This window comes from Schistocerca cancellata, chromosome 5 (assembly GCF_023864275.1).
Source record: "Schistocerca cancellata isolate TAMUIC-IGC-003103 chromosome 5, iqSchCanc2.1, whole genome shotgun sequence".
In the NCBI taxonomy this organism is placed as follows: Eukaryota; Metazoa; Arthropoda; class Insecta; order Orthoptera; family Acrididae; genus Schistocerca; species Schistocerca cancellata.
The window spans coordinates 48,741,567-49,029,924 of record NC_064630.1 but is presented as its reverse complement, the minus strand read 5'-3'; the positions used below and the strand labels follow the sequence as shown (position 1 = coordinate 49,029,924).

The 288,358-nt window shown below is 40.3% G+C and overlaps 1 protein-coding gene across 1 annotated transcript; it reads left to right on the top strand.

Annotated features, from left to right (window-relative positions):
- Positions 1-122,212: 122,212 nt before the first annotated feature.
- On the top strand, positions 122,213-284,824 carry LOC126188360 (nitric oxide synthase, salivary gland-like). The gene is made up of 25 exons (XM_049929959.1): positions 122,213-122,308; positions 135,494-135,666; positions 143,003-143,165; positions 143,731-143,822; positions 144,784-144,925; positions 146,269-146,408; positions 147,481-147,655; positions 148,292-148,393; positions 149,110-149,304; positions 155,301-155,395; positions 160,561-160,705; positions 171,859-171,963; positions 172,356-172,450; positions 191,659-191,823; positions 194,111-194,285; positions 194,426-194,555; positions 194,667-194,745; positions 208,877-209,058; positions 221,667-221,836; positions 227,693-227,903; positions 249,239-249,326; positions 251,036-251,163; positions 268,036-268,184; positions 276,608-276,799; positions 284,717-284,824. The coding sequence occupies exons 1-25, from the start codon at positions 122,213-122,215 to the stop codon at positions 284,822-284,824; spliced, it is 3,495 nt and encodes a 1,164-aa protein (XP_049785916.1).
- Positions 284,825-288,358: the final 3,534 nt, after the last annotated feature.

Genomic DNA, 288,358 nt, shown 5'->3' with positions numbered 1-288,358 from the left:
CACCCGTGAGAGAGAGATTAGTGAGGATGAGTATATTAGCCGGCCGGGGTGGCCGAGAGGTTCTAGGCGCTACAGTCTGGAACTGCGTGACCGCTACGGTCGCAAGTTCGAATCCTGCCTCGGGCATGGATGTGTGTGATGTCCTTAGGTTAGTTAGGTTTAAGTAGTTCTAAGTTCTAGGGGATTGATGACCTTAGAAGTTGTCCCACAGTGCTCAGAGCCATTTGAACCATGAGTATATTACAGGACCAACGATCACCACAGACAAAAAAATAATCAAGAAAGGTAGGAGAGTATTCGTGTTTCATTTAACTACTAGAGAGTAGCTGTCAACACATTTAAAGAACGAAATGAGAGTATTTAGTTCAGATGTGACAAACTCAGCACAATGTGATGTTATGAATGCAAGAAAGACGTATGTTTCCATATGTAACGGATTAGATCGGGATCTGTGCAGAGAAGGCATACAAAGTCAGAAAAGCACAATGTTGGTTTTATTATTAACCTCCACTGGAACAGTTTGTTCAATATGGGCACTGCAGGCGTCGACTAGATGGTGTAGAGCGCCAGATTTGCACCTGATGGTCAAAATTGAGACTTTTTTTAAGTGTAGATCAACTCTGCATTAACGCATTAGCATATTTACCACGTTTCGCTGCCATAAAATGGTTCAAATGGCTCTGAGCACTATGGGACTCAACATCTTAGGTCATAAGTCCCCTAGAACTTAGAACTACTTAAACCTAACTAACCCAAGGACATCACACACACCCATGCCCGAGGCAGGATTCGAACCTGCGACCGTAGCAGTCCCGCGGTTCCGGACTGCAGCGCCTAGAACCGCTAGACCACCGCGGCCGGCTCGCTGCCATACGATGATTACGACCAATAATGGAATTCCGCGAGCAGCTGCACTTTAATTACAACCAGTGGTGGCTCTTCGTTATACATTCTGGGTGGTCACTAGTTTTTAGACTCATCTGCTGTATAACAGTTACACTTTTGAACAAATTTATACAACTACAGCTACTCCCAATTATAATAATAATAGTGATATGCATTACTTGCCTAACAAACGAAAGAAATGTTTTTGTGTCATTTTATTGTTTTGTACGGAATTAAGTACAGTTTAAGGCAAGAACGAAATAATATGTAACCTTTCGCTACCCTCCGATTCGTTCTGCATTTTTGTGTAAGTGAAAGTTTTCGTGCTTTTTTTATTTTTTCGGAGAAATGTACAGGATCTCTAGTACATGTAGAACCACAAGAGCCTAAAGCAAACCGTCATCAATCCCACATTTAACTGAATATCAGAAAAACTAAGGCAGCTTTTCGTTAATGTTCATACGCATCTATACAACGAGGGCCTACAGAGCAGATAAATATGACTCACCATAAGATGAACAGATGTCCGAAGCATTAATAAGTGCTACAGTCTCATAATCGACGATGATGTGCTTTAGGCCTGTATGTTTCTCAGCGCCTTAAATCGGTCACTATGTGATAAAATCCAAAACTTGAGATACTATAACTCATTCACAAATCCAAAAAAATGGGTTTTTTTCTATCAGCATAACATGTACTGCCATCCATTCTAATTTTACTATATAGTGGGTGAATTTGCATGTCTGAGGACTGTGCAATCGCCTACCAGGGTTTGTGTCAAGTGCACGAGGATGAAAGTGTGCTGCAGTGTGCTACTGTCTGGTGGCAATGACGTAAACTTGTAGTTGAGTAGTAAGGACTAGCTGTGCACACAGTGAACAGTACACGTTGTTCATCAAATCCGTATGTATTTGATCCGTAGGGCAATTACGTCACGCCAGTTGCGCATGCGCGACAGCTCCTAAAAACATGCACAACTGAGTATGTGCTCGCGGCCATGATGCCTATCACGTTTACCCACTCAATTGCGACCATTAGGCCACGGCCATCTGCGGTTATCTAAACAACACTGAGATTATCGCACAGCAAGAGCGTTAGCGTAAGCCCACTTACTATTACAGTGGTGAGCAATGACACAGTGGAGTAGTGTAACCTTTGTTCACCATTATTTTCTCCACTAAATATAAAACAACTGTCCACCGTTCATTCAACGTCAGTTTCTTCTGATTTTACGTATTTCACTCGACAACATCAGTTAAACTACTGATCAGCTTACAGCGTCACCGAGGTTCGACCTCCACTGGCGACATAATCTGCACTTGGCCAACCTTCGTCACCATCCCGCAAACAATGACAGCTATCCCGGTTAGTAGACTCTTCGTCGTCGGTGGGAGCAGATACATCAGTTTTCTTAGGTAACACTTATTCTCACGTAGATCAGCTGACACGGGAATTTTACTAAGTTTATCATCCAAACAGTACCTTTACTGGCAAACTATTTTGCATCTCTCCCACTTCAGAGACATGGACGAGTACACCACTCTGGACCTAAGGTGTATCCATTCTCTCAAACTGCGTCTTACTTTTCTTTTTGCTGGCCGGTATACACACACCAACCTTTCAGATACATGACACTTCTTCCGCCCACGCCAGCATCCCCATTGCCTGCACGGCCACTTCTCCTGTCGTCTTTCGGAATAACAGCGAACCTGGCTGCCTCGTACGTTCATGAATTATGTTGCTCCGATATCCTTGAAACTGCATATTTTTAATCCTAGTAGACAATAATTTATTCTTTACATTAACTTATTACGTAATGTTACAGACAGCAGGGAGCATTGGCATGGAAATGAAAAATCGCTGCCATGTCTCAAGCCTTCTTACAATTAGTGCATATGTCGACACGAGGTGCTGCCGCTATTGGTTTGCCATGGAGAATGTGATTTTGTAATGTATGAATTCAAAATATTATACTTCTAAAAATGAAACTGAGCGGTACAGGATAGAAATTGTAGAGATTACGTCTACGCTTTTTTTCTCACGCCCTTTTACAATCCTTCTGAACAATATTTTTCTCAGTAAGTGGCTGTAAACTGTGGGTAACAGTGATGCTATTTCATTTGTAAAAACTGTATAATACTTAGCAGGAACCTTGTTGAATGCCACAAAACTCACTTGCTGCGCAAAAAGCTACTCGGCTGTTAGCTTCACCATGAAAGTAAGAACTGTTCTGCTGATCAACATCTATAGGAATGCGTCGAAAGAACTATATTATTTTGGGTTCTATAACTTATTTGGTTTTGCGATTGTTAATTAGTATGTACGTTCAATTCTTATCAGCGGGGAAAGGCCAGTGCATAAGGTGTTCGCCCGATATGACTATAGATATTGCTGTCTGGGATGTGGGATCAGCATCAACAGCGACCGGCTTTAGCTCTGTTATGACTATAGCCCCATCTGACAATTTGTTGTTGTATCCCTCCTGACGATTCCGCTGGTAACGGAAACGTTCTGATTTGGTTTCAGTTGTACCCACCGAAGGAAAGAGTACACACAAGTCACGGTACAAGACCCACCGATGATTTATGTTGCTAGACAAAACATACGTATTTTAGTGCATCTGAATTCGACCACAGGTTTTGCGAATTTTATTAGCAAGTGGACAAACAATTTGTTACCCCGCCCGGACATCATATTTCGAGACGCATGCCTTCCATACCCGCATTGTTTCGCTATAATTAGCTACAGTACTGGCAGTAGTCGAAACGAATCGTGAAACATATACACAGTGTCCTGTCGTGCGTTGCCGTTTAAACTTCGTAACCTGGTCATGTAGCGACCTTAGGCATCGCGATGCTATTACGATGTCTCAGTAACATTTCTTGCTGACTGTCAACATTAAAAAATATTCTACTCTCGTATAAGATAACGTTTGATAATTGTCAATTTCTTCGAGCGTAAGAAACTGAGGGTGTGAATGGCATCGCTTAACGCTCTGCCATCACAGAGGTCGTCAGAGATGGGCGCTACCTCCGACGGGAAGGAACAGGTGGTCAGCTACTTGAAAAAGCAGTTATGGCAGTCAACTGAAATGATTTAGCGAAGCGGGGGAAAGCTTAAATATTACACACGTGAAATAAGTAGCCTGTTGTCGGAGGGGGATATGATCCCTTTTTCTCTCGAGTGCAAGACAACTGTCTTACGCAACAGGAAATCTCGCTCATTAGGTACACAAACACAAAAGACAGCCTGATAACGTTTCAGCTATTTTGAAATATGGTAAGGTTAAGCCCTAATTTGAAGACAAATGTTATCTCCAAGAAGTTCCAGGAAACTGTTAGTTCGACCGTCGAAGCGGCGAGAAGACGTCATGCACAGAATGGGGTTGGAAAGCAGGCGCAGATGCCACTATCACTCCTTTAATCGGGCATTTTACTCGGCTGGTGTAACCAGTGCATATGTTACAGCATATAAGAAAAATACTCAAGACACTTTATTAATAAACCGAAACATATTAATAGTTAATAAGTGTTTGAAGAAACAGCTTTGTTTTCCAAACGTGAATACAGCGTGATGCAAGATGCCGGTATTGGGAGACCATACAGGTAGACCATATGGGTCATTTATCACGTTTGACTTCGAGTACAACCTTAAAGAGGGGCTCCGTATGTCTGGTCTCACGAGATAATGAAAAATCGTTTTGCTGCAAACCGGAAAATTCCACTAACGAGCAATGACGATACTAACTCGATGGTACTACTTGAAGTTTCATATGTGTGATAAACTTACGTTATTTAAATGGAATACACTGGAAACATCCCCATTGAAAGAAAAAGCACAGTATCATTTTAAGTACTTCCCCGTACTCTCGTCTTCCTTTTTCTAAAATTTAATAGATAACACATCTAATGTACAAGGTAAACGTTTCGCGCGTTACACTGCTGGCTTTCCTTTGTGTTAATACGAAATGCCTTTTAGTGCGTATTTATATTTTATACTGTCCTGTGAATTATCTATACAGAAATTATGATTATATGCGGAAGCTACAGTTTTGCTCGTATTTTCTAAACAATTATATTTTGGCGCCTGCCATGTGAGTAAATATATTCTTTCGTTTCATAGAAGGAACTCGCCTGCGGCCCCGACTGTATATCATTCGCTCTTTGGAGTTATTACTGAAAGCTTTGTATTATTATCACTATACAGCGTCTACAAACGTTTATCTTTACAAACGAAATGGTTCAAATGGCTCTGAGCACTATGGGACTTAAGGTCATCAGTCCCTTAGAACGTAGAAGTACTTAAACCTAACTAACCTAAGAACATCACACACATCCATGCCCGAGGCAGGATTCGAACCTGCGACCGTAGCGGTCGAGCGGTTCCAGACTGTAGCACCTAGAACGCTCGGCCATTTACAAACGACAAGATATTTCAGAAGTATAACGGAAAATCTATAGTCTTTGCAAAACTTGAAAATAATGAATATGAAGTTCCACTCTGATAAGAAGTACTGACTGATCAATGGTATCCGAAGTCTACAAGTAGCTGGACATAGCGTGCAAAGAACAATAACAGCGTCGACGCACAACGTTCATTGCGCTGCCCAGAGAAAATAGCACAGGCATCACTGACTGTCGGCCCTCCAGAAGGGCTGTTGTAGATGAACCGGAGTTTAGTTTTGGAGCTGTGTTTTTACTCAATTGCCAATAATCAGAGAGAAAAACATTACTTAACTCGTTGTTCCACCGCCGATGATGTCCCACAAACCAAAGTCTGTGAGCACCATTTTCTCACGCTCTTAAGGGGCCTTAGTGTAGACACCACATTCACAAAGACGATTAAGGCTAGCTTCTGCTGCTACAGTAGGGCCCTGATGCTGTCTGCATATCCCACTACAGATGATATGCATTTAGAAGCTTATTCCGACGGTTCGTAAACAAATTATTACGCCCGAACTTGTTGAAAAACACCATTTGTTTCAAAGCCAACTCATAACTTTATATTTACCGTCGTTATTAATTTGCATGGTATGTTCACTTCTTGCCAACAGCCAGTGGTATATTACGTCTTTCTGATCACATAGTAACGCAGCTGGAATGTTATATTATCAATTATGTTCCTTATCGAGATACAAAATACACTGGAAACCGTCTGAATTTCAGCACTCTTTTAAAAAAGGCCTAAATTGGCACCAGACTCTTAAGAGGTATAGAAAATGAGATAGCAAGAAGCGATTAAGACAGCCGAGAGATGACTATACGTATTGCACGCGCAAACAAAGTTGACACTTGGCGCGGTGTGTGAAGGGTGCGACTGCATATGGGAAATGCCTTGACGGTCGCTCCCAGGTGCCATCGCAGCGAGTGACAACTTTGCGGATACAACGTTCTCGTGTGTGTCCGGAAAGGTCTGTATTACGCTAAGTTCCCCCGACTATAAACGGTGCATTATAAGTGAGCCAGTTTTTCAGACTGTGAAATTTCTGCTCTTGTGGAACAGATTGCTTTATTGGCTCGTATAATGTGACGTGCAGCGCGCTAGCTTGCGAAACATGGCGGTGGGTCAGATACGGCGCGCCGAATTGACTGTACGTTGGTACACCTGCCAGGCTCACTGTGTTTTAGGCGGTTTTCCACGCTTATTTAGACTATTTCTGAGCTAGTCCCCAACTGCCACTTCAAAGTATATGATACGCGATCAGTAAAATGCGATGGCTCACAGAACGAATTCACACGATTCACAGACAGGTGGCGCATACCATTTCGCTCCCTTAGGTTACCTTGACGACCGCGGCGTCAGGAAAGGCATCCGGCCACATCGTTAAATGAAATAACAAAGGTTGCCAAATTCTAAAACAGGAGACCCCATACTAGATGAGATAAACGGCAAGGAAAAGGAAGAAGACAGTAAAGTACACTGATATGACAAAAATACGTGTTCGATGTCAGTGGTAGGGTTCTATAGTATCGCGTTTCATTATGTAGAAACAACTAACGTTTCAGGATGAAGCTTTCTCGGGGCAGTGGCGTGTGTGCTGATTTGAAACTTCTTGGCAAATTAAAACTGTCAGCCGTTATAGGACTTCAGCCCAAAACCCATCCCTTTCAAAGGCAACGTCGCACCGAATGAACTATCCAGATACGACCCACGACCTAGTCCAACTGGTATCCTTCTCACGCTTTCCTAATGATTTCTGCAAATACTTCTGTACGCAGGTAGGTAGGGTTATAACCTCCACAGGAAGGAGGGCCAATGTGGGGGGAGGGCTAATAGCTATTAGTAGTCGACGAAGGAAAGTCCGAGGACGTACAGTATGGATCTGTCTACGTCCGTGTCATGAGGGTCCGACCCTTTCCCCTCAAGGCCAAGAGCAAGGTCACCCACTCCTCAGGACAATGGTAAAGTGGATGGGTGCCAGGTGTATTGCACGTGGCTACCTAATAATTCGACTGGTGCCACCCTGATGTGTCCGAGTCATGCTGTTGCGACACAAATCAGTCAGCTGTCCCACACCAGGGTGTAGCTGTTCAGCCTCCTTTCACCACCACCCACTGCGCCGCCACTGCTGTCGACGCCTGTTGACGGAATCAGGCTTCCAGCTCCGGAAGAGGCTCAGTGCTTCGTTTCTGGTGCTCTGTACTCCACTGCTACCTCAGTTGCTCCCTATCTCCGCACAGCAGTAAATACATAAGCGCATTCAGTCCCTTCCAAGTGGATATTAAATCTGCAAGACACACTGCTATTAACACATCATACCAGCTGAATGGTGTTGACAAGAAAATATGTTCTCAACAGCATGTCTTCGGGGTATCAGCTTAAGCCTGCTATAATAACTGAGAATCACAAATATAACAAGGAAGTGATCTTACCAGTTTGTAACTGCCATCAACTATGTAGCAATTCGTTACGTACTGCACCAATGTTCCAGTACGGAAGACGATTTCCAGACATTAAAATGAACAAACACAGAGTTAAATTTTCACAGCGCAAATATCTAGCAATTTGGACTTAATGCATTGCAACTATTTCCAAGAAGAGACACTTTGAAGTCTTATGTTTACCTGTGATGTGATTCAAAATGTGCTAGAGGAACAAAACGCGTGGAAGATGTATGCCAATAGGTAATAGAAATATCTTGTTCGTAATCTTGTTGAGAAATTTCGACAGACAGGTAGTTCACCATGTGTCTTGCTGCAAGGTGAAAACTTTAACTGAAATGTATTCCTTTTCTACATAACAAAAAATTGTAAAACTGGTCATGATATAGTATTATCTTATAAAAACAAATGCTGTTGTATGATTACATTTAGTTTCTATCAGTGTGAAATGGACTAAGGATAGTCACTGTGAACTCATTGTGATGGATTGGTCATGTGCTGAAGAAGCTGTGAATTAGAAACGTAGCGAAGACTTACTCCCTGACTCGGAAGTGGAGATCCATATCGACTAACCTACTATATTTATTAAAAAAAATCCTATGTAAATAAAGCAAAGCTACATCCATATCTGTTATTAATTAGTCAGTAAAACTTTTATTTTTCACATAAAAGATTAAAAAGAACCCTTCCTGAATTTGATCCTTACGTCTCCAATGATCTCATTTCACAGACTGATAATAAACTGGCTCTCTTTTCCTTGCTGTTCGTTGTTATTATGATGCGCTGAAATGAAGTAACCCTCCACGCATATTTCGAAGAAGTTATAGTGAAAAATGTCGCTGACCAGTTCACGCTTGGTGAATTTTAGGTCATACATTTCTCCTTACGAAATATAGCCAACATATAGAAATTACTTTTAAAGCTACAAGGAGAGCCGTGTCTCTTCCCAGTCTGAAGCAAATCGGTGGATGTGACGTGTCGTCGTCCTTTGCAGTCAATCACAAATATAGACTACGACACGCTATGACAACAAACTATGCGACGACATTATCAGTAGTGATACATCTTTCAGTCAGTTTAATTCCGTGTTTCATGACTGTTATCGAGAAACAAATACAATTTTATTGTCATTGATAGACCAAGAGCTGTTTGCAGTGGATGATGTGATGAGGGTTTCATGAATATCTTACTGCATCTATAAAATGTAGCATCTATACAATAATGGTTTAGGAGAGAAATATTTTTGATTTATGTGTTTGCCATCTCGACAGGATCAGTTACATGAAGACCGCGGCTGTAAACAAGAGTAAGATACAAATTGGTTGTTTTGAGAAATTGCACAGTTAAGTTTCAATAAAGTACCATATGTAAGATATTTCAAGTACATCCCCTGTGATTTTATTATTTAGATAAGTCGTTGTCTTAAAATAGCAGAGTAATGATATATTCTTAAATCATTAAAATCTATCCAAAATTTTATTCTTTGTAAATGGCTACTAAACATTGTTTACTTGCAAACTAAGTTCAGTTAACATGAGTTAGCATTGACTTATCACTGCTTACTAACTGGACGATTTCACGAAAAATGAGTGGAAACCTCTCAGTAAAACAAATTTAAAAGGTGCGATCTCCTCAGTTTATGATACTAACAATTGCATTGTCACGACATGAAATACTAAAGTTAATAACTTCAAACAGTAAACTATGATATTAAGGATGTCTCTTAACATTTCTACCATCCAACTTCCACGTAAATAATGGCAAGAGGCACGACTTAACACTGTGTACTTGCTTAAAGAGTTATTCACACTACCCTGACTAGCAACAACTTCCGAAGCACATTTGTATTCAGTAACATGTTCACGATGTTTATCTGAGTCGTAGTTATCCTTATGATCCTCGTATTTGTCCAAATCGTCTACATCTACATCTACATCTACATCCATACTCCGCAAGCCACCTGACGGTGTGTGGCGGAGGGTACCTTCAGTACCTCTATCGGTTCTCCCTTCTATTCCAGTCTCGTATTGTTCGTGGAAAGAAGGATTGTCGGTATGCCTCTGTGTGGGCTCTAATCTCTCTGATTTTATCCTCATGGTCTCTTCGCGAGATATACGTAGGAGGGAGCAATATACTGCTTGACTCTTCGGTGAAGGTATGTTCTCGAAACTTTGACAAAAGCCCGTACCGAGCTACTGATCGTCTCTCCTGCAGAGTCTTCCACTGGAGTTTATCTATCATCTCCGTAACGCTTTCGCGATTACTGAATGATCCTGTAACGAAGCGCGCTGCTCTCCGTTGGATCTTCTCTATCTCTTCTATCAACCCTATCTGGTACGGATCCCACACTGCTGAGCAGTATTCAAGCAGTGGGCGAACAAGCGTACTGTAACCTACTTCCTTTGTTTTCGGATTGCATTTCCTTAGGATTCTTCCAATGAATCTCAGTCTGGCATCTGCTTTACCGACAATCAACATTATATGATCATTCCATTTTAAATCACTCCTAATGCGTACTCCCAGATAATTTATGGTATTAACTGCTTCCAGTTGCTGACCTGCTATTTTGTAGCTAAATGATAAAGGATCTATCTTTCTGTGTATTCGCAGCACATTACACTTGTCTACATTGAGATTCAGTTGCCATTCCCTGCACCATGCGTCAATTCGCTGCAGATCGTCCTGCATTTCAGTACAATTTTCCATTGTTACAACCTCTCGATACACCACAGCATCATCTGCAAAAAGCCTCAGTGAACCTCCGATGTCATCCACCAGGTCATTTATGTATATTGCGAACAGCAACGGTCCTATGACACTCCCCTGCGGCACACCTGAAATTACTCTTACTTCGGAAGACTTCTCTCCATTGAGAATAACATGCTGCGTCCTGTTATCTAGGAACTCCTCAATCCAATCACACAATTGGTCTGATAGTCCATATGCTCTTACTTTGTTCAATAAACGACTGTGGGGAACTGTATCGAACGCCTTGCGGAAGTCAAGAAACACGGCATCTACCTGTGAACCCGTGTCTATGGCCCTCTGAGTCTCGTGGACGAATAGCGCGAGCTGGGTTTCACATGACCGTCTTTTTCGAAACCCATGCTGATTCCTACAGAGTAGATTTCTAGTCTCCAGAAAAGTCATTATACTCGAACACAATACGTGTTCCAAAATTCTACAACTGATCGACGTTAGAGATATAGGTCTATAGTTCTGCACATCTGTTCGACGTCCCTTCTTGAAAACGGGGATGACCTGTGCCCTTTTCCAATCCTTTGGAACGCTACGCTCTTCTAGAGACCTACGGTACACCGCTGCAAGAAGGGGGGCAAGTTCCTTCGCGTACTCTGTGTAAAATTGAACTGGTATCCCATCAGGTCCAGAGGCCTTTCCTCTTTTGAGCGATTTTAATTGTTTCTCTATCCCTCTGTCGTCTATTTCGACATCTACCATTTTGTCATCTGTGCGACAATCTAGAGAAGGAACTACAGTGCAATCTTCCTCTGTGAAACAACTTTGGAAAAAGACATTTAGTATCTCGGCCTTTAGTCTGTCATCCTCTGTTTCAGTACCATTTTGGTCACAGAGTGTCTGGACATTTTGTTTTGATCCACCTACCGCTTTGACATAAGACCAAAATTTCTTAGGATTTTCTGCCAAGTCAGTACATAGAATTTTACTTTCGAATTCATTGAACGCCTCTCGCATAGCTCTCTTCACGCTACATTTCGCTTCGCGTAATTTTTGTTTGTCTGCAAGGCTTTGGCTATGTTTATGTTTGCTGTGAAGTTCCCTTTGCTTCCGCAGCAGTTTTCTAACTCGGTTGTTGAACCACGGTGGCTCTTTTCCATCTCTTACGATCTTGCTTGGCACATACTCATCTAACGCATATTGTACGATGGTTTTGAACTTTGTCCACTGATCCTCAACACTATCAGTACTTGAGACAAAACTTTTGTGTTGAGCCAACAGGTACTCTGAAATCTGCTTTTTGTCACTTTTTCTAAACAGAAAAATCTTCCTACCCTTTTTAATATTCCTATTTACGGCTGAAATCATCGATGCCGTAACAGCTTTATGATCACTGATTTCCTGTTCTGCGTTAACTTTTTCAAATAGTTCGGGTCTGTTTGTCACCAGAAGGTCTAATATGTTATCGCCACGAGTCGGTTCTCTGTTTAACTGCTCAAGGTAGTTTTCAGATAAAGCACTTAAAAAAATTTCACTGGATTCTTTGTCCCTGCCACCCGTTATGAACGTCTGAGTCTCCCAGTCTATATCCGGCAAATTAAAATCTCCACCCAGAACTATAACATGGTGGGGAAATCTACTCGAAATATTTTCCAAATTATCCTTCAGGTGCTCAGCCACAACAGCTGCTGAGCCAGGGGGCCTATAGAGACATCCAATTACCATGTCTGAGCCTGCTTTAACCGCGACCTTCACCCAAATCATTTCACATTTCGGATCTCCGTCAATTTCCTTCGATACTATTGCACTTCTTACCGCTATAAACACGCCTCCCCCTTCACTGTTCAGCCTGTCTCTGCGGTATACATTCCAATCTGAGTTTAGGATTTCGTTACTGTTTACGTCTGGTTTCAGCCAACTTTCTGTCCCTAGTACTATATGGGCGTTGTGATCGTTTATTAATGAGAGCAGTTCTGGGACCTTTCTATAGACGCTCCTGCAGTTTACTATTAGCACATTAATATTGTTATTCCCTGTTGCATTTTGCCTACTCCTATCTTGCCGCGTCTCAGGAGGCGTCTTGTCGGGCCTAGGGAGGGGATTCTCTAACCTAAAAAACCCCCATGTGCACTCCACACGTACTCCGCTACCCTTGTAGCCGCTTCCGGCGTGTAGTGCACGCCTGACCTATTCAGGGGGACCCTACATTTCTCCACCCGATAGCGGAGGTCGAGAAATTTGCACCCCAGATCTCCGCAGAATCGTCTGAGCCTCTGGTTTAAGCCTTCCACTCGGCTCCAAACCAGAGGACCGCGATCGGTTCTGGGAACGATACTACAAATAGTTAGCTCTGATTCCACCCCACGAGCGAGGCTTTCCGCCTTCACCAATTCCGCCAACCGCCTGTACGAACTGAGGATGACCTCTGAACCCAGACGGCAGGAGTCATTGGTGCCGACATGAGCAACAATTTGCAGTCGGGTGCACCCAGTGCTTTCTATCGCCGCCGGTAGGGCCTCCTCCACATCTCGGATGAGACCCCCGGCAAGCAGACAGAGTGAACACTGGCCTTCTTCCCCGACCTTCTCGCTATTTCCCTAAGGGGCTCCATCACCCGCCTAACGTTGGAGCTCCCAATAACTAATAAACCCCTCCCCCCGTGTGCCTGCTCGGACCTTGCTGAAGGAGCAGCCACATGTCCCCTCACAGGCAGAGCGGGCGATGCCACACGGCCAGCCTCCACATTGACCTTCCGCCTCGTGCGCCGCGAACGCCGCTGAACCCGCCACTCCCCTTGGGGAGAGGGTGGCCCAACCGCGCCCGGTACCCGCGAAGATGTCTCGACAGCAGGGACAGTGGGTGAAGCATGTAACACCTGGGGTGTACCTTGCGACGCACCAGACTCCCCACTGCCGCTACACTCCGAGGCAGCAGCCTGAAGACGGCTGACCGCGGCCATCAACACGCTCAGCTGTTCGCGAACAGTGGCCAGCTCCTCCTGCGTCCGTACACAGCAGTCACACATCCTATCCATCCTAAGGAAACAATTTACTGAAGGGAGTTAATGAACCTTTAACTAGACTGCTAATTCACTAAAGGCGACTGCTTATTCACTAAACTGTGGTTGCTAGCCACTTCTTGTAGAAAACAATGAAAATAGCACTACCTGTCTCTGGACTGTATTGAAAACAAACTCTAGCACTACTGGCACTATGGTTGACTACAGGGACTCTCTCTTACTGTATTCAAAACAAACACGAAATCTATGGAACACTATTAAGAGCACTCGAAAATTAAAGCTTCCTAAAAGCAAATACACACGGAAGAAGAAGTGACAAGTAAGAAAATACAGTTAATACTTAAATTAAGGTAGCTCGCTGCACAGCAGACGTGAAGCAGACAGCAGTTACGACGACGCTGACACTACTGGCACTATGGCTGACTAAAGGGACTCTCTCTGACTGTATTCAAAACAAACACGAAATCTATGGAACACTATTAAGAGCACTCGAAAATTAAAGCTTCCTAAAAGCAAATACACACGGAAGAAGAAGTGACAAGTAAGAAAATACAGTTAATACTTAAATTAAGGTAGCTCGCTGCACAGCAGACGTGAAGCAGGAAAGCATTTTCTGCCATGAAAATTGCACTTGTTACTATTACTAGCAGCCTTGTTTTTGGTACATAACCACTGTTTGCACATATCACACATCCTGACAAAGTTTCCATTAGCGGTAAACTGAAATTAGAGATGGCACTGCCATTTCTCGGTTTATCGCGGAACTACACGTACAATGTTATGGATGTAATAACTCTGTTTCTTATCGAAATTCCCTTACCACTGTTAATAACCCAGGTCTTCATATCAAGAAATATAATTGTTCTATAATTTTCAAACCGAGCAATTTAAGAAAGTCTGAGGCACTGAACCATGCACGAAATGAGTTTGATCATCGTGACGTTTTGTAGCAGAATAGTAGAACGAAATAATCTGCCTGTGATCCGCAGACATCTCAGATACTTTGCTGAAAAATTAATAGTTTTTCTGTAACTCAAAGAGGAACAGGGGTACAAGTTTTCCTGAACTCCTTCATGGAAACATTGTTTCTAAGCTTTCAAAGTTCACCTAACAATATTTTGCAACTGTTGAAAGAACGAGACTATGATAGTTTATCAGTAGAGCACACCAAAGGAAATGGGACGATTTATTCACCATAAAGTGAATCATGTTCCACTTGCTGCGTGGTATTTAATAGTAAAACACACACTACTACATAGTTCCATAACATCGGTAAAAAAGTAGTTTGTGACGTGAGAGAACAGTTCTTCACTCGGTATGGCTATGTTATATCACATAGTAAATTTTGATAAAATCATCAATCATCGTAATCAGCATGAAAGCTGATGAATTGCTTCACAGACTATAACCGATTAGTTATCACGAAAACCTTCATTAGTCGAAAGATTGCAAATACGAATAGCTTACCACTCGCGGATACTGAGTTATCAGGTGCACCTATAAAGGACGTATATGGAGCAAGCAACAGGATTTCCCAGGAATTTTACAACAGAATCATTGGAACTTTTCAGTAGAACTCTTAAAGGTATTGCTTTACGACTCGAGGGATTGACGTGATACAGTCACAACACTGAATAGGAGTTCTGCCTGCAGGATCATCAACAAAGAGCAGGGAATTTGTGCAACAGAAGACGATTTTCATCCCACAGTGCATTAAGAAAATGCAGACTTCGTAGGCTTGGTCATTAAGGAAAGAATTATATCAATTAATTAGGTAAATAATATCCACAGTCTCTGGAGGACTATAAAGCCTATTAGATGAGCGCTCTGACTGACAACAGTCTCTCACGTCGTAATGATGTAAAATTTCACATGTGGGTGTGAAAGTCTATTTTCATGGGAGACACCTCTCAACACTACACTCTATGTAAACATACAGTGGACGTGGAATGTGCAGTGGATAAGTACGATTTTAACGGGGTGGACACAGGTTTACGACTCCTTTTAAATGTATTCGAGCAACGTACAGCCCGGATTCTGCGTTGGCGTGGGGCACAATATTCAAAAGCACACTGAGCTTTTAACCGATGCCAAAATGTTACTGTTCTTTGTGCGTGGGATTTTGTCAGATACGCCGAGGCAAATAACTGACGGCTGAATGAATCGTTGCACGACAGCTACATTCTGTTGCGAATTCATACAGCAAGATTTCTGTCTACTGGATTCTAATTCAATTATTCAGATTTTAATGCATGATTCTGATGTATGTCTTGGCTTGTGCTAATACTTCGCCGCTGCCAAGTTCTGTGGGTTGCCGGTTTGTAATGTTACTCTCTCTTGCACAATATCTACAGAATATGAAGGAAATTTAGCGTCGTTTATTGTTAAAGTAAAGATGATCATGTATATGTGGCGTCATTTCGACATCACTCACGCTTTGAACTTACCCTCTTACGACGGTATCCTATATGACAGCTAGTGTTTACACCATTCATTCGATCCATGCACTTCTTAGTTTGGTGCATAACTTTATTTGAACAGAAAGTTTCATCTTTCCTCTGTTGTAAGGATTTCAACGTCGGCGCCACCACAAGGTTGGACGAAACTGATTGTGTACGACACACTTCGGTAGAGTGTCATGCATTTGTCCAAGTGTATCAGTCGGCTTTATACTTTGCAGTCCACACTGACTTTCTGAGTGAGGTAACCACCGCCTATTAAACACTGTACTCCGCCACATATGGTAGGATGTTCGCACAGTTGCTATGTTAGTCTTCCAGTGGCAGTGAATTACCTTACGAGAGTTAGTGACCACCTTCCGTTGTTTCATTCTTCAACTAATGTTACTAATAATTTCATCTACGTGATGTGGCATGTGGCATCTAAGGTGTCATAATTATGTACCTAATGAATTCATGTAACTCCTTCCTTAATGACCAAAGACTGTGAGGTCTGAACTTTGTTTATCCACTTTGGGATGAAAATTGTTTTGTGTCTGTAAAAATCTCCAGCTGTTCCTGGATAGTGTTATTATAGACAGAACTGATATTCAGTGTTGTGAGCGTTCCACATGCATGTGCAGTACGGCAAAGCGATACCTTTAAGAGTTGTACTGAAATACTCCAGAGCTTCTGTTTACTGTCACATACCATGTGGCAAGTGGAAAGCTATTCACTTCATGGTGAGGTAACCTGTCCCGATTGATTAGTTGTGTTCTGCTTGTGAATCGTCACTGTCTTGCATTTCAAGAGTTGTCAGTGTTGTTAAGGCGAGCTTTGAATGTTTAGGAACAGTGCAGAGTTATGTATCCACGAATATCTCCAGCATTAAGCGGGTATGATATGGTGAATAGCTCTATGTCTTTTATATTGAATATACTGTCTGAACGACCTGAACGTGCTTACTTTTATACTGCTGCATAGAGATAGGGTGTAATTAAGGTAGTGGGAGGTATACAGCACTAACCATGAAGCACTGAGCTTCATTTGGGACTGTAGATACCACTTACTTCAGTCGGCTGGTAAAGTCAGCACAGCACTAGCAGGTCTGTGAATGTGGGGCAGGGAGGCCGGCCACCCGTATATTAGGTGTGGGACATCGCATTATTGTGTATCCCAACAACATCACCCAGATACCTCAGGGTCACATCTGACTCATTATTAAAGGGGCACCTGCAACCCACCTGGTCACCCATCCACTGGGCCGTTCTTCTGAGAAGACGGAAAGAGATGACCTTGCTTGCTCCTGTCCTTGACAGAGAGGCGACAGGCCCTCATGACACCGACTCCTGTTCTTGTGTTCGCCTTCAACCACTACCGCTATTCGTCAACGACAAATGACATTTTCCGTGGAAAAAGGTGATGATGGATATCATATCGATATTGTTCCAGATCACATCCTGAAAAAAAAGAAACAAAAAAACAGTCACAAACACACAGTAAGCATTCTGAAACAAGTAATGTGAGAACGGAAAATTTGGAAAATTCGAGAAGATTAACTGCTATGGCCAATTCTTTCACAATGAATTACAGTAGTCCGGCATGTATGTATCTCGCATCATTAAAAACAAATTTTTATAAAATACAGATACAACTGGAGTACTAAATGGTTCCCGTTTCTTACCAGTCATAAAACACGTACAACTATATTTACAGAAATACTTTTCAGATCACTGTGAAATACGTGATAGACGTTACTTTTCATGTATCAGTTACCAGAGCTTATTGCCGTTCCATTCAGGGACCTACCTTGAGAAGAATGACAGCTTAAACGCGTCTGAACTTGCTTTAATGAGCCTGAGCTTGTCTTAACGATCGCCATGGGAGCAAATATTAGGGACTGTAGTAATTCCTAAATTCCTCAAATAAAGCTCGTTTTGAAACTTCTTCCAGTACACTTTCTACCTTCAAGCGTCTGCCAGTTCAGTTTTTTCAGTATCTCCGTAACGCTCTCCATGCATCAAACAACCCTGTGAGCATTCGTACTGCCCTTATTCTTATACATTCAGTATCCTCTGTTAATCCTATTTGATAAGAGTCCCACACACTTGGGCAATATTCTAGAATGGGTCACACGAGAGTTTTGTAAGCAATGCCTTTGGAGAAAAATTACATTTTCGCAGTAATCTACCAATGAACCGCAGTCTGACATCTGCTTTAACCACGACTGTGACTATGTGATCATTCCATTTCATATCCCTACAAAGTGTTACACCCAGCTATGTGTGTGTGTGTGTGTGTGTGTGTGTGTGTGTGTGTGTGTGTGTGTTTTCCGATTCCAATTGTGACTCATTGATATTATAGTCATAGGATACTACGTTTTTTCGTTTTGTGAAGCGCAGATATGTAAATTTCTGGATATTGAAATAAGTTGCCAATTTTTGTGTCACTTTTAAATCTTATCAAGATCTGACTGAATATTTGTGCAACTTTTTCAGAGAGTATTTCATTATAATAACTGTACCATCTGCGTAAAGTGGAGGTTACTATTCATATTTTCTGCCAGGTGATTAAAGTTAACATGAAGAAGAATGGTCTCAACGAACTTTCATGGCCAACATCTGAAATTACTTCTTCATCTCTCGATAACTCTCCGTCTAAGATAATTTTCTGCGTCTTCCCTACAAAGAAACCCTTGGTCCATTCACAAATTTCGTTTGATACTCCATCGATAATAAGTGTACATGTGGTTCTGAGCCAAATGTCCTTCGGTGTAAATGGACCAGTTTAGGGACTACTGCAGATGGATGACGATGGAGTTAGGGCGAGACAACGAGAGTATGAAACAATAAAAGAGACAAACATTCTTTGACTTCTGCAGTGACTTTTCCGGGGGCAAATGTCAGCCTTATCGCTCCTATTGTTACGCATCTCAACGCCACCATTCCTGTTTTCCTCATAAAGGCGTGAAACCAACATCCAATAAGAACATTTTTCTCAGATTAATTCTCAGAATCAAATCAAACTGCTACTTCATTGATGCCGCTATTGTTTTGTTCTGATACGCGCCTTGGGGCTTTGTGTCAACATTTACTTGGCCTCGAGATACACTTGAAAGAAATGAGCCATAGCATCACGAGACGTCTGGTTTCGAACAATGAGCTTGTGACATTAAAATACATTTCTCAGTGTCGCAAATTACAGGTGATGCCCTTTCACTAACATCTATAAATAAACGCAATTTAATACGATATTGTTCAGAGAACTACTATATATACCCTCAGTTAATGAAGACTGATTATATCTTACAGATTTATCTAATTTCGATGTCAACAATAGCGGCCAAGCTTTATCTGATCACACGTGAAGACATCTTCAGGTAAATGAAACTTAACTCAATATCAATTTCTTCGTCCTGTAATTGAAGTGGGTGCAATTTTAGTATGATCAAGAACGTACCAGTTTGTACACTTACTCTCACTTTCAATGCCACAGACTTACCAATATCTGAAAACATTACTCAAACAAAAGAAACATGAGATACGAATAGTTTCGAACAAGAAAATCGTGATGGATAAAAGGATGCAGAAAAAATCCTTAAGTACAGATTACTACTCGTATAAATACATACACATACACTGACGAGGCAAACAAATTGGTACACCTGCCTAATATCACGTAGGGCCCCTACGAGCACGCAGAAGTGCCGCAACACGGCTGGCATGGACTCGACTAATGTCTGAAGTAGTGCTGGAGGGAACTGACACCATGAATCCTGCAGGGATGTCCATAAATCCGTAAGAGTACGAGGGGTGGAGATCTCTTCTGAACAGAAAGTTGCAAGGCATCCAAGATATGCTCAATAATCATCATGTCAGAGGAGGCTGATGGCCAGCAGAAGTGTTTGAACTGAAATAAGTGTTCCTGGAGCCGCTCTGTAGCAATTCCGGACGTTTGGGGTGTCGCATTGTCGTGCTGGAATTGCCCAAGTCCGTCGGAATGCACAATGGACATGAATGGATGCAGTGGATCAGATAGGATGCTTACGTACGTGACACTTGTCAGAGTCGTACATAGACGTATAAGGGGTCCCATATCACTTCAACTGCATACGCCCCACACCATTGCAGAGCCTCCACCAGCTTGAACAGTTCCCTGCTGACATGCAGGGTCCATGGATTCATGAGGCTGTCTCCGTACCCGTTCACGTGCATCCGCTCGATACAATTTGAAACGCGACTCGTCAGACCAGGCAACATGTTTCCAGTCATCAGCAGTCCAATGTCGGTGTTGACGGGCCAAGGCGAGGCGTAAAGCTTTGTGTCGTGCAGTCATCAAGGGTACACGAGTGGGCCTTCGGCTCCGCAAGCCCATGTCGATGATGTTTCGTTGAATGGTTCGCACGCTGACATTTGTTGATGGCCTAGCACTGAAATCGGCAGCAATTTGCGGAATGGTGGCACTTGTGTCACGTTGAACGACTCTCTTCAGTCGTCGTTGGTCCCGTCCTTACAGCTTCTTATTCCGGCCGCAGCGACGTTGGAGATTTGATTTTTTACCGGTTCCTGATATTCGCGGTACTCTCATGAAATGGTCGTATGGGAAAATCCCCACTTTGTCGCTACCTCGACGATGCTGTGTCCCATCGCTCGTGCGCCGACTATAACACCATCTTCAAACTCACTTAAATCTTGATAAACTGCCAATGTAGCACCAGTAACGGATCTAACAACTGCGCCACACATTTGTTGTGTTATATAGGCATTGCCGACACAGCGCCGTATTTTGATTGTTTACATATGTCTGTACTTGAATACGCATACCTAAACGAGTTTCTTTCGCGCTTCAGTGTAACTGAAGATGAAACATATCTTACACAGGGAGAAAACAAGAAAAAGTCAGCTGGTTGGCACTGGAAGTTGCAAAGACGAATACAAATACTCATGCAGACTTATATATGGCGGCGTCAAATGTACCGCATCTAAATTACTATATCTTTAATGTACTTACAACACGACAGTTCGATGTATGCTGTTCCCTTCGGAATACGCCTCGATGAAAAGAACGTACGTACTGGAATGGACGATGGGACGAGATGGAATGTAGATACATGCCGGCTTTTCATCCAGGAGAACTACCCTCCACAGATAAATATATCTGTAACTTAGCGCCGGCCGGTGTGGACGAGCGGTTCTAGGCGCTTCAGTCTGGAACCGCGCGACCGCTACGGTCGCAGGTTCGAATCCTGCCTCGGGCATGGATGTGTGTGATGTCCTTAGGTTAGTTAGGTTTAAGTAGTTCTAAGTTCTACGGGACTGATGACCTCAGATGTTAAGTCCCGTAGTGCTCAGAGCCATTTGAACCATTTTTTTTTTTTGTAACTTAGCACGTACTGCCAGAGAACTTACCAAACACATTCGGGTGCTTTGAAACTGAAGAAGATACCTATTCCCAGTAGGACAGTTTTCTGAATCGCACGGCATAAACTATCCGAAAGTACCCGCTGCTTTAAAAGCATCTTTACAGTCTGTAAAAGACTATTCTTGAATGAAATTACGCGAATGCTATAATCACACAGTTCGACGGAGTGCTAAAACAAGGGCAGTAGCTATATGAGATCGCGTGTTCCGCAACTCACTCAGTCGAAAGTAAACCGCTTATATCACAGTTCGTGTTACACACACACACACACACACACACACACACACACACACACACACACACTCACATACATACACTCACAAAAAAGAAGAAAGAAAGAACGACGCACCACGAACATGTAGAGACAAACAAGTGATTACAAGTGCCGCAAAATTGAATGATTTATTCAAGAGAAAGAGCTTCACAAATGGAGCACGTCAATAACACATTGATCCACCACTGGCCCTTAAGCGAGCAGTTATTCGGTTTGGCATTGACTGAAGAAGTTGTTGCATGTCCTCTTAATGGAAATCATGCTATATTCTGTCCAATGGGTGCGTTAGAACGCCCAATAGCGAGCCGGTTGGAGGACCCTGCCCGCAGTACTCCAAAATTTCTCAGTTGTGGAGAGAGCCAGCAACCTGGCTGGCCAAAGCAGGATTTGGAAAGCACGCAGATAAGCAGTAGAGACTCTCGTCTTGTGTGGGCCGACATTATCTTGCAGAAATGTAAGCCCGTGTTGGCTTACCATAGAGGACGAAGAAACGGGGTGTAGAATATCTTTGACATACCGCTGCGCTGTAAGGGTGACGTGAATGACAACCAAAGAGATCCTAATATGAAAAGAAATGGCACTCCAAACTATCAGTCCTGGTTGTCGGGCCATATGGCGGGAGACAAGTCAGGTTGGTGGTCCACCACCGCCTGGGACGTCTCCAGACGCGTCTCGGACCTGGAATCTCATTGACTGGAGCAGAACTGTCTTTAGTGATGAGACCCGCTTCCAACTGAGCTCCAATGACAAGCGAAGACGTGTCTGGAGGCGTCTGGGACAGCAGTGGGGTACCAACTTATCACCTGCCATGCGGTCCGACAACCAGGAGTGATGGTCTGGAGGTGCCATCTCTTCTCATAGCACGACGTGTTTGGTTGTCATCCGCGGCACCCTTACATCACAGCGGTATGTCGACGATATTCTACGCTCCGTTTTTTTACCCTTCATGGCAAGCCTTCCTCGGCTTACATTTCAGCACCATAATGGCCGCCCATACACGGCGAAAGTTTCTAGTGTTTTTCTTGCCAAGCCCTACCTTGGCTAGCGAGGTCGCCAGATCTGTCTCCAGCTGAGAATGTTTTGAGCATTATGGCCAGGGCCCTCCAACCAGCTTGTGATTTTGACGATCTAACACGCCAGTTGGACATAATTTGACACGGTATCCCTCTGACGGACATCTAACAACTCTATCAATCAATGCCAAGCCGCATAACTGGTCGCATGTGGGCCAGAAGTGGACTACTGAGTTATTGACTTGCTCACTATGCGAAGCTCTTTCTCTCGAATAAATTATTCAGTTTTTCAGAAATTGTAACCACTTTTTCAACTTCAACTTTTGTAGTCCTGTCTTCCTCAGTTGCGTGTAATATTACGGTATACTGATAATTTTTACTTATGGACCGTCTGTAACAACTGAATAAAACACAATTTTAGTGCCATACGTGTTTCGCCTTTATTTTCTGCAAGGCATCATCAGTGGCCTGGAATATGTACATATGTTAGCTATTTAATTTACATTTTTGTCACAGTGCCTATAGGTTATAAACAGTTCTGTTGGCTGGTATTTCCTGTTAAGTAGTAATGTTTTGAACTGTACTTGCATGTTTCGTGGACAATTTCTTACATATTACGCTCCTGTTGCATTTTTGGTGTTGTTCTTCTTCTTAGGAATGCCAATTTGCGGTTTTTTCCCCGCATTCCACTGCATTATGAACTGAACGCTTGTTTCAATGCAATGTTTTGGTTTCTGTTGCCGACTATCAAATGTTTTTTCCAAAGATCGAATGTTATTGCCAAACTTTCGCGTGTAATTATTGAAGTATCTGTGATCTGTTCGTGTATGAATTTGTGTGTGTGTGTGTGTGTGTGTGTCCGTCCAGATGGTGTGGGGAAGAGTTTTTCTGTTTTATGTTATCATTTCCTTTATTAAGTGTAGTAGGGAGCCTGTGCTGATGTGTGTTTGTTCATTTATCACATGTTTGTTTTCTGCTATGGCTTTCTGGATGTGGAAGTTTTCTTGCGTTTGTATAAGATGTTTGTCATGGTTGCTTATTCTCATTATTTTCATTTCTTGTTCCATGTTTGTAGGATGATGGTTATGGTGTTTTAAATGCTCTGCAAATGTGGAATGGTTTGTTTCATACTTCCAACATCTGATATGTTCTTTGTATCGTGTTTCAAAATTCCTTGCAGAAAATAAAGGTGAAACGCGTACGGCACTAAAATTGTGTTTTATTCAGTTGCTGTCAGACGGTCCATAAGTAAAAATTATCAATATACCGTAATTTGTTAAACTGTACACATACGTCACATCTATTGATCTGCGTCCCATTCGGATAATTCCTTCGCGGCGCGCCTCTCTCTCTCTCTCTCTCTCTCTCTCTCTCTCTCTCTCTGTCTCTCTCCCCCACACACATACGGGTACACACACTCTCTCTCTTATCTTTAAACTAGCAGGACGTATGATTAAGTTTAGGTGAAAATGTATAAGCCAAGTATTATTGCTTAATGCATCAAACAAATTCGATACTACACTGAAAATCTTGGGGAGTGGCGGGGGCGGGGGGGGGGGAGGGGGTCAGCGGGAGGGCGGTGGGGGTGAAGAACATGAACAAACTTTAAAACAGCCCACTCACCGTCACATCAGAACTTTCACTCTGTATTCTCACTTGGCAGGATAAGAGGACATTACAACAAAACATCAGTTACCACCATGTCACTGATTGCGCGGCCCCTCCCGCCGGAGGTTCGAGTCCTCCCTCAGGCAAGTGTGTGTGTGTGTGTGTGTGTGTGTGTGTGTGTGTGTCTGTCTGTTGTTCTAGTATAAGTTAGTTTAAGTAGTGTCTAAATCTAGGGACCGATGGCCTCAGCAGTTAGGTCCCTTAGGCATTCACACACATTTCCACATCAGTTACCAGTCGTCAGGAAACGAGCTGTTATTTCTACTGCACTAGAATTGAACTGCCGAGTTTAAAAAAAACAATCGCGTTATTTCTGTACAGTACGGCAGATGATCTCTAGAAAAGGATTATAATGGGCGACTATAAGAGTATAAGAAACCATAACCGAAAGACCAGAACTGCAGTTGTAATCGTAATCGTGTGTACAAACAATAGGAGCATTGGGTAAAAATAGTTCTAATCCAACGCGGAGATGAAAGTTATGAGTCCATTATTATGTTCGGAAAAAGGGATGAAGATAAGTTTCAAAAATGTGATCAGAAGGAAAGTAAGAGAGCGAGAGACAAATGCTGGGAATTGGAAGCAGAAAGCATTGTAAGACGTTACCGCTATGACGGTAATGAGATAAACAATGTTGCGTATTGCAGAGCGAACCGAGGAAATAACGTCCACAACTTCAGGAATAATATACGTGTCTGACTGATTTCAAATAGGCTGAAAGAAGTGTAGGTATTTACAGTTCTAACAGAAGTATGCCAAAGTGTTACTGTTTTATTTCCGTCGCTATTTGTCGTCGCAGCTCGGTCCTTACTTTATGTAGGACGATTACGACAACCTGTGGTTCTCTCATAGTCCGGACATATTAGAGTAACGGCACTGCTCTTAGTTGATACATGGAAGCAGGTGCAGAACCCATTACCACAGCTTCTAGTAATATGCATCGGTGGAAAACGACATATTTGTAATGATTCTGTACACTTATCTCTTAGCACAAACACTTCGCGGCTGTTTTACATTAAGAATGCTGTCACAGGTAATCAAATAATACTGTATCCCTGGCCGGATTTCTTTTTAGCATGTATTACAGATAATTTCGTTAGGGAAAATATTGTTTCAAAACAACAGTAATATGAGTATGTGTATTCATAATGCAAAGAAATACGAAGTCGATAGTTTTAATTCCTTACGTCTCAGTAGCTTTACACCTTTACTTTGGTTCACAGTAGATAACAGGATGTATTGTACAGTGCATGATCACCATATTGTGCCAAAGCTTGTTACTAGCCCTTCACCTACGTGAAGCACAGATCTAAAATGGTTATATAACGCTTCCGATACGGCATTTTAATAACACCTCGTAGACCCCCAATGATGGAATGAAGTATACAAGCTCAAAGGAAGCACAACAGTCCATGCAGGGGCCAAGAGTAGAGAGTACTTCTTTAAGTATGGAGACTCGTAGTAACGTCGACGATAAAATTCAGATCTCCTTATCTTTCGAATGCTTCCAAAATATAGTTGGTAGCAAATGTGTTGGTTAGCAATAACAGTAAGTATGGCTTATGTCTGCGAATGTTTCATTGGTGATAGTACGAATACGTGAAAAGAATAAAGTAACACAAATCGTCGTAGTACCTTGTTTCGCCCGCCACACACAAGCTGCCGGAAACAAAACTGTTGATTTAGGTATAGTCGTATCTGGTGATAGCAAACTCAAGTTGTCGTTGACACTAACATGTTTTGAGATCACTGCAGTATTTGGACTGCCGAAGTTAACCTTTACTCCTGATAGCATCCAGCAGCGAGGGAGCAACGTGGCTACGTACCAGAGCTTATTTGTGTAGTGACTTATGACCCTTAATCACACTTCGATGACATAACACTACGAATATCGCTGGCATTGTTACAATAAATCTTCGGTACGCTTAATCGTAATGGCGCTTTTTTATAACGTCCTGCTGAGTTTCTAGGACTGTCAGAATGCAAGCAGTTCATGTGAGAGCTTGCCAGGTTATTACATAAGGGAAACAGCCAGACGGATAAAATATAGAAAAAAAATACAATACGGCATTTTAGACATTTTGATTAAAGAAAGTTGTTGTTGTTGTGGTCCTCAGTCCTGAGACTGGTTTGATGCAGCTCTCCATGCTACTCTATCCTGTGCAAGCTTCTTCGTCTCCCAGTACCTACTGCAACCTACATCCTTCTGAATCTGCTTAGTGTATTCATCTCTTGGTCTCCTCCTATGATTTTTACCCTCCACGCTGCCCTCCAATACTAGATTGGTGATCCCTTGATGCCTCAGAACGTGTCCTACCAACCGATCCCTTCTTCTTGTCAAGTTGTGCCACAAACTTCTCTTCTCCCCAATCCTATTCAATACTTCCTCATTAGTTATGTGATCTACCCATCTGATCTTCAGCATTCTTCTGTAGCACCACATTTCAAAAGCTTCTATTCTCTTCTTGTCCAAACTATTTACCGTCCATGTTTCACTTCGATACATGGCTACACTCCATACAAATACTTTCAGAAATGACTTCCTGACACTTAAATCTATACTCGATGTTAACAAATTTCTCTTCTTCAGAAACGCTTTCCATGCCATTGCCAGTCTACATTTTATATCCTCTCTACTTCGACCATCATCAGTTATTTTGCTCCCCAAATAGCAAAACTCCTTTACTACATTAAGTGTCTCATTTCCTAATCTAATACCCTCCGCATCACCCGACTTAATTCGACTACATTCCATTATCCTCGTTTTGCTTTTGTTGATGTTCATCTTATATCCTCCCTTCAAGACACCATCCATTCCGTTCAACTGCTCTTCCAAGTCCTTTGCTGTCTGTGACAGAATTACAATGTCATCGGCGAACCTCAAAGTTTTTATTTCTTCTCCATGGATTTTAATACCTACTCCAAATTTTTCTTTTGTTTCCTTTAGTGCTTGCTCAATATACAGATTGAATAACATCGGGGAGAGGCTACAACCCTGTCTCACTCCCTTCCCAACCACTGCTTCCCTTTCATGCCCCTCGACTCTTATAACTGCCATCTGGTTTCTGTACAAATTGTAAATAGCCTTTCGCTCCCTGTATTTTACCCCTGCCACCTTTAGAATTTGAAAGAGAGTATTCCAGTCAACATTGTCAAAAGCTTTCTCTAAGTTTACAAATGCTAGAAACGTAGGTTTGCCTTTCCTTAATCTTTCTTCTAAGATAAGTCGTAAGGTCAGTATTGCCTCACGTGTTCCAGTATTTCTACGGAATCCAAACTGATCTTCCGCGAGCTCGGCTTCTACAAGTAAGTAAGGGTAGTAAAATAATAATTATATCTGATGTAGAGTGCAATAGAATTTAAACTGCCTTTTCTTCTAGTTAATGGTTCGCAGCTCGTGGTCTAGTGGCTAGCATTGCTGCCTGGATCACGGGGTCACGGGTTCTATTCCCTGCCAGGTTGGAATTTTATCTGCCCAGGGACTTGGTTTTTGTGTTGTCCTCATCATTCCATCATCATCATAATCATCATCATCATCATTCGTGACAGTGGCTAGATTGGACTGTGTAAAAATTGGGACTTTGTACGGGCACGGATGACCGCGGAGTTGAGCGACCTCACAAACCAAACATCATCGTCATCATTCTAGTTAAGGTAGAAGAGTGGAGACGACGATGTGGAAAATCATGTCAGCAAGCCCCGGCTTTTCTCAAGGGCGTTCTTGACTTACATTCGAGGTAATGAGAACTCAGCCGAAACTGTTTAGTATTCGACAGCGGAATCACAGACCAGCTGCTTGAAACGCGACCGTTCCTAATGAAGAGTAGAAAGCACAGTGTTAATTTCGGAAATGAGATAATTAACTAATAGATAAGTTAGATTCCTTTGCCTAACACTTTACGCTGACATTTGCGTGGTTACCCATAAAAATACGATAGGTCATCTGGAAAATCAGAATGATGAACCTGACAAGCCACAGCGCAACTAGCATCCACACACCCCAAACTAAGGTTGTTTGCATGCCTACGAACTTAAGCTATTTGCACTTAGTTATTAGTTTCGCGCACAGAATGTTAAACTGTGTACTACTTTTGCACAGTGGTTCCATTGGTGAAAGTGGGCATGAGCTCAGTAGAAATTTTCCCAAGAGGGGGCAAAATGCAAAGTTTCCAGTTTTGATACAACCGATTTGGCGAGTTTGAAAAGAATTAAATTTGACAAGAAGTACACAAAACTTATTGCATCTCAAAATATTATCTTCTTAATATTTGTAAGACAGATGATTCTGGTACGGAATGGTGAGTACCCGTCAGTAGCATGTGCAAAGTACTTTTATGTTACTAATCTGAATATGGACGCCACCTTTTTGATTCTACGATCTGAAATTAAACTCTCCTGTAAAAAAAATCCGTAGCCGAGGTCGCCAACACACGCTACTGCTGTAGTGCTCGACTCGGAGGTAAGCGGGTCGAGTCCTCGTGCTGGATGAAATTTTCGCTGCTAGTATTTGGCCGGAAAGGGGAGGAGAGCTGGTGGCGTAATGTTCCTGACGACTAGTCCTTGTGCCAATGTCCTGGACTCAGTTCCAAATCACTCTGTGGTGTCTCATGAACTGACGACATGTGGCACTGCTGGTGATGCGTCCATACTGTGTCGCATTCTATCATCGGCACACGCTCCCATCAAACAGCCATCAGACCCTACGCCCAACCGCCGCAGAGCACACAGTGTCCTGCTACAGAAAGGTTGCTTTTACTTGCAAGCCTGGAGCGGTTAGTGGCATGTTGTTAAAATAGGAATGTGGTCATTTGTTGGTCACCTGTTGAACACCACAGTAAGTGTGATCCCCACTACAGACAGTACGACAATCCAGTAACACTGCAGGCATTTGACTGTTGAACACTGTCGTTATTTATCTGGAATTCTAACATAATTGATACCATTCACAATCTGCAAGCACTAACTGGCTCTGAGCATCTGAGCACTATGGGACTTAACATCTTAGGTCATCAGTCCCCTAGAACTTAGAACTACTTAAACCTAACTAACCTAAGCACATCACACACATCCATGCCCGAGGCAGGTTTCGAACCTGCGACCGTAGCAGTCCCGCGGTTCCGGACTGCAGCACCTAGAACCGCACGGCCACCGCGGCCGGCGCAAGCACTAACTCTTGGATGTTCAGAAATTACCATTACACTAAACTCATGATGTGAGGACAACCCTGTCACGATCATTTACCTTCGCTCGCATTCAGCCTGTGCACTGCAGATAATAACACTTGTTTCAAAGCTGTACTATACCATGGTTGTGGCTCACCGACTGGTGTAGACATTGGCGGGTAGCTGAAACTCAAAGTCTGGAAACAAGCTACATGCAGATTTGATTACTGCTCTAATGTATGAGATGCACCATGAAAGCTAGTGGCGTGAGGATCAGTGCGTATCTCGGATATATTGGTAACTCAAAGTCTGGAATCAATTACATGTCCTGCTCTGACGTGTCTGGCACTGAATCAAGGAGTCTGTCAACATGTTGACTTGATTTCTGATGTTTCTCAGCGATGTCAGGCATTGCATCAGCTTTGTCAAGGAACTGTTGCACTGAGAAGCAAAAACGTTGAGAGAGAAGCACTGTTTAATACGTACAATCGACTGTACAAGTTAGTTTCTTCTGCCTTGAGGTTGCAGATCTCAGATGATGTATCATGGTGATCAGTTTTTCACTACGATGTACTGAACACGTCTGTCGAGTTCACTTGACAAATGGACACTGAGGATGGGTGGTTGGGGTAGATGACTGCAGTGGCACAGAAACTGGAAAAACTATTTAGGACCGGCAGCCTGCAGACTGTGGCCCCAGGGAGACGCGATATTCACCTAAGTGACACTTCTCCGTGACGTCACTGTGATGTTACGAGCCCAGTTTAGACTGTCAGGAACATCCACTGACTTTCGTGGACGTATCAAGTTCTAGGAGTTGGGAGAAGCCATATTTGATAGTCTTTGAAACACAACGTATGTTCTGTCAATACATGCCACAACAAATATTGAAGATTTCTCGAAAACGCACAGTTTTTGGAATGACGTATTGTAATCAAATACAAGAAAAACACATAATGGCAGTTGAGGTCTTCAGGATCTCTAAATATGAAACCGTGCCCCAAGTTGCAAGTGTCCACAGTGGTGTAATGGGTAGAATGTCGGTTTATCAAGAAGAGACTAGCTGGCGCGCTGGTTTGTGTCTGCTAGTTCTAATACTTTTTTCCTTCACTTTTCTAAAGGATTCTGGAACCTTATTAATATAAGTGGCGTATGTTATCTAACATTCAACTTCATATACATATAAGAGCGCTATCTCCCAGGAATGAGTTGTCATTGCCAATAAATTACAAATTAAGCTTGAAACAAGCAAATGCCAGTGAATGTTCGAAATACGTCGATCATCTGGTAAAACAAAGTATCACTCAAAATAAAAAGCACAGGAAAGACTGACACATTTGAAAAATAATTAAATGGTAACTTAGCCCCAGCCATCTATAAAGTATAAAAGAAATTACAACCTAATTATTTTAGGGGCTTCTTTTCCAAACAAGAACAATTTATACACGTAGAGAAGAAATGTATTCTGGTTCTCCTACAGGATTGTACCGGCTCCGATTTTTTCTCATTGTTTCAGTTACTTTCAAGTAAAAAGGAAAAAGTTCATTTTTCTCGCAGTGAATTGTAATTTTCTGCGTAAATTAGTACTTCACACATCCAGCACACTTTTACTTACTGTTAAGTACTTTTCATAATACATAATTAGGCATCCACAGCCACAATGATACTGCACATTTACAATTTTTCCGCAGTTTCGAAAGATTATTATGATAATACTACATTTATTATTCTGATTTGCAGAGAATATATATTTTTGTATATGTGCTAGACAAAATTATGTTACGCATGTGGTCCTAAAATATATAAATAAATCAATTAAAATGATGTCAACAAACAGGCCAGACTAAGTAAGGTGAGGGGATCTGTGACCTACCCATTGGTGCACAATCAATAAATCCATTTCAATTGTTTAACACTAGGTATTTCCAGACCATTTCTAAAAAGAATATAATCTTTTATCCACGCCCTACATTCATGCTTGGAAATAGTTTGGTATTGAAAACAGCAACCAATCACATTATTTCAGATAGGTAAACTGCTGTATAGGAATGTTCTGTAGGTGGTGGCATGTATGAACATGATGATGATGCCAACTGCCAGGTGAAATCCTGAGACTGTAGGCTCACCGCAGTGATACCTCTCTATAAACACAAGAAGGATGACTGTTCCAGTGGAGGCTCAACGCGCTGAGACTCGATATGATCACGAAAGTCTATAGCCGTCCCGGACATTCGAAACTGGGCATGGCACATCATAGTGACGTCATGAAGAAGTGATACCGAGATGAATCTAGGGTCTCTCATGCCCATTTCCCCAGGTCCACAATCCTGGATCACCATCTTGGATTCTTATGGCATCGATGGCGTCATGGATCGCCATATTGATTTGTCAACTTAGAACCAAGTAGACTGTACCCGTATCCTCAAGTTAGCCATCTTGGATTGTTCACAGTGCAGACTGTGCTAAGATCAGTCATCCTGTTTACAGTTTTGGGGCAAGTTCTTACAGTTTTAGAGTGATTTGTGATAGTGTGGGGTAATTTTGTTACAGTTTTGGGCTAATTTGTTACAGTTCTGGGGCATTTTATTAGAATTTTTGTCGTAACGTGAGTTAATTTGTTACAGTTTGGGGAAACTTTGTTACAGATGTGGGGGCAGTTTGTTATAATTTTGCTGTAACATGTAGATGTATGGTGTGTGCACCAATTGTTCAGTTTTCCCACCATATTCTCACCTCACATAAAATACTCATAATTTTGTTACAGCTTTGGGGTAATTTATTGCAGTTCTGGGGCATTTTATTAGAATTTTTGTTGTAACGTGAGTTAATCCGTTACAGTTTGAGGGAAACTTTAATACAGTTGTGCGGGCAGTTTGTTATAATTTTGCTGTTACATGCGGACGTATGGCGTGAAGTGTTATGTAGTCTCACCTATGACGTGCACCAATTGTTCAGTTTTCCCACCATATTCCCACCTCACATAAAATACTCAGTAGTCCGATCATTGTCTGAAATATTTCAGAGTAGCCGTCATCAAATCTAACTCCCCCACGACGTTGAATAAAACTAAGTTCGATGATTGTCAGGAATATTTCACTATTGCTGAACATCTCAGTGTCCTACAACCTAGCAGGTAACGTAGATTGAACATATGTGCAGTATTTTTCATAATTTTTTTCTTACTTTGTGAGAAAAATTTCCGATATCAACAACACATTTATATCGGAGGAAGCCATGATAGCTAGAAAGCGACATCATGCAACATAATGAAATGCACGTACACAGTGAAATAGTTGTTAATAGTTTTAAGTTGATTTTGAATTGTCATTTTGCAAAAGAAGCTGACGGTTCTATCTAAGGTTTAACCAGTTTCAATCAACAGAATAAATTAAATGCAGTTAGGAAGGGGATCCGCCTTGTACGGTTGAGCTGTGTCAAAAGCAAGGCAAAAGACCGTCTCTGACTGACGGCCTGAAGTTGTGGACGCAAGTCATGTTTCGTATTTCCAGTGATGTTGAGGATGGCGATTTAGTGTGACCAGTGCTAATATTTGGTAGCGGTAGCATTGAATAATATGGTAAAATCGTCTCTACCTTTTACGTTGACGAATGAAGGAGTCTTCGAACCAATATTGATGGCAATTTTGGGTGCGGCTACCCAGGGCATAATTGTGGTCACATGCACATTGGCGTATTTCAATTATGTGCACCCGTATTGAGACATGAAGACATCGTTCATCTGCCACACCATCTCGACAGCAGCAATTCAGTCTACATGATCAAGACAAGGAATCTCTTACGTTTAAATTACATCCCCAAAAATGTTAGAGAGCTGTCATTTTAAGTAATGAATAGTTGAAGAATATAAAAGGTTCGAATTACAACTTTAAAATTTTATTTACCTCAACAAGTTCTTGTTTCTATAATTACAGTGAATTCACACATTCATTTTAGTATATATAAGTGATTTTTCAAAGTTTACAATTACGACACATATCTTATGAATAAGACACTGAACGCTTCCTCAGATCTAAAGAACAATGAATGGATTCAGTGGTTACTTTTCAAATTTAAATTTGCTATAAGTACATTTCAATTAAGGTAATTTACATAACAGATTAATATTAAAATGATCAGCAAGATAACAACTTTACTGGTCACATTACACAGCAGGATTTCGTGTTAGTAGCGTGTATACTACACGTAACATAAATTTAGCTGATTCATCTTGTGTTCGAGTTTGCAGAAAGTTAGCGTAAAATTACATAAACATTTCAGTAAAAGTATATTTATTTTCTTTAAAGCAAAGAACTCAAATAAATAAAAACCCAAAATTTAATTATGTTCGTGTTTCCTTCAGAAATGAATTACGCCCATGTTTTCGTCAGAAATGTTCAATAACACTTGCTCCTACAGAACTGGATTGGAGCCACACCGCAACATAATGAAGTAGCGTGTAACGTAGGCAACGACTTATTTTGTGTAATGATTAAAGCATTGTTCTGGTATGAATAACTCTGCTTTTTGGTAATGAAGTTCGACAGTATAAACTGCCTTATACAAATTAGGAAAAAGTCTTAGGAACATTGGTCAAATACTCGATAAATATTTTGTAGCTGAAAAGGCCGGGAAAGATATCGTTTTGCTAAGTGATGAAATGCGCATGGGCTCAACCAGACGACTAACGGAAGAAGGTACAAGGCAGTGAAATACATGAAGCTGCGCTGGAAGCCTAAGCTTTTGTGGCAGTCGCGCAGTCCGAAAGAAGACGCCCGCACTGACTGAAGAGGCAGCGGTGTTCGTAAAACTATCTCCAAGAATAAAATTCTTTATGTGACGCAATCGGAGTAATGTATGTGACAAAAAGCGCACAGGTGCATAAGCTAACGTCTTTTTGTAGTTAAAATTGACATACATTACTACGAAAACGATACAGTGGGTCGCTCTTACGTGAACTTAAAGTTCTAATCTTGCAGATACGAGTTCACGTAGGGAATTAATAGGCACAGTTAGGTCTAAAGAAACGAGGAACGGTTCGGTCACATAGTCTTGCAGAATTTCTCCAAGTCTGTGTGTGTAGCCTTGTCACTTCACATCTCCTGACAACCACTATTATTACCAGCAAAAGATGTGCTTCACACGTGTCCTTTCTGAAAGAATCATTCAAGTACTCATCGTAAAATGATATTGAAATTCTATGGAAGCTTTTATGCTCATGAAGTCCCACTGCTCCACCAATCGATTACTAACATGAGAACCGTTCACATGTCGGTCCCTTTCACATGTCGATCACACCTTTAGATTTCTCAACTGTTAGCATTCAGAAATTCGCAGGGAAAATTAGATGCCTTACACAGAACGTAAAACGCTAACAATTTTTGTGAGGAATCGCTCAAAAATCACTTAAAAATGCCATGCTTGCCTGGAACCTGGATCACTCTCTGTTTCATAGGCAGGATGGTTGGAGTTTAATATTTCATCTACATTGATATCAAATTTTCATCACACCAAAAATCTATGTTAGTTAAAGAGTAATACTGTCATCCAATAAAAGGGTCTGGTTGTTGTGGTACACCTAGTTGAGAATGTATGCATAAATCTACAACTACTATAGCTAGTTGGAAACCTATTTGAATCTGTAATATAAATCTACTGCTACTACCTTACCGAATTCACCAAAGGGCGTACTATTTGAATCTATAGAATAAATGTACTGCTACAACAAACAATAGTATTTTACCAACTGCATCACATTGACCAAACGTCTTTAACAAATAGTATATTTTCCTGCACAACACCATTATAGTTGACTGTGGTATAAGACTCATTTGTGCTACTACGTTTCGAGGATCACTCATGTTGAGGTCTTGGCCATTAAATTCCTCTGATCTAAAAGCATCGTAAAGGTGATTGAACATCATCTCTATTATTGGGCATCAACACTGCATACACAATCTACAGAGTTGCGTGTAAACATACGATGCCAGATAACTTCGGAAGAAATTGCCGTACTCATATGTCTGAATGCTTGATCAGCCCACAATCATGTCTTCATATGGAGTGCAGTCTAAGTTGTAAAACCAAACCTTCCTATCATGACGATCCGCAGCTTTTGCCAGCGGAAGACTTCCCATGCAAATGACTTGGGGAAGGAAGCATTCATCAATAATGATTCAGAAATCTTGTGGAGATATGCGATGTCTATACTACCATTACAGATATATATCCAGCAGACCAAAGTAACTAGCACTAGTGTGCGTTAGAGATATTTGTGAAAATTTCGATTTCCTATTTGTGGTCCTCTCTCGTATCTGATACACTTGCAATCGTCTTGGATATAAACTGAATCGATCAGTTGAGTAGCTGTAACAATGAAACACTGACATGAACAGGTGAGATTCTGTCAGCATTATGCACACGTTTCTCTTACCACTTACTTGACACTTATTGTGAAAGAAGGTGATTTGATTGAGGTGATCTGGTGCTCTGTTCTGTTCTTGTTCGTGATGTCAGTACAATATCAGCAGCATACTGTTATGTTTGGATTTATAAATGCTGATGTTTTGCATTTGTCTATTTCCGTCAAGAAGTTCGCTTTCATCTCACTCATGAGTGAGATGCGTATTGATAATAGTCGGTTTTCTGTAAGTATAACCGAGCTGGTATCTTACCGTAGGCACGGATTAAAGTCAAAAGCAGGTTTGAAATGCATGAAGACTGTGTACAGTATACTTCTCGGATGCAGTCCTTGTGGGTGCAAAACTTCCACACTTTCTGTTAAGTTACAAAGTGTGAAGCCTGAATATCGAATGATCTAAGTCACGTACATATCTCCATCTCAGTGATTTCGCTGTTCCAAGCATGACAATACCACAGACCTACTTTCGCGAGGTCAGTCCATAAAGTACCTAGGTTCATCTTCTTTACAGTGCACTGAGCACCATGGCTCACAGACCCAACTGATGGGGAGATGGTGGATGTTCTATGTACAACGTAAAATTCTTATAATTTATGTGAGGGATCACTTAAAATTGTGATGCTAGCCTGAATACTAGATAGATCTCTGTTGATAGGAGAGATGACTGGAGTGTAATGTACTGCTAAACATATGAAATTATCGTATTCTTCAAACTATTCCCATAAGTATTTAATTCTTCCGCATATGAAGTTTCACAACCATTTCTTCTATTTCGTTTGTGTGTTCACGATGATGACGCGATTTCTAACGTTTGTCTCAGCGTGGTTCATTGACTGCAATCTTTCAGGTTCCTGTGGAAACGGTTTCGTTTTGCTCCCAATATTTCGACATCTGATTTAGCTGTCTTCTTGAAATACTCTGACCTGCTCTCTCGCAAATGGGGCGATGGGAGGATGATTATATGCTTTCATGCATAGAATATTTTCTGTCATGTAGTTTTGCCCTCTGGTGTGAGGAAAACGTCTGGTGCATCTACAGTGCTTTTAAGTGCACTTCCAATGGATTAGTATGGTACTGCTATGTCCATTTATACTTTAAAATATGGAACTAAAAACATTGGATGATATTAAATTATCATTTCATGCGCGTTATGAGTTTTGCATTCGACTCTTATGTGCATACATCGGATTCAGCAGGAAGAGTGTTCATCTGAACATATTTCGCTGAAACCAGTCTACTTGTTTAAAAATCAAACATAACACTCTACTTCAAATTGTCAAAAGCTTGACCAGTCCATGTAACAAAGAACTGAGGCTGTGTTGTGTGCAAAAGAGAGGTCCACATGTTATTAAACTGTCTCATTTTCATGTTATTGAGCTACATAAATGAAACAGTTACTACATCAGTCACTTGTTTATCTTTCGACTATGAATTTCCGATGGTTCACACCATCATCTTTAGCTGAACAATTGTGTAGATTCATTGTTAATGTCAGTGAAGAACACAGACGCAATTTCGAATAGCAGCAGACCAAGTGCAATTGCATCTTTTGCTGGTGATAAAATTGGTTTTTCACAGAAGGAACTTTTAAAGGTTAAAATCATTAATTCGTAACAGTAGCGTGTACCTAAAAGGAAAGCAAATTCTGAATAATGCTACCTCTTGCTACTTGTTGTGTGTTCTTTTCTCTGTACATTAGTTTACACTCTCACTTCAAAGATGTCATGAAATGAGACATGATTACAAAGACACATAAGATGCAATTGCCAGAGCGTGGCTATTCGTTTACTATACACCACAATTTAATAATTATATTTTATTACATGGTTTTATATGTACAAATACGTTTATCTTTCATTTAAAAAATATAGCTAGGCTAAACAAAATGTGGACACGTGCCTAAGCATGAGAGAAAGTCATCAATGCTAACAGGAAAACTGATTTAATTAAATAATTTTTTTTCATAATCTGGGGCCACAGTCATAATATATTTCCTTAAAGTCAGTACCGCCATTAGACTGTTTGCCATCTTAGGCGCTGTATAACATTAAAACACTTGATAATGGCATTTTAAGCCGAAATCATGATCATGTAAATGTAACACTGCAAATAAGAACAGTCTAGTGGCGGTACTAACTTTAAAGTAACTTAATTTAGTGCATTGTTGCTGAACATAACATCTTGCTAATTGAAAATATGTTGTGTATTTAAAGAATGAAAAACCAAACCACTAGCAGTATAATGTTGCAAGTCACAGATTTTGTTCACATTGGTGTACCAACAAAATTTTCTTATAAACATATCTCATAAGTTCTTTCTTATGTTACTTAGATGGATTCAAACAGATCATATGTATCTACTTCATGTGGATTAAAACAGATTAAAATAGATCATACATACATACTGTGGGCAGAACTTACTGAGATCTTAATGGAATATGTTAAATTAAATACTGTGCTTTGAAATTGATTGAGAATTCTGAAAATGCTTTAAGTACTCTGTCAAAGCATTTGGAGGAGTCGTTTAATCTTGCTTCATTACCTTCGTTGAGTAGCTTTTACTCAAGTTTCTGTCTGTGGATATAGGTTTACAGTTCTTCATACAGAGGCTTCTCATGTCCTTTGTCCATCGTGGGTAGAATCTTAAAACTGCCTTGTACACTGTCAAATTGGTGTCCTGTATCTTTTATAAGAGAAACTACTACACATTTGTGTAGTGTGTCGTATCAGAAGGTGTTGTGTTCTTTGAATTGGGTTTGGAAATAAACTTTTTGACCTTTATCCAGAGAGGGGCATTCACTACACATAATTTTATATGTCTTAAAGGATGAAAATATATCTTCGCAGTTTTTTAGGTTGTAAGGTAGTTTGTGACAAATGTTGTAATTTCTCTGGAACGCAATTCTTATTTATTGGCCTTTTGTTTAGGAGATATTACTGAGGAGGTGATCATATGTAATTAGTGCCTATTCCTGGTTCTTGGTGATTACTTTGTTCATTTTCTTTTTTACTTTTTTAGTTAAGTTGTATATTAGAGTGGATTTATACCCATTTATTGCAACAACGTTTTTATTATTCTCATTACTTTCTGGAGGTTCTCCTCACTGAGTGGGATCTTTAGAGCTCTGTGAATTACTGAGCAGTATGCAGCTAGTTTGCACTTGTTGGGGTGACAGGAAGAAGCATGTATGTTTACATCAGTGGTGGTTGGTTTCATTTACATTTGGAAGACATATTTGTCATCTTGCTTGCAGATGATTAGATCAAGGAAATTAATAGTATTATTCATTTCCCCCTCACAGCTGAATTTAATGTTCCTGTGGATTTTGTTGAAGATTTGGTGGATGTCTTGGACATCATCCTTGTTTCACTTTTCAGTGGTGGGAAATGTATCATCTAGATATCTTCTGTAGAACCTAAATAGCAGATGAGATAGCTTTCGTCCTCTGGCACTTATAATATCACATCTCGGTACAAAGATCAAACAAGCTGTAACTCCTGCACTACATTCAAAGAACTCATCATAGTTTTCCAATACAAGGCACTACACAAACCTGCAACAGCCTCTCATATAAAAGACATAGAAATCCATTTGACAGCATAAAAAGCAGTCTTAAGATTCTACACACAGTTAACAAAATATGCAAGTTGCCACTGTATGAACAACTGTAAATCTATATCCAAAGACAGAAACCTGAGCAAAATCTGATTAACAAAAATAATGAAACAGGCTTAACCAAGTCTTCCAACTGCTTTGACAGTGTAATTAAAACAATTTCGTAATTCACAATAAATTTCAGCACACAGCAGTTAATCTAACATTATTACCACTTGCTGTGTATATGTACGAGGTGTGACAATAAAGTAATGAGACTGATTTTCTTTGCAAGATGTGGCAGCCCTGTAGGCTTATGTAGCTGCTTCTAGTCCAAGCAGCACATTAATGCAACTGCTCAGTCGTGAGTTGTGCTGTATTAAGTTAACACTTGTTTGTGTCTCTCGTCACGGAAATGGAACTGCATAATATTGCGCAATGGTATACCATTTCTTTTTGCATTAAAGTGGGTGAAAACGCGACGACAACTTACAGTAAGCTTCAGAAGGCTTTTGGAGAGGAGGTTATGTTAAGAGCTCAAGTTTTTTGTTGGCATAAAATGTTTAGTGAAGGCAGAACGAATGTTGAAGATGAAGACCGCAGTGGACGACCATAAACCTCACAGACGGATGTCAACTTGGCCAGGGTGCATGAACACGTACGATCTGATCGAAGATTATCCGTGAAAATGATTGCAGAAGAACTGCACATCAATCGAGAAACGGTTTGTCTAATAATAACCGAAGATCTTGGTATGAGTAAGATTTGTGCAGAAATGGTCCCCAAAAATCTCACCCCACAACAGCGAGGAACACGGAAAAATGTGGCAAGCGATCTGTTAGAGCAAACGGAAATCAATACAGAATTGTTGAGCCGCGTTAGCACTGGTGATGAAGGTTGGTTTTTTCAGTACAATCCTGAGACAAAACGCCAAAGTTCGAAATGGTGCTCAAAGGGATTACCCAGAACAAAAAAAAAAAAAAAAAAAAAAAAAAAAAACCCCTCGCATGTCAAAGTCAAAAGTGAAATGCATTCTGGGTGCTTCTTTGATTGCAAGGGTATGGTTCATAAAGAGTGGGTGCCTCCTGGACAAACAGTTAACCAATATTACTACAAAGAAATTTTAGAAAGACTTCGTAAAAGAGTTCTTCGTGTCTGTACCAACACTGATGATAATTGAATACTGCATCACGATAATGCGCCATGCCATACTGCTCTGTAAGTACAGCAATTTTTAACCTCAAAACAAAAATTTCATTACTACCTTAGCACCTTATTCACCAGATATCGCTGCATGTGACTTTTTCTATTTCGAAGAGTCAAAACGGTGGTCAAGGGACACCATTTTCAAACAACACAAGATGTCCAGAGAGCTGTGACGAGAGCCTTGGAGCATATTACAGAAGATAAGTTCCAGAAATGTTACCATCAATGGCAGAAGCGCTGGAAAAAGTGTGTGCAATCATAAGGGAACTACTATGAAGGAAATAACACTAAACTTGACTAAAACAGCAACCAACATTTTTTTTCACATCAGTGTCATTACTTTATTGTCGCACCTCATATATGAGTATTCGAATCTTTTCTACTCCACCTACAGTAGATACATATGATCTCTTTAAATTCATCTTTGTAACACAAGAGAGAACTTAAGGAATATAAACATGTAATACAATTACAAGAAAATTTTGTTAGCTCAACAATGTAAACAAAATCTGACACCTGCAACATTATACTGTTGTTTAGATTTTTTTTCTTTAAATACACAGTATATTTCACTGATGAATTTTATTTGGTTCCATTTGTTTATGTTATGTACAGTGTTTTCACATGCAATATAGAACAGGGCAAGTTAATCTAATATCTTACAATGTTTAAATTACTTTTACAAGATAAAACAACATACTATAAGGTATTTATGTACAATATACTACAATATTTTCACTGATTACAACCCATATATACAAGTACAAAGAAGGTTGAAATTAACGGTAGAGATAGTCTGCAAAAATCAGCAGAGTCCTCTAACTGGGGAGGTATTAAGAATGGTGTGTCACAGGGTTCAGTCTTGGGCCCCTTATTATTCTTAACATTCTTGCCCTTCTATATTCATGAAGATATAAAGCTAGTTCTTTTTTCTTACGATACAAGTACAGTAATCACACCCACTTAACAAGAATTAACTTACGAAATTGATAATAATGTCTTTCAGAAAATTATTAAGAGGTTTCCTACAAATGAACTTACACTAAATTTTGAGATACAAAGTTTATACAGTCCTGTATAGTAAATGGCAAACACCATTGATAAATATAGACTCTGAATGGAAGTCTGTTGCTAAGGCAGAATATTCAAAATTTCTTGGTGTGTGCACTGAAGAGAAATTGAATTGGAAGAAACATGTTGATGATCTGCTGGGTTACGTTCAGCTACATATGCTATTAGGGTTGTTGCAAATTTTGGTGACAAATATATCAGTAAATTAGCCTAATATGCCCATTTTCATTAACGTCTTTCATATGGCATCATATTCTGGGGCAATTCATCATTAAGAGAAAAGTATTCATTGCATGAAGAAGTGGAATTAGAGTAATGGCTGGAGCCAACCCAAGATCACCTTGCACACATTTATTTAAGGAACTCAGGATATTCGCAGTACCATTGCAATACACACATTCACTTATGAAATTTGTTATTAATAATCCATATTATTAATGAATAACAGCAAAGTGCATGGCTACAACACTAGAAGAAAGGGTGATCTTCATTATTGTGGGTTAAATCTGACTTTGGCACAGAAAGGAGTGAATTATGCTCCCACAAAACTCTTTGGTCATTTGCCAAATAGAATAAAAAGTGTGACAGATAGCCAACCAGCATTCAAAAACAAATAAAAATCGTTTCTGAATCTGAATAACAGCTCCTTCTCCTCAAGAGATGAATTTTTATATATGAACTAGTAACTGTAAAAAAAAAGGTATATCATGTAAAGAACACTTATGTTAAACTGACACATTCCATATCATTATGAAATGTCGTATTTGTGATCTATGGGATAGGTATTAATGTAATTTACTGTAATAATAATATTCCTCAATCTTTACATATATGCTCTAATGTGCAATACTGTACTATAAAGTTCTTTTTCTATCATGTAATCCATTAGAAATTTCTTGAATTTTCTTTCACTCATACAGTTCTGTAGACCCTTGGGAAGCTGCTTTATCAGTTGTACTCCTCAGGATTGAGGACCTATTTTGGCAACTCAGTCTGTGAGAAATACTTCACAGGTGGCCTTCATTTCTTGTGTCATATGAAAGAACATACAGTTATTGCCCCTGATTAATGAAATTATTGCTTTGTACACATAAATGGATGGAAAAGTCATTATGTTTAGATTACAGATGACAGTTCTCCACAAGTGCGTCTGTTTTCTGTTCAAGATAATTCTAATGGCCTTTTTGCAGTACAAAAATTTGTTTTGTGTTGTTGATGTTGGAATTTCCCAAAATAGTACATATTTTAAATATTGTTCAAATAGAGTACGATACATTGCACATAGGAATTTTTAGTTAGTATTTCATGCAAGGTGTTTTATAATAAATACCACAGTGCTTAATTTGCAGCAGACATTGTATGTGATCTTCACTGGAGCTTACTGCCAACTGTAATTCCAAAAACGTTTATAGTTGTAACTTCTTTTAATCTTGTTTCATCTCTGAATACTCTATTTGAACTTCCTTTTATCTATTCATGAACGCCATAAATATTATCTTTTTAGATATATAATTAAATCAATCTGTATGAGCCACTGGGCCATGTTATTTGTTGACATAAACGCACTTTTCACCAGTGTTTCCAAATTTTCTTCTACATTCACTGTCATGTCATCCATACACAGTATTTCTTGACCCTTCTCACTGACTTCAGCAGTATTTACTAATAGGTTGAACAAAAGCGAACCAAATACAGGCCTTTTGAGGTACACTATAATGAGTATCCATGATTTCAGATCTTCATATAGAGTCTGTTGTCACATACTGCTTTCTGTTACTGAAAAATGATTTTATCCATTGTAATGCACGTCTGTGTATGCCATAACGTTCAAGTTTTCAATTATTGCTGTGTGAGTGAACATGTTAAAAGCTATAGACAAATCCAGAAGCATGGCAAATACAAAATTCCTTTGTCTAATGCTTTTTTTCAGTTAGCAAGAAGCTAAGTTCAGTAACAACTCACTAAATTGAATTACAATTACTCTAAGCATTTATGATTTCCTCTCATGTTTAAGAACATGTTTGTATTCTGTTCAGCCTATTCCTATATTGTTTTGAATAAAAGAAGAGAATATATATAAACATTTCATAAAATAGAATTATTGAATTGTTAGGTACAGCAAACAAATAGCCAAGCGCTAGCAATTGCACATTACATATCTTTGTATTCAAAGTAAGTAAGTTGATCTTTGAAGCATCAATGTAAACAAATGTCCAATGAAAGAGCACATGCAACAAGTAGCAGGGTGAAGCATTTTTCCACATTTACTTGCCTTGTAAGTACGCTTTACTCTTACAAACTCTTGTTTTTTATCTTTAATGATACCTTTTCTGAAAAATCAATTTTACCACCAGCAAAAGATGTAAAATAACCTGCTTTGTACTTGGTCTACTGTTGTGAAAAAGCATCTGTGCTCTTCACTAACACCAGCAAAGTAGCAACACAACTGTTCTTTTGAAGATAATGGTATGAACCATCGAAATGCATAGTGCAAAATAAATAAGTGACTGACACAGTACACTGTTTTATTCTTGTTACCAACAGTTCTAGCCCTTGTGATGCCGCCCTTTATGGACAGAATATTCAGTTGTCATTGAGCTGATAAACACAATCAAAGGACTATATCGTTAACATTTGTTGGCTGTGGAATTTTTGAATACATCTTATGAGCTTTCTGGGGGGTAGAATATCACGAAACGTTCCATAAACAATGATCACGTGAAAGTCAGCTCGCTCTGTTCATATACAATGCCCAGAAGGCACTAGATACCAAGTTCTCTGACCTCTGGTCAATGTTCAGTACTGCTCTGCAACATCCTCAAATAAGCAAACTACAGAATATCATGCCAGGTTTATGATTGTATGGAAGAGTTCCTATCAAGCCACCGTCCAGTTCTAAAATTGAGATGTGATTAGTGCTTTAGGAATGCGCTTGTGTTAAGTGCCTGCTAGTTAGGCATTATGTTTTGTACATCATACATGCCCCAACATGTCCATGATAGGAACTGCTATGGTGATGTACTGGGTGAACAGACCAAGGAGCAGTGGCAGATACAAAAAACCTCAAGGAGGGGGCACTAAAGATATCTTTAGCAAACTTTACTTTTACCATAATAAAGAATAATCAAGTCACATGCAAAGTTTAAGAAAGTTTTATTTGAACTGATTATACACATATACAAGACAACGCCATCTTATGATATAAAAAAGTTGCAATTGTGATTCTCTTCCTTAAATGATGAAATCTATGCCCCTATTCTTCCTGGCAAACTGGTTAATTACATCGTCAATAGGACAATTAATGTCAGGGTGAGTGTTCAACAGAGTTAATCCATTAAGTCGATCCTCCTCCATTGCTGACCTCAGCCATGTCTTTGTACGCTGCAATGTTGAAAAACTTCTGTCTACTGTTGCAATAGATGCAGGTAGACAAGCAAATATTTTGTACAGCGTGTGCAAAGTAGGATAGCCAGATCTAGGACAAACAGACAACGCTTGCATAACAGAATCACAATCATTAAGGGCGTTTATACTCGTTTGCTTGTACTGAAGGCTTTCTTTTCAATCACAAAGAGTGGTTCTCTTCAGAGAATAGTAGTTCTGTTAAGCACTGATTCAATTTATGTGCCAGATCATTCCCATCTTGTTTCAGTAGTTGTGAGGGCAAAAGTACGTTTAATTTTAAATGATAAATACACACATAAAAATGTCTTGCATCACCCCAGTTCCCAGAACTCCTAAAGATAGACATTGACTGCGGATATTGTAGCACAGACATAGACCCTTTGACTGTTCAGAGTCTGCAGCTCGTTGTCTCGCGGTCACGTTCTCGCTTCCCGAGACCGGGTTCCCGGGTTCGAGTCCCGGCGGGGTCAGGGGTTTTCTCTGCCTCGTATGACTGGGTGTTGTGTGATGTCCTTAGGTTAGTTAGGTTTAAGTAGTTCTAAGTTATAGGGGACTGATGACCATAGATGTTGAGTCCCTTAGTGCTCAGAGCCATTTGAACCATTTGACTGTTCAGAGATGTCACTAAACCCGCCCAAAGATGTGAACAATCATGTAAGAGCACTGCCTATTAGCCGGAGGGCGTCCGACAGGCGATCAGCTCCAGTCATTCCACCAGGAAGGAGGTACACAGCTCGTGTTGTCCGTAGTTCAACCATGCCTAGACGCTCAATACCACGGTTCGATCGCGCCCGCGTTGTTACTTTCTGCCAGGAAGGGCACTCAAAAAGGGACATGTTCAGGCATCTCGAAGTGAACCAAAGTGATGTTGTTCGGTGGAGATACAGACAGACAGGAACTGTCGATCACATGCCTCGCTCAGGCGGCCCAAGGGCTACCTCTGCAGCTATCTATGGATTATTGCTCGAAGGAACCCTGACAGCAACGTCACCATGTTGAATGATGTTTTACGGGCAGCCACAGGACGTCGTGTTATGACTCTAACTGTTTGCAGTAGGCTGTATGAAGCGCAACTTCACTCCCGACGTCCATGGCGAGGTCCTTCTTTGCATTCACGACACCATGCAGCCTGGTACAGATGGGCCCAACTACATGATGCATGGACTGCTTAGGATTGGCATTACAGTCTCTTCACCGATGAGTGTCGCATATGCCTTCAACCACACAACCGTCGGAGACGTGGCAACCTGGTCAGGCTGAACGCCTTAGACAAATTGTCCAGCTAGTGCAGCAAGGTGGAAGTTCTCTGATGTTTTGGGGTGGCGTTATGTGGGGCCGACGTACGCCGGTGGTGGTCATGCAAGGCACCGTAACGGCTGTACGATACGTGAATGCTATCCTCCGACCGACAGTGCAACCATATCGCAGCTATTGGCGAGGCATTCGTCTTCATGGACGATAGTTTGCTCCCGTGAGGAGTGGGACAACCTGGACCAACAGTGCCTTGATGAACTTGTGGATAGTATGCCACGACGAATACAGGCATGCACCAGTGCAATAGGACGTGCTACTGGGTATTAGGGGTGTGTACAGCAATCTGGACCACCACCTCTGAAGGTCTTGCTGTATGGTGGTACAACATGCAAAGTGTGGTTTTAATGAGCAATAAAAGGGCGGAAATGTTGTATATGTTGATCTCTGTTCCAGTTTTCCGTACAGGTTCCGGATCTCTCGGAACCGAGGCGATGCAAAATCATTTTTGATGTGTGTATTTTCTTCAGCAAAACGTCCTCTCATGTCAGTCGTAACATGGTTCAGTGTTTGAATAAAAACAGTTCTTTTCGAATATGTCATAGCATCAGCATTACAATCGCAGTTTTCCCTGTGTCTTTGTCTGCCTGTTAGACGAGGAACACTCATCTTCACGTCTAACTCTTTCATAACTGCCTTCATCTCTTCAGCAATACAAGTAAAGTGGCAGCTCTCATGTCGTCGTACATCTTGAGCGTCGGATTTAATTTAGCTTTTGCCATCGCAACGACCAAGCTAGGGTCTTGTAAGATTTTGCTGATTGGATACGTTATGCTCATAATGTCACCCAGTGCAAGCAAAGTAATAATAAACTTGCAATTAGAGAGAGCTCGAAGGAGAATATTGGTTTGGCAGCCGTTGCTCTATCCCTCCAACACCATATTTCTTTAAGAACTTTGCAAATTGTCCCGAGATCAGATGCGAATTAAATAACAGCATCATGTCGCTCAACCTATCTCGCTTGACAATGTGACTGCAGCGAGTGTTTTAGGTGACTTAAGTGTTACGAACCGCTTGCTAGACGCTGTACAGAACGATACTATTCTTCAATAGTACCCAGTGAGTTTTTCACCCTTGTAACTTAGGAGCTACGAGAGACAGCGAGGTTGAGCTGATGACTTCGACAAGGTGCCACTTAAGCGTTGATAGATTTCTTTTTTATTGTAGCCACAGCCCCTTTCAATTCTGACATTAACCGAGCAACCATCACAGCCTACACCCACACAGTTCTCCAGTGACGGAGAAAGGTTTTCCATTCTCCTTAGAATCGTAGTATCTAATACTTCACCAGTAACGCTACGCTATTCATCTTGACTCTCTTGAGGTTCATCGTCAATGTTTCCACTACAGTCATCGTCTTTATGGGTGTCAACAAACCCAAAAACCTTTCGTGTAATTTGCCGTCACCACCAACATATCTTGCAGCTAAACTCTGTTGGGTAATGTGCGCTATGTCTGTAGCCTCGTCGAAGATTATGCTGTAATAACGAGAATCTCTGATTTCCTCCAGTACTTTCCATAACATCACTGTTTCGCATGAAAGAAATTCGTTACACGTTGTTTTACTTATGTGGGTGGCGTTCGCTTTGGTGGCCTGAAGGTGATGCTTTAGTTGCAAGTCTCCAGCGTCAATTCTAAATCTTAGAAGATATCTAAAGTTTCCCTCCTTACTATAATACCGTTTTCCAATAGACTCCCATCATCTCTATGCCCCCGTAGAGGAAAATTTTGCTTCCCATGAAATATGTTTTTATTATAGATACAAGATGGTCTCTGTTTTCCCTACTGCTTTCCATTCTCTGTCTTGAGAATTGATTTATGACCTCAAGTTCGCGGTTGTCTCGTGTCACCAAACGTGGTAGTTGAGCTGAAAGTGGCTATTAAGGTCACCATCTTTACAAGTAAGTTTGGCAAACTTTCCAGAATGAGATTTTCACTCTGCAGCGGAGTGTGCGCTGATATGAAACTTCCTGGCAGATTAAAACTGTGTGCCCGACCGAGACTCGAACTCGGGACCTTTGCCTTTCGCGGGCAAGTGCTCTACCAACTGAGCTACCGAAGCACGACTCACGCCCGGTACTCACAGCCTTACTTCTGCCAGTACCTCGTCTCCTACCTTCCAAACTTTACAGAAGCTCTCCTGCGAACCATGCAGAACTAGCACTCCTGAAAGAAAGGATACTGCGGAGACATGGCTTAGCCACAGCCTAGGGGATGTTTCCAGAATGAGATTTTCACTCTGCAGCGGAGTGTGCGCTGATATGAAACTTCCTGGCAGATTAAAACTTGCCCGCGAAAGGCAAAGGTCCCGAGTTCGAGTCTCGGTCGGGCACACAGTTTTAATCTGCCAGGAAGTTTCATTGGCAAACTTTGTTAATGGTTCAGTAACAAGTTTCTTGGCGATTATGCATTTCTTTCCTCCAACCATTTTATTACTCACAAAAATTGGACGGTTAATGCGGACAAGTCCCTTTTTAACTTGCAGGAACCCCAGTCATGGATACTGTACAAAGTGATTATCGAGCACTTGTCTGCGTTCAACCCGTCACCTCCTTTTGTGCTCGGAAGTAGGAAAGATATAACTTGTTTCCGGTTTCCTTGGAGCTGTGAGAAGCTTGTGTTTTATATCATTACTAATATATCCTGACGCTAATATACCCAAATAATTGACAATATCCGTGGGATTAAAGGAATCAGTCGATGAACTTTGTTATGGAAGTTTAGACGAAGTGCTGGGATCTGCCTATACATGTGGTGGTGTTTCTGCAGTTGAATGGTGACAAGAATCTTCAGAGGTTTCCTACTTTGCTTTCTCTTAATACATAACGATCCATTTTATTATACTGTTACGATGTAGGTAATTAAATGCCAATTATTCTCCAATAAACACTTTATTCGCACTGAAAAATGCAACACTAGTACACTTAGCACTAAAACACACACGGTCACACTCCGCGTATTTCTAATATCACTAAGCACAACACTGACTAAAGTCCGTGGTAACAGCCAATAATCGCAGTTGTTCACTTTTTATCAGTTCCAAGTTATCGCGACGATTGTAGTTTTCAAACTGACTACCTGGAAGCGACTCTGTTTCCCTTATATACGTGGCTCGGTTGTTTCGAGAACATCCAATGCCAGAATGTTTGCTTCCAGACTTTTATGGAGTGTGAACAAATACCTACAGTGAAAGCGACAAGCCAATACGTACATTACGACGTATAATATAAGGGCGAATTTTCAATGATGACGTAATCCAGCAGTTTATGTGTGTGGAACTTTTATTGTCGATTAAGTTCCTTTCTAGTGCATTCGATAGAGGGCCTATACAGTAACAATGCGTTTTTAGGGATCTTCTAGAAAGTCACTATTACCGGAGATATACCCATCAATACTTTCCCATATCTAAGTCGTATTACGAGTTAGCTATGGGAAACTATTCTTACATCATTTGTAAAAATATTGTTACGAGTCTCGTAATAATACTTTTACTGAGAAATTACTATTATTAATACTTCACAGACAACTGATCAGTCTCACTCTTGACTAATCTTCACACTTGCACTTGCTACAACTAGGACATTTTACTTATTCATTCTACTGTCTTAAGATTTCTGCTTCTGAATGAAAACTAGCTACCTATTCGGCGAATATTCCGTATTTATAACGCTACGTATCGAAGGTTTTCTGTACAAGAAAACAGTAGAATATTCGCGACTTTTCTCGAACAAATGCCAGACAGAATAATGTATCGAGATCACTAGAATGGCCGCGACTTTTCTGGTAGGTATGTGTCAGCTACCTAAGTGCCAGACAGAAACGTATAAAATACGATGACGCGGATGCGCGTGGTACACAGGAAAGTATAACTACTCGATTCGGTCGAGTCGACGAAAGAAACGAACGGATAGCGCGGGCGGCGCGGGTGGCAACGCGGGCGCGCCCCCGCAAGTGGAGTGTGGACAGAGTCGGGACAGCTGAGGAGGGCCAGCTGTAGCACAATAGAATGGTGAGCAGTGGTCAGCGCATCTGGATAGTAAGCAGGAGACTCATATTCAAAAACCGCTACGGTCGCAGTTTCGAATCCTGCCTCGTGTATGCATGTGTGTGATGCCCTTAGGTTAGTCAGGTTTAACTAGTTCTATGTCTAGGGGACTGATGACCTCAGAAGTTAAGTCTCATAGTGCTCAGAGCCAGTTTTTGAAACTACATTCAAATCCTGGTCCGGCACAAAGTTTCAACTTTGTCCTTTGACTTAATCAATGCCCACTTGCAGCCAGTATCTGTAATCTTTTGTCTCTTACACTGAAGTGCCGAAGAAACGTATAGGCATGCGTATTCAAATACAGAGATATGTAAACAGGTAGAATATGGCGCTACGGTCGGCAACGCATATATAAGACAAGTGACTGGTGCAGTTGTTAGATCGGTTACTGCTGCTACAATGACAGGTTATCAAGATTTAAGTGAGCTTCAACATGGTTTTAAAGTCGGCGCACGAGCGGTGGGACACAGCATCTCCGTGGTAGTGACGAAGCGGCGATTTTCCCGTAGACCATTTACGAGTGTACCGTGAATATCAGGAACCCGTATAACGTCAAATCCCCGTCATCGCTGCGGCCGGAAAAAGATCCTGCAAGAACGGGACCAACGATGACTGAAAAGAATCGTTCAGAGTGACAAAATTACATCTTTTACGCAAGCTGCTGTAGATTTCAATGCTGGGCCATCAACAAGTGTCAGCGTGCGAACAATTCCAAAAAACATCATCTATATGGGCTTTCGGAGCCGAAGACCCAATCGTGTACCCATGATGACTGCACGACACAAAGCTTTACGCCTCGCCTGGGCCCGTCAACACCGACATTGGACTGTTGATGACCGGAAACATGTTGCCTGGCCGGACAAGTCGCGTTTAAAATTGTATCGAGCGGATGCTCATGAATCCATGCATCCTGCATGTCAGCAGGGGACTGTTCAAGCTGGTGGAGGCTCTGTTGGGCGTGTGTAGTTGGAGTGATATAGGATGGATCCCTCATACGTTTGAATACGACTCTGACAGGTGTCACGTACGTAAGCATCCTGTCTGACCACCTGCATCCATTCATGTCCATAGCGCATTCCGATGGACTTGAGCAATTCCAGCAGGACAATGCGACAACCCACACCTCCAGAATTGCTACAGAGTGGCTCCAGGAACATTCTTACGAGTTGAAACACTTCCGCTGGCTACCGAATTCCCCAGATATGAACATTATTGAACATATTTGGGATGCCTTGCAACGTGCTGTTCAGAAGACATCGCCATCCCTCGTAGTCTTACTGATTTATGGACGGCTCTGCAGGATTCATGGTTTCAGTTCCCTCTAGCACTACTTCAGCCATTAGTCGAGTCCATGCCAAGTCATGTTGCGGCACTTCTGCTTGTTCGCTGGGGCCCTACACGATATTAGGCAGGTGTACAAATTTCTTTGGCTCTTCAGTGTATTTCATAAAGGCTCCTGGATCAAAATGGTGTCTCTTCTTTTGGACGTATTCGAAAGGAAGAAATGACACCACCTACATATGATTAAGACGAGGCCCAGGACGCCCTTCAACATCAAAAACGGATGAAATATCTAAAATGTTGGCAATCCGATTCGTTCTGACTTTCGGTTGAGTATTCGATCGATTGCTGAAACTGTAGGAATTCACAAACAATGCGTAAGGCAAATTTTACATAATCAGTTTACAATGAGAAAAGTGTGCGTGAAACTGGTGCCGAAAATTGTCGCGCTCGAACAAAATGAAGCTGGTAAAAACGTTTATACTATACTGACCCTTTGAATAACATTGAAAAGATCCTAATTTCTTGAACACAGTGATAATATGTGATGAATATTGGCTTTTCGCTTATGCCCCAGAAACTAAGCGCCAATCCATGCACTGTAAGGATCCAACGTCATCGAAAGCATAAAAGCTAAATGAGCTAATAAGGATTCAAATCGATTATGATTCATGGAATTGTGTAGCTTCACAGGGTTCCTGAAGGTCAAACCATTAATCAATTTCACTACATTGACGTTCTTACTTAACTCCGTGAGAAAATAAGAACAAAACAACCCGAATTGTGGAGGAACGAGTCAAGGGTTCTGTATCAAGACAACGCACCGGCTCAAACTACATTGTCTAGCAAGAGGTTTCTAGCGAAATACAACATCCCAGTGTTAGACCATTCGCCTTATTCTCCCGACCTAACGCTACTTGACTTTTATCTATTCTCCAATGTCAAATCTGCATTAAAAGGCATTAGATTTCAGTCTGTTGAAGCAGCGAAAAGAAAAGCGGCGTGCGTCATCAGCGAGCTCTCAGAGGGATACTTCCAGCATTGTTTCCATAAACGGAAAATTCGCACGCAGAAACCACAACTATTAAACTAAATGACAATTTTGTGACTGATAATTGATAAGTTGCAAGTATTTTCAACAACCACTTTCTACACGTAGCAAGAAAAATAGGATTATATGGTTCAGATGAAGAAGCAATAGAGTGTATTAAATATGTCATTCGAAAAATTTTAAGCAACTGAAAGTACCACCAACATCCTTTATCGAAATTAATGGAACGATAAAACTTCGAAACCTCTTATGGTGTTGGTGACATTTCAAACTCAATTCTGGAAGCTTTTATGATTTAAATAATTTTCTTAGTGATATTGTAATACATCACTGACAAAACGAATTTTTCTAACAAGATTGAAATATGCAGCTGTTAAACCTGTTTATAAGAAAGGTGACAGGAAAGACTTTCATAGTCATCATCCAATTTCCTTACCGACGTCTTCTTCCAAATTTTTCGAAAAAGTAATGTTTTGAAGAGTAGTCTCTAATTTAAGTAAAAACAATTTACTAGGCACATCACAAATTGCATTCCAGAAAGGTTGCTCGATTGAAAATGCTATTTATACATTCACTCACCAAATATTACAAGCTTCAAATAACACTATTCAGTATTTTTGTGAACGTTCCAAGACGTTTGATTTCTCTTCGAAAAACTCAAGTTTTATGGATTGATGGCTTCACATTCAACTTGTTGGAATTATACTAAAGAAACAGAATGCATAATGCTGTGCTGATTAATTAAGACAATGTTTAAAAGTAAGGAAATGTTAGTGGGTGGGGAGACATCACGAAGAGAGTCCCACAAGGTTCAATTTTTCGTTCCACTCCTGTTCCATACCTTCCGCTTAACATTCATCGAGCTGAATTAGTTCTTTTTGAAGACGATACTGGTGTTATAATAAATCCGTTTGTTTCCAATACTAGCAGCTATACGAAGAGAAAAGTTAACTGGAGTTAACTGTTTGAGCAACTCAGAAATATGCTTCTTCCAGTTTAAGTTTTCATCAATACATACACCAAATATTTGAAGCATTCAACCCATTTACTTACTCTTGTTCATGTGCTAGATAAATTGCCTGTATAACTCTATATGTCGTACATAACTGAATACACTGCGTTTCCTCAAAATTAAGGGAGAGTCCGTTTTCAAAGAACCACCTAATAATTCTTTGAAAATTTCTGAGAGATACCCAAAATGAACAATTAAATAGTTCTTTATTTGACTATTTGTTAACTTCACTCCATTGCCAAACGAATTAAAATTTTAATATAATGTATTGCCTCTTCGTTAACAAAACAGTTCAGACATATAACATAAGGCTTACTATTGCAGAGAAGAAGAATATCAACATTAAGCTGAATGATATATAACGTTAAATGAGTTCATATCTCTTTTGACAATAGCTATCTTTCTCCTATTACAGTCTGGTATTTAAACTGATGACTTATACGAAAATAACACAGACTTTCAGCACGTCAGTGCATCTCAATTCCTTAGGACACCGTGATTATTTACTGACATAGCTGAAATAAACAGATCTGATATTGCTCTATTCGACAGAGAAGCTAGAATAATTTTTGGTAGTAAAAAACCAAAGGATCTGGAATTATTCAGCCCTACACTTTCCCAAATTTCCTCATTTAAGTGTGCATCTGCCACTTCTTGCAATGTACAAGGATCATTTTCTGGATTAAAGAATATCTCGACAGATAAATGCATGAGCCTGAACGAGGAGAATTCGGATTATTATTTATTTATTGTATGACTTTTAGCGTTGGGAGGTTTGGAAGACGTGTTCGACTCGCCTTCCATGCAGCTCTCCATATTTAATCAGGGAGATTGCATCTTTAAACGAAATGGAAGCTGTCAGGAATGAGAGGAATTGGTTGTGACCTATAGTAAGCGACCAGTACCAGCATTTGCTTAAACTGAGAATGGGAAACCACAGAAAACAATTTCCAGGGTTGCCAGCAGGTGGATTCGAACCACCTCACCTGCCGAATCCACCTGTAGCTATCTCGGCGCCTAACATGCAGAGCTACTTCGACACATGGAAAATTTGGGAAACTGGTTGTTGTACATGGTATTAAAACAAAATCAAATGCATCACAACAAATGATGGAATTCAATATTGCATCTTTTTCCTTCAATTGTGCATGTTTGGCCGTTTGATATATACGAATGGATGCATATTTTAAGATTTAATTTTGTGTGGAATTCCTGGCTTCATTTTGGGCGAAGAGGGACCGGGGGGGGTTTCAAGGCGGTGTCGGCTCGAAAAAATTCAAACAGCCTGTTGCAAAAATCTTTTAGAAACGAACGAATTACAGAATGTTCAGTCTCCACATGCCCTTTCCGCTTTCCACAAGCCCCTCCTCATCCTTCCGTATTGGAACTGGTTTTAATAACTGAGTACCGGATGGGCGACCAGATTGGGCCATATTTTCTCATTTAGGCTAATTATTATTGCATTTTGAGCACTTAGTTCACGACATATAATCATCGCCATTTCGGTAATGTTTTTGTTGACTAACTTGATTTTTCATCGACACACGCAAATCCAAATATATATTTTTGCACTGATTTTAATTGAATGTCATTTGTAATGATACTTATTGCTCCATTGCAATGTGAAGTACTGAAACATTGAAACCCAAATTTCTACTAGTCTCCAAATAACGACTCCATTGCTAATATTATACTGCCATAGAGAAATGTTAGGCTACTATAGCAGTGTGTACATATTTTTGCCTTTCCATAATGAAAATAATCCTTTCTAATAGGTTTACACCCTATGTGGAAAATGCTGTTGATGACTTTCAATGTGAGTTTCATCAGGGAAGATCTGCTGTTGATCAGATCTTCACAATACGGTAAACAATAGAAAAATGCAAAGAATTTGGGTTGGTACACATCACCTCTTTATAGACTTTGGATCAGCTTACAACGTTATTGACAGAAGGGAGTTGTATACAGAAACAAAAGAGTTAGACATTCTTAATAAACTGATTGCCTTAGTGAAAGCTACTATGGAAACCATTCTGAATCAAATTAAAATACAGAATATATTATTAAGTGATGTGATCACAAAAAGTGAAGTAAGATGGGGAAACATAGTATCATGCCTTTTGTATAACTTAGTCTTGGAAAATGTTATAAGAGATGCAGGCATCAGTACAAGAGGATCTATCCTGTCATAATTCAGTTCAGGTGGTGGCAAATGCAGATGATATTGACATAATTACAAAAAGCAATCAAATAAGCCTTTACAAGTCTTGAAAGAGCTGCTAGAAAGATGACCCTATTGATAAATGAAGGGGAAGCTAAGTACATGCCTATAACTAAGAAAGATTATCCAAATGAGCCCCTAACCATAGAAATTGGTTTATATTAAGTTTGGTGTCTTGCATAGTTTCACCTATCTTGGGTCAGAAGTAAACTGTCAGAACAATATCAGCTCTGATACCCAAAAGCGAATATTGTCCGCCAACAAGTGCTCCCATGGCCTCCAAAAACATCTGAAATATAAGTTGTTGTTCAGGAAGACATAAGTTATGACTTCTAAAGATTTGGTAAGGTCGGTGCTAACATACAGTGCTGGAACATGGATATTACCCAAATTTGATGAAAGGTAGCTTGGCACATTTGAAATAAAGATCTTGAGAGAAGTATTCGGGCCAGTGGAAGAAAATGGTGTCTGGAAGAGGAGGTTCAACTATGAATTACGTAAAAATTAGATTAGATTAGTACTTGTTCCATAGATCATGAATATGACACTTCGTAATGATGTGGAACGTGTCAGGTTAATAAAAGGTGTCTATACAAGATATTATATTACACAACATATTACATGACACTTAATATTTCTAATTTTTTTGTGGGGGTTTGAGGAAATTACCCACTTACTATATCCAAAAATTCGTCTAATGAGTAGAAGGAGTTGCTATTAAGAAATTCTTTTAATTTCCTTTTAAATGCTATATGGTTATCTGTCAGATTTTTGATGGTATTAGGTAAGTGACCAAAGACTTTGTGGCAGCATAATTTACCTCCTCCTGAGCCAAAGTTAGATTTAACCTTGAGTAGTGAAGATCATCCTTTCTCCTAGTGTTGTAGCCATGTACACTGCTATTACTTTCGAATTCGTTCAGATTGTGAATAACAAATTTCATAAGTGAATAGATATATTGTGAGGCTACAGTGAAGATCCCTAGCTCTTTAAATAAGTGTCTGCAGGATGATCTTGGATGAGTTCCAACAATTATTCTGATTACAAGCTTTTGTGCAATGAACACTCTTTTGCTTAATGATGAGTTACCCCAGAATATGATGCCATACGAAAGCAGAGAATGAAAATAGATGTGGCAAGCTAATTTATTGAGATGTATCTTGCCCAAAATTAGCAATGATCCTAATAGCATAAATAGCTGAACTCAAGCGTTTCAGCAGATCTGTGTTTTTACCAGTTCAACCCCTCATCAATGCATACACCTATAAATTTTGAATATTCTACCTTAGCTACCGATTTATGGTCGAAGTCTATATTTATTAATCCGTTTACTGTGTGGAACAGTATATAATGTGTTTTGTCAAAGTTTAATGAGAGCCCATTTGAAGAGAACCACTTAATGATTTTCTGAAAAACATCGTTTTAAATTTCATCACTTAATTCTTGTCTGTTGGGTGTGATAGCTATACTTGTATCATCATCAAAAAGTACCAGCTTTGCATCTTCGTGAATATAGAATGGCAAGTCATTAATATACATTAAGAACAGCAGTGGACCCAAGACCGAACCTTGTGGCACCCCATTCTTGATTTTCCCTAATCTGAGAAATTACCAGTTTTTTGCATATTATGTGAACTGCTTATTTCAACTTTCTGCACTCTTCCAGTGAGGTATGATTTAAACCATTTGAGCGTTGTCCCATTCATACCACAGTACTTGAGCTTATCTAGAAGTATTCCATGATTTACACAATCAAAAGTCTTTGAGAGATCACAAAAAATCCCAATGGGTGACTTCAGGTTGCTCAGAGTATTTTAATATTTCATTAGTGAAAGTATATATAGCATTTTCCGTTGGAAAACCTTTCTGGAACCAAACTGACGTTTTGTTAAAATTTTATTTTAACAAAGGTGTTAAGCTACTCTACAATACATTACTTTTTCAAGCATTTTGGATAAGGCAGTCAGAAGAGAGATTGGGCAGCAGTTGTTGACATCAGACGTATCCTCTTTTTTATGCAGTGATTTAACAATGGTATACTTCAGTCTATCTGGGAAAATACCCTGCTTCACAGAGCTATTACATATGTGGCTAAAAATCCCACTTACCTCTTGGGAACAAGGTTTTATTATCCTACTGGAAGTGCCATCAATTCCATGTGAGGTTTTATTCTTGAGACAGTTTATTATCTTCCTAATTTCAGAAGGAGATGTAGCTGGAATTTCAATTGCATCAAATTGTGTGGGGAATGCCTCATCCATTAACTGCCTTGCTTCTTCTAATGAACATTTAGACCCTATTTTCTCTACAACACTTAAAAAATATTTATTCAAAATGTTTTCGACTTCCGGCTTGTTTGTCAAGTTTCCATTCACTTTGATAGTAATGCCATCATCCTGTACTCTTCATTGCCCTGTCTCTCTTGTAATAATATTCCAAATTGTTTCGATTTTGTTATCAGAGGTATTAATCTCAGACATGACGCACATGCTTCTGGACTTTTTAATAACCTTTCTTAATGTAGCACAGTAGTTTTTATAATATTTGGCTGTTTCTGGGTCATTTTACATTCTTGTTGTTAGATACAATTCCCTTTTGTGGTTACAAGATATTTTTATTCCTTTAGTAAGCCGAGGTTTTTTGCATGGTTTCTTATAATTAGATTTAACTACATTCTTGGGGAAACAGTTTTCAAATTCTCTTACAAGTGTATCATGAAATAATTTATTACCATCGGGTTCCTTGTACACTTCATCCCAGTCTAACTGCTAAGATTTTCCCTGAAATTTCTAATTGTTGAGTCATTAATTGAACTCACAACTTTGGAGGGTAGTTTTGAATTACTGAATGGAGCTATGTCATATACTGTAACTAGCTGAGCACCATGATCAGAAAGGCCATTCTCAACAGGACAAGAATTTATGTTTTTAATCTTATCTTGGCCTATAAAAGTGTTATCTATCAATGTGCTGCTGTCCTTTACTACCCGAGTACGGAAAGTTAATGATAGATGTCAAATTGAAAGAACCGAGCAAGACTTCCAGGTCATTCTTCCTATTACACTCTTTCGTGAATCAACACTGAAGTCCCCACAAATGAGAATTTGCTTTCCCCTATCTGACAGATAGCACAAGGCATCCAAGTTTTCCAGGAATAAATGAAAGTTTCCTGAAGGGGACCTTTATACTGTTTCAATTATAAAAGAGCCCTCCTTCAGTTTAAGTTGACAGGCACATGCTTCTATATGTTCCTCTACACAAAACTTTTTGTATCTAAGCTTTTTACACAGTGATAACTTTTGACATATATGGCAACTCCTCCTCTCACCTTATTCTCTCTATTCATACGTGCAGCTAGTTTATAATCACTGATATTTACCTTTTCCATATCAGACACAATGTGATGCTCAGACAGGCATAGTATATCTATTACATTATCAGATTCAATGTCATCTAAACAAACCAGGAGCTCATCTACTTTATTCTTCAAACCCAGAATATTTTGGTGAAAAATGGTAACATTATTTTTTACTTTACTTTTGTGAGAATCTACTTTTTTCCTTAATCCACCAATATTTTGATTAAATATGGTAACATTATTATTTACTTTACTGTTGTGAGAATCTTGTGAGTTTTGGACCTCTTTAGCACCTGCCTGCCCCAACTTCTCATCGGACACTGACATTATTCTACGGATTTCGCTAACAACCCTGCCAGTTTTCCCTTCCCTTTCCTGTTCAGGTGTAGACCATGCCTTGTGAAATCCCCCCTATCAATAGCCTCGACAGGAACCAATCCGATGTCTGACAGAGTGGCCGCCCTACGCAACTGATCCAACTCCATATTTACCCTTCTGACAGAGCTCTGTCTCCATACGTGTGGCCTTGTGCAGGGCTACCAATGATAATCTGTTACCGAATCAGGCATTGTCAACTACATTAAGATTAAAAGACTGCAATTGGCAGGACATGTACCGAGCAAACTGCACAATTATTAAGAACATATTCAATGCAGTGCCTGAAGGAATCACGAGAGCAGGAAGATCAAAGTTAAGGTGGGAGGACGGTGTCGGAAATGACATAAGGAAAATTGGAATTCTAAATTGGAGGAGTTCGGCAATAAACAGGGAGGAACGGAATAATCATCTACAGAAGACCAAGGTTCACGGAGGGCTGTTGCCGCCAGAGATGATGATGATAATGGTAATGGACGAATCAAAATCAGTTTTCTTATTCTTTCTTGCTACGAATTTATCCAAAATTAGAAACTATCACATCAGCACACAGAGCAAAAAATAAACAGCTGCACTTACATTAAATTCAACAGCATGGAAGAGCTGAACTAACAAAACAACTGAGCTCAAGTAAGGCCAACAATGTACAGCAGTTGGCCTTGGCTACAGTGGGAATGACGATAGCAGATAGTGCTATAGATCTACCAATAGTTGAAATTTATCTGTTCCCTTGTTGACAATCGATAGTGCGTATCACTTGTCTGTCATATAATTGATAATTAAAGTATCTTCCAAATTCACTAAAGGGCAATCAGTCCGCGTGCAATTTCATTTAGGTGACAGGGGGGATCCAAACCTATCGGACCCCTTTCCCCTGTGGCTAGGTCCTTAGTTCAATAATGTCACAACTAACCGTATATAATTATCCTTTAAACTGACTTTTTCCATATCATTTCAACAAAAGAATCGTTCAAATGATCTATGGTACGTGTAACTAACTAGTAGGATTCAACTTGATAAAACCCATGTCCCGGCATTCACAAGCTGATACTGTGATAGGTGCTGCAGGCAGACAAAAGCCATTGCAAAACACGACAGTGGATTTTAATAAGAAAGAGGAAGGCATTAAGGTCAATGGTACCTGGCTTCCGGTACTGAACGGGACACGCACCAATCTCCGACCGTGGGACGGTAGCGATGGTGCATAACTACGATTGACTTCTGTCAACTGCGCTCAGGAGTTTTCCTGTAGGTGACGATAGTATTTTCTGCCCAGTTGAGGTCCTCATCCTCTTCGCCGTTTTCTCATATGGAAAAAAAACCAGAAATGATCAGACGGCATTAATAGCCGGGAGACCCCCTGTCTGGGATACTCGTAGTTCGGTCGCCTGGTGGACGCGTTTCTATCTGACGTCGCTTCGGCGACTTGTGCGTCGATGAAGATACGATGAAATGATGAGAACACAAACACTCAAGTCTCCGAGCGAACAAAACATCCGACCGGTCGACCAACTGAACCCGGGACGCCGGGATCTACATGCACCAACGCTAACTCCCTTTTTATTTTCATATTTCTTTCGAAACTAGACTACCTATTCGTTTGGGATACCGTTGACAACAACAGGGAACAAATGTCGCGGAGTTCAGGGCTAATTAATTTGCAGTGAAAGGTTACAAGTTTGTCATGTAAAATACGTCTTTCCCTTTGACTTACAAGCGCGTAGCTCAGTGTTTAAAAGTCGCGGCAACGTTGAGATCATTAAGAACGTATAAGAAACTCTCATCGTTCAATGACGGGAAGGAAATAAACCATGTCGTTTTTAAAAGAATCATCGTGGTATTAAGCTTAATCGATTTATGGAGACGACCATACAATCAATGTAATTGGCTCGATTGCGTTTTGAACCCCGCTGCTGCCAAACGCGAATATACTGTCTCAACTATAGCTACAATTCGCTCCCAGTACAAGCACTGAACGTGTGTGTGGGACACAATTTCATTTATGTACCTGATTACACTTTACTGTTTTTGAAATGCAACAGATCTCCCGCCGTATGGTAACATGAGATCAACTATGTACAAAATATATTATCTGTAAACTGTCTTCTTCCTTGCTTACGATCCAAACACTTTGCGGCAGTTTCCATTGCTTTCACGATAACTTAATCTTAGGAAGGTATTTGCTTCATCTGTATACATACGCAACGTGATGTCTTCTTGTTTATATCAAAGAAACTAACGGATAATCCTGTTTATTTGGGAACACTTCGAAAAGTTATAGTAACGTTACACAAGACAAGATTTTTCAGTCATTCCGTGGACTTTATTTCGAATGACCCGTATTAATACAGCGCAGGGATGCAGTTTAAGTTTAGTGACATACCCTCTCAAGACTGAAATGTAAGAGCCGTAATACAAAATGACTAAGCATTTAACGTTCAGTGTAACTGCGACCTTTAATTAAATAATGTAATACACTTTTACTACAAATATGGAATATCAGGGTCAGGGAGATAGATGAAGAATTAATAATAAACACGTTTTTTGTAAAATTTAGGATTAAAATTACAGTTTAGCGGTCAGGATTGAAAGGTCCTGTTGCTTTGGCAGATTGCCCTCAAATTCCAGGACAGTTCTTTTAAAAAAGGCCACGGTATGAATCAGAACAACTCTTTCGAGAGCATGAAGATATGGTTATTAACGCATAAGTATTGTACTGTTTTTTCTGTAGAACATCTTCTCGTTACACACCAGTACAGGTAATTTAGTGCCTCCTCTGCTAATGATAAGTCACAAAGTAGGCTTCTTGTATGTGCCATCAATATCCAAGTATTTTGAGCTATTTCTCCTATAATATCGGTAAGTCGCTCTTCCATTGTTGCCTGGAAGTCTTCTTCGCTGGATCTGGATCACAATAACTAAGTCATTTGACAGATACTTGTTTACGAGACAGCTAACACAGCAACAACCAATCAGAGGATGTGCTTAGTCGCATGTTTTATTCTGTTCATCGTTGTCATATCTTCCTCAGGTGCCAGTTGCTGCAGTCAGTTGCATACGACACTTGGCGGTCGGTAACGTAACTGTTGTGATTTGTTTACATTGTTTCTCTTTGCAGTGTGTTTTTTCGCCACAGAATGTTCTGAACTAGTTATGAAATTGCGCATAAAAGTGATAAGAATATTATAAACCAGCTAAGCAAATCCAACACTAAACGTGCGTGAAATGCACAGCTGTTGCTGCCGCAGTCATACATACTGCATGCGCAGATAAACGTGAACCAGAAACATGGCCCTTTTCCACGATCGACTGTCAATCACTCTGTTACTCTGATCGAGATATAAGCCCTATACGGAATGCATTTTTCACTGTGAAGCGGCGTGAAGGCTTTAATGGAACTAGCTAGTAGAAACGTACTGGTAGATGGAAGCTACAACCGAAGTGTGAAGTATGCTTGCAAATCTAAGTAGGCGTGAGCCGTTGTCCACAAAGACAAATGCTCTGCTTTGGATCCCAGTCAGGCACAAAGTTATTATTTCTTATCAGGAAAATTTCAGTGTTGACGGTTTCTTACCTAAAGTTTCATGTGTTTTATTTCCTAGTCATATGCCTGAACGCTGGGCAAGTTTTGGCACCTATCCCGTGCTAAACGGCGTCCAACAGGTGCGGATCGTCCTTAACAAACACATCCCTTCTTATTTCTATATTGGAGGATGTCGAGTTATTGTGATTTACGATGGCCAGCCCGCACATGTTCTGGCTGTGGTGGAGAAGGACATATCCGCTCGGAGTGCATACAAAGCCGCATTAGGCAACTGCCATATGGAGAAGCGTCACAGTTAGATGTTCCCACGCAACTGCCGATGGTGTGCGTTCATTCGGAGCGTACAAGGACGTGTTGATGCAAGAGCATACCAAGTTAGGGCATGGAGGTGACACGGAGAATGCCCTTAGACCCACGTCACGTCAGAGGAGGGAGGAACCTTCCGTACCCTCAGATGTAGCACGCGTCATGGAACTGGAGGTCGAGACAGTGGCGGCAGCAACTTACAGACGAACGCTCGACGAACACAGTGAGGCGTCGCCTACGGCAGCAGAGAGCAGCGAGCGCAAACAACGATCGCAGAAGCGTCCCAAAAAGCGTCGTCATAGTTCGGGTGACACGTCCTCCCCTAGCCTAGGGGACACGGTAGTTATTGTAGCCGAAGAACTGTCAGACAGGGAACACGTGGCTTTAGAGGACGCTGACAGGATTCCTTCAGATGGTGACTGGAAGTCCTGCCTTTCAGACGTTCCCTCTCATTGACACCGACTAACGCTTTACTGCCTATGGAGGATTCAGGGACAATGTCCCAGCAGCCACATCGAAATGCATCAGAGGACGTTTCTGGGATTGACGACCACTGCGACTGGGCGGAACCAGTCGAAGAGATACAGGAATTGGCACCCCCAATTGATGACGACTCACTTACAGGACGCTCACCACGAAATCAAAACAACCGAGGGCAGCCCGTTGGCGGGCTCCCCTCTGAGCACGAATGGTGGACTTAAGCCCTTGGAGTTCACAATGACATGACACGAGCATGACAACGACAATGAACATTAACACCGCACATTCGATTAACAAGATACAACTTTTCTGGGACATGATTTACGCCACAGACGTGGATATTCTGCTGGTGCAGGAAACCTGCAATGCTGCCTTTCCTGACGTGCATCGTTACAACACCTACCTAGCGCCGACTCCAGACGGAGGACGTGGCACGGAGATATTACTCCGGGAAGGGATTCCTATGTGTGACCTCGATTACCTCCCTTCGGCTCGTGGTTTGGCTATGACCATGAACGGCATTCGTATTATTAACATCTAGGCACACTCCGGATCTGACAATCGACGGACGCGAGCACGATTCTACTCGGAGGAGATTCCCCCCCCCCCCCCTCCATTCCATGGGAGATATGACCCCATCTTGGTGGGAAGGTATTTTAACTGTGTTCTCACACCGAAGGATCAAACCCCAAATTTCAGCTCCTGCTAAGCATTGCACACGATCTGCCGGGACATGGCACTAATGGAAACATGGGAAAAGATCCATGGGCAGCGAGGGGGCTACACGTTTTTTACTACCCACTCGGCGAGTAGGCTGGATCGGATTTATGTTTCTGACGGATTAAGAGATCACGTGTTGGCTGCTGAACGTTGGCCCACAGCTTTTACGTATCACCTTGCATATTTATGCACATTAACCCACGGCAGCGGGTCTTGCGGAGCTGTAGTGCATGGAAGCTTAATTCATGCTTATTGGTGGATCTCGAATGTCGCCAGCGGATCGAAGAAACATGGCGAAAATGCAATTGCCCTCTACCGATGCACCGTACGACTGTTTCATGGTGGCTGCAATGTGCAAAACCGAAGATACGAACAGCTCTCATAACGTATGGCAAGGAAAAAGCGAAATGGCTCCAAGATACACTTGATCATTACTATATGGTGCTCCGTGACCTGTCCTCCAGGGCCCAATAGCCCGAGTGCCAATCGGCATGGAGTGTCAGCGCCCATCAATTTCGACCGCTCACAATGCTCAATACTACCCATACGATCTTTGCACAGATGTTGGCGGCAAGGCTCAAGACTGTAATATCCAAGACATTAACACCAGACCATGCTTGTCTAGGGGTTCGGAGCAACATCCATTCAATCCTAGGCGAATACCGTGACATAATTTCCCTGACGAAGGCTTGTCGCATGAGAGCGGAGTTCCTATCAATGGATTTTGATCGTGCCTTTGACAGGATCAACCAGGATTTCCTTGACTCGACCATGCGACGTATGGCGATACCTCAGTATTTTATTACCGTCCTCATGCGCCTCCTTCGCGGCGCTCCTTCGACGGTGAGAGTCAATGGCAGGGAGGTAGGAACGATTCCTGTTTGCAGCTCAGTTAGGCAAGGATGTTCCTTGTCGGTGATGCTGTTTGCAATAGCGCTCGAACCACTGATGCAGACTATTAGACGGACTATTACAGCCATTCGACTCTGTGCGAGTTCCTTCACGTGTAGTGCATATGCATGATACTCGTCCGGTCGGAGAACGAAGTATGTATGGTGGTTGCCCTTCTTTCTACGTACGGAGTAGCGGTGGGTAGCAGGGTCAACATGGATAAAACCAAGATGACGCACATCGGACGAGGGCTGGACGCTCTGCACAGTCAGTTTACGACGGTGGACATCTTGCGATGCTTAGGAGTATTGTTCACCCGATCGCTACGGCAATCAGCGGCGGCGAGCTACCGACGTCTGCTCCAGCACGTCCGACTGCACATACGCAACAATTCACTCCGAACCCACGAATTGCTCCAATGGGTAGAATAAACTTATGTTCATCTGGCCTCGAGACTGCCGCAGCTGGTACAGGTACTGCCAATGCAACATGGTATTGCTGACCGGTTAATGGCGGCCTTCGGATACTATGTCAGGCAAAGGATGTTGTTTAAGGTCAAATATGAGGCTTTAACTGTTCCACGCCATTCTGGAGGACTTAATATCACGAATGTGTGGAACAAGGCTGTAGCTCTATATCTGCGAGTGACGCTACGGACATGGAACCAACGGCAACACGCCATTTTGTCGGCGATCCTGGACGTGCTTCTTCCCCCGTCCTTTGAACCGCCGGTGGCGGCAGGCACAATATCGCTTTCTTTCTCTCACATCATGCGATTCTTTGTTGATTTTAGTGATGTTCAGTTACAGATACCTTCTACAAGGATCCCCACTACCCGTGTGATATACTTGAGGTGTCATCATGGCAGCAATGTTGTCGAACTTAAATACCCAACGAGGGATTGTCGAGACATTTGGCGAGCTGTCCATACGTCTCCTCTCACCATGGCAGCGAGATCGTCTTGGTATACATTAATCAACAGCAAGTCAGTCAACCGCCAACGATTGTACGACATTCATATGGTAGATTTCCCGCTCTGCTTTGTACGTGGCATGCAGGACACAGACGAACATTCTCTGCAGTGCGGTGAGTCAAAGGATGTTTGGCGGCTGACGCAACGCATCATGGTACTCCTCCAACGCAACGACGAATCCACGATCACGACGGACGCTTTATTTTTCCCAAACGCTGTCTTTTTCCCCTCACAGAAAACGTTGGCAATCCGTTGGATTGGAGAACACGCATCGCACTACGTGGTCTCGCGGACCGTGATATCGGGCAGGGACTATTGGCATTATGTACTAGAACAACACGAAATCATCCGACGTCACTCTACATACAAAACGCACTTTGAGAAATTTCTAGGCAGCATGTTTCATGACCCATCGAAGCGGTGAGGAGTCCCAGGTTTACGTAGTTTCGCGGTATAGGATATTACTTCCAGTGAAGTGACGAGGATGTCACTTCGGCCCTATATATCTTTCCTTTCTTTTTCATATGTGATTTTTTTCTGGGACATTAAAATTAAATAAATAAAAAATAATAAAAAAGAGTTACACACATGTACAAAGTTTCCTTTCCGCTGCCTCTCCCTTATCCTGTCAGGAGACAGGGACTCCGCGGCCAGGCCTCCAAGCATGACCCCTGCCCACTCTGCCCCTTGATCTACTATACCTTAATTTTAAAAAAAAAAAGTGGTCAGCGCGACGGAATGCCATGCTAAGCGGTTCGGGTTCGATTCTCGGCTGGGTCGGAGAGTTTCTCCGCTCAGGGACCATCATCTCATCGACACGCAACCCGCCGAAGTAAGGTCAACTGAAAAGACTTGCACCTGGCGACCGGTCTACCCGACGGGAGGCCCTAGCCACACGGAATTTCATTTTTTTATGATGCTGTTTTAAAGCCTCAAGTCTACTTGTTTACCATCTGAGTCACAGCAGCATTATCAATATACTGTACAGGAAAGCTTTTGCAATCCACTGAGAGGTGTGTACTCCGTGGCTAGGTCTGAAAGACGTATTGGCTTTTTCGACGTGAAACAGAAAAAGTAGACAGTATAGTGCAAACTATATCGTGCATGTTGCATTGGGTCTCGTTTTCTGTTTCCTTTTCTGAAAATTTTTAATAAATTTTAATAAACTTGCGAGAGAACACCAGAGTCAAAGCTAAATGTGAATAATGTGTTGAAGTTAATGCAATAAATCTCTGAGTTTTACAGTGTAAACCGAACGAGTCTCTCGCCTAATGCTCAAAGATATATTCGTGCCAAAGCAAATAAAAAGAGTGATCATAGGGAGAGAATATGTGTAGTGCTTACCATTTTCACTGAAGACTACTTTGAAAATGGAGTCTTAAATAAGAAATTTCTGTCGATGGCCTTATGCCTCCGTATCCTTCCATTACAGCTAGGGATAGGCTCCCCGAAGACCATGGACACAAGTACCAACAGAGAAGAGCCATTTATTTTTAACAGCACTCAGTGACGCCGTCGGGATTGTCGAGAAGAATTAGACCATTATAACGCCGCCTACAGCTTAAGATTATTCATTTTACTCTTTATTTGGAAAGTTAGTTACCTTGTCTCTATCTTTAATTGTGGCACTACATGGAATGTCTCATGAGCTCCAGAGCAATGTGGGAGAGTAATTTTTCAGCCTGTTCAAGATAATTTGTTTGTGAATATGAGTACAAACTGTCCATTTGCAACCGAGTAAATACGGTAGATTTGAGTGACAAATAGGTTAGTTTCAAAAAGCAGTAAAAATATCATTATGATATGCTGTAAATTTATAAATAAGAAAATTCTATATAAGAGTGGTTGTTATGGTGAAACGTAAATAGTTCATATGTTTTTGAGTGGAAATCAGTTTAAATGAGGAGTAATGAAAACTGTTTTTTATTACAGACCTGCAATTGTTAACGTTGTTATCACTCTCGAAATATTGAAGTAACTGTCATTAGAGATTACGATGTACATGTTGTCTTCAGTGAAGCTGCCTTCTGTAGTGAACTAATCCGCTGCCACTGCACTGACTGATTTTGGTGAATACTGTCGCAGCGAAAGAACATAGTTCAAGGTCACACGCTGTATCACTACAACAAGTAGTTCATTGATCTCGTTTTTTTTTGTTTTTTTTTTTGTGACAAGCTAGTACTCTATTAAGATTGTGGTTCTCAGCTCAAAGTATGCCCTGTGATAGAAATATTTAGGATTCAGAAGATAGTTCGTACATGTGCTTGCCATCTACAGGCATTTCATCGATAAGAGGTCTTCTGTTCTGAAACGGCATGAGCTAACGCCAGGACATCCTGGAGTCCTGGAGCGCCTTCAAGAGGTAGAGTCATCAGGCCTCATATTGTTCATTAGACAACAAACAAACGAATCGAGAATGCAATACCTAATAAACCAAGAAATTCCTAGCAGATTTTGAAAAGACATACAATGAGAATTGCATGAAACCGGTTGGATGCACCATGCAAATTATCGGGAACGTTGAACATATGAGTATCACAATACCGAGTCTTGGGTTCAAGAGACGCTAATAATATCCACAAAGCCACAATTGACTATTGTACTGCACACCACAGAAATGAAATCTCGCGTGATTCTCATACTGATAGCAATATTGGGGTCCGCAGCTCGTGGTCTAGTAGCTAGTGTTGCTGCCTCTGGATCACGGGGTCCCGGATTCGATTCCCGGACGGGTTGAGAATTTTCTCTGCCCGAGGACTGGGTGTTTGTGTTGTACTGGTTCAAATGGCTCTAAGCACTATGGGACTTAACATGTGAGGTCATCAGTCCCATAGACTTAGAACTACTTAAACCTAACTAACCTAAGGACATCACACACATCCATGCCCGAGGCAGGATTCGAACCTGCGACCATAGCAGCACGCGGTTCCGGACTGAAGCGCCTAGAACCACTCGGTCACAGCGGCCGGCTAGTGTTGTACACATCACTTCATCGTCATCGTCATTCGTAACAGTGGCTAGGTTGGATTGCGTAAAAATTGGACAGTGTAAAACTTTGGACTTCGTATGAGCGCTGATGACCGACAAGTTGAGCTCCTCACAAACCAAACATCATCATGATCATCAGCAATATTGGGCACTCTGATATAGACTCCACGTCATCGTGCAACAATGACGGACAAGTGGCGGCAACCCATGGCGATTCCAGCGCATTTTTCAGACGTATAATCGCTGACACAAATCGCGAGAGCCCTCGCCTTTTCGTTAAGCTGAAATGCAAAGCCTTACTGTCGGTTATATTGTTAACATGTAAAGAGAGACATAGCTAGTAACATATTGGCGAGTCATATGTCTCTCTAGTGCACTACATAGGAAACAAAAAAATAAGATGCCAACCGGACCCACGTTAGCAATTAACAAAAAGCAAAATTTAAAAAAAATTCACAGTAAAGTTTTTTTCCAAGCATAAAACGTGAGGGGAAAATAGTCATTTACGAATATCACACGCAGTAATATCGACGTCTTTCGTAATAGGCACGTTTTTGTATGACGTGATGTGGAGTCACAAACAGATTTACTAACTGATCTGCAATTTCATATTTTCCATAGCGTTTTGACCTCTTTCCGAATGACACACACTCTTCTACAGTTCTGTCATCATAATGCCAGTGAATGAAGATAACAATAGGACTTGAAATAGTGCCGTTCAGATGAACTACCTGAGATTTCCCACACACTGGATTAAAACGACGAATGCACAACATCTAATTCTGTGAATTAGACGACGAGCAGTGAACTGTGAACGATTGTTGGTACTTCATGTTTCTGTCACCTTGATAACAGCAAAATGAGGTGAGGAACGTTCAGTGGATGCTTAAGCTCCCGATAATGAGAATGTCAGAGACGGAAGAGCCAAAAACCGTAAGCATATTTCTTTATCGGTATTAACATTACAAGCGAATCAGGTTATATACAAAGGTAGTCCTCATAGTTCTACTAAGTTCGGGGAATTTTTTTGCTATTGTTCTTGATTGTGGCACGTGTAACTAGAACGGAAGCCTCTAACCAGTAGGACCAGTACTAATAGCTCTTATTCGATGGTGCAGCAGACAAGAGTGTCAGTGTTTTACAACTTTTGTTACAATTTAGTAGTGGCCACAGACTACAACAATTTTTTAATACTTACGGTAGAAGCAGCAAATAAAGTGATAATTTAAATGTAATGGAAATGTAAGCTAACTGTGATACGACTGATGAGCATTTCCTTTACAGATACATTATTAAAACAATATACTACCGGGCGCCGTGGGTCGATATGGAAACAATATTGCTAACGGAACCCAACGAAAAATAAACCTATGAGTCGTAAGTTACAGTGGTTATTAGTTTCATTATCTGCACTTCTACGGAGCACAGATAACTGAGAAAGGAATCTTCTAATTTCTGAAATGATAATGGCAAACTACAGTCATTGCTTGTTTTTAATTTCCATACATTAATATCCACGACTAAATATGTCGATAATCGATTTGAACCTTTAAAGAAGCTCACAACTGATACATAAACAGCACTTTATTAATATAATTTATGATAATCACAATAGCATACTGGTACCTAATACTAACACATGCAAGTACTTGAAATGACAACTTACAGAATCGACTTTTGCTACATACATAAACATACTTCTTAACTTTGACCAGCTGATATAACATTTGGCAATAAACAAAAACTTTGATGATTCGTAACCTGCCCTTGTTACGTTTTTATACCATTTCTATACGCTGTTCACTACTTTTGCATTCACAAAGAAAAGTGTACATATAATTTTAATAATATTGAATGATCACCGACTATCATGAAATTACTGTGGTCATTCACGATATTGTTCTATAACCTTAAAAGACTCTGGATACTAAGAAAAGAAACACAGAGCTGTGTAGGACGAAACGACGTTCGCGAGGCCCTCTGTTTGCAAACGGATAATCAATTTTTTAAATGTGAAATGTTTTAATGATGTCAAAAAAACTAAATTTCGTTTTAAGAAGTTCTCTTTTACTGTGTCATCCGCCTTTTTAATGATCTAATCTAAACCGAATTCTCCCCATTTAACAACGGGAGACATCATGTTTAAATAGGGTTCTGAAAAACGGTGGAAGCTAGCGTTCTTCACTTGGTTTTGCCAGTGGTAAAGGACGTCTTACGGTGCGTGTTGAAATTTGTGGCTCAGGTGAGAATCGATCACAAGACACTCAGATAGAACCAGCCCAACACACCATCCGAATTCACAAAAATGTTCACAGAACAATAAAGCTTAGCTTAGTGCTGAATACATTAGATTCCTTGAAATTCTGAATGTGGCAGGGAAAGATTACTTATAACGTACAGAAAACCGGGCTTCAGTAATAAAAGTGAAAGGAAATGAAAGGGAGACCGTAAATTAAACAGTGGTGGGAGAGAGTTGTAACCAAATCGTAATTCAAAGTGCTTTCACTTTGAAACTGACGATTCAGAAGCGTGTTCAAGATTCCAGTTCTTAAGATACGCTCTTGAACACTAGCACAATACCTGATGAGAAGGTAATTGTTGGCAATCCTTGTTGTGCTGTGATCTTCAGTCCTGAGACTGGTTTGATGCAGCTCACCATCCTACTCTATCCTGTGCAAGCTTCTTCATCTCCCAGTACTTACTGCAGACTACATCCTTCTGAATCTGCTTATTGCATTCATCTCTTGGACTCCCTCTACGATTTTTACCCTCCACGCTGCCATCCAATACTAAATTGGTGATCCCTCGATGTCTCAGAACATGTCCTACCAACCGATCCCTTCTTCTAGTCAAGTTGTGCCACAAGCTCCTCTTCTCCCCAATTCTATTCAATACCTCCTCATTAGTTATGTAATCTACCCATCTAATCTTAAGCATTCTTCTGTAGCACCACATTTCGAAAGCTTCTATTCTCTTCTTGTCTAAACTATTTATCGTCCACGTTTCACTTCCATACATGGCTACACTCCATACAAATACTTTCAGAAACGACTTCCTGACATTTAAATCTATACTCGAAGTTAACAAATATTTCTTCTTCAGAAACGCTTTCCTTGCCATTGCCAGTCTCCATTTTATATCCTCTCTACTTCGACCATCATCAGTTATTTTGCTCCCCAAATAGCAAAACTCCTTTACTACTTTAAGTGTCTCATTTCCTAATCTAATTCCCTCAGCGTCACCCGACTTAATTCGACCACATTCCATTATCCTCGTTTTGCTTTTGTTGATGTTCATCTTATATCCTCCTTTCAAAACACTATCCATTCCGTACAACTGCTCTTCAAAGTCCTTTGCTGTCTCCGACAGAATTACAATGTCATCGGCGAACCTCAAAGTTTTTATTTCTTCTCCATGGATTTTAATACCTACTCCGAACTTTTCTTTTGTTTCCATTATTGCTTGCTCAATTTACAGATTGAATAACATGGGGGATAGGCTACAACCCTGTCTCACTCCCTTCCCAACCACTGCTTCCCTTTCATACCCCTCGACTCTGCCATCTGGTTTCTGTACAAATTGTAAATAGCCTTTCTCTCCCTGTATTTTACCCCTGCCACAGTCAGAATTTGAAAGTGAGTATTCCAATCAACATTGTCAAAAGCTTTCTCTAAGTCTACAAATGCTAGAAACGTAGGTTTGCCTTTCATAAATCTTTCTTCTAAGATAAGTCGTAGGGTCAATATTGCCTCATGTGTTCCAACATTTCTACGGAATCCAAACTGATCTTCCCCGAGGTCGGCTTCTATCAGTTTTTCCATTCGTCTGTAAAGAATTCGAGTTAGTAGTTTGCAACTGTGACTTATTAAACTGATAGTTCGGTAATTTTCACATCAGTCAACACCTGCTTTCTTTCGAACTGGAATTATTACATTCTTCTCGACGTCTGAGGGTATTTCGCCTGTCTCATACATCTTGCTCACCAGATGGTAGAGTTTTGTCAGGTCTGGCTCTCCCAAGACCGTAAGTAGTTGTAATGGAATGTTGTCTACTCCGGGGGCCTTGTTTCGACTCACGTCTTTCAGTGCTCTGTCAAACTCTTCACGCAGTATCGTATCTCCCATTTCATCTTCATCTACATCCTCTTCCATTTCCATAATATTGTCCTCAAGTACATTGCCCTTGTATAGACCCACTATATACTCCTTCCACCTTTCTGCTTTCCCTTCTTTGCTTAGAACTAGGTTTCCATCAAAGCTCTTGATATTCATACAAGTGAATCTCCTTCCTCCAAAGGTCTCTTTAATTTTCCTGTAGGCACTATCTATCTTACCCCTAGTGAGATAAGCCTCTACATCCTTACATTTGTCCTCTAGCCATCGCTGCTTAGCCATTTTGCACTTCCTGTCGATATCATTTTTGAGACGTTTTAATTCCTTTTTGCCTGCTTCATTTACTGCATTTTTATATTTTCTCCTTTCATCAATTAAATTCAATATTTCTTCTGTAACCCAGGGGTTTCTACTAGCCCTCGTCTTCTTACCTATTTGATTCTCTGCTGCCTTCAGTGCTTCATCCCTCAAAGCTACCCATTCTTCTTCTACTGTATTTCTTTCCCCCATTCCTGTCAATTGTTCCCTTATGCTCTCCCTGAAACTCTGTACAACCTCTGATTCTTTCAGTTTATCCAGGTCCCATATCCTTAAATTCCCACCTTTTTGCAGTTTCTTCAGTTTTAATCTACAGTTCATAACTAATAGATTGTGGTCAGAGTCCACATCTGCTCCTGGAAATGTCTTACAATTTAAAACCTGGTTCCTAAATCTCTGTCTTACCATTATATAATCTATCTGATACCTTTTAGTATCTCCAGGGTTCATCCATGTATACAACCTTCTTTCATGATTCTTGAACCAAGTGTTAGCTATGATTAAGTTATGATCTGCGCAAAATTCTACCAGGCGGCTTCCTCCTTCATTTCTTAGCCCCAATCCATATTCACCTACTATGTTTCCTTCTCTCCCTTTTCCTACTCTTGAATTCCAGTCACCCGTGACTATTAAATTTTTGTCTGCCTTCACTACCTGAATAATTTCTTTTATCTCATCATACATTTCAACAATTTCTCGTCATCTGCAGAGCTAGTTGGCATATAAACTTGTACTACTGTAGTAGGCGTGGGCTTCGTATCTATCTTGGCCAGAATAATGCGTTCACTATGCTGTTTGTAGTAGCTTACCCGCACTCCTATTTTTTTATTCATTATTAAACCTACTCCTGCATTAACCCTATTGGATTTTTTATTTATAACTCTGTATTCACCTGACCAAAAGTCTTGTTCCTCCTGCCACCGAACTTCACTAATTCCCACTATATCTAACTTTAACCTATCCAGTTCCCTTTTTAAATTTTCTAACCTACCTGCCCGATTAAGGGATCTGACATTCCACGCTCCGATCCGTAGAACGCCAGTTTCCTTTCTCCTTATAACGACGTCCTCTTGAGCAGTCCCCGCCCGGAGATCCGAATGGGGGACTATTTTACCTCCGGAATATTTTACCCAAGAGGACGCCATCATCATTTATTCATACAGTAAAGCTGCATGCCCACAGGAAAAATTACGGCTGTAGTTTCCCCTTGCTTTCAGCCGTTCGCAGTACCAGAACAGCAAGGCCATTTTGGTTAATGTTAAAAGGCCAGATCAGTCAATCATCCAGACTGTTGCCCCTGCAACTACTGAAAAGGCTGCTGCCCCTCTTCAGGAACCACACGTTTGTCTGGCCTCTCAACAGATACCCCTACGTTGTGGTTGTACCTACGGTACGGCTATCTGTATCGCTGAGGCACTCAAGCCTCCCCACCAACGGCAACGTCCATGGTTCATGGGGGGAGGTGGCAATCCTTATAAACGATGAATTTTAAGCAAAATATTAAATTCATCGTGGCAATCCTTATAAATGATGAATTTAATATTTTGCTTCTCGTCCCATATTACCAACTACAAGCAGCCACAGCTTTTATGTAGATTATGATAGCATGCAATGTCACATTCACATGCCACGAACTGAAGCTCTTGACAAGGAAGCTGAGGAATATTTGTAAGTAGGCTGTTTATGTTTTCTTTCTATGTAAGTAGGCTGTTTATGTTTTCTTTATGTAAGTTTGCTGTTTATGTTTTTTATTGGCAACGTTACATAGCACTCTGTATGAAAATCACTGGCTGTGCTGTGTGCAGTATGTGGCTAGTTTGCATTGTTGTCTGCCATTGTTGTCATGAACTGCTATAGCTGGATGCGAACAGCGCGTAGCGCTGGGCAGTTGGAGGTGAGCCGCCAGCAGTGGTGGATGTGGGGAGAGAGATGGCGGAGTTTTGAAAAATGTCATGAACTGCTGTATATATTATGAATCTTGAGGTAAATACATTGTTTGTTCTCTATTAGAATCTTTCATTTGCTAAGACTATCAGTAGTTAGTGCCTTCCGTAGTTTGTATCTTTTATTTAGCTGGCAGTAGTGGCGCTCGCCGTATTGCAGTAGTTCGAGCAACGAAGATTTTTGTGAGGTAAGTGATTTGTGAAAGGTATAGTTTAATGTTTGTCAGGGCCATTCTTTTGCAGGGATTTTTGATAGTCAGATTGCGTTGCGCTAAAAACATTGTGTGTCAGGTTAAGCACAGTCTTGTACAATTGTTCTAAGTGGACATTTCATATGTACAATTATTCAAAGGGGACGTTTCATTTTTTCAAATCTGTATTGGCCAGTGCCCAACACCATTTGTAAAATTTTTTGTGGGGAGCATGGGGGCTATGTAAGTAGGCTGTTTATGTTTTCTTTCTATGTAAGTAGGCTGTTTATGTTTTCTTTATGTAAGTTTGCTGTTTATGTTTTTTATTGGCAACGTTACATAGCACTCTGTATGAAAATCACTGGCTGTGCTGTGTGCAGTATGTGGCTAGTTTGCATTGTTGTCTGCCATTGTTGTCATGAACTGCTATAGCTGGATGCGAACAGCGCGTAGCGCTGGGCAGTTGGAGGTGAGCCGCCAGCAGTGGTGGATGTGGGGAGAGAGATGGCGGAGTTTTGAAAAATGTCATGAACTGCTGTATATATTATGAATCTTGAGGTAAATACATTGTTTGTTCTCTATTAGAATCTTTCATTTGCTAAGACTATCAGTAGTTAGTGCCTTCCGTAGTTTGTATCTTTTATTTAGCTGGCAGTAGTGGCGCTCGCCGTATTGCAGTAGTTCGAGCAACGAAGATTTTTGTGAGGTAAGTGATTTGTGAAAGGTATAGTTTAATGTTTGTCAGGGCCATTCTTTTGCAGGGATTTTTGATAGTCAGATTGCGTTGCGCTAAAAACATTGTGTGTCAGGTTAAGCACAGTCTTGTACAATTGTTCTAAGTGGACATTTCATATGTACAATTATTCAAAGGGGACGTTTCATATTGTCACATAAGCCCATTCCCCATGTTATTCAATTTGTATGTACGAGAGTTTGCTGAAAAGTAATGCTTCCGAATTTTTTATGTGAAGATTCTTAAGACTTTTTAAATAAAACAGACTTTCACTAAAGTCGACATATTCGTATCGTGAGATTCAACAACTGTATTGATATTTAAGATAATTCTCATTTATTGTTCAGTCTCAGTTGCACATTTTTAAATTAGATTATGACGGTTGCCCAGAAAGTAATGCACCACTTTTTTTTTCTCCACCGAAAACAATGCTATGAATGCAAAACGTTACGTATGTATTATGTAAAGTCCCCTGAGTGATTGCGCCAAGTTTCCGTCACTTCTGACAGATAGCGCAGCTGCAGGACAGTTTCAAAACGGCGTCTGTAGGTGATGTGAGTTACAAGCAACGTGCCATATTGAATTTCTCACTGCAGAGAAAGGAACTGTGGGGAATATTCCCAAACGCTTGTGCAAAGTCTATGGAGCATCTATTGCAAACAGAAGTACAATTATAGTGGGCGGCACAAAAGTAGAGTCCTCAAGGTTACGGCCGCTGGATGCTGCCAGCAGGGTCTGCGGGCTGTGATTCGCCCACCTCTCGGCTTTGTTGCCATGTAGGTACCGTTAGCGGTGCGATAGGTCAGAGCAGGTAAAAACTCAGTGCTCCCGTGCTGTATCGAGTCTTCACGTCTGATCTCAGTGTCTTTCTATCTTTAGAAATGTGCTTTGACGTTTGTTCGGTGGTGAACAACAATGCAGGAGCAATGGCCTATTTGTAGTACTCTTACGGTCGGTGTGCGTAGAGGGCGGAAATACATTCGTAAACAATCGAAAATTATCATATCGAATGTACTCAAGTTTTTTACTGATCTGGCTGACAGTGAAGAAGCGAGGAATACCAAGCCTGTGGTGTCTCCAAGTCAAATGTAGGCCGTATTAGCAAAGCTGTGTCATTGTCGGAATCTCCAGACATGAATGAGTGTTTCACTTCTCCAAGAAAGGGATACGGACGTGAACGGAAATCAATCGACTTTGACGGTTTTAACAAAGAGGTCGTGTGTAGCACTGTACTTGGATATTATGACAGAGGAGAGTATCCAACAGATAAAAAAGTACAGGCTGACCTCCGTGAAACAATTAATTATTCGGGCTCAGGGACCTCCATTCTTCATCTTCTTCGCTCTCTTAGTTTCCAATTCAAGAAGTGTAATGACTGACGGAAATTGTTAATGGAACGCAGAGACATTGCAGCAGCGAGAGCGAAGTTTTTGCGTACAATGCACCTCTTGTGTGCTGAAGACACCAGGCCTGTAGTGTACTTGGATGAAACATGGGTTTCACAGAACCACACCAGTAAGTATATATATCACGACTCCAAAGGAAACAGCGATTTGAAAGTGCCCGCTGGTAGAGGTGGCTGATTAATTATCGCCCACGCTGCTTCATTAACCACAGGCTTCATACCAGAGGCCAAATTTGTTTTTCGTGGTGGGAAAAGTTCTTGTCAATCCGATTACCATTCAGAAATGAATGGATAAGTTTTCAAGAATTGGTTTATTCGACTGTTGTTTGCACTGGAAGAAGGGTGAATTTTCGTGATGGATAACGCCAGCTACCACTCCATTGAGACAGAAAAGCTGCCACATTCAAATTGGTGCAAGGTAGATATTATGGAGTGGTTAAAGAGAAAAAAATGTTTCATTTTCAGTCGATGAAACGAAGGTTGAACTCCTGTCTAAGGAAGAAATCATAGGTGCCAAGAAGACTTACAAATCAGATCAAATGGCAAACGAAATGGGACTTTAAGTGGTACGTCTACCACTGCATCACTGCCATTATAATCCCATTGAATTAATATAGGCCCAAGTAAAGCGAGAAGTGGCGAAAAGAAATACTTGTTTCAAACTTGCTGATGTCGAGAAGCTAACACACGAAGTACTTGACAATGTTACCCAGCAGGACTGGGAGAGGTGCGTAAAACACACAGAAGCATTGATAAAAACTGATTTTTTGAACCAGGCTTTAAGAGACACCATAGTGGAATCTGTGATCACCTGGCTGAAACAAGCGACAGTGAATCTGACGACACGGAGCCAGAAGATGCTTCAGTTTAGGTAAGTGCCGTCTATGTAAAAAAGCTGACTTGATTTAAATGTTTGTCTTTTCATTTCATTTATAGAAGACATACTGCGAATGTTTTTCCCTTACTGTAGACGTCTGATAAATTTATCACAAGTGGTGCCGATTAGTTTACTCAACAGTAACTGTCAATTAAAATAAGATTGTCAATTCTGCATTAATTAACAACAGTTTTTCCTAAACACGCGTACCCAATATCTTTACATTCAGATATAATCTTATTGCATTCAGTTTACTTGTACATTCGAAACTTAACTCCTTTTTTTCATAGAAGGATTTACTGGCTGTTTCTTAGAAAGGGTAATGCAGTGCAGTAACATCAGAACAGTCCCAACACCTATTCTGATTCTCCAGGAAGAGCGTAGAAATCTATGATATTTGACGACTTTTACGAGAACCTAGAACGTAGAATTGTATTACTTTGTCAGAGGATAGTATCTTATGGCTAGAGAAATACAGGGTAATGTCCATGATAAAATTGATTATTCTGGTCAGTCACTTCAACGCACTGTCTTCTCCACCCACTTGGTTTATGAGGGACAATATTTGTAACACAAGACAGGGACATTGCAGTAGTAAGAACGAGGTTTTTGTGTACCAAGCACATACTGCGTGTTGCGAATAACAGGCGTACAGCAAATTTAGATAAAACTTGGATTTCACAAAACCTTTTGAACAAATATTTTGCTCGACTTCAGTGAAAATATTGGCTTCAAAATAACTACAATTCCTTTTGCTTAGTGTATATTGGCGTTTTCAGTCATGGATGTAATGATGAAGGATATGTATTAGCAGCCAGTAAAATATTTTCAGGAAGTCAGCCATCCAAACAAAACTCTTGGCGACGGCCTACGACGACTTGAGCGCTGCTGTGCACTGAATATTGCAGAAGTAATTTGCCTCTGTAAGTGATATGATACGATAATGATGTCTGAAATTTTACCAAAAATAATTTTGTAGTTTTCTTAACAACTTTCTCATGGGTAGTTTCTTTGCAGTCCTACAGAACAAAAGTTCATCAGTGACCACATTTTTCGCTATGCAGTCGGCACAGTTGCACACCTCTTATAATATTTTATTTTTTGTCTAAGAATACTTTTATCTTTCCGAGATAAAAGATGCAGCATATGCATCTGTAAACTTTGAAGATGTTCATATATTTCTTTTCTTGTATTAGTGATTCTGTTACTACCACAGGTTGAAGTAAATTTTTATTTTCCTCCAAAATTTCTGGTAACGTTACTTTTCATTTTTTTTCCCCTTGCAGCTACAGAGAATTTTCTTTTGGAAAGTACTCCATCATATTCTAGACTAAAAATAGAGATGCCCAATATTTTTTAAAATTTTTACTAACATTTGAAATTATCACTAGAAAAAAACTGACAATGCTGTAAGACGCCGAGATGACCATGAAGCCCTATTTTCGCGCTGGCCACTATAGTCCCTGGGCACATAGGGTGAAGTCATTAAACGGCATTTCGGGGGAGCTCCACGATTTGCAGCGGTCAGGGAGACAGTCCACGGCTGTCACACTTGACATATTACAGTGAGCTGATGCTGTCATTCGCGAGGATAGACGCACTATGACTCGGCAGTTGGTGCTGCATATGTCAATCAGTGAAGTAAGTTCCTGCAGTTGAAGCACTGGCTCCGCCACCAGGACAAGGATTGGTACCGACAGGAATGCCAGGATGGAGATTACGTGGAAAAATAGGATGTGCAGATAGTTCACCATTCTTTTGTGTATGTAATTCTCATCATGTTCAACAAAGAATTGTTGAAGAAAAAAATGTGGTTCATTATTTTCTGAGCAACCCTCATATACGTTTCAATCATTCAGGAGCAACTGAGACTGGACACTAAATGAGAATTATCTTAAGAACAAACTCTATTAACATTCTACATGTTTATTCTTCATGTCTACATATTTGCAGCCCCTTGTCATTAGAGGGCTCCGAATTGTATCATCTATCATGGGAGAGTGTAACGTAACTCCCTGCCGCCGTTGGATAAGCAGCTGCAGCAGCAAGTCGTATACTCCTAGCTCACTCATTTGTTACATAGTTTAATTCTTAATTTCTTTGCGTGTTTTTGGTACTTGCATTGTTTAATTCATAAATTTCGGGCGTATTATAGTATTTGAGAGTTGTAGCATCGCGTTTTAGTACCTGAATAGTGTAAAATCGCGTAGTCTCCTTCCGCCGCCGAGCAGTGTGTCAGCAGTGCGCAAGTAGCAGCATTACTGCATTTACTAGGCAATCTTGTATTTTAGTAACCGTTTAAATTTTGTGTCGATTTGTTTGCGCTCTCTGTAGATTAGTCCAGACGTTCTTTGCACAACAGTTTTTAGCATGGATAGGGACTGCAACTGCTGTGTTCGGATGCAGGCTGAGTTGGCATCCCTTCGCTCCCAGCTTCAGGCAGTGTTGGTTTCGGTCACACAGCTTGAGGCTGTTGCCAATGGGCATCACTGTGGGGGTCCGGATGGGGGTTTGTCGGGGACTGCCAGCTCGTCCCACGCATCCCCCGATCGGACTACGACTGTGGTTGCCCGGGATACTGCCCGCATTGAGGCTGATCCCTCACCTGTGGTAGAGTGGGAGGTCGTCTCAAGGTGTGGCAGGGGGCGAAAGACATTCCGGAGGGCTGAACAGAAGGCCTCTCCAGTTTGTATGACGAACCAGTTTCAGGCTCTGTCTCAGGCTGATACTGATCTTCGGCCTGACATGGGTACTTGTCCTGTTCCAGAGTTTGCCCATCAGTCTGCAAGATCCAGGCGGTCGCAGAGGGTGGGCTTACTGGTAGTTGGGAGCTCCAACGTCAGGCGCGTAATGGGGCCCCTTAGGTATATTGCAGCAAGAGAGGGGAAGAAAACCAATGTGCACTCCGTGTGCATACCGGGGGGAGTCATTCCAGATGTGGAAAGGGTCCTTCCGGATGCCATGAAGGGTTCAGGGTGCACCCATCTGCAGGTGGTCGCTCATGTCGGCACCAATGATGTGTGTCGCTATGGATCGGAGGAAATCCTCTCTGGCTTCCGGCGGCTATCTGATTTGGTGAAGACTGCCAGTCTCGCTAGCGGGATGAAAGCAGAGCTCACCATCTGCAGCATCGTCGACAGGACTGACTGCGGACCTTTGGTACAGAGCCGAGTGGAGGGTCTGAATCAGAGGCTGAGACGGTTCTGCGACCGTGTGGGCTGCAGATTCCTCGACTTGCGCCATAGGGTGGTGAGGTTTCGGGTTCCGCTGGATAGGTCAGGAGTCCACTACACGCAACAAGCGGCTACACGGGTAGCAGGGGTTGTGTGGCGTGGGCTGGGCGGTTTTTTTAGGTTAGATGGCCTTGGGCAAGTACAGAAAGGGCAACAGCCTCAACGGGTGCGGGGCAAAGTCAGGACATGCGGGGACCAAGCAGCAATCGGTATTGTAATCGTAAACTGTCGAAGCTGCGTTGGTAAAGAACCGGAACTTCAAGCGCTGATAGAAAGCACCGAAGCTGAAATCGTTATAGGTACAGACAGAAAGCTGGCTGAAGACAGAGATAAATTCTGCCGAAATTTTTACAAAGGTACAGACGGTGTTTAGAAAGGATGGATTGCATGCAATCGGTGGTGGAGTGTTCGTCGCTGTTAGAAGTAGTTTATCCTGTAGTGAAGTAGAAGTGGGTAGTTCCTGTGAATTATTATGGGTGGAGGTTACACTCAACAACCGAGCTAGGTTAATAATTGGCTCCTTTTACCGACCTCCCGACTCAGCAGCATTAGTGGCAGAACAACTGAGAGAAAATTTGGAATACATTTCACATAAATTTTCTCAGCATGTTATAGTCTTAGGTGGAGATTTCAATTTACCAGATATAGACTGGGACACTCAGATGTTTAGGACGGGTGGTAGGGACAGAGCATCGAGTGACATTATACTGAGTGCACTATCCGAAAATTACCTCGAGCAATTAAACAGAGAACCGACTCGTGGAGATAACATCTTGGACCTACTGATAACAAACAGACCCGAACTTTTCGACTCTGTATGTGCAGAACAGGGAATATGGAAGTTAATAGGAATATAAAAAAAGGGAGAAAGGTTTATCTGTTTAGCAAGAGTAATAGAATGCAGATTTCAGACTACCTAACAGATCAAAACGAAAATTTCTGTTCCGACACTGACAATGTTGAGTGTTTATGGAAAAAGTTCAAGGCAATCGTAAAATGCGTTTTAGACAGGTACGTGCCGAGTAAAACTGTGAGGGACGGGAAAAACCCACCGTGGTACAACAACAAAGTTGGGAAACTACTGCGAAAGCAAAGAGAGCTTCACTCCAAGTTTAAACGCAGCCAAAACCTCTCAGACAAACAGAAGCTAAACGATGTCAAAGTTAGCGTAAGGAGGGCTATGCGTGAAGCGTTCAGTGAATTCGAAAGTAAAATTCTATGTACCGACTTGACAGAAAATCCTAGGAAGTTCTGGTCTTACGTTAAATCAGTAAGTGGGTCGAAACAGCATGTCCAGATACTCCGGGATGGTGAAGGGATTGAATCAGAGGATGACACGCGTAAAGCTGAAATACTAAACAACTTTTTCCAAAGCTGTTTCACAGAGGAAGACCGCACTGCAGTTCCTTCTCTAAATCCTCGTACAAACGAAAAAATGGGTGACATCGAAATAATAAGGAATAGAAAAGCAACTGGAATCACTCAACAGAGGAAAGTCCACTGGACCTGACGGGATACCAATTCGATTCTACACAGAGTACGCGAAAGAACTTGCCCCCCTTCTAACAGCCGTGTACCGCAAGTCTCTAGAGGAACGGAAGGTTCCAAATCATTGGAAAAGAGCACAGGTAGTCCCAGTCTTCAAGAAGGGTCGTCGAGCAGATGCGCAAAACTATAGACCTATATCTCTAACGTCGATCTGTTGTAGAATTTTAGAACATGTTTTTTGCTCGAATATCATGTCGTTTTTGGAACCCCGAATCTACAATGTAGGAGTCAACATGGATTCCGGAAACAGCGATCGTGTGAGACCCAACTCGCTTTATTTGTTCATGAGACCCAGAAAATATTAGATACAGGCACACAGGTAGATGCTATTTTTCTTGACTTCCGGAAGGCGTTCGATACAGTTACGCACTGTCGCCTGATAAACAAAGTAAGAGCCTACGGAATATCAGACCAGCTGTGTGGCTGGATTGAAGAGTTTTTAGCAAACAGAACACAGCATGTTGTTATCAATGGATAGACGTCTACAGACGTTAAAGTAACCTCTGGCGTGCAACAGGGGAGTGTTATGGGACCATTGCTTTTCACAATATATATAAATGACCTAGTAGATAGTGTCGGAAGTTCCATGCGGCTTTTCGCGGATGATGCTGTAGTATACAGAGAAGTTGCAGCATTAGAAATTTGTAGCGAAATGCAGGAAGATCTGCAGCGGATAGGCACTTGGTGCAGGGAGTGGCTACTGACCCTTAACATAGACAAATGTAATGTATTGCGAATACATAGAAAGAAGGATCCTTTATTGTATGATTATATGATAGCGGAACAAACACTGGTAGCAGTTACTTCTGTAAAATATCTGGGAGTATGCGCGCGGAACGATTTGAAGTGGAATGATCATATAAAACTAATTGTTGGTAAGGCGGGTACCAGGTTGTGATTCATTGGGAGAGTCCTTAGAAAATGTAGTCCATCAACAAAGGAGGTGGCTTACAAAACACTCGTTCGACCTATACTTGAGTATTGCTCATCAGTGTGGGATCCGTACCAGATCGGGTTGACGGAGGAGATAGAGAAGATCCAAAGAAGAGCGGCGCGTTTCGTCACAGGGTTATTTGGTAACCGTGATTGCGTTACGGAGATGTTTAACAAACTCAAGTGGCAGACTATGCAAGAGAGGCGCTCTGCATCGCGGTGTAGCTTGCTCGCCAGGTTTCGTGAGGGTGCGTTTCTGGATGAGGTCTCGAATATATTGCTTCCCCCTACTTATACCTCTCGAGGAGATCACGAATGTATAATTAGAGAGACTAGAGCGCGCACGGAGGCTTTCAGGCAGTCGTTCTTCCCGCGAACCATACGCAACTGGAACAGGAAAGGGAGGTAATGACAGTGGCACGTAAAGTGCCCTCCGCCACATACCGTTGGGTGGCTTGCGGAGTATAAATGTAGATGTAGATGTAGAACTATGTCAATGCATGAGAAGCAGTGTCATGTAACAGAGTTTTGAATTCGAACAGTTCGTCCACACATGGAGCACCTTCTCCTGCAGCATGACAATGCCAGAACACACACGAGCACTGTGACATCTGCAAAAGTCTGATGCCTTGGGGTCACTGTCGTTGATCATCCTCCATGCAGTCCCGACTTGACCCCATCCTAGGTTCATCCGTTTCCAAAACGTAGAGAACACATTCGAGGACTTCACTTTGATAGTGATGAAGCAGTGAAAACAAAGGTGACGCTGTGGTTCTGTCAACAAAGTCAATCAAACGGTCTACAGTAACGGTATCAAAAAATTGGTTTCTCATTGGTAGAAATGTGTTCGTTGCCAGGGCGACTATGTGAAGAAATAAATATGTAGATATGAAGAATAAAGATGTAGAATGTAACATATTTGTGTTACTAAAAAAAGTTTTCAGAGTTTTTATATAAAAAATTCGATGATATTACTCTTCAGCAGATCCTCGTAGAACAAGTAGTATACGAAACTAAAGATAAATTTAGAAAATGTATTAAAGTAGTAGCAGAAGACTTAAAAATTTCAGTTTGTGGATGACATTCTGATACAGTTGGTGACGACAAAGGACTTGGGTTATTAAATGTATCGAATAGATTGTGTCTTCAAAAGCGGTTGCAAGATTAATACTTACAGCAGTACAACATTAATAATGGAGCGTAGTTGAATGAAGTCAGACGGAACTAGGGGAATTACGTTGGGAAATAAGGCATTAAAAATAGAAGACAGTAATAGAAATGATGGAAGAAGTAAGGAGGGTATAAAATGTAGACTCTGAATTGCAAGGAAAACTTTTCGAAAAAGAGAAATATTTTACGTAACATTGAATATAAGTCTAAGCATTAGCAAGTCTGCTTCTAAAGTACTCTGGTGAGCTAAACTTAAAAAAGAAAGTAACTGTTGCATGATGTGTCTGTCATTCCTAAGTAACATAGCTCGATGAAACTTGGACTATACATAGAAAGAACGGCAACAATATAGTAACCCGCTATAACTGAAAGAAATACAAAAGGAGACGAGCTGAAATGCCCGGTTTATTCTAAGACAATAACTACACTAAAGTCGCCGTGGTTCATCATGGTCCCTTGAACATTACAAGGGGTGGGACATAGTTCTTGTAGGATGTGTGGCCTCCACAGATGGCATTACACACTGTGCAATGGCTCCCCAAGCTGGCCACAAGATTGGTAAGGAGCTCCTGTGGTTGTGGTAGATCGCGCATTCCTCCACCAGTGCAGCTGACAACTGCTGGATGGCTATTAATGCATGCAGACGTGCTGCAATATATATCCCCAATGCATCCCACACATTGTCAATGAGATTTAAATACGGGGAACGGGAACGCCAGTCCATTTGACAAATATCCTCTCGTTCCAAGAACTCCTTCACGTGTGCTTTCCAATGCTGCCGTATATTGTCATCTATAAAAATTAAGTCAGCAACGAGTGCGATCCTGAATAGACACTCATGGAGAGTCTATTAAGATATAACAACTTGTCCCACATCGTGTGCATAGCAACATATGAGGCAGTTTGTTACAGTTTCGTTGGGGGTAGTTGTTATGACGTTTACAACCTGCCCCAAGCAGCCAAATGTGTATTTAATTCAGAGCTTAAAACTACAGTTCATTATGAAGTTTCATCGAGGTGTAATGTAGACCCCACTGTGTGATAGCACAAGTTAGTATTGTCAGCAGAAGATGAGAAGAGTTTTATACCGCAAGATAAGGTGTTTACTATGTTGTGGAGACGCTTTAATATTTGCCTGACTTTGAAACGCAGTTAAAAGTGGATAGTTGAAGACATAGCCACCATACAGAATCATAGGGTCTCTATAAATGTTACAGTGACTTTGAAAAGTATTTGATAGTGGATAGCTGAAAGCACAGCAACCCTCATTTCTTACCTATACAAATGTGTATTAAATTAAGATATTACACTCAATGTTCGGTATGCTATTTCATCAAAGTATCACGTACTTTAAACTGTGTGACTGCGTAAATCAGTCCTCGCCAAATATGTCTTAACCCGTAAGTTCGATCAGCAGCGTCAGTAGGCGATCCATACGTGTTTGTACTGTTACAGAACAAATCTTTGCGTATTTTGATATATAATAAAGACAATTTTTGGTTTATATTAAGTGTGGTACAACGATCGAACTATTTTCATTGGCAAGTGCGCTTTAACCTGTAAGTAATGTCAATAGTGCCACATGTCTTTTTTACTGTTTTAGAAGAAATTTGTACGTATTTTGATAAATAATAAAGGCAGTTTTAAATGTTTTATTTTGATGCAAAGAACGATTTTTCGTTTGCGATCTGAGGTCTTTGTGGAGCTTTGTCCATCACTGTCTTTGACATATGCAAACCGAGCGGTGTTTACTAAGTTAACATATCGTGTTTAATGTATTTCAAAGTTATAGTTGCGTATTACGAAAACATGAACCTTACGTGATACAACACACTTGAGATCTTACTAAACACAACAGCTGTAGTCGGAAAATGCGACGTCGATGTGCTTGCTCTAGGTATTGGTATTATTTAGTAGTTGATTATGGAGGAACAGTTTGCAAACTTTTTTTGAGAACCTTAGCACCAAAATTCTGAGCAATAAATGTCGAAGCCTTCCTCTAAAGTTCGTTTTGTACACCAGTGGAACATAACCACAAAGAGGTCGAAGATCAAAAATAATAAAAAAGTACTTTACTAACAAGTCAATAATATGAGATAGGCTATTCAAGTATATAAGATAATACATTATTTTCTTTTCCCGCTAAGAAAGTACTTTGCCAGATGATGTAAGCTCGATTTTGTACCACCAGTAATAGCCTCATTAATCGTAAGAGGAACTTCAACTATTACTCCCTTTTCTGCTTAGCATGTTGTTTTAATGATATGTGTTTTTCAGTGTAATAGGACAAAATACAAACGATTCTGACGTGTAAGTAGCACTGTGGCACTTAATTTCAGAGTTCACACAGTTCTGTTTTATGTGCCAAGTGTATCTTAACTGTAGGTAAGACAATAATTGCACGCTTCCAAAGCCTACATAATACTGACAAGTAATACAGATATTTGAGGCATTTTAATACTCTGCGTTACAACAGTATTTACAACATACTTATATATTTTTGATGAATAGTACTGACATTTAAGACGAGGAAATGACATTGCGACGCATTACAGACATGCTGTGTGTGTTGGTGTGTTACTGAAGGAGCTTAGATATTCCTTGTAAAAATACAGACTTTTAGACGTGGAAATGCGGTGGTATGTTACGACAGCATTGCCAATATATTTATGTATTTTTATAAATAATTCAAGAAATTCAGATAATTTTAAACATGGCGCAAATTTACGAAATTCGGGTCGTTCAGATATTTTTGACCATGACACTGGACAACATACTGATACGGTGTTTCATTTTAATGAATGGTAAAATATTCGACTGTGATCGGGAGATCCAATTTTGTGTGTGTTTTGACGTAAGAAACTCTTTGAATGGTGTATTTAAAAGGAAGTTTTTATACATATATATATTGTGTGTGTGTACGTACACATTTATAATAAAAAATGTGTGCCTAAGAAGAGATGTTGGGCGTGTTGACGTCATGCGGTTGCCCCTAATAATGCCTGTAGCCAACCGAAGAATTTGACGTCAGAGGTATGGTACTAACAAAGGAACCACCCCGTCGCATCCCCCTCTGATTTAATGATAAAAGGGCCCAGAGGCACTCGCAAACAGATCACGTCTTCCGCTCTATCCTCAGTGTTTCAGCTGCCGCCCCACCTTCGCAAAATATACCAGAGAGCGGCAAGAAAATCGGTACGCTGCAACTTTTAACTCCCATCCACATCCAGCGCCCCACGTGAATACGTTTCAGTCCCTACAACTTTTCGAAGTTCTGCCAAGAGTCTTTCTTCAACTCGGACAGGAATATAAGTTAGGAACAACGGTGGGCATTCAACATTTTTTGTTTCTTTTTATCTGTACACTTGCAGTTCTGTCTTTCTGCCCTGTGTTATATTTCCCAAAGGGAAATTTCACCATTTCTTTTAGTTTGTGGAATAATGTTTCCACTCTAACAATTCCTTAGACAGCTCGCCTACCTATTTCACACATTTCGCGATCAGCTATGCCTCCGAAGTTATTACACTTCCGGGTAACTCATAGTGACGTCCATCGCTGTCGATCGAAATATCAGGCCGCTTAATGTTTGTCTTCCTAAGGGCAAAAACTAAAAAACATGTCTATTTGAAAATATTAGTGTTGAACGACAAGTGTCGGTGAGATGTTTCCATTGAACTTCACACATTCATTATACACCAGACTTTGACTTTACCGTTTAATCATCTACTTTTGTTACATGAATTCCGTTCTTCACATATGTCATGCTGCTAGAGAACATCTCAATCTCATTTTTGATCCAGATGTATTCTCCCGTTTCCTACATTTTTACATGTCTAGAGATCACCAATCAGAAAATCTTTGGCAGAAACTACAAGAGATTATTTGTAAAGCCGTCGAGCGCCCGTTTATCAAGACGTTGTCAAGATGTTATGAATGACTGAGACTGAATCCGACTAGGCACAAATAAAAAAAAAAAAAAAGAAACCGTGGATCATTCAGTGAAATTTCAGAATACTAGTCAATTAATCAGTAGCAAAGACTTTGGCGACTGAAGGAGACTTCGGAAAGTTGCTGTGGTTCAAAAATGGCTCTGAGCACTATGGGAATTAACATCTCAGGTCATCAGTCCCCTAGAACTTAGAACTACTTAAACCTAACTAACCTAAGGACATCAAACACATCGATGCCCGAGGCAGGATTCGAACCTGCGACCGTAGCAGTCCCGCGGTTCCGGACTGCAGCGCCTAGAACCGCACGGCCACAACGGCCGGCAAAGTTGCTGTGGGTGTCTACTTTGACATGAGAATAACAAAGATGTGTCGCTTTACTGACGAACGTCTGAGAGGATGCGGTGGAGCACTGTTATCCGGTGTATGGATGATGGGTCACATGTGCGACTGCAGTATGAATGCCTATAGCAACAGCACGTTAAGTACAGTGTCGGAGTGTCAAGGATGGTTGGCAACGCGTAAAAAGGGACACAATAAGAAGCTCGTCGCCTGACATCCGTCAGCTCTTTAAGAGCATCGACGCGCTCGAACAAACGAAACGTTCCCATGGGTTGAAAGGTTAATTATCCAACTCATTCGTCAGGACAATGACTAATGTCTAGGAATATTTTTTGTTGTGACAGCCCACAATATTTGGTACAAGAGGTTTCGATCACAGAGCGGAGACATATCTTCGTTTCGGATGCCGGTCACGAACGTTTCTCAGCCTGGTGGCTTTTATTATACTTTGTACCTGGTCTGTATATTTCTCATTCTGTAACCCTATTTTTATGTTTCCAATAAGAAGTTGTTATGATAAAACCATGGAGTCAATGCAGAGAGAACTGAAGTTCTAATCACGTCACAGATTCGTTTTTCCTGTTAGTTTCGTACATTATTCAAGTGATAGTGAGCTGGTGTTTGAAGAAGGGCCGTGTTCCACTGTTCTCATGATCGTTAGACGTTCTCAGTTACTTCTGCATCTTCAACGACGTCCTTCCCCAATTGAAGCTAAACCAAAAGTAAGATGTTACAGTATTTGAAATAGTGTAAACTTGACATCGCATCCCCAAAAATCTCAGCGCCAGCATCAGTCACTCACAATTAAATCTGAAGGTATCTTCCATGCAAAGAATGTACGTAAATTTTGAAAAAAAAGATAACTTTGAATAGTACTGACGGAATGAAGTACACAAATGATTTTGTAATACCTTTGCGATACACGGTTATCGAAATTTAATGTGATAACAGGAGACTGAATCCTGTCTTTATGGAAAAAAACTGCCTCAGATTAATGAAAAACAAGCATAGACAGTTAGTGTGGTTGCTACATCATGTCGATTACGTTCTGGCAGATGCTCTCTGAAAGTGATATCTGCAGATACAATCACAGTCTGAACGTACATCAAGTTGTACAACCTCCGTCAACAAAAACAGACTGTAAGTGCATGTACTGAAGGCATTCGTTTGCCGGAATAAAGGTATTATGACACCCAAAAACGTAGATGTAGAAGCAGAAATACCGTCTATTGTTACCAAACCCCAACAGTTTCCTATCGTTAATAAAGCCTCTCCCACACAAAAAGAAGTAAAGCAATAATGTGGATTAAAATTTACATTTTGTCTACAACACCTTACGGGCTTTCAACAAACTAAATGATGTGATGGTGGCGTGGCCCTCACCTACGCACCCTCTGACTCAGAGTTGAAATATTGAAAGTTTTGGCTGGTTTCGTTGTTTAGGAGCTGGGATACGCATTTGCCGCATCACAGGCAACTGCGAATGTAACGCAGAAATTTATAAATGAAAGACTGCAATTAAATAAAATCTGCAGGTACTATCTTAACGACTTTAAATGATGAGTACAATTGTAGAAGTACTTTTGAGTATGCAGTATATTCCTGCAAAAACATTTACTGGTGTTGATGGTCCAGCAATTAAATAAAATATAAGTTGGATAACAGGGAAACAGTAGATTTCTGCTTCACGGAATTAGTTATGAAAGACAACATAGCTCGTGAGATATTCACTTCTAAACGCATACTACGACTTCACTGTAGAAACCACAGAAATCTCACACGTTCAAAAGTCGGCACTACGAATTATTTCTATCTCCCGCGACCACGCGCAAACCGGTCCACACTCTCCAAGTCTTTCCTGCGAATGTGCGTCCGTCGCGCCGTCGCGTCCAGCACCTCTCATGTCCTGTGCCGTATTCCTCCCCCACTTCCATCGAGTCTCCCCATTCACGAGCACTGTGATTGGATAGAGCGCTCCCGCCATGTCTTCAAGCCAATGCACGCTCACAAACATAAAACACTTTCGAAATACTGGATTTACATTTAAATAAATTGAAATTAAATAAATATTCCTACAGCTGGACCATAAACATGCTCTGACATAAATTATTAAATACATAGATAAATTAAATAGACATATATCAAAGGAATAGCAAGCAAAAGTAGGCCAGTAGCCTAATGTCTCTGTGCTTTCTAAAAGACAATAAATAATTGACCAATTTCTTCATGAATAGCATATGTCGGATATAAACAAAGACATAGATGAATAAATATATTTATAAGCATGCTGCTACCGTTTTTTAGTGTACCTGTGGAGTACTTACGGCCTGACGCGATTAATAGTAATCGGCTACTTTGACCTCCAACAACTAATGCACTATTCAAGTTATATGCCTGTAATTCATACCATTTTAGGTTTACACTAATAGCTTTCTAAAGACACGTTGATCGACGAAATCGGATGAACTGTTAGATTTTGGAAATTCGTTGCTGGGTGTTACTTGTATAATTTATAGTCAGATACTAAACTTTAAACTAATAAAGATATTGAAAATCTGATTACACCATCAGAATCAGGAGGCAGAATAGTGCTGTCAGTGGTGTTTACCCTTCGCTGTTTGTTTGTGATACGAAGGATGTTCACAGGTCCAATCACTGTTTGGACAAAAAAACACAATCTAGCGATCTATCGTCACAACCCTTTGAAAATGAATGGTAACGGCAGAAGAGGGATGACAATCGTCAATATCTATTACGCAGTCACATAATCGTTGGATATTGCAGATTTGCTATGAAACGACTTTACAACACCACGCAGAAAAAAAATTAAAGATTTAATTATTAGTGATAGAGCAAAAAATTAAAATAACTGCCACGTGGAATTCATTGTTAAGTTCATCAAGGAGTACTTTGTGCTAAATTTGCAAGCGTGAAGCACGTGAAGTAATTGTTGATACGAATAGTACAATTTCTGAATTCGCACGCATTACTCCACTGTCAGCTGCGACAGGATTCGGTGGAACTGAACGAAGAGTACATGCAAAACAAGTTGGTTAAGTCAAAGGACATGCCTGGAACGATATTTCGATTTAAAACCCGCTATTGTTGAATTTATGAAAGAAAAAGGAGTGCAGGAACGAAAATTAAAACATCCTGAATGGACTGCAGACCTCTCACTTCAAGTGGACTTGACTGCACACTGCCGACTGTAAGACACTGCAAGGTGAGAATCAAATTACTTCTGATTTGAAGGCGATCCATTTCAAAAGAAAATTGTACTGTACAAGGGGTACAGTTCTCATCCCTAAGCTCATTGGCATTAAAAAATGCGAAGTTTGAAGAATTCATCGCGGCCTTAAAATAATTACAAGGATAGTTTTCTAAACGTTTTGAAGACACTGTCAATTTATACCTGTTTCCGAGACGTTTGCTCTTTCAGTTGAAAGTGAACTTGTGCATCTGCAGATGAAACTGATTGATCTGTAATGTAATTACCGTTTTAAAGACAAATCCTTTTATATTAAATTGTTTTCCTGAGGTAGAGTTTCCATACCTCAATAATGGTGTTGCAAAAGAGCTAGAATATACCAACCAACACGTGTGTGTGTGAAAGTCCTTTTTTCGATTATCCAACTAAGGAAGTCTTCGCTGCTGTCCTTATGCCGAGAGTATGTACCAGATAAAGATTTGTATTATGTCCTTTGCGCACCAAATATAATAACGAAAATTTGTTTCGCATGTGATCTATGTTGTTGAGAAATATGAAACCATGTCATATGCAGTGCAGTGCAAATGCGGGACTTTCGTAGTTTCCCCTCCTCAAGCTCTCACAGTGTGGCGTGGTAGTAGGGGAAGCGTGCATCCCAGGTGAGAGCTATGGCATGCAAGTCGGGTCATGGTTCTTGAGTCAAATTCTTGGCCACACCAGATCAACTGCGCTCTAAAATGACCACTTCGCTTTTTTAAGGGGGTGATTCATATTTTGTCCGGTAAGTTTATGATTTTCTGTTAAAAATTAATATATGGTGAGCACTGCAAGTTACATAATATTACAATAAAGAAATTTCGCCATGTCTCTTTATTTCCTCACCACAACAGGAACATAATTGTAAACCGGCCTTGCCATCTGGGGTGGTGACTTCCTATAAATTAAATGCACTATTGTTCAATAAGGAGTTTCCACAAAGCCGCAAGATATGGCACCAAATGCGTTGGGTTAGCACAATGGGACTGCATGAAATATCGTTTAGGTAGCGTTCGACTTAGCAGCTTTCACAATGTCAACTCTGTTAAATTACATATTGGCACTAAGCATTACATATTATGTGGAGATACGCTTTAGTTAATTTTTGTATTATAATGGAGAATATTGCTTCAGGTATCACACCTTCCTAAAGAAGACGCATCATGATCCTTTCCTGTAATATTCTGGGTATTATAACTCACTTTCTTAAGTTAGTAGAATAACTTGAAGACAGGTGAAGTAATCAAAATTAATGTTACTAAACATAGTGGAAATCAGCTTTGCTTCACTCTTGTGTGACCACATACTTGTCGTCTTGAAGATATAGCTCTTGAGGAAGTGATCTCAGGTTGGCCCCCACCTGCTCCTATCTTGCGCTCCAATCGGAGTTCGATAAGGAAGTAGTACAGCCTAGCTTTTGGAATATTTAAGGCTTTGATGAGAGAAAAGTCATTTGTTTAACAAACTAGTTATGAACACTATATCCTTTAGAACAACATAAACCGTTCTGAACCATGACGTTACATCGTTAATGGCCGCTATTAAACGATGACCCAGCAACTATGAAGATAATGTCTGCTTCCCACTACGGTAGCTGTGTCGCAATGAACTGCCGACAGTTTTGCCGATGGGACTCTTCACTATACAGCGTAGACGTCACGAGCCGACTTCTCTCAAGTTTCTCGCCGGAGTCTCCTAATCCGGCAGCTGAAGTAACGCCTATGATGGCAGCTGGAGGCGGTGCGCTGGACCATGTTCTCGGATACCGAGGTGAGCTGTAGCAGCTCGCTGTAGTCTCCACTGCCGCAGTCACAGTCAACCTTTCAGCTGCATCTCGCCCGCCTTTCTCTATTATTAGGGACGACTGTAGTGTCGCTTCCTCCACGCCTTCCCCGCAACAGTGGATTATCTTATTGGCCAGATTTACTTTAATACTTTCAACCTTAACCTGGTTCAAAAAATTACATACATTTAGTATTTACAATCTTTGTCTAACAGTTACCATTCCCCTCTTGTTCAGCCTTGAATTTAATTATAAGTACTACTCATTTACTACAAAAACATGCTCGTTGAATTCAACTCTCCACAAACGAAAGGCTTATTTGTTGGCAGGGATACAGGCCCCTCCTCTGCCTTGGTTCATAATGAAAAAGCTACTAAGCCGTCCACTTCGGCCTCTTGATGCCTTATTGCAAAACTTTCCTAAATTCTACGACAAATTTCTTTTAGCCATATATCATAACCATTCATCCTACAACACAATAGGGTGAAATTATTCCGTCCCCATAACTACAGATTCCACCTTCAGTGAAACGATCGTGAAAAGTTTGTACTTAATAACTACGTCTCGTTGCAGTTTGAGAGATTCACTGAAGACATGTTGCGAACTGTGACTTTTTCAGACGGGCTATAGATAAAAAGATACTAGCTGTACAACTGATGCGCGATCTCCCCTCGGTTTTGGTTGAATACTTGTTTAGTGTTTTAAACCTGGCCACAGTCGCAAAATAATACTTCAATGGAACTTAATAACTACGGCTGAGAGTGAATGACCTATCGTAGCAATGGCTCGACATATCACGAATTTCAGTAAATGACAATCCTGATGCACTCTCAAAGTGAACATAAGAACCGACCACCAGTGACTTTGAGGCTTCAATAGTTCTACAACGCATCACTCAATAAACGCTTATCTAGTTGACTTGTGTAGGAGAGTGGATAGCCTTTTTCCTCTTCCTGAATAAATAATGGGCTATTGAATTCGAAAGACATGTGATGGAAATGCAGTTTACATTGCGTCCAGCACTCGAAGTTTTGCAAATAACCCTGATTACATGATCTTTAGAAACTTACGCTGCCAAAACACTCCTGAACACCGTTCCTCTAGTGATTGATTTTAGATCACATGAATGAATGTGAACTAGCCATAAGCACATTCCGACATTCTCTACCCTTTTTGATGCTGTGAGACATGAGATTGCGTTTTGTGCAGCGTTTGTATTACGAGTTCTACACATTTAGGTGCTGCATAATATATTAAAGCTATTTTTGAGGATATTGTTTGTATTTCAGTTACAAGGTTTTATGGTGAGTAAAAGTTTGTATGGTTTTAAAACTACTATAAATATTGTAGGTGGTCTTGCATGGTTTAACCGTCCAAACGTTATGCAACTAGTCTTGAACCGTGCTTCGTCAGTCGTGCACCATCTGATACCTTGTAACACACGTTCCCTTTACTATGAACACGTGATATTCGCAAATGAGCTGAACATATTTCATGCCTCAGCAATTTTCCGCCTCGAAATTGAAAATTTGCGGTAGCTGCTAATAGCTCCTACATCAAAATGTTTTTAACATTAACTGGTTTTCAATTACTGTTTTTATTGACTTCAACTATTGGTTCAAAATGGTTCAAATGGCTCTGAGCACTATGGGATTTAACTTCTGAGGTCATCAGTCCCATAGAACTTAGAACTACTTAAACCTAACTAACCTAAGGACATCACACACATCCATGCCCGAGGCAGGATTCGAACCTGCGACCGTAGCGGTCACGCGGTTCCAAACTGAAGCGCTTAGAACCGCACGGCCACACCGGCCGGCTCAACTATTGGTTATTGGTATGCAGTAAAGTACTAATGTAACACATAGATCATTAAATACCGTACTGACACCAATTTATCGACTGGAAGACTCTTAAATTTGAATAAAATATTGGTTTCTAGTTACATGACAACGTTGTACGTTGGAACAGTTTGTCACATTAGATAACATCTTACTTTTCAGATTCTTTCTTACAATTTCGAAATTTAAGAATATATATTATTCTCCTGTTATGGGTGAACTTCTGGAAAGTGTTTCAAGGTACTACTTTGTAAACTGTTCGAAAAAACGGACTAATAACTCGAGGACGATGAGATCTACTTTTCATCTAAAGGAGTGCATTAAATAAATCTTAAACGACACCTCAGACTACGTAATTGCTAGTAATGCCATCCCATTCTTGTACTATAATTTATCATGTTATGTTCATCTGTATTTGCTTCAATTGTTCAGCTTCTCAACACTTACTTATATTACTTCATAACAGACGAGTATTTGCTTCAATTATTCAGCTTCTCAACACTTACATATATTACTTCATTTCAGACGAGTGTGTAATTTCTAATAACTACATCCAACTCTTGTTCCATAATTTCAGTTTTTCAGTTTCTTCACATTTCAATATGTTACTTTAGTTCGGATTCTCAATACTTAAATACATATTGCTTAAGTTATTACGATAGTATGGATCTTTAACACTCAGACACATTTCGATCATTTAGTAATATTTCTTTGTTAATGGGAGTTAGAACAAAAACATTTTTTTTTTACATTTTCGAATTTTTATCTCATTATAAAATTTGCAATTTTCCGAATAAAATGATATATATATCACTTATAAACTTACATGGGAAGTATTTTATTTTATTTTATTAAATATAATCCACACTGGTTGCAAACATTAAATTTTTACGTGCATTACTTCAAGATCTAATAAAATCGATAATTTTTTTCGTAGAAGGCTGTGGATTGCTGTGTTACATAGGTTAAATCACGTGTTTGTAAGGGTAGCGCTGTTAAAAACAGTATCGTATCGTTTTGTAGTATAAACACGCGTTGTATGTCAAAGTACTAACGTTAGTCCGATAAAAAGTGGCGAATAGATTGGTAAATCTCTAAAAAACTAAAGTATGACGCCAAAACGAAGTGTTTTTAAGAGACGTGGGTTTCGTGGTAATAGATTTTCGAATAAAGGGAAACATTGTGTTCAACATGTGGCATGTGAAGTTACAGACAATCAAATACAGGCAAACTCATCAGTATCTAGAGAAACACCCATTAGTGCTTCGAAGATTAAAATCAAACGTTGTGATACACAGTTTTCTCAAAACGAAAGTGATGTAAATGGTAGGTTAGGTTATATTCTGATAGATTTACACATCCTAACAAGGGTGTTACGTGAATGCGTGTGTTGTAAAATATGTGGAGGGCCAGTTAGTTTACATGAAGAGAGTGAGGTATCAAATGGACCATTAATTGTGCCAGTTGTAAGCATACACATTCATTTTGGATTTCTGATACGTGTAAGGATAATTATTTTGAAGTAAATGTTAGATGGTTTTATGGATCGAGAGCTAATGGCAAACGACACACTGCTGCAGAAACAATGTGTGCCATGATGAACAAGCCACACCCGGCTTATAAAACCCACAAGTATGCAGGATTCATTGGAACTGCTGTGGAATCTGTTGCATGTGAGTCAATGAAGGGTGCTGCAAAGGAAGCTGTTGAAATAAATGACGGTATGACTGCCATACAGTAGCTTTTTATGGCACTTGGCAGAAGCACAACTACAGTTCTAACAATGTTGTTGCTACGGTGGCCAGTATGGATACTGGAAAGATTTTAACCAAACATTGTTATAAGTGTAAATCAGGGAATGAAAAAGGGCTTATCTGTGACAGAAATTATGAAGGAACAAGTGGTGATACGGAGGTCTCTGCAGCTACTGAAATTTTTAATCGATCTGTGAACGAAAGGGGAGTGTGTTACACTAAGTTCTTAGTTGATGGAGACTCAAAAGCATATAACAGTGTAGTAGCCGCTCAGCCTTATGGTGAGAAGATTACCACAAAACTGGAATGTGTTGATAACGTCCAGAATAGGATGAGCACCAGGCTGAGAAAGTTGAAACGTAGTTTGAGAGACAAGAAACTTTCTGACGGTAAAAGCATAAGAGGCAGGCTGCCAGACAAAATGACTGATGAATTACAGCTGTATTATGGGATGGCCATTAGAAATGATACTGAGGATTTGTTGAAAATGAAGCAGGCAGTATGGGCTACCTTGTTCCACAGACTGTCACCTGATGAAAAACCAGTACATCACCTTTGCCTTCCTGGACCTGATTAATGGTGCAATTACCACAATGTCCAGCCATAAACATTCCATCCCAGAAGCAGTCATGGATATCATAAAACATATTTACAGAGACCTGGCAAATCCTGAATTACTGAAGAAGTGTTTGCAGGTCAGGCTCAAAATCCCAATGAGTCGTTCAGTAATCTTATATGGACTCGCTTACCAAAAAATGTTTTTCTTGGAAAGAAGACAGTAAAGTGGGGGGTCCGTGATGCTGTTATTGCTTTTAATGATGGCAACACTGGTAGGGTAAAAGTGCTACAGCTTATGGGAATTACTCCTGGAGCAAAAAGCATCACAGAACTTGAACACATGGACGGGGTTCGCATTGATAAAGCAGAATATGCAGCAAAGTTGGCCACTAAGGAGTCCAGAAAGAAGAAAAGAAGAAAAAACTAGGAAAAAGATGAGAAGATGATACACAGTATGGTGCAGGGTGCTTCTGAGTGACTAAAAATAAAAAAAATAAGCATATATTGAGTTACAGTCTTTTGAAACTTTAGAAGCCGTTCCTGAAAATTGACATTTCCCTAAATCTCAGAAACCACTTCGAGTAGAGTATTCAAATTTTCAGGGGGTAATAATATACATACCCTGAGTCTACTGGACTAAAACATGAACATAATGTTATGTATAATTAAAATTATTTAGCATAACGTACAAAAAGTACACAACATTTTAACCGTGTAATTAAAATACTGTATTTCCGAAAGCAGTGGCTGAAATGCAATTATGGAGTTCAGTAGACTCAGAACATACAGTTTAATGTCCTGTAAAAGTTTCATGTCAATGGCTACAGTGGTTCCTGAAATACAGGGAAGCCAAGTCACTAAATTTAACATTGTCGGGATAGGGCGTTCCAACTCCCCTTTAATCTGAAATGAAGAAACAGACTCCAAGCTGTCTCTACTAAGAACTGCTGCACGGAAGGTGGCGTGACGCGATGTTGGGGCGGGAGAGGGAGAAGGAAGAAGGAGAGGGAGGGGAGGCAGAGAGAGAGAGAGAGAGAGAGAGAGAGAGAGAGAGACCTTAATTCCCTAATTAAATATTACGAAGGAGGAAGGGAACCAAGAGGGTGGATACAAATGTCCGATCCAGACGCAGATGTCCAGTACAGCAGTTGTTAGGACCCATGAGGTAACAACGTTGATGGTTCGCACTGTGTGGTACAGGTGTGGGTGGACTGCTTACCTACCTGCAATGCAGACAGCGTGGTGAGACAATGAGTGCCACCACCTATACTAGACTTTAGTGTATTAGGAGACATCCAAGGACTGAATGGCAGATAAATGACAATACTGACTTGAGAGCTCGACTTAGATCTGAGCACAACAACGAATTGGTGATGTCGTTCGCAACTCTGAGATTCAGAATCACTAAAATCGGGGCCGAAAGTAACGTGCGTTTCGTAGCACATATCCCTGTCTTTAATTTTTACGAACTTTAAAAAAAAATTATTTAGCATATTTGACGCTGATTCTTGTTTCTATCTTAGTTTTCAAAATAGTATAACGTTTACTTCTAAAACAGTCATAATAAGGTAAACAGCAATGACACGTCTAGAACCACATAACGAAGTTAAGTGTAATATTAAATAATATTGGCTAAGAAACGATAGCCACTTCACTCACTTTCGATGATGATAATACATTCGGCACACGTTGAGTTACTTATTTTCCGCTTCTGAAGCAAAGTCGCACAGTATGGAAAGACTCTTGACGATAATGTAAAACCTTTTTTGAAGTGCTTGGGTAATAAAGGTTCTTTACTAATGTTACTACATTTTGCATTCGACATGGCTTTAATGCTTACTCAGATACATCATCGAATACTTTATTTTCTTTTTTCGTTTTACGAAAGTGTAATAATAATACATCTCGTGAGCAATTGTATTACAAACGATAGCGTGTTGTAGAGACAGCGTTCCAGCCGCCTTGTGAATAGTACAGTTGGTACTGTCACGAGTCTAGGATAGTTAACGAATACACAAAAATGTCTTGCACTAACCCTCGACCGGCATCTAATGTGGAAACGTCACCTACTAACCATCCAACAGAAAACACACAACTGACTAAAACTACCAACAGGCTGAACTTGGGGACTATACCATCCACTATTCTCCACACCTACAAAAACCTCGTCCAACCCATTCTGTGCTATTCAAATGCTGCATTGATCTCTGCTCCACAGCCTCAAACGCCATGCATTCCGCAACCGTTTACCTTTCTCCACATGGATCCTCTACTATCTCATCAAATTCGCTTTTCTCCTTACACACATCCAACACCTCCGCACCCACAAACTACATCCTAACAACCCCATCGTCTGCCCCTGATCACCAACCATAATATGCTACCGAGCTTTCACAAACACATCCTTTCACAAACACATCCCTCCGTCCCTACACCTACGCACACTCCATATCTTTTCCTAACGCAACTTCGACCAACTCGTTCTCCCACACAATTAGATCTGCCCTGATATTTATCCCTCCTACCAACATTAACTTTCCCCCACCTATTCCACTCCATATCAGGGCTCTTCGATCCTTTTCCTCTCCGCCCATCCCTTTTCTCTCGTTACCACTACCCTGCCTACATAACAAACTCCTCCTCATTTTCTGTTTATCTCACCCTCTTTCATCCTACCATCTACCCCAACACCTACTTTCCTCACCAGAGTGTTTTATAGGAGCGCGGGTAAGCTACTACGAACAGCATAGTGAACGCATTATTGTGGCCATGATAGACACGAAGCCCACGCCTCCACAGCAGTATAAACTTATATGCAAACTACTTATGCAGATGACGAAGAGATTGGAGAAATGTATGATGAGGTAAAAGAAATTATTCAGATAGTGAATGGAGACAAAAATTTAATAGTCATAGGGGACTGGAATTCGATAGTAGGAAACGGAAGAGAAGCAAACGTAGTAGATGAATATGGAATGGGGGTAAGGAATGAAAGAGGAAGCCACCTGGTAGAATTTTGCACAGAGCATAACTTAATCATAGCTAACACTGGGTTTAACAATCATGGAAGAAGGTTGTATACGTGGAAGGAGCCTGGAGACACTGGAAAGTTTCAGATAGGTTATATAATGGTAAGAAAGAGATTTAGCAACCAGATTTAAATTGTGAGACATTTCCAGGGGCAGATGTGGACTCTGATCACAATCTGTTGGTTATAAACTGTAGATGAAAACTGAAGTAACTGCAAAAAGGTGGGAATTTAAGGGGATGGGATCTGGATAAACTGAAAAAACCAGAGGTTGTAGAGAGTTTCAGAGAGAGCATTAGGGAACGGTTGACAAGAACAGGGGCCAGAAATACGAGTACAGTAGAAGACCAATGGGTAGCTTTGAAAATGAAATAATGAAGGCAGCAGGGAATCATGTAGGTAAAAAGACGTGGGCTAGCAGAAATCCTTGGGTAACAGAAGAGATATTTAATTTAATTGATGAAAGGAGAAAATGTAAAATGCAGTAAATGAAGCAGGTGAAAAGGAATACGAATGTCTCAGAAATGACATCGACAGGAAGAGCAAAATGGCTAAGCAGGGATGGCTAGAGGACAAATGTAAGGATGTAGAAGCATATATCACTAGGGGTAAGATAGATACTGCCTACAGGTAAATGAAAGAGACTTTAAGAGAGAAGAGAACCACTTGCATGAATATCAAGAGCTCAGACGGAGAATCAGTTCTAAGCAAAGAAGGGAAGCAGAAAGGTGGAAGGAGTATATAGAGGGTCTGTACAAGGTCAATGTACTCGAGGGCAATATTATGGAAATGGAAGAGGACGCAGGTGAAGATAAAATGGGAGATATGATACTGCGTGAAGCATTTGACAGAACACTGAAAGACCTAAGCCGAAACAAGGCCCCAGGAGTATGTGACAACATTCCGTTAGAACTACTGATAGCTTTGGGAGAGCCAGCCCTGACAAAACTCTACAAAGATGTATGAGACAGGCGAAATAACCTCAGACTTCAAGAAGAGTATAATAATTCCAGTCCCAAAGAAAGTAGGTGTTGATATGTCTGAAAATTACCGAACTATCAGTGTAATAAGTCAACGCTGCAAAATACTGACTCGAATTCTTTACAGACGAATGGAAATAGTGGTAGAAGCCGCCTCTGGGGAAGATCAGTTTGGATTCTGTAGAAATGCTGGAACACGTGAGGCAATACTGACCCTACGACGTATCTTAGAAGAGACGTTAACGAAAGGCCAACCTACGTTTATAGCATTTGTAGACTTAGAGAAAGCTTTTGACAGTGTTTGGTGGAATAGTCTTTCAAATTCTGAAAGTGGCAGGGGTAAAATACAGGGAGCGAAAGTTTATTTGCAATTTGTACTGAAACCATATGGCAGTTACAAGAGTCGAAGGGCTTGAAAGGCAAGCCCTGGTTGGGAACGGGGGAGACAGGGTTATAGCCAACCCCCGATGTACAAAAATGGTTCAAATGGCTCTGAGCACTATGGGACTTAACATCTGAGGTCATCAGTCCCCTAGAACTTAGAACTACTTAAACCATACTAACCTAAGGACATCACACACATCCATGCCCTAGGCAGGATTCGAACCTGCGACCGTGGCGGTCGCGCGGTTCCAGACTGAAGCGCCTAGAAGCGCTCGGCCACACCGGCCGGCAATCCCCGATGTTATTCAATCTATATACCGAGCAAGCAGTAAAGGGGACAAAAGAAAAATTTGAGTTAGGACTTAAAATTCATGGAGAAGAAATAAAAACTTTGAGGTTTGCCGATGACATTGTAATTCTCTGGAACAGCAAAGGACCTGGAAGAACAGTTGAACGGAATGAACATTATCTTGAAAGGAGGCTATAAGACGAACATAAACAAAAGCAAAACGAGGATAATGAAATGTAGTCGAATTAAATCAGGTGATGCTGAGGGAACTAGATTAGGATATGAGACACTTAAAGTAGTTGATGAGTTTTGCTATTTGGGGAGCAAAATAACTGATGATGGTCGAAGTAGAGCGGATATAAAATGTAGACTGGCAATGGCAAGGAAATGGTTTCTGAGGAAGAAAAAAAGGTTAATATCGAGTATAGATTTAAGTGTCAGGAAAACTGTTCAAAAAATATTTGTGTAGAGTGTAGCCATGTATGGATGTGAAACATGGACGATAAATAGTTTACACAAGAAGAGAATAGAAGCTTTCGAAACGTGGTGCTACAGAAGAATATTGAAGATTACATGGGTAGATCACGTCACTAATGAGGAGGTACTGAATAGAATTGGGGAGAAGAGGAATTTGTGGCACAACTTGACTAGAAGAAGGGATCGGTTGGTAGGACATGTTCTGAGGCATCAAGGTATCACCAAGTTAGTATTGGAGGGCAGCGTGGAGGGTAAAAATCGTAGAGGGAGACCAAGAGATGAATACACTAAGCAGATTCAGAAGGATGTAGGGTGTAGCAGTTATTTGGGGATGAAGAAGCTTGCACAGGATAGAATAGCATGGAGAGCTGCATCAAACCAGTCTCTGGACTGAAGACCGCAACAACGACAACAGCAACAACAGTTTCTTATCTAACAGAACTTTGTAATTTCTGCCCACACCCCTCAGCCATATGGAACAAACCCTTTCTCTCCAAAATACTTTATTTCCCAGTACTGGTCCTTCAGATTATAAGTGAAAGTGCAGTGGTTCAAATGGCTCTGAGCACTATGGGACTTAACATCTGTGGTCATCAGGCCCCTAGAACTTAGAACTACTTAAACCTAACTAACCTAAGGACATCACACACATCCATGCCCGAGGCAGGATTCGAACCTGCGACCGTAGCAGTCGCGCGGTTCCGGACTGCGCGCCTAGAACCGCAAGACCACCGCGGCCGGCGAAAGTGCAGTGCTTCTTCAGTGCTTTGTCTAAGACGAATTTCACTATTCTGCGATGTGTTTTTAGAATTATATATTTTAGGTTTTTAGGTGTCCGTCGTTTGATTTTTAATTTAAAAAAGGAAAACATTCCCAATGTTTTTCTCATCTTCGTTGCAATTCAAAAACGCTCTTGACTGAAGAGCGGAATATTGTACCGTTGACAGCCCACCCCCTCGCCCACATGAGTAGAGGGGGATAAAATAACAACGAAGAAAAGAAAAACATGTTGCGATGTAATTACTTCCAGTTCTAGCCGTGGACAAGTCAATCCAGTGCAGGATAGACAAGACGCTTGACTTTAGTGTATTTCGTAGAGTCTTCCCAAACAATGCAATATAGCGTCACGAGGGCCGTGTAAACACTGAGCTTTTCACTTGTTGCCAAATAAAGGGTGTACATACCGTGGAGTGTAACATTGGGTAGGCTGGCTACACAGCAGCAAATCAGTCTCTAATTCAATGCTGGACAGAAACAACAGACGAGCAGTGGTACTGATGTGCCGTCCTCTGGTGGTGTGTGTGTGTGGGCCATCCATTTGGGATAGCGAACGATGAAATAACGAGATCGCCTGGCAGCACGCTGGCGGAAGATATAGGGTAGTTTCACACTTGGCCGGCTGCTGTGTAAACAGCGACAGTATATGGCTGTTGTAGACATTTTACGTCTGCCAGCATAAATAACTAATAAACTAAAGTATCTTGGTCTACCCTTCTCTCCACAAATCAGCACCGATTTAAAAATCATCGATCGTGTGAAATTCAGCTTATCCTTTTCTTACAAGACATCATGGATGAAGGGCAATAGGCGGATTCCATTTTCCTACGTTTCCGGAAAGCGTTTGACACTGGCCCTACTGCAGACTGTTGACGAAGGTCTAAGCAAATGGAATAGGTTCCCAGATATGTGAGTGAGTGGCTCGAAGATTTCGTAAGTATTAACACTCAGTACATTGTCCTCTATGCCGAGTGTTCATTCCGGACAAGGGTGTCGTCAGGAGTGCTTCAGGAAAACATGACAGGACCATTATCACTCTCTAAGTGCATAAATGATCTGATGGAAAGTATGAGAAGCACTCTGTTGCTGTTAGCCGATGATGTTGTAGTGTACACTAATGTGTCGTTGTTGAGTGACTGTATGTGGTTTCAAGATAACTTAGACAAAATTTCTAGTTGGTGTGATGAAAGGCAGCTTACACTAAATGTAGAAAAATGTAAAAAAACAATACCATAATATTCGAATACATCGTTAGTGGAGCAACGCTTGACACAGTCACATTGATTAAAAATGGAGGCGTAACGTTGCAAAGTGATACGAAATGGAACGAGCCGTAAGAATGGTAGTAGCGGAAGCGAATGGTCGACTTCGGTTGACTGCGATAATTTTAAGAAAGTGTGGCTCATCTGTGAAAGAGATTGCCTATAGATCACTAACAGGAGCCATTCTTGAGTGCTGCTCGAGCGTTTGGGATCCCCACCAGGGGCCCTAGTCTGTACCGTTCATAACAATCGGTGTAGTAGGTCAGCCGTCGATACTGACGTTATTTTCGGTGCGTTAGCCGAAGTTGCTATTCTGTACGCTTTTGAGACCTTTAACGATCGGTTTGCCCAACGATTTTGCGACAACTATACCGACAGGTGGTTATTTTTTGGATTTAGTGATTATGTTTTACTGAAAAATCACCAGGACGCATCTGAGTGAAAAGTGTCTTCATAACGGACTGTTTACCTTTGTTAGAAATATGGTTTTGTATTGTTGTTACTGTGAATGATTATAACATCAAAGACATTTTCGGTCAATTTTCTCACACCAAATATGTAATTTTTATGTACTGATGACTTGAAAAAACATTAAATTTCAAGACGTGGGCTCTGCCAATATCTATTACATAAGAGTTAGCTGCAATTATTAGTGACTTTCCGCACATTGCCCCGCAAATGGTTTAGTTACTAACTATAGAAACACGTTTTCAACCTTAAAGTAACAATGGAAAGGAACTTTGTGAATTCTGATAGTGGAAACATTCCAAAATCTCATGCATTTACGACGCCCGTATCGTTCGGCAACGAATTCAGCCTGCGTCCCTCTCCATCAAAATCACAGGAAGAGAGCTCGGTGCGTATTAGCTGTCATTGTCAAATGGTTAAGGTAACAGACAGCTGTGCGAAATGTCGAGGGTTTGTATTTTGCTGGGTATAAAAAAAAATTCTCCTTGTGTTCGTAACACACTGTGAGACTTTGTAATACATGAAATTTAAGTATTTTTCTGCAACATTTGTTGTTATTTACATGTAAGAGCGCGCTTTCTCAGTAATGAGTATCTTCGACTTCGTGACTTCGGTTTGTTTAAGAAATGAAAGATGATATTGCTGTGTGTGAAACAAACGACAGTCACACTTATATTTTTTTCTTCTAGCCACAAATAACTCATTCTTTTTCCGAATACGTAGCGATTTCCTAGTGTGAAGTTAGCCAGGTATCTAAGAGCGCAGCTTAGATTACTGCGAATGGAACTAGCAGCAATCATCTTTATACTTTTACATGTCACAAGTATCTATCTGCGATCGAATTTTTAACAACAGTAGACAGAGATGAAAAATCCCCACCATAATACATTTAGACTATACCACCATATGTGAGATATTTTGATTCGTCAAATGCATATTATAAACTTCGACGACTTTCTATAGCTGCACTCGCCACACGTAGTAGAAAAGGCGTTTTTAAAATTTGTTTTTACGATCCAAATCGTTCATATTTGATATAGGGAAGTAGGTTACTTCATCATTTGGGTCTCTAGAAGCGATTTACAACCACACTCTATGCATCTTCACATTCTTTGACACTCTCTTAAACAATTTTTCGGGTGGTTCTAAAGATGTATTTGTACAATGTGGTATTACACACCATTCCTAACTCACATTCCGAAACGTAAAATCCAAAACAAGATGTCAATGTGAATGAGACTAAAATGACATAACGTGGCATTTATGACAATTTCCAGCGCACAGTCAAATATCCTATCGTTATTATGCGTGTACGGAAACACGAGGTCACCGAAACTGAAGCAGTACTACATACTCTAAATACACTTTTCGGTACTGCGAAGAAGAGCAAGCCTGTGTTGGCTGCTAGCCGCTTTGGGTTTTGGTGTTGTGCGCACTGCAGTGCGTATGCACGGATCTATTGCTGCTTTCTTTTGATTCTGGAGATATAATATATGCATTTTGTGCCATTTAAGGGAATGGGATAGATAACAGAAATATTTAGGTATAACATTATAATGTAAAAAGAAACTTGTTTCCTGTGCACATTTCTTGTGCATTTGACACGTTCCACATCATAACGGTTTTTCCGTGCTATTGATCAATGGAACACGTAACTAACTATATAGCTAACTAACTAAATAATTCGTTGGCGAGAGAACTGACGACAGCTCCTCGGTTAGCTAGAACCGTGCGGCATCGCTTCCGAAATGCTTACAGAATAACGTAGGGGCTCTTCTTTGAAAACAAGACTGCTCGGTGCGCTCGCCTGCTGCACCGATCGGCAGAGTGCCGAAAGATACAGAATAGGGCCCCAGGTCAAAATAAAGCTAGATATCGAAGCAATTCAGAGGAACACTGCCAGATTTGTTACCGATAGATTCGATCAACACGCGAGTATTACGGATATGCTTTGTGAACAAAAGGGGAATTCGCTGGTGGGAAGGTTAGGATCTTTTCGTGAGACACTACTCAGAAAATTTAGAGACCTGGCACTTGAGGCTGACTGTAGAATGATTCTACTCTAGCCAAGTAAGAATATAATAGAAATTAGGGCTCTAACATAGGCATGAAGACACTCATTCTTCCCTCGTCCTATTTGCTAGTGGAATGGGAAAGGAAATTATTAGTGTTGGTACAAGGTATCCTCCATCATATACCAGACGGTGACTTGCTGAGTATGTATGTCGTTGTATGTAGATAAAGTTATATAACATCATGAAAAATTTGTTGGAAGACAACCACGTAAAAAAAAGAAAAAACATTGTATCTGCAGTGGGTATAATATTTTGCAGATCTGGCTAAACTCCATAGACAAAAATTTAAGGCTGGTCAAAGTCGCTTGCTGGGTTTTTAGATATAGGAAAGGTCAGTCTCTACTGATTCTTTTCAGAGTATTTCCTTCTGCCTGTGATCCATTGAAAATGCATGTAATATGAAATACATGTTCCATTTGCAAGAACGCTACAATTTGTGCCTGGCATCTGCTTTTGACAACACACCTCTAACCCTTTCCTCATCAGACCAGAAATCTGCCAACGGTAGGACACAATCACTGGATCAGGTAATAACACTTCTGAGCAGAGAATAATTCATACCTCTGTTCCGTGCAGTACACAGAAGAGCAGAAATATTTCCTTACAGAAGCCTTTCAGTATGTCTATGACCGCGGGACAGGACAATGGCACACCATAGTTTTTCACGCATAAGAATCCAAACAGATTTGTGTACAACTAAAGCAGCTGCGGCAATCTTAACAACCCGGCCTATCCGAGTAGCGTAAATTAATGTCTTCAGAGGATTCTAGAAGAGGCAGAAGTTCTTTGGTGTCTTCTGTGGTGACGTAGTAGATCTTGGAACATGACCACTATCATTAGTCCATGGTTCCCCAAATTACATCAATGTTGCTGCTATAATCGATTCAAAGTGTTTCGGCGGCATATCATTTTAAACAACATAAGCCGACAAATTCTTAGTCACTACTTCTACCCACCTTGGACCGAGTTTCCAACAATCAGTTTGCAGATGACTCATTTAAAGTCTATCTGGAAGGCATGTAAAATACCACCGCAAAATCATTGACAGTACACGCGAATTGGTATCGGTAGGGTCGACAGCCAGTACTTCTCTCTTCTCATCATTCCGTGTATGACTATTCCTTTTCTTCAACACGTTACCTCTCGTAATTAAGGTATTTTTCACAAATATATAAGCAGTAAAATGATGAATTTGTGGATAGCGCTGTGAAATCTCCATCCGCCTGCGAAGTCTGCTTGTTGCTATGGCTGCGCCTTCTACGGATGATAATTGTGCTGATGTAATATAGGATTCTATAATAGGCGTTTGGCTATGTTCGAAACTCGTGCAATGCGCCGATTAGAGACAGAATTTTGAAAACCGTATTTGACTCGCCTTATTGATGATCAGGCATTCTGATCTCCTCGTTCAGAATGATGCGGTTTCTCACGTGCACCTATGCACAAAAGCAAATGTAATTGATGAAGATGCCATTATTAGGGAAAAAGCTCTTCATAGCATCATAGCTTTGAAACTACATCCTGCCAGAGCATGGATACATACTCGTATCGTGTACTCTACATACTTGACCTCGTCGATTTGGCATTACTGCTTATGTACAACGAGTACTGTAGCAAAATTCAAGACCCGACTGAACAGCATAAAACTAAGTCTCGAGGCGAAGACGTAAGACTTCATTTCACTGTTTTACCAAAAGCGAGTGCTATGAGTGAATGAAAACGTTCTCGTTGCAACACAACACACATTTCCCAATACGCGCATCTGGGCTGCTATGTACATGTTCTGAATACAGTATACCAAAGAAGGTAAGTGGAGTAACGATTCGAACGAATTGTAATGAACCAGGAATCAAGGTTTCCTTACATCGAAACATTCAGAAATGGACTCTTACCAGTTTCTGACAATTTGCTGTTTAGTTCGACACCATTTGAAGCAACGACATTTTGTAAATTGATGTTTTATACCTAGATGGCTACTGTATTCATGTTTTCTCTATTTAAACACACGCACCTCTTGCACAAAATTCTGTTAAGATAGTATCATACTTCCATTTAATAATGCCTTGAATCTGAATGGTGAGAAATTTGATTGCAGTTACAATGTTTATTAACTGAGTAACCGTACATGCAGGTGTTAATTTTGTGTACTAGCTGGATACCCAGCGTGGCCCGCGTATGTATTCATTCCAGTCTTCTATTAGTCCATCTCCTCCTGTCCCCTCTCTCTATTTCCTCGTCGCCTGTCCATCTCCTCCCTTTCTCTCTGTCTATCGCCTCCTCTCTCTCTATCTGCCCATCTCCTCTTTCCCCTCTATCTGTCCAGCTTTACATCCCTCTTTTCTCTGCCCATCTCATCCTCCCTCCTACATGTGTTAAACTCTTCCTTCCCCCTGTCTGACTCTCCATCTTCTCCTTCCCCACCCTTCTCTGTCCACCAGCCTCACCACAACAGGAGGTTCGTGGTTCTTCCCGCTACAATATCTCTTTCCAAATAGTAATATGTGTATCAAGTTTGGGTGAAATCGATCTAGGTGTTTAGGAGAAGCTTTTTACCCATGGCTTCACAGTATAAGCACATGTCACACGTACTTCACATATATTTACCATATTTCACATCTATTTTTACACATACTTCGCCTGTATCTCTGGCGAATTACGCTCTGCAGTGCGTTTTCACCCAGCCCAATGTTTATGACGCCTTATCTTCAGAATTAGATGTCATACTATAATAATTTTGCAGATACATTCGGCTGCATATGTGTATACTGTCTGCGAAAAGGGTTGGGAATAGAGCTAGCAGTTAGGAAGTAATAAATTAAAATACCATGCATGGTGCGGCAGTTTTTCACGTACTTCAGTGTTTATGACGCCTTCTCTCCTGAACTATGTACCATACGACGGAATAATTTTTGCAGATGCCTTTAGTGGTACATGCGAATAATATCTGAAAAATGTTTTGCGAACCGAGTTAGTAGTGAAGAAGTAATACCTTAAAACGTCTGCCTGATGTGGCAACTTCAGTGCATGAACGTCGAAAATGCAGAAAGGGATATACATTATGCTTCAACCATTTCGCGGCAGGCGTCGGCAAGAGAAAGTTTCGAAGAGGTTAGAAAATGTGTGTAAAGTTTGTTGCAAGTGACTAAGTGATCTCATTATCTGATACTGGATGAATAAAGTCTGTGTATCTGCACTTAGCGGGTACTCTTCATTTCACTCCCATCATCGTGATAAGTAGGTGGTTCTTACCGCCACAGTGCTTATTTCTAGAAAGCAAGTGATATGTGTACCAAGTCTGGTTCATTTCGATCCAGTAGTTTAGGAGATGGGGAATATATGTACTGATGTACTTTACATTGCTATGTGTGGAAGGACGCAGACAGTAAGAACGTAGTTTTAATCTATTCCTGGTAACGTCTTAGAAATTTTCTCCGTGATATAATTCGCGAGTAGACCACTGTTGCTTGAGAATAATTTCCTACACAGACTTTAATCCACTCATCTGGCGCGTCTTGGACACTATGGCATACAAGTTTACTTACGAAAACCGTATAACTATTAAATAAAAGGCATTCGTAACGCCTAATAATTTTCTTGATATATTTACATTATTTTTCACTGCATTTGAAATCTGGCTTACGAAGCTGAAATTGATCGTTTCGGTAGACTGCTATAACTTGAAGCAATTTTGCCATCGACATACAATATTATTTTGGAACTTCCTGGCAGATTAAAACTGTGTGCTGGACCGGACTCGAACCCAGGACCTTTTTCTCTTGGAGGCAAGTGCTTTACTTTCCAAAAACCTGTGAGGACACTTTTAATCTTCCGGGAAGTTTCATATCAGCGCACATTTCGATTCAGAGTGAAAATTCATTTTGGAAATATTAGGAAATTGAAAATTTGTGGCAAGGACTATGGGACCAAACTGCTGAGGTCATCGGTCCCTAAGTTTACGCACTTCTTAATCTAACTTAAACGAACTTACACTAAGGACAACACACACACCCATGCCGCACGAACTGTGACAAGACGCCCTAGGCCGCACGGCTACCACGCGCGGCTGGAAATATTATTTTTGTCAAGTAAGGTACTCAACAGAAGCGACGTATCATGCCATGCGTATGCTGATCTCCCTAGATGCATTACTTAAGAAAAGATACAGCTTAAAAGAAAGTTGATAAACTGCTATGTAGCCAGCTAAAGCGTGTATCAAAGAACACGTTTACAGGACTTTTTTACTGTACCTTCCTGCTTCTGTAAGAGGAAGACTCTTCACATCTAATTCATTACGAACTTAAACAAAATTTTCATAACTATGTGCATTTCGTGGTTATACGTGTCCCAACCGTTTCAATACCAATATCTTAACATGTACTGTAGAATATATATTATTGAAGAAAGCTTTAAGTGGTGGTATTTTACACTTAATATACTAACACAATTCAGCAAGTACCCACAACTTGTAGACAATAGATTAGAACTGTTGAGGCACATCCTGAATGATTGACTTCAGAGAGGATGGTTTCTTCTACGAAGTCTGATAACTGTACATACATTACGCTACATCGTATTCTTATAATTGTAGACATTTATTTATGTAAACAATTAATTTCAGCCAAGCTCTTTCAAATGATGAAATGTTTCATGATCTGAATTTATAGTACATAAGACAAAGCATTTTTAACGAAACAGAACACTCGTATTCGAAACTACTTAGTTGTAGCTCGAATGGCCGGTCGATGTTGCAAATGGGCTATACGGAATCTGCAAAATTACTTGCTCTAATATATGACCTTAGCAAGTAAGCCGGGACCCACAGCAAAGAAATATGCTATCATAAAACACCTTACCTAGTTAATGAAAAAAGGAGACCTTGTTTCACGCGGTTATGGAGGTAGCGGAAGTAGGATCTCTAGGTCACCCACAGCACTAACTAAATTATGTAACATCAGAAGTCTGTTAGTCGGCAGCCTGAACCACCGCCTTTTATCACACACACAACACAAGCAGGAATGTAAACAGTTACCTCTGGCTGACACAGCCGGAACACAAACATGATCGTTTCCTTGTTAAGAGACCGTCTTTTGTAAAGTACTAGTCAGACCCTTGCAACATCAAAATAGTAGTTAGCGTTTTTCACTGACGTTAGGATCACAGATTTACGTCAAACTTTGTGCACATTTTTTAGGCCATTAAAACAACATAATACGCAAGTAGTTAGATGCGCTTCTCTGGAAATTCCGAGAAAAACGCAAGTGAAGTTTTACGCGTCTATTATGTTACTCACATATCTGTGCATAGGTGACGGAAGGCAGAGTTCATGGTGGTCAAGTGGTTATCATTCGAACTACTTAAGATAAACGTGTATGAGGTGAAGGTTCGACTCAAGCTCAAAGTTAACTTTCAATTATTTTTTTTAGTCACTGGTCATATTATTTAATTTATATGACATTTGAGAGGTAACATAATTAAAAAGCACTTGTATCTGCATGAAAGTTTAGTGACTTTCACGTTATTTGACAACTTACAATTTTTAATTAAATTTAATTATCAGAACAAATATGTTTATAGCTATCAACAAGTAAATGAAGAAACGTATACAGCTTTACTGAAAATGTGTGGCTGTTGTGATTTGAAAAATTCCTTACATATGAAATCTGGTAAGGTATCCGGAACTACTTTGTACCTCAACGCTTCGAGCTGCAGACAGAGAGGCAGGCCCCATTTGGCAGTTAACTAGCGTGGCGGTGAGACGTAGCTAATGTAGCAAGAATGAATAGTGTAGGTGCAAAGTTTTTGAATATCACAAAAATTTACACTCATATACGTGCGTCTTATGAAGCTCGAACGTTAACCGCTTGACCACCATGAACTCTAACGTCCCGCAAGTGCGCACAAATACATCAGTTACATGACAGAGGCGTAAAACTTCTCTTGCGATTTTCTCGGAATTGCCAGAGTAGTGCACCTTACTACTTGCCCATTATGTTATTTTGATGGCCTACTAAAGTTGTAGAAAGTTGAAGTAAATCCGTGATCCCAACATCGTGGTCGCAGCTTGTGGGTGCACTGTGTCGACAAGAACAGTTATCTGTTTCATCATGTCTCCGATATTTTTGAAGTTACCTACTTTTAAAAATTCGTCTCTTCAACCGCTGAACACATAAAAAAAATATGTTGATAAATATGCACTATTCTCATTATTCCAGTATCATATGCGTACACGCAATGTAACCAATACAGACTTAAATAAGTATTACAAGACTTTTCAGATAGTTCAGACCACCATCACTTTCATAAACAAGCACATTCTTTCCGCTGCACTTGGCACTAATCAAAGATAATGTGCACTTTTATGGCACAGACTATTAGCTTCTTTAATATTCGCATCAAATTTCAGTGCCTATCCGTAATCTATGAACGATATAATTGAAAGCGAATGGCAGAACTGCCACTTTTTTTTCGAAATCTCACCGCCTCGAGAATAAACAGAAGTACAGGCCAACATGGAAAAATGCGTGGTAGAAGTCGTAAGAATATTCTTTAATTGTGAGAAATTTCCTTCACAATATAGAGGAGTGGAAATAAATATGGAAAGTAAAAAACACAACACATTACCACGCACAATGCGCTGTAAGAACGCCATTGACAATCAAAACAGTTTCCAGTCGTCTCGGAATGGATAAATACAGGATCTGAATAATTTTCAAGGGAATCTTATACCATTCTTCCTGCAAAATAGGGCAAGTTCAGGTAACGATGATGGAGGTGGAAAGTGATCACACACTTTTCTCTCCAAAGTAGACCACAAAGGGTCGATAATACTAAGATCTGGTGACTGGTGGCCAGGGGTGATGCGATAATTCATCCTGGTGCTCACAGAACCAGTACTGGACAATGCGAGCTGTGTGAACAGAGACCCTGACGTCTTGAAACGCAGCGTCACCATTTGGGAATAAATATAGTACCATGGGAGGAACTTGATCAGCCAAATTGGTCACATAATCCTTGGCTGTAATGCGACCGTGGCGCCCATGGAATACCACGATATGGCAGCCTAAGTCACGTACGAGCTCCCGCCATGTTTCACTCTTGGGACGTAAACTCGTCCAGAAGTTGGATGAAGTGCCAAAAAAGACTCGTCCCAACCAATAACTTTCTTCAATCGCTCCACAGTCCAGGTTTTATGGATTCGGCACCACGTTTTCCTGTTACAGGCACTTGCATCACCAACGTGCGATTTTGGACTTTCACTTCGCCATTCAATTTCCAGCTTATGGAGCTGCCTTCAGGGAGTTTTGGCGCCGACAAAGGTTCGCGGGAGTGACATTGAGTTTTACAGTGACTTATGCAGATGTAGTGCTATTTTTCGTCAAAAAACAATCCAAAACGATCCAATGATCTTCTATTACACTTTCATCCGCATTTCACTTAACACACACTTTCGTTCGCGATGTGACTTAGCGGATGATGTTTTTTCGCTTTCCCTGTGTGTGGTATAAATCTTCGACATGGTGTCTCTTGAAATACTAAACACTTCGGTTACTTTGGTCGCGAAAGCATCCCCTATAAGAGCACCAACAACTTACCCACGTTCGAATTCATTTAGGTCTGACATGATGTGCTCACAACTACACAGAACACCGTTCTGACAATGAATGACACTTGCAACATACTAAGGGCATTTCATAGATGCCATTAGTGGTCAAACACAACTGTGCCACTTACAGCCTTGGACAGCATCTGTATTTATGTTCGAGCATACATATCTCGCGGGGTTTCCATATTTTTGCCCACCCGCTGTAGTTCCTCAATAATCCACCGATTCGTTGCTCCCTATATCTTAACTGGTATTGGACAAAGAGTCAAGAAATAGTCAACTTGGACTTACAGTACTTCGTGCTTCGGGCTTTACACGGACATATTTACGAAAATCACAGGAGACCTAAATCAATACTGCTTCCACTATTACGTGCCAAGTTTACGCCCCATGACTCAGTATATGTGAAACACGAGATGAGAGTGCCGGATATACTTGCACGCAAGCACACTCACAAACACACATACTCACAGCTACATACACACTATCTGAACCGAAAAAAGCTGCGCATATGCTAGCAAGATTTCACTAGTCGGCGGAACAGATTTACAAGCCTCGGGAAAGCTATATTAGCGAAGAAATGAATACCGATCATCTCGAATACGATTCCTGTATCTTAAACATTATGCCAAATAGTTCACCCAACAAAACTACGGTTTCCTGATGAAACTGCATTTAGGAGAAACAGCCTCAATATCAGCGGAAAGTCACACCAGTGATGCGCACAAATTCACATGTTACGGTGAAGATAAATGTGTCAATTCTCGCACTCCGTAAATTTATAACTTAATTTATTCTTCGCGGTCGTGACTACGTTACCGTTTTATGGATACATATATCATACGGATGAACATACATCGTAACAAACGCTTTACATTAAATTCGAATATTGTACGTTATTATGTTTTTAATCCATAAATTTGTAAGTTATTTCTGTGCTAATGAACGTTTTTGTGAGATTTCATTTACATCGAAACGACTGTAAACTAATTTAAATAAGAGATTCATGAAAGCAGGATCAGACATCACAGACGGTGAACTTCTGAAAAGAAGAAAAAAAGGACATGATGTATGAGGAAAATGACGGAACAATGTACGTAAAGTATACTAAAAGTCTATAGTTTGGCTGGTCCAAAAGCGACAGAACATCGATAACGTTGAAATTTGGTGGACTGGTGGGCGAGGAGCTCTGTTCCAGTTAATCCATAAGTTTGCAATAGCATTCCGGAAGACAGTTATCAGTATTAATTGTGGTATTGTTATCTTCGGGGTCGGCGCCTCTGTTACGGAGCAACATCTGCTCGTATTGGATACACTTAGTTAATATTTCGACGTTGCAAGTAGCCTTATTCAACCCTTTATAAATAATAATACGACCAGTATAATTATATGAAGTTATGTTAACACAACTGCAGAATCATTTCCATGACTGACAATAAAGGAAAGGTGTAGTCTCGCTTGTAAGCTTCTTCAGCAGACGGCGATAAGCAGCCCCTGCATGGTGGAAAGAAGATAAAAGATGGCTCATCTGGCGTCATCAGGCAATTTAAATCTTATTTAGTCCATGTCGCATGGTACTGCCCGATTACACATACACTGAGTCAGGAAACGGAATTTCTTGTAGTAAGATAAGTCTCCATACGGAAGGTGTGACGACCTCAGGAGCACTAAGCGACGATTGTTGTCGCTTCCCTAGATGCAGCAGGAGGGGAAGGCTTGCTGAGTTACAGCACTAAGCACTGGAGTGCCACACCGTCGACTTTACAGACGGGTTCAGTGTACAGCAATTCGGTGGACGTGTTTGTGCGTGGAGGCTCTGAGGAAAACCAACATTGCCAGATTCTGTTCATCGTCATGCGAGCCCTGATGGTATGGGGAGACATTGGGTACGCTCCACGAGCACGTCTTGCTCGCATTGCCAGTAATTTGGACAGCAGGTGTTATATTTCTGACGTATTAAAGTCGAAGCCAGCACCCTATCTTTCAACAAGACAACGCAAAATCACACGTTGCCCGTGCTGTGCCGACCTACCTCGATATGGAGGGTGTTCGATTGTTGGCTTGGCCATCACGTTCTCTACAAGTCTACCAACTGAAAATACCCGGTCACAAGTTGCTGAAAGACTCCCTCGCCGTCACTACGATTACTGATTCTGACACAGAGTTGAAACAGAGGAACAACAGGGAAAGCTGTGCCCGTATCTGCCAACCAGTGTCAGATCAATTCGATCCCTAGAGGGTTACACCAATTTTTGCATCTGTAAGAGTATTTCGCACTGCAGCCATTTGGATTTGTCGTTTTTGAGTATATGCATTTAACTTCGTCGTTAACAGAACTGTATTCAAACTTTTCATAATCGTAATAATTTAGTATACCAGTTTGCAACATAACAGTAAGTGAAGTGTGCTTGCAGAAGCCACGTATCTATTGATTTACTGAGGAGAGTAATGTTTGTCATACAAATGTCACTTACAGGCGAAAGGTCGCCAAAATGGATAGTGGACTGCAGACAGAAGAGCTCTTGATCGACATCAGTGAGCAGGTATCTTTATGGTAGTAGATCACATGCGTGCAGGAATTTGTCAGTTCTATGCAATTAAGATACAGTAAAACACGTGCTGGATTTCTTCACCATGCTTAACTTCGATCTATATTCACGGCACAGCCATGACAGCAAAAGAGCAAATAATCAATGGGAGGTAACTCAGAGAACTGAGGATAATGCAAAGGATACGAAGCCGCAATTCAGTGAGAATGTGCATATAGTTTTGCACACTGTCTAAGTGACTATAAGGTCAATATATATATATATATATATATATATATATATATATATATATATATATATAAGATAAAGATTTGGTGCTGATGTCTGGTCGACAACTGGGTCTTTATAGACAGAGCACAAGTTCGAATTTGAGAAGCATGAGGAAGAAAATCAGCCGTGTCCTTTCCGAAGAAACCATTCCGGGTTTTGCTTTAACCGACTTATGGATACCTCGGAGAACCCAAATCCCGATGACCGAAAGGGTTACCGAATACCACTCCAGTGTTTCAGCACTACACCACCTCGCTCGGTCTCTGCAAGGTGGATACACAACTGTTACATCTTGCGAAGACGTTAAAAAAAGGTGGTGTATTATGACTTGCAATCGTCGCGGCAAAGGGTAGCCAGACGGGCTCGTGTAGACAGCTACAGTAACTATTCTCACTAGATTTATGTGTAGTTGTAAATAGAGATATTCTGTAGGCAGCGGGAGCTAACGAAGTAAATCCAGAATGAGAGTTTCACTCTGCAGCGGAGTGTGCGCTGATATGAAACTTCCTGGCAGATTAAAACTGTGTGCCGGACCGAGACTCGAATACGGGACCTATGCCTTTCGCGGGCAAGTGCTCTTTCTTTCAGAAGTGCTGGTTCTGCAAGGTTCGCAGGAGAGCTTCTGTAAAGTTTAGAAGGTAGGAGACGAGGTGCTGGCAGAAGTAAAGCTGTGAGGAGGGGGCGTGAGTCGTGCCGGGGTAGCTCAGATAGTATAGCACTTGCCCGCGAAAGGCAAAGGTCCCGAGTTCGAGTCTCGGTCCGGCACACAGTTTTAATCTTCCAGGAAGTTTCAACGAAGTAAATGATTTTTCAGAGAATTACTTCGCACGTTTACTTCCCATATGATACAACACAAACATTTTCTGCAGCTTAATCCGAAGTTTCATTAAATGACTGTTAATCAGTATTGCGCGACTCTGAATGAGTCTTGCTTTTTATTCATCCATTGTTACGTGTATAATATGGGATTATCATACATTACTCAACCAAGTGCTGTAGTTAACAATTCATTCCGTTCACAGCTGCAGCAGTTACTTACGCCCGTTTATTTCTTTATAAAGAGAAAGACATCGCAATGAAAATTTGGAAAAACCTATGTCTTTGTTGTATCAGCGATTTTTTATATTTGCATCATATGAGAAATATAACGATTCGATTGGAAATCGTGTCGACAAGTCGAAAAAAGTAACGAGGACTGTCGCGGATGGGATGTGATTTTAGGGAATTGGACACATTAATTTACGCATTCTGCACTCATCATCACATTCCAACTGAAATATGAATTGTGAAAACACAGCAAAAAGATGAAAAATCTTGCACTAATGTTTACCCTTCTTAACACAAGGTACCTTCATAACTTCGTATCATTAATTTCGGTTTTTTTAGCCACCATACTTCAGTCTCAGTCAGTCAAAGGTCCAGTTTTTTGTGCGGAATTGTCAAATGTGACATTTTTCGAATCTATCAATAACTAATTTATTGGTTTTTGACGTTTTTACATGCTCGTGCAATCTAAATGTCGGCCACTGATAATGTCTTACACTTCTCTTCCCTTTGTAAAATACACCTTGCACTAAAAGATGACACGATTGCTTTTCTTTAGGAATGGGTGTAAAAGTGTTAATCATTTTCTAACGACCTACCTACTTATAGGCGCTAAATTAACGGCTTGGTAAAGCTGGTCTTGCTGTCAAGGAAACGTTAAAAACTGCAGTAAAAGTATGTCGCTTCTTACATTCTTTTCTCAGGATATCGTTAACAAAAACTGCATTTCAGAGAAACAGCATTGTAAATCTCTTACGGACAAAAAAGTTTAAATCACTCTCCTAACACAAAAAAGTGTAAATCACACTCTTAAGGGCTTCGTAATTTCAGGCGTCACTCTGAGAACTGGCAAAGTTGTCATACTTTCGAAAGAACGTTGCCAATAGAGTGGAACATAATTCGCAAGCACTTGCAGGCGGTATTACGGTCAGTTCCTGAAATGCGGCCAGACACCTACAGATCTGATACTGTCCACGCACGAGGAGGACACGGCGTACGGTGGCAGAGTTGCTGCAGACACTGTGGGCTCGTGACCTGCAAGGTTTCGCCGACGATGTGTCGGCCGCCCGAGACTGAGGAGGAGTGGAGCGGCCCTGCGCGCAGCGAGGCTGCGATAGGGCCAGGGCCCGCCCTACGATGGCGGCGGTGACGCTGCCGACCACGGGCCGGGTCACGTGCCGCCCACCCATATAAGGCACCGCCGACCACGGGCACGAGACAGTCAGGTCAAGCAACCTGCCACCCTCCTTCTAGGCTTCAGAACGCCGAAAGACGCTCCGTTCTCGAAAGCTGCTGTAGCTCCGGGCTGTGCAGACTGCGCCTCTAGATTTGCTAGTAAAGTCATTTAAAAATTATAGACAGAAAACTATGGCGATGTTGGGGAACTTCGTACGACTGCGAAACCACGCCACGAAGGAGACTGATGTCGACCGGCTGCACACCAACGTGAGCGGCAGACAACAGGTACAGTAGATGCTGCTTGAGCTTTCAAATACGGACATTCTCTGCTCTGTATTCGGCGCCGCACTTGTCTGTTTGGCACTTGTCTGTTTGTCATTGCAAATTAACAAAGATACACGTTGGGATCGTTTACAACGTTCTCCCCAGTCAGCGAAGTGTCGCAGAGGCAGGACACTGGACTCGTATTCGGGAGGACGACGGTTCAAATCCCGGTCCGGCCGTCCATTGTTAAATTTCCAGTGGTATCCAGAAATAACAAAGTGAATGCCGGAGTGGATTTTTTGAAAGGACATGACGATTCAATGCGCCAGTCCGAAGTTGGGCCTCGTCTCTTGTGACCTCGCAATCGATGTTGCTAGAAACCCTGATCTCCCTTCCTTCCCCCGTAGCTATCTTCCTGAGCTATGGTAGATGCTGTACTCTAGAAATTCTGCAACACAATATTTGTACAACTTCGAAATTTGGAGCGCTTTTGTATCGTCAGATACTAGTAAAGGCGAAAAATACGGAAGTATTCCTATTTTACAACTGCTCAAGCCATCGTTGTTCACGTGTTCTGCTGAGTCCATGTACGGGAAATCTGTGCTATTATAAATATGAAATTTGGAAAACTAGTTTAATACATACGGAACACCGTATGTATGAAACTAGTTTTCCAAATTTCATATTTATAATAGCACAGATTTCCCATACATGGAATGTAAATATCAGTGTGGGTCGTACTTCATGGAAAGACACTAGTTTGAACTTAGGTGTAGATCATTTACATTCTCTCCTTTTTCAGTTTAACAACAAATAATATTACATTTGCTAAATCGAATAGAAAACATACAGCACTGATTCAGTAGGAAACGGAAGACGAAAGGAATCTGTTGCGACCTAGTTGCAGGAATAGACACGAAATTCGGCTTAAGTGATTTAGGGAAAAATAGAAAAAGGATATCGTTAAAGGTGAACGGGGACTTCAACCCTGCTTCCCCACAATATGAACCCTTCCTCAGTGAAACGCCATCCAGAAAGGAGAAATCACATCCTCCGTACAATTAGACGCTTTACTGTGCTGTTTAAAGTTTTATAAAAAAGACGTATTATTAGACATGATTATTAAATAGATAGTTAATTTTAATAGAACGGGTTAGATATAGTTCCCTAGATCTCGGAAGCATACTTTCGTTAAATTTGAATTCAATATTCGATTCGTGGGGACAAAACTATGTAATAAAACACCTGCTTTCAGTCGCGCTTTTAATTGTCAGTTAAATACATCTGATAACACTCTGATGATACAACTTACTGCTCCCGACTTATCGCTTACTCCTAACAAAAGTGAATTTTTCTTCGGTAAGTAATGCGAGGTTCCCACCGTAGCCAAGCCGTGCTTTCTGCCACACTGTCGTATGTGACATGAAACAACGAACGCTCGCGACTGGCTGCGATGGGCTCCCGAGGCATAAAACGGAAGTATTGTTTCACTTACTGCAAATGATAAAAGTTCTGTAGTATGCCTATTGCTTTCTTTTAATCAGCAGTAAACATGTTTATCTGTCAAGATGTCTCGGATTTGCGATTTAATAGCTCCTTATTTGTTTTTTCACGGTTTGTACCTGTTATTTGTTGCGTTAAGAACATTTATATGAACTTGAATATGACTGTTTTATCGACTTTATATATTTATGTAATGTGTGTATGCGTGTGTGTGTGTGTGTGTGTGTGTGTGTGTGTGTGTGTGTGTAAGAGGTAGAGGTAGAGAGGGAGAGAGGGAGAGGTAGAGGTAGAGAGAGAGAGAGAGAGAGAGAGAGAGAGAGAGAAAGAGAAAGAGAGGAGAGGGTGAAATGGTTCACGGGAAGAACGGTTACTGTAATTTGCATGGTATTTAGGGCGAGATATAAATCGGAGGAAGCAATATACTGGTTGAGTCTTCTAGGAACGCACTCTCTCCGAACTTCAACAGTAAACCACACCCTGATGTAGAACGCATCCCTTGCAGCGTCTGCCAGTTGAATTGGCTGAGCAGATCCGTGATGCTTTAGCGCTTATTTAATGATTCTCAAACGAAACGTGCTGATTTTCTACGGGTCTTCTCTGTTTCCCATATCAATCCTATCTGGTAAGGATCCGTAGCTGCCAGGCAATATTCAAGTATTAGTCGAACGAAGGTTCTGTAAGCTATCTCCTTTGCTGACAGGCTGAATTTCCCGAGGATTCTTCCAGTGAATCATAGTGCGCCACCTGCCTTACGTGCGTTTATTTTTATGTTGTCGTTCCACTTTCAATTGCTCCGTACGTGTACTCCTAGATATTTGATGGATATATCACAGTGTCGGCTATACGTCTGGAAAAGATATTCCTCACAGCACATGTTCATTCACATAATTTTTTAACTTAGCAGGCGTATAATATTGCGATGTAGAGACAATGTAGCCTATAAATGGTGTAGGAAGCAAATAAACAACACAAACAATTAGAGAATTTCTCAGTCTGCTTTAAATTTTTCATGGCGATCGAGCTATTCTATCCTTACGAAATAAACAAGTGAAAATGAAAGCGGTATATGAATCAAACATTCGCCAGTCATTTTCCAATAAATTTTCAGAATTTCACAAGTAGTGCACGCTGATCATTTGTATACAGCATGTACACTGTTGTGCCAAACTTAAGTACTAAAGTAACTTTCGCAAGGCGTATCACTGCCAAGAAACAAAGCTTGATAAAATTTTAACAATACAAAGAAATAACTGCTTCAGTATTGTACAGAAGGCAACTGAAAGAAGTGAGCACTGAGAAGAACATAAATCATACTTTTATTCAAAGACTGTAATTACACTTCAGTCACTGCGATTTTTGACGGTCCCCTGCACATTACAAGAGCCAACATGTGGTCCTTAATAAGAGTCTGTAACCATTACGGACAACAGTGCATATTCTGCAGTGTGCTCCCAGCTGACCACAAGGTTGGCAAGGAGTTCTTGCGGTAAGGTGGTCCATTCCTTCACCGGCGCGGCAGACAACTAGTGGATGGTCGTTAGTGCACGAGGGCGTGTTGTAGTGCGTCTTGCCAATGCATCGCACACGTACTCGATGGGATTTAAGTCGGGGGAACGGGCAGGGCAGTTCACTTACGGAACTTTCATACACTGAGCTCCTCCATCTGTATAGTTCGATGCGTTCGCGCACTATAATTTACAGAAATGAAGTCAGGGCCCAATACACCCCTGAAAAGACGCACATGGTGAACGAGTACAATGTTTCAATAACGTTAACCTGTGAGTGTGCCGCCTACGAATATCTGGAGATCAGTACACCTACGCAAAATTATTCTTCCCCACTCCGTAATACCTGGTCCACCAATCAGGAGCTTTAAGTACCCTCATATGGCGATGTGGGGACCTGTATTGCGCTCAGGAAAAATATCGAACATTATAGTTGTATAAAGATGTATTATACGGCCAGAATATCCGGACATCCATACTGATTGTTCAGAAGAGGTGAGACATAATAGCGACGTATTTGTTCTCCTTTAGTTATCATTCGGGGAACGCTTTCCACTAAACTCTGACTGAACATAGATTTCTTTATAGTATTTCTTAAGCCTGGTGAACAGTGGATCCCAGCTTTTCGAGGATTGATCTGGACTGAAACCGGCACTTTACGTCGTCCCAAACATTTGCGATGGGGCTCAGGACAGAGCTATTAGCACGTCATTTAGGATACACACCAGCTTTTCTTCGAACCATAACGCAGTGGCCTTTGCCTTGTGAGCAGTAGTATTATCTTGTTCATGCAGAAAAGTTCCGTTTACAAACTACTGGGACGGCGTGCTAAGCATGCTATCGTATTTTTTACAGATACCACCAAAGAAATTCAACAAAGAAATTTGTGACAGTTAACTGTCTTTTGCGCAAAATCATTCGTTTATTCCTGCAATTTTAAGAATGAATTACACAGAATCATAATTTGAGGGCTTATCTCTTAGCGACAAGGGCAGCAAAACGTTTGAGGAAGTACTTTGTTGGTTGTTTACTTTACAATATCGCAAAGTTAGGTATGTTGCTGCACCTTTAACCATACTGTCAATGGAATCCCTCCTTCAGAGCATTCTGCTTTTTCTTCTCTTGAGTAGACAATCGAATTCCAATTCCGTACGTATGATGGCTGCTCTTTTCACGCTGTCCACAGTATGAACGGTCTGAAGTTGAACAATTTCCAAGCAAAGTCCTTAGTTTATTTCCGAAAATACTGTCACTTGTTCCTCCTCCTGACCATCAATAAATTTGATCACGCTTGGCCGCGAAGACATTTCACGTGATCACTTTCCAAGGTGGCAGTCCAAGGCAATGCTCAGTACTTAAAATTAGAAAGCTGCTGTACGTAGTTAAGCGACCAGTTTACTTCTCGCCACGTTCGAGAGCGCATTTCACTTAGCTGAGTAATAAGTATCGTTCATTCATGCAGGCATACAGGCTTATTATCCTTCTGTGCCACTTCTAAATGTCGATCTACAACACAAGAAATACACGCTTCCCCTAGCACACATCAATTAGTGACTGTTAATTTATATAGCATAAGGAAGATTACATCGAACAACGCCCATCAAGAAACTGCGACATCGCAGTCATTACAGTTGTCAGAACTCGCTGCCATGAAATTATCGTTTCATCCTAAACAGTTGAGACCTATATAAATATCATGAATTAAATACGTTCCAAAGCACAGAAATGATATTCACCTGACAAGAAGAAACTGCGGGCCTGCGGAAGTCTCGAACACAGATATCTGCGTTTTCCGGGTATCGATCTACCATCTTAAGTCCGCTCTCGGACCTAATGAATGTTTCGTATCTTGAGGATCTCTATCCTGCTTCACTAGCTTCACAGTGAGTCCATTAAGCCTGCTGACGAAATAACTACCGTGGATCTTTCGAGTAGGTAACAGGCGGCCAAGCCCCAGTCCCCTCCCCCGTCCCTGTACCTGACCTAGCGCCGCAGCGAATACAATGGCTGCGCCCAAAATGCAGTTAGACCGACAGTCCAAAGAGTTGTGCCACAGACCTTAACGTTTTAGAGATTTTTAACAGATAGAACGTATAATCCAATTCGAAAAATATGGGAATGAAATCAACTATGGCGTTATTTGAATAACATTCACGTAAAAGATTTGCAGAAATCATAAATCATCTGGATCAATGACATATCCTCCAACACAGAAGTCCGGCTTACTGATCGGAAAGAGGCTCTGTGCTCTATGTGACGACTGCAGAACAAGGACGTTACCAAAAAGTCAGAAACGAAAGAGATGAGAGTATTCCTGCGCTCCACATAAAACACAAATACTATGTACAGAATCAGAATAACATAAATAGCTTTGCGCTAACTGATCAGCTACAGAGAATGAATAGATTATTCATGTAGATTTGTTGTTACTGTGGTTGCCTTTCAGCCGAGGCGTGTAATCGAATAGCAAAGTATAGAATGGAATGACTACTTGTGAACGCCGTAAACTCTCTCTTCGAAGCAGATTTCTTCTTTACGTCAAAACAACCCTCATTTTTATTTCAGTTTCGCAATAATGTGCGACGCATCATGAAGAACAGCCATAAAGCACTGGCCCACATTAATGGCAGGTTGCATGCTAACTGGCAGTTCGAGCCGTCCTAATTCCCGTACAAGTTAATGTTGCGAGCACAGGTACACGCACTGAATCCCGCTGTTTCTCCGAATTGGTAAATCAGGATGGTAACATTAATACAGCTAGTATTCGTCTTCAGGTATCTGACGAGGTCAATGGTGTGTTTTCACTCATCTATTTGGAAATTAACACCCTATACTTCCTGCTAATGGATCTAGTAACAAATTGTTCGGAATAACACGGCATGAAAACTCTCTAGTTGGTGTGACGTATGATATCTCTGGCTCGCCTGTTTCCTGTTGCAAATTAAAACTGTGTAGCGGACTCAGACTAGAACTCTCAACATTCTCTTTCGTATATGAAGCTGTTACAGACCCGTTAAAGTTCCGGGGAGGTTCATTAACTGCCAGGAAGTCTCTACATCGCTCACACTCTGCTCCAAAGTGGAAGTTCCACTCTGGAAACACATCCTCGCATCAACACTTTCGTTATCACACGAGGAGAAACTGTGGAGTCCAAAATGGCCCCTACTTAACTGCACTCGACAGCACAGCATACTGTATCCCTCTACCGTTACTTTGCCTTCATTGAGAGAAACCTTTTTACCCAGTTTCCTGACATAATGATGCGTCATAGCAACCCCTTAAGAAAACCCTACAGGAGCCAGTCGGCTGGAGTGTTATCGCCAGTTTCCACACAACGCCTTCTGTACTTAGTTCAGACCCACAGGACAGACTGTAGCTCCACTGTGTCCAGTAAATGAAACAGCCGAGAGCGGCCACCAGCGTAACAAGTCTCCCGGGGCGGCAGCGGAGAGCCGACTGCAGGCGCCTCCGAGGCTTCGGCGGGCCCCAGCGCTCCCCGCCACTGCCAGCGGCCGCTCCATGTTTGGGATTCCTCGGCACGAGGCGGCCGCCAACCAGATGGGAGCGCTTCGGGCGAGGCTTACGAGCATCTCTCTGTGGTGGTGGTGGTGGTTAGTGTTTAACGTCCCGTCGACAACGAGGTCATTAGAGACGGAGCGCAAGCTCGGGTTAGGGAAGGATTGGGAAGGAAATCGGCCGTGCCCTTTCAAAGGAACCATCCCGGCATTTGCCTGAAACGATTTAGGGAAATCACGGAAAACCTAAATCAGGATGGCCGGAGACGGGATTGAACCGTCGTCCTTCCGAATGCGAGTCCAGTGTGCTAACCAAGCATCTCTCTGCCGAATCCGTCCTGCCTCCCACTGCCCATCGCCCTCTGCTAAGGTCAAGCGCCCTATGCTCCTGGCAACAATAATCGCTCACTACTATTACAACTCGTTTTCGCTTTACCCACCAACCCTCGTCCTCGTTTTGGAAACAATTGTTGACATAACCCTGACCTATGGTTCCAGAGATCTGCAAGGCAAGCTGCCGTCTCTCCGATAGTAGTCGGAGCAATAAACTACTATCAGGTAAGAGGTCTCAACTCCTCTAAAGAGCATTCTGTTATTGATGGAGGCCAGAATAATCATGTTTGTGCCGGCCGGAGTGGCCGTGCGGTTCTAGGCGCTGCAGTCTGGAGCCGAGCGACCGCTACGGTCGCAGGTTCGAATCCTGCCTCCGGCATGGATGTGTGTGATGTCCTTAGGTTAGTTAGGTTTAATTAGTTCTAAGTTCTAGGCGACTGATGACCTCAGAAGTTAAGTCGCATAGTGCTCAGAGCCATTTGAACCAGCCAATCATGTTTGGGTCATCCTTCGCGCGATACACTGGTCTCTTGTCTTCCTCCTCGTATGCTACAACAGATGTTTAGTTTCCCCGACTCAATTTTTGCAAGTTTGAAACTATATTTATGTTCAATGACTGTCCTATCTCGAGAACAAAAAATTGCAATTACATCTGTATTTCAAGATCTAAGAGTTGGGCATACCGTGCGTAAATACGGCGCCAGATCAGGATGACATCCTATTTCGGGTTTACAAAGAGTACTCTACAGCACTGGATTCTTACTTACCTTGCATTTATCGCGAATCTCTCGTCCAGCACGAAGTCCCAAAAACTGGAACAAAGTGCATGTAACTACTGTTTAAAGGAAAGATAAAAGAGAATTATACCGCAAAATTACAGATCAATATCCTTAACATCGGTTTGCTTAAGAATCGTTCAACATACTCTCCGTTTCAATACAGTTAACTTCCTTGAGACGTAAAAACTACTATCTGCAATTCAGCATTGTTTTAGAAAGCGTCCCTCGTCCGAGTCTAAGCTTTAATCTTTCTCTTTTTTGATATCCTGCGAATCACAGGTGAAGGGCAACAGGCAAATTACATATTTCTCCATTTTCGGAATGCGTTTGACATGGTACTCCAGTACAAACAGTTAACGAAGGTACGAGCATTCGGAATAGGTTCCCAGATATGTGAGCGGCTGGGACACGTCTGAAGTAATAGAACTCAGTACGTTGTCATCAACTGCGAGTTACCATCGACGAAGAGTGTTCATCAGAGACAAGCGTATCGTCAGGAATGTCACAGGAAAGTGTGATAGGAACGCTGTTGTTCTCTATATACATAAATGACCTGACGGACAGGGTGAGCAGCAATCTGCGGCTAAAGCCACATGAGGTGGAACGAGAAAGTAACGATCGTAATAGGGAAGACGAAAGGTCTACTTCGGTTTACTGGGAGAATTTTACGGAAGTGTGGTTCATCGATAAAGGAGACAGCATGTAGAACACTAGTGTGACTCATTCTTCAGAGCTGTTGGAGCCTTTGCGACTCCCACCAAGTCGGATTAAAGGAAGATATGGAAGTAATTCAGAGGCGGTCTGCTAGATTTCTTACTGTTAGGTCCCATCACCACGTAATACTACGGAGATGCTTATCACTAAGCCAATTTCCACACAACCCCGGAGGGATTCTTTTCGAGGAACACTACTGAGAAAATTTAGAGAACCGGCATTTGAAGCTGACTGCATAACGTTTCTACCGCCGTCAGCGTACATTTCGCGTGGGGAAAGAGAAATTAGCACTCGTATGGAAGCATACAAACATTAGTTTTACCCTCGCTCTGTTTGCGAGTGGAACATGAAAGGTAATGACTAATAGTGGTAAAAGGGACCGTCCGCCACTCACCGCACATTGGCTTTCGGAATGTGTATGTGGATGTAGATGTAGATTCATTGACAATCCATCCCTTAATTCTACGACAAAGTCCGAATGAAATTACATCAGATTGAGTAATGACATTGCATTTAGTCACTTTTCTGTTCGACGAGAGGTTTAATATTACTAACACAGCACTTACACGATTTAAACTGAGCGTAAGGTGATGGAAAATCGTTTTAAGCTATGCCGCATTGAATTACCTTAGTACCTAAAAAGAAAGCTAAGTGTAAATATATGACTTGCAAAGATGATGCTGACGGTTATCGATATGGTTTTTTTTTTAAGTGGGCACAAAGCCTGTTTATCTTCGAAGATACGTTTGTTTAATATAACTAGTTAGAAATATACATGTGTGTGTCCTGCTCTTCTAGTAGCAGTGTATCTTAGATCTTTGGACTACCGTGTGTTCCTGACGTTTGGAAAGAAGCACACATCATTCTCGTTTACAAGTTCCAAGCAGGGTCATCGAACAGAAGCACAATAATGTACGCCTATATCTCTGACGTCGGTCAGTAGTAGCATTATGGAACATGTTTTATGCTCGAATATTATGTTTCTGGAGGCCGAAAATCTTCTCTGTAAAAACCATCATGGGTTGCGATAACAACGATCCCGGGAAACCTAGCTCGCTCTATTCGTCCACAAGATCCAGAAAGCAGTGGATACAGGTGCCATTGCACATGGCATTCGATACAGCTCCGCAATGCAGCCCAATGAACAAAATATGCACATACGGAATATCAGGCCAACAGCACGACTAGACTGAAAAGCTTTTAGCAAACAGAACAAAGTATGTCATTTTGAACGCAGATATGTAAAAGTAACTTCGAGCGTGCCCCACGGGAGTGTTATAGGATTATTACTTTTCATAGTAAATAAAACTGATCTAGTAGATGACGTCCGGAGTTCCAGGAAGCTTTTCGCGGATGATGCTATTACATACAGAGAAGTCGCGACGTTAGAAAACTGTAGCGAAATGCAGAAAGTGCTACAGAGGATTGATTCTTGGTGCAGCGAGTGGAAACTGACCCTCAACATAAACAGATGTAATGTGTTGCGAATACACAGACAAACCATTTGTGTGATTACAGGATTACTAAACAGTCACTAGACGCGGATACGTCCATAAAATACCTAGAAGTATGCGCACAGAGCGATTTAAAGTGGAACGACCACATGAATTTAATCGCGAGTAAGCCAGATGCCAAACAGAGCCAATGAAAGAATTCCGAGGTAAAGTTGTATGCCTACAAAGTAAGTACCTTACAAAACACTCGTTCGATCAATACTTGAATAATGCTCGTCATTGTGGGACCCGTAGCAGATAGAACTGACAGAGGTAACAGAGAAGATCCAAGCGGCGAGTTTCGGTATAGGTTCATTTAGTAACCGCGAATGCGTCACAGAAATGATCAACCAACTCCAGTGAAAGACGCTCCAACAGAGGCTTTGTTGTTAAAGTTCCGAGAGCGGACATTCCCAGAAGAGTTAACAATTATATTGCTTCCTCCTACGTATGTCTTGCGAAAAGACCACGAAGACAAAATTGGAGAGATTCTAACCACACAGTGGCTTACCGGGAACCGTTCTTCCCGGGAACCATTCGCGACTGGATCAGGAAAGGGAGGAAGTGACAGTGGCACACAAAGTGCCCTCAGCCGCACACCGTACGGCCGCTTGCGGAGTATAGATGTTGATGTAGAAGATATAAAAATTACTGCAGCAAAGAAGGATACAAGTTGTATTTTGCCGAAATACTCCATATTACTTCTTCCAAGGCCACAGATTTGTGCCAACGTCACATTCGCCGTTAGCCTAGGATTCAAATACCTGTTCAGGTTTAACATCCATTTCCTGCTAGAATTCAGTCTACGACTCAAATAGCCTCATTACATAGTACAACAACGTGTCTTCTTTGTTTCCCATAGCGTTCAGCCGGCCGGAGTGGCCGAGCGATTCTAGGCGCTACAGTCTGGAGCCGCGCGACCGCTACGGTAGCGGGTTCGAATCCTGCCTCGGGCATGAGTGTGTGTGATGTCCTTAGGTTAGTCAGGTTTAAGTAGTTCTAAGTTCTAGGGAACTGATGACCTCAGAAGTTAAGTCCCATAGTGCTCAAAGCCATTTGAACCATAGCGTTCATGCCGTATAGTTTGGCGTCTGCTTTTTTAGGATGTGACACATTTTACACCGTTACTTAAATTTGTGGATGTTCTTTCTGACGACACAGTCATCAAGGTAATCTAAGGGAGTGCCGTCGTGCGCGTCATTTGTCTGTGAATGCCGTGAATTTTGCTCTGTGTGTGATCGTATTTTAACTATTTGTGTATTTCGTATTCTCTGAGGGGGAATGTGGGAACCAGCCCAACTTTTGTCTAAACGACAGTGGGAGATTGTCTAATAAGCACACTCACGCTGTCCAGTGCACCAACCGCGCTCGTTAATACGCCGCGAGGTTTCGACACGGGTCTGGCTCAGTTTCTCGTGTGACAAGATAGCGCGCTGCACATTAAGCTACACGAGAAGATATACTACAACACCGTATTATCCATAAAATTAGGTGTGCCTACTTTTAGTTCCAGATTCAGTAGGTATTTAGACTACCTACAGATGGTACGGCTGAATTACGGGAGGGGGGGGGGGGGGGGTAGTAAGTAATGCAACACAATTTTTTACTGAAAGCAGGTTGGTTTTATTTACTCTTTTTGCTACAAAACCCCGTTCATTGCGATGACCTTATGTGGAGAGCCTGCATGTGCGCATGGTACCACTCTACTGGTCGACGTAGAAGCCAAAAAAGTCGTGCTCCATCAATAGCCTCCCAATCAACCTCCCAATCATCCACGTAATGCTTCCCACGGAGCGCATCCGTCATTCGGTCAAATAGGTGAAAATCGAAAGGTGCGAGATCTGGGCTGTAGGGTGGATGAGGAAGAGCAGTCCAATTAACTTTTGCGAGCTCCTCTCGAATGCGAAGACTTGTGAGAGGCCTTGAGTTGTCACGGAGAAGGAGAAGCTCGTTTACGTCACCTCGAATGAGTGTGTCCGCACATTTCAACATTGCGGGAGTTACAGCTATGTGCGGCCGGCAAGCACGCCGGAGATCTGACAGGTTTGTGCGACCATGTAGCGATCATGACAGACGCCTAGCCCAACAACTCACCATAGTTTTGTTCATTGCCAGGTCTCCGTAGTCACTCTGCAAGCGCCTATGAATATCTGCCATGCTCTGTTTTTCCGCCAAAAGAAACTCAATGACAGCTCTCTGCTTGGAACGCACCTCCGTTACAGAGGTCACTGTTGTGGCTACGTATACCGCCGGCACCTATCGGAATTTGATGAGAATGAAGAGCTGAAGCGGGAATATTCCATGATGTGCCACAACAAATTCCGCATTCTTTCAACGGAAACTGGGCGAGGAAAAAAATATGTTGCATTACTTACTGAACGCCCCCTATTTAAATTATTTCAGTTTCCTTTAAAAAATCTTGGAAACCATGCTTCGGAGAGGTAGTAACCACTGATACCTGGTAATGTGCAGGCAATATCTCAATTAGTCAGGCACTGAAAAAATCGCTATGAAGAAACTGGACAGAATTATGTCACACACTCACTTTTCAACACGGATTTCTTCTTTTCCATCTTCTTTGCCTCGAGTTTAGAGCTCTAGGAACAACGTGTAGTTAGTCACCTACTGCATTAATTTTTCATTTTCTATTTCCTTTCTTGTTTTCCAACACATTTTCAATATTTCAATTTTTCCCTCCTATCTTCTGTCCAGTAGCCGTCTCTGTATTTCCAATTTTCCGGAAAAAAATAAATTTTGTATCGAAATTCGCTTCGTAACCTTCTATGTGTGAGTCTTTAGTTACACCCAACTATTCTTTATTTCTTATAACTACCCTCTCTTTCCCAATCTTGCAAACGTAATTAAAAACTCGTCAAATTGAGTCTACTGAACTCCAACATCACGACATGAGCAAACAATTGATTCACGCCTCTTGACAGTTGCGGAAATCTTTCACACTCTTCATTCTCGTGGAGGTATTTATTTTTTTCCGAATCTACATTCACTTTTCTCTATGGACGTAAATTGACCATTGTTGTTTTCTGACATTTACTTATGCGAGTGCTGGCTCCAAATCCCATACCGCAGATTATATTCACAAAATGAGAGGGTAAATAATTTGATTCGCATTTAATGAGGCTACGTAAAATTTCGTCTCGAGCACGCCGTTTGATAATTGGACTATTTTTCTGATATCAAGCGCGGCAACCGTAACTATAATCCTTGTCGTTCGTAATGCTTAAGACCCCACCTGACTATCACTCGACTGCAGCTGTAGTGCTAGACAATCCATATTTATTATAAGGTTCTGCATAAGTATTTTGTTATACTGTATAGTACTGTCTGAAATATCTGACGAAGCTAGAATACAGATTTCTTTTCGTATATTCTGTTTCAGCCGTCTCAGTGTGGACAGAAAGCGTGTCTTGGCAGTGTTGTGGCTCTACCGGGAGGAGACGCAAAAGCGCTGAGGACGAGAGAGGATATACTCAAACATGCCAATGATTTCCTCGAGCAGTACTACTCGTCGATGCGCCGGTAAGGCTGCACATGGTTAAGACTTGCGTTGGGTACTTCCAAACTGTGTCCAGCAAGCACAGAATTATTCATGGCAACATCTATTCGAAATGTTTGGTCATAGCAAAACACATAAACCACCAAATTTTTCCAAACTACATCAGTCTTCACTTCCGCACCACTTGTTAATTTGTAAACAGAGTCAACTGTTGACACAAACTAATACGCCCAGGTATATTTCATTGCAGTTAAATTACCGATTAACAGTGAGTATCCGTGTATTAAAATCTGTTATTTCAAACTCAGATAATGGAGTTGGAAAGTCCTACTAAGATTCAGTGGTCGCTCAGAAAGACTGCTGCTTAAATTTTATGTCGGCCCTTATAAGGTAACTTTGCTTCATTGCGTATCACTGGAGAACAGTTTGCATTGTAATAAAAAGAAGATCCGAATTGTGCTATTCTTTAGGTCAAGGGAGGAAAATGGCAGCAGAGGGGCGAGATAATTAGGTTCGTCCGCTATCGACGACGGCGCTGTTAGCAGCAAATCTGGTCGCAACCAGCATCCTACCTTCATTCGGTATCATCATGGTTAATAAACACTTATAAGAGAAGGTGGAGCGGTGAAAAAAGGAATAGAAAGGGGAGGGGAGGGATCACTGCTGTCAGCTGCACTGGGACTTAACGCGGAATAGGCGGCGACGAATGAAAATGTGTACTGGACAGGGATTCGAACCGGGATCTCCTGCTTACTAGCCAGGTGCGTTAACCATTGCGCCATCCAGGACACAGTGTTATCGCAATTGCACGGACTACCTCAAATCGCCTCACGGTCGATCCACATTCCCATCGATCTCCACCTACCTGCAGCCCCTGTCCATTTCCTCCATGTTCGCTCTTCCACGATTCTTACAGGAGGTCGGACGTATTTGTGCATCCGCACTGTTAAGAGGTGGATTCATTGCCCAGCTAGGCCTATCAAATTATATGAATGTGTGGTATCTGTTCTTTCAGACAGAGAGTTTTATGAAAGAAAAGACAAGCAAAGGGGGGAACAGATCTTTCATCTTATTTCCCCCCATGTCTTCCTGTTAACTAGCAGTTTTGTCACTGGAGTTTGAGTCTTCTCAAAAATCCAGATTGGCCTTCTTTAGAGAAATACTCCAGTCCTTACCGAGTTATAAAGAGGAAAACTTAAGAGTGTGCATACTGAACAGCTTTCTTGCTTATTAACCCATTTGACAACCGAGACTTTTGTTCTAAAGCACCTTCAGCCTTAATTCTAAGTCAAAATAATCGACAGAGTCAAGTTCGTCACATTGCAAACGGCTCAGAAATTCTGAATGTTCCTCTTGGATCAGGCTTTCCTTTCCCTCAATGAGCCAGTCTTGGTCGATACTGGATGCTGATGATTCAATATACGTTGCGAAACATCTTCAGATCTCATATAATGCTATGTATTGGTACAAATTCCCTCGATGGAAATCAGAATGCATGAAAAGGGGATGAACACAAAGAGGATTGGAGGTAGACGTCTTGTCGATAACGAGACCATTGGACTCAGGCCACTACTTCAACTAGAATGGATGGTGGAAGAGAATCAGCCGTAGCCTTGTTGAAGAAATGATCGCAGAATTCGTATTAAATATTCACGTAGAGTCTAAATTATGGATGACGGACGGGGGTGGAAACCCAGTCCCTCAATAACTGTTTCGATAAGAACCAGAGAGAGAGGGGAAGGAATTGCGACAAGCACCCACCAGACATTACGACGTCTACATTGCTTCAAGGGAGCCACTTTCTCGTGAAAGAATTTCTCAGACGTACTTCTTACGCAGGTCTGTAACAATTCGTTACGAGTTAAAATGGCAGCAAGTAATTTATGGCTATCGAACTTTCACGATTAGCCGCGATATAGTCATCCATCAGATGAAACTACGGCGGTAACACGTAAGTGTTCCAAGCAGGCTTTGCGATTACCAAACAATAAAGGCACGTTATACCACGGAGAGCAGCCCTGCATGTATTAACAGTCAACCTTTGCTTTTGATCCGTCTACAAGAAATCAACGACGTACGGCTTTTAGGGATACATTTACTGCTAATAAATCGAGAAAAATATTGGTCGGGCGAGAGCGGACTGTAGCAAATGTAAAACGACACAGATCAGTGAAGCAGAGATTATTATATAAGCTCTTTCGATTAAGGGTACACTCACAATTAACGACTCATGTGAGTCTAACGCAACTCCTGACGTCAAGACACATGATACTCCTCTGGCCGTAATTTCGAACACAATCATAACCGAAACCCGTCAGTATTAACGAGTAAAAGTCCACCTGCGATGACAAGGAACTTCCTTTACCACGTCTGAAGAGAGCGTTACATTATCATTAAAATTATAAAAAGGGGATTTATCTGACTATCTTGTCTTTTATTCAGATAAAATGTTTTTACATACTTCTCTGCAAAGGTCCATGAAGGGCTGGAATATTTCCTATTAAGGCCAGAATCGTGTACTTTAGAATGACTGGATCTATGGGACATCTCTGGTGACAAAATTGTCTACGATCTACTCCGCATCCCTTTAAGACAAAGATACGACGCTTTTTAGGCTAACGACTCGAACACCTAATAAAGATTCGTTTAAAAAGTAATTTCTTGCAGTTAACAGCCACGTGGTTACCTCGAGAAGATCCTGAGGAAGACCTGGAACCAGACATAGAGACTTGATCAGGTCCCACGTAGAAAGAAGAGGAACGTGCATTGGTTAGGAATAGAAACGGGAAAGAAGTTCAAGAGAAGAAGATGGACCAATGTATTTGATGCAACGACGCGGGATACAGACGTATGTACTTACATATGTACGTAGGTTTACTGCATGTATATACCGTTTTTCAAGAACTCTGCACTGTTGCTACAACGGCAATGTCGGAAAGATAACAAAGAAGCAGAGAATGGATTTATGACTCATAATAAAACCTGACCATAATCGTAAAACCGTAAGCGACACAGCGAATTACGTTACATTTGTTCCACCAATACAATTGATTTTTTCTCAATCACAATTTCTATGCGTCTGCGCGTGATTTGTAGAATGTAGTAACATAATTGCAAAGGCAACAGCATAGAAAAAGAATTCTATCTCTTTCTTGGATAGCTTCACCAGTGAAACATTATTTTCAGCCAAGAAATGATCATTTCTCCTGGCGGCTAATGTACGACGGCTTCCACGACATGGTGCCATACGTTTGATTTATCCTCGATCTTAACTTGACTGTATGCTTCTATGGAACATAGAAACAGGATCGTGCCGACTGATTACCAGCCTAGGTCGACGAAATTACCACTGACAGATTTTAACTGCAGATAAACTGAAAACCATTTGGAACGATGAGGAACAAAGAAATGACTGAAAAACAAATGTATCGTGTCATTGATCTGCAAGACAAGAAGCAATTTTGAATTACAGCGAAATTAGAGCTATGAAAAAACTAGTAATTATGACGCAGTCACAACAATCAGCAGCATATCGCGAAGAGTTTTTTGAACATACTGACGTGTGATTTAGTTTTGTAATTAGTATTTAGTAGTTTTTGGGATATTGGTCGTGAAAATACTGCAGCCCTCTGTTACTGGAATTTACTGCACATAGTGAAACCTACACGTATGATGGTCCATTAACAGACGGATGGAAATACCAGGTTAACTGGTAAGTAATAGTGTCAAGTAAGATGTAAATTCACAAATATTGCTACATAAGGATGTCTTTTTTAGTTGGAAATACTTGTAAATCAAACGGATCGAAACGAAATCCCAACCAGAAAGGTAAGGATACTGAGACATCCAACCGAAAGCCACTGTTCTACGAATGTTCCAACACATTCTTCCCCGCAGTTAAAACTATCTGTGCATCTTCATTACTGGATCGAGCAACTGTTATTGCTGTTACATTAAATGTCCCTGGATTTTAATCACATTTTTGTTCTAATGTGATTAAACTGTACTACGACAGTGCAAGCTGAATCGAAGATAATCTCTCTTCGTTTGTCTACGTGAGTACTAGACTAAAATTTATTGTAAACATTGAAGATTTTTGAAAAATACCCTACAAGGAAGCATGTCCGTTTCGAAGAACCTCGATAGAGAACTAATATAATAAAAGACGAGTTTTATTCTTTTCCTGTCATTCTCTACAAAAAAATTAAGATGTCAAACAATAAGAATTTATGCTGGAAATGAGTAGTGAGTTATTTCCCTCATATTCATATATTAGTCTCATTTTCAGATCAACTGGTAAAGCAAAATGCACTAAAATTTCGAAATGACTTTATTTGCACGTTGATCCGTTGCAGCTGACGTATATGACATGATTAAGAGAAAACAAGACATTTTGCCGTCCGCAGACATTAAAATAAATCAACGATGCAGGATGAAAATTTGTGTCGGAATGGGACTCGAACCCGAGTGCTCCTGTTCTCTAGAACGGTTTCCTTAATTTCCTCGGCCATCCGGACGCACTTCCGTCTAATCTAAATTCTCAACCTGTCACGCGCAAGCAGCGCTCCTATCCATATGCTCTGTGCTCGAGAACCTGAAGGAATCAAATACACTTCCGAGAACAGAGAACTTTCATGAGCAGAATAATTTATTTCGACTGAAGTTGACTACTGTAGTTTCCTATCTTTGCTATCTTTGTCATGGTGAGGTGGGATCTTGGAAGCTATCCAAGAAATAACATCCTCATCATCCTGAAACGTCGAAGAGTTCGGTGGCCATGGGGTACAATTTTTCTGCGGTTTTTTATTCCGAGGTCTCCATAAAAAATAGTGCGTAACAATTTCACAGCGAACACATGATGAGGATGTTATTTCTTGGATAGCTTCCAAGATCCCACCTCACCATGACAAAGACAGCAAAGATAGGAAACTACAGTAGTCAACTTCAGTCGAAATAAATTATCCATGGGTTTAGTTTCTACGACAGCATTTGCTATTTAATATTCAACAAGGCTATTTATTATTTTTATATTATTTTTCGCCATTTACCTTTGAACTGCTACCTAGTGACTATGACAGGTCGTGGTTTCACAGTATTAAACTGTACATGAATATAAAACGGAGCTTACTTAGTTTCTTTAGCGTTTTAACAAAGTTGCAGCCGTATGTAGTTGTAAACATTAGCAAACGCAAATTATTAAAATTAACAATTTATGTATTAAGAAGACAGGAAAGAGTTTCGATCTATATAATGCTACAAGTGATGCTGTCCTGTAGGGACAACCTCAGAAAGACAGAGGACCCGTCGCTCCCGGAGAGCCACCGCCCCGCCTCCCACTACTCGCTATCCCATAGCGAGCACCTCAGCCTCTCACCCTCAGATAGCGTGACCCTGCATCTACGCTAGGTTCTGTTCTACTCGGTAGCGCGTGCTGTCCTCCATTTCTTCATTTATCTTACCATATACTACTACTGCCTAATGTACACTTGTTTTCGTGACACGTCACAGTCACCAGTCACGTTTGATCAGGAGTTTATTTATAGTTTTACTAGTCTAGGTTCTTTATACTTCCACCATGTGTGAAAGGGTAACTAGAAGGTAAATCGTTTCCGACCACGGCAAATGTTTGTTGGCAGGACTTTTGTTGACAGAGTATGTTTGACAAGTGTAGAGGGTGTTTCAAGTTCTTTGCGATGAACATTAATAGATGATAGATAACATTATGGTGAACAAGTTTTGTTAGATTAAAAATGTTCGCTGATGCTTCCCAGCGACTCTAGACATCCTTTAATATTCGCCGGCCTTGAGACGATGAGATTTTACCTACCAGGTGGGTCCACAAACTAGGTGTGTAGCACGTTACTTACACCAGTAAACTGAGTGCTTTTCCACCAGTACACCATAGCAATGAGTGTCTCTAAGCTGAGAACGGTATTATAGAAGCCTACCACCTTCTACGCGGAGTGAAATACTGGATGACAGACGATACATATTGGATACTAACGCCACAGAGTGCCACCGCCCTGTAGCTTCTCAGGGGCACAACCAGTCTTAAACGACGGCTAGCCTCGCCAGCAAGCACCAGCGGACACTTTGCCTCGAACGACGTGATCTATCAGCCCTAGATGTTTGTCGCAAAGACTTCGAAATATCTCGTAGGATATAGTTTCCATAGAGGACTACTGGCACTTCACAATCGCTCACAGTATACAAATACAACCAACTTAAAGTGACGGCTTTGATTCCTTCTGTCGCAAGCTGCCAGTATGGTTCAGTGATGAATTTTTTCTCAAACAGTAACGTCGTAGCGCTGATTTAAATTTAGCGTCATAAGCAAACAGATGCTGAGCTACTTGCGCAGGCAAATTTCATAAGTCGTCCAAGCGCCTTCAACGAAAAGGGCAGTGTGCATGACGGTGACCATGTGGGCAAGTGCGACAGCGCATTAGGGAGAACAGTCATTCAGGATTGTGGAATTTTGCAGCCGCTTCCCGCAGTAGGACATTCGTCAATAAAACATTAAATGCTTGTTGATGGGTTGAACAAAACTAGGAATGTAATGGTGTGTTTAAGACACTGAAATCGCTTTTGTGTAGCGTACGTTTCTCATACGTCATTTTGTCTCATCACTCTACGTCACGAACCATGCTGTTCTTTCAACAGACAACTATGGCTTGTTTCATTTCCCAGCTGATCTAGTTATTGGTGTCGAATATGTTCAGTTTAAACTGTACGTTAAACTATAGACTTACTTCCTCTTCAAGACTATAAACCAGACAGTTATGATATCACGGTCTTCTTTGTATATTCACTTCACTTACCTCTCAAACAAATAATTAAGTCGAGACACCACGACACTTGAGAAGTATCCCACTGATTACCTCAAATTCGCCCAACTGAAGGACGCGCTAGTTCCATACATAAGCTGGAGAGGTGTCCTTGATTTATTGCTTCCTCATTGTCTGGAACTTTACGATGGTCTGTATGACAACAAAGTGATATATATTTGATTCAAACAACAGTGATTTGCAGTCTTAGTAAATCTCGCGGTTTATAAGGTGACCACGGGACACTCGTAGAAGCCGCCAAGCAAACAGACTAAGTAAGTTATGGCCGCGGAGTACAAAGGATTCATAACACATGAATGTTCAGAAAACAAATATCAGTAAAAGCGAAGACTAACACTGACAACGCGACGTATTTTTAATTTTACTTTATTTTTTTAAGTATTACATATTACAATTCCTCCTACGTTTCAGATACCTCGCAAAATACAACGAGACTGTCTTGTGAATTGCGTTATACCAACTTTCGGATGAAAAATCGTACTAACTAGCATTTTCATTAATGCTGTTTTAGGGCAGACAGTCAGGAGTACAGGACTCGTTTGGAGAAAGTGCAGCACGAGGTGGCAGCTACAGGGACTTACTGGCTGACGAGTGATGAGCTAGCGTACGGAGCCAAGCTCGCCTGGAGAAACTCAGTGCGCTGTATTGGTCGCATACAGTGGGCAAACTTACAGGTGAGAAGTCTACACACCAGTAGTTCTAAAATCGTCGGGACTGTCGGGAGTTTATATCTTGCACTTTACATGTTATTGCGGGGTAGCGGGAGTACACAGATGTGGCTGATAAGTATATACATGTGTCGCGAAACTTCTCACCCGCGTAGCAGCATTTATTTAATTTTTACAATGTTATAGTTATGCAGCTAGATTGATTCAGTCATCCCCTCCACAAAGTCATTCCATTCATTTATGCATACTTACTAAACCCGATGTCGTCAATTATCTATGAAGCGTATTCCAGTCTTTTTCTGCAGTCGCTACTTTTCCTTTTTGTATAACTCTTAATATCGCATTGTATCTGAACAGCTATTCACCTTTCACATTTCACTTTTGTATAATGTTGCTCTCCAGATGTTGAGTAGTAGAAACATCGTTCTCGATTTAAGACTAAAGTTCCAACAAGGAAATCTCCTCTCTTGGAAATAAATGTCTACATATTTTAACAATTGTGATTATTTTCGACATATTTTATGATACTTTGTAGAAATTATGTCGATGTTAATCTCTTACTTATCGTTAGGTTTTCGACTGCCGACACGTGACTACAGCCAAGGGAATGTTTGAAGCAGTCTGCAAGCACATAGAATTTAGCACAAACAACGGGAATATAAAGTGAGTATATATCATATACCTGTATACTATTGTAGAATCAGGATTGTGATAAAAATGGATTATCATACAAATCACCAGTGGCATATAATAACCACATTATTAAATCTTCTATTTCTCAGTTCCTCACAATGTGGAAAAGACGCTGAAACCAGGAATTAAGGAGTAAAATAGTCCAGCAATTCTTTAATAGCGATACATCACCTTGTTTTTCCTGGTATAATACATCTTCTTGGCACCCATACACTACTTTCACTGACTAAATCTATGGCTCTGATTTGCTGAACTGATAAAGTAAAAGATTTATCCTAAAATACGGTACCTCATTTATTTGTGTATTGTATATGCCTGGTGATTTTATTGGGAACTACTCTCTCCAGGCAGAAACTACGGGAGTGGCTATTAATAAACAGTAAAGATATTTCAGTTCACAGGACCCACGTCCGAGCAGACGGAGGGCTCTCGGAACGGCACCAGTTTGTGAGGCGAGCGGCGGATGGTTCATAAATGGTGAAACGGTACCCTCATAACTAACTCTACACGTTTCAAATGTATTGATTTGAAATACTCAGAAACAAAAAAATTATCATATATAGTACGCCGCTCTATATTAATAGAAAAAGTCTGATTGTGGTAGGGATCTCGAGAAAATTAAACGCAACTCTCAATTTTAAAATGGAAATGAAAACGGTAGAATTTTCACACGCATCGACAAAATAAGAAGTCTAAGTCAGAAGTAAATACTCCCATCTTTCTACTGTTATTGTTTTCTTATTTCTGAAAAAAACATCCTGTTACTATGACATGTAAGACTGCACCGTAGCCCCCAAAAAATTACGAGTAACTATTCGTAGGGGAGAGTCTTCTATATTGCTCTTATTTGGAGTCAGTTCACTCAATACGGTTAGCAACAGGTAGTTCATTTTGTCGGATGTGGCTGAGAACTATTTTCCTTTTCTTCCAGGTCTGCGATAACTGTGTTCCCCCAGCGCACAGACGGGAAGCATGACTATAGGGTCTGGAACAGCCAGTTGATCAATTTTGCTGGATACAAGAATGAAGACGGGAGCGTCACAGGAGACCCCGCCAATATGGAGTTCACAGAGGTACTCAACTGATTTTCCACTGACTATAAACCAGTTTCCTGACAGTAAGGACAGCAGAAATAGATGCTGATAGACACAGGTTTCATTCCTTACAAGGATGTATACTCGGTCGCTTTTCTTTTATAGTCATGGCAGTCTATTTTCTTAATTTATAAAACTTCCTACCAATAAGTTGCACGTATCATTCTTCAGTCGTGAAGGAAACAGCATTATTGTATGTGAATGTCCTTAAACGATAAAGTATAATAGGTTCTGAGTCGTGTGCAAAATACATCGCAACACAAAGTTTCAAAGTTAGAAAACCATTACTGAGTATAGTATTTGCATAACTGTTTCTTCATTTTAACGAATCTGTTATGACAAACGAAAATTTGTGCCGAACTGGAATCATTTAGGCCATCCGAGTACGTCTCCCGGACGGACTAAAATTTCCGATATTGCTGTGCATACGAACATTACCTACAGCCAGATATACTCGTATGGAGTTTGCGAGAACAGCACCACGTACCAATGCGAACGACGACGACGACTTTTTCGAGGATCGTAGCTTACCTTCTATAAAGACATATATCAGCTGAATTGAATGGAATCAATGAAGATCGAGTTTGTCATTACATTGTATAGTCAGCATTTCTGAAGTTTTTTCATTGCGTTTCTTCATGTCGTATTTAGCTGATTTCATCTTCTATGATAACGTTCTTTTACTTTCAATGAATTTTATTCAACATACGTATACCTTTATGGCGTGGTGAGTAACTATCTTCCAACAAATCTTTTTCCCCTTGTGGTGCCATTTCCACACGCCCCAAGGAAAATTCTGTGGTGTAATGTTCTGGTGTGACAGGTAGGACTCCGTGACAGCAAAACTTTACCCAGTATTGAAATCGTGCTCAAATACCCAAATGACTACGGTAAATGTTCGCGAAAAGCTTGTATTTAATTGGCTTCGGAAACTGGTCTGCCACAAATTACACTACAAGTTCACTGTTTGTGAACGGATATTGTTGTCGTTTCCTGTCACTGAATATATTACCTTTCTTCCCACACATTCCATTTCAGTGAATGCAATTACATTTCTGAAAAGTAGTTTTCAGGTTAGTAGGATTTTCACATTCATTTGATCGATATACGTAGTCCAATAAAGCAATTTGTCATTGCTTGCATCATTAGTTGGAAAAAATGAATTTGAGTAACTATTAAACGTTCACAATAGAATATCGAATAAATTGTTAGGAATCTTCATGTCATACATAATGTATTAGCGCGTTCTCTGATTCTCTTTATTTTACTGGAGAAACTACTCCAACTCGCTGGTAGAGCCGTCAGTAAATAATTTTTGGCAGGTGTGCCTAAAGCTGGGATGGAAGAGTCCACGCACGAACTTCGACGTTCTACCGCTGGTGCTGTCTGCAAATGGAGAGGATCCAGAGATCTTTGACATCCCGCCAGAGCTGGTCCTGCGGGTACCACTCTCACATCCAACGTGAGTATCCAGTCGGTTCATTGCATCTTCACTTTAAATGTGAGGGTTCATTAAACGTCTGATACCCTGATACGAAAAAAGAAAGATTTTAATCTCTCTTTCGCGTCAGTCTTCTCAAATGTTGTATATAATCTCTACGAAGACAGAGACAGAGAGAGAGAAAGAGCAAGGGGCAGAGAGAGAGAAAGAGAAAAGAACAGAGAAAGAGAGAGAGACAGATCGAACTCAATCACTTCATGTAAATGCAAGGATGGTTCTTTTGGAAAGCACATAGCAGATTTCCTTTACCATCTATCCGTAATCACAGCTTCTGCTCCATTTCTTACGACCTCGTCATCAACGCTACCTTAAACGCCAAACTTTCTTTTTCGAAAACATTATTTCAGGACGGACCATTCATCACCAAGTGAAGTCAATCGACGTTTGAAAGATCGTAAAGTCAAAATAGAAGCCTTGCACCTCATTTTAAATATCAACAACACATCGAAGAAATAGTTCTTCGTATAGTTTATGGTGTACAAAGGAATTCACAAACAAGTGCAACATTTTCGCCAATGAAAAAGTGTTACTTGTATTTTCAGTATCTGACGAAACACATAAAACGATACATGTGTCTCTCACATGATAATATGATGGCCTGAATGTACTTATTCCAGCTGAGACAAAAATAAAACAAGCTTATTAATGTCAGCAAAATTTCATGCACTAAACTCCCTTCTATAGTCGCCCCTGTTTGGTGTAGCCTAAGTGAAGTATAGGCCAGGAGAGAAAGGTGGTACAATCCTCTGTTTTGTTTCAAGAATAATGTAACTGTGTTATGCATCTGTCCATGGTAAATGAACAATGGAACAATAAGGAAAAATCTTTTACTGCAAATATTAATCTCTTCTCCGAAAAATAAGGATGGATTAACAAGGAAAAAATACATCCTGGACATACTGCAGCGTAAGCAGTCTCAAACAGCGCTATAGTCCTTGCAGGCATACTCTCTGAATGGTGGGATTGTCAATCTGTTTTCTGTCTCTCGCGTTATTCGTCAACGTAGTAATGTGCTGTTTAATTCACATGACAGGTACGACTGGTTCAAGGAGCTGGGTCTGCAGTGGTTCGCGCTGCCAGCAGTGTCGGGTATGATGTTTGACTGTGGAGGAATCGAATTCACCGCTGCTCCTTTCAACGGCTGGTACATGAGCACGGAAATTGGTTGTCGCAATCTCTGTGATGCTCACAGATACAATATGCTTGAGGTAAGACTTTCTCTGATAACACGACTGAGACAACTCATTTATGTCCTTGCACACACACATATCTTCAGGAAAAACGTGATTTCTCACCATGAATGCACTGAATAGACTAGGTTTCACTTGTTACATAACCAATCACATCAGAATACCTATGTTTTTAAAGAACAACAAGACAGGAACACATACGTTTCTTAAACTTTTTGTACTCCTTCTCCTAATCTATTTCTGTTTCGCGTATTTAATTTATACTGCTTCTTCCTGGCCAGGGTCCTTAACGTTATTTATTAGCACTTTCATTGTGGCGTTCCCCCACTCACTCGTATACCGCGGTCTTCGGTTCATTAATTTCTCATTCTGTGTTATCTTCCTTTCAGGTGCAGTCGCTTCTATCTTAACCACTTTTTTCTTTTGTAATTTATGCTTCAAGTGATTTTATGTACAGACTTGGAGACGTTCTGTTCGCTCGTCTCATTTTCTACTCACAAATATTTATTGTTCGATAAAATTTCTGCGAGCAGTCGAAAAAATTTTTCGTTTTCCCAGAGAAAATAAAACCATTTTCTGATCTCTCTAAAAGTCACTTCATCCATGCACCAATATCAGAATAATAGACTGCACAAGGTTTTCTTTATGTTTCAGACGGTAGCTACACGAATGGGTTTGGATACGCGAACTGCAGTTACGTTATGGAAGGACAAGGCGCTAGTAGAAGTCAATGTTGCCGTACTGCACAGCTTTCAGGTAAGACACAAATCCTGCAGCTCAGTAGACATTTTATGATGATACAGAAAGAAAACAATTTTATACTTGGCAAGGTCGGCTTATGATGATTTTTCTTTCTTTGGAAGTGGGAGAGGGGGACAGGTGTATACGTAGGAGGTCAACTGCAACTCTTCTCAATGGTACTGGAACCACTGCAGCGCGAGTATTGCCGTCTTGTGCAAAATGTTCTCGCGTTGACAAATACCATGTTGGGGATGAGATGGAGGTATTACTGGCATGAGCAGATGCAAGTCATCACCAATAATGTTTATTAGTCCATAGCCTCCATATTGTGTTTTGCGTCACCAACATGTCGCCAACATGATCATGATGCTATAACAATCTGTGTGTCCTGGGATTCGTCCTTATAGTTAGAGGTTGTGTCCTGGTTTATCTGCAAAGATAATTTTTTCCGTTGTTCGATGACCCAGTGACAATTCTTCACCAATTTCAAGTGATTTACAAAACGATTTGGGAATTTATTGCACGTATCTTGTTAACATCACTGCTCAAGTGAAGCTAACTTTTGGTTAATTACAGCGCATACAAAGACATCTTCTCAGTCGCTCATAGTTTGAAAAAAAAATTACAAAGAAAGTGGCAACAGACCTAAACAATATAGAAAAACAAACTCTTTTGTAACATATCATTTTCCTGACTAGATGTGTCACTAAAATATTGTCTCCTTCTTACAGTTGAAATCGGTGACGATTGTAGACCATCATACAGCTTCTGAGAGTTTCATGAAGCACTACAAGAACGAAATGCGACTGCGCAAGGGATGTCCAGCTGACTGGGTGTGGATTGTGCCACCCATCTCAGGATCCGTGTGTCCTGTGTACCACCAAGAGATGGCGATGTACCTACTTAAGCCCTCCTACGATTACCAGGTGAGACTGTGCAGTTTTCGAGCTTTTATTAATTAAATGTTGACATCAATTTATTCTACATAATTAATGAGCGATATCCGTTAGTCATAACTATTTTTATATAGTTACTGTGAAAGCACAGAGGTGTAATAATTACTTGAATGGCTACAACTCATTGTTTCAATTTCATCGCCCATTTTTACAAAAGTTTCATATTTTGGTTTTGTAAGCTGTAAGCCAGTCTTGAGTAGTACAGACCTGGTTGCTGCTGAGAAGGATACGCGTGAAAGGAATACGCCAGCAAGTTAATTACATCTCCATTGAAAAAGTGACTGAGATGTTGAGGTGTAGGTGACGCAAATATGTTAAATCTCTCACCTATTCAGCACACTGATAATTTGGGAACAATATTGGTCAGATTCTTCAGTTGTGTATATATGTTATCATTCAGTGCTTCGTACACAGTTTAGTGTATTAATTCATGCCCTGTTTATATAAATGCAGAAATGCTTTTCTTTTGTCACAATATACGTTTCGTCTGACTCAGTTACAATACGCACACTTCACATGAAATTTCCCCATGTCATCAATCTTGTAAGTGGAAGTTAAAGAGGGGCCACAAACGGCGAACAATGAAACAAAATAAACCTCACAGTGACGTCTATTAGTAGGTCAATATTTTTCTGATGACCAATATAACAGATCAACTGCAGCCGCGGGGCGGAATAGAGCTCCCTGCCAAACACCACGCATGCGTTCTTCTGAGCCTCTAGCCTATTTCTCACAACTAACGGAAACACGATGCGATACTCGTAAACAGGCCTTGATACAACTTGAAAAAGTTTTAATAGCATCCCGGCCCTAAAAGAAGGTTACACAATTGTATCTGTTGCTAAGCAGTATGTGCAAAACAATAAATCTGGAACAACACCGCGTCCATCTTCTCACTCCGACTGTGCTGTCACGACAATGCTTTTCTAAGTATGTTGCGCACGAAACTTGCAGGCATCTCTTCTGTTGATTTAGTTCAGTTACATTCATTACCTGATAACGAAAAATTCCTTTCACATTTCTGTTACTGAAGCTTTGTCAGTAAGCACTGTAATACATCTGCCAACATTGATTCGCTGGAAATTTCACAGGAACTAATCACATAGGTTCCAGTTAACAGATAATACAGACATGTAGTTCTTGAGTCAGGTAGATGCAACATTTCTATAGTTACTCTGGAGATATACCAGACATTTTATTCCTCCACAGAAAGACTGTAAGCTGGTTTGCAACATGTGACCAAACATAATACTTTTTAATCTAATGCCTAGACAAAAGTTATGTGGCACATCATCCTTACAACCTGGCAAATGTACATTGTAGGAAAAGGAAATTGCCCGCATCTCGTGATCGTGCGGTAGCGTTCTCACTTCCCACGCCCGAGTTCCCGGGTTCGATTCCCGGCGGGGTCAGGGATTTTTCTCTGCCTCGTGATGGCTGGGTGTTGTGTGCTGTCCTTAGGTTAGTGAGGTTTAAGTAGTTCTAAGTTCTAGGGGACTTATGACCACAGCAGTTGAGTCCCATAGTGCTCAGAGCCATTTGAACCATTTGAAAAGGAAATTAGTACACCTGGAAAGACAACGTTGATTTTGATCAGATGACAGCATATGCCGACTGAGGAGGGGGGGGGGGGGCGGAGGAATAGTAGATGTACTGATAATGGAATCAACGTTGTCCGCCACAATAGATAGCGTAGTGGTATAGCTACCAGAGCGCCATCTGTGTCTACAGTTTAATTGGGAATGTTCACAGCCTGAAGGGTCAGTATGCTGAGATTCATCGGAAGAATCCTAAGGAAATGCAATCCGAAAACAAAGGAAGTAGGTTACAGTACGCTTGTTCGCCCACTGCTTGAATACTGCTCAGCAGTGTGGGATCCGTACCAGATAGGGTTGATAGAAGAGACAGAGAAGATCCAACGGAGAGCAGCGCGCTTCGTTACAGGATCATTTAGTAATCGCGAAAGCGTTACGGAGATGATAGATAAACTCCAGTGGAAGACTCTGCAGGAGAGACGCTCAGTAGCTCGGTACGGGCTTTTATTAAAGTTTCGAGAACATACCTTCACCGAAGAGTCAAGCAGTATATTGCTCCCTCCTACGTATATCTCGCGAAGAGACCATGAGGATAAAATCAGAGAGATTAGAGCCCACACAGAGGCATACCGACAATCCTTCTTTCCACGAACAATACGAGACTGGAATAGAAGGGAGAACCGATAGAGGTACTGAAGGTACCCTCCGCCACACACCGTCAGGTAGCTTGCGGAGTATGGACGTAGATGTAGATGTAGATGCTGCAGTCGTGTGAAGCAAGCAGGCAAACATGCCAAGGAGACTCATTTGTGCTTCTTACAGCTAAATGAGCGAGTCTGAAAAGGGCAAATTGTGGCCTTCTGACCAGCGGGGTGGTCTAACCGGAGAATTACCACATAAGTTGGACGTGATGCATCAGTTGTGCAACTATGCTGGTATCAGTTGTCATGAGAACATTCTGACACCCATAGACAAGATTCTGGCTGTCCACGCAGCACAGGCGCCCGCCAGGTTCGTCGTATAGCAAGGGCAGCAATGGCAGATCTTACAGCTACCACAGCACAGGTAAGAGGGCTTGTGAGCCCTGACATGTCAACACAAACTGTTTCGAACCGGTTATTAGCAATAGGCTCGGGGACCTCTAGCCCGTCTTCCACTCACGCATCGACGTGCACAACACGACTGGTGCCGTCAAAGGAATGGCGCGCCGTGGTCTTCAGCGATGAAGGTAGATTCTGTCTGGACGCAAGTGATAGTTGTTCATGCGTGCGACATAAACCTGGTGAGCACTGTCTCGTAGAGTGATTTCGTTAAGGACACACTGGTTCAACCCCAGCCTTTTGATCTGGGGTGTGATAAGCTACAACCCTCGTTCACCTATGGTGTATCTGGAGGGCACGCTAACCAGCGCTCAGTACGTGCACAATGTTGTTAGAACCGTTCTTTTGCCGTTCTTGCAACAGGAAGGTAATGTGTTTTCCAACAAAATAGTGCTCGACCACATATTGCCCGTGAGACTCAACGTGTTCCGCAAGACGTGCAGCAACTACCCTGACCAGCACGATCTCCAGACTTGTCTCCAATCGAGCACGTGCGGGATATGACGGAACGATAAGTGACTCTTGCAACTCGTCAGCCAACAACTCTTACAGAACTACGTGAACAGATTGGGCAGGCGTGGCATAACTTACCCCTGGTTAGTATTCGCCATCTGTACGATCGATTGGATGCCAGAGTCAGCACCTGCATTGCTGCCTATGGAGGCTGCGCCACGGACTAATATGGCTGTTTCAGCATGGGTGCCTGGTACCTAAGAATCGCTTGTGCTATTAATCTGTGAATGTAATCATCTCATGTACTCCATGAGCACTGTTACGACAATAAATCTCGAGCGAATTGAAAACCTCTAAAAGGGAGTATTATTTTTTTCCGGCAGTGTATCAAGAACCAAACAAAATCAATAATTACTTCGTTTCCCAATCCAAGGGAGAACCAAAAACTCATAAGAGCGTATCTCTCCACAAGCAAGGCTAAACAATAGACATTTTTTATACAGAGAAATTGAAATTTTTCATAATTTTTTGAGCATGCTTCCATAGTTACTTTAAATTTTATAAAGTAAAACAAATTCCACGTCAATTTACTACACTACTGGCCATTAAAATTGCTACACAAAGAAGAAATGCAGATGATAAACGGGTATTCATTGGACAAATATATTATACTAGAACTGACATGTGATTACATTTTCACGCAATATGGGTGCATACATCCTGACAAATCATTACCCAGAACAACCACCTCTGGCCGAAATAACGGCCTTGATACGCCTGGGCATTGAGTCAAACAGAGCTTGGATGGAGTGTACAGATACAGCCGCCAGTGCAGCTTGAACACGATACCACAGTTCATCAATAGTGACTGGCGTATTGTGACGACCCAGTTGCTCGGCCACCATTGTCCAGACGTTTTCAATTGGTGAGGGATCTGGAGAATGTGCTGGCCAGGGCAGCAGTCGAACATGTTCTCCATCCAGAAAGGCCCGTACAGGACTGCAACATGCGGTCGTGCATTATCCTGCTGAAATGTAGGGTTTCGCAGGAATCGAATGAAGGGTAGAGCCACGGGTCGTAACACATCTGAAATGTAACGTCCACTGTTCAAAGTGCCGTCAGTGCGAACAAGAGGTGACCGAGACGTGTAACCGATGGCACCCCATGCCATCACGCCGGGTGATACGCCAGTATGGCGATGACGAATACACGCTTCCAGTGTGCGTTCACCGCGAAGTCGTCAAACACGGATGCGACCATCATGATGCTGTAAACAGAACCTGGATTCATCCGAAAAAATGACGTTTTGCCATACGTGCACCCAATTTCGTCGTTGAGTACACCATCGCAGGCGCTCCTGTCTGTGATGCAGCGTCAAGGGTAACCGCAGCCATGGTCTCCGAGCTGATAGTCCATGCTGCTGCAAACATCGTCGAACTGTTCTTGCAGATGGTTATTGTCTTGCAAACGTCCCCATCTGTTGACTCAGGGATCGAGACGTGGCTGCACGATCCGTTACAGTCATGCGGATAAGATGCCTGTCATGTCCACTGCTAGTGATACGAGGCCGTTGGGATCCAGCACGGCGTTCCGTATTACCCTCCTCAACCCACCGATTCCATATTCTGCTAACAGTCATTGGATATAGACCAACGCGAGCAGCAATGTCGCAATACGATAAACCGCAATCGCGATAGGCTACAATCCGACCTTTATCAAAGTCGGAAACGTGATGCTACGCATTTCTCCTCCTTACACGAGGCATCACAACAACGTTTCACCAGGCAACGCCGGTCAAGTGCTGTTTGTGTATGAGAAATCGGTTGGAAACTTCCCTCATGTCATCACGTTGTAGGTGTCGCCATCGGCCCCAACCTTGTGTGAATGCTCTGAAAAGCTAATCATTTGCATATCATAGCATCTTCTTCCTGTCGGTTACATTTCGCGTCTGTAGCACGTCATCTTCGTGGTGCAGCAATTTTAATGGCCAGTAGTGTATTTAAGTAACAATAAAACTGAGTGATATGTAAATGGTTCGTGAATTATCAGCATAAAGAACGGTCCTTTCGACGTATTTTATCATGTTTGTTTACAGTGGTTGCAATTAACTTATATTGTGGGAACATCTGTGCAATCAAAAAGGTTGAGTGACAAGTAAAATGTGTAATGCATTATTTCCTTATCTCAGTAATTCACAAGGTCGTTTTGAAACGTAGTTATCTTTTCTGATAGTGCGATAAAATAATTTTAACACATAGCTCATTTGGCCTTCTACAAGTTCAATTGCTCTCCTTAATGACTGTTTACGAGTATATGAATCAGTCATCTGATGAATAGTCGAGTTCCAGAATGTTAGTGAAATATATATTAGAGGTAGAATTAGAAGCTCTGGTTCAGTAATATTGCTAGTATAACAGCCAGATGGGGCATCGCAACTCTTTGTGAGAGAAATAAATCCATGATCTTATAGTACAGGGCGTAAGCAAAGAGCTATTCTACGAAGCACTATTAATCATCAATTTCAGTAACAGCGTCAGTGTCCTGAACTACCAAGTTATAAGCAGAAAAATTATATGTATACTGATCGTAAAACTGCGACGTCATATATGAGATAAATCGTGCGTTCGTAGTTTTCCATCAAATTACTGTTGAATAAATCATCTGTAGTGTATCTGCGCTAAAGTTTCAGTCGCCAATTTCTACCACATCTATTTATACAAGCTTAACTAATCACCCATGATGACTGAACTCAGTTTCTTACTTCTGTTCAGCGGACCAATCTTTTTTATGACTCTGCCGACATCTATGGGCAAAAGAATTCTTGGATTGCAAGAGCAATTATAAGTCATTTGCCCGAACTCGTGCTTGACTGTTGCAGGATCCTGCTTGGAAGTCACACGTGTGGAAGAGTTGTGCTTATAACAGAATAATGAGCAAGCCATCTCGAAGATTTAATTTCAAACAAATTGCCAGGTGAGTTCAGACGACGTCCATATTAACATTCGGGAAAGCGAGCATAGCTCCACCTAGATAAGTAAGTACTATTAATAGTTTCTGTAAAGATGGCAAGATTAAATCAAGCTGCACTTCTGACTGAAAATGAGTATCAAATTTTAGCAAAGTAATATAACACAAGTAATACGATTTTCATTTGTGTTACACAAAATCTCATTTATTTAGAACAAGCAACAGCTCCCGTTACTTTCAGAGTGTACAGCGTAATACTGTATCTCAGTATGAAACTTTCCATCTGCATCTGACTGTGCATTAAAATTAACCTACCTGCCCTTATTATAAAACGTACAGCTGCATGGAGTATCAAGTGAAATTTATGACTTCACTGAGATTTTTTGGTATGGAGGGCGCAGAATGTTACCTTGGATGGACAGTCATCGACAGAAATGTACCAGTAAATTCGGGTGTCCCCCAGACAACTTAGTTGGGGCCCTTGCTGTTCATATTGTGTTTAATGACCTTTCCGGCAATATTAACAGTAACCTCCAAATTTTCGCAAATGTTATCTATAACGCAGTATTGTCTGAAAAAAACTGCATAAATTTTCAGGTAGATTTTGATAATATTTCAAAGTGGTGCAGAGATTAACAACTTTCTTTAAATGTTCAAAAATGTATAATTCTGTAACTCACAATACAAGAAAACATGGTGTCCTGTGACTGCTGTATCGCCGAGTCACAGTGAGAACCAGTCAACTCATATAAATACCGAGTGAACACAATTAAAGTGAAGCTACTCACGAAGATCCAGTGTGGATTGGAACTATCATATGGGAGCGAAACTTGGTACGAATGCTAATGTATTAATGCAGAACCAATTTACTCTGGAAAATACTTAAGCCCCAGTTTTGGCTATCAGGTGTAAATTTGGCGCTGTACACTGTTTATATGATGGCATGACACCCACGCTGTCACTTGACAAGACATAACGTGAGTTAACAGTATGGCTATCGAGAAGAGAGAGCGTTCGCTGTAAGTGAAACTGTTTTATGGAAACAGAAGCAATTACAGTGCTGCACTGAGAGTGTATCGTCGACTGAAAGGTCTGAGGAGAGATTGGATGTCACTAAATGGTTTAAAGATGATCACGATGACGAAATTCGAGAACACGGGTTAGCTTGATCTAGTGCCTGGCAGAGGAAGGCGTCCTATCCCAGTGGGAGTTACTGACGAGGTTCCTGTTGCTGCAAGTGACCATGCAGCACGCGCCCCGGTTAGTACTAGTGTCATGCAGTGTCACGAGAATTTTCCATCCGATGGTCACCAGCATGGAATTTGCAGTCTCTTTTTACTGGTCCCGTACAGGATCCTGATGGTGCAGCGACTGAAGCCTCATAATCCGCAGCGACGTTCTGAATTTGCTCTTCAGTTTCTAGCACGGTTCGAAGTTGATGACATGTGGCCGGGCAATATTCTATGGAGTGACAAGGTACATTTTACACTACAGTGAGTACATAGAAATGCCGAATTTGGGGCACTGTTAAACAACGTGTTGTGCACAACGAGCCACTGCACTCGCTTATGTGACTGTGTGGTGTGGGTTCAAAAGGAGCTTTATTCTCGGTCCGTTCTTCTTTGAAGAGAATATACCAAAGCACCTGTCAGGTGAACCGTGACCGTGACGTCTGCACCTTATTGACACCTCCTTGTACAGCTTTTGATTCCTGCTTTGGAAGAACGAAACTGAATGGAGACCAACTGTCTCCATTAAAAATGGGCAACACTTCATATCGCTCGCCCAGTGAAAGATCTGCCTAATGCAGCCATCCTCGAACGTGTTATCTGCACAGGTTTCGTAGATGCATGGCCTGCAAGATCATCTGATCTCAATCCCGATGAATTTAGGCTCAGGGGATATCTAAAAGAACGCGTTTACCAGATACATGTTGGTTCTCTACCTGATCTGAAGACCAATGTACAGGAACAAGTTGCGCAGATTCCACTAGAACAGTGTGAGCAACTGTCAACCACGTCGTTTTACGGATGCACCGTCTCGTTTACGTCTCCGGTGCTCATATCGAACAAAGTGTGTAAGCAACGGCTAAAAGTAAAGTAATTTTATGCCTTCGTCAATTGTTTGACCTTTTGTGCCCACATACCATTCCTAATCCATTACATCTGAAAACATTCCTATACCACTTCCTTGCATTCACAGCGCCGGATTTGCATCTGTTGGCCAGACGTGGAACTTTTTTTTTTCAGCGTAAATCGGTTCCACATTCACGCATTAGAATATCTACCAATTTTCGCTGTCATACAATAAACTGTAACCTCACTGGGCCTCTGTGAGCAGCTGCACTTTAATTACTGCACAAGCTACGTGGATGAAACACTTTGTGGGGATATGAAATGGAGTGATCACATACGTTTAGACGTGTATAAAGCAGACTTCGGTTTATTGGTAGAATACTGGGGAAATGCAATTAGTCTACAAAGAAGATTGCTTAAAAATCACTTGTGCGGTCTCTCCTAGAACATCGCTCACGTGTGTGGGACCTGCACCAAATAGGACCCGTGGGAAAATGTCACAGACATGTAGAGGAACCTGAAGATAGATGTAAACTATCCCTTGAAAGCCTACTTACACAGTTTCAAGAACCGGCTTTAAATTATTACTCTAGGAAAATACTGAAACCCCCTGCGTATCGCTCACATGCGGATGGTGAGCACAAGACTAGATCAATTGCAGCCCGCAAAGAGAAATTTAAACATTTTCCTCGTGCTCTACACGTGAGTGGAACGAGAAGAAGCCCTAATAATTGGGAAGTACCCTCTGCTATGCACTTCAAAGTGGTTTACAGAGTATAGATGTGGATGTTGATTTGCACTGTGTGTCGAATCGGAATGCGGAACCAGATCTTTGCTTTCTATTCCCAACGCTACGCCAACTGGAACATCGGAATACGCCGTGCGGCACTCAAAGTAGAGAATTAATAATAGCTGCTTTGACCAGAGTTCTGATATGTTCAGCTCGTAAAACACTGTCGCTTTCGATGTTCCGGTCTAGAGCACAGTTTTAATTGATGTAGCGTTTACTACCGGAAGTCTTAATGTTAAACCATGTAATACACACGCAATCGTCCCAGCTTATAAAAACATGTGCATTTGATTGTCAATCAAATAGTAAATACACAAAAGAACAGCTCGTTTTCTCCGAGTATTTATTATGTCGCTAACTGTACTATTTGTGTCTTTATTTATCAACATTTTTTGTCTCCTGGAAAAATTTATTACTGTATTCAAACTGAGATTGTACATTAAACTTATGGTCCTAAGCACGCCGATTAATTAATTAAGTAGACTGTGACCACGGTTGACACCCTAGAATTATCTAGCATTCGCTATATGTCTGCATAGAATGGAGTATTCTGCAATGATTTGTTTCGACGGTTTCCTTGTCAGTATCATTTGAAAACTGATAGATCCTTTTCACATTACAGTAGAAAACATCTGTGGCTACTTTCAGTATTTGGGGCTATTTCCTCTAACTCCTAAAGCAGAGTACATTTAGGGACTGCTTTCTAATAGGATGATATCTTGTACCCTTGATGTACCCGTGATGTTTCAAAATTTTCAGCGTTCGGAACTTCTGTTTAGATAGAAACCATATCTTGTCATAAGAGACAGTTCCATGAATATCTGAGCGCTCACGTTTAAAATAAACACAACAAGAAACTACAAAAGAAGTTTAAACATCCTATTCCCATTCCCATAAATGTCTTGAAAACGCAGCTGTAAAACGCCAACGGAGATAAAACAAACATTAAATGAATGAGATCTGCAAATAAAATGCGAAGGACAAATCCACAATAAATTTCAGTTCTGGTATATTTCGAATTACGGCACTCAAACACAGGCCAAAAAGTTACAAGACTGTGGAAACTTGTAAGAAAGTAAAAGTGACTTCAACATACAATAAACAGAAAAAATTCTACTGTAAACGTAAAAGACATTTTCCTTTTCCAACTTGAAAAATGCATGAAGAAGGTAAGACCGTCTCTCCTGTTCAGAATGGAAAAAGCGGAAACGCGGGCATGTAGGTGTTCCTCCTATCCAAGTATAACATACAAGTTGGGGTAGCCTCTGTTTACGACCATAATATCGTGTCACGACTGTAGGCGAGTCAGTGACAGAAAGCTCGTGGATGCACAGCACTTAATCTTGTTTACGTGCCCTTTGCCTGCAGATGCCCCCGCCAGTTAAACAAAACCTCTACAAACGTCTTTATCAGCAAAGCACAAGCCGGTTCACGGCGGTTCAGCATCTCGTATCAAGCACCTGTTCACTTTTACTAGAAATCGAGCAACTTTGCCAAGTTTTTGTTGGATCCTGTCACAAGAAACTGACAGTAACGTCAGTGATGTGGCCAAATGTCTGCCTCCGTGGCTACGTCGTCAGCATGTTTGACTGGTGTACGAAAGACCTAGGTTCGAGTTTTCTTGGTTAGAGTCCTGGAACGGGATGCACTCGCCTCAGGATGCCAACTGTTGTGCTATCTGAATGAGAAGTAGCGACTACAAGGCCTGTAAAACTTTCAACGTCCGGGAGAGATGAGCTGACCCCGTGTCCGTCCATAGTGCGTCAAATGACGCCGTTGGCAGAGATGACACGACGACCAGATTCGGATATCTTTCTAGTTTTTACATTTTGGGTTTCTCTTGGGTTTGGCATATAAGGAGATAAGAAAAGTAGCAGTGCCATTGTACACAACACCCAATGAAATAAAGTTTAGTTGTACAATGAGAATATGGTCGTCCTTCATTATTAGATTCTACAAAACGTTTTCATACATCAAGTTGTGGGCATCCTTTGCTCGAAGTGTTATTAGATGCTACTCGAAGATTTATAGGGAAAAAACTGTAGTATACTTCCCTTGCAGCGAACAACTGGGACCTGTATCACTGACAGTTTGTTTCCTTTCAGTATTGTAAGAAGATTGGCAAATAGTTCAATGTGAGCCAATAATAAAAAGCCTTTACGCATAAAGATTTAATGTCATCGCCTTTAGTAGATTCCGTAACCACACAGTACGTATGTTGGAACTCTGCGATAAACGGGTATCACCGAAGAAAAGAAATGTCTCGCAACACATTTAACTGATCGTCCTTCTTTTTATTATTCCAGGGTAGCTCTGTTCTCTTCGAAGCTGTTTGTGCGCGTGCTGTCAGCGCGCATCAAGGCCACAATCCTGTACGCCACAGAGACTGGCAGGTCCGAGACGTTCGCCAAGAAACTTGGCGATATTTTTGGCCATGTGTTCAATGTGCAGGTATTACATATCTTTTTAAGAGATAGTCTTTAAGTTAATTTTATCCACAACGGATGCTACTGAATTCCGTGACCGTTCCTTTAAAGTGTAATGTTGAAGAAAATACACTACCGGTTACAAGTCTTGTGTTTGTTATTACACTGACTGACATAGCGCAAATGATAGGACTCTATGACTCAATACTCAGTCTGATAATATTATAATTCTCTAACTGTCGATCTGTTCCGCCACGTGAATTATTTCCAGCATGTGCTGCACCAAATTTTGAGAATTACACACTCTACTGGAATATTAAATTCTAAACAATGGCGAAATTTTGAAACGAAAACAACTAAGGAAGAACAGTATCTTCAAAATGGGCCGTATCAGTATGACAAACAGTTTCTAGCAGACACTTAGATACTTTCTGTGGCGTTCTGTTTCGAATTTTGTAGAGATCATTTACATTATCCTCAAGATAAATCGGGAAGATTACATTTATCTTGCCAATCATTTTAATTGAGGCGTTAGGCCAACAAAAGAAGTTGAAATGACCTAATGAATGGACTGGGTGCACTTGTCATTGGTTAAGACCCAGATACTTCCAGTACATAACTTGGAATAGTAAGTAAAATTAGTTTATAATTGTTCCGTAGGAAAGGTGTACCAATGTGACGCCTAGCTCCTTCTACACAACCAGCCTATGTGGCACTGTTAACTTTCGTTCTAACAATTATTATTATTAACAATCCTCCCCCCAAGAACCATGGACCTAGGGGGAGGTGGGGAGGCTTGCGTGCCTCAGCGATACAGATAGCCGTACCGTAGGTGCAACCACAATGGTGGGGTATCTGTTGAGAGGCCAGACAAACGTGTGGTTCCTGAAGAGGGGCAGCAGACTTTTCACTAGTTGCAGGGGCAACAGTCTGGATGATTGACTGATCTGGCCTTGTAACACTAACCAAAACAGCCTTGCTGTGCTGGTACTGCGAACGGCTGAAAGCAAGGGGAAACTGCAGCCGTCATTTTTCCCGAGGGCATGCAGCTTTACTGTATGGTTAAATGATGATGGCGTCCTCTTGGGTAAAATATTCCGGACGTAAAATAGTCCCCCATTCGGATCTCCTGGCGGGGACTACTCAAGAGGACATCGTTATCAGGAGAAAAAAAAAAAAAAAAACTGGCGTTCTACGGATCGGAGCGTGGAATGTCAGATCCCTTAATCGAGCAGGTACGTTAGAATATGTAAAAAGGGAAATGGATAGGTTAAAGTTAGATATAGTGGGAATTAGTGAAGTTCGGTGGCAGGAGGAACAAGACTTTTGGTCAGGCGAATACAAGGTTATAAAAACAAAATCAAATAGGGGTAATGCAGGAGTAGGTATAATAATGAATAAAAAATAGGAGTGTGGGTAAGCTACTACAAACAGCATAGTTAACGCATTATTGTGGCCAAGATAGACGAAGAAATTGATGAAATGTATGATGAAATAAAAGAAATGATTCAGAAAGTGAAGGGAGACCAAAATTTAATAGTCATGGGTGACGAATTCGGTAGTAGGAAAAGGGAGAGAAGGAAACGTAGTAGGTGAATATGGATTGGGGCTAAGAAATGAAAGAGGAAGCCTCCTGATAGAATTTTGCAGAGAGCATAACTTAATCATAGCTAACACTTGGTTCAAGAATCATAAAAGAAGGTTGTAAACATGGAAGAACCCTGGAGATACTGACAGGTTTCAGACAGATTATATAATGGTAAGACAGAGATTTAGGAACCAGGTTTTAAATTGTAAGACATTTCCAGGGGCAGATGTGGACTCTGACCACAATCTATTGGTTATGAACTGTAGATTAAAACTGAAGAAACTGCAAAAAGGTGGGAATTTAAAGAGATGGGACCTGGATAAACTGACTAAACCATAGGTTGTACAGAGTTTCAGGGAGAGCATAAGGGAACAATTGACAGGAATGGGGGAAAGAAATACAGTAGAAGAAGAATGGGTAGCTCTGAGGGATGAAGTAGTGAAGGCAGCAGAGGATCAAGTAGGTAAAAAGACAAAGACTAGAAATCCTTGGGTAACAAAAGAGATACTGAATTTAATTGATGAAAGGAGAAAATATAAAAATCCAGTAAATGAAGCAGGCAAAAAGGAATACAAACGTCTCAAAAATGAGATCGACAGGAAGTGCAAAATGGCTAAGCAGGGATGGCTAGAGGACAAATGTAACGATGTAGAGGCTTATCTCACTAGGGGTAAGATAGATGCTGCCTACAGGAAAATTAAAGAGACCCTTGGAGAAAAGAGAACCACTTGTATGAATATCAAGAGCTCAGATGGAAACCCAGTTCTAAGGAAAGAAGGGAAAGCAGAAAGGTGGAAGGCGTATATAGAGGGTCTGTACAATGGCGATGTACTTGTGGACAATATTATGGAAATGGAAGAGGATGTAGATGAAGATGACATGGGAGATATGATACTGCGTGAAGAGTTTGACAGAGCACTGAAAGACCTGAGTCGAAATAAGGCCCCGGGAGTAGACAACATTCCAGTAGAACTACTGACGGCCTTGGGAAAGCCAGTCCTGACAAAACTCTACCATCTGGTGAGCAAGATGTATGAGACAGGCGAAATACCCTCAGACTTCAAGAAGAATATAATAATTCCAATCCCAAAGAAAGCAGGGGTTGACAGATGTGAAAATTATCGAACAATCAGTTTAATAAGTGACAGCTGCAAAATACTAAAGCGAATTCTTTACAGACGAATGGAAAAAGTGGTAGAAGCCGACCTCGGGGAAGATCAGTTTGGTTTCCGTAGAAATATTGGAACACGTGAGGCAATACTGACCCTACGACTTATCTTAGAAGCTAGATTAAGGAAAGGCAAACCTACGTCTTTAACATTTGTAGACTTAGAAAAAGCTTTTGACAATGTTGACTGGAATACTCCCTTCCAAATTCTGAAGGTGGCAGGGGTAAAATACAGAGAGCGAGAAGCTATTTACAATTTGTACAAAAACCAGATGGCAGTTATAAGAGTTGAAGGGCATGAAAGGGAAGCAGTGGTTGGGAAGGGAGTGAGACAGGGTTGTAGCCTATCCCCGATGTTATTCAATCTCTATATTGAGCAAGCAGTGAAGGAAACAAAAGCAAAATTCGGAGTAGGTATTAAAATCCATGGAGAAGAAATAAAAACTTTGAGGTTCGTAGATGACATTGTAATTCTGTCAGACACAGCAAAGGACCTGGAAGAGCAGTTGAAAGGAATGGATAGTGTCTTGAAAGGAGGATATAAGATGAACATCAACAAAAGCAAAACGAGGATAATGGAATGTAGTCGAATTAAGTCAGGTGATGCTGTGGGAATTAGATTAGGAAATGAGACACTTAAAGTTGTAAAGGAGTTTTGCTATTTGGGGAGCATAATAACTGATGATGGTCGAAGTAGAGAAATGGCAATGGCAAGGAAAGCTTTTCTGAAGAAGAGAAATTTGTTAACATCGAGTACAGATTTAAGTGTCAGGAAGTCGTTTCTGAAAGTATTTGTATGGAGCGTAGCCATGTATGGAAGTGAAAATAGTTTGGACAAGAAGAGAATAGAAGCTTTCGAAATGTGGTGCTACAGAAGAATGCTGAAGATTAGATGGATAGATCATATAACTAATGAGGAGGTATTGAATTGGATTGGGGAGAAGTTTGTGGCACAACTTGACTAGAAGAAGGGATCGGTTGGTAGGACATGTTCTGAGGCATCAAGTGATCACCAATTTAGTATTGGAGGGCAGCGTGGAGGGCAAAAATCGTAGAGGGAGACCAAGAGATGAATACACTAAACAGATTCAGAAGGATGTAGGTTGCAGTAGGTACTGGGAGATGAAGAAGCTTGCACAGGATAGAGTAGCATGGAGAGCTGCATCAAACCAGTCTCAGGACTGAAGACCACCACAACAACGACAACAACAACAACATTATTAACAACAGTAATAAAGCACCTCGCTGCAACAGTCCAATAACGGACTTACACTACTGTTGAATTATACAGTAAGGACGGAAAAACTATCGGCAAGTTATGGTGCAGTGACTCATGGGATTCAGCAGTGTCCTATTTGCAAACAAATAAAAAAATAATGGATTTTTCACACTGACTGTTAATGAATCGGATAATTTCACCACTTATTCGATGAAAAGATTTAGCTTGTCACAAAACTACCAACCACAATCACCTCAGAGTTACGAAGAAGACTGGTGTAGTTTAACAACAATGGATTTGAGACTCACATATATTCCACTTTTAGTAGTGCGCTACGAGCTGGCAACATTTTCACTTTCAGCTTATGTTGTTGAGCTCAGCAGTCCGTGGCCGTTGTCATCAGTCCCAAGACTGGTTAGATTCAGCTCTGCAAACTAATCTATCCTGTGCAAGCCTTTTCGTCTCAAAATAATTACTGCAACCTCCAGCCTTTTGACGTGTTTACTGTATTCCTCCCTTAGTTTCTCTCTACTGTATTTACGCCTCACACTTTCTGCCCTCTAATACCAAACTGAGAATTCCTCAATGCAGCAGGACAGGTCCTATTAACTAATCCCCTCCTTCAGTCAAGTTGTGCCATAAATTTCTTTTCTCCCCATTCTGATTCAGTATCTCGTCATTAGTTATGAGATCTCCTCGTCAATTCTATACCACCACATTTCAAAATCTTCTATTTCGTCCCGGTTTCACTTGTGTACGAGAGTATTTATACTAGATGTTAAGAAATTCTTAGTTTTCAGAAACGTTTTCTTTCGCATAGACAGTCTCATTTTTACATCCTCTCTACTTAGGCCATCGTCAGTTATTTTGTTGAGCTAATACCAAAACTCATCTATTACTTTTAATCTCTTTTCCTGCCCTAAATCCCTCAGCATTGCTTGATTTACTTTGACTACACTCCATTGCGTTTCATTTCTTTTTATTGATGCCTACCTTCTAACCTCTTTTCGAGACGCTATCTATTTCGTTCAACTACTCTTCCAAGTCCTTTTCTGTCTCACACAGAATTACAATATCATCAGCAAACCTCAAAGTTTTTATTTCTTCTCCCTGATCTTTAATTCCTCCTCCAAATTTTTGTTTCCTTCCCTTTACTGCTTGCCCAGTGTATTGACTAAATAACTTCGGGAATAAGGTACAACCCTACCTCAATCCCTTCTTAACTTCTGCTTTCCTTTCACGACCTTCTACTCCTGTAACTGCAGGCTCGTTTCTGTACACGCTGGACATAACCTTTTGCTTGCTGTAGATGATCCCTGTTAACTTCCGAATTCCAACGAGTGTAACGCCCGCGTGCTGGTCACAGGCCCGATTCTACCATAACGAAGAGCCCTTTAGTATGTGACTCTGTCATCTGAAATTCTCCTTTTCGACTATAAGTACTGGCAATCCGGTCACACAGATTATCGGAGAACTGGTGGAACATCGACTCAATTACCACAAAAATGCCGGCTTCTGCCTCGAGGCCACCAATGTCCTTCCACGATATCAATGAGACCGACAGCCACCTACATTGACTGAAGGTTGAACTAAGGTCTTCCCAGCCCCGAGCCATTGGCGTTCACCAGAGCCAGCCACCTCTCGCCAGTCAGTAGTTTGGGGTCTGATCTTGGTCAACACCACTGACTTCTCAGGGCTGAATGCTGGCTCGTTCTGCACAATCATGCCACCCAAGGTGCCTTGCGATGCAAGTTGGAATGTGCTCAAGATTTCTGCACAGCGATGTGAATGAGAAGCACTGACACCATTGCATCTACAGCAGCCCATCCTGGCTCTCCATCTGACGCCTGTCCTTGTGTGTGTGCATTTTCTACTGGCTGCCTTCATCTTCTCTCTGCTTTTCTGAAGGAATGTTGTCTACTACCTAGATCCTTCAGTGCTCTGTCAAGTTCTTCTCGAATTATCATATCTCTCGTCTCATCTCATCTACTTCCTTTTCTCGTTCTACAATAATGTCTTAAAATTTGTTCCCCTTATAGACCCTCTACCCATTGTTTCCACTCTTCCATCTTGTGTGCTTTGGCATCAGAACACTTGATATTCATGTAGTTCTTCTTTTTGTCACAAGATCTTTTTAATTTTCTGAGATTCAGAATATGTATTTTCCCTAGATATGCATGCTTCTACAGACTTGCATTCGTCCTCTAGCCATTTAGCACTTTCTGTCAGTCTCATTTTTTGACATCTGTATCAGTTTTTTCCCACTTTATTTTTATATTTTCTTCTTTCGTCAAATTCAATATTCCATGTGCCACTCAAGGATTTCGGCTAGGTCTCGACTCTGTATCTCTTTGATCATCTGCTGCCCTACAATTTAATGTCTCAAAGCTATTCATTCGTCTTCTACTGCATTCCCTTCCACTGCCTCAGTAAAAAATTGCTTAATGCTCCCTCTCAAACTCTGAATAATTATTGATTCTTTCAATTTATCCAGGTCCCATGTCCTTAATTTAGAACCCTTCTGCTATTTCTTAAGTTTACATTTCAGTGCATAATCAAAAAATTGTGGTGAGAGTCCACATCTGTCCCTTGAAATGTATTACAGTTTAACACCTAATTTAAAATTCTATGCCTTACCATTACACAATCAGTGTTAAACCTTCCAGCGTCTCCAGGTCTCCTCCACGCATACTATCTTGTTGTTGTTGTTGTGGTCTTCAGACCTGAGACTCGTTTGATGCAGCTCTCCATGCTACTCTATCCTGTGCAAGCTTCTTCATCTCCCAGTACTTACTGCAACCTACATCCTTCTGAATCTGCTTAGAGCATTCATCTCATGGTCTCCCTCTACGATTTTTTACCCTCCACGCTGCCCTCCAATGCTAAATTTGTGATCCCTTGATGCCTCAGAACATGTCCTACCAACTGGCCCCTTCTTCTTGTCAAGTTGTGCCACAAGCTCATCTTCTCCCTAATTCTATTCAATACCTCCTCATTAGTTATATGATCTACCCATCTAATCTTCAGCATTCTTCTGTAGCACCACATTTCGAAAGCTTCTATTCTCTTCTTCTCCAAACTATTTATACGTCCATGTTTCACTTCCATACATGGCTACACTCCATACAAATACTTTCAGAAACGACTTCATGACACTTAAATCTATACTCGATGTTAAAAAATTTCTCTTCTTCAGAAACGCTTTCCTTGCCATTGCCAGTCTACATTTTGTATCCTCTCTACTTCGACCATCATCAGTTATTTTGCTCCCCAAATAGCAAAACTCATTTACTACTACAAGTGTCTCACTTCCTAATCTGATTCCCTCAGTATCACCCGACTTAATTCGACTACATTCCATTGCTTTTGTTGATGCTCATCTTATATCCTCCTTTCAACACACTGTCCATTCCCTTCAACTGCTCTTCCAAGTCCTTTGCTGTCTCTGACAGAATTACAATGTCATCGGCGAACCTAAAAGTTTTTATTTCTTCTTCCTGAATTTTAATACCTACTCCGAATTTTTGTTTTGTTTCCTTTACTGCTTGTTCAATATACAGATTGAATAACATCAGGGAGAGGCTACAACGCTGTCTCACTCCCTTCCCAACCACTGCTTCCCTTTCATGTCCCTCGACTTTTATAACTGCCATCTGGTTTCTGTACAAATTGTAAATAGCCTTTCGCTCCCTGCATTTTACCCCTACCACCTTCAGAATTTGAAAGAGAGTATTCCAGTCAACATTATCAAAAGCTTTCTTAAATCTACAAATGCTAGAAACGTAGGTTTGCCTTTCATTAATCTTTATTCTATGGTAAGTCGTAGGGTCAATATTGCCTCACGTGTTCCAACATTTCTATGGGATCCAAACTGATCTTCCCCGAGGTCGGCTTCTACCACTTTTTCCATTCGTCTGTAAAGAATTCGCAATGGTATTTTGCAGCTATGACTTATTAAACTGATAGTTCGGTAATTTTCACATTTGTCAACACCTGCTTTCTTGGGGATTATAATTATTATATTCTTCTCGAAGTCTGAGGGTATTTTGCCTGTCTCATACATCTTGCTCACCAGATGTCAGGACTGGCTCTCCCAAGGCTGTCAGTAGTTCTAATGGAATGTTGTATAGTCCCGGGGCCTTGTTTCGACTCAGGTCTTTCAGTGCTCTGTCAAACTCTTCACGCAGTATCATATCTCCCATGTCATCTTCATCTACATCCTCTTCCATTTCCATAATATTGCCCTCAAGAATATTGCCCTTGTATGGACCCTCTATATACTCCTTCCACCTTTCTGCTTTCTCTTCTTTGCTTAGGACTGGATTTCCCTCTGAGCTCTTGATATTCATACAAGTGGTTCTCTTTTCTCCAAAGGTCTCTTTAATTTTCCTGTACGCAGTATCTATCTTACCCTTAGTGAGATAAGCATCTACATCCTTACATTTTTCCTCTAGCCATCCCGACTTAGCCATTTTGCACTTTCTGTCGATCTCATTTTTGAGACGTTTGTATTCCTTTTTGCCTGCTTCATTTACTGCATTTTTATATTTTCTCCTTTCATCAATTAAATTCAATGTTTCTTCTGTTACCCAAGGATTTCTACTAGCCTTGCCTTTTTACCTACTTGATCCTCTGCTGCCTTCACTACTTCATCCCTCAGCGCTGTCCATTCTTCTTCTACTGTCTTTCTGTGCCCCATTCCTGTCAATTGTTTCCTTATGCTCACCCTGAAACTCTGTACAACCTCTGGTTTAGTCAGTTTATCCAGCTCCCATCTCCTTAAATTCTCACCTTTTTGCAATTTATTCAGTTTTAATCTACAGTTCATAACCAATAGATCGTGGTCAGAGTCCACATCTGCCCCTGGAAATGTCTTACAATTTTAAACCTGGTTCCTAAATCTCTGTCTTACCATTATATAATCTATATGATACCTTCTAGTATCTGCAGGATGCTTCCATGTATACAACCTTCTTTTATGATTCTTGAACCAAGTGTTAGCTATGATTAAGTTATGCTCTGTGCAAAATTCTACCAGACGGCTTCCTCTTTCATTTCTTACCCCAATCCATATTCATCTACTATGTCTCCTTCTCTCCCTTTTCCTACTCTAGATTTCCAGTCACCCATGACTATTTAATTTTCGTCTCCTTTCACTACCTGAATAATTTCTTTTATCTCATCACACATTTCATCAATTTCTTCATCATCTGCAGAGCTAGTTGGCATATAAACTTGTACTACTGTACTAGGCGTGGGCTTCGTGTCTATCTTGGCCACAATAATGCGTTCACTATGCTGTTGGTAGTAGCTTACCCGCACTCCAATTTTTTTATTCATTATTAAACCTACTCCTGCATTACCCCTATTTGATTTTGTATTTATAACCCTGTATTCACCTGTCCAAAACTCTTGTTCCTCCTGCCACCAAACTGCACTAATTCCCACTATATCTAACTTTAACCTATCCATTTCCCTTTTTAAATTTTCTAACCTACCTGCCCGATTAAGGGATCTGACATACCATGCTCCAATCCGTAGAATGCCAGTTTTCTTTCTCCTGATAACAACGTCCTCTTGAGTAGTCCCCGCTGGAGATCTGAATGGGGTACTATTTTACCTCCGGAATATTTTACCAAGAGGACGCTATCATCATTTAACCATACAGTAAAGTTGCATGCCCTCGGGAAAAATGACGGCTGTAATTTCCCCTTGCTTTCAGCTGTTTGCAGTACCAGCACAGCAAGGCTGTTTTGGTTAGTGTTACAAGGTCAGATCAGTCAATCATCCAGACTGTTGCCCCTGCACTGAAAAGGCTGCTGCCCCTCTTCAGGAACCACATGTTTGTCTGGCTTCTCAACAGATACCCGTCTGTTGTGGTTGCACCTTCGGCACGGTCATCTGTATTGCTGAGGCACACAAGCCTCCCCGCCAATGGCAAGGTCCATGGTTCATGGGGGGAGGACTATCTTCTTACATAAACCTAAACCAAGCGTTAGTGATGATTAAATTATGCTCCATGCAAAATACTACAAGGTGACTTCCTCTGTTATTCCTTTCCTCCGGTCCATATTCTACTACTATTTTATCTTCTCTTCCTTTTCCAACTACTGAATTCCTGTCCCCCTTCACATAAATTTTCATTTGGATTAATTATCTGGATAAATTTTTTATCTCATAATACATTGTTTCAATTCCCATTGGCACATAAGTTTGTACTACTATGGTGGTTATTGGCTTCATGCCTATCTTGACTATGATAATGTGTGCACTATGTCGTTCATAGTAGCTTACCTACATTCCTATTTTCTTATTCATTGTTATTTCTCTGTTGCACTGCCCCTATTTGATTTTGTATTGGTAACTCTGTACTCATTCAACCAGATGTCCTTGTCTTCCTGGTACTGCACTTAACTAATTCTCATCATGTCTGACTTCACCCTATCCATTTCTCTTTTTAAACTCTACTTCCCTTCCTGTTTAAGGGGTATAACATGCCACCATCAGTCAAACATGCAGACTGCCTCTTTTCAGGATCTATAAGTTTTGTTTGGCTTCTCCACAGTTAACTTTGCTATTTGTACTGTTGAGACACACTAGCTAACCCACCTTGGCAAGGTCCATGGTTCATTTTGGGGGAGGGGGGGAGGCAGGCAGGGTGTTTAGCTCAAAGTCTTCTAAAAGCTGTATATTTGAGGTTTTCCATCGTACAGGACACATAACAGCACGATGAAATTATTTCTATGTTATTGGTTTAATACTATCACATGGTGACAATGAACATGGATTGAAATACTATAAAAATGTCTCCAAACAAACACCAGATTAATTATTGCAGACGTTTATTATGTACAACTGTTTTCCTAATATGTGGAAGTGACATTAGTTTCCATTTATGAGGTGATACTCTTCATTGGGAGATCCACAAAGGCCATTTATAATCATGTAGCATGCAACTGTATTATTAACATGCCTTTCGTCAACAATTTTTATATTTACATAGAGTATCCAATCTTGATTGTTATCGTAAGGAGCACAACCCATACAGAATAGTCATGCTTAACTACTGTACAAGAACTAAGTATGTAGCTTTTATATTTATCTTTTCATACTCTAGCGGTATACATCTAAAAATCTGTCATACACGTTGTTCTTCGGTGCACCTCTATAGCTGTGACATGTTGGTTTTTCGCCTATTGATAGGTATGCTGCATGGATGACTACGACATGAACAATATTGAGCAAGAGACGTTAATACTCATTGTAACTTCAACATTCGGCAATGGCGATCCACCAGAGAATGGAAAGGTAAGACTATCTGCATGTGGTCACTAAATGTTTCTCATAAGCTGCATGAATGTTCATGTACTGAGTAAATGGAGTTCTTATAGAGTGGAATTAATGTCTGCTTTTCTGCATGTCTTTTTCAGATTTAATTTCTGCTTGGTCTCTCTTTTTAGACAACAGTTAACGTTATTATCTATTTCTGTGAGATAAACTGGTAACAGAGATACTGTGAGCGCTAACACCAACAGAATTTCATTGTTAAATGATTTTAAAATGTATTTACGAAACAACATAACAATGAGCTTTTACACCAAAATCTTGGCTTCACCTTCTTACTGCAGATAAATAAATAAGAAATAAATAAAATGAATATGTAACTGTAAATGCTAAGTTACAAACATCTCAATTTTCAGAGATTCATTCACGATCTTTGTGCAATGAAGAAAATGGAAGACATCTCAGAAAACTCAACAAATAAAGAAATTTATGAATGCTCGGACACATTCAGGTAAGTTGAAATGGTTAAAATGCATAAACAGCACAACATACTAGTTGCACTCCTACATAAAGCTTTCATATTTACAGGTTACATATATCAAAAGAACTAGCAGTATTTTAGTGATTTCAAAATTGCTACTACCATGTTTTAGGAGACAGTTGAGTGTATTATATAATTAAAGAAAAGCAGTCACTTCTTGACATAGGTCCGGCATGTAAGACACACAGTGTCAGCTTGATATATTCAGTCAATATGTAAGTTTGTTGCATTTTTCCATATGTGTAACAGAGCCTTTAGTCAGCAATACTATATCTTCCTTCACTATTTACAATGGTCTGCCAATGCTGCGATAACTTTTAGAGTCCACGACTGTAGAAAACACGTGGTTTTGGGCAAAGAACTCTTCGAGCCACGTTTGGAGTGCATTTTCTTCTGGAAACGAAGCTCGTTGAAGGTAATTTGATGTTTCTGTTGCTGTCTTCAGTTCAGAGACTGGTTTGATGCGCTCTCCATGCTACTCTGTCTTGTGCAAGCCTCTTCATCTCTGTGTAACTACTGTAGCCTACATCATTCTGAATCTGCTTAGTGTATTCATCTCTTGGTCTCCCTCTACAACTTTTATCCTCCACACTTCCCTCCAATACTAAATTTGTGAGCCCTTGATGCCTTAGAACATGTCCTACCAACCGAGCCCTTCTTCTAGTCAAGGTGTGCCACAAATTCCCCTTCTCCCCAATTCCATTCAGAAATCTATACTCGATCTTAACAAATTTCTCTTCTTCAGAAATGCTTTCCTTGCGATTGCCAGTCTACATTTTATATCCTCTCTACTTTGTCCACCATCAGCTATTTTGCTTCCCAAATACCAAAATTCATCTACTACGTTAAATGTCTCATTTCCTAATATAGCTCCCCCAGCATCACCTGATTTAATTCAACTACATTCCATTACCCCCATTTTGCTTTTTTTTGTGTTCATTTTATATACTCCTTTCAAGGTAAGGTCCATTCCGTTCTACTGCTCTTCCAGACCTTTTGCTGTCCCTGACAGAACTACAATGCCATCTCCATGAATTTTAATTCCTAATCCAAATTTTTCTTTCGTTTCCTTTACTGCTTACTCAATATACAGGTTGAATAACATCAAGGATAGGCTACAATCCTGTCTCATTCCCATGTCAATCACTTCTTCCCTTTTGTATCCCTCGACTCTTATAACTGCCATCCGGTTTCTGTGATAATTGCAGATACCTTTCGCTGCCTGTATTTTACACCTCCACCTTCAGAATTTGAAACAGAGTATCCCAGTACCATTTGATAGAGAGTGGAAAAGATGAAAATTTCAGGGTGCAGGATCAGGTGAATAAGGTGGGTGAGGAATGACTTCCCAATCCAATCATGTATAGTGTTTTTTGTCAGTCGAGCAGAATGTGGACATAACTTCACACAGTCTTCCTGGTCGTTGCTGTTCGATTGTGTCTGCGGGACATCTCTATTGTTGACAATAAATGTCAGTATCGATCGTTACATCTCGGAGAAGCTCTACACCACACTGCCACTGTTCCACCAGTTGCATACCATTATGTTTCGTGGATGGTGTACGGGGAGTTGCTGATTTGTTTGGGGTAAACCATTCCTTTCTGTTCATTATGTTAGCATAACGACACCATTTCTCATCAACAGGATACGAAAACTCGTTGTTGTTCATGAGCCAGTTGCAAACAGAGATGCACCTATGGCCACCCACAGATTTTTTTTATTTTGGCTTAGACTATGCCATACCTATTCACCCAATTTTTGAACCATCCCCATTGCATGCAAATGTTGCACAATGGTGGAATGATCATAGTTCATCATATCTGCCAGTTCTCGAGTATACTGACGTGGATCGTTGCGGATTAACGTGTTTAAACAATTTTCATCAATCCGCGAAGATCTTCCTGAATGTGCAGAGTCACTAACGTCAAAATTATGCTCCTTAAAATGAGACAACCATTTTCTCGCCGTGCTCTGTCCAATGTAATTATTCCTATACATGGCACAAATGTTTCTGGTTTGCTCCGCTGCTGTCACCCCTCTACTGAACTCAAACAGAAGAATATGTTGGAAATGATTTGATTTCTCCATTTTCTATTGTTCACTGCTCCACTTGCTACCTCCAAATGATAAAATAATATGTAAACTCAAACAACAGCAGTGAGCTACAAATAAAAACTGACAATCGAAACATAAACCCATAGCAACAGGGGAATACCACCACGCAAAACAAACGCACTACAAACTTTTGTACCACCCTCATATATAAAAAAAAAACATTTGACTATGGAATAGTAGTGTGACCACTTCAATCACTGGGATACTGTTACCTTGTTTATTACCAACAGGGAGATGTACCTTTCCAGAGTGAAAACTGTAAAGCACTTTTCTACATCTACATACATATTACCCGGGGCACTGGGTATGGTACATGGCTGTGGTTATATTGTACCATTACAAGTCATTTCCTTCCTGTTCCTAAATTTTCTCAATAGTGCTACATAAAAGAACGTTGTCTTCCCTCCATAGGTTCCATTGGAGTTCATGAAACATTTCCGTAACACTCATGTGTTCATCAAACCTACTGGTAACAGATGTAGCAGCACTGAACTGCTTTGGTGTCTTTCTTCAATCCGACCTGGTGGGCATCCTGAACGCCTGAGCTGTACTCACGAATGGATCATATACAGATCTATACAGAGCCTCCTTTATAAATGAGATTCACTTCCTAAAATTCTGTCAATAAACTGATGTTGGTCTGCACCTTTCCTACTATTGTCCTTACATGTCCATTCCATTTCATGTAGCTTTACATCATGGACAGTGTACTGTGTTCAATCATTTGGAAGATATTCAAGCCACTCACACATCTGGAAACTTAATCTGTATGCCTGGACCTTCATCAAGTCTGCAGTGGGGCACCTCTCCAAAAATCTAGAAATATGGAATCTGCCTGTTGACCTTCATCCATGGTTAACAGGATATGATATGAGAAAAGAAGCTGAATTTCACACAAACGATGCTTTCTAAATTTATGTTAAGTTGTGGGCAGGGGCATTTCTGTCTTAAGGAAATGTATTTCATTAGAACTTGGAATATGCTCAAGAATTCTGCAGCAAACTAACGGTAACGATATTGGTCTGCAATTTTGTGAATCCGTTTTTTGGTCCTTCTTATATGCAGGAGTTACCTGCACGTTCTTCCAATCCCTTGGGACTTTGTGCCGTGCTATAGGTTCACAATAATTGTTTTTCCCAGCATAAATACTCCCCTTGCCTTCTTGATAGATCATTAACTTTAGTAACCACTATTTGCTATCACACCGTGATCACTAATCCCTGCCTCTGTATTGACACCACTGATAGGATCAGGCCTGTTTGAAGCTGTAAGGTCTAAAATACACTCACTGTCAACTCACATTAATGTGGACACCTGTCACAAGCCCGAATAACCACCTTCTGCAGTGCAGCCCACTGCAAGACCTGCAGGAAGAGAATCAATGAGGTTCTGGAAGATACCAACATGGATGTAGAGCCATGCCAACCTCAGTACCGTGGCCACCTAAGCTAGGTTTCCATGGCATGAACAGGTTGATCAAGGTGGTCGCAAAGATTCTGAACTGGGTTTAAATCTGGAGAGTCTGGTGGCTAGGCAGTATGTTAAACTCATCTTTGTGCTCTTCCAACCATGCACTTTTACTCCACATTGTGACACATCACACTGTCCTGATGGTAAATGCCATCATGCCAAGGAAAAACAAACTGTATGTAGTTTCACGTGAGTGCTTCGGTAATTATGTTTTTGAATATCTGCGTATTATTAGACACAGTTCCTGCTCTTTCGTCAGGGTCTACAGTAGAGTTGGGCAGCAGGCACCGATAGTCCATTTATCTGCATAGTTTAGTTTTCCAAGATCTTTAGTACGGACAGGGACTGCGACTGTTGTGTCCATATGCGAGCCAAGTTGGTAACACGTCGCTCTCAGCTTCAGGCTGCGATGGCTTCAGTTACACAGCTTGAGGCTGCAGTGGATGGGCACCACTGTTGTGGGCCGGCCGTGGGGATACAACGGATATCCAGCAGGTCCGAGTCCTCCGATTGGTCCTCACCAGTGGCCAACCCAGTTACGGCTTGCACTGAGGTTGACCCCTCACCTGTGGTCGAGAGGGAGGTCGCCCCGGAGTGAAGCAGGTGGCGAAAAACTTCCCAGGCAGCTGCACGTAAGACCTCCCTGTTTGCTGACAAACAGGTTCCTGGTGCTGTCTGTGAGTGACACTGTCGCTGAGCCAAATGCTGTGGCCTCTCCTGTTTCAGAGAAAACCACTCAGCCTGCAAGATCTGGACAATCACAGAGGGTGGGATTATTGGTAGCTGGGAGCTCAACGTTAGGCGCGTTATGGGGACCCTAAGGGACTTGGCTGACAAGAAGGGAAAGAAAACCAATGTGCTCTCTGTGTGCATACCGGGTGGAGTCATTCCAGATGAGGAAAGGGTCCTCCCAGATGCCATGACGAGCACAGTGTGCAGCCAACTGCAGGTGGTTGCTCACATCAGTACTAATGATGTGTGTCACTTTGGTTCAGAAGAGATTCTCTCTGGTTTTGAGTGGCTAACAGAAGTGGTAAAGGCTGCCAGGCTTGCTTGCAAGATGAAAGCAGAGCTGACCATCTGCAGCGTAGTCGACAGGACCGATTGCGGACCTCTGGTACAGAGCTTAGTGGAGGGTCTGAATCAGAGGCTTAGGCGGTTCTGCGACCGTGTAGGGTGCAGATTCCTCGACTTGCACCAGAGGGTGGTTGGGTTTCGGGTTCTGCTGCATAGGTCAGGTGTTCACAGTACGTGGGAGGCAGATACACGGGTAGCAGGGGCTGTGTGGCGTGGACTGGGCGAAATTTAGGTTAAAGGGTCTCAAGAAAACACAAGAAGCGCTCCAGTCACAGAGGGTGACGGCCGAACACAGGAAGAACGTAGATACAGGAACCACTGGTATAACAGTTGTAAATTGTCGTAACTGTGTTGAGAAAGTATCTGAGTTCCAAGCGCTAATAGAAAGCGCTGATGCTCAAATCGTTATAGGCACTGGAAGCTGGCTACATCCGGAGATAAGCTCAGCCGAAATTTTTGCGGAGAACCTAACGTAACGGTGTTCCGGAAGGATAGGCTAAACACGGTTGGCGGTGGCGTGTTTATTGCTGTCAGAAGTAGTCTAACTTCTTCCTGTGAGTTAGTATGGGCAGAGGTCATTGTTGGCAACCGGAATAAAATAATAATAGGGTCCTTTTACCGACCTTCCAATTCAGATGATACAGTTGCTGAAAGGTTCAAAGAAAACTTGAGTTTGATTTCAAACACGTACCCGAGTCATACCATAATACACTCCTGGAAATTGAAATAAGAACACCGTGAATTCATTGTTCCAGGAAGGGGAAACTTTATTGACACATTCCTGGGGTCAGATACATCACATGATCACACTGACAGAACCACAGGCACATAGACACAGGCAACAGAGCATGCACAATGTCGGCACTAGTACAGTGTATATCCACCTTTCGCAGCAATGCAAGCTGCTATTCTCCCATGGAGACAATCGTAGAGATGCTGGATGTAGTCCTGTGGAACGGCTTGCCATGCCATTTCCACCTGGCGCCTCAGTTGGACCAGCGTTAGTGCTGGACGTGCAGACCGCGTGAGACGACGCTTCATCCAGTCCCAAACATGCTCAATGGGGGACAGATCCGGAGATCTTGCTGGCCAGGGTAGTTGACTTACACCTTCTAGAGCACGTTGGGTGGCACGGGATACATGCGGACGTGCATTGTTCTGTTGGAACAGCAAGTTCCCTTGCCGGTCTAGGAATGGTAGAACGATGGGTTCGATGACGGTTTGGATGTACCGTGCACTATTCAGTGTCCCCTCGACGATCACCAGTGGTGTACGGCCAGTGTAGGAGATCGCTCCGCACACCATGATGCCGGGTGTTGGCCCTGTGTGCCTCGGTCGTATGCAGTCCTGATTGTGGCGCTCACCTGCATGGCGCCAAACACGCATACGACCATCATTGGCACCAAGGCAGAAGCGACTCTCATCGCTGAAGACGACACGTCTCCATTCGTCCCTCCATTCACGCCTGTCGCGACACCACTGGAGGCGGGCTGCACGATGTTGGGGCGTGAGCGGAAGACGGCCTAACGGTGTGCGGGACCGTAGCCCAGCCTCATGGAGACGGTTGCGAATGGTCTTCGCCGATACCCCAGGAGCAACAGTGTCCCTAATTTGCTGGGAAGTGGCGGTGCGGTCCCCTACGGCACTGCGTAGGATCCTGCGGTCTTGGCGTGCATCCGTGCGTCGCTGCGGTCCGGTCCCAGGTCGACGGGCACGTGCACCTTCCGCCGACCACTGGCGACAACATCGATGTACTGTGGAGACCTCACGCCCCACGTGTTGAGCAATTCGGCGGTACGTCCACCCGGCCTCCCGCATGCCCACTATACGCCCTCGCTCAAAGTCCGTCAACTGCACATACGGTTCACGTCCACGCTGTCGCGGCATGCTACCAGTGTTAAAGACTGCGATGGAGCTCCGTATGCCACGGCAAACTGGCTGACACTGACGGCGGCGGTGCACAAATGCTGCGCAGCTAGCGCCATTCGACGGCCAACACCGCGGTTCCTGGTGTGTCCGCTGTGCCGTGCGTGTGATCATTGCTTGTACAGCCCTCTCGCAGTGTACGGAGCAAGTATGGTGGGTCTGACACACCGGTTTCAATGTGTTCTTTTTTCCATTTCCAGGAGTGTAGTTGGTGGTGACTAATTTACCGCCGATATGTTGGCGAAAATACATGTTTAATTCCGGAGGTACGCGTAAAATATCATCCGAAATTGTGCTAAACGCATTCTGTGAAAATTATTTCAAGCATTTAGTTCATGAGCCCACGCGAATAGTAAACGGTCGTGAAAACACACTTGACCTCTTGGCAAATAAATAATCTTGAATTATTAACGAGCATCAAAACCGATACAATGATTGGTGAAAACAGGGTTGTAGTAGCACAATTGAATATTGTAATCCCAAAATGCTCCAAAAATAAGCGAAAAATATACCTATTCAACAAAGCAGATAAAAATTCACTTAACGTCTTCCTGAAAGACAATTTCCACTCATTTCAAATTAATAATATAAGTGTAGACCAGACATGGCTTGAATTCAAAGAAACAGTATCGGCAACAATTGAGAGATGTTTACCAAGTAAATTAACAAACGACGGAGCTGATCCTCCTTGGCACACAAAATGGGTTAGAACACTGTTGCAGAAACAACGAAACAAACATGCCAAATTTAATCAAACGCAAAATCCCGAAGATTGGCGATCTTTTACAGAAGTTCGAAGTTTAGCACGGACTTCAATGCAAGATGCTTATATGTTAGCGGCAAGAAACAATGAATGCCTTCTCTGCGCGATAGCAATGGAGATCCTACCGAAGGCAGTGTTGCCAAAGCAAAGTTACTAAACACAGCCTTCCGAAATGCCTTCACAAAGGAAGACGAAGTAAATATTCCAGAATTCGAATCGAGTACAGCTGCCAACATGAGTAACATAGAAGCAAATATCCTCGGAGTAGTGAAGCAACTTAAATCACTTAATAGAAGCAAGTCTTCTGGTCCAGACTGTATACCAATTAGGTTCCTTTCGGAGTATGCTGATGCACTAGCTTCATACTTAACAATCATATACAACCGTTCGCTCGACGAAAGATCCGTACCTAAAAACTGGAAAGCTGCATAGGTCACACCAAAATTCAAGAAAGGTGGTAGGAGTAATCTACTAAATTACAGGCCCGTATCGTTAACGTCGATATTCAACAGGATCTTGGAACATATATCGTGTTCAAACATTATGAATTACCTCGAAGAAAACTGTCTACTGATACACAGCCAACATCGGTTTAGAAAACATCGTTCCTATGAAGAAAAAGTAGCTCTTTATTCACATGAAGTGTTGAGTGCTATTGACAAGGGATTTTGGATCGATTCCGTATTTCTTGATTTTCAAGGCTTTTCACACTGTACCTCACAAGCGGCTTGTAGTGAAATTGCGTGCTTATGGAATATCGTCTTAATTATGTGACTGGATTTGCGATTTCCTGTCAGAGAGGTCACAGTACGTAGTAACTGACGGAAAGTCATCGAGTAAAACAGAAGTGATTTCTGGCGCTCCCCAAGGTAGTGTTATAGGCCCTTTGCTGTTCATTATCTATATAATCGATTTGGGAGACAATCTAAGCAGCCATCTTAGGTTGTTTGCAGATAACGCTGCCGTTTATCGACTAATAAAATCATCAGAAGATCAAAGCAAATTGCAAAAAGATTTAGAACAGATATCTGAATGGCGTGAAAATTGGCAGTTGACCCTAAATAACGAAAAGTGTGAGGTCATCCACATGAGTGCTAAAAGGAATTTGTTAAACTTCGGTTACACGATAAATCAGTCTAATCTAAAAGCTGTAAATTCAACTAAATACCTAGGTATTACAATTACGAACAACTTAAATTGGAAGGAACACCTAGAAAATGTTGTGGGGAAGGCTAATCAAAGACTACATTTTATTGGCAGGACACTTCGAAAATGTAACAGATGCTTGTCCGTCCTCTTTTTAGAATACTGCTGCGCGGTGTGGGATCCTTACCAGATAGGACTGATGGAGTACATTAAAAAAGTTCAAAGAAGAGCAGCACGCTTTGTATTATCGCAAAATGTGGGAGAGAGTGTTACAGAAATGATACAGGATTTGGGCTGGACATCATTAAAGGAAGGCATTTTTCGTTGCGACGGAACCTTCTCACGAAATTCCAATCACCAACTTTCTCCTTCGAATGTGAAAATATTTTGTTGATACCAGCATACATAGGGAGAATCGATCACCACGATAAAATAAGGGAAAGCAGAGCTCGTACGGAACAATACAGCTGTTCGTTCTTTCCGCGTGCTATACGAGATTGGAATAATAGAGGATTGTGAAGGTGGTTCGATGAACCCTCTGGCAGGCACTTAAATGTGATTTGCAGAGTATCCATGTAGATGCAGATATAGCAATGGACATGGGCCCAAAGGATACCTGCTTAGTTTTTGATCCATTTTGCCTTTCAGAATTATGAGATCACCTAGAGAATTCCAAGAAAACAATCTCCAGATTACAATGCTCCCTCCTCCAGCCTGGACCCTTCCGTCTATTATACCAGGTTGTTCGCTTTTAATGGCCATCTGCCATCACCACCTGTCACCACTCAATGTATGTCCAGCTGCAGTATTGTCATGCAAATTCGAGCCTTCATCACTGATGAAAAGCAGTCAGCATGGGTGCACAAATCAGGTGCCTGCTACGGAAGTGGACCAATGTTTGTTGAACAGTGATTAAAGAGACAATATTGATAGCCCCTTGGTTGATGTGTGCTCAACAGTTGCACATCTCTTTGCCTACACACATCCCTGCAGCCATCATTCACTCCTGTCATCTATGGTCCATCGTGCTGTGTTTGGATTGCACCACTTTGCCATACATTGTATACTTTAACTAAGGTGGCACATGAACAGTTTATGAACTCATCCATTTCTGAAACGCTTCTGCCCTTGGCCTGACAGCCAATGATCATGTCCTATTAGGCATCAGACAAATTGCTCCATTTCTGCTTTACAAAAATGACTGCACTATTTTTCGCATTCCCTGACATGCGTTATATACCCCTTCACTGTCAGTGCTACCACTTGCCATCTGTCAGTTCTTATTGCATATTGAAGAACATAGGCTATGGTCACACTAAATCATGTGTATCTAAACAGTACAGGTAATACTGTATTCTTTCACTTGACTTGTGCTATATTATTTGTATTGTATGTAAGCTACAGGACTAAATAAAAAATCAAATCATTGCAGTCTACTTTACAAAATCAAGCATAAGGTATACTTTTTTACTGGAAACATGGTAGTGATTGGTTATAACAGATTTATGTGCTTGGTATCTCCTCTCTGTTTCACTTTTATTGTGGATAAAGATGAAAATATTTATGATTCTTGCAACTCTCTTCAGTCTGTTACATGAGTGCAGCTATGGTTTGAATTGGACTGGGAGTTGGTTTGTTGATAGTCCAGAATTCGGTGTTAGAATTCTAGAGGTGCAGACTCTCATTTTAGTATCTGTGCTTTGTACGTTTACACAGTCTATAGTGCAGTTGTCATTTTGTAACTAGCATTTTTCCACAAAGAAAAACAGTTCAGATGACAAATTGTTCATGACACATCTTCCTGAAGGTTGCAATGGATACGACTATCTGAACTGAGTCAAATCTAGTCACTGACCTACAAGCTAAGATAATCTGTGTCTGCAACTTGCTTGAAAACTCTAGCCACAAGTCCTGCCTTGAAATGTGGAGCATCATCAGTAACAGAATACTTGATTTTGAACAGCAAGCAGTTATCATTAAGCTGTTGAAGTGCTGTTGGATCCAGTAATGCCCAGGTTTTGATAACATTCAATGAAGTAATTCATTGCATTTTTCCATTTTTCTACCTCAGCAAACTTAATTAATTGCTTTGTTGTATGTTCATGGATTAACAGTATCTAAAATGGATACATGATTCTCACATCTTGCTGGCAATCTTAATGATCTGCCATCTCTTAACTGATACTTGCTATTAAATTGAACTACTTCATCTGCTACTGCTCCCTGTTCACTGACATCATCAGAATGTACATTTCTGTCTCTGTCTCTCTCTTCACAGAATTCTCCAGAATTTTTCAGTACAGGAATGATCTGAAGGTTATCTTCTTGGTTTTTTCCCCACACATATCTGAATGCATAAAGCTCACCTATCTGTTTTTATTTGGTATCACTGGATGGAAATAACAGTTTACATATCTTACTGATCTTGAGAATTTATCTTGGCAACTGACAACACTTGTTTAGCTTGCATGACATACTGATGCGAAATTCTCTTGTGCCACAAAATGAGAGTTTCACTAGCAGCAACATTTGCACTATACTCATTATTTGACATAACCTTAAATTTAATTTTAACTGTTTGTCATGTTTCCCTCCTACTGCAAAAACACTTTCACCCTTTCAAAATTTACACGTTTTATTGTCAGACTGATGTGCCATGCCTTTACTGACAGTTGCACCCTAGGACAACAGTCAGTCAGTTAACTCTGGAACACACAAAATCTTGCTGATATGCTTCTCTTTTCATTACTTTTCACTTTTGGCTAGAATATTAATGTCTCCATGTCCAATAACAGAAATATATTTTCCACCAACGATATGAAAAGGATGTGCCTCTGGAAATTATTCATAGTTTGTGAACCAAGAATATTGATTCAAGGTGTGATCAGTTGCTCCTGAATCCATGTACTATGCTTCTCCAGCTGTCTCTGGAGAGCTTCTCCATTGGTAGAAGACTGATTTGCAGTTACAGATTTTTGCTTTTTGCAGTCATGAATCCATTGACCCACATTATGAAAATAGTGACAAGTACCTGACTCTGCAAAATGCTAAGGTTTTTACCATAGTTTTTATTCATCTGTTACTTGCTGCATATGCTAAAATTTCACTTTTATCACTTGTGTTCATTCTCCTTTCTCTACAGCAAGTCCGGAAATCAGACTGCTAAGTGATCATTCATTTGCCTACACAGATTCCCACACACTGACAAAATAGTTGTTCCCAGGTTCAATTCCCAGCAGGGTCAGGGATTTTCTCTGCCTCGTGATGGCTGGGTGTTGTGTGCTGTCCTTAGGTTAGTTAGGTTTAAGTAGTTCTAAGTTCTAGGGGACTGATGACCATAGATGTTAAGTCCCATAGTGCTCAGAGCCATTTGAACAAAATAGTTGTATGCTCCTGGTAGAGTCATGACAGTTTTTTGTAACAATTATCTGCACAGGTATTTGCTCAACTAGAATCTGTAACTGATGTGTAAGACCCTCAATTCTGGCAATATGTGTCCCTGCGTTATCAGTTGGTTTCTTCTACAAACAATACCACTGCTGCAGTAAGATGTAAACACTGGTACCATATTTTTGTTCATAAATAGACACTAGCCTGTCCTACATTTCTTTCTATGTGTGGCATTTCATACATGCATTATTGTTTCTTTCTTAAACTGACTTGACGTTTATTTGTTCAGCAGTGGTTGAGTCACACTACGTCCACTCTGCAACCAACTTGCTGTATGCATTATTATTGGATGTTTCTTTAGCAGTTTATTCAAGCCATCAACAGTCCAATCATTATGTAATTTTAATACTACCCCCATGAACCATGGACCTTGCCGTTGGTGGGGAGGCTTGCGTATCTCAGCGATAGAGATGGCCGTACCGTAGGTGCAATCACAATGGAGGGGTATCTGTTGAGAGGCCAGACAAACATGTGGTTCCTGAAGAGGGCCAGCAGCCCTTTCAGTACTTGCAAGGGCAACAGTCTGGATGATTGACTGATCTGGCCTTGTAACAATAACCAAAACGGCCTTGCTGTGCTGGTACTGCGAACGGCTGAAAGCAAGGGGAAACTACGGCCGTAATTTTTCCCGAGGGCATGCAGCTTTACTGTATGATTAAATGATGATGGCATCCTCTTGGGTAAAATATTCCGGAGGTAAAATAGTCCCTCATTCGGATCTCCGGGCAGGGACTACTCAAGAGGATGTCGTTATCAGGAGAAAGAAAACTGGCGTTCTACAGATCAGAGCGTGGAATATCAGATCCCTTAATCGGGCAGGTAGGTTAGAAAATTTAAAAAGGGAAATGGATAGGTTAAAGTTAGATATAGTGGGAGTTAGTGAAGTTCGGTGGCAGGAGGAACAAGACTTTTGGTCAGGTGAATACAGGGTTATAAATACAAAATCAAATAGGGGTAATGCAGGAGTAGGTTTAATAATGAATAAAAAATTGGAGTGCGGGTAAGCTACTACCAACAGCATAGTGAACGCATTATTGTGGCCAAGATAGGCACAAAGCTCATGCCTACTAAAGTAGTACAAGTTTATATGCCAACTAGCTCTGCAGATGATGAAGAAATTGATGAAATGTATGATGAGATAAAAGAAAATATTCAGGTAGTCAAGGGAGACGAAAATTTAATAGTCATGGGTGACTGGAATTCGAGAGTAGGAAAAGGGAGAGAGAAGGAAACATAGTGGGTGAATATGGATTGGGGGAGAGAAATGAAAGAGGAAGCCGTCTGGTAGAATTTTGCACAGAGCATAACTTAATCATAGCTAACACTTGGTTCAAGAATCATAAAAGAAGGTTGTACATGTGGAAGAATCGTGGAGATACTAGAAGATATCAGACAGATTATATAATGGTAAGACAGAGATTTAGGAACCAGGTTTAAAATTGTAAGACATTTCCAGGGGCAGATGTAGACTCTGACCACAATCTATTGGTTATGAACTGTAGAATAAAACTGAAGAAACTGCAAAAAGGTGGGAATTTAAGGAGATGGGACCTGGATAAACTGACTAAACCAGAGGTTGTACAGAGTTTCAGGGAGAGTATAAGGGAACAATTGACAGGAATGGGGGAAAGAAATACAGTAGAAGAAGAATGGGTAGTTCTGACGGATGAAGTAGTGAAGGCAGCAGAGGATTAAGTAGGTAAAAAGACAAGGGCTAGTAGAAATCCTTGGGTAACAGAAAAAATATTGAATTTAATTGATGAAAGGAGAAAATATAAAAATGCAGTAAATGAAGCAGGCATAAAGGAATACAAACGTCTCAAAAATGAGATCGACAGGAAGTGCAAAATGGCTAAGCAGGGATGGCAAGAGGACAAATGTAACGATGTAGAGGCTTATCTCACTAGGGTTAAGATAGATACTGCCTACAGGAAGATTAAAGAGACCTTTGGAGAAAAGAGAGCCACTTGTATGAATATCAAGAGCTCAGATGGAAACCCAGTTCTAAGCAAAGAAGGGAAAGCAGAAAGGTGGAAGGAGTATATAGAGGGTCTATACAAGGGCGATGTACTTGAGGACAATATTATAAAAATGGAAGAGGATGTAGAAGAAGATGACATGGGAGATACGATACTGCGTGAAGAGTTTGACAGAGCACTGAAAGATCAGAGTCGAAATAAGGCCCCTGGAGTAGACAACATTCCATTACAACTACTGACAGCCTTGGGAGAGCCAGTCCTGACAAAACTCTACCATCTGTTGAGCAAGTTGTATGATACTGGCTAAATACCCTCAGACTTCAAGAAGAATATAATAATTCCAATCCCAAAGAAAGCCGGTTTTGACAGATGTGAAAATTACCGAACTATCAGTTTAATAAGCCACAGCTGCAAAATACTAATGTTTATTCTTTACAGACGAATGGAAAAAGTGGTAGAAGCCGACCTCAGCGAAGATCAGTTTGGATTCCGCAGAAATGTTGGAACACTTGAGGCAATATTGACCCTACGACTTATCTTAGAAAATAGATTAAGGAAAGGCAAACCTACATTTTTAGCATTTGTAGACTTAGAGAAAGCTTTTGACAATGTTGACTGGAATACTCTCTTTCAAATTCTAAAGGTGGCAGGGGTAAAATACAGGGAGCGAAAGGCTATGTACAATTTGTATAGAAACCAGATGGCAGTTATAAGAGTCGAGGGGCATGAAAGGGAAGCAGCGGTTGGGAAGGGAGACAGGGTTGTAGCCTGTCCCCGATGTTATTCAATCTGTATACTGAGCAAGCAGTGAAGGAAACAAAAGAAAAATTCGGAGTAGGTATTAAAGTCCATGGAGAAGAAATAAAAACATTGAGGTTCGCCGATGACATTGTAATTCTGTCAGAGACAGCAAAGGACTTGGAAGAGCAGTTGAACGGAATGGACAGTGTCTTGAAAGGAGGATATAAGATGAACATCAACAAAAGAAAAATGAGGATAATGGAATATAGTCGAATTAAGTCAGGTGATGCTGAGGGAATTAGATTAGGAAATGAGACACTTAAAGTAGTAAACGAGTTTTGCTATTTGGGGAGCAAAATAACTGATGATGGTCGAAGTAGAGAGGATATAAAATGTAGACTGGCAATGGCAAGGAAAGCGTTTCTGAAGAAGAGAAATTTGTTAACATCGAGTATAAACTTAAGTGTCAGGAAGTCGTTTCTGAAAGTATTTGTATGGAGTGTAGCCATGTATGGAAGTGAAACATGGACGATAAATAGTTTGGACAAGAAGAGAATAAACGCTTTCGAAATGTGGTGCTACAGAAGAATGCTGAAGATTAGATGGGTAAATCACATAACTAATGAGAAGGTATTGAATAGAATTGGGGAGAAGAGGAGTTTGTGGCACAATTTGACAAGAAGAAGGGACCGGTTGGTAGGACATGTTCTGAGGCATCAAGGGATCACAAATTTAGCATTGGAGGGCAGCGTGGAGGGTAAAAATCGTAGAGGGAGACCAAGAGATGAATACACTAAGCAGATTCAGAAGGATGTAGGCTGCTGTACGTACTGGGGGATGAAGAAGCATGCACAGAATATAGTAACATGGAGAGCTGCATCAAACCAGTCTCAGGACTGAAGACAACAACAACAACAACAACAACAACAATACTATGCATATTTAAAACTTCCAACCACTCCAATTTATGATGGCTCTGAGTTTCTTTATGTGAATGCTCTCACTATTCTTCTTCAGGTCAAGCTATTTTGCTCTTAATGCATGGCTCAAAAACTAACCTCGCATGGCACAGTTATACGTAAATTATTACACATCCAATACTTACACACACACACACACACACACACACACACACACACACACACACACACACACACATGTACGAGAGAATAGACAATGATACTGAGAGGCAAAGGAGCTGCACAGGACAAGGAATCTTAATGGGAACCAAAGAAGAAAAATCACTGAGGTTCTGATATATGTAAAAGAAATAAATTTGACCTTCTTTTACATGTTTTTAATTTTAAAAGATTGGGTTACTTTTTGCTGTGAATCATTTGTGTACTTGGTTACTGATTGTCTGGGATGTATCTTGCATTGTGGAGTTGGACCCTTTGATCAGAATACTTGTACCATTAGTAAATGTCACTATTTTTGCTGTTATCAATCGTAACTGTATTTGTTTACTTACATAATTCTTACAAATTAAAAACTGCCATGCTTTCTTTACACATAAACGTTTTCTCAACCACCTATAACACATTTATCATATTAGCTTATTTACGTATCAACTTCTGTGAACAGAATTCAAGAGAATGACAATTCTCTTAACACTGAGCAATGTCTGTGCTTATGGTTGATGTCAAAATGCAATAAAAAAATTGAACTCCACTCTATAAGCCTGATTTTTAATTCTGGAAATATTCTTGACTTGTGTACTAATCCTACATTTACATGTATTCGTGAGGCAGACAACATGCATCTATTTCCACCTTCCTCCTACAGGCAGAATACTATACAGGATACCTCTTCCCCTCAGGGCTAGTCCTGCTGCATAGCAAAACCAGGCAGCAGTCTAAGGCGATGTAACTTTGAAAAAATGTGCTTCATCTACGGCTACAAAAGCACTAGTCAAGTGCAGTTCACCTTGCTGACAATATGAGTGTTTCCCACAAAACGTAAAAAATTCCATATCCACATTGTCTATATAATAAGTTATACAAACATCAAAAATACTTTTTCTTCTTTTTCATTCCGAGATTTTAATTTATTTTAAATATCTGAGTCCTTACAAAATAGTCCTAATTTTCTGCAAACAATTTAGTAATATCATAATTAGCATTATTATTAATGCCAGTGGATGAGTGGTAAGAGTATCTGCATTTTGCCAACAAATTAACAGGTTAAAATGAAGTTGAAGGAGGTCCTTTTTCCAAACTTAAAAATGCTTCACACCACATTGCATCCAAAAATACAGCCCTTAATGAAACCTGAAGATCTGTAGCACACTCCCGGTAAAATTTAAGCCTTGGACTTTGCACCCCAAATTGTTTCCAGTGATGCAGAGCACTGTATTTTCACACAGCATCCGAAGGTCATCTATGATTTACATTACTGTTTCTTGACTTCACCTGACGTTAAGAGTCTCTTAATTTTTTATTGTTCTGATCTTCATTTATATTCTCTTGTGTAAATTAGAATAATATGGTGTAACAGGAAATTTAGTAAAATGATTCAATTCCTATTTCTCTGGCAGTAAATAAAAGGTGTCATTAGGGAAGAGACATGACTTAAGCTATCAGGCATCATCCAACTGGGAACTAATTACGTGTGGTGTCCCACAAAGTCACATCTTACCACACTTGCTTTCTCTTGTGTTTATCAATGGCATTTCGTCAGTAACATTACCAGGTGCCAAATTTGTTTTATTGCAGATAAATAAATGTAAATGTTGTGTGACTAGGGCCTCCTGTCGTGTAGACCATTTGCCGGGTGCAAGTCTTTCGATTTGACGCCACTTTGGTGACTTGCGCTAGTTGATGGGGATGAAATGATGATGATTACGACAACACAACACCCAGTCCCTGTGTGGAGAAAATCTCCAACCCAGCTGGGAATCGAACCCGGGCCCCTAGGACTGACATTCTGTCGCGCTGACCACTCAGCTACCGGGGTCAAACTTACTGCAGATGATACAAACACTAGTCTTAGAAAGATCAGTTAATGAAATTTTCAGGGGTTCCTACCCCATTCTCTGTCACTACACTTTGAAAAAACATACTACCTGCAATTCAGAACTTGTAAGAGGTTTCCTACCTGTATATTCCTAAATAATGACAGACAGACAGACAGATAGAAGTAGAAGACAGTGTTAAATTCTTGGGATTACAGCCTGACAATAAATTCAACAGGGACAAGCACAACACAGAACTGCTTAAGTGTCTAAACAAATCCCTATTTGCAGTGTGAATGTTGTCAGACACAGGGTATATAAAAATGAAAAAGCTGACATACTATGCTTACTTTTGTCCCATAATGTCATACGGGATTATTTTTGAGGTAACTCATCTAGCCAAGCTGAAGTTTTCCAGATATAAAAATGTGCAATAAGAATTGTTTGTGGTGTGAACTCAAGAACATCCTGCAAAGGCTTGTTTAGGGAACCAGCGACACCAAGTATTGCTTGCCAATATATTTATTCCTTAATGAAGTTTGCCATTAAAAATATAGCCCTTTTTCAAACCAACAACTCAGTTCATGGAATCAATACTAGAAATAAAAACCATCTTCACTTACTTTGGTCCAAAAAAGTGAGTAACCAACATTTTCAGTAACTTGCCATCAGCCATAGAAAGTTTAACCACCAAGTTTAAGAGAGACCAAAAGGTTTTATTAGTGGCCAATTCCTCCTGCTCCAATGATGAATTCTTTGTAGAAACAACTGGTGGGTGTGTATGTTTATGTGTGTGTTTTACCAATAATATAAAATAATGCAAATATTAGTACAATCTCACTTCTGTACAAATACAATGCAGCAATGCAATCACTGAAAATAAGTGTTGTAAAATTATTCTTCTATTCAGTGTTTATTACTTCATAAACAAAAATAAGTTTAATTTTTTAACTTATTGTACATCCATGTTATCATTCCACTTGGGATCTATGGAAGGAACATTAGTGTTCTTTTATTTGTTATTCATTGTAAATATTTAGTGTGTATTCTTGTTCCTTGGACATGTTCTACATCCTGGAGGATCTCCTACTATGGATCAACTGGAATGAAAAGTACACCCAAATAATCTAATCTATAATTAAATCTCACAAATTGTCACTTCTGATGAACTATATTTTTTGTATTGTGATAACTTTCCAAAAAACAAAATAACTAAAATTTAGATTTTAAAATTTTTATATAGGTGTGTTCTAAGTCAGACAGTCAGTTATCCAGTTAGTTACAAGTTCCATAGATCATATGCATGTTTGATGTTATGACGTGGAACTGGGGGAGGGGGTGACACACTAAATTCCTTGTCTTGGGTGCCATAATACCTACACCATTTATTCCACTGCTTTTGTGTGCACATAAAGGAATGAATGGGGAACTTGAGGGTTCTGTTTGCACACTACAAGCAGAGTGATAGTAAAAGGTCTCATAGTCCTCCAGCATCTTTGCTACAATTGTGTATTCATGGTAAGCAGGTTAAACACTAATAAGTATTGTCAAACTGCAGAATGGCGATCTCAAGGTCACTCATTGGGGTGAATGACTGCACCGACATGGACATGCTAGACGAGGGCAAGACATCCACCACGGGCATCGACTCCCCGAGAGGATCCTCTGACGACAGTGGTGTCCTCTCGGAAAGCAGTGCTGCTGGACCTCTCAGCAGCGTGAGGTAAAATACATTCAACTACTTAACTGGGATGATATAACAATCAGTATCTGATTCACAAATAAATTATCATTCTGCAGAAAAATAGTGAACTGTGATCCACCTTTTTCTCCTATTATCTTCTCAAGGCCGACATACAACAATGAAGATACAGATTTCATCGCAGACAAATACACATAACTGACTCAACAAGGTTTCTCTTCAAACATTTGGTAGTGTGATAGTTATGAATTGGATTTGTAGTGCCCATCCAGCCATACAGGTTTAGGTTTCCTACTGTTTAATGTAAATTATACAGACAGTTCCTTAAATTGGGCAGTTTTTTAAATTGGGCACAGCCACCTGCTTCACCAATTGCACTAAGATTCTATGTAAAAGTGCCTCAATATATGAAGAATATTTTTCTCTGATCTCCCATTCATGTTTTAGCAGTAAGGGATTCAAGAAAGTATAAAACCACTTCTGTACTGCAACTGTCACCATGTGCTGTGAAATGGAAAACTGTAATATACTGACAAATAATCACAACCATCAATACAGGTTCACAGTTCATTGAGCTACTATAAAATAGTACTGCAGTGTCCACTGGATTGGATTTTTTTATGTATTGGTTAATTTAGATTTTGATATCACACATCTTAATGACTTGCATCTGATTGGCTCAAAAAACAATCAGGATGTACATGAAATCCACGGAAGCAGTTGACATATGTACAGTGAAGTTCTGTTCACTGTATCCTCTATCATCACCAAAACTGTCAATTAAGAATACAACAAGGAAATTACCAACTGTTAAGCGTTCTTTTCATGGAGGCCTAATCTTCGTGCTAGTCCACAGAAGTGGTAAAGTGTTCATGAATATTCCATCTTTTCTTCCTTATAAAAGTAGGCACAAGGTTTAAAATTTATCGAGAAAAGGGTGTGCTTACTCACAGATCACCCCTGAACACAAAATATTTTGACTCTTTCCCAAGTTCGTCCCCTTGCCTGTAGTCAACTTGTTCTGTTGTTGTACTGAATGGCCTAAGGCCATCAGGCTTTAAAGCACAGATATGTTAATGAAATTGATATTAAAAAAAATGGCTACTGAATGTATACCTATGTAGTTATATCAACTGTCTTCACCATAGTGCTGCAATTCAAAATTTTCTCGGTTCTTCTAAAGTAAGAACTATGTCACGGAAAATTTTGCAGCTTTGATGGGAACACCACAGATGGTCTGACCTGTCATCAAACTAGGAGTCTGGTAAGCAAATCCCATTTATAATGCAAAAAGAAAGATATGGCAGAGTTCTTGTTCTCATATATGAAGCATTAGCTCAGAGGTGGCATCCCCTCAGTCTTAGCTCCCTTAGTGACAGTGTAAGGTTCACTGTGCACGGTGGGTTAACTGTTTTGTTATATTGACTGTCCCTGATACAGGCTTTTGCAGATGCACTGAAGTCTTCAATTAATTTTAAAATTCTCTTCATTCCTAATCAGTTAAACCCACATACCAAATTCCTCTACTTACTGTAATGTAAAACAATAGATGTTAACAACTTAATTGAGAAAAAACATTTTTACAAGATGATGCACAAAGTTTTGAAATTTTCTTTTCATGTGAATGTTGTGACAGCTTTTGTCCCATATCTACTACTCCTTTCAGTGAGCACTGGATGGAGACACAAATTTTCATCCAGATTTGCCATTTAAAAAAATCAGGTGGCTCAGCCTGATGCAGGCTTTTCACTTTAACGTCACTTTGCTTCCATCACATTATTCAGTCTCCTGTGGTTTCCTTGGAGAAGTAACTCTTAGTGGGAATACACAGGAGAGAAAAGAAACACTGTTGCTTTTTCTATAACTGTAGAAAGAAAATGATGATATGAAAATTGTCTGACGTCCATCAGATATTGTTGCTGATTTACAGCTGACACTATTTCATTATTTCTTTTGTGCAACTGGAATGTCAAAAGTAATTCTGAGTGCGACATTTGGCATGATAATGAATCCTCTTTAATATTCCAACTCCTTCACTGTTGTAGGATTTTTTTCTGATATTGCTATAAATGTTGCAAAACATCAATGTCAACAGAAACCAGTACAAAACTTACATTATTTATGGCTGAAGTCTCAGAATACTTAAAACTAGAGTGTACTGTCAAATATATCACAATTTATATTTTTAAAGTCTAATCACTATATATCACAATTTACATGTTTAAAGTCTTATGATTTATGAGGAGCTGCAGGTATACTGATCCTAGAAAGATATATTTACTGTTACAAATCACTCACTCCATTACAGATTTGCTGTCTTTGCTCTTGGTTCACGTGCCTATCCCAATTTCTGTGCATTTGGAAAATATGTAGACAACATACTTGGAGAACTAGGAGGAGAGAGGATAGCTGATGTATGTAAGGCAGACGAACTGTGTGGTCAAGAGCAGACTTTCAGAAAATGGGCAGCCAACATTTTTACTGTAAGTGATTACATTTTCTAAGTCTTATAATTTTGAAATATCTCTGCTTTTCATTCTCATTTAATGAAATTGTTTTAATAGCACTATTAGAGATTAGGTGTACTTTCTGTGACATAATCTATAAAAAGTGAATTTTATAGCTTGCTTGTGAAGCATTCTGTATTGATGCTGACGAAACACTCCTGAAGGTGACAAAATCCTTAACAACTGCAACACTGTCAGCCACTACAGTAAGATTTGTGCACGCAAAGGAGGATAACCTGTTAAAAGGTATGTTATAACATTTACAGCAAAATTAGTTGTACCTCAAACTTGCTTGACACAAAATCTGCCACAATCTTCATAAGAAACTTTGCAACAACAGATTTTTCTTAATTACAGCTCTGTCAGCATTTCACAACAAGCAAGCATCCGTTTGCAGGCTTATAAAAAAGACTAACCTTCATCATGAGGATGTAAGGTAAGATGTGGCAGAGCGACTTTTGAACATGACTATTGGCAAATATGTGTTAAAGATGTATGAAATCTATACATAGGCTCTGAAAACAATGATTATGTGAAACCCAGCTCACTTTGTTCATCTGCAAGATCCAGAAAGCACCAGATACAAGTGATGATGCTGATGCCATTGTGCTTGACTTCCAGATGACATTTGATACAGTTCCATACAGCAGGCTAATAAACAAAATACTAGTGTACAGAATATCAGACTAGCTGTGGGACTGAACTGAAGAGTTTCTACCAAACAGAACACAGCATGTCATTCCCAGTGGAAAGAAATCTTCAGACAAAAAAGTAACTTGGGGGTGTTCACCAAGAAAGTGTTTATAGAAGTCACAACACTAAAAAATTGTAGCAAAATACAGGAAATCCTGCAGAGGAATGACGTTTAGTGCAGGGATGGGCAAGTGATCCCTCAACAGAAACAAATGTATTGCTTACTTCTGCAGACAAGATCTGTTCAAAAAATTCAGTAACTTTGTCCACAAAATTTTTCTACACTTACCTTATACCTATTGGGTATCATCTACTTTGAAATGCTCTCCTTTTGTCTATCATCACAAATCTTTGTCCTTGCAACAGGGTTTTCAACTTCACAAACAAAAAAACAAAAAGTCCACAGGGGCCAGTCTGGAGAGTATTGAGGTTGAGGCAGCACAGTGCTTTGGATTTTGTGCAAAGTGGCACACCAATACGGATGAATGTGCAGAGGCATGATGATGATCCAAGAGCCATAAATTTTTTCCTCACATTTCTGGCCCCTTCCTTCTCACATTTTCTTGCAGGTGTCGCAACATGTCCCAACAGCACCATTAACAGTTTATCCCTGTGGCACAAATTCATGATGACCTAATCCTTCAAATTCAAAGAAAACTATCAGCATGGCTTTGACATTTGACCTCACTTGACAAGGTTGTTTGGTCTTGAAGGGCCTTTCCTGATCCATTGTGAAGACCCCTTGGGCTCAACATCATAACCATAGACACACATCTCATCACCAGTTATGATTCTGTTAAGGAACATCTCGTTCTCATTTGTGCAATCCAAAAGCTCTTCCCAGATTGTAAGGCAAAGGTCTTTCCGGTTTTGATTCATGAGCTGTGGGACAAACTTGGTGGCAACAAGTGCATTCCAAGATGCTGTGTCATGATTTCACGACATGATCCAACTGAAATGTTACAGTCTTCTACAATCTCTTGGACAGTCAGTCTTAAATTAGCACGCACAGTTTTGCTGACATTCCTGACATGAGAACTGTCAGTAGATGTTGAAGGGCATCCTGAACAAGGGTCATCTTTAACTTCCATTTGGCCATTTTTAAATCATGCAAACCATTCATGTCACCAAGTATGGCTTAAGCACTCATCACCATAGGCTTCCTGCATCATTTGGTGTGTCTCTGTAAAGCTTTTCTTGAGTTTTAAGCAAAATTTAATGCGGATGTGTTGCTCCATTAACTCGACTATCAAGAAATTCATTAACTGTGCCACACATCATTCTGCTAAGTACAGCACTGAACAATAACTAACAGACATACAACAATGAAACTTCCAGCAGTTACACATTAAACACAGGCATTTGTAGGGACAACAACCACATTTCGCTCCAACACACCACTGGCACGAAATACCTAATGTTCCGGAATTTTTTCAATGGACTTCATACACCTTGCAGGAAGATCAGGAAAGTAAAATCAGAGAGATTTGAGCAAACTTAATATCAATTATTCTTCCTGTAAACCAATCATGACTGGAACAAGAAAGGGGAAGTGACAGTGGTACACAAAGTACCCTCTGTTGCATGCTGTAAGGTGGCTTGCAAAGTACAGATGTAGATTTATATGTAGATCTCCCTTTAGAGGCATATGTGACTCTTACTCATTCAATTGTAAGGTTTTGAAATGACACACAGTTTCCAGGATCAGCATCACACAATAAAAAGTATTAATCAAGAATCTGTCAGATCAGATAGACACTACTGCAGGAAGAAAATGATTGAAATGTGGTAGATTTGGAGTGGTTGTGTACATCACCTATAACTATAAAATTCTGTACAGTGCATACAAATATCACTTTCCACCTTCCTTATTCAGTTAGCAGATGGTGCACCACAAGTAAAATTGTCAGTATGCCTCTGGCCAGACTCACATTTTTCTATTTGCTGTATCTGTTATTACTTGAGCTGAATATGGAATACAGTAGAGTGTTTTTTGATTATTCTCAGAATGTACCCCCTCTTAACTTTAAAAGAATGTGTTTAAGTGATGTATAAGGTCTACAACTTTGCTTCTGCCATTTTGCAATAGAAGGCAGTAGCAGCAAGTGGGGTTCAGGCAGTTGGTCATAGGTGTAATACAATAAGCTTAGGCATCTGTAAACATAATGCCATAAAAATATTAGTCAATTTGTGATTGCATCATAAGGTTATTCTCGATTAAGTACATCAACTTACGTGCCCATTTCTTGCCATTTGCGGGAAGTTTTAATTTTCTGCTTTAACATGAAATCTGTGGCTGTGGCTCTAAAAATAGTGAGGGAACTATTAGTGAAAGAATGTGCAGAGAATGTTTTCACTGCCTTAAGAATGGTGATTTTGATGTTGAAGACCGGTAAGGTGGGGGAAGACATAATGTTTCATAACCACTGAAACAGACTAAGACAGTCACAGGACATCATTATTGAAAGCAATTGATGCATTTGAGCCCAGCACTCAAACACAAACGACCACAATACAGTGATTGACATGTAAAGGTAATTTTGCAGCAGGTCAATGCTTGACCCCATGTCGTAAAACCCCTCAAAATATACATGGAAATGTTGAAATGAGAAGTCCTATTCCTCCTGCCACATTCTCCATACGTTGCTCTCTCTGACTACCACCTTTTTCGATCAGTGGCTTACAGTCTGGCTGACCAGCACTTCCGATCATATGAACAAATGCAAAATTGAATCGATTCATGGATCCCCACAGAAGACGCCCAGTTCTTCCGCCACGGGATTTGTATGCTATCTGAAAGATGTGATAATGTAGTGGCTAGTGATGGGCAATAGTATGAATCATAATTTTTTTGTAAGTTTTTCACAATAAAGCTCCAAACTTCGAGGAAAAACAGCGGAGAGAGAGAGATAGATAGATAGAGAATGATCTGTCTTCCATATCGTTCATCCAATTCATCTCAGCACAGCACATGTCCTCCCCCTGAGCTAAGTTGATCTGGGTGGGTACCCCTACATATTCAGTGGTTGTGACTTATTGCACTGATTGTTCAGGTCTAAAGTAATCAAAATGTATATTGTCTTTTTTATTGCTTACAAGCATAAAATTTATTAGAGCACTAATGGACAACTGTTCTTGCTAACGGACAACTGTTCTGAAGCATTAGATGACCCACCCTCTGCTTGTCACCTGTGGAGAACGATATGAGACAACAACAGTAGATTTGTTTAATCAATTTCTTTATTCTAGCCCTCAGCTGTAGTGCATCAGGAACAGCTTTGTGAGAGCGTCCAGTTTCCCCTCAAGTGAAACAACAGACATCCAGCATTGTTGACAGTGCAAAGAGCAGGACATCACTTGAATACCACTGTCAGAGAAGTCTCCAGCTATGACCATGATGACAGTGTGGCAACACAGCTGGCGATACCGCAGAGGTGACTGTGACATTCCTCCAGTGAGTGAGCAGCTCTCTGGTCTGGAGGCAGCCACTCTTGTCTCAGGGCAGACTGCTCTGCCCCGTGGTTTAACACCCCATACTGCATTCCGAGATGTCGCTCCAGGTGTCATATGCTCATTGTGTAGGCTGTGATACTGAGACAAGAATATTTTAGCACACGAATGGCTGATTTCTTATACGCTCCATACTATGTTTGTTTAGGGCTTAAGGCACATACTGTAAACACTTTCATGGAAGGAAGTGAGGAAAGGCTTCCATCGTTCTGCTAGCATATTGCAGCATCAGCTGTTATCACACTGCACCCAGCTGGCTCTGATTCAGATTGCCTGTCAGCTGTGTTTTCACAACACATAACACTCTTGACTGCCTGTGGCTGGTTCTGTTGCAACTCACTTCCACTTCGGTGTACATTCTGACCGAACATGGTTGTCGATATGCTATATTTCCCTCCTTTTTACCGAGACCCAGCACCTTTAGTCGACCAAACTAGATTATCCTTCACACTAGATTCCTAGTGACTGGCACTTCTGGCCCTGTTTCACCTCACAGGAATTATTCTAACAATCAGTTTCCTCAACCGTATCACTTAGTCTTACACATTCTTTTATGGCCCTTTGCTCTGCTACTCAACTCAGACACAATGAAACTTACTTCGCTGCTAGGCTTGTTGTGTAATAATTTCTAATTCTCTGTTCCAAACTTACAAGTTAAAATAAATCAATTATCTTTAACACTGTAAATAGTCTTCACGGGTGTGCCGCCGGATGACGTTGTGCAAATCCCACACCCGTGAAGACTATTTACAACATATCTGCCAGGAAAGCCTGAAGAGTCACATCTTTAACACTACCCCCTTCTGTGTTCATCATCCTTCTACTGCTTTCATGGTCGACATATCGAATCCACTGGAATCCAAATTATGGCAGGGTTTGGACTCAGTCTTCTGTTTCATCTTCTACATACCAAAACAAGGACTATGCTCACCAGAACAAATGTCAGTGTGGTGGCTGGTATGACAATAGTCAATGTTGTCTCATTCAGTACTGATTTTCCTGATATAAATTTACATGCTGCAATAAGGCTTCCAGGGAGATGTGTCCATCCTCCGGGTTCAGAAACATATTTATAGACTACATTAATTCTGGCCCTAGAGTTTGATTTAAGCTGGTGAGATCTGTGGCATGTAGCACTTCCATTTGCTCCTCTGGTCAATACAAATGAGGCTTCGAAATATTCATGTGAGTTATCCCTGAATTTGTGGAGGACTGATGAAAAGTAGGCCCCATTATCTCACACGCTGTTCCATTTAATAACAAACCACTCCCATTTAATTCTGGCCTCTTTGCTGATGTGAGCTTCCCCTGCTTGGGACAACTAGCCACTACCACCATCTTGTCAAAGGTAGAGTACAACCAATATGCCTCCAGCTTGATCACTTCTTTATTGCATTCACTTACCTCCATTTGCCCCATTAGCAATTTCATTGTGCAGGAACCTCACTCATCCCTCTTTTTTTACCATATTTGAACAGACTGTGATTTCCCCTTGGTGGCATTTTTGTAACTTTGCTTCCTCCATTTCTATATATCTTTCCTTAACTTTTGCAGTTAATAATAGTCGTCGTTTTTACCCATACAAATTTATTCAGTATCCCACACTTCACAGGATATGCATGAACTATGTGGCACTTTTAACATCTTTGTTTTCCTGCTGCTGGTACAGAAACAGAAATGTAAACTTTCACTTCATCAGTTCTCACTAACACTATGGCTATCTTGAAATTAAAAGATAAGTTTTTGGGCCTTGGTTCTAATACCAACCACCACACTGTTGGTCATTCCTTCTGCACTTTCCTTAGACCCTTTAAATACAGCACTGGCAACAAGTTTACCCCCAGCTGACCTCTTACAGCCTGCTGCATAGCCTTCTGTAGTTCTGTTTCTTCTCCCTTTGCTTCCCAAACACTATCTTCCATGGACTGGAACTATTTTGTTATTACTACCTCCCTATCTAAGACTCCTATTTTTGTTCTTAGTTCCCCAATGTTCTGATTAACTGCCCCTTCTGTAGCTTTGGCATACCAAATTACTTCTCCAGTCAAATTTTGTAGTAGTCGTGGGTTATTCATACGTCCTTCTCTAAACTTGCAAGCTGCATATTGTACCAATAATTAACAACTTTTTTCCCTTTTGCCCATTGCTTAACCTCTTCTATGATGTCATTCACCCTTCAAATGTCTTCCTCATCAGCAGGGCTAAATATTGTTTTCATAAGCCAATTTCCTGCGGCGATCCAACCCCTCTTTCTTCGCGTATGTGGAATAACACCCAGTACCGGAGTCATTTCACTCCTTAAGTTCTCGTATGCTCCATGTACTCTTTCACATACCCTGGCACTTCTTTTGAGTATCCCGTGCCTTTCCATTTCCTGACGGAATTTTTCGAATGCTTCTTCCCATCTTCTCACCTCGTTATGCATCTCAAGTGCATTGAATATCACCTGTATCGCCCAGCAATGACTGGCGATCACTTTGTCTTCCTGCTTGACGAATAGCACTCCCCCTTCCAGGTGCTGGTTCCATAATGCTTCCACCCCTAAGAAGATTAGTCTCACTACCAACAGCATCACCTTGCCTTCTCTTCAACAATACCTATTACTTTCCTCCCCCTTAAATTCCCTGCTGTTCTGCAGCTCATTATGCTAATTATACTAAAGCTATACCTAATCTAAAAGAAAATATTAAATGATTACCTCTTAGGTCTTAATCCATACTGGTTCCTTGTTACTGTTTCATTCACAACCTCTTGTTTATCTTTCAAAACTTTTCTCTTCGCTCTCCCTTTCTAGTCCACATCTTTTATCCCTGGAATAGCTTCCAGACTACCTTGAAAAGGTATCAACTACCCTACATACAAAATTGTAATTCTTGTTGGCAACTGAATATTGATATTTACTGGTGACATAGTCTCTACTACCTGGTATGGTCCCTGATACTTTGCAAAAAACTTAGGCTTTCCCTTTGGCATATGCGAATTTGCAGCATCATCCGTTGCCAACCTTATACTGTGGCATTCTTGCCATATGGCCCACTGCTTCTTCCTGTTTCTCCACAACTAGTGTATTTGCCCTCCATACTCTATTCTAAAGTTTCCTAATCATTTTGGCAAATTCCTTAACAGACTCTTCCGTCTTCCCTTCCCTTGTTTTCAATATGTTGAATGGTGATGGTATTTTACTACCATGTACTACTTCATATGACAATAACTCTGTATTTATAAGCTCTTTTAAGTTACAGGCAGAGATGACAAACTTCAAATAGACATCCCAGTTGGTGTGGTGTGAGACAATGGCAGTATCCAAGCATCTTCCAATTGTCCTATGCACTTTTTCAGTTCTTCAATTGGCTTGTGGATGAATAGGACCCATCTTTAACTTCTTCACATTCAGTAACTTACAAAATTCCTTGAATAGACTTGACCTGAAGTTCGTTCACTGGTCTGTTACTATTGTTTCAGGCATTCCAAACTTCAACTATTCACAAGTGTTTGTGCCACTGTTGCTGCCTGTTGGATTGGCATCACAACCATTTCCACTTATCTTGGAAAATGATCTGTAATTGTGTGTACTTATTCCATGCAGGTGTTTTACTGAATGGAGCCAGAACATCATTCCCCAGAAATTTGAATGGTGCTAATGCTTCACGTACCTTAGCAATGGCACTCTCGTTTGATGCAAATCCACACTCTGGGCATACTCTATGCAATTCCACACATACTGGTTTACATCTGTCTGCCTATTCCTCAATCAATACCTTTCTGCTACTCTTCTGTTAGTAGATCTGCAACCTGTATGACCCACTAATATATGATCATTAGCTGCTCACAGCATTCTATTTCTTATCTTCAATGGGACCACTGCCCACGGTCCCAGCTTGGTTTCTCAGCATAGCAACCCATCTTGCATACAAAGCTGTGGCTGCTTAAAATACTGCTTACATCTGTCACCTGATCTCTGTGCAGTTTGCCATTTCTTATGCTCACTACCCCCAATATGTAATACTGCTACTTTTCTACTTAAGCCATCTGCATACCCATGCTTCTTTCCAGGATTATGTGTGACTTCGAAATAAAATTCTCTTAGTCAACAGACTAGAAGGATTCTCTAACTCCAACATCCATTTTAATACTACATGATCTATTATTATGCTAAGCTTTCTACCATACAGATAACATTTGAAACATCTGATTCCATAAATAAGACTTAATAATGTCTTTCTGTAGAATTTAGTTGCCTTGATGCATAAGCTACTGTATGTTCTAATATTAGAGAACCATACAGCAACCATACAGCAGAGATGCTGAGTTTCAATAGTCACAACATCTACATCTACATCATTACTCTGCAATTCACATTTAAGTGCTTGGCAGAGGGTTCATTGAACCACAATCATACTATCTCTCTACCATTCCACTCCCGAACAGCGTGCGGGAAAAATGAACACCTAAACCTTTCTGTTCGATTCACAAAAAGATTCACACAATTATAGCATTTCTACCTCTTGTGACAACACACAGCCAGGTGCATGATTTGATGCATCACATAATGAAACAAATTCTCTATTAAAATCCAGAAATATCAATATCAGACTCTATGTTAAAGCTGATTTTAGCTCCTGAAAAGCATGCTGACTCCTTTCTGACCACACAAATTTAGTATCCTTTTTTACAATTGCGTAAACCATCTGGCAATACCTGTAAATCCTTTCACAAACCAGTAGCAATAGTTAACAACTACTAAGAACAATTGCAACTCATTTACAGATTCTGGTGCAGAAAATTCAGGTACAGCTCTAATTAACCTTGGGGCTTTCTTAACCCCCTCTTTACTTATGATATGACCTAGGTATGCTACCTCTTCCATCACAAAATTACACTTTTCTGTACTGGATGATAACTTTGTGCTTTTAACCTTAGGAATACTTCCCTTCATCATTGCATATGCCATTCCACATCATTCCCATACATGATTATGTAATAAAGATACAGTATTGCTGTAGTTTTAAACCTCTGAGTACTCTGTTCAACAATCTCTGAAATGTTGCAGGCGCATTTTTAAAATCCAAATGGCATTCTTCTGAATTGGTAGTGCCCCCAGAGTGCTGCAAATGCTGTTTTGTGTAGATCCTTATGTCCAAACTCTATCTGGTGATAACCACTCTTCAAATGCATTGCTGAAAAATGTTTGCATCACCCTAAATGATCTGAGGTTTCTGTGATATTTGGTGAAGGGTAGGTGTTCATTGTGATTTTCACATGTAGATGCCTGTAATCACAACAAAACCTGTATTTTCATTATCCATCAGTTTATTTTTATCCTTTTTTTTTTGGCACAATAACTATTCCTCCCCCCCCCCCTCCACCCCCCTGCCCAATGCATTATTACTTTCTTCAATTATTCCATCTTTCAGCTGTTGATCGAAAAATTCTTCCAAAATCTGCTGCAAGTACCTATTCTGTATGGTTGTGGTAGACTGGCGATCCATTTCCCCATTGGTATGCGGTGCTGTGTAATATATGAGCTGGTAATGGTACTTCTGGAAAAATTAAATCCATAAATACCAAACATCATTTTTCCATCCATTCCCTACTGCTTCTCCCTACATGCTTCACTTTTTCTCATAAAGTAGTTTCAATGGCATCCGGCAATTGTCCGGGTTGACACCCACTGTGTCCTATTCGTTTTCTTTCAGGATATCCATGTTAGTGATTAACAAACCCTATGTTAATCATATGTCCTCTGTGCTAAAATTATCCATAGAAACGTACCTTCGTTTCACCCTTTATTTCTTGTGTGCATACCTCTTTTAATTAAGCAACACACTTGACTTAATACTTCATTCTCTTCTAACGGTTCCACCAAAAACAAAATTACTACCAGTAAGATAGACTCAACACAGACCCAAAGGGATTTGTCAGTACCCTTAGGTACACAATCGTGCGAATCAAATCTTAGTGTGATCATTCTCAGTTTAATCTGTTCATCCTTTGCAATAGACGTTCCTCGTGACATCACTAACTGGCAATGGCTTCACCTAACTGAAACATTTTTCCATCAATTTCCATCAGAAATTGCCAAAGACCAATTATGGCACAAGGCTGATTTAAGAAATGTAATCCTAAAATCATGTCACAGTCCTCACTCATGTAGCACAAACTCTACACATTGTTTAAATTGAACTGGATCCAGGTAATAGTCTATGTCCGCCAATCATAATGGTGTAAAATTTTTATCTGACCCTCTACACTACCTGTACCGTGGTTGGTCCCATTGCTTACATTTCATCGGATCACTACTGGTGACCAACACATGTACCCCTCTGTCAAATAAAACCCTGCAAGCCTCTGTTCCTACTATTCCCCTTATTGCACAATCCGCCTCTGCATATGAAGAATGACTGTAGGTAGACCAGGGGTTCCCACTGGCACTTAACACATTATTCTTCCCCAGTCCTCCGCTTCTAAAACTATTACTTCCTCTCACTTTATTCACACCACCTGAAGCTGGTGACACTGCCTCCTTACATGCCTCATTTGTTCACATCTGAAACATTTTATACTAGCTGCAAACACTGTCCGTTTACCCTGTATTCCAGTTGACAAATCAATCTCCTCGCACTCTATAGCTAACTGCACTAATGTGCACAAATCTGTCAGATCCCCTGTCTGTAAACATCTTGATGTTTCCACATGCAACTCTCTTAAAAAACATCAAGGACCCTGTGCTCATCTTCTGTAAAATAACTTCATTGCCTACAGCATCCTATCTTAATTCATAGGTACATCCATTAATTTTCCTTACCCTACCCACAAACTGTTCCACAGTTTCCATGTTTCTCTTAGTTACCACTGCTAATTGTTCGCTATAGTATCTGGCACCATTTTATTTCATGTACCTCTGAATTAACCCTTTAAATTCTTCAAATGCTGTGGTTCCCTTAAGAGCTTCTGTATACTGTATGTAAGTTTTAGCTTCAACTGTTAGTCTCAATTTTGCAACACACAATAATTTCTTATCAGACCAACCTTCCATCTCAGCCTGGTTTCCCAGAGTTTTCCCCAGGTTGTATACACCCTGTAATAGTTTTAGTGTCATGGCTTGTCGTTATGTGCAAGGACTGGTATGGTGACATAGGGTTGAAAAACAAGCATCAGTGTGTATTACAATTGCAGTCAACATAGGTCTGGACAAGGTGAGCAGGGCTTCACCTGTAAAGCTGTTTTACCAAACAACAGCAACAGTGCTGAAGTTCTTCACAAGTAGCAATGTGTTAATGGAATGCACAGAGGTCCTCTTTCCATACCAGGGTTGAAGAACATGATTCAGAAGTGGTGATTTGGGTTTTCCTCCAGGAGAGGTCAACTCCGAATTGTGCCACAAGCTGTTGCCATGGCTGGGAATGCTGGACACAATGTGCAGTCTTCAAGCAGTGCACAAGCTGTGTTGTGACAGCTGAACATTCCATAGCCCACCATTCTGAAAGTGCTGCAAACAATTGTGAAATGGTGTCTCTAATGCTGTGCCGGCTGTTGTGGATGCAGATAGTCATCACATTGAACAATGATTGTAACCTGGAATGTAGGCATGGTACACAATTAACAAATGTTACCCTCTCACATTAAATTAAAATGTGTTCCTTTCAATGGTGTATTCGTTATCTCTCTTCTGCATGTCCTTAGAAGTGTCTCAAGTTTCACTGCCCTACAATCACTCTCAAGTACTGAAAGTTCAATTATAATCACCTTGTACACCTACATCCATACTCTGCATGACAGAGGGTACTTCCCATTGTACCATTTAGGCTGATTTCTTCCAGTTATTCAGATTTGGGATACAGGAAGAATGACTGTTTAAATGCCTCTGTGCCGCTATAATTAATCTGATCTTGTATTCATCATCCATTTGGGAGCGATACGTAGAGGGTTGTATGAAACGTTTAAGTAGATTTTCTCATGATAATTTGCACCTGTCTTCAAATGTCTGCCAGTTCAGTTTCTTCACTGTATTGGTACACTGCCCACATGTCCAAAAAGCCTATGAAATGATTTGTGCTCTCCTTCTGTGTATATGTTCAGTATCCCCTGTCAGCCCTATCTCAAATAGGTCCAACACAATTCAGTAATATTCTAAGGTTGCACAAATGTTTTGAAAACAATCTGCTTTGTAGAATGATTCCATTTTCTAGTAGTCTACCAATGAACTGAAGTCTGCTGCCTGCTTTCCCAATGACTGAGCATATGCGATCATTCCATTTCATATCCATACAAATTGTTACACTCAGGTGTTTGTAAGAGTTGTCCAATTTTAACTGTGCATCACTGATGTTGTAGTGATAAGATACTACACTTCCTTTTTTCATTTTGTGAAGTGCATAATTTTTTGTTTTCGAACATTTAAAGCAAGTTGCCCATCTCAGCAATACTTCAAAATCTTATCAAGATCCAACTTAATATTTTTGTAGCTCCTTTAGACGGTATTTCATTACAGACAACTGCATTTTCTGCAAAAATTCTGAGACTACTATTAACATTGTTTCCAACATCATTAATATACAACATGAACAGTGAGAGTTCCAACACACTTCACTGGGAGCACACATGAAGTGACTTCTACATCTGTCAATGACACTCCATCCAAGATAACATGCTGTGTCCTCTGTACCAAGAAATTTGCAATCCAGTCAGATACCTTACTTGATACCTCACATCACGGTACTCTCATTAAAAAGAATAGAGGTCAAAACAAGTCAATTGTTTTCCAAAATTAAAAAGAATGCATCTCTGATTACCTAGACCCTTGGGTTTCAAGATGTCATGTGATAAAATGACAGTGTGGGTTTCACATGGATTTACATAACTGATGTTTTTGGAATTCATACTAGTTTGCATGGAGGGAGTTCATTCTGTTTGAGATAACATGTGCTAAAAGGGCGGTATGGGTTTTACGTGGTTTTACGTAACTGATGTTTTTGGAATCCATACTGGTTTTTATGGAGGGAGTTCATTCTGTTTGAGATAACTTATTGCCTTTGAACTCAGAATATTTTCTAAGATTCTACAACAAATGGATGTGGAGGATATTTGACATTAGTTTTGTCGATCACTTCTGCTGAACTTCTTGCAGATGGGGGCAAGCTGCGCTTTCTTCCAAACATGAGGCATGGTATTGTGTTCAAGGGATGTACAGTATATTATTACTCAAAAAGGAGCTAAGTCAGATGCAAATTTGATATAAAATCTGACAGAGATTTCATCATACCTTGGAGATTTGTCCAGTTTCAGTGATTTCAGCTGTTTCTTGACATTACTGGACACTAATATTTATGTTACTCATCTCTGTGGTTGTGTAAGCATTAAATCAGGGTAATACTCCTGCGTTTTCCTTTGTGAAGGTACATTTGAAAAAGCGTACAGGATTTCTGCTTTTGGTTTGCAACTCTCAATTTAGTTCCTGTCTTATGTGTGACAATCTGGACACTACCTTTGGTGTTACCAACAGCCTTTGAATATGACTGGAATTTATTTGGGTTTTGTGAGAAATCCTTTGAGAATATTCTGCTACAGCACTCATTGAAGGTTTGACACGTGGTTCTCTTGACAGCCAGATGTGTTTAATTCAGCATCTCTGTATCTCTAATCTTATACTTAAACCTTCTTCTTGTTTTAGCTTAGTTACCCTTTTTACTTTGCACTTCAAAATATGGTTGAAAGTCATGGCCACACTATGACACAGAGTATTCCAACAGGCAAGGCATTTCATCACTAACCCACTAACATATGAAATAAATAATTACAGTCCACGTTTCTTATGAGACGATAAGTGTAAGATGTAGTTTTGCCAACTCTATCGTAATCATAAAATTGCACTTCTGTTTAACAAGTGGCAATGACAACCACACATGAACATTGTCTGTAAAATTTGAGAATGATGTAAATATTAGCTCCAGGTTCCAAAAATACAACAAAATTAGCTATTAGTCAATGAAATAACATCACTATCAACTTCTATGTTCTTTGTGGTTTTTTATGTGTTACATTCTATGGTGACCAATGGTCTTGAGGAATCTCAACATAGATAAGAAATAAATAGAAACTGAAAAAGTAGAAATGGCAGAATGTTACTTTAAAATACATTTCATCAGTCTCTAAAGCTTCACAGTAAAATATATCTGTTCACAATAAAACAACTTGTGCTTTGAGCATGGGAAATGTTCAGTAAACTTAAAAACATATTGGTCTATTTGATCAGTGACTATGGAATATATCACAATTACAATAAAAGATTAAACAGTGTAACAATGTGTTGGCATTACTTATGAATGAAATTCATGCTAATTACATTTTCATGTCATTTTTTTCAGTCATACTACAATTCTACTTCAGCTGAAGACTGATCTCACATACTTACCTGGGGATCATGTTGCTGTTTTCCCATGCAACAGGCCTGCAGTTGTCAATGGGATTCTGGAACGTATACATTTTCAGCATGACCCTGATCAACCTGTTGAGCTTCAAATGCTGAATGAAGCATATACATCCAATGGTAACAAATGGTTCATTTTGCTTCCACAATAATTAAATTTTTAGATATTTCAGTTTTCTTATCTTTTCCCTGCAAACATTAACACAATATCAGTCAACAATTATCTGGCACCTGTGCCAAATGATTTTATGTGACAGTATTTCACAGATGATGAACATAAAAAAGAATGTCAAGTCATATACAAAGTACAGTATCATTTCCTCTCATAATGGTGTGTAAGAACTTCAATCCTCAATTTGGGGAGAAATCTACAAAAAAGAAACTGAAATGGTTTCATTAAACTGTCCCTTCAATTTTGCAGTGAACTTATCTACAAGAATATTGAGAAGAGGCAGCACATTTATAATTAATGTATAGATTACACTGTGAAATGCGTTACTAACAAGTAATAGTATAATACTCCATTTATATCAGCACTGGCAGATATTAAGGTCAAAGAAACAAGATACGCAAGTATTTGGTCACCAATCCACTTCCACAGGAAATAAGTCATGAAAAATCATCTATGGCAGAGGTGAATAGTGCACAGTTAAATTACATTACATGAATCACATTCAACGGGTACTGAAGAGAAGGGTTCCTGGAATGTGGATAGAAGTAAAGGAAGTACATTTTATTTAAGTGCAACAAAATTTAACTTTGTGAAAGACTGTACTACTGCAGAAAATCATTTATTACACTGTAACATAACACACAACTTTGAAGAATCTCTATGAGAGTGCTCTTCAGTGGAGTAGAAAGAGTTGCCCAAGAAAAAGATTCTGAATTCAGTTTTAAGTTTTGTCACATTATCCACTTGAGATTTAATATTCTGCAGCAGGTTGTTGAATTAGATGTGACTCCTGCTGTAATGTGAAACCGGTTTAATCTTTTCATAAGTTATTTTAGGCCAAAGTATTACATTTATGATATGCACCATTTTCATTTACATCTGCATTCACATTTTACAAATAGTGCAAAGTGCGTGGCACAGTGTACTACCCATTATACCACATATTAGGTTTCTTTGTGCTCTGTTGATGCACAGAGTATGGAAAAGAATGACTGCTTAAATGTCTTCGTGCTTGTTGAAATTAGTCTAAACTCATCTTTGTGGAACCTATGAGACTGAAATGTTGTATATTTATAGATTTGTCACTTGATACTTGTTCTCTAACTTTGCGAGTATAATCAGACTTCTGCAGGATAACTGGCATCTACCTTCAAGCACCTGCCAATTTAAGTTTTTCATCACTTGCATGAAACTGCCCAAAGAGTCAAACAAACATGTGGCACTTGGTCTGCCCCTCTTTGAGTATGTTTAATATCCCCTGTTGGACCTATCTGACTGGGTCACCTTCATGTGAACAATACTCAAAGATGAGTTGCAGGACTGTCTTGTAAGTAATCCCACTTGCTCACCGATTGTATTTTCCTTATGAACTAAAGCTTGCCACTTGCTTTATTAATGACTGAGCCTATGTGACCACTCCATTTCATATTCTCATAAATTGTCACACCCAGGTATTTGTGTGAGTTCACTTGTGACTTACTGATATTGTAATCATAGGATATTACATTTTGCTTTTTGTGAACTGCACAATTTTAGGTTACTGGAAATTGAAAGCAAGTTTCTAATCTACACCACTTTGAAATCTTGTCAAGATCTGACTAAATATTCATACAGCTTTTTTTCACATAGTACTTAACTACAGATAACCGGTCATCTACAAAAATCTTCCTGGTAATTAACATAACATGAACAATACGGATCCAAACACACATCCATGGGCACACCTAACATTACAACTATGGGGTGTTCAAAAAGTCTCACAGCAGTGCCATATGATTGTTAGCCATGCGTGCTCTATGATTGTTCGCCTGCCTGGGTTTTTCAACGAAACAATAACTGCACAATGATACTGTAGTGATATTCTGTACCCATTCATGGGAGAACTTGGGTTAAGTGAAATACTGAACGATTATTTTCAGCAAGATGGTGCAACAGCACATACAGCTCACGTTTCAATGTCACTGCTTGCTGATGTTTTTCGTGATCGCATAATTTGACAGGAACTTTGGCCTCCATGATCGCCTGACCTAACACCACCTGACTTTTTCTTCTGGGGTGCAGTGAAAGCAACTGTCGATAAAAATCATCCAAAATGCATTGATGAATCGAAAACTACTATATCCACTTTCACTGCTTCTGTTACAGAAGAAATGTTACAGCTTGTGTTTGAAAACATGATTAGATGAATTGAATTGTGTATTCAACAACAGGGGGAACACTTTCAACATTTAATGTGAAAATTTGTGAGTAAAAATGAATATTCAATAAATTAATAACTTGTTCAAAAATGGTTCAAATGGCCCTGAGCACTAGAAAGAAATATTTGTAATGCCAACAGACATTAATGAATATATGTATTGTAAAGCAGTCGTCAAAATAAAAAATGGAACTGATAAATTTATAAATTTAATGTATTCAACTGAAAATGGTGCTAGCTACAGCACAGTTGTCTAAACACTAAGTTGAAATAATAAATTTTAAGCATTCAACTAATAATTATATTACAGATTGTGACACAATAGAGTGTCACCAGCAGCATTTTATTATAAACCATGCGAGATATGTCACTAGGGTGGCTAAAATAATAAACTGAAACAACAGGGGATACCAACTCTCACAGTAAAATCCAAACACTGTTGGATATAGTTTTTTCAACATTAGAGTGCAAAAGAAAAAGTCAGTTGTCAAATAACTAGTACAGGAAAATATAAATTTGATTGCAGTTCAGAAATATGCAATATCTTCAGTGATTACAAATAGGAAATTATAAGAAAATAAAATCAAAATTTCCATTAAATGAGCAATTCCTCGTTATCAGCAACCAACTGACTTTGGTATGTTTGAAACTTAAGGCTTTTGGTAGTGAATACACTATTGTTAGCATAATTTCAGCATATCTGCATGTCATCTAATAATATTCGTACTTACGCTTATTGTCCATTACAAAATATTCATGATATTTGATCCACAGACGATGAAGAGATTGAAGAAATGTATAATGAGATAAAGGAAATTATTCAGAAAGTGAAGGGAGACCAAAATTTAATAGTCATGGGGGACTGGAATTCAATAGTAGGAAAAGGAAGAGAAGGAAAAGCAGTAGGTGTACATGGAATGGGGGAAAGGAATGAAAGAGGAAGCTGCCTGGTAGAATTTTGCACACAGCGTAGCTTAATCATAGCTAACACTTGGTTTATGAATCATGAAAGAAGGTTGAATATGTGGAAGAAGCCTGGAGACACTGAAAGGTTTCAGATAGATTATATAATGTTAAGACAGAGATTTAGGAACCTCGTTTTAAACCGTAAGACATTTTCAGGGGCAGATGTGGATTCTGACCACAATCTATTGGGTATGAACTTCAGTTTAAAACTGAAGAAATGGCAAAAAGGTGGGAATTTAAGGAGATGGGACCTGGATAAACTGAAAGAACTAGAAGTTGTAGTGAGTTTCAGAGAGAGCATTAGGGAACGATTGACAGGAACAAGGGAAAGAAATACAGTAGAAGAAGATTTGGTAGCTTTGAGTCATGGAATATTGAAGGCAGCAGAGGATCAAGTAGGAAAAAAGACGAGGGCTAGTAGAAATCCTTGGGTAACAGAAGAGATATTGAATTTAAATGAGGAAAGGAGAAAACATCAAAATGCAGTAAATGAAGTAGGCAAAAAGGATTACAAACGTCTCAAAAATGAGATCAACAACAAGTGCAAAATGGCTAAGCAGGGATGGTTAGAGAACAAATGTAAGGATGTAGAGGCATATATCACTAGGGATAAGATCCACAGGAAAATTAAAGAGACTTTTGGAGAAAAGAGAATCACTTGTATAAATATCAAGAGCTCAGATGGAAAACCAGTTCTAAGCAAAGAAGGGGAAGTAGAAAGGCGGAAGGAATATATAGAGGGTCTATACAAGGCTGATGTACTTGAGGGTAATATTATGGAAATGGAAATGGAAGAGGGCATAGGTGAAGATGAAATGGGAGATATGATACTGTTTGAAGACTTTGGCAGAGCACTGGAAGACCTAAGTCAAAACAAGGCCCTGAGAGTAGACAACATTCCAATTAGAACTACTGATAGCCTTGGGAGAGCCAGCCCTGACAAAACTCTACCATCTGGTGAGCAAGATGTATGAAACAGGCAAAATACCCTCAGACTTCAAGAAGAATATAATGATTCCAAACCCAAAGAAACCAGGTGTTGACAGGTGTGAAAATTACCAAACTATCAGTTTAATAAGTCATGGCTGCAAAATACTGACACAGATGAATGGAAGAACTGTTAGAGGCCGACCTTGGGGAGGATCAATTTGGATTCTGTATAACTGTTGGAACACGTGAGACAAAGGAAAGGCAAACCTATGTTTCTAGCAATTGTAGACTTGGAGAAAGCTTTTGTCAGTGTTGACTGGAACACTCTCATTCAAATTCTGAAGGTGGCAGGGGTAAAATACAGGGAACAAAAGGCTATTTACAATTTTTACAGAAGCCAGATGGCAGTTATTAGAGTCTAGGGGCATGAAAGGGAAGCCGTGGTTGGGAAAGAAGTGGGACAGGGTCATAGCCTATCCACAATGTTATTCAATCCATACATTGAGCAAGCAGTAAAGGAAACAAAAGAAAAATTTGTAGTAGGAATTAAAATCCATCGAGAAGAAATAAAAACCTTGAGGTTTGCTGATGACATTGTAATTCTGTCAGAGATGGCAAAGGACCTGGAAGAGCACTCGAACAGAATGGACAGTGTCTTGAAAGGAGGGTATAAGATGAACACCAACAAAAGCATATGAGGATAATGGAATGTAGTCTAATTAAATCAGGTGATGCTGAGGGAATTAGATGATGAAATGACACACTTAAAGTAGTAGATGGGTTTTGCTATTTGGGGAGCAAATAACTGATGATGGTCGAAGTAGGGAGGATATAATATGTAGACTGGCACTCAAGAAGAGAAATTTGTTAACATTGAGTATAGATTTAAGTGTCAGGAAGTCTTTACTCCAAGTATTTGTATGGAGTGAAGCCATGTGTGGATGTGAAGCATGGACAATAAATAGTTTAGACAAAAAGAGAATAGAAGTTTTCGAAATGTGGTGCTACAGAAGAATGCTGAAGTTTAGATGGGTAGATCACATAACTAATGAGGAGGTATTGAATAGAACTGGGGGAATTTGTGGTACAACATGACTAGAAGAAGGGATCGGTTGGTGGAGCATGTTCTGAAGCATGAAGGGATCACCAAGTTATTATTGGAGGGCAGCATGGTGGATAAAAATTGTAGAGGGAGACAAAGAGATGAATACACTAAGCATATTCAGAAGGAAGTAGGGTGCAGTAATTACTTGGATATGAAGAAGCTTGCACAGGATAGAGTAGCATGGAGAGCTGCATCAAACCAGTCTCTGGGCTGAAAACAACAACAACAACAACAACAACAACAACAACCACAACAACAACAACATATGATTTCCATATGTTGCCATACCTATCACTATTGTTATCAGGAAATGGAATTTGTCACTGATTTTGTTTTTGATTTGTAATGATTAGTAGTGTGGTTAGAAACGATCTCTACATTATAAAGCTCTCTTTCTAAAACAAGGAACTTTAAGAGGTGACTTGCAAGGTACTCTTTTACTTCGATATACTGATGTCCCCGCCTGATGACTGCCAACAACCCAGACAACCAAATAAATAAAAATTGATAAATAAAGACTTTAGCACCAGAATATGAAACCCCATACTGAAGCCTAGATAGAGGTGCATAGTCTATAAGAAAATTCTTTTTATTTCTAGTATTGTGGTTGTGAATTGCACAGTCCACACTAAATCAGAAATACAATTTGGTAATAAATGTGATTCTGTCATGTAAGATGTATTATTGCACACTAGTAGAATGAATTCCGCTTTACCTCCGAATAATATGCTATAGGAAAGTACTGAGTTATATTTGTGAGATACACTGTCAATCCCCTTGGCAGGTCACCATGACTAGAGGCATTTCTAAGTAGACAGAACTGAAACTATTGGTTAACTTACTCATGTGTTGGTGCCACATCACTTTACTGTTCACCTGTATGCCTAGGACCCTGATTCATTGTATGTCTTGTACATGTAAAGTAATTTTTTCCTTTGTTGGGGGTCATGTAACATGAATCATTATAAGATTAAAAGGTCAGTTGTTTGCTACAAATAAGTTGTAAGGCAGTTCTGTTATTCTGCCGGTGTATCTGGTATGAATGTATTTCAGACCTTTATCAGTATTCTTATTCAGTCTAAATTTAACTAAGTAAAATTAGCAGGGAAGTCAATACTTAGGAGGAAAACAGATGCTGCTTCTTCTTAGCAATATAAAATGTCTACCATTTATCTCTCACTGTTAGCTAAATATCTACAGAGGAAATTACCATGTATCACAGGACAAGAGACACCTCTAACAACAGAGATCTTGTTTACAATGACTGTTGCTCCTTAACAAATGGATAAAGGAAATCTTCAGCCCTTGATGCTAGGTGGTCATGTTGTTTGTTGTAGACATGACTAATATGGTTTTAGATTAGATTAGATTTACTTTCATTCCAATTGATCCATAGTGAGGAGGTCCTACAGGATGTAGAACATGTCAGAAAAACAATAATACGTGACAAATATTTACAACTAAAACCAATAAGCTAATGTACCTTCCACAGGTTACAAGTGGAATGATCATCTTTTTTTCTGCATTAATACACTGAATTTAAAATTTATTTTTTTTTTTTAATTTATAAGGTAATGTAATAAGTAAAGGTGTTTTGCTATTTGGGGAGCAAAATAACTGATGATCCTCAAAGTAGAGAGGATATAAAATGTAGACAGCCAATGGCAAGGAAAGCGTTTCTGAAGAAGATAAATTTGTTAACATCGAGTATAGATTTAAGTGCTAGGAAGCCGTTTCTGAAAGTATTCAACAACAACAACAACAACAAGAAGGTAATGAACATATAATAGAACTACTACAACACTTGTTTACAATGAACACATTACTGCACTGAAATGGTGCAGACATTAGATTGTACTACATACTAACACACACACACACACACACACACACACACACACACAAACAAATCCCTTTTGCTTCTCTTAAACTGAATTTCATTGGTTGCTAAGCTTTTTATGACTACTGGCAAGCTATTGAAAATGTGTGGCCCTGAATAATGCACACCTTTTTGTACAAGAGTAAGTTGACTTTAAAGCCTTGTGAAGATTATTCTTATTTCTAGCACTGATTCCATGAACTGAGCTGTTGGTTTGAAAAAGTGATATATTTTTAAAGAGAAATTTCATTAAGGAATAAATATATTGGGAAGCAGTAGTTGGTATCCCTGGTTTCCTAAACAGGCCTCTGCGGAATGTTCTAGAGTTCACACTACATATAATTCTCATTGAACATTTTTGTGCCTGGAAAACTTTAGCTTGGTTTGATGAATTACCCCAAAAAATAATTCCATATGATATTATGGATTGAAAGTAAGTGTAGTATGACAGCTTTTCCATTTTTATATCCCCTACGTCTGACAGAATTCACATTGCTAGGAGAGATTTGTTTAGCAGTTCTGAGGTGTGCTCCTCCCAGTTGAATTTATTTTCAAGCTGCAATCCCAGGAATTTAGCACTGTCTACTTCTTATGTCTGTTTGTTATCTTATGTTAGGCATATACTTGTGGGACACCCCTTACAAGTTTTGAACTGCATGTAGCAGCATGTTTTTTCAAAGTTTAGTGACAAAGAATTGGCTAGGAACCAGTGATTAATGTCCACAAATATTTTATTAGCAGATCTTTTTAAGACTACACTTCATTTGCTATTTATTGCAATGTTTCTATCATCAGCAAACAAAACAAACTGATGAAAGGTCATTGATATACAAAAGAAAAAGTAAGGACCCTGAGATGGAACCTTGTGGGACCCCTCATGTAATTAGTTCGCAGTTAGATGATGCCTGATAGCTTAATACATGTCTCTTTCCTAATAACACACTTTGTTTCCTGGCAGAGATATAAGATTTGAAGCATTTTGTAGCATTTCCTGTTACACAATAATATTCTAATTTACTTAAAAGGATATTGCGATTTACACAGTCAGATGCCTTTCATAGATCACAAAATATACCAATTGCCTGCAATTTTTTGTCTAATGAGTTAAATACATTTTCACTGTAAATGTAGATAGACTTCTCAATATCAGAACCCTTTAGAAATCCGAACTGCGACTTTGATAGTATGTTATTTGTGATACGGTGGTTATCAATCCGATTGTACATTACCTTTTCTAAATGTTTTGAGAATGCTGGCAAAAGTGGAATTGGATGAAATTTGATGCTATTTCTTCATCTCCCTTATTAAACAAGCTTAACTTCACCCTATTTCAACAATTCAGAAAATATTCCACTGATAAATGACTGGTTACACAGATAGCTTAATATGTTACTTAACTCAGAATCATATTCTTTAATTAACTTTGTTGATATTTCATCATACCCACTACATGTTTTTGATTTTAAAGATTTTATGATGGACATTACTTCTGTTGGGGTAGTGAGGGTCATATTCATATTATGGAAGTTACTTGAAATGTCTGGTCTGAGGTATCCCATGGCAGTATCTATAGAACCTGACAACCCCATCCTTTCAGTAACAGTTATAAAATGTTTTTTTTTTTAAAGTTCTGCAACACTACACACATCTGTCACCAATGTATCATTTACTCTTAATGCTATTTTCCCCTCTTCATGTCTGGTTCTACCAATCTCCTCGTTCACTATATCCCATACTGTCTTTATTTTGTTATCTGATATGACTATCTTTTCCTTGTAGTATATTTGCTTTCATGTGCATATTACAATCTTCAATCTTCAATATTTTGCAGTATTTCTTGTAATGTGCTATAGCATCAACATCAGAACTGTATTGGATTAACAGATATGGTTTTCTTTTTGTTTTACAAGACACCTCAATTCCATGAGTAATCCATGGCTTCTTTGTAGACTTTGCTCTAATCTTGGTTAGTTTTGGGGGAACACAGTGTTCAAATAAGGAAAGCACTTTATTAGCAAAAGTGTTATACTTCTCATTCATGTCATGAGCACTGTAAACATCACTCCAGTGACTGTCTCTGAGGAGTGGCCTAAAATGATCAATTTTTGGCTTACTGATAACACTCTTCAGTTCAGATTTAACAGATTTTATATCCCGTTCAGTATTAACATTTAACAGAAGGAACTGCATGTCATGGTCTGAGAGGCCATTGACTATTGGTTTTGTAATATAATTTTGTTCATTGGACTTTTCTATAAAGATATTATCAATCGCTATTTGTGAGCAATTGGCTACCCTAGGTGGGATCTTTACAGTGGGAATTAAGTTAAATGATAGTGTTATTAACTCAAATAAGTTCTTATTGGGAGAGTATTTAAGGAAATCTACACTGAAGTCACCAGCAACCACTATTTCTTTGTTTTTGGTTGTTAAATGGGCCAGTACAGCTTCAAGGTGGTTTATGAACAGATTAAAGTTACCTGCAGGTGCTTGATATACACTTATTATTATGAAGGGTTTTTTCTATGAAATTCTACTTCTGTTGCACATGCTTCCATATGCTGTTCTAGGCAAAATTTATTAATGTCTATGTTCTTAAATTTGACAGTTCCTGATGAATGTGGCAAATCCTCCTTTTTCCTTTTCTGCTCTACAAAAGTGAGATGCTAACCTAAATCCTGCAATCCTATACCAGTGGTCACATGATGTTCAGAGAGGCCGATTATGTCAGCTGCATTTGAGGGCTCTAATTCATCTATGCACATAATAAATTCATTAATTTTATTTCTCAGTCCTCGAGTATTTTGAGTCAATAAAGATAGCTGACATTTCACATTGACTGAGTTAAAATTGGGTAGAGTTGAAATGTCTCCTGATTGTTGAAATTTTTTTATCCAACAGCTGTTTATGCTTTTATAATAAGCTAGAATTATGCTTTTTGGTTTCTTTCTCATACTGAAGGTTTGTCTCAATCCTAACCTCTCTTAAAACTTGGTTTCTTTCTGTCCTCCCTACACTAAAAAAGGTTCTTTTCTGAACCCTATAACCACTGGTATTTTATCGCTCATGACAGTGCCCTCCCCCTTTAACTTTCCTGCTATTTTCCCAGCCAGTTTACCCTTCCCTTTCCTGTTGAGGTGAAGGCCTCCTACCTATTGAGAGAATCAACAAGAAACACACCAATGTGTGACCCTGCACCCTACATAAGCAGCTGTTCCAACTCCAAATTAACACTTCTGATGGAAGAGTTCAAATGAGGTTGGTCATGGCACGCAAGAACAGATACAAACTCAACATTAGTATGCTTCAATGCTGATGCAATCTTTGCCAGGTCACATGCTATACTGTACCCAGGATCCCTGTCAATACCATTACCTGGCCCACCCTCTATAACCACAGTGTCTTCCTTAGTGAAATCTTTACAAAATGATCCTAAATTCTCTGTCCCCTGCTCCAGACCAGTACTAGATTTAAAAAAAGTGGTGACCTGGTATCCTTATCCTAGTTCATCCTGCAAAAGTTGGCCAACATCTCTTCCATGGGAGCTAGCTAACAACAACACTTTCTTTCTCTTTACTGATTTCCCAACATTCTTACTTTTCAATTTGCTGCTGAGAGTTTGTTGTGCCCTGTCTACACCTTCAACTGCTTGAGGCTCAGTAGCTTCTAACTGAAGCAACACATCAAATTCATTTTCCACATTCACCACAAAGCTGTCAGACAATGTTCTAGACCTCTTACTCCTGTTGCCTATTACCACTCCTCACCTCACTTTACCCTTCTCCATCCTTAACCTGTCAAGATCTCTCCCCTGGCCTTGTCTAACTGAGTCTGAAGGGCGGTAATTTTCCCCTCCTGTTCTAGTATCTTCCTATCTCTAAAACATATCCTAGAAAGCCACTAATGAGTCTCATTTACTTCCCCTACTCCCATGCCACATAGTCACCCACGTGGAAAAAACTACAGCACCTGTCACACCAAACCCCTGACCTAACAATTCTATGGAAAATCAAGCACTTTTCACTTATGATAAACATAACAGTTTATTAAGAATAAGTCAGTTAAATTACAGATAAACATGAAAATATGATTCAACAAATTTAGCCTATACACAACTGCATGTAAACAAAAACAACAGGGCATTTAATTTACAAGGATTATCCATTAATTTTTATGCATTCAACAGGAGCTTCTTGAAGATCTTTGTATCATAATTTATAGTCATATGAACAACAGGCCAAAGACTAAAAAATTACTGTAGTTTATTGTACTATGGTTATGTGAATCATACTTCAGCAGGAACTGATTTTTATTATTAGTGATAAATAGCCATACTACTAGACGGGTCCAAAACATCCCGCAGTCTTTGGAGATGTACCTGCAAGAAGGTGGTCGTCTACTTTAAACAATATTCACATTGCTCACTTTCCTCAAATAGATACTTTACCTATGTTGTCCCAGAAGACAATTCCATAATAGAATAGAGAGGAAAGTACACAAGTATCTGCATCCTGGTCTTCATTGAATATAATGGGAATACCTGCATGTCAAAAAATGTGAAATGAGCAAAGCCTTGAATTGCTCACTGTTAGTTAATACTTCAACCAATCAGCTGCATATCTGGAATCGAGAATTGTTAGTATGTATCAGGGGAATATCCAGCCAAAAGTGACAGTTTAGTGTTCTGTAGGTCAGCCTTACAGGACAAGTTATGTTTCAGGTCTGCACCTTTTTCTAGGTGTAAAATTTTATGAAACAGCACTCATTGTACATTTCACCATAAAAACACTCTGGAGTTGCCCAATACTAAACCCTAAAAAAGTTCAAACCACAACAACTATATATGACACACAGTCCACTCTAGCAACAGGTGCAAAAATCAAGTGAAATGGTACTAATAATGCTCATGGCAACTCTCAAATGTGACAAGTTACTTTTAATCTCTGCCAGAGCAGACACTGCATAATAAAAATGTTAATTGCCAATGTGTGTACACACATGCACGCACACAGATGCTGCAAGATAAGATGGTAAGGGTGGAAGATTAGGATTTAATGTTGTGTCAATGAAAAAGCCATAGAGGTTGACTAAACAACTTGTTTATCATCTTGTACAAGCAAATATAAAATAACATAACAAGTGCCTAACTTTCATAGTCCAAACAAATCAGATCCACATTTACAGAAAATCACTGCAGCATACAGTGATTATATAGATAGCAAATTAGTGAACTTATGAGGAAGAGATCAGCTGATATTATTCTATTTTTCTGTGACTCAAGTGCCAATGGGATTTTCAACTCTTAAATATCCTTCCTTCTTATCTCATTTTTCTAATATATTTATCTAATACTGCTGTTTCAGTATTTAAGCTCAACACCAATAATGATGCTGTTTTCATTGCAACAACAGACAAAATAAAGAATAACCATCTAAAGTAATTGTTAGTAAAAATATGAACCTGTGGTCAATTATTTTAGGTGCTCTTGAGATGTGGAAACCAGCAAGACATCTCCCACACTGTTCCCTGAGAACTCTTCTCACACGTTTCTTGGATATCACCACACCCCCCACACCAGAGCTGCTGCAGCATTTTGCCAGTATTGCGACTAATGCAGAGGATCAGCAGAACTTGATTCTTCTAGCTAAGGTGACTTATTTTTTACTTTTGGAGACTTTTTTAATTGCTCTTTAAGTTACTCATATGTTTCTAAAATATTGGGCACTGGTATTATATTTAAAATTATTTTAGTGTTCACAGGGAGATAAATGACCATGTGTGTACAAAAGCTTTTCTTCAATCTACCTTCTAAGATAAGTCATAGGGTCAGTATTGCCATGTGTGTACGTACATTTCTCCGGCACCTAAACTGATCTTTTCCAGTGTCAGTTTCTACCTGTTTTTAAATTGTTCTACAAATAATTTGTCAGTATTTTACAAAAGTGATTTATTAAACTGATAAACTCTGCTGTCTTTGGAATTAGGATTATTACATTCTTCTTGAAGTCTGATGGTATTTTGTCAGTCTCATATTTTACAGAACATGAGAGTAGTTTTGTTGTGATTGGCGCTTCCAAGGACCTACATAATTCTGAAAGAATGTCATCAACTCTTGTGGTCTTTTTTGACTTAGGTCTTTCAGTGTTCTTGCAGTATCACATTTCCCAGATCACCTCCATCAACTTCCTCTTCTCTTACTGTAGTATTACCTAAAGTTCATTTCCTTTATACAGCCATTCTACATATTTCTTCCATCTTTCAGCTTTCCATTATTTGCTTAGTACTGGTTTCCCACCTGACAAGGGAAAGTCACAACTTAATGTTGTACAAATTATATTCATACATAGCATAATTAACAGAGCAACAAAGTATGCATACATCAAAAAACTGTAGCTGCCACAGACTATTAGAACAGGAGATATCAGTAGTCAAAGCTACAATGAGAGTATTGTAAATATGAATGATTTATTACACAAATGGATTATTTCAGACACACAGTCAGTAACACTACATTAAACACACTATAACAGAGTTTACTTACTCAACTACAATAGGCAAAAAATATGCAAGTCAGCAATAACACCACGAACAGTGCAGAGACAGTTCTTGCAGTGCGCACATTTGGTGAAAGCAGGTTGGTCACAGCTCTCATGGAAACACTCTTCTGTTATTCATTAATTGAAGTGAGCTCCATGAGTAGCCAAAAGAGTGCAGAATAATATGGTGTATTGGAATCCTGAATAAAACCAACCTGCTTTCAGAAGGAAGTGCTGCATTACTTACTCAATGCCCCTTATATTATTGCATTTTCCTGTCTCTTAGCTATAAAATTATCATGTAGTTCACAGTTTATCATATCCTGCAGAATTTTTGAATTGACAAATGATGTTTTAGGCTGTTTTCAAAGTTTTGTACCTCAGCCTTGCTCTTTATTTCCCTTTTCAGTACCAACACTGTTGCAATTTTCAGTAGTGGTGTCAAATCAACTGCTAAACCAGGAAAACACAGACAGTGAGGATCAACTTTTCCATTTCTTTTCCCTTGGTTGTTTTGCCCATATCTTCTATGTACCAGCCAAATATCCTTCTTGAAACTTTGTTCATTTTTCACAAAATTGCTCGAAGGATAGTTTCAGGCTTATACCAAATGCATACTGTCACTGTATAGCAAGAAGAGTTATCTGCATAGGACACTACTCTCTTGAATTAGCGTACACCACAGCGTCGACAAGTGCAGGGTTTGTCTGATGCCTGATAATTGTCTTATAAGAGTGTGGGGGCAGGCATGTACATATCAGGTACACAATCCCACAGATCCAGCAGGAAGCTGGTCAGTCATGTTTCCAGCCTGTTGAGCTGCAGAACTGGCACAATTGAATCCACCAGGTACAATTTACTCCACCAAAACAATGAAGCTGTGCAGATGTACATGTATTCTGTACCAGTAAGTTATGAAAAACAACACTTTATGAAAGCTTATCATCATTTGCAGTCTTGTTTATATGTCTACTGGACACTCAATGCCTTAACTTCATGGTGAGTTATTACCTCTATTCCTTCCAATAATTACAGTCTACCCGCCCATTATCTCAGTATCTTCTACATGTTTTTTTAATACTACATTAATAAGATTTTGTGGCCAGTATCCTATTCCTCTTGAATCAGTGAAGAACTGAATTATGTTATCTGCTGCAATATTAACAGTATCACATCTGACTTAATAACTGCCTTAATAATTTACCAATCGGCCTCAAATTTGATGGGGTTCTTGAATGTAGAGGTGATTTGTCATTGGCTTGTGTTTTATTTCTGAATGGCATTTCTTCCTTAACTCTTAATGTCCCAGGTGCAACCTCACAGACTGTTAGCGTTTATTGTTACACCATTGCTAATGCATCAGGGTAGGGTAGGAAAACACAGCCTTGCCTAGTTGTTCTTCCTCGAAGCTGTTGTAGTTTCCTTTGACTAGTCACTTGAATGTGACACTGACTGATACTATTACTGCTTCTTTCATGCTAGCGGTCTCTGAGACCGCATCTGGGACTTTGTGGTATGGATTCAGTAGCCAGATCTTTGTCTGCTGAATTTGAGGATTTTGTTTTAAAATGGTTTGAGGACAGTTTACGAAGTGGTGTTAGATTAGATAGTGACAATTAAATAGGAAGTTAAGCATAATTCAGAATAGGAACAGTGCAAAATTGAAGACAAATCTGTTTCGCCACTTGTGAATTCCTTGAAAGAAGCATTTGGTCAAATTTACGAAGACAGAAGCATAGAGACTGAACCTTTAGCTAAAGGTTCTGCTATAAATATATTTAGTTGAAAAAAATACTGCTGGTCGTCGAAGCCTCTTCCAGCGATGGCCAATGGCATTACTTTTCCGCATGTTGGACATAAGGGGGTGAATGTGTTTGTCCTTCACAGTTCCTACAGAGATGACACTCAGGTGAGGTGCTTTAATTTTTTTGAAGAAGCTTGAAAACACATGGCAACACCACAGATAAAAAAATGAGTCAACAACTATGTCACATATCCTGTGAACTTCATGCAACCATTCACCGTGTTTTGGGTGTAGCAGAATCTAGAGTGAAAGTTGTCGTAGAATGATTGGAAAAATGCAAACCATGATCCACCTGTGACCCAAAAGAGAAGAAAAAGTTGCCTTATATTTGTCATTGTTGTGAGAGGCCAATCTAACTTTAATTCTCTACAAAAATTTCCAGTAAGTGCAAAGAAAGGAAACTGAGATGGAAACTAAAATCCTGAAAAGTACTAGTGAAATTTTCATATTTTGAATGTCTTATGGGAGGTTTTTATGTTTTCATGGTTACATGTATACGAAACAATAAAAATATAGCAAAAATTAAAATTTAGTGTGCAGCGTACATGAGTTTTCGTAGCATTAGATTATCATGTAATATTATGTTCCTTTTGTGCAGTTTTTTGTTTAAATGCAATTTTTTTGTAAAAATAAAATTTAGAATTTATTTAGATATATTTTTGTGTGGTATTAATGTAACCTTTCAGATAAAAAACTCAACTGTTTCACTGAAACTGCTGAATGCAATTTTTATGGCTATTTAGATATAGCAGTCTGTCAGATTACACCTGGGACAGAATGTGTCAAAATCATGACCTGTGAAGCTAAGGGATAACTAAAGGCAGTGAATTCTTTCTGCTATACTGATGTTTGAACTTTTAAAAACTCATAACCAATATTCTTTATCTACTACAATTTTTGTTTTTCTTTTATGTCTTTCACTGCTATAAAAAAATAAATAAATAAAATTAAAAAAAAGATTAAAAATCTTTCAACACATTCACCAATATTTGTATGGCAAGACAGGAAAGTGACCAGCATTTTTTATACAGGTGCAAAATTTCACTACTACTGTTATTAAAAATACAATGTCACTACTACTGTTATTAAAAATACAAGGAGGAATTCTGACATACTTTGTCAGTTTACAGATGCAATACTATTGTCAACAACAGAGTTCATATTATTAGGGATACCATTCTTTATAATCACTAAAGTACAGTGCCCTATACAACATGAGTATGGACAACAAATCCAAAACATTACAGAAATGGCCAGAAAAAAAGACAAACTACTGTCAACAGGGAGCTGAAAACAAAGATGATGTGACTTACCAAATGAAAGTGCTGGCAGGTCGATAGACAAACAAACAAACGCAGACATACACACAAAATTCAAGCTTTCGCAACAAACGGTTGCTTCATCAGGAAAGAGGGAAGGAGAGGGAAATATTCATATCATTAATGGGAGCAATAAAGATTATGATTTGCTATGCTTCTGCCTTATCCAATAACTGTTATTAGCACAAAGGTACTTCTATACTCATATTATCATGGGTCAATTTACAGATACTAGTAATCTTCTCTTTAATTTTCTAAAAAGTATGCATCAGTTCCAAATGTGAAATCACCTTTGGGTAATCACTATAACGACTAGAACAAAGAAGTGCCTTAGAGCTATCAAATATATCGCTGGTAGTATAGGGACAAGTCTGTTACCACTGACTAAACAGCTATACAGCATCTGAGCCACACTTTGGATAGCTCTGTGTATAATGGAGAAGGGGACATGAAACATATTGTATCCCGCCATTCAAGGATAACTGCATTTTGTGTGTGATAATGCCATATACATACACCACCTCATGGTTTAAAGTACATCTACAGTTTGTATATGGCTTAATATTTCATAACAACTGACACAATAAATGTAGTAAATGACACTGCACAAAACAGTGGCAGAAAAATTCATTTGAAGATTTTTTTCTCATTAAAGTTTTCCACAAACTTGCTAATGTAATCTGATATCCCATACGCAATCTTTAAATTAACTATATTGTTTACAATCACCTAAATTCTTTCAGATTTCTGAGATGTTGTAGATTCTTTTTGTATAATTATGTATATTTTATCAAAACTACTTACAGTTCTTGCTCGCATATAAGCCAATCTAACTGTGCAAACAAATAATTAGACTACAGCTTTATTATAAGGGGCATTCAAAAAGAAACGAGCCGGAGGGATAATTACAGAAACCAGTACCTGTATGTATGTTGAACCTGGCAGTTGAGACACTTGTCCCACTGTAACACAAGGCAGTGAATGGCTGTCTCATAAAATTCCCAGGGCTGCAATGTGAACCAGTTCTGCACGTACAGCTGGACGGCGTTGTCTGAGGTGAATCGTTTGCAACTCAGAGCCTTTATAAGGAGACCAAAGTGGCGTTATCACAGGATAGAGGTCCGGACTGTATGGAGGGTGGCCGAGAACCTCCCATTTCAATTTCTGCAGGAATGCCGCGACTGTGTTGGCTGTTTGAGGCTTTGAATTGTCATGGAGCAGAATGACCCCATCGCTGAGATTGCCTGATTGTTTCGATCTGATCACTTTGCGAAGGGTGGTCAAGGTTTGTGAGTAATGCTGGGCATTCACTGTTGTCCCTTGATGCAGGAAGTGAATCAGAAGGGGGCCACCTTGGTCAAAGAAGAACGTCAGCATAACCTTTCCTGCACTCGTGTGGATGACGTCGTCCATCTGTATGTGCGGAACTAGTTTACATCGCAGTCCTGGGAATTTTATCAGACAGCCATTGACTGCCTTGTGTCACAGTGGTTCAAAAGGCTCTGAGCACTATGGGACTTAAAATCTGATGTCATCAGTCCCGTAGAACTTAGAACTACTTAAACCTAACTAACCTAAGGACATCACACACATCCATGCCCCAGGCAGGAATCGAACCTGCAATCGTAGTGGTCGTGCGGTTCCAGACTGAAGCGCCTAGAACCGCTTGGCCACTCCGGCCAGCTGTGTCACAGTGGGACAAGTGTCTCATCAGCCTAGGTCAATACTTCTAACATACAGGTACTACTTTCTGTAACTATCCCTCTGGCTCATTTCTTTTTGAACACCCCTTATAGATTTTTTTTAGTGTGTACAAACAATTTATATTACTATTTGCTAAACACAGGAACCTGCAGCATATGAAAAATGGAGACAATGGCGATTTCCACATTTACTGGAAGTCCTGGAACAATTCCCATCTGTTCACCCATCTGCTGCTGTCTTAGCAGCTCATCTGGATCCACTCCAACCGAGATTCTACAGCATATCATCTTCTCCAGATGTGTATCAAAAAGAAATGCACATAACAGCAGCTGTTGTTGTTTACCGAACACAAGGTATGTACAGAACTGTTTCCCCATGTAGAGGTATAAGAAGTCTCCTGTAGGTACAAAAACTGAGTTGCATAGATGTAACACCATTTCTATCTCATGAACGGTTAAAGATACCAAAATGAGGTCTTCAGAAAATGACAGTATGCAGAATGGCACATGATTTCATTCCTTGTTTACTTTTCTTCACTCTTGTATAATTTTTATTTAATGGGATAATTTAATTTTTTAAAGACATTTGAAAGCTCTTGGAAAGATGAGTATAGTGATATAGCAATTATTAACATTTCCATTAAAATTTTTTGTGGCAGTACTGGAGAAATCCACTAAAATGAAAAGGTAAAGTGGTTGAAAAAGGCTCTTGAGGTGTCTCTATTATTGTTCTAAGCCCTTTGACTGCAGAATCAGTTCAAAATGCACTGTCTATCAATTGCTCAATTCTACTTCAACATTACTTGCATACAGACATGTATACAAATGGGCAAAACTTATACATGCTACTTGTGTGTGGTAACTGTTAAAGAAATGTTGTAAGAACGGTAAAGTAGTATAGGGACATCTATTCTGATCGGCAGTGTCTGACATGCCAGGCATGTGCATGAACCGTTAGGAAACTAGTGTGAATGGGCAGCTTGAACATCACACAGAGGACAAGGAAGAACACAGTGACTCACAGAGCACATAAAGAAACTGTTCTGGCAATGGTGCTTATTGATCTGCATGGTGGCATTGGACATGTCATGAAGGAATGTGGGATCAGCCAAGTGAATGTCACATAAATTTAGGATTAACAAATTCCACCCCTTCAACTGTCATTACATCAGCCACTAAAAGGATATGATTTATAAACACTTTAGTGAATGATCCTGGCATTCGAGCAGGATTTGTTTCAATTTTATTTATCCACCTCAATTTTGGAAATATCTTTGCTTTCAGTTCTAATCTCCAGTTCTGATTTTACAACATACCACACTGCCTTTGCTTTGTGTCCATGAGTCAAGATGTAATTATTGCCAACCATAGCTTTTGCTGTTTTCACTGTCCTTTTAAATACGCTTTTATACTGTTTGACATAATGAAAACAGGGCCTTTGTTGTATTTCAGTTCCTTGTGCAGTTGCCCTTTTTCCACAGGATATTTTTATTCCCAGCAGTGGTCCACTTAGCTTATTTGAGACTTTTGTGAGGCATACTCTAAGTGGAAATACTTCATTAAATAAATGTAAAAATTTTTTAGAAATATGAATGCACAGAGATTTGAATATCATCTTGAACTTAACACTGCACCTCTTATGCTTTAGAGCACAATGATTTTAAATTTGCAACAGTAAAATGTCTTTTGCCATTAGTTTTTCTAGTGCTTCATTCATTTGCACTAGTTATTTCAATAAATGGAGCAGAATGTCCAGGAAGTCTTAAGTCTACACATAACTTCCTAGAATCATCAAATTTATAATTAGTTAAAATATTATCAATACAGGTCCCTGTATTAGCAGTTTCTCTTGTGACCTTCATGAAGTTTGCCTGGAAACCAAATTTTTGGATTAAGTCCATAAACTACACTGTATACCTTGTTTCATTTGATAATTGAATATTGAAATCAGCAGCTATTAAAATCTCTGTCTTTTTATTTTCATTGTTCACTTTCTGTAAAATATCCTTTCACATTTAGTTAAAATAATTTTGCTACTTCTACATCTGGGCTCCTATATATTGATAAAATAACAATGTACTGTTTTTCTAATTCAACTGAGCAGCTTTCAAATACAACTTCCACATTTAGAAAATTGAAATCCTCTTTCATTTTATGCTCTAAATCTGGTGAACCCTTAGGAAAATACAAAGACAGATCTCTTCCTGGTTCTTCCACATTAAGAAAAATTTTCTTCAGCCCAAGCTAAAAAGATGCTACAAATCAGACAAATAAAAAAAAAGTGGGTATTGAATTAATGAAACTGCAGACTAATGGAAAGATATAGTGCAGGGGTCAATTTGGGTACTTTGGAAGAAGATGGTATAGGTAAAAAGTTTCTACTACATTGTGAATATTTGGAAAAAGTTAATTTAAATTGTTTGACAGATCCATATGGGTGCCATACTGCCTGATGGCAATCAGCACGACAATGTACTTCTCTTCGGAATGGATGCTGTGCCCTATAAGGTGAATGCTGCCAATTCACTACAGGAAAATGGTGCATGGAACTCATTTTAGCTCATGCCTTACATAGAGTTGCAGAAGAGATTCATAGCAAATTCGGTGATGTTGACAAATTTATTGAATGTGTCAACAAAGGCATTTTTGGAGGCCCTTTATGTGTTGCAGCATTTAAGTTGTTAGCTCCAGAATATTTTCTTACCGCCATCTCCCATTTTGACAAGATGGGGGTCCAGGATTCATGCCTGTATAGCCAGAATTTCAACATTGTGAAAAGCATCAATGATTCATTCTATAGCAGTGAAGCTGCTTCAATGGGACTAGCCCAAGAATTAATGTCTTATGATGATATTTCAGGCAAACTTTTCCACATAAAATAAAATTTTAGATTTATTCCTGCAGCCATAACTACTTTGGTGCAACCAGAAGTGCCACTAGTTAAGCAGATACAAAAAGTGAAAAAACTGCAAATAAATTAAAATCTGTTAGTGGTAAAGTGAGAAAAAAGTGACAAAGAAAAGCAAAAAGATATTGCAAGAAAAAAACAAGGGAGGGGGGGGGGGGGTAAATACAATGTGTTCCATTTCAATGATTTTGATTTTGTTGGGTGAAAAATTCTCTCTTAATAATTTAGATTGAAACAATCGAAAATCCAGCATGGAATGTAGCAATGTTATGAAAAGTTGCTACTCACCATATAGTGGAGATGCTGAGTCGCAGATAAGCACAACAAAAAGATTCTCACAATTACACAATTATAGCTTACGGACATTAAGGTTTCAGTTGCCTGAGACTGCAGTTGTGTGTGAGTCGAGTTTGTGTGAGATTTTGATTCAAATGATACTGTCCATTTTAAATATGCTCCTCTTGTGTCAGTTGAAGTAGAAAGCTGGTTTTCATTGACAAGGCTCGTTGGCCGACAATAGTAAACCTCTATATTTGAAAATTTGCACACGGGTATGAATTGTGTGTTTTAACTCAGAGCTCATTTGAAAAAAAAAAAAAGGGACACACACACACACACACACACACACACACACACACACACACACACACACATGGCTTAACTATGTTCTTGTGATGTTAACAAAAAGCACATTGCATCTTCAAATTACATAGAGTAGCTTGCTTTTTATGGGCATTTGATTCATAATCAAATAGTTCAGCATCATAAACCCACTAACTAATTTATTTTACAACAGAAATTTTACCTCATTTTAATGCTATTAGTATATACAGGGTTATTACAAATGATTGAAGCGATTTCACAGCTCTACAATAACTTTATTATTTGAGATATTTTCACAATGCTTTGCATACACATACAAAAACTCAAAAAGTTTTTTTAGGCATTCACAAATGTTCAATATGTGGCCCTTTAGTGATTCGGCAGACATCAAGCCGATAATCAAGTTCCTCCCACACACGGCGCAGCATGTCCCCATCAATGAATTCGAAAACATCGTTGATCCGAGCTCGCAGTTCTGGCACGTTCCTTGGTAGAGGAGGTTTAAACACTGAATCTTTCACATAACCCCACAGAAAGAAATCGCATGGGGTTAAGTCGGGAGAGTGTGGAGGTCATGACATGAATTGCTGATCACAATCTCCACCACGACCGATCCATCCGTTTTCCAATCTCCTGTTTAAGAAATGCCGAACATCATGATGGAAGTGCGGTGGAGCACCATCCTGTTGAAAGATGAAGTTGGCGCTGTCGGTCTCCAGTTGTGGCATGAGCCAATTTTCCAGCATGCCCAGATACACGTGTCCTATAATGTTTTTTTCGCAGAAGAAAAAGGGGCCGTAAACTTTAAACCGTGAGCTTGCACAAAACACATTAACTTTTGGTGAATTGCGAATTTGCTGCACGAATGCATGAGGATTCTCTACCGCCCAGATTCGCACATTGTGTCTGTTCACTTCACCATTAAGAAAAAATGTTGCTTCATCACTGAAAATAAGTTTCGCACTGAACGCGTCTTCTTCCATGAGCTGTTGCAACAGCGCCGAAAATTCAAAGCGTTTGACTTTGTCATCGGGTGTCAGGGCTTGTAGCAATTGTAAACGGTAAGGCTTCTGCTTTAGCCTTTTCCGTAAGATTTTCCAAACCGTTGGCTGTGGTACGTTTAGCTCCCTGCTTGCTTTATTCATCGACTTTCGCGGGCCACGCGTGAAACTTGCCCGCATGCGTTCAACCGTTTCTTCGCTCACTGCAGGCCAACCCGTTGATACGTGCATACCACCACCGAATGGAGTTAGCAGTTGGTTGATCTTTGTTGAACTTCATCCTGAAGTGTCACTGCACTGTTATGACTGACTGATGTGAGTGCATTTCAAGCACGACATACGCTTTCTCGGCTCCTGTCGCCATTTTGTCTCACTGCGCTCTCGAGCGCTCTGACGGCAGAAACCTGAAGTGCGGCTTCAGCCGAACAAAACTTTAAGAGTTTTTCTACGTATCTGTAGTGTGTCGTGACCATATGTCAATGAATGGAGCTACAGTGAATTTATGAAATTGCTTCAATCATTTATAATAGCCCTGTATATTGTTTATGTCACTGCGCATATTTTTGTAAATTTTTGGCCATACACCATAATTTTTTGTGGACATTATGGTGACTTTAGATCATTAAATTCCTAGCCTTAGGTATTAGCCTCTGTTGTTCCCTCTTTGTGGAACAACATGTTTTTGATGTGTCTCCTGTTCCTAAATCAAATGATAAGATCATGTATGTTTAGAGACTAATGGAAAACAATTCACGAAGTTCACTTATCTCTCAAATGATGACTGCAAATGCACCTTGAAGTCAATGGGAAACAGTCTGAGCAGAACATTACGTGAAGTGATAAGCTGTTGTTTGTTACGAAAAACATATATTTTGTGAGTAATGGGTGCTCACTAAATCACTGTGAGTAAAATATTTGGTTTGTTAACTTGTGTACTGTATATGCTTTGTGGTATACAGACACAAATAGGGATGTCTAAAGAAACAGAACCTCCTGCATAATAGCTGTAAAACAAAGCATTGATCTAAAGACACGGAGATTCTTAATGAAACACATTTGGCTGTCAATCGGGCAATATGACAAGCCTTCAATGTATACTGTACCAGAATATTATTGAATGACATGTTATGAAACCTGAAGAAATTCTGGCCATATGTAAATATTGTTAGTAGTACCAAAGTTAGTATACAGACACCAGTGTATGGGACAGGGATTGAACTTGAGGGCAGCAAAGCAAAAGCGGAAACATTAAACTCTCTTTCAAATGTTTCTTTACAAGGTAAAATACTGGCATATTGCCCCAGTTTAATTCTGGCACCACTGCAAAGATGAGTAGTAAAGATGTTAGTGTCAGCAGTGTTGAGAAATAGCTGCAATCACTAAAACTGAACAAGACTCCAGGACCTGACGAAATTCCTATGAGATTTGTGACTGACTTAACTATAATATAGTGTATATCCTTAAAATAAAAAATTGCCAAGAAGTTGGAGGAAAGCACCGGACAAACCCTTCTACAAAAAGATAGTAGAAGTGATCTACAATTTCCAGTAGCCTTGACATCCAGTTTTGGTAGGATCTTAGGATACATTCCGAGCTGAAATGTAGTGAGGTATCTCAAACAGAATAACATCTTCCATGCCAACTAAAATGGATTCTGGAAAAATCAACAATGTGAAACCCAACTCGCACTTCTCTCACATGATATCCTGAAAGTCATGGATCAAGGCAGTCAAGAGCATTTGACTTAGTACATCATCTAAATTTACTGTATAATATATGAGCATATAGAGTATCAGATGAAATTTGTGACTGTATAAAGAATTTATTGGCGAGAAGGATGCAGCATATTATCTTGAATGAAGGGCCATTGACAAATGCAGAAGTAACTTAAGGTGTGCCCTGGAAAGTGTGCTGGGGCCCTTTGCTGTTCAAGTTTGCATATTAATGACCTTGGAGACAGTAGTAACTTCAGAATTTTCACTGGCTGACTAAAGTTGCACAAATATTCAGTCAGACCTTGATAAGACTTTGAAGTGTTTCAAAGATTGGCAACATTCTTTAAATGTTCAAAGATGTAAAACTGTGCAATTCACACACTGAAAAAATGTACTAACCTATGACTGCAGCATCAACAAGTCACAGTGGGAATCAGTCAACTCATACAAATTCCTGGATGTAACAGTTTGTTGACGACCACATAAGCTCAGTCGTTGGTAAAGCAGGTGGCACACTCAGGTTTTAAAGGTAAATACTACGAAAATTAAATCATTCTACAAAGGAGACTGCTTACAAATCACCTGTGCAACCCATTCTAGAATATTGCTCAATGGTGTGGGACCGATACAAGATAAGGACTAACAGAAGATACTGAAAGCATACAGAGAAGGGCAGCATGAATGGTCACAGGTTTTTTGACTGATGTGAGAGACTCACTGAAATACTAAAGAAAGTGAACTGTCAGACACTTCAAGATAGATGCAAACTATCCTGAAAAAGCCAACAGTAAAGGTACAATGTTGTTGTTGTGGTCTTCACAGTCCTGAGACTGGTTTGATGCAGCTCTCCATGCTACTCTATCCTGTGCAAGCTCCTTCATCTCCCAGTACCTACTGCAACCTACATCCTTCTGAATCTGCTTAGTGTATTCATCTCTTGGTCTCCCTCTATGATTTTTACACTCCACGTTGCCCTCCAATGCTAAATTTGTGATCCCTTGATGCCTCACAACATGTCCTACCAACCGATCCCTTCTTCAAGTCAAGTTGTGCCACAAACTTCTCTTCTCCCCAATCCTATTCAATACCTCCTCATTAGTTATGTGATCTACCCACCTAATCTTCAACATTCTTCTGTAGCACCACATTTCGAAAGCTTCTATTCTCTTTTTGTCCAAACTATTTATTGTCCACGTTTCACTTCCATACATGGCTACACTCCATACAAATACTTTCAGAAATGACTTCCTGACACTTAAATCAATACTCGATGTTAACAAATTTCTCTTCTTCACAAACGCTTTCCTTGCCATTGCCAGTCTACATTTTATATCCTCTCTACTTCGACCATCATCAGTTACTTTGCTCCCCAAATAACAAAACTCCTTTACTACTTTAAGTGTCTCATTTCCTAATCTATTTCCCTCAGCATCACCCGACTTAATTCGACTACATTCCATTATCCTTGTTTTGCTTTTGTTTATCTTATATCCTCCTTTCAAGACACTGTCCATTCTGTTCAACTGCTCTTCCAAGTCCTTTGCTGTCTCTGACAGAATTACAATGTCATCGGCGAACCTCAAAGTTTTTATTTCTTCTCCCTGGATTTTAATACCTACTCCAAATTTTTCTTTTGTTTCCTTTACTGCTTGCTCAATATACAGACTGAATAACATCGGGGAGAGGCTACAACCCTGTCTCACTCCCTTCCCAACCACTCCTTCCCTTTCATGCCCCTCGACTCATATAACTGCCATCTGGCTTCTGTACAATAACTGGCTTTAAAAGATAACTCCAGGAATACAGTACAACCCCATGAGTATCACTCCTGCAGAGATCTTGAGGACAAGATTAGATTATTTACAGTATGCACAGAGGCATTTAAACAGTCATTCTTCCCACACTCCATATTTGAATGCAACAGTAAGATCTAATAAATGCTAAATAGAAAGTGCTGTGAAGTGTATGGCAGCAACAATGCAGGAACAGTATGTGGGACTAGGAATTGGCCTGGGATTTGGCTAGGGATAAGGGAACATTTTTTGTATAGATGCAGATGAAAGGAGCAAGGATCCATGGTGGTGGGAAAAATGTGAAAAATTGCGTAAATAATGTAGAATTAGGTCCGATAAATTTTGTTTCTTGGGTCATGGAATCCCCCCTAATGGCCTTACCATCAAACTACCTATCTCTGGCTGCCACCCCTCCTTCCACAATGTCCTCCACTTGTTCAAATTCTGCCAATCCTTAGCCCTCACCAACATAGTCCTTTAAAACTATATCAACCAATCCCGAACCTTCTTGCAGTACCTTCTCTCCATCCGCAAAATTCTCCTGCTGTGCAATCCCAAATTCCTGAAACCCATAACACACACAGTGGAACTCGTTCCCTGCAGGAACTTGAGCAACATGCACAATGCCACCACAAAAAGCTCTCCATCCTGCTCACTTCCTACTTCCACCTTGGAGTACCACTGTCCACCACTTCTACAACACACAGCTGACAAACACTGTCTCGCAGACCTACTACACTTATCCCACCCTCCAAAACTCCCTCCCACCACCACAAAGAATCCAGAACTTAAACAGACCTGCAACACAGTCATGAACCTTTCCTCCAGAAGCCTTAGCCCCACAGAAATATCAGTCCTTTCCAAAGGCCTCACCTTTTGCCCCACTGTCAAATTCAATCATGCAGGACTTGATAAAGACCGTCTCTCCTTCTCCTGGCCCATACAGTGGAAACACTTTTTTTGCCACCAACCCTACCAACCAGACTCAACCAAAGACCAATACTGAACCTTGCCTAACTTAGTTCCCTGCTCCATCCAACTGTGATCCACCCCCACCGCCCCTAAACCACCCTCTCTTAACTTTCCAGACTTTCTTAACCTCAAACCTTGCCTCACCATCATTCCCCAAATACCTCAACATGCAAACCAACCTTACATTAGCAGAAATAACTGCAGTCTACCATCTAAAAACTGATCCCAACATTATAGTCCTACCTGTGGACAAAGGCTACACCACTGTCATTTTGAACAGCAAGGATTACCTGGCGGAAGGAGTTTGCCACCAGCTGTCAGATACTTCCACCAACAAACCTTGTCACAGTAACCTAATTCCAGTAATCCAGCAGGATCTCCAGTCACTACTCAAATCCTTAGGCCCATCCCAGAAGCTCTCCCTGGAGTCCATCTCTCTACTCACACCTACCCCTCCCCACACTCCCACCTTCTGCATGCTTCCTAAAGTCCACAAACATAACCACTCAGGACACCCTATTGTGGCCGGTTACTGTGTTCCCACTGAGAGAATCTCTGCTCTCATAGACCAACACCTTCACCCTACTACCCAGAACCTACACTACTATATAAAAGATACTAACCATTTCCTCCATCGACTCTCCACAGTTCCTGACCCTTTACCACAAAGTACCCTGCTTGTCACTATTGATGCCACTTCCCTGTATACTAACATTCCTAATGCCCATGGCCTTACAGCCTTGAGCACTATCTTTACCAATGCCCGATGGATTCCAAACCAACAATGTCCTTTCTAGTCGTCATGACCAACTATATCCTCACCCACAATTATTTCTCCTTTGAAGGCATTACCTTCACACAAATCCATGGTACAGCTATGGGCACCCGCATGGCACCATCCTATGCCAACCTATTCATGAGCCATTTAGAGAAATCCTTCCTAAAAACCCCCTCACCTGGTTCACATTCATTGATGACATCTTTGCTATCTGGACCACAGGTGAGGACACCCTATCTACATTCCTCCAGAACCTTGGCAAGGACACCCTATCCACATTCCTCCAGAACCTCAACAACTTCTCCCCCATTTGCTTCACCTGATCCTACTCAACCCAACAGGCCACCTTTCTAGATGCTGACCTAGACTTCAAAGACGGCTACATCAGTACCTAAATCCACATCAAACCTACTAACCACCAGCAATACCTCCACTCTGACAGCTGCCACCCATTTCATACGAAGGAGTCCTTCCCATACAGCCCGTCACCTGTGGTAGGCACATCTGCAGTGACGAACAGCCCCTCTCAAAATATACCAAGGGTCTCACTGAAGCCTTCACTGACCATAATTATCCTCCCAATCTTGTACAAAAACGAATCTCCCAAGCTTTATCTTTCCAGTCTCCCTCCATCTCCCAAAGTTCCACCATCTGGCCACAGAGGAGCATTCCCCTTTAACTCAATACCACCCAGGACTGGAGCAACTAAATTACATTCTCTGCCAGGGTTTCGATTACCTCTTGCATTTGCTCTAAAATGAGAAATGTCCTGCCCACTAACCTTCCCACCCCTCCTACAGTGGTATTCAGCCATCCATCGAACTGACACAACCTACTCGTCCATCCTTACACAATCCATTCTCCCAATCCTTTACCCCATGGCTCACACCCCTGTAATAGACCTAGATGCAAGACCTGTCCCATACATCCTCCCACCACCACCTACTCCAGTCCAGTCACTAACATCATCTATCCCATCAAAGGCAGGGCTACCTGTAAAACCAGTCATGTGGTCTACAACCTAAGCTACAAACTCTGTGCTGCATCCTGTGTAGACTTGACAACCAACAAGCTGTCTGTCCGCATGAATGATCACTGACAAACTGTGGCCAAGAAACAAGTGGACCACCCTGTTGGTGAACACTCTGCCAAACATGATATCTTTCATTTCAATGACTGCTTCGCAGCCTGTGCCATATAGATCCTTCCCACCAACAAAAGGTTTTCTGAAATGTGCAGGTGGGAACTTTCCTTGCAATGCATCTTGCACTTCCAAAACCCACATGACCTCACTGTTACTGCCCTCACCTATCCAGCCCCTTCCCTGTTCCCATTCCAGCACTACACAGCTGCCATTCCACCACCACACCCAGTCATTTTATTTCCCTCCTTTTCTGATACTTCCCCCCCCTCCCCCTAGCCCTCTGTCTAACCTGCAGCACTTCACTGTCCACCACCCCCACCATACTATCCCTCCCCCTCACTGCCCCAGCCTCCTCCTCAGCCCCACCCAGTCACCACTCCCATCATGCACTGGTGCTGCTGCTCGCAATGTGGTTTCAGTTGCCTGAGACTGCAGTTTGTGTGTGTGTGTGTGTGTGTGTGTGTGTGTGTGTGTGTGTGTGTGTGTGTGTGTGTGCGTGCACACTTACGTGTGTGTATTGTTGACGAAGGCCAATGGCCAAAAGCTTCAACTGTGAAAGTATTTTTATTGTGCCTACTGCGGCCCAGTATCTCCGCTATATGGTGAGTAGCAACTTCCCTTCTCATAATATTGTTACATTCCATCCTGGATTTTCCTATACTTGCATCAATTATTGTAGTTGACACAGTAGTTAAGGGCAGCCATGGTAGTCTAGCAGGTAGAACACTAGACCTCCCCAGCACCCCCAGATCCACTTAGCCTTCTCTAAAAAGGAGTACCACGAATCTTTTTTGGGATTGAAAGCTGGTCAGGATGGGGTGCCTCCCACCCCTACCTCTTCTTGTACTGTGGTCAACAGGCTACACTCCATCTGCACTCAGACCAAGTGTCCAGTCATTGGCTTGGACCTTAGACTTTACTTTTTATAAGAATTAAAAGGTAAAATTCTGGGCAGACTTTACCTTTTGTAAGAATTAAAAGGTAAAATAATGTGCCCTTCTGCATACCACCATCTGCCAAAACCCCAATGTTGCGAGCAACAAAAGGGGTGTTACTTCTCACAATGTATAATATACAGTGAAATTGATACATGAATGTAGTTTTCAAGAGAAGGTTAGAAATTCTTAGATAAGATGAACTTCATGAATAGTTAATACAAAGAACTTTTCTTTGATTTTCATGTGATGTGATGTGTGCTGTTGAACATCCCATTTTCTATCAGCCTGTGTGTTATCTACTGGCTCAATTTCACAGTGTATGTTGGAAGTGACAGCAGAGGAGGGATGGTGGAGCTGTGACAGACATACCCTTTCTGGAACGTGTGTGATATAAAACATAACTGAATTATTCTTCAGAAAATCTTGCATTGACACAGTAATCCATTGGGAGGGGATATTTTACGAGTAACTGTTCTGGCATCTGTGTAGAGAATTTCCATGCTGGAGATGAACTGGATAGTGTACATGTAAAAATGCTGCAACACTTCCATGCTTCATTTTTCATTTATTTACTCAGGTGCCCGCACATTATTCACCCACTTGAAATTTCACATAATGGACAAATAAGAATGGACAGTTCTTCAACTGATGTGGCACAAATTGTAGAGAATAAACATCTCTAATTTTTTGGGCAGAACATATTTCAATCTACATAAGAAAAGTATCTGACTGATGGAATAATATAACAGGATAATCATTTGACAATGTATATAAAGCATTTGAAACTTGTTCTGTAGATATATACCTATAACATTTAGAAAGAGTTAACCCACTTTGCCAGGATTGGCACTAGTCACACTTTTCTTTGGAATCTCTTTGGAACTGTTAGAATGATGCACCATGGTTACACTTCGAGTTATTCACTGTGTCTGTTTAGAAGCAAAGTACAAGGCATAAAATGCAAAGCTAAAAGGGAATTATTTAGGAATAAAAGAAACAACTCACTGAAGGTAGAAGTGCTGCATCATTGACAGGTACACAAAGAAAAGGTACAGAGCTTTGCTTTGCTAGCTTTTGGAATGAAATTCCTTTTTCCAGCTTGTGGGAGAAACACGCACACACACACACACACACACACACACACACACACACACACACACCTGCCTCCCTACTTTGTGCTCAGTCGACTGCCAGCTCTTTCCTGGCCCACATTGAGTGCACTGGGATGAGGTGGGGATGCAGGATGAGGGACAGAGAGAGGTGGGAGGCAGGGACGAGGTTGGGGGAAGGTATCTAGCAGCTTGTGGGAGGGTGGGGAGCCATTTGTGGGCTAGCTATGGGTACTCCTAGGTGAAGGTGTCCGACAACTGGTGGAGGCCCTCTGCCAGATAGTCACTCAGTTCACAATGGTGGGACCTTTATCTGCTGGGAGGGTTATCAGGTCTGCCAAAAGTGACCCCATCCCAGAAGTCCAACAAAACCTCAAATGCCTGCTAAAATCATTAGGTCCTTCCCCAAACCTCTCCCCTGAATCCATCTCCCAAATCACAACAACAATCCACCCACTCACCTTCTCCATGTTCCAGAAAACCCACAAACCTGACAATTCTGGGCACTCTATTGTGGCTGGTTACAGTGCCCATAACAAAAGAATCTCAGCCCTTGTTGACCAACATCCGCAACCAATTGGCCAAAACCTAGCCTCCCACATTAAAGATACCAACCACTTTCTGCAACAGCTCTCCACTATCCCCACACCCTTACCTCCCAGGTTCCTACTGATCACTGTAGATGCAACCTCCTTATACACCAACATCCCTCATGCCCATGGCCTTTCCGTGATTGAACACTACCTCTCCCAAACACACCACTTCATTCCTCATACAACTTGCCAACTACATCATAACCCATACTTACTTCACCTTTGAAGGGAAAGTATACAAACAAATTCGTGGCACAGTCATGGGTGCCTGCATGGCACCCTCCTATGCCAACCTCTTAGTGGGCCACCTAGAGGACATATTCCTAGCTTCCTCAAACCCCAAACCCTGATCTGGTTCATTCATGACACATTTATAATCTCGACCCAAGACCAGGACACCTTATCTTCATTCCTCCACAATCTCAACACCATCTCTTCAATCCACTTCATCTGGTCCTCCTTAAGCCATTGTGCCACCTTTCTGGATGTCGATCTACTTCTCTCAGATGGCTCCATCCAAACCTCGGTCCACATCAAACCCACCAATACCAATAGTACCTGCAATTTTACAGCTGCCACCTCTTCCAAACCAAAAAATCCCTCCCTCTGGTCTTCACAGACAGGCAATACCATTCAGATCTAATATACAAACAGATCTCCCATGCCATATCCCCACATACACCCAATCCTCAGATCCATCACAAGAACCAACCACACAGAAGTGTGCCGCCCCCCTTCTGTCACCCAATACCGCCTGAGACTGGATGGCTGAACTGTGTCCTTGGTCAGAGCTTTGATTATCTATCATCAGGCCCTGATATGAGGGGCATCCTACCCAAGATACTTCCATCCTCTCACAAAATGGTGTTCCGCCACCCACCAAACGTCCACAACATCCTAGTCCATCCCTATGCCACTCCCATCCCCAATCACCTGCCACAGTGTTCATACCCTTGTGGAAGACACAGATGTAAGACCTGCCAAATCCACCCGCCCAGCACCTCCTGCTCCAGTCCTGTTACAGTCTTATCTTATCCAATCAGATGCCGTGTCATCTGTGAAAAAAGCCTTGTTATATACCAGTTCCACTGCAACCACTGCACAATATTTTATATTGGTATTACAACCAACCAGCAGTCAACCAAAATGAATGGACTCCATGAAACTGTTGCCAAAAACAAGTTGGACCAGCCAGTGGCATAACATGCAGCAAACACAACAGACGGGATTTCAATGGCTGCTTCACAACCCGTGCCATGTGGATCCTCCCTACTACCACCAGCTTCTATGAACTGTGTGTGTGTGTGTGTGTGTGTGTGTGTGTGTGTGTGTGTGTGTGTGTGTGTGTGTGTGTACGGACACCATCCCCTGTCCCAGTACCCTTTCCAATTCATGTCAGCTAGTTGTGTGCTGCCACCTCATGCCCTACTCTGTGAAATCGTGTGCCCAGCCATCTGCCGCATGGTCCCTCTACCTGCACCCCTGGCTAGCCCACAGACAGATCCTCACACTCCCACAAGCTGCTAGAAGCTTCCTCCAACACCCTCCCTGCCTCCTGCCTCTCTCCGTCCCTCACCCCACCCCACCTCACCTCACTACACTCACTGTGGACCAGGAAAGAGCCGGCAATCGACTGAGCACCAAAAGCTAGCAAAGCGAAGCTCTGTACCTTATGTTTGTGTACCTGTCGATGACGCAGCACATCTGCCTTCGGTGAGTCAACTCCTTTGTACCTAAATAATTCATAATTCTCAACCAAAACTTTCTGTAAACTATTAAGACTAAAAAGGAAAAAGTTAAGATGACCAAGAAGATGTTATTGCTACAAAAAGTCGTGAGAGGCAATGTAAGAACTGCTATGTAACACTGTGGTATATGATTAAAAGATAACTAGATTTTTTGAAGCTAAATACAGGACTCAGTGATCTCACCTGTGATTTGGGTTCCTTGGGGAAGAATCTTGGGAAAGAAGATAATGTAATGATGATAGGAGGCTGAGGCAACAATTTGGACTAAAACATCAATCATTCATTTACATCACTATGCTGCAATCTACATCCAAGGGCTTAGCAGAGTGTTCGCAGAACCATTTTTGAACTATTTCCCGACCGCCCCACTTTTAATTAGCATGTGGGAAGAATCAAGAACTAATTATTTCCTACAAGCTCCAGTTTCTCTCATTTTATTTCCATGGTTCTTTCTCCCTAAGTATGTGGAAGTTGAAGTTTTCTACATTCAGAAAATTGGTGATTGAAATTTTGTGATAATATCTCACTGCAATGAAAAACACCTTTGTTTTAATGAGTGCCGTCCTAGTTCGCATCTCAGATTTTTGACTTCTCTCTCCTTTTTATGATAATATAAAATGAGCTGCCTTCTTTGAATTTTTTTGATGTTATCAGATCAGTCCTACCTGCTAAGGATCCCGTAGTGTGCAGGAATACTCTAGCAGAGGATGGACAAGTCTTGTGTAGGTGGTCTGTTTATAAATTTGTTGCACCATGTAAGTGTTCTGTAAATAAAACACAGCCTTTGGTGCACCTTCCCCACAACATTTTCTATGTGATGGTCCCAACTTAAGTTGTTTATAATTGTAACCCCTACATATTTAGTTGAATCAACAACCTTTGAATTAGTATTGTTTATTGTGTAACAGAAATATAATCAATGCTGGAATTCAGCAGTATCAATGTGGAAGGCCTTGCCTTTTTTATTCTTCAGGGCCAACTGCTCCTTTTTGGCTATAGCATATAATGTAATTTGTACTGATCTTCTGACAACTTTACTAAATGGCAAATTACTGCATCATCTGCAAACAATTTAAAGAGGGCTGTTCACATTGTCTCCCAAATTATTTATACACACTATAAACAGCAGAGAGCATACAATAATTTCTTGGGGAATTATAGATATCACTTCTGTTGCACTCTCTGATTTCTTTGTGCCATGAAATTAAAAATTCAGCTGCACAACTGAGACAATGCTCCATACGTGTGGGGTAGTGGAGATGAAGAACAATAGGATTACTGGTGTCTTACACAGGGATACGATCCCTGTGACAAGAGGTTAAAATCAGGTTGCATAGGGACGAACCAACATGTTGTGTAGGAGAGGTGGGAAAGATCACAGGTAGGATATCCCTCATTTCCAGGCATAATCATAGAGAATCAAAAATCTGGTGAAGGACATAGTTCAGTTGCTCTCCAGTCCTGGCTGACTGGGAATGGGGGAGGCTCCTTTGTGGCTGATTCTTAAGGGTAGCAGGAGAATTAGTGGTGTGTAATGATATGGCATGGGAAATCTGTTTGCTGACTAATTTTGAGGAGTTGTGCCTCTCTGTGAAGGCCTTTGAGACCTTCAGCATACTAAGCAAGGGCATCTTCATCACTATAGGTACTCCATTCCCAGGTGGCCGTGGTGTAAGGAACTCATTTTTTGGCGTGAAAGGAGTGACAGCTGTGAAAATGCAGGTACTGTTGGTTGTTAGCATGCTCAATTTGGACAAAGATATATGCAGAACCATCACAGAGGTGGAGATCAACATCAATGAAGTGACCATGTTCGGTTCGTAAGGACCACACAAAACAGGTGGGAGAGGAAGTGTTGAGGTTGTGGAGAGATCAGGATAGGGTGTCTATGCCCTGAATCCAGTTCATGAACACATCATCAGTGTATCTGGACCAGACAAGAGATTTTGGGAGGGTAGGCATGTTTCCTCTAAATGGTCCATAAATAAGTTGGCATTGGAGGGTGGTATGTAGGTGCCCATGGCTGTGCCACAGATTTGTTTGCATACCTTCCCCTCAAAGGAGAAGTTAATGTGTGGTATGGAATCAGGTGATGGGTTTCGTGTCGGAAGCATGTTGAGAGAGATAGTGTTCAATAGCAGCAAGGCCATAGGTCTGAGGGGTGTTGTATATGAAGATAGCAATAACACTGATAAGTAGAGACCTCCAGGTGATTGTATCTCTGATATGAGAGGCTACACTGCAGGCATTCAGTTGGAGATGTTGATCGATGAGAGAGGGAATTCTTTCAGCAGAAGTGCAGCAACCAGCTACAATAGGGTTTCTAGGACTTTGAAAAGCAGGTGTGTCAAGGTAATTGAGTTGAAGAGGGAGACTGATTCAGAGGAGAGTTTCTGTAATGTGCCTAAGGATTGAAATAGGGATTGAAGGTTAAGATGGACTGCGATGGGATCACTATGTAGGTGGAGGAGTCAAACTGTTGGCAGTATCCTTCTGTCAGGTAATCACTGAGGTTTGTTGCGGTGTTGGAGCCTTTGTGTGCAGGAAGGATATTCAATCTTGGTCTGTTTTGAAGTTGCAATTGCTGTCCTTTCTTCTGTCGAGAGGTTTTCTTGGGAAGTACCCTGAGGATGGGTGATGAAGCAAAGATGGATATAAGGAAGGTGACCAGCGGGTGTTTGCAGTGAGACAGTTACGGCTGGAAGGCAGTATGAACTGGGAGAGGCAAGGTTCAACGTTGGGATCAAGTTGGCTTTATTTGGAGGGACTGATAGCAATGAAGTGTTAGCACTGTAGTTCAAAATAACACTGCATGACAGACCTTTACAAACTGTCATATCATCATTGCAATGAGTCTGTGAAATTGATAATTAAGTGGTTGCAAAAGTGTAAATTTCTAATGGCATGACACAAAAATTACATTGTCTGTCATATCCCAGCAGAACAAGAAGATAATTTAAAATGGTAGTATTTTTACCTCGTAATTTATGGTTCTCTCATTTTTTATGGTAATTGTAACACAAATAGTGAACACAAAGAGAAAGAATTATGTAATCATAGTGAGCATAATACTTCAAATTTTTTCAATACATTAAATCTGTTGTAGCTCACAACAAACAACTTCCATTTCTCTAAGAAACTTCAAACTTGGTTCCAAATGGTTCAAAACATCTGAGGTCACCAGTCCCCTAGAACTTAGAACTACTTAAACCTAACTGACCTAAGGACATTACACATATCCATGCCCAAGGCAGGATTCAAACCTGCGACCGTAGCAGTCGCGCGGTTCTGGACTGAAGCATCTAGAACCGCTCGGCCACTGCGGCAGCTAAACTTCAAACTTGAAAAAATATTATAAAAACTGAACAATGACATTCTTTAGATTGTGAAAATTACAACAATTACTTAAAGCATTACGAGGAATCAGTGGGAGTCATAATAACAAGTACCAGTATCTAAAAGTATCTTGAGGAACTAGCACCTGCAGATCATCTGGCTTATTTTCAGTAACATTTTTACTTCTTTCTCTTGCCTATTACATAGATCTCCCGAATGACTGTTACACTTAAATATATCCAAATTGGCATTCACTTCAAAATACCAACATGTTCCCTTCAGTAGTCTTTTTATCAGCTTCTTTCCATGTTATTTTGCATGGGGACAGCACTGCATATTTATTATGTGTTAACAGTTTCTCACCTCCACTTATTTAGACTGTTTCTTTTTTGTTTTTGTTTCCCCTGTACCTTTTGCTTCTTAGTTTTCTCATTTCCAATATTCTTCAAATCAACACAACACAATACCATCCTTGCCCATCAGCATCTGGGCCATGAATCTCCTGAAAGAGCTTCATAATGTCCAAATACAAAGTATTAGAGAGAGTTGTGACATTTCACAGACTTTTAATGTAATGCTGTTTTGCAACCTGATGTAGGTGTGTATCCCCTGGCCGTGCACTGAAGTGACCCAATGACATAATGCATTAAACAATCTGCTATCTTAAAGCCAGCACCTGGCAGTCTTCAAAGTTCTTTCTTTGTAGCTCCGTAAGGCAGCAGCTTAAGCTTATTTATCCACTTGTATCCACTCAACTCTTGGATCATACATGCTGAGCTGTGAATAAAGCCAGCTCTATGTTCAGATCCTGCTTTTGCCGGTGTACCATAGGCAGAGGGTGCAATCACTGCTCTACACCACGAAAATCAAAATACCTTACATGATTCAATAACTCCAACTGCCTCTCCACCCAACAAACTCAGTTTCTCTATCATGGAAGTAATTCTTTTAATGTGATTGTTTGATGAACAAATGAACTTATGTATTGTCTCCAGTTGTTCCTGACACAAAAGTCTTACCCCATAACATTTTATAGTTGTCTTCTGAATCATGTTGATCCCAGCAATTACAGCACTATTCTATATTAGCGTTCAGTGTACATGTTCCCCCCCCCCCCCCCCCCCCCCCCCTCAATAAGTCGCCGTGTTTCCAAAGACAAGTCTTCATGCAGATCACTTAGCAAAACAGAAAACATCTTAGGTCTTAGGTGTGACTTGTTTACCAGCTTTTTATAGTATGAAGTTATTTATTTTAACATCCAAAATCTCACCTTCATCTGTGTTCTTCCGCCTGAAAGATTGTCCACAACCTAAGATGTACTGCAAATCCAGATCTCTTCTCTTGCACAGTATTCAGTATCACAGCTCTTCAAACAGAGGGGGGGGGGGGGGGGGGGGGGGGGGGAAATTCAGCATAAACAATAAACAGAGCAACAACCTAATATGCTTCAAAACAGCATGTTGACAACAGTGTTTTGTGTTTGTCTGAATTGTAGATTTTGTGGTATGTTGCTCACAGCTTTCATCCACATCATGTGTCACGTAACTTGTAGCATTACAGGAGATGCATAGAGTTTTGATGCCTAATGTAACATCAGCCAATAGGTTCTTTCTTCAAAGAATTCTCTTTATCAGTGAAACTACCTTTACAAATCTTCATAAGCTGAATGTAAAAAATATGCATTATTGGGCCACCGAAACGGGCTGAACATTAGAGGCTGTGGTGTGTGAATGTTTGGGGCAACTAATTGGAGACCACATGATTGGTCCTTACTTCATTGAAGAAACCCTAATGGGTAAAATATATGCACAATTTCCTACCAGAGTGCTACTGGCTTTCATAGATTAAGTACCACTTGAAATAAATTGATGAGTGATGGGTGCCTGACTCAAAACTTACTTGTTGCTAGGAAATCACTCACACAGCTCTTTCCTCGGCAATAGACAGGATGTGAAGGTGGTGTTAGTTAGCTTGCACATTCACCCCAAATGACACCACTGGACTTTATTTTCTGGGGTAAACTCAAAGATAACATCTATTCAGACTTTGAAAAAAAACCCAAGAGATTTAAAACATGTACAACGATATTGAAGGAATCCATTCAGTCTCTTAAAGCAGTGGAGGGTGGGCATTTCAAAGACTTGATGAATAAAAGGAATTTTAAGAATATGTTTATGATCACATGATTTAGTGATTTGCTTTGTGTTATTATTGCTGACACAATTTTGCAATGGAAGTATTTATCCTGATGTTAAACATATGACACAAAGTTATTATTTTACAGTTTGCACTCTTCAATTCCCTGTTTTACAAATCCATTAAATGTTTGATGTACACCTTTCTTTCAAGAATCTGGAAAAACAAGAGCAGAACAGTTACCATAATTAACAGGTGAAGCACCCTTAAATGCAATGTCCTTCGTCTTCCAGTGTCAGTCAAACAACATGTTGCCAAGTGTGATTAGTATCCATTTGAAATTCCAGTTTTCTCCACTATTCCAGTTTTATAAGTAAAACACTCTGAGCTATGTTAAGCTGGAGTGCAACATCAGCCTACTTTACCAGTTCCATTTAACAACATGAACTTCAGCATAAGCCAACAACTGGTTTTCAAGACAGATAAATCCTAAGTCCTAAATATTGTAATTTCTCTGAAACTACAATTTAGATTTTCAAGAGTAAAATGCCATTGGTTTCATATCATTTTAGAACAATACTAACAGTAGAAATTACAATAGTTTAATTTGAAAAAGTGAAGGTGATTCATAATCTCTGTAACAAATGTTACAGTGAAGAGAGAATGGAAGTCATTTAGTGAGGACCTTTCACCCTCACATATGAAGTGAGCAGTTTTGCTGAATAACTCTTTTTTTGTTTACATTTTACCAAAAATCTTCCATCATAACAGAAACGTCTAAATAGGTTACATCTGGAAAATCTAATGCAAAAATAAATCTTCGAGAGTTTTTTTCCTTCTTCTTTATATACCGATATGAAATATTCACTGGAAGTATCTAAAGTTTTGTTGCTATAGTATGGTCTTTCTTTTTAGGTGGTGGAGGGCCATTACATTTTGGTGTATGTTCAAACTATCTGCATGACATCGGCAAAGATGATGAAATATATGCATACGTAAGGAGGTGAGTATTACATGAAAAAGTGTGTGAATGACAAACAACAGTTACATTTTTTGTTTCCAAATTAAATTTTCAAGAACATTCACTTACTTTTAAAACTATTTTAAGTGTATCAGTGTGATCTGAGAACAAACTGAAATTAAAATTGCCTACACGATGATTACAAGAGCAGTTATCTTATAAAAGAAACTACTTTCTTTCAGGAAGTAAGTGAATAATGTTGTAGCACAAAAACAGAAAGAATATTGGAGAAATGTGCGAGATTGAGGCAACAGCTACAAACCAGTTTTATATGAGAAAATAAAGGTCATCAGAACTGTATTTTGGAGAGATGGGTTCCATTTATGATCTAGACATCCTGATTAAACACTTCTTAGTTTCACAAAATTAACTGAGATGGTTCCTATGATAAGGTCAAATCAAATTTCTTTCCCCATACGTCTACAAGTGAGCCACTCTTCTGTCTGTAATGAAACCCATGTTAAATTTAAGCTAAAATAAAAATATTTGCTCCTTCAGTAACTGCATTTTTGAGTGTTACCATCATAGACAGTTCTTTCCCAGACAAAGACTTGAGTTATTGTATACCACCCCCTTTATGTTACCAGCTTATGAATGATAACGTCAGCAGCCTTTGCAGGCTGTTTAGCCTTCACAGACTGTGCGCTGTTAAATGGGGCATTAAACATTACACTCCAGAAGATAGAATTACAAACTCATCTAGAATCACAAACTCACCTATTTGCTCCTACAGATACTAGGTACAGGGCCTACAGTCTGATTTAACTTAAAAATTCTTACATTATTGCTTTGAGTTTCTAGATTATAATCTGTAAACACTCTCCTGTATCTTCAGTTTCCCAAAAATCTGTAATGCATTTTGAAACAATCAAAAAATAGTGGGAGAGTGAATTGAGGATCCTGATAATGATAACTGATTATTGGATATTGTCAGCAGTTTTCAGTGACATCCATCACAATGAGCCATAGAATATTCTGTCACCAATAGTGTTTGTAGATTGTAATATGATTTTTAAGACAGAGAGGCAATGTAAATGCTTGAGGTTGACTCATCAACAACAAACACAAAGTTTGGACCACTGCCTCTTCAGAATGAAGAGCTGGACTTGTCTATGATCTTCTGCTCTTGGCCACCTTATTCTGCGTATGCCTTACACGAATATTCTTCAACTGTTTTTCATGGTAACCTCTGCTGAAGTGAAATCAATTCAACCTCTATACCTATTTTCTTTCTTGCAGTTTCAAATATCTTTGTTTTTTGATGCCTGCTAAGACTAAATAGTTGAAGTTTGAAGCTATGTGTAAAAAAATACTACCCACATTAAAATACGACTTCTTTTAAATATGACCCTTTTACTCACATATTGTGTAGTTCCTCATAATAATGAAATACGCCATCTCTTGAGAATTTTGTGTAACACACTCCACTCAGTAACAGATCCAAAAAATACTTTATTAACCTGGCACATAGAAATAGCTACAACTGTTAACAATAACAGGTTTTAAAATAGTTAAGTGTCAATAATTGCACTAATACAGAGTCTTTATGAAACTATGTATAAGTTAGCTTTTAATGAAAAAGATAAGAATAACTTTTTAGTTACTTAAATTACAATGTAACAAGAAACAAAATCTACACTAAGCTCCCTTAAAAATCATTTCTGTTACTGAAATGTTTTACTTTTTTACAGCGCACCAAATTTTCATATGCCAAAAGAAAACACCAAGCCTGTTATCATGGTTGGACCAGGCACAGGAATTGCTCCTTTTAGAGGATTTTGGCAGCAGCGAATGGCAGAACTACAAGCATCTCAGAAAGGTTGGTCAATTGGTTTATCTACCTGTTTTCAATTAATGCTTCACATTACACAAAATGTGTCACTGGCTTATAACTTATTTGTCAACACTGTCAACTGAAAAGGTGCCAATTTTAGCATGAATTAAAAATATAATTGGCAGTTATCACAGCTTTTGCGCTACTCACTGGGTGAACTTAGATGTTAACAATACAACCAAATTTTTTCTAACTGTTACTCAGTGAACAAATCACCTTTGGTGTAACTTCAACTGTGATACCTGTTTGAGTCAAGCCAATGGCTGTTATCCTACACACAATACACATCGAATGAAGGGTACTGAGTAATGCTCATCAATCTAAGGCTCTTTCTAGGTAGTGTTAACAGAGGAGACTAGTAAAACCTCGATTCTTTAAAGAATCAAACTCCCATGTATAAAACACCTTCAATTGTCTGATTACTTTATAAACAAGTCAAAGTGTTACATATTTCACATTATGGATGTAAGCAAGAATTTTTTTTTTTAAAGGACTGAAATTATATTTAATGTTTGTTTAGAACTGCTTAAGTGCTCTTATTCTCAAATACTGGATGAATGGAGTCCAGGTAATTTGTGCACCATAAGATGAGGTGCCTCATGACATATACACAGTTTGTTGCAGAAATACCTGTCTCCCAGAGTCTACATTTTAGCATAAGATTGTCCTTCTTAAGGATTAGATTATGGCAGAATTTTAAATTTGGTTTATAGTTATATGAAACACTGAAAATCAAATTTTTATTGCCAGTGGTGGCAATTAGACAGGTAACCTGCATAATGGACCATCAACCATTAACCACGAATCGGGTTAGCCATTTAATTAAATAGATAGAGATGAAAACAGCAGAAAATTTTGTCACATATTTGTTTAATAAGTGCTAGAGCATCACAGAGATGCTCGACAAATTGCAGTGAGAAGTGTTGTGTGTCCTGTGGAAGTTTAATGTTACCAATACAACAGTGTGTGTTCCAAGATGTGGCAGGCAGCATATTATTTTCATAATCATCCTACAAATTAACCACAATGGGAAAATCAGAGAAATCTGAGCTCTTATCGAAGCCTAACAACAGTCATTCTTCCTGGACACCATCCATGTATGGAACAGGAAAGGGGGAATGTGATAGTGCCACCAGAAGTACTCTCCACTACACCTGGAAAAGTGGCTTGAGGATTAAATGTGTACATAAACAAGTGTGAGACTTTATTTTTTTTGTATTTTATATGGCCAAACAGTACAACATTCACAACTTACCAATTTATTTCTCAAGTCTTGTTAACCTGAATCCCAAACATTAACTGACTACACAAAATTCTACTGTTAATTTTTTTTTTTTTTTTTACAATGGTAGCCAACAAAGTAATATGAATGTATTCCCAAGTTGACAGAAAAAAGGATCTTGCATGCATTTTAATAGCAACATTTCTTCAGTCATATTGTATGCAGATTTATCCATCAGTAAATACCAGCATGCAAACCAGGCACAGCCAAGATACTGAATGTGCTTACAACTGGTTCAAATAAACAGTTTAATCTCATATTATGCAATTTCAAATGAACATAAATGGCCTGCTGGTACCAAAAATAGCTATTCTTGATTGCATATTGAATGAAACACAATATACAATATTCTTTGGGCTCAATCTGGGTAACATGAACAAAGAGTTAACAAATGGGTAAACAGCAAGCTCCATTTAGCTTGTTTTGAGCTTAGGAGTAATTCTCGCTGGACTGAGACCAGAATGATGGCTTAATTTCCATACTTTTGCCCCATGTTGTCTTACGGAATTATCTTCAAAGGCAGTGGAGTGAAAGGAAAAAAATGTAGCGAAATGGTGCAGTAATAAAACTTAATAAAATACGTATCCAAACAATCTGCAGAGATCTGTTAAAAATCTTTGTGTCCTTACACCCATTTTCCAATACATTAACTGTTTACTGGTACTTGTTAATAATATAAGTGTTTCATCTGAATTAAGAATTACACAACCACAACACATGACAAGGTAGCAATTTGTATGTAGACTTTACCTCTTTGTCTATGATGCAGAGCAGGTTTTTGTGTTCCGCTGCATGGATTTTAAACCACTGCATAATGCAATATACTGAGAAACATTGAGAATTCAAACTAAAAGATAAGTAATTCTTGTACATTTGGTAAATATGTATGTCCCGTTGTATCAGTTAATAGGGTTTCTTCCTGTTCCACTCACGTACTGTGCATGCTGTAATTAAACTAATCTTGTCCTCATGATCGCTATGTGAGTGATACACAGGGGGGTTGTAGTATATTCATAAAGTTACCAATCAAAGCCAGTTCTTGAAACTTTGTATGTAGGTTTACATCTATCATCAGCAGTCTACCAGTTCGGTTCCCACAGCATCTCTGAGACACACAACCATGAATCAAACAAACCTGTCACCATTCATACTGCCTTTATCTGTATACATTCAATATCCCCTATTAGTCATATTTGGTACAGGTCTCGCACAGTTGAGCAGTATTCTAGACTGAGTCACATAAGTGATTTGTAAGCAGCCTCCTTTGTACACCGATTGTAATTTGCCAGTATTCTACCAATAAACTGAAGTCTACCACCTGCTTTATGCATGACTGAGCCTATGTGAGCGTTCCATCCCATATACCTGCAAAGCATTACACACAGCAATTTGTACAAGTTGGCTGATTCCAGCTGTGACTCATTAATATTATAGTCACAAGATACTATATTTTTATGCTACGTGCATAATTTTATATTTCTGAACATTTAGAGCAAGTTGCCAATCTTTGCACCACTCTGAAATCTTATCAAGGTCTCAAGAAATATTTACGCAGCTTCTTTCAGACAGTACTTCACTATGGATAACTGTGTCACCTGCAAAAAGTCTGATGTTATCATCAATATTGTCCGCAAGGTCATTAATATGCAAATGAACAGCAAGGGTTCCAGCACACTTCCATGGGTACACCCAAACGTATTTCTACATCTGACAATGACTCTCCAACAATCATAATACACAGTGTCCCCACTGAAAAATCCTAAATCCAGTCAAAAATTTCACTTGATACTCCATATGGTCATACTTTTGACAATAAGTGTTTATGTTGCTCTCAGTGAAATGCTTTTTGGAAATCAAGGAATACTGCATCCACTTGACTGCCTTGATTCAAAGCTTTCAGTAAGTCATGTGAGAAAAGTGGGAAATTGGCGTCACATGATTGATGTTCTTGGAATCCATGCTTATACGCAATGGAGAAGGTCATTCTGTTCGAGATTCCTCATTAAGTTTGAGCTCAGAATATGTTCTAAGAGTCCACAACAAATCAATGTCAAGGACATGTACAGCAGTTTCGTGGATAACTTCTACTAGCCCCTCTCGTGAACAGGTGTGACCTGTGATTTCTTCCCATTACAGGGCATGGTTTTTTGTCCAAGGGATCTACAATATATTATAGTTAGAAGAGGGGCTAACTCAGTAAAAATTCGGTATGGAATCTGATTGGGATTCCATTGGGCCCTGGAGCTTTGTTCCATTTTAATGATTTCAACTGCTTCTGAACACTAATGACACTAACAGTGATTTCACTCATCTTTTCAGTGGTACAAGGATTAAATTGGGGCATTCTCCTGGTGGATTACACATGACTATTGTTTTATGAAAGATATGAATGTAGATTTATAGACTTACAGCTAGCAACACAGGATAAACAGGGGCTATTAATTTAACTTGTGATGCATCAACTCATAGCTTTCATGTTACATTTACTATCCAACAGGAGTGATCAAAAAGTTAACAGGAAATTTTTTCAGGTATCTTTAGTTATTCATTAACATCAACTTTTTCCCATTCAAAGTAATCCTCCACAGATATAATATCAGATGTAATACACTTCAGCCAGCATTTTTTTCCAATTTCGGAAGCACATCTGCAACTCATTTTTCATTATGGTGTTCAGCTCTTTCAGTAATTCTGTTTTTCTCTCAACATGAGAATACAAATAGATCACAGGGAGCCATGTCCAGTGAATACGGTAGCTAAGGCAGCATAATGGTTTTGTTTTTTGGCCAAAGAATTACGATCAACCACTGAGGTGTGAGTGGGAGCATTATTGTGATGTCATTTCCATATGTAATTTCATCACAGTGTGGTTATTTTCATTGGATTTCTTCACGCAAATGGTAAATAGCTCCCAGTTTGTATTCCTTATTGACCATACAACCATAAGTGAGGAACTCATGATGCACTCGTTGTAATCAATGAAAGCAATGAGAAGAAACTTCACATGTGATGGAATTTGTTGAGTTCATCTACCTACATAGATACTCTGCAAATAACATTTAAGTGGCTGGTAGAGGGTTCATCAAACCATCTTCACAATTTTCTATTATTCCAAACTCGTATAACGAACATCTATATCTTTCTGTACGTCCTCTGATTTCCCTTATTTTATCATGGTGATCGTTTCTCCTTTTGCAGATCGATGTCAACAAAATATTTTTGCATTCGGAGGAGAAAGTTGGTGATTAGAATTTCTTGAGAAGATACCATCGCAACGAAAAATGCCTTTCTTTTACTGATATCCAGCCCAAATCCTGTATCTGTGACACTGTCTCCCACATTTCGCGATAATAAAAAGGTGCTGCCCTTCTTTGAACTTTTTCGATGTACTCCGTCAATGCTATCTGATAAGGATCCCACACGGTGCAACAGTATTCTAAAACAAGATGGACAAGCATAGCGTTGGCAGTCTCCTTAGTAGATCTGTTACATTTTCTAATTGTCCTGCCAATAAAACGCTGTCTTTGCGTAGCCTTCCCCACAACATTTTCTATGTGTTGCTTCCAATTTAAGTTATTCATAATTGTAATTCCTAGGTATTTACTTGAATTTACAGCCTTTAGATTGACTGGTTTATCGTGTAACCGAAGTTTAGCAGATTCTTTTTAGCACCCATTTGGATGACCTCACACTTTTCATTCTTTCTTTGGTCTTGGATTTTCAGATGATTTCCATTGGAAAAGACTGAGCCCTGGTTTCAATGTAATATCGACATACCCGGTTTTCATCACCTGTTATAATCTTCTTCAGAAGTGTTGGATTATTGTTGACTTCATTCAGCAATTCCTGGGTGGCTCCCCCCATCCTCCCTCGGGCATGGGGGTGTGTCATGCTTAGCGTAAGTTAGTTTAAGTTAGATTAAGTAGTGTGTAAGCTTAGGGACCGATGACCTCATCAGTTTGGTCCCATAAGACCTTACCACAAATTTCCAATTCTTGGGCAACATCTATGTGACATTGGTTTTGGTCAAAGTTCAACAATTTTGGAACAAAATTTGCTGCTATATATTTTGTGCCCAAACCACCTGAAAAAATTTCTTGACATGAGCAAAAGGATACGCCGAAATCATTTGCAAACTCTCTGATGCTGATTCACTGATTTTCCCAAACAATTTCCTTTACTTCTTGCACATTTTCATTAGTAATTGGCGTGCTAGGGTCTCCAGGGCAGTCATGATCTCCAGTATCTTCTTGACCCTCTTCAAAACAATTATACCACTCATAAACTTTCTTTTTAGTCATAGCAGATCCACCATTAGCCACAGTCAATATTTTGAATGTGGTTCTGCTCTACATTCCATTTTTCAAGATAAATTTAAAGCAAATTCTTTGATCCATCTGTTTCATAAGCAAAAATTCGCTGAGAACTCAAAACCTCATGTAACCTTTTTGACTGTTTTTGTTGTTGTGGTCTTCAGTCCTGAGACTGGTTTGATGCAGCTCTCCATGCTACTCTATCCTGTGCAAGCTTCTTCATCTCCCAGTACCTACTGCAACCTACATCCTTCTGAATCTGCTTAGTGTATTCATCTCTTGGTCTCCCCCTACGATTTTTACCCTCCACGCTGCCCTCCAATACTAAATTGGTGATCCCTTGATGCCTCAGAACATGTCCTACCAACCAGTCCCTTCTTCTAGTCAAGTTGTGCCACACACTTCTCTTCTCCCCAATCCTATTCAATACTTCCTCATTAGTTATGTGATCTACCCATCTAATCTTCAGCATTCTTCTGTAGCACCACATTTCGAAAGCTTCTATTCTCTTCTTGTCCAAACTAGTTATCGTCCATGTTTCACTTCCATACATGGCTACACTCCATACAAATACTTTCAGAAATGACTTCCTGACACTTAAATCAATACTCGATGTTAACAAATTTCTCTTTTTCAGAAACGCTTTCCTTGCCATTGCCAGTCTACATTTGATATCCTCTCTACTTCAACCATCATCAGTTATTTTGTTCCCCAAATAGCAAAACTCCATTACTACTTTGTCTCATTTCCTAATCTAATTCCCTCAGCATCACCCGACTTCATTCGACTACATTCCATTATCCTCGTTTTGCTTTTGTTGTTCATCTTACACCCTCCTTTCATGACACTGTCCATTCCGTTTAACTGCTCTTCCAAATCCTTTGCTGTCTCTGACAGAATTACAACGTCATCGGCGAACCTCAAAGTTTTTATTTCTTCTCCATGGATTTTAATACCTATTCTGAATTTTTCTTTTGTCTCCTTCACTGCTTGCTCAATATACAGATTGAATAACATCAGGGATAGGCTACAACCCTGTCTCACTCCCTTTCCAACCACTGCTTCCCTTTCGTGCCCCTGAACTCTTATAACTGCCATCTGGTTTCTGTACTAATTGTAAATAGCCTTTCGCTCCCTGTATTTTACCCCTGCCACCTTCAGAATTTGAAAGAGAGTATTCCAGTCAACATTGTCAAAAGCTTTCTCTAAGTCTACAAATGATAGAAACGTAGGTTTGCCTTTCCTTAATCTAGCTTCTAAGATAAGTTGTAGGGTCAGTATTGCCTCACGTGTTCCAACATTTCTACGGAATCCAAACTGATCTTCCCCGAGGTCAGCTTCTACCAGTTTTTTTACATTCATCTGTAGAGAATACGTGTTAGTATTTTGCATCCGTGACTTATTAAACTGATTGTTCGGTAATTTTCACATCTGTCAGCACCTGCTTTCTTTGGGATCGGAATTATTATATTATTCTTGAAGTCTGAGGGTATTTCGCCTGTCTCATACATCTAACTCACCAGATGGTAGAGTTTTGTCAGGACTGGCTCTCCCAAGGCCATCAGTAGTTCTAATGGAATGTTGTCTAGTCCCGGGGCCTTGTTTCGACTCAGGTCTTTTAGTGCTCTGTCAAACTCTTCACGCAGTATTGTATCTCCCATTTCATCTTCATCTACATCCTCTTCCATTTCCATAATATTGTCCTCAAGTACATTGCCCTTGTATAGGCCCTCTATATACTCCCTCCACCTTTCTGCTTTCCCTTCTTTGCTTAGAACTGGGTTTCCATCTGAGCTCTTGATATTCATACAAGTGGTTCTCTGTTCTCCAAAGGTCTCTTTAATTTTCCTGTAGGCAGTATCTATCTTACCCCTAATGAGATAAGCCTCTACATCCTTACATTTGTCCTCTAGCTATCCCTGCATAGCCATTTTGCACTTCCTGTCGATCTTGTTTTTGAGACGTTTGTATTCCTTTTTGACTGTCAACAATAAACTAAATATTCAAAACAGCTGAAAATGCAAACATACACCAGGAACATCTGTAACAGCAACTTACATTTTTTGTTTTGTTTTGAAAACTGGATGTAAACAGCCTGCGAAATTAACAAATTTCCTTTGCTTTTTGGTCACATCTCACCTACAGTTTAATAGTTGTTAATCATTAATACTACTCTTTAACACATCACAGGTGGCAGAATGGAGCACTGCTTCATATTAGGTTGGTGTAGAAGTTCGTAGAGTTTTTGTTTTGCATGTTGGTATTCCAGTTGCTATAAGTTTACTTATCGACTGTCATTTTTATTTGTAGTTCACTGCTGCTATTGTCATTTTGTCACCTGGAAATAGTGATTTGAGCTATGGGTGCTAGAAAATGTGAGGGTCCAGTCGAGAAATCAGAACATTTCTGACATTCTTCTGTTCAGTTCAGTAGAGGGGTGACAGCAGCGGAGGCAGCCAGAAATATGGGGATAATGTCACTGGACAGAGCAAGCCAAGGAAATGGTTTTCTTGTATTAAGGAGGATCATTTTGACACTAATGACCCTCCACATTCAGGAAGACTTCTGCAGTTTGAAGAAGATTGTTTAAAGGCATCAATCCACCATGATCCACATTATTATACTCTAAAACTGGAAAATGTGATGAACTGTGATCATTCCACCATCATGCTACATCTGCATGTAATGGGGAAGATTCAAAAATCAGGTATTTGGGTACCGATGCTCTCAGCCAAAATCACTATAGGGTTGCTGCTTATTCTGTTTGTAGGAAGAAGGATTTTTTATATTCCTATGCATATACTGTTATTAATTTCAACAATATGGAAAGGATATACTGCTACTCACCACATAGAGGAGCTGTTGCATCACAGGCACAATGAAAAAGAATGCCAGCAATATTTCATCTTCTGGACAAATTCATTCTTCAGAACTACAAATTCACACAATAATATCTCACAAACACATGGCCACTGTCTCCAGGCACTAGGGCCTGACTCCAGCTGCATCTGAACTCAGTTACCGAGTAGCAATCTAACTGGGAAGTGTGCAGGGATATGCTGGAGACAGATGCAGCATTGGGACACTGTGCTGGCAGGGTCGGAGAAAGCAAGAGGGGGAATGGGAGAGGGGAGGAATAGAGAAGAGGAAAGGACTATGTAGGTGAGTTGGTGGAAAAAAAAGGCATCTGTAGTTTTTACATATCTAGACTGAAGTGGCGAGTGAAAATTTGTGCCGAGGCCGGGAATCGAACCTGGGTTTCCTGCTTACAAGGCAGGTGTGTTAGCCAATAAGCCACCCTGGCATAATGGTTTACACAACTACACGCATTACCCTGGCACCCCTCCCTTCTTGATCCAAATTCTCACTGCCACCCGTCTACTTTAAATTCCCCTTTACACATGAACAGAATTTCTGAGGGTCTCCATGTTCTGGAACAGCACCTCAGCATTGAATGTAAATAGGGGATCCAGCCTGAAACCCAGGTGCAGGTACTTATACAAGTGAAATGACACAATTTCAGAGACTTTAGTGGATGGTACTGTCATGAGAGGAGTGCTCCTTTGTGGCCAGACAGTAGGTATGTGGGGGATGGTGGGTGTGTTTCTGAGCAAGGTATGGAGGATAGTTACAGTCTGTGAAGGCTTGATTTGACATCCTTGGCATATTTGAAGACTGTTTGCTTATCACTACAGATGCAACAGCCGTGGATGGCTGAAATGTATGGAAGTGACTTTTTGGTGTGGAATGGTGGTAGTTGGTGAAGTGGAAATGTTGCTGGTGGGGGCCAGGTTTGATGTGGACGGAGGTACCGATGAAGCCAATCTTGGAGTCGAGGTCGACGTTGAAGAAGGTAGCTTGCTGGGCTGAGAAGGTTCAGATGAAGTAAATAGGGGATAAGGCATTGAGGTTCTGGAGGAATGTGGATAGGATGTTATCACCTTTGGTCCAGATCATGAAAATGTCATCAATGGATCTGAATCACGTGAAGGATTTGGGATTCCTCCAAATATCTCAAGAATAGGTTAGCACAGCATGGTGCCATGAATGTGCCTTTTGCTGCATCTGAGATTTGTTTGTAGGTAAAATAATTGTGGGTGAGGATACAGTTGGCCTTTGTGACCAGGACGGAGGTTGTAGGTCCGGAGTCAGTTGGATGTTTGGAATTGTACTGTTCACTATAGACAAAGCCATGAGCACTGGGGATGTTAATGTAATGGGAGGTAGAATCAATAGTGATGAGCATGGCACCAGGCAATATAGGAATAGGAACTGTGGAAAATCGGTATAGGAAATGGTTGGTGTCTATTATGCAGGAGGGGTAGATTACTGATAATAGGATGGAGACTCGCTTTATGGGAGCACACAAAGAGCCACAACGGGGCATCCTGGATGGTTAGGTTTATGTACTTTAAGAAACATGTGGAAGGGAGGAGTGCAAAGAATGGTGGGGAATGGAAAGAGACAGACTCAGGGGAAAGATTCTGGGATGGACAGAAGGATTAGAGGAGGGACTGGAGATTTTTCTGGATTCCTGGAATTCAGTCTCTGTAGCAGAGCTTGTAGGTGTACACTTCTGATGGCTGGCAGACTTTCTCTACCAGGTAAACCCTGCAGTTCATAAGTACAGTGGTGGGGCCTTTGTCGGCACGTAGAATTATATGTTCAGGATCAGTTTTTAGGTGGGTGATTGTGGTTCTTCCTGCAGATGTGAGGTTGGTTTCCATTTGAGGGATTTGGGAAATGATGGTGAGGCAAGGTTCGAAGTTCGGATATCCTAGAAAGTTAATAGTGGGTGATTTGGGGGTAATGGGGATGGATCGCAGTTGGATGAAAGAGTAAACTGAGTCAGAGTAGTGTTAGTATTGGTTCTGTATTGAGTTTGATTGGTATGGTTAATGGCAAAAAGAGTGTTACCACATTAGGTTCAAGGAGAAGGTCTTTGGAAAGCCCAGTGTGACTGAATTTGGGAGTGGGTCGAAAGGTATGGCCATTGAAAAGGACTGTTACTTCTGTGGTACTGAGGATTTGAGGTCAAGTTCACGACTGTGTTGTGGGGCAGTTTAGAATCTGGATTCTGTAGAGTGGCAGGTGGAATTTTTTGAAGGTGTGGATAGATGTAGTAGGTTTGCAAGGCATGGTTTGCTGGCCATGAGGAGATGTGGGGGAGGATTCATGTATGATTTTGTAGTGGTGATGGATAATGAGAGTCCAACATGTGAGTATAAGGTGAACAGATTGGACAATTTTTTTGAGGTGAGATTGTGCATGTTATTCTAGTTCCTGGAGAGCAAGGGTTTTAATCAAGGATATGGGATGCAGGAATTTAGACTGTAAGGCAGGATATTTTACAAATGGAGTTGAGTTAGTGCAAGGAGGTTTGGGCCTAATTTATTTGGTTTTACAGGACTAAGTTGGTGAGGGCCATGGACTGACTTAATTTGAACAGACAGAGGTCAATCTGGAAGGAGGGGCAGCAGCTGGAGATCAACAATTTTATGATCAAGCCATTTGGGGGAATTCCACATGTTAGACAACAACACAAGAACAGTATGTGGGACTGGTTTATGAATAGGGATAGGGATACTTTTTTATACTGGTGCATTTGGAAGGACCAAGGCTCCAATGTGGAGGATAAAAACACACAAAAATACATAAAATAATGTAACACATTTTAATATTTTTGTGGGATCTGAAATTTAAAACCTCTCTCACACCGGCCTGATTTAGCTTCACTGATCAGGATAGTAAAAAACATGCGTATATTAAGGAAATTTTCATTCACAAAGCAGGCTTATCACATTCACACAGTTCAATACTGTTCTATCCTGATTAAATTGAGCTTAACTTAAATTCCATAAGGCAGTGAAGCAATTTCGAAGTCTCGGTGCGACGAAAATTGTCAGTCGATCTCCTGAAAACATTTGTAATAATTATTAACTTTCGGTGATCACATGGGGAAGACCGGAGATCTGCTGGTAAGACCGTGTTAGCCCATTTATTGAAAGTAAAAACTGGATATCCTTAGCATACAAAACGGTAGGTTCGTCCAGTGTAAATCAAACGTTCCCCACTGATCCCGTGCAACACAGCGTAGTAAGCAGACACTGTCAATAATAATCAGTTAAATAATACGCGAACACACTTACTTTAGTTTAGTTCATGTATTAAATTCCTTCTCATACAGAATCTCATCAAGATAGCAACTAGCTCAACAATACAAACATATACATCTTCGTTCTTTCACGGCTAATCGGCAAGATCTGAATCATTCTTTTCATAAGAGAAAACATAGATAGCAGAGAAGCTATTCCATGGAGTAAATGCACATTCCAAGGAATAATAGGGCTTGAAACTACTTTGCATTGATAATCATCGTATATTAAAGTTTAGGAATCAGTAAGATAAGAAGAGATATTTCGAGATATGTACTGAGTTATATAATTTATAAAATTTCTGAAAATATCGCGGAGAGACCGCTGCAAGAGACATTACAACATCAAGGGAAAGTAGTAATGACGAAAACAACATAAAATTGTCTTTAATGTGGGATGAGGTCAAAGCAAAAAAAATAAATAAAAATACAATAGAGTGGGGCATGGGTCAGTGTGTGGATATGTGTGAAAGGAGGGGGGCAGCAGATGTAATGGCATTAGGTGAGTCAGTAAGATGCTAGCTTGAATAAGGGAGTAGGGGAAGGGGGAGTAGGTGTGTGGTGCAACAAAACAGGCCTACACTGATACAGCAAAACACATGAGAATATGCAAGAATGAAGGCAAGTGATTTAATTTGAAGTACCAGAAATAATATCGGTGAGAAGAATAAGAAGCATGAGACACTGCCCCTGTACACTGAACAGACATGTAGCCATGTGCTGTGTGTAGACAAAACAGTTCATATGGTGATGTGTGCATTACAGTTGTCAATAATAAAACCTAAGAAAGTACACTATGTGATCAAAAGTATCCAGACACATGGCTGAAAATGACTTACAAGTTCGTGGTGCCCTAATGACTTACAAGTTTGTGGAGATGCTCGACCATGTTGAAAGATGCAATCGGCATCCCTGTACTGATCTTCAACAGTGGGAAGCAAGAAGGTGCTTAAAACATCAATGTAGGCCTGTGCTGTGAAAGTGCCATTCAAAACAACACGGGGTGCAAGCCCCCTCCATGAAAAACATGACCACACCATAACATCACCACCTCCGCATTTTGCTGTTGGCACTACAGACGCTGGCAGATGATGTTCACCGGACATTCGCCATACCCACACGCTGCCATTGGATCGCTACATTGTGTACTGAGATTTGTCACTCCACACAACATTTTTCCACTGCTCAATCGTCCAGTGTTTACGCTCCTTACATCAAGTGAGGCATCATTTGGCATGTACCGGCGTGATGTATGGCTTACGAGCAGCCACTCGATCATGAAATCCAAGTTTTCTCAATTCCTGCCTACCTGTCATAGCACTTGCAGTCGATCTTGATGCACTTTGGAATCCCTGTGTGATGGTCTGGATAGATGTCTGCCTATTACACATTAAAACCCTCTTCAATTGTCAGCAGTCTCTGTCAGTCAACAGACGAGGTTGGGCTGTACGCTTTTGTGCTGTACGTGTCCTTCATGTTTCCACAGCACTAACACATCAGAAATAGTGTACCTAGGGACGTTTAGGAGTGTGGAAATTTCACAAACAGATGTATGACACAAGTGACACCCAATCACCTGACCACGTTCAAAGTCTGTGAGCTCTGCAGAGCACCCCATTTTGCTCTCTCACGATGTCTAATGAGTACTGAGATTGCTGATATGGAGTACCTGGCAGCAGGTGGCAGCACAATGCACCTATTATGAAAAACGTATGTTTCTGGAGGTGTAGAGGTAGAAAAGGGCCAATGGCCTTGCTGCAGTGGTAAGACCAGTTCCTGTCACATCACCGAAGTTAAGTGCTGTCGGGCGAGCGCTGTTGGCAAGCGGGGTGCACTCAGCCCTTGTGAGGCAAACTGAGGAGCTACTTGATTGAGAAGTAGCGGCTCCGGTCTCGGAAACTGACATACGGCCAGGAGAGCAGTGTGCTGACTACATGCACACCTATCAGCATTCACATACAATACTAACTGTCTGGCCACAAAAGGGCACTCCTCCTGTGACTCGGTGCCACCGAGGAGTGGAGCAACTGAGTTACATTCTCTGCTAGTGTTTCAATTACCTCTCATTGTGCCTTGAAATGAGAAATATCCTCCCCAGCCCTCTCACAGTGGTATTCTGCCATACACCCAACCTATGCCATATCCTTCTCCATCCTGTTCCTAACTCATTGCTGGAATAACATTGCCACAGGCAGAGCTTGAGTAGTATGCATTTCTGCTGCTAGGCATGTGTAGCACAACCAATTGCCAGTTCAGTGCCACCCCTGTGCTGTTGACCTGACTTGTCACATTCATTTGCAGTGACTGTTTTTGTTAGTGCTGTTTTGTTCTTGTTTCTTTTTTTTATGATGGCAAATTTAAGTCAACAATGTGCAGCAGTGAAATTTTGTTTTCTACTTGGTAAAAATGTTGCTGAAACTGTTTTAATGTTGAAAACAGATTATCAAGATGATGCTATGGGAAAAACTCAAGAGTAAGAGTGGTTTGCTTGATTTAAAAATGGCGACATGTTGATTGATGACAAACCTCATTCTGCATGTCCATCAACTGCACGAATCGACAAAAATAGAGAAAACATTCGAGAGCTTGTGCTCTCAGACTCTCAACAGACAACTGATCAACTGTCAGACATTAGCGCATTATCTTGGAGCTCGGTTCAGAGAATTTTAGAGGAAGATTTGGGAATTTGTGGCAAGACAGGAGACTGGTTCTTCCACTACGACAATTCTCCAGCACACACAGCCCTCTCTGTTAAACCGTTTTTGGCATGGCTTTGCTGCCCCACACACCTTATTCACATGACCAGGGTCTGTGTGACTTTTTCTTATTTCTACAAATGTACAGGGGCGTGAAAGGATGCTGATCTGACAACACTGAAGAAATCAAGAGAAAAATGAGGGAGGAGCTGTCGGCCATGACAGCTAATGATGACTACAAAAAATGTTTCGAATAGTGGAAGCACCGGTGGGACAAATGTATTAGTTGTAATAGAGTATTTTGAGGGGAATGAGGTTGTTTTGTAAAAATTTGAAAATATATAGCTTTTAAAAAAAATTCCTTTTTTTGGAGGGGGGGGGGGGGGGGGGAGGATACCGCCTCATATGAGCAAGACCTTCCCCATATATCTTCCCACTGGCATATACTCCATTTCTGTCACTAAAATCTCCTACTCCATCAAAGACAGGGTCACCTGTGGAATAAGCTATGTGAAATATCAAATTTGCCACACCCCCTGTGCTAAAGTTTACGTGGGCATAACAATTAACAAGCTGTTTGTCTGCATGAATGGCCAACACAAAACTGCAGCAAGAGACAGCTGGACCACCCAGTTGCTGAACATGCTGCTCAACATGATGTGTTTCAATTTAACAACTGCTTCACACCCTGTATTGTCTTAATTCTTTCCACCACCACCAGTTTTTATGAACTGAGCAGGTGGACACTCTTCCTACAACATATCCTTAGTTCCCTTCCCCCTATAGCCTCAGCCTTCACTAGTTCCTATCTTCCACATGCTTATCCCATTCCCTGCTTCCACTCCGGTACTACACATGCCATCTGTCCCACCAGCTCATCTACATAGTCTACTCCCCTACCCTCCCTTTCCATGTCCTGGCCTAGCCTCCCAATGCTACACTTAGCTATCCTACCCTGTCGCCACCACATCCATGCACACTCACACTGATAGCACTAGTATTCTCCCCCACCCCTATGCCACTATCCCTCATTCTCCTTGCACTATGCCTCTTCCTTACCAACCAATCCCCCTCCCTGGAGAAAAGGTGAGGAGTGACAATCAACAACAACATAATGCAGTCGTCAGTTCAAAAACCTTTCATTCCAGTCATAAGACAGTTAAGATATTCCACTGAAAGTTTTCGTGTGGTAATAAAGCAGAATTAATCCAAAGACTGTTTTAAACACTACAGTGTTTTATGAGGCATGTTCTTATTGGAGGTGGTATGCTGTGACTGACTAAATCTGCCTGGCTACCTCAGTCGATGTTGTTTAAGATATCATGAAGGGAGAGAGCATGTGAGTTGTAAGCGATGAATATTTTCAAAATCCATGTTGATTCCTTGGAAAATGTCAATTTGTTCTAGGTAGGTCATTATATTTGAATTTAGAATAAGTTCTGTAACTCTGCTACCTGTGGAGATGACTAATATAGGATGCTAAGTCAATGGACCAATTCTCCTGCTTTATTTGCTCATAGTTAAGATTTGTGCCCATTTTTAAATACAAGCAATAGTATGCTGCTCACAGGATTTATGGACAGTCATGGTCAACAGTGGACCTCAGTCACCTATAAAATCTTTACAGAATTGGAAGGGGACAGTTGAGTCTCTGGGCTTGCTGAATTTTAGTGACTTGAGCTGCTTTTCAACACCACTAGTACTGATTGCTCTATCATTTATCCTCCTCCTTCAAAGGTGTGGCTGCTGAATGACAAGAACATTACCTGATTTTATTTTGTGGTGGAACATTTGCATTCTTTGTTTTCTAGTTATTGTGAAGCTTTATAAACAAGAAGTGTTTCTGGAAACTTCATTAAAGCATCTATTTTCATTTCTGAGTGATCCAAGTGTATTATTACAATACAATGAGAAGGAAAGTTGCTACCCACCATATAGCAGATAGGCACAACAAAAAGACTGTCACAAACAAAGTTTTCAGCCAATAGGGGCTTTGTCAACAATAGACGACACACACACACACACACACACACACACACACACACGATGGCACACATGCACGCAAAGGCAACTCACACACACAACTGCAGTCTCAAAATGCCTGAAACTGCAATCATATCTTTGAGTAGCATTTGCGAGTGCACGTGTGTGTGTGTGTGTGTGTGTTTTGTTAAATATAGCAAATCTATTTAATTTTATGGGACTAAGGCATAACTTTTTGCAAATGTACCTATTCATCATTGAAATTCTTGCTAATTGCAAATCAATTATAAATATTAATTATTTATTTACTGAATTTGTGTACTCTACATTATTTTTTCAAGACTGTATGAGGGACTATCATAAATTTCAATAAAGTTTCTGAAGTGAGTTCATTTATAATTCAAAACTGAAATGTCCAAACTGTTACAGGTCCCGAAAATTTTGGGAAAATGTGGCTCTTTTTTGGCTGTCGCCATCGATCACTAGATCTTTACAGAGAAGAAAAGACACGTTTGGTGGAAGATGGTGTGCTGGACAAAGTATATCTTGCCCTCTCACGTGAGGCTAATGTGCCAAAGGTAAGAAACATATGTTATCAGATATACAGGACTATTTTTATAGGACTCCTATTAAGGGCTGCTAGGGTTGTAGCTGGGACTTAGTAGATCACGTTTTTATTGGGAACCCATGTTCAGAAATGTACTATTTTGATATAAAATAAGTATGAATAACAGATCACCTTCAAATCTACCGTTTCATGGTATAAACACAGCAGAGACAATGAGTTCTGACCTATCTTCTCTAAAGGAGGCCATGGCATGGGCAACATTTCAAGTATTCATTTTCGGGCCCTCTCCGTGTGTCAAAGAGTGTCATCTTCAAAGTCAAAAGCAAAGTATGTTCGTGGAGCACCGCTGTCAACCATTCCTAGCTGCTGAATGTATCAATTTCTCACAGAACTACAACTTTTTAGTCAATAGGGACTGACAAGGGCTGATTCTTTCCAGTTTTTTTTTCCCCATACCATGAAGTGCAAAAGCTGAAACTCTTTTTATATCCAAATGGTACATTTCCAGACATTGGTTTGTTATTAAAACTTTATCAACTAAGTCTGCTCCATAAACCCTAGAAGCCTGTAGCCTAATAGGAATTGTGAAATACCATATATACAAATTATACAAGCTGCCTTATCTATAGAATGATTGTCCTGATTGCATAACTATCAAGCTTCAATGCTTGGTTCTGAATGTATCTGTCAGGCAAACTGCCACTATTGCTGGGTAGCAATCTAGCTGAAACATACTGCACACTACTATAAGATATGTAATATTGCTACTATGAATAGCAGTTAACAACCACAACGAATACACAGCATTATGTCTTGTACTTGTGTGCTTAAATATACTGAAGAGACAAAAGTCATGCAATAGTGATATGCACATACACAGATGGTGGTACAATTGTGCACACAATGTATAAAAGGGCAGTGCACTGGTGGAGCTGTCATTTGTTCTCAGGTGATTCATGTGAAAAGGTTTCCAAAGTGATTGTGGGCACATGATGGAAATTAACAGCAGCGTTTGTGCAGAGATGTCAGTGCTAACAGACAAGCAACACTGTGTGAAATAACAGCAGAAATCAATGTGGAATGTATGATGAATGTATCCATTAGGACAGTGCACAAAGTTTCGCGTTAATGGGCCTTGGCAGCAGACGATCAACATGAGTACCTTTGCTAACAGCATGATATATCTGCAGTGCCTCTCCTGGGCTTGTGACAATATCGGTTGGACCCTAGACAACTGAAAAACTGTGGTCTGGTCGTATGTGCCCCAATTTCAGCTGGTAAGAGCTGATGGCAGGGTTCGAATGTGGTGCTGACTCTATGAAGCCATGGACCTAAGTTGTCAACAAGACAAAGTGCAAGCTGGTGGTGGCTCCATAATGCAGTGGCTGTGTTTACACGAAATGGCTGAGTCCTCAGGTCCAGCTGAACCGATCATTGACTGGAAATAATCATGTTCAGCTAACTGGACATCATTGGCAGCAATACGTGGACTTTGTGTTTCCAAACAACAATGGAATTTTTATGGATAGCAATGCATCATGTCACCGGGCCACAACTGGTCTGGACAATTCGATTGAATGATCTAGCCACCCAGACCACCCAACATGAATCCCATGCAACATTTATGAGACATAATTGAGAGATCAGTTTGTCCACAAAATCCTGCACAGGCGACACTTTCACAATTATGGATGGCTACAGAGGCAACATGGCTCAATATTTTTGCACGGGGCTTCCAACGACTTGTGAGTCCATGCCATGTCGAGTTGCTGCGTTACGTCAGGCAAAAGGAGGTCCGACATGATATTAGATGGTACTCCATTACTTTTGTCATGTCACTGTATTCCAACTTCAGAAGACAAATACATTGACCAGAACAGATGGTTTTAAATATTACCTATGAGAAGAAGAGGAATGTATCTGAGAGCTGCAATTGAGATTCACCTCATAGACACAGATGATGTGCTGCAGGATGAAAGTTAGTTTGTTAGCTAGCTGGAAGAAAAAAGAAGAGAGAGAGTTAGCAAGGGAAAGAGAAACAGAGGCTCATCAAAGGGATGTAAAGAATTTGGCAAGAATAACAAGTGAAAAACAGGTTCATATAGTAAACGTTATAAAATTGCATAGGTTAATATAACATGTAACAGAATTGTGAATCAGAAAGGCAAATGGAGGATAAAGAGCAGGATAAGGCATCAGCACCATGTCAGGTAAAAATGATGAAAAACTTGCAGGAGGCACAGAGAAGAGAAAAGTGAACAAAATAACAACAACATGAATGATCTTGTTTATTGTGCTCATTCTGATAGGGTATCACGTTAAATACCTTCATGACAACATATCATCTACATATACCACTAGGGTTAGATAGCAGCATTCCAAATAAATGGTAACAGATAACAGAAAAAGGATCTTTTTTCTGAAAGTCTACAGAAGATACACTGTAACTCAGAGTTTCTTTGCACGACGATATGTTATATGGGCTTCCACTCATTCATCTGCCATCTTCCATAGATCCCCTCAAGGATGAGAACCTTCACAGATATGGTTCAAGTCGAGGAATACATTAACATGAGACGAAGACGCCACAGAAACTTAATCTATATACTATGTTAACAATAAACTATCATGATACAGCTTAATACTGGTCATATTTATGCTATCTAAACTTAATCAAGTAAATTAGTAAGGAAGCTGCTACTTGGAAAATAGATGCTGCCTCTACAGTTTTAGTAAATGTCTTTTGTTTATCTGATATTAATAGCTTAACCTATGCTTCTTTACAATGGTATTTTTCAGAGAAAATATTATTTATCTATAAATACTGAGTCTTATTTATAGTACAATATTACTTTTCATACATATTTATAACAAACACTGTTAACAGTAAATATTTAGTTAACAGTAAATATTTAGTTACCAGTAAATGTTTAGAAAGTTTGTAGGAAGAGTGGCTAATGAGGTGTGTTTGCAATTTTATTTCGAATTAGTGGGTTTTCCCAATTTCTTGTTTTATGTTAGATGGGAGGTTTTTGAATATATTTTTGTCAGAGTACATAATTCCATTCTGAATCTTGGACAATGAGGTAAAAGCCTACATGAAAATTACTTGTGTGCCTTGTATTGTGATGGTGAATATTACAGTTCAGCTTACACTAATTTTCATTATCAGCAACATAAGCCATTAAAGTGCAAATATAAAACAGGCTCTGCAAGATGTACATTTATCTGCTTTGCGCAGTATTCTTACTGCTCACTTATGCAGAATAAACACCTTGCTTACTCTATATGCACTGCCCCAGAAGACAATTCCATCAGACAAGTGGAAAAGAAAACATGCAAAGTAAGCTAACAGTCGTGCCTTTAGGTCAACAGAATGAGACATACTTTAAAGGGCATAACACACTGAACTGACCTGATTAGTTCACTCATGTGTTGACTTCATTTTATCTTTTCATCCATCTGAACCTCAAGGAATTTTACACGCTGTGCTTCATTCAGTGTCATTCCTGTATACTTTTGCTGTTTGTTTGAAACTGTGTATCTGAGCTTTGGGAAGGTAAGACATAATGTCTGCTGTAAACCACTTGTACATCTGTTTAGCTATCAGCTAAGCTCTGTCTGGCAGGTCTGGATTGGGATCCTTGATTAGCGTGCTTGCATTGTCAGCAAACTTTACAGTTCTGAACTGTCATTTAAAGTCAAGGGGAAGATAATTTATACAGGTTACAGAGAAGAGTGGGTCCAGTATGCACTTCATTCTGAGGTTGTTTCTATGCTTGAGATATAGTCTTTTTATGAGACCCTCTGCTTTCTATTATAGAAGTACAACTCCATCCAAACAATACAATGCCATTAATGCTGTAATACTTTAGCCTGGTAAGTATTACTTTGTGATTTATACATTTTATGGCTTTGGCAGTGTCACAGCATACACCAACAGCATAATTTTTCTTATTTAGCTCTGCCAGTGTTTCATTTGTGAAATCTTGTTCTGATTTATGTATGGGGCATCCCTTACAAAAGCCAAACTGAAAGGTGGTTAACAAATTCTGCTCAGTTACATGAGTCCATATTCCACCATGGACCACTTTTTCAAATACTTTTGAAAAGACTGGAAGCAGTGATATAGATCTGTAATTAGAAGTGGTTTGTGTAGCTTCAGTTTTGTAGATCGGTGTTATTACAATATATTTAAGCCTGTCAGGACACATGCTCCAAGTCGTTGACTGATTATAAATACAGCTCACGGGTAATTCTATCAAGTCAGCACAAGATTTCAAAATTTTGTTAGAAACACCATTGAAACTAGTAAAATTACTCGTCTTTGGTGACCTGATGAATTTGGTGGTCTCCTTAGGGATTGCATTTTTAAAGTCTATGTCCATTCCTGGTGCATGCAGTGTCTGCACAAATAAATCTAAAACAACTGTATTCGGTTGTTTATTACTGGGGCAGTGTTTGTAGCCACTATGAGAAAGTAGTCATTACATTCTATGGCCAATTATTTGAATGTGTCATTGTTTCTGCACAGCAATTTTTTGGGGGTACAATTTCATTTCAATTACTAGTATTTGACTTATTCTTGGAGTGTTTTATTTTTAGAGCATAGTATGTGTTTTGCTTTTTTAATGACAGAGTTTCAAATCTTGACTACTTTTTTGTTCTCTGAACTACATGAAGCTTTCTCTTCCTAGCACAAGACTCTTTAATCCCTGGAGTCATCAATTCTTTATCCTTGCTTTCATTCAGTTTTGCCTTTATTTGTTAAATGGGAAAAATAACAAAGTGTTGTTGGAATGTATTTAAGAAAGAGTTAAATTTTGCATCTACACTACCAGCTTTAAAAATTTCACACCAACATTACTTCCATATTTTTGTCTGAGCATGTGATCATGTCACTGTTTATGATGTTGACATCATGTATCTCTCAATGTTCATTAAATTTTATTTTAACATTTGATCCTCATTGTCAGTTAAACCAGTGACTAGACCTATTGCTTTTACAGTGGAATCACTATATAGTTTTGGGCCTGAAAAACAGATTGTTGATAGCTGTTACACTATGTACATCAATAATTGTATGGAATAAGCTGATTCTCAAGGTTAATTTGTGTGTGCGTCTACAACTCCTTTTCTAAACACTTATAGAAGAAGCAATGTGTAATAGGGTTGCCACAAGTTTCCCCAAGAGAAATTCCCTAATATTTCCCTGATTTCCAGACGGGTTTAAGCATTTTCCCCTGACAAATTTTGAAATATCAAGGGTAAGTTAAGAGGTAAGTTGACACTCTGTATTTGCAGCTACAGCACAAGAAACAATAGTGGAAACAAGGAAATATCTACGAAAAACTTCCAAGCAGATGATGTTACCTTATGTGAGCAAAAATTCTAAGTATTAACATTAACATATTTTGTAATGAACTGCTTTTAGATGGGGAAAGCAAGCCAAATGGTATAATTGTTTCACTAGGACCACTGATGTAATTATATTTCAATAAAATTAAACAAATTTGGAAACAAAAATATGCATTCCTTGGAGTTGCAAGATGGATTTTAAGTACCTTCAACAATTTCAGAAATAACGAAAGAAAAAAGTAATGCCTCTTGAAAGAAGTGCATAAGATGGGGAAGAATTGTGTAAACCAACACTGTAGGTGACTGCCAATAAAATGTTGGGTCTACTATGTTTGTTATTGTCAGTTATTACCCACTGTGTTATATCTATTATTTTACAGGTATTTTGTGATTTTTCTTTCGAGAAATACTGGGTGACACAGAAAAACGGGAACATTTCCACAATCCAATATAACTAGAAGTGACGAAGGAAAGAAATTGCGTTCCTAGTAACTGAAATCTTACAACTTTCCCATTTACAAAACATTCATGGCATTTTTTGTTTTTTGTTTTTTTGTTTTTGTTTTAATTACATCCTTTAGATGGCGCCCTCCTGTACGAATACATTTGAGAAACCTGCTGTTGACATTCCTCATGACTGCTGAAACATCTCAGCTGGGATACTGTGAACTGCATCCCGAATTCTCTGTTTTAACTCATCCAGGGTTCTTGGTCAAATTGTGTAGACCTGCCTCTTGAGGTAGCCCCACAAGAAAAAATCACAAATGGCTAAATCTGGCGATCTAGAGGGCCAGGGAATGTTACCGAATTGTGAGATCAAACCGTTGCCAAACATTCTCGCACATGTCCCATTGATTGTCATGCAGTGTGTGATGTCACTCCATCCTGTTGAAACCAGGCTTCTTGAACGTCTGGAAAGTTGTTCAATACAGGTGTAACAAAAGTTGATAACATCTCCATGTAACGATCGGCATTGACAATTATTGTGCTACCCTGTTCATTTGCGAAAAAATACTGTCTGATAATCCCATGTGATGAAACACCACACCATACTGTCACTTTACTATCATGTAAAGGGTGATCACGAACGTCATTAGGATCTGTGTTTGCCTAGTAATGGTAGCTATGTTTATTCACATAACCTGTGAGATGAAAATGTGCCTCATCTGACATCCACAACTTGTTTAGAAATTCACCATCATTGCTTACTTTTGTTATTTGTTGACAGAATCCTAATCGTAACTGGTAGTCGTTGTCCTTCAATTGTTGCACCATCTGTAGTTTGTATGGATGAAATTTTAAATCAAGCTGAAGAATTCTGCAAACACTCTCCTGGGACATTCCAATCACTGCTGCTTGCTTATGAGTTGAGCACCGTGGGCTCTGTAAGACAGACTCGTGTACAACATCAATGTTTGCTGGAGAACGCACACTTCTTGGTTGTCCTGTTGGTTTCTTCTTGAGGGCAGATCCAGTCTCTTCAAAGTCATTAATCCAACATTTTATCAAGTGTTTTGATGGAATGGCACCATGGCTTCCTAAATTATAAAAACGCCGAAACTCCTTCTGCGCCACTACCAAGCAATCATTGTTTTTATAAAACATTTTTTATGGCTAACGCACACTGTTGTCTGTTTCACTAATCCAGGATTACTGAAATGACGGACTGTTTACTCACTAACTGTCATGAACCCGCAGTGCTGCCACCTGCCCACGGCTGCCACTACTCATTCAAATATTCCCGTTACTCTGTGTCACCCTGTATGTGAGTACGTAGTATACAAACCACCTATGACTGACACAATTTTCTTTTTCTTATGGTCCATACTATCTAACACAAACTACTTTCAAAGTGTCAAAATGTACTAGAACAAATAAAATGTCTATATATAAAACACGCCACGCTGTACAATGTGCCCAGTCACAATTCCTGAAATCCATCGCCCACAGTCTGTGGCCTGCTGAGGAAATGGACCCGACCTGCGGGCAGATCAGTGAAACTACATCCGACAGGCAGGGCCTGCACATTAGTGGGAAATGAATGGCTTCAAATCGGTGGGCCTGAGCTATTACAGATATCCACAGAAATGGCCTCCGGTTTTGGCCCATCGTGGAAATCCACTCATGTGGCCAGCTATTGAGAAGCCACAGACAGCATGTTGATCAAATGAGACCATGGTGATCACTCCATGCAGCTGATAACTTGTTTAAATACTCAACAATAATCAACAATAAAGAGGACAGGTAGCAACTCACCACAAAGATGATTGCTGAGCCACAGACAGGCTTGTAGAAAATACAATCACATTCACAACTAAATTTTCAGCCATAGCTTTTGTCAGAGAATGAGAGTACACGCACATTCACAGAGTCATTCAGACACAACTCATGCACACATGACCACCTCTTCTGGCTGCAGCATCTTCAGTCTCTGAGAATTGGATAAAAAAAACACTCCTCATGCCTCCCTGCCTCTCATCAGCAGCTGCTAAGGTAGTGGGAAGAAATGGTGGCAGCACTGATTGCAAGCTGAGGGGAGTGGTAGGAAGAGAAGAAGCAGAAGGAATGAGGGAGAAGGGGAGCGATGCACGTACTCAGCTACACCCAGCCAGCGGCGATGCATGACACCTCAGTAAATAAGTCATTTCATCTACTGATACAGAAATGAGATTTTTCCAGTGTTTTCTTTTTTTTCAAATTTTCCTGATATTTCCCTGATGTGTTTGAAACTCCCTGATTTCCAGAACCTGTGGCAACCCTGGTATGTGAAACTTCTTTTTATTACATTTTCATGAATCCCTGCTTTCCTGATGTAAATTCTCCTTCATATTCTGGTGCACCATTAAACACAAATCTTTTGATGGAATAGTTCACAGGTGAAAAGCCAGATGCCAATGCCCATGGGACACTGACATCCGGCTACTTACCCGTGAACTATTTCATCACGAATTGCACTGGGAGATGTGGAAGAATAACAACACAAATCTTTTGCTTTTGCACATTTTATTTATATCGATGTTTCATTATACCTTGACTATTATATGATTTTCACAACTGTTCATGTCTTTGTTTCAGACCTATGTCCAAGACCTGCTTCGGAAAGAGGCTTTTGAGATTTACAAGAAAGTTATGGATGAGGATTGTCATTTCTATGTCTGTGGTGATTGCACAATGGCTGAAGATGTTTATCAGACAATGAAGAAAATTATTCAGCAACACAGCACAATGACAGATGGAGAGATAGAGAACTACATGATGAAAATGAGGGTATGCTGATCAACTTTGTATCTACTAGAGCAGGGATGGGCAATTGTTTTGGCTCGGAGGCCACTTTTTGAAAGCAGACATTAGCAGAGGCCACACCTTTTAAACCAATTGCATGCTTTAGTTAACTAGGAATTTTAGAAAAAGGTATAAATTGCCACATAAAATTTTCAACTGCCTTAGCGGACCGCAAACAAACTGCATGCGGCCCGAGGGCTGTTATTTGCCCACACCTGCCCCAGAGTTTCTTTTTCATTATATCTCTGAGTGAGAGCAAATGCAATTTATATACTGCATTACAAAGACAGCACATTTATGAGATGTTATGACAAATTCTTAAAATCCAACTCAGTATATCTATCAGTTTTCACAGAAAACTGTAGTGGTCATATAAAATCTCTTACTTCCAGTTTTTGTAATGGTTATTTTTGTATGCCTCAGGTACAGACAGAAAGAAAGAGTAAGATGCACAGATGGAGAATGGAATCAAAAGTTCCTCTTAATGCTGGATTATGAAAGATGTAGTGTATAGGAGAAAAGCTGGTAGGAGCACAGCATCATAGGAGGTAAAAGGAGGCAGACAGTTGGAACATTAAGTCAGATCATGATACCTTTTTGGGGAATGATTTCAAGGCAGGAAATGAGAATCATGTGTGTACTCTGTGCTTACCCCAGGGGCAATCATTCAATATGCTGAAGAGGCTGTCATAACAGCAAATGAGGTCACTTGGGCAACCAGTTGCAGTTCCATTTCAGAATAAATGATGCCTGTTACCTTGGTTCCTTTAAAAGATTATTTCAAATGAAGTAGAAATACAGTCTGTAAACCGTAAGTTATGGACAAGATAAACAGAAAGTTTCAGTAAATTTGTATTGGCTACTAAACTCACCTGCAGAAGCAGCTAAAAACTTCCAAAAAAATTCAATTAATTATGTCAGAATAGCTGGCGGAGACTTGAAACACTTTTGCAATAAACTGAACACATTGTTATTGTTCAAGTGGTAGACAAGATAAAAATGCCTGCAAAACTGTTCAAGATTTCCTTGAAAATTACAAGGAAAATATATTTCAAACATTCACCCATAATAGAAATATTGTAGGCCTCTTGTTAAAAAACAAACCTTACCTATTTGAGATTTTCACAGAGACTGGAAATAGGCTGAAAAATTTAGTTGTACAGTAAATCAGGTAAGCAGCTCATCTCCTTTACCAAAGAAGAGCTACAGTTCTTTAATCTAGGCACTAAATTTTCAGGAACTGTACGTGCATATCAAGTGAATAGTTGATAAAGCTCGCTAAAAATGTATATGAGACACAATTATTAGTTTCCATCTGTTGTCATTCTGATGAGCAAGATCTGTTATAAATAAGCCTCAGGTGTGATTCATATACTGCCTGCCAATATCAGATCACTAATTGGCAGCATACGTGATAACCTGGGCTTCTACAGTTAAGGAGCATACCACATCCTTTCCCATTATGGTGTGTCATGCAGTAGCCAAACTGTCAGAACCTTGAAAGTATGCTGCACTGAACACCAGAAACATACACATTGAGGGCTACCATACAAATCAGTGTTTAGGGAACTGTGGTTGGGAACTCGATTAAGGATCTGATCAAAACCTATAATTTTTAATACTCACTAAGCCATTTGAACTAAAGCTGTAGACAACCTTATTTAACTGCAACTCAGGGCACCATCTCAGCAAAGTCTGGTATCTCATCTGCAATCTGCTTAAAAAGTAATGTCATGATCAGAATCAGGTACTGAAAACAGAACTCTCAAACAAGGATGCAGGGTCATTATGAGTAGTGTACAGCACAAAGGTCAGTAAAGCAAAAAGTGCACCAATAACAGAATGCATGGATTGGTGACAGTCTTGTGAAGGGGATGACAGATGCCCTGTTTATAATGAGTGGCCAAACCAGCCTCCTGACATTAACCTTGGTGTGCCTACCTCCAAAATATTATTCATGTTTGCAATCATGATCTGATACACATGAGAAAAAACTAAAGAATCCCTATTGAGGACCCCACTATTTATAGCTTAACCTTGTTCTAGGGCAGAATCTAAGGACCCAAAATATATTCACCTCTCTGTATATACAACAATGTCAACTACTGAAAAAGTAATAAGCAGTTTGAATACAATTTTTTTCTTGTTGATTCTTTATATGCATTTTAAAAAGAGATAATACTATTAAAATACTATCCCCGAAAATGGTTTTCCAAAAACATTAATCTGCAAGTCATTGTTGCTGTTGCCCTCTTTGCTTCTAGAATTAGTTTGATACGCTTATCTGTAATGTGCGAGTTTCTGTGTAAGTCATTTCTTCATGTCTAAATTACCTATAATTATAATAATGCGGGTCAGCACGAAGCTGTATTTTCAACGAGAACCAAGTATTTTAATGGATCGTTTGATATATTAAACATGATTTAGATACCTTTTGAACACTACACCATAGTAACAACAAATTAGCTAACTAAAGTGAATTCTAATATATTATGTTTCCTCATAAAATAGTGTAAAAGAAATTTTGAAATAGCGTACTTAAAATGCATACATAGGAAAAATACTTCAAATATCTCTCAAAAATCAGTTTAGAAAATTCCTAGAAATGGATCTTAAGATAGTACAGGGTGACACGAAATAATAAGAATGTTTGAAATGAGTAGTGGCAGCCATGGACAGGTGGCAGCACTGTGGGTTCATGACAGTTAGCGAGTAAACAGTCCGCCACTTCAGTAATCGTGGAACAGACAACAGTGTGTGTGTTAGCCATAAAAATGTTTTACAAAAACAATGATAGTTTGGTAGCAAAGCAGAGGGAGTTTCGACATTTTTATAACTTAGGAAGTCATGATGCCATTTCATCAAAACACACGATAAATTGTTGGATTAATAACTCTGAAGAGACTGGATCTGCCCTCAAGAAGAAACCAACAGGACAACCAAGAAGTGTGCATTCTCCAGCGAACATTGATGTTGTACACAAGTCTGTCTTACAGAGCCCACAGTGTTCAATTCGTAAGCAAGCAGCAGTGATTGGAATGTCCCAGGAGAGTGTTTGCAGAATTCTTCAGCTTGATTTAAAATTTCATTCATACAAACTACAGATGGTGCAACAATTGAAGGACAACGACTATCAGTTACGATTAGGATTCTGTCAACAAATAACAAAAGTAAGCAATGATGATGCATTTCTAAACAAGTTGTGGATGCCAGATGAGACATATTTTCATCTCACAGGTTATGTTAATAAACATAACTACCATTACTGGGCAAACACAGATCCTAATGACGTTCGTGATCACCCTTTACATGATAGTAAAGTGACAGTATGGTGTGGTGCTTCATCACATGGGATTATCAGACAGTAGATTTTCGCAAATGAATAGGGAAACACAATAATTGTCAATGCCAATTGTTACATGGAGACGTTACGAACTTTCGTAACACCTGCATTGAACAACTTTCCAGACGTTCAAGAAGCCTGGTTTCAACAGAATGGAGCGACATTACACACTGCACAACAGTCAATGGGATATCTGCGAGAATGTTTGGCAACCGTGTGATCTCACGATTCGGTAACATTCCCTGGCCCTCTAGATCGCTAGATTTATCCGTTTGTGATTTTTTATTGTGGGGCTACCTCAAGAGGCAGGTCTGCATGATTGGACCAAGAACACTGAATGAGTTAAAACAGAGAATTTGGGATGCAGTTCACAGTATCCCAGCTGAGATGTTGCAGTGGTCAATGGGGAATCTCAACAGCAGATTTCACAAATGTATTCGTACAGGAGGACACCATATAAAGGAAGTAAATTTTACAAAATGATAAATGCCATCAATGTTTTATAAATGGCAAAGTTGTAAGGTTTCAGGTACTATGAATGAAATTTCTTTCCTTCGTCACTTCTAGTTTTATTGGATTGTGGAAATGTTCCCATTTTTCTGTGTCACCCTGTATTTTTGGTATCGGCCATTGCACAGACTGAATGCCTGCCGCAAGAGACTGACTGACTTAGTTGTTAGGGGCGATATGGCCGCACAGCACTGAGTTCGCACGGTGAGAGTGCCACATGAGTACAGTGGCCAATAGCATTGTACGTGGCTGGTATATAGGCAGCTGTCCAGCCACGGCCAGTCGCTTAGGGCTCACACTTGATACTGATGTATCTATCTTCGCTGCACTAGGACTGCTTGTCCTTGATTGTCACCCGGTTACTCTCTTTGGATTTGTTTCTCTGCTACTATTAGCCTCGTTGTCATCATTGTGCCACTGGTTTCAGGTATCATCTAGTTGTTTTCTAGATCTGTTGTCTTGTCTGCAGTCTATCTGTCACATTTCGTTCACCTGTTGTTAATTTGGGTCACTCTACTAGAGGTGGTTCTCTCAACTAGCAGCTTCCTCTTTTTCTCTTCTTCTTGTAGAACGTCAGTGTGTGCAGCAGTATCTGATTACCCACAGATATAGCAATATCTGTGAATATCTATTAGCTCCTTCAGTATCACACCTCCACAAAGTGTAGATAAAGATATATTCTTGACAGTTCACATTCTCCCAATACCATTTGTCACGAGAGCAGGAAGAAACCATATACAACACCACAGAACTTACACTACCATGCACTTAATTATGATATGCAAGAACTACATCATTTGCGTTGTTGGTGTGTTCTTCGGTCTGAAGACTAGCTTGATGCAGCTCTCCATGCTACCCAATGACGTGCAAGCCCCTTCATTTGTGTATAGCTATCACAATCTACATCCATTTGAACCCACTAGCTGCATTTAAGCCTTGGCTTTCCTCTACAACTGCATGAAATGTATCCATAGTTGCAAATATGGACAACCATCAGCCATTCAATAGAATGATGACAATGAAAATCAATGCTGGACTGGGACTAACCCCTTACTGCCTGGTATTGGTTGATAAATAAAATACTGCAGTGTCTGCGTTGTTAGGAAGAACAATGTAATGTCCAAAGGAATAGACACTATGGCAACTAAAGTTTTTATCCCCCCATCCCCTCCCCTCAAAATTCTTCAAGTTTCACGATGTGTCCTATCAACTTACTCCTCCTTTTACTCAAATTGCATCATAAATTTCTTTCTTCCTTAATTTCATTCAGTAACCCCCATTAGTTATTCAATCTACCTACCTAATCTTCAGCATTCTTCTGTATCAACCACGTTTCATAAGCCTCTATTCTCTTCTTGTCTGAACTGTTTATTTTCCACAATTCAGTTATGTACAAAATAACACTCGAGACTAATACTTTCACAAAATACTTCCTAACATACTTCTAGCTACATTCCATGACTCTTGTTTTACTCTCATTGATGTTCCTCTTATAACCCATCCTCAAGACATTGTTATTCCAACTCCTTTACCACCACTGACAGAATTATAAAGTCACTGAGAAACATTAACATTGTTATATCTACTTCCTGAACTTTAATTCCATTTCCAAATTTCCCCATGGTTTTCTTTACAACCTGTACTATGAACATACTAACATTAGGGATAGGCTACAATCCTGTCTCAATCACTTCCCAACCACTGCTTCAACTACATGACCTTCAGCTCTTGTAACTGCAATTAGGTTTCCGTACAAACTGCAAATGTCCTCTCATACCCAGTATTTTTCCCTGCAACATTTTTTTAACGGCGATGCTACAAACATTAATTTGCCTTTTTCTTCAATGTATCTGCTAAGTAATCTTTCCAAAGGTTGGCCTCTAGCAGTTGTTTCATTTTTCTGTAAATTAATTGTGTTGTTATTTTGCAAATATTGTTTGATAAAATGCTGGTCCAGGAGTATTCACAATTGTCTGCATCTACCTTCTCTGGAAACGGAAATAGGCCCTATATTAATAATTCATTCTGAAGTCTGAGGGTATTTCACCTGTCTCACCTATCTTGCACATCAGATAGAATAAGTGTCATGGATGGTTCTCTCTGTGTTCTGCTTTCCTGAGGGAATGTGACTTGCTCCAGGGGCCTTGTTTCAACTTAGGTCTTTCAGTGCTCTGTCAAATTCTTGCAGTATCATATCTCTCATCTCATCTACTTCCTTTTGGCTTTCTACAATGTGATAATTAAGTTTGTTCCTCTTATACAGACCCTCAATAATTAGGGCTACATCTCTTATCACTCAATAGTAACCTGGTCTTGAATGTGTTAATCAGCTACTTCATTTAGGCTATGATTTCCTAAAATCATGCCCTGAAATGAGGTCCATTCTGTCTTCTATTATGCACATCACAGTTAGAAGATCTTTTCATGGTCTACCCAATCTCTATAACATCCTGGTTAGACACTATGTTCCTTCTGCACCCATTTTACTACCCTATGGCACATGGCCCTGTGACCATCCTCACTGTAAGACTTGCCCTACATACCCTCCTATCACCACATATACCAGCCCTTTAACTGGGAAATCATAAACTATCAAATGAAGAGTCACATGTGAAATGACCCATGTCATATACCAGCTGTTATATAAACACTTTTCGGCCTTCTACATTTGCATGACCACCACCAAGTTAGGAGTTAAGATGAATGGGCACTGACAGAAATTGTATATTGATAACACACAATACGCTATTGCACAGTGCAGGAATTGTCATTATAACATGTTCTTGGTTCTCGCCACCCACCTGGTGCTAATTTACATTAATTTTTTGGACTTACCATTTCTCCTCCGTAACTTTTCCTTCCTTCACTCGCTTCTGATTTCCCACATCTTTTCTTTGTTGACCAGTCTATTTTTCCTCACCTCATACCTCTACCACATATAACGTACTTAGCTTTCCACTCTTACAAACAATCACATGATGTTTGGTCGGTAATTCCTGTCTTGCATATTACTCTGTCTCCCAACCTTAAGCTCTCAGGTTTCGAAATCTCATCCTGTGTAGTCCTGAACAATCAGTCTTTCCTTCTCACACCATCTTGCGAGTCTCCTGTGAGTTGGAGTTCCGAGTGATTTTTCCATAATACTTCCAATTTCCTCAATGTCACCAGTCCCTTCCCTTCATCACTCATCACTCTTCCTTCTTCTTCAACCCTTCTGCCAGAAGGAGTCACTGGCTCCATGAGCTTGCTCATTTCCTTAACTTTTGTAAGCATCTGCTCCCACTGCCACTTGCTGCTTAGATTTTTTCCCATCCAGTTATATTAAAGGGCAGTTCTTAAACCGAATAAACCAACAACATGCATAATCAAACAATTTGTGCTTCTAATCACTACACATACAAAGACATACATTTCACCTGTATTAAGACAGACTATGGTGTTACAGTTTTAATATCTGCAATGAATTTTCATTATGCAGTGGAGCATCCACTGATTTGTAACTTTCTGGCAGATTACACTGTTTGCCAGACCAGGAAATGAATCTGGGACCATTGGCTTTTGTAGGAAAGTGCTCTTCCAAGTGAGTTATTCTTGCTTGACTCACAACCTACCCGAATGTTTTACTTCTATCAGTACCTTGCCCCTTACCTTCCGAACTTTACAAAAGTTCTTCTGTATACCTTGTGGAACTAGCAATCCAGGAATAAAGTTTGAGTCCCAGTCTTGCAGACAGGTTCAAATTTTAATTTATTTATCAAAGGAAAAGTTTGCATACATGGAAAAAAAAGCAAAGAAAATAATCATACAGAAGATAAGACATAAATGCAATCAAACAAACAATATATGACTGGTTAGTTGCCTAGCAATTTTGTGACTGAAGGAATTCATTAACTGTAATATAATGTTGTAATTTCAATAGATATCCTGCAGTACATTTGTATATAATAATGTAACTGTCTGATGTTGCCTACTGTACTAAAGGCCTAATGACAAATATACCTATTTCAATTATCATGTGTATGTTTAACACAATGTGTTATTGTTTACAGGATGAGAATCGATATCATGAGGACATCTTTGGAATAACAGTATCAACAGCAGAAGTGAGAAATAGATCGAGGGTGACATCTAGGGTTCACATAGGTGCGCAGCCATAATCTTCTTCTGAAATGTATTTCCAAGTGGAAGAATGAATTATCAATTAAAGATAACCCAGTCCTTTATGCATAAGGGGGCATTGCTTCCTGCATAGAGGTGTCATTCGCACTGTCTGTGCCTAGGCACATGACATGTCAAGAGGAAGATGAGGAACAAACTGGAAGTGTATACAGATTCTGTTGTATGTAACACATTATACTGATTACAGTTAAACTTCAGTCACAATTCATGCTCAACTTAAAAGTTTGTGTATGCTAGTTTGTCAGATTCCTAATCGTAAATTGCATTTGCAGTTACCCTAAACACAACACAAAGCTTTCCTTTATTTTAGGAATTCACAAATCAACATTTAATTTGTGTGTTTTAGTCATACTTTATTTTTTATAATGTTCTTTGCTTGTAAGAAAGATAGATCACAATTTTTCCTTAGAGATGTGATGACTATACAGACTGACAATTGTTGAAAAGTTTGCTCCTGTTAGTAATATAACTGAACTACTGGCTCCAAGAGCAAATTTATTATAATATTTCACATTTCAGCTGACAGTGACAGGTCTGGAACCTTCCTTCAACCAGTAAACATTCTGTCTTAACATTTTCTTGCCACACTACTTAATTGGCAAAATTTTGTTTATTGTGACTATGATGTACATTTCAATCTCACTGTTTTACATCTCACTTTTAATCATATTTATGACTTTAGAATTTTTAATTTTGCTTTCTGTATTTTGGAAACATTTCAGTTCTTTGTACAACTCTTTCACAAGCTTCTTAATTTTTAAACACACAGAGTGTAAGGGAATTTGTAAGCTCACTGACTTACTTTGTCACTGCCATGATGTAGTAGGGGTTCCCAGACTGTCACTGCATACCACTTGGAGGGGGGGCAGGATTTTTGCTAATAAGGAAAGCTTCATGTTTTTGTTTGAAAGCATTTCTAAGCTTACAACTCATTGAAGAATTGGCTCATCATTGATCTCTACGACAGCCTTTGCTGTAAGGGCAAATTTACTTTTGTTAACTACATCCTTGGAGGTAGAAGGCTTAAAAATCACCCCATACCTAACTTGAAAAACAATCACATATAAGTCACTCAACTTCACACCATAATTGTAATAGTCAACAACTGGCTCATTAAAATATACACACTCCGGTACTAGATGTAATCTTTCTTGGTACCACAATTTTACTTCAGTATTTTTTCTTGTGAACCATCAGTGGAACATCTACCACTATCTGGGAACCCCACTCTGCAACACTAATTCCCTTTATTTTGTTTCCAAGTACTATTATGATGAGTTACTTATGCATGTAGGGCATACAGGAGCAAAAATTGATATTATTTCATTTGGCTATGGGCTTTTACAGGTATTGCTAATTGACAAACAGTTGTCAGATGTCTGAAGTGCAATTGTTTTAGTGAAGCTGACTGTGATATCTGTAAAGTATAATGTCATGTCATAGGTTTTCAATGATAAGATATGGGAGAAAATATTAAATCTAGTGTTAGTACAAAGGTTCTATAAAATACCAAGAGGCAGTGAAGCTTAAAATGTCCATATAATGGGCAGATCATTATGACTATTAGCAAAAATTAATGACTCTCCCAAAGTTCTACTTTGTAACACAGTTCTTTTAAATGCTCATGCTGTGTGAAGTGAAATAAAAACAACAGTTCCTTTCAAATTATTAGCATGACTGACTGAAGGTGATACATCAGAATAGTTGTAGCACTTCCTGTTACCAGAGATTGAAGTCTGACTGCACTGGAATTCCAGTTTTTATGTATCCAATTATATAATTATACCTAAAAACGTGGAATGTTTCCTTCTATTATAACCAATTATATAATTATGTACCTTTATTTATATTCATTACATTTTAGAAGGAATTAGCTTGAAATGGGTAAACTGTGTTTTAAAATTATTTTTAATATGTTGTCACAAATGTTAAGAATAAATCTATTACAGAGATCTTCATGCTTATGCATTTTTCTTTACCAATATGAAAGCTAATAAGTACTGAGTTCATGTCAAACATTAGTAAAGTTAGCCTGCCTTGTTTTCCAAGTGGGTCAATCACAAACACTCTTGTTTGTGATCAAGGGGTCCATATAAACTCCAACATGTTTAGCAACACTTTTTCCTGTGAAAATATATACTACATATAAAACCACACTTTGTTGTTTACTACAATAATGGAATGTACTGGAAACAAAATTGAAAGGAGGATAGACCAAAATTAAACTTCATCTTAACATTCTGAATGGTGGCCAGGCACATAAAGACCTGAAATGATATCTTACTGAACAATCAACCAGCAGCTCTGCTCAACAGTGAAAAGATGACACACAAAGCAAAGTAGCATACGTTCTTTTGCCCTTGAGAAGAATGACACTTCAGAAATTCAGCAGTCAGTCATCTCAAGTTTTTATGTATGTTTCCATCAAATATTATTGCACACTGACACTTTCTCCACTTAAGTTCACACACACCTCTGTGCCACTGACAGCAAATGTCTAATGTCTATAATAAATGGATCTTAAACACTACTGGAGTTTATCAGAGAGCAATGAAGATTACAACACATCCCTCCTTACACCCGTCATCGTGTACCGGAATTTCGGTGCAAGTACTGGATAAAATGTTGCAAACACCTTTCTTTTAGACTGCAGTGAAGGTAACTTAATTCAGGGCTCCTGAAAAGTGCAGGTGGTAGTAAACCCCACTCCATGATAAGGAGAGCCATTGGATGGTTTGTATGGTTTCAATACAGCTTCATGGCCTATAGACGACCTGTGAAACTTGTTTCCAGGTTGCCATGAGCAAAAATGGAATGCTCTGCTAATCAAGGAACCAGTGATTTATTCAAACGCATAGGATATATATGACTTAACATGAGTGGATCTACAGAAGAATGCGGAAGATTAGCTGGGTAGATTATGTTACTAACGAGGAGATACTGGACAGAATTGGAGAGAAGAGGCATTTGTGGCACAACTTGACTAGAAGAAGGGATCGGTTGGTAGGGCACATTCTGAGGCATCAGGGGATCACCAATTTATATTGGAGTGTAAAAATCATAGAGGGAGACCAAGAGACAAATACACTAAGCAGATTCAGAAGGATGTAGGTTGCAGCAGTTGCTTGGAGATGAAGACGCTTGCACAGGATAGAATAGCATGGAGGTCTGCATCAAACCAGTCTCTGGACTGAAGAACACACCAACGAGTGAATCGTATTGTTAACCCCGAGCATGTTAATTTTATGGAGATTGTGTTTCTCAATGCCAGAGCTGGTCAATGGCAATGCATTTGCGCAAAATATTTTCCTGGTGTAGTCACTGACATTTTGACATGCCATAGCCTACCTAATGAAAAATTGGCCTTTTCTTTCTTCAGTAATGAAGCAACACTAAATACTATCAACATTTGTTGCTTTTTTTACATATTAAATCCAAATGTGGTAAATGTCATGTTTTGGACCCCTTTGCATTTTTCAGTACATCATGGATGTAAACATTCGGCTTCATTA

Bases quoted from the DNA above. Each gene is read 5' to 3' on its own strand.
- LOC126188360 (XM_049929959.1), top strand. From the start codon at position 122,213: ATGGCGATGTTGGGGAACTTCGTACGACTGCGAAACCACGCCACGAAG. The intron at 160,706-171,858 runs GTATTACATATC...GCCTATTGATAG, and splicing joins GCCATGTGTTCAATGTGCAG to GTATGCTGCATGGATGACTA. The intron at 251,164-268,035 runs GTTGGTCAATTG...AAACTGTTACAG, and splicing joins ACTACAAGCATCTCAGAAAG to GTCCCGAAAATTTTGGGAAA.